The following is a 288,358-nucleotide window of genomic DNA, read 5'->3' as shown; positions in this document are numbered from 1 at the left end:
TCGGCTTGCATACTTTTTTATTTTTTTAGCGATGGATTAACGAGTGCTCCATAAAATGTTTATTGTTACTCTGGTTTTTAGTAAGTGGTATTGGAGCAACAGGGGCTAAAACGCTTTCATTGATAAAAACAATCAGGTTCCATCCACTTCACAATTATAAACTGCAACGCTTTGATCTGTCATATAAAATACTAATAAGACACATTTCAGTGTGTTGTTTGGACAAAAGGGGTGTGAATATTTTTCTCAGGCGCATTACCTTGGATTATTTCTCTTCTTTAACCAGAGGAAATGTTTTTTGACTTGCATAGAAATTCCAGGGATTATAGTTACAACATTGTCAGACTTTCTGGAAAGTGACCATTGATAGTATATTTTTTTGTCTTGCACTTGATTTATTTTATTCTGATAGTATAATAGTCACTTTATCCAAGGCTTTGAATCTACACAGACCTTCAGGGTTATGGCAAGTATAAGTATCAGATGCAGTTTCAGTATTTATCACCTCAATACATCTCCAATTAAATTACAGTACACCATAAACCTTTCTCAGATTTAACATCAACATTTTTTTCCAGACAGATATTGCGCCAATAATAAAGCTTAGGAGTGATCGAATAAAGCTGCTTTATTTAGAGAGCTGTGTATAGTGTTTTTGAATGAAAAAAAAGGAAAGATAAGTAAAATCTGTTATTATTTAGTCCGTATTATGAGTAATACTGTTCCTTTCTAAAACTCCATCACCTGGTTTAAATATGAACGTTGCCCCTCTGCCAGTGCTCATTTAAAAGGGAGCACTCGAATGCCATTTGAATGAGGAACTTCATGTTCAGATGGTCTGATGACAGGATAAGACTGACCTGAGAACCCAGAGTGGTTCATGTCTGGGTGCGTCTGTGCCAAGACATGTTACTGCCAGACATGCAATCACCATGCAGACATCGTGTTGTGATAGGAGCAGGCATTTTCAGAAAGGCAAAGCTGGATCTGAACAACTTGTTAGGGACACTTCTTCCTGTTTAGTTTGATCTCATAAGTCAGTGCTCCAAATGGCAGCAGGGTAAGAGATGAAAACGGAACAAAGCACCTACAGTGCAGCTACAGTAAAACAAAGGTTCATGATGTAATGTTTCTGAAAGGCAACAGGGCAAGGTCTAAACACATAAAAGTCTAGAGCCAATTGAAAACAGATTGGACCTGGCTTGTGTGATTGCAGCCTGTTGTTTCAAGACAAGACCTGTGTATGTGAAGCTAAAACCAGACATTTAGATACAGTCCAAAAGGAGGCAGACATTTTTTTTAGGTATAATTTACTCTCACTTAATACCAGTAAGATAAGAGGGAGAATTTTGATTGTTATTTTTAACTTTATTTGTAGAATGTTTTGTACGTTTCCTCTGAATTGAGCAGAATTGATTTACCGCTTGACATTTGGTGAAACCTTTTGTCTATTGGTTCTTACCAGAGGTGTCAAGTAACGAAGTACAAATACTTTGTAACTGTACTTAAGTACACTTTTTAGGTATCTATACTTTACTCCATTACTTATTTTTCTTCCTATTCTGACTTCTACTCATTACATTTTCAAACAAGTATCTGTAATTTCTATTCCTTACATTTTTAAAACAAACGTTACTCGTTACTCTTGGCTTCCGTTTAATGTTATGTTTATAAATATTTATTTCACGTCATGTGTGCCATCCAATGCAGATCATTGGCTCCATCTACATCTAGTGAAAACTACTGTTATTGGATGAGTCATAAAACGCAAACACTCATTGGTTAGCTAAAGGAAATCATCAGAAGCAAGCAGGTGTTCTTCAAACTGCAAACGTGAATTGTCTATGCCATGCTACAATGTAGGATTCAGAAAAAGATGTTGAAATGTCTGAAAGGTCAGACACAGGTGAGAGTGAATCGGGAGATGGAGACCAACAAGGCCTCCCTCATCCTTGGCCCTATTTTTTAAATAGTCGAAAAATTGAGCTTTCAATTCATATAGTGGCATCTGGCTGTTTTTTATAAAGGTTACTTTATGCTTTTATACTTTAAGTAGTTTTTGGAGCACATACTTTTTCACTTTTACTTGAGTAAAGAGGTCAAGTTAATACTTCAACTTTTACCAGAGTTTTTTTTTTAACTGCAGTATCTATACTTCTTCTTAAGTAACATACAGTATGTGTGTACTTTTGACACCACTGGTTGTTACAATAGTTTGCTAAGCTTTTGGTTCATTCCTCCAGATAGAACCACTTTAACTGTGCCAGTTTTTATAGGCCACTTTGCTCATACAGACATTTTCAGCTTGATAGCTCCATAAATGAGTCTTAGATCAGTGCTGCTTTTTATTTTTATAGTGTCTTTAGGGTCTTTGACCATTTGGAGAACCCATTTGTAACCAAGCTTCAACTTCTTGACAATGACTTGAAATTTTACCTCAAATTTTCCCTTGTAATTTGGGAAGTACACTTATCCCGCTTGTAGCAAAGCATTCATGCAACCTGATATCGCTTTGCCAACTAGATCACATTTGCTGTTTGCATCTCTACAAGTTTAGAGAAATTTCCTAAAATGTAAAGATGACTATTGACACCAGATAACAGTGCATGTCTCCACAAGTTGATGTTTTTTGTTCTTAACTCTAATTGCAAACTAATCTGTGTTTTCCCTGCTACAGTTAAAGTAATGGCCTTTTTTCTCACAGACACAAAACTCCTTTAACGGTTATGATTTTCAAATCTTTTCATGGTTGATTATCTGCAGGGGTTTCCTTTTTAAATTCCGATATGATGCTGATATTACAGCTTTGAGAACTGACAGGTACCAATATTGATAAGATACGATATAAACACAAATTGCTTAATATAGTTATTAATATTATATAATAATTATATTATTAATATTAATTATTTTGTACTGTAGAATTATAGAAAAGGCTTAATCAAGTGATATTACTAAAACGGAGAACAATAGTCAACAACAATAGGTATGACCAATATAAAGTTAACCAGTGAGTTACAGAAACTTTAAACAGAAGCTGAGTTTTTATATCAGCTCGGTAATATTGGAGATTTTAGATTCAGGCCGATATAATCCGATATTAGCTTTTTGGATGAGAATTTAATAAATCCACAATAATGAGCTAAAAAAAGTACTAAAACTTACCAGATTGTTCATTTCATTTAATCTAAGGCAGCATTAAATCATGTCCTATTTTCAATACCTAAAAAGATGTCCGGGGGGGAATTTCAAAATCGTCCTGGATTTTGGTCGACTACAGTGCTGCAGAACCGAGCTGTCAGCACAGCAGTGGTTTGAAGTTACATATTGGATATTCAAGCTCAGCGGAGTCTGAGGGATCTAGCAGACGGATGATCCGACTGAGGAACTCCGATATCGGCCAGTGTCTCTCAGCTGCTCCCTCCTCCAACAAGCAGTGGTGCAGTTAGGGACCATCACCAAATCTTTGAAACAAGCACTCTTGCAAAACAAAAATCAATAAATTCCTTATCTTATGACCAGCTAAGACCAAACTAATATAAAATCTTGCCAACAGATATCATATGTAAGGCACACTTGGTTTTATGCAACTATAAGCTATTTTAAATTTTTAAGATATTTTTAAGGACAAAAGTTGGGACTTTTCTTCAATTGCTTCCAAGTCATGTGACCAACCGACTCAAATTCTTTATGAAATTGTTTTACTACATTAGCCTGATGAGGCACACTCATTTCTATTCCATTTTAAGCCTCTGTATATTTTAAAATTTTTTATTTACAAAATTATTGATATTTCTTCAATACCGTCCAGGTCATGTGATCCACATGCTGCAAATCTACGTGAAATTGTTCTATTACTTTCGCCAGATGGAGCACACTCATTTTTATTCCATTTAAAGCCTTAGTATATTTTTGCCTTACCAAGCACGATAAGGCAGGCAGGGTGAAGAACCGGGTTGGATTCGGTCGCTCCGTCCCCGGCTTACTCCGGACCGCGACCTGCTCCGGAGCTGATGTTTCGGTTCGAATGCCCGGTCCAGTCCAGTCAGCGGCCCAGCGGCTGTTCATTTTTATCTATTTATAGATATGGCTGAAACACAGTTTATTTATTTTTTACCCACATGCTTTTAAAGGAGGCGCTTTAACTTTTATAAATAGTTTTTGCACAAATACTTTTTGTTTTACAGCTGTCTAAACAAATAAAATGAGATTTATAATCCTAAATGAGATGTCAGACTCTGCCAGAATTATGCAACAAGATAAAGGCATTTTTAGTCACACTCCCTAATGGCTGGCATCATTGGAAACTAGAGGCTCTTACCTTTTCAACAAGGTGTTAGAGGTAAAATATCATTACGGTAAAGAAGAAGAAATTACAGATTTGAAGGAAATACCGAAATCTGCAGAAAACCGCTGCCTTTTTGACGCGGACCTACACCCATGGTGATTTTAGTTGCATAAAAGATTTTGAACAGATTACCATGACACCTTAAGGCATCTGGAATGTCTAGTGTTGAGCTTGTGGAGCTGCATAACTTTCTTTCTGATGTGTTGGTTGGTTTTTCCATGATGTCAAACAAGGAAGCAGAGTTTGTGGCATTGCCTTAGAATACATCAAAATACATTTAAAGTTTAATTCAAAATTTTGTGAGTAAACGTAACAGAAGTTAAAAAGACCTTAAATAATTACAGTGGGTTTGTTGTATTGTTTAAAAGCACAGTTTTTAAGTCTAGATGACCTTTTAATTCAAGGTAATAAAACACAATTTTATTTGAATTAAGATTAGTCGGTGAAAAGAAAGGTTGCGTATATTTTTATAGAGTGAAAGTTAATATCTCTTTCAACTGTATGTGTGAGAGAGCAGAGATAACACTGGGGAGTTAAGCGGCAGGCCCAAAGTTTCTTTTTACCCTCCATGAAATCCACAAACACCACGCAGCCAGGGGAGTCTTATGAGATGGAGATGAGCCTGGAGGTGCAGCTGATGAACGCTCAGAAGCAGCCAAGCAACATAAAAAGAGAGATCTGCACGGCCATTGAAGTGAATTTCGACCAGTTGTTTCTAATTAGGTGCGGCTCCTGGGATCAGCCCGGGAGATACGTTCCTCCTGAACGTCTCCACTTCTATAAACAACCTTCTCCCTGTTCTTGAGCTGACTGGGGCCCCCAGACTTGGCCCTCTGAGGTTCCCCAATGCCAAGTTGTCTACACAGGCTTGCTTTGTGATGCAGTTTTGACTTAAAAGAATCACTTCTGGCAAATCTGTTGATGACATTCAGACAAAAATTTTCACATTTGAACTATTTTACCTCAGTAGATCAGTTTTCATTTTGGCAGCCTAATTTGATTTAGGTTTTACGTCTAAAGCTCTATTTAAACAGCATGATATCACCTGGCCAGTAATTTCTAATTCAATATGAAGTTAATAATTGTGTACTGTGCATGTTTTTAAATAAAATCTCCCTGTCTAGTGAGTAATTTCAATGCATTTTTTTGTCTTTGAAAATTTGTCCTTTTTTTTCCCGTAAGAGGATTTTTCTTCCTGATTATAATTTGGAGGCAATAAAGAATTTGGGCAGCATTATCTGAATAAAACTGATATTTTTGTAATTCTGTCCAATACACCAACAAGATAACAATCTTAATATCTGTTTAGATTTACTTTCTTTAACTGCATTCATCATACAGTTGTGATAAAAATAACAGCATAACAGCATCACTACTCTTATCAGTCCTGATTTTCGGTTTCAAAGAAACCTGCAGAATACATAAGACCCAACAGTTAGGATATGGACACTGCTCATCTTTAGTAATCATATTATAAACTGAAGGAGGAGTGTTCAACATGAGAAAAAAAAGACAACACACTTTTTTGGTATATTGCTGTATAAAAATCTTTGTGAAATTAGTTTTTCCAGATAAAGTTAAATTAAAAGATTGATTTAAGAAGGGAAAACATTAATAAAAGTTATGAAAAAAGGGATGTTTCTTATCTAATATGTCTAATATCAAATCCTTTCAATTTACTCACCTCTCAAATTGCTTTACACTCTAGCCACATCTACCTAATCACTTTCTCACATGTTCCAACATTCATTTAATGGTCATTATGCAACTGTTGGTTAACTGCCTTGCACTGAGGCACATCTACATGCAGGTGGAGAAAGCTGGCATCAAATCTACAACTACTTGGAAGACAAGATGACCACTCTTCCCACTGAGCCATAGATAATGTTGCCTAAATGCGCCCATGTAGTAAGCCACTGCATGGATTTAAACATAAAATGGGAAAGATGATACTATTATTTACTAACTAGAATTTGTTGATTATGTATTCTGGAAGAATATTATTTTCTGAAATTTTTTTGTTTTTGTTTTTTGTTGTTTGTTTACTAAGCTGCATTTAAAGTCCTGTTTTCTATCTTTTTATTTAAGCTGACTGAGTTTCATTTGCCAGAAATTCAAAATAAGATAAGTAGAGCCTATAAAGTCCAACTAATTTTTACTAACTTTTAAATTGTGAAGTAACAAAAAATGTAGTTGTATGAACTGAATGATTAGTTAAATAAATCTTTTTAACAAATTATTTTAATGCACTCACTCTAGTAACCTCAGTTCCCATCACTAACTGACAGGGGAGCATCAGATATGTATGTCCTTTGTGTTCTTTTATTTCCAAAATTTACAAATTAGCTCTTTGGTTTAATATTTTCACTAAAAAAGTCTCATTGCTGCATTTTCAGCACATTTGAGGTTAAGCCTTACTTAAAAAATGGATAAGATAGACCTAACAGATTCGATTTTGCAGTACATGCTAAGCACAGCATTGTTACAGACCATGGGCTACACAGTCTATTAAAAACAACCATACAGTAGACCTCTATACATAAACTGTATATTGGACATTGAAACAAAAGTTCTTGATAAAACAAGATGGATGGATGGATGGATGGATGGATGGATGGATGGATGGATGGATGGATGGATGGATGGATGGATGGATGGAAAAAAATTTTTAAATCGCTAAATACATTGTTATACTGATTTTTTGCATGGAGAAATATTTTGAAACAATTTTTTGTGATTATAACCAACAGCTAATGCTAAACAAGTAACTCAGCTTTTCATACGATAACAATATGCAACAAATTTAAAAGGGGATTTCTAATAAAGGAATGGCTTAACTATTTATAGGGTGTTGACAGCCCACTTTATAAGAGAGGTAAGCAAAAATCAAATTTCTAATTAAGCAGGAAATGTGGTGAAAGGAAAAGGTGAGGTAGAACAGCCACTTATTTTGTTTTTTAAAGCCACTCTATACTGATCTGGGACATGAATCAGAACCTTTTTAGCTGGGATAAGGAGGAAAAATGTTGACTGCTAATAATTCAAAATAAAAAGAGCGAATAATTTACATTTTTTTATTTGCTTAACTTTTCTATTCTGTTTTATTCTATCTGGAGATGAAAATATTCATAGATTTTGCTGCAACCAAGATCCAAGCTACTTATAAGCACTTTCACTGACAGAAAAGACATAATCAATGGTTATAGTTGAAATGCTGCATCACACCAAAGTAAAATCTCTTTTTGTCAAACAAAGTCTTTCATTTTCCCACCTGTCATCTCATCACTTCTGGCTTCTGTTCACAAAGACAAACCACTTGTCTGTGTGCATCCTAAAACATGCTCATGTTTGCAGCCAAATCATCAGCTCAGACTATTATCATCTTAAGTTGACTTTCCAAGACAGTGATGAATCTTAATGCTGCATGCCTTTGAAGCCAGCTTGAAAACACATACCTTAGTGAAATATTCTTAACCTTTTCTACCACACTTTGATCACTCAGTAGGAGGAGGGTACAAAAACTGTTACGAGAACTCATAATTTATCAAGTCAACTAAAAGATTGGATAAGTGCGCAATCATTTATGAGTGTCACATAGCACAATGTTATTCTACTGTTATTTATGCGCCGGATTTGTTTTTCCAGATTGCTTGACTGTGAAAGTTCTTAATAAAAAGCAGCCAAATTCTTTGAGCATTGAAATTCTTTTATAAATTAGCCTCATTTTGCACCTGACAGGGAAGATCAAAGAAAACGTATTGCATAACTCACACTGACTCGTTGCTGATAGCTCGCCACAGAGGCAGGTTATCCGGATCCAGTGTAGGGGGTGTCCTCACCCGGCCCGGCTGCTGCTGTTGCTACTGAGGCTCCACATGTGCCTCACAAGTGTGTGTGTGTGTGTGTGTGTGTAAAGTAACAAGTTCTCTCCTCCCAGAGGTTTGAAACTGCCTTTACAGCTATTTATAATAAGCCATTTTCTTTGCAGACTGGGTTACCCGCTTATCTGTGACATTATTGAGATCAAGGACAGGAATCATTTTAATAAAGAGTAAACCTTAGTGATGCATTCCAGTTACTATATCCACACACCGATTGGACCACTTCCTCCTTTTATGTGATTGAGCTCCTGTCATCTCTGTGTTGTTGCTTTTTTTGCAGTTTTATCTGTGTTTGGATTATTATTGATTTCTACAAAAAACAAATAATCAATTCTCTAGCTAAATTTGACTGTGTTATTTATCCCCTGTAACGTACTAGATCAAAATACAAAACTGACTCCTTCATCCTATTGTAAGCCAACTTACCAGTTACCAGTGTGAAAAAAGTGTTTATAAAAAATGACGGATTGGCAAAGGCAGCTACAGTGTCTAAGGCAGGAACCTCTGGTCTTAAAGTCTGTGCCCAAACGAAGAGATGGATTCCAGCCGCTGCCAACACGAGGTGATGAATGCTGCCCTGACAGTTCTGGACGCTGAAGTCTTAAAGACAGCAGAAATGACAGGAGATCAGATCCAAGCAGGCGCAGGAAGGCTGGACAATCCAAAGGACAAAGCCAAAGCCACTGCAGACGAGGCTAACAGGAGTCCAGGACGAAAGACCAGAGATCCAAAGAGGCACTGAAGAGAAATCCAGGTCGGTGTCAGGAAGGAGATCCAGGGCCATCAACAGGCAGAACTCAGCAGTCTGAAGACAGGTCAGGGAAACAGATCATAATGGGAACAGGCAGGCACAGAGGTACAAAGGCAGATTGAACATAAATCAGAACACAAACTGGAGAAGACTCACCAAAGGCGTGAATAATCTGGCACTGATGACTGGAAGCAGGCAGGTTAAAATTGATTAGAGGCAGGCTCAGTGGTTAAGAGGCAGAACAGGTCAGGATCAGTTAAATGGAAACATAAAGGTAACGCTGGAACACTCTCACCACTGGCTCGAGAATAATCTGGCACTGATGACTGGTAAGAGGGCTGGTTAAATAGAAGCAGAAGCAGGTGGATCAGATGAACTGAAATTAGAAAACGGGCGGAGCTAAGCAGGTGAAAGAAATTAGTTATTAAACCAGTCATCAGCATCAAGATCATGACAAGTGAAACATGAAATAATCATGGTTCCAATAAAACTTACGGTTTCAAATATGTCAGAGAAAGTTCTAATCATAGCGGAGTATTCTGCAGTCATATAAAGTATAATATTTTCTACATATTTCTTATTTGAAGAATTAATGAAAGTTTCCAGGTGGAACTCCTTTTTTAAATAAAAGAAAAATATATTAGCTCATGCTTTGTCTAAAGCATTCAAACCTTAGTTAAATGTTATTTTACTAAATATATCCTAAAAGAAACAGAGCATTGTTAAAAAGTTGTCACTAATTCCCACTTTAGAAAGACTATAAGATCAGCTTTATGGAGTTGACTTCTCCAAAGCTTTTGCTGTATTTATCATTATTTGCAATAATGCTAATCTGATTTAAAGAACACTATTTATCGGGTATAACTCATCCTCCAAGCATGAACTTTAGCAAATGCTCAATATTTTTTTTTTTTTATGTTTTAATTAGGGGAGCAATAAAGTTGTTTTTAGACAAATTTCATTTGGAAATGATATTTATCATAATAATATATTTCTCATGTTGAAAACAATGACAAACAAATATATATATATACTATATTTTTTCTAGTAAACATGCAGAACTATGACTAAAAGCAGATGTAGAAGTACGTATCTGTGTATTATTTAAGAAGTCTTGATAAGATGCCAATAAAATAAACTTTTTAAATAGTACTATGTTTAGTCTAATAATAAAATGGTTTACTCAGAAAAGATTATAATTTTATTATCCTCTAAGTTTGTCAACATGTGATATTAGAGAAATAATCACTGTATAAATTTCTAGTAGACATGGCGAATCACCATAACCTTTAGTTGGACTTATATTTGAGGATGTCTCAACATTTTTTGAGACCAGTTATTCTTTAAAACCCCAGTCTGTGGATATGAGGTAGAAAAAAAATCTAAAACATTGACATTCACGTATAACACAGTGTTTATAATACTTTTTGTATTAGAAATAAGAACGTCCTAGAGACAAATTCAACACTTCTTTTTTAAAACTGATACGTTCTCCTCTTGCATGTAGAAAAGATTGCGGCTAATACTTTTGTTTTTTCTCAATCATTCCTTTTTTCTTGCTTATATCTGTCACATTTTGGAAATGTGTATAAGAAGCATTTTTATCCTATTAAATTTCTGCATTTAACCAATTTGTACATCGTTTTTGACTCCTTACAAGCTGTCCCTTTACTACATTTAATGCAAAACTTCTGTAAGATAATGGATGAATTTCTGATAATGTCATTAAAAATACATATATAATTTCTTCAGCATGTGGAAAAAAAAAAAAAGTTTGATTGAATCCTTTCCATATATGATTTGCATATATTGCGAGCTTACATGTGCAGCACAGCCAAATTTCCTCTAGATGACTTGTTTTTCTCTACAGCTTGACAGACAGTCGAGCTCCTGGGAAAAGTGGCAATGGAGCGGGATGGAAAGCATTAAGAGCTTTCAGCGACGCCCTGAGGCCGGCTCATGTGATACCCTCTAAGAGAAGGGCTAATATTTTACAGTCAGCAAGGTATTTACCAGAAGCTTGTATCGTACACTGCAGATCAGCACCAAAGTATCAAAACATTCAGAGGATGAGCTATAAACGTGCCGCTGAGCTCTCTTCCGAGGATAGCGGCCTATCACTCAGTAAAGTGGAGTTCACCTCTTGGTCATGTACTGTGTACAGAGAGAAACATGTATCAGAAGAAAAGGTAAAATGCCATACCTGACATCCAAAATAGGTCTTAAAAGTTTGACAGTAAATGGCATTTTGCTCGTGAGCTGCTGTTGTGACGTAAACCATGATGCATGGCAATGAAATGTAGAAAATCCTCTTTTGTGAAGAGAGGGAGAAGGCAGCCTGCTTGATTGATGGAATTGTTTCAGAGTCCACTTAACAATCCTCTAAATTTAGATGTGATTTTTGCATCCCTGTTCTGAGTGTGGATTTCTGGCGTGGAACCCAGGCATTACCTCAGCTGCAGATCTCTGAGTGAGTGTGGCCGATGCGAAGGCAAAGCAGAGGGCCGGCTGTCATCCAGCAGTAATCGTAGCTGTTGCTCCATTTAACCGAGCCAAGTATGGAGCATAATGGTGGAGCACGTGCAGTTGTTAATTTCTGCATATATTGCTATCCCTCTTGCAGACCGAAAACATGTTTGTGTTTTTGCCGGCCAGTTCACACAGGGAGGTATAGAGGGGCCAGAGTGGTCTGGTTTTCCTCAAAGAGTTTACTCGTATAGCTTTATTTGCATTTTGACAAATGGTCCTGTTGTGAATAATCACAGAACATCGGGTCCACCTTATGAGCTGCTGGCTGATGTAAGAGTGGGAGGGAAACAAAGAGATGATGACATGCACCTTCACTTAACTCTGTACTTTTAGAAATTAATATATTTTATTCATACAGCAATGGCCGAAGCTTATTTTCACATAGAACACGGACGGCATGTGTGTAGGTGGGGGTGTGTGTTGTAAGATAACGCATCTACAAGAAAAATCTTGTCATAGTGTCTGCCAGTGTAATTTTTACATTCAGTGAGATAAAACTGTTTTAGAAAAAATGTACAAATTACTCTTTGCTTTACAACCAGGAACATTTAAGTAATATATATTTTTTTTTTTTTATTGTGTTGCTATTCTCTACTAATCACTTATTTAACTGGATAAAATATAACATTTCAACAAAGTAACTTAACAACAACTCTAATCTACTCTAATAAGGCATTGTTATGTAGGGTTAAAAATGAGTCTTTAATTTCTCATAACCTTTTCTTGGAAATTACAGCTGGGAATTTTTTAAATATAACATCTTCAATTAAAATCATCTTAATCAACTGGTATTTTTCTGGTATATCCTATCAGAAAATACATTTAGAAAAGGGTTAGTGTAAGTAGGTGTCGGTGTTAAATAGCCTAGCAGACAGCCATAATATCAAAAGAGCTAGATTACTTGAAATATTATTCCTTCGCATTTAAATTCCACCTTTTGTATTGATCACACAATAGGATATACCATAAGCTGAATGAAAGCAGGTTGGGAGATAGTGATCAAACAGACCATGAAGGTCAATAACCTAACATAAAGGCATACATCATGCAAAAAAATAATAATCCATCATATGTGTAATAATAGTTGTAATAAAGAGAGTCATTATCTGTATTATCATCGGGTGTTATGCATGTCATCTGTGATCATTTCGTGAAGATAATGTTAGGAAAATTCTCCATTAAACAATTTAGGGATTAGGATAGAATAGTCTGCATGTTGTCCGTGTGTATGTGTGGGTTTCTCTGGGTACTCCGGCTTCCTTTCACAGGCCAAAAACATGATTGTTAGGCTTAGATGTTAGTGTGTGCATGCTTGTATGTCTCTCCCCAAAGTTGATTAGTGTTTATTATATTCTATTAGTTTCCTGATTTTAATTTTTTTCTAAATTCCGTTTTCTTTGTTAATTTTCCTCCATGGTCAGTAAAACATTATCTATGTGAAAGTATATGCAACACTGTTGGTGCAAAATATGTTACATGTCACAATTTTAATGTTTCCTTTTATTCAAAGCTGCTGTTTTTCTAAATGTTAATATTGAGATGGTAGTTTGTAAATAAAGAGAAATGGACAAATGCTGTAACCACACAGTATGTGTTCTCACTGGCCATTATATTGCATTTTAATTTATCCACAGGTTCCCCTATGGATAAGCTAGTTTTAGCTTGCAGAATGGTAACTTTAATTAACCTTAATATCCTTGTGCAGTGAAATGTTGTTCAGTCCTACTGCTATTATTCAACTCTGTTCCAGTTTGTTTGAGTCCTTTGAGAGCCAGGTAAACATCACAGTCCTCATCATTTATTTACTCCATTTTTCCTCACTTATCCGAAATACCTAGTGACATGAATATACAGAAAGCCTTTGGTGTTAAAAAAATGTGTTTCTTTTGAAAGAATTTCTATCAACGATTAGGCTGCAAGCTGTAAACTTTGGAGAAGTCAGGCAGGCTTGGAGGGCCGGGATTGGGGCCGAAATCCCGACAACCACATGAAAAGGGAAATAAGCTCTAGTATGCTGAGGGCAAATAAAACATTGTATATAAATCTACCTACAGCTACTCTTTTAGTCTTCTTTCACTGCTATAGGTCATGTTCCCTCTGATTATTTTGATGATGAAGCTGCATGTTTAAACGCTTCAAATCGAGCAAATGGTTACTTAAGAAGAAACTACTATGCAAAAAAAAAAGAAGAAAAAAACTAGCAAACATTAGGGATTATCAAAGTTTTTTGCTTTTTCACAAGGGCACACCATATGAAAAGAAATTACATTTATTGAAAAGGGCAAACATTTACTTTCACTTTTTTTTTTCACTGATTGTTGATGGGAACTATAAAATCTGCTGTGTGGTAGGTGGTGCACTGAGGTATGTCACGGATCATTATCTCATTGTAGAGGCCATACTCCCATAATCTTCAGCTGCTTCACAGATGGCATGGTGTTTATTCAAATCTGTTTTTACCGCGGCAACTTAAAATGCTCCCTGTGTCAGAGGCTGCAGAACAAGCCCAAAGCAATATTGGACTCATCCCTCTGCTTAACAGCTTCACTGAAACCCATCTGATGAAATTCTTCACCCCTTTTTTTTTCTCAGAGCACACTTTGATAATCATATCCACCCAGCTCCATTTTAACCAGACCAGGTTTATTGGACTTTGTTCATGACTGCATGAGTTTGTTTGGATGTTAAAACAATTCATGCTGATTTTTTGTTGTGAAGACATGGAATTTTTTTTTTTTTTTCAGTTTTTGGTGATTTAATTTGACAGGGTCAGCTCACATTAACAAACAAAGCAGAGACAGGAGAGATATTTTCATTTTTCAAAACCAAACTGAAATTCTACCAGAAATGTTGTACATTACTGCATGATACTGGAAAAGAAAAACACCCGACCTAACTGTTAAACAACTGTAAAGACAAAGTAAGGTCAAGCAAGTTCCCAATAATAAATAAAGGAAAACAAAGTCCTTTACAATCAGTCAATCTGCCTTAGAAGATACAATCTGTATTAGGTTCAGAAAATATCTTTACAAACCCTGAGCAAACATATTCAGTACAAAGCATGGCCATTTTTCTATTGACTGACATGGATAAAAGAAATACAATACATGCTTAGGGCCCAAATATTAGACATATTAAAAATTGAGGCACCATCGCTATCTATAATCCTGCCCTGGGATAGATATGGCTCATATGAAAGTCCAGATCCTGGTACCTGGATCCTCTTGTTGGGATAATCTTTATCATTCAAAAAAGACTTGCTGAACCTTATAATACCTAGGTTGTTAAAAATAACAAACATGTCCGCTTCGATATAGTGCTATAATGTTGAAGGTTTCATTTAATTTCCGTTGCAAATTAAATGTGTTAATGAAGGGTTCTTTATAGTCAGGTGAAAAGTATTCACGTTCAAAGACACAATTCACAAGGTTAAATGACCTTCAGCTACAGAAAAGAATAAAAAAATTCAGAGCGACCGATATAGATATAATAGCACAATTACTGTACCTAAAGACTAGGTTTTCATAAATGGAACAAAATGTCTGTAAATATGGTGATTAGAAGTGAGCAGGCACACTTCCTTTACCTGACAAATATAAATTCTTACTGTATATATTAGGAATCCAGTTTGTGTGGGTTGTGGTTTGGTGTTTTTATCTCCCTCCACCACCAGGTGGTGCCCTGTCCTCGTTGGTCCTCCTTCACACCTGCGGCTGGTTGGCTCATCACTGAGGAGTATTTGGGCGGCGGACTGTCACTACCTCGACGCCAGAGTGTTTGGCAGTTTTGGGTACTCTAGCCAAGCTGAGTTTAGCTGAGTCTAACTGAGTCTTTTGTTTCTCTGAGTCTAACGTTTTTGTCTTTTGCCTTTTGGCAGGAAGTCATCCTGCATACTGGATGTTTGGCCTTCTCCCCCTGGAACGATTGTTTGAGTTTCACACTGAGCAGGGGATTAATCTCCATACGTCCCGTTCAAGTTCTCCTGGAAATCTAAGTGGCAGTCCGCTCCATTGCTCCTCAGGAACCAACCAAACCACAACTTGTCCGCCCTCCAACGAGCCCCTCAATCTCTGGAAAAACCCACACCGACTGGATTCTGGGAAGAAACCTTTCTCTGCAAACGTGAGTCCCGTTTATCTCTGTTTTTGCAAGACATCGTTCAAAGTTCCCACGGACCCTGAATTAAGCTCAGTGAACTTCCCTTCTGACTTCCAGTTCCGGTTCACCAGCTCACTGAGTTCCCCTGAATCCAACCCAACTGTATTCCTCAATACACCTGTTAAACTAACTCTGGTTTCTCTGAGATGTTTCCTGTATGTGGGTCCAGAAAATGGTAACTCTGTTCATCATTTTTCTGCATGACTTAGATTTAAGAACCTTTTTTTTAACGCACTAAATCAGTAAATGAAGTGTGAATGAATATAGTAAATCTTAATGACGACAATACACAAGCACACGCACAAGTACACATACTGAGAAAAGGCAAAAGTGTTTGAGTCACTTAGGTTTCTGCTACACCGATATATTGCACAAGCCAGGCAATGTCACTTGTGCTGCGTAGAACTGATTAGGGAATTATTTGTAAGATTTAGTGAGGACCGGTTCTCAAAAACAACTGTTTTTTGGATTCCCATCTTTACTCATTTTTCAAGATTTATATTTCATTTATATTATTCATGGAAGGGGGCAGGACAGTGGCACATTGGGTAGCACTGCTGCCTTGCATCAATAAGGTTCTGAGTTCGATTCCTGGCCTAGGATTTTTCTGCATGGAGTTTGCATGTTCTCCCTGTTATAAATTGGGTTCTCTCCAGGTACTCCGGCTTCCTCCCACAATCCAAAAACATGACTGTTAGGTTAATTGGCTTCTCTAAAATTCTCCTTAGGTGTGATTGTTTGTGTGAATGGTTGTTTGTCCTGTTTGTCTCTGTCCTGCCCATTGCCCCTCGTGAATCAGCAGGGACGTGACGGAAAGCCTGAGATATTCTTGCAATGATGGTGCTTGAGTGAAAGTTAACAATCTCTTTTTTGGTATTGGAGTTTTTTCTATTTAATCCATATTTTTCAGAAAGGCCATTGTAGTTTTAGTCGTTTTATATAGCGGTTTCTTACATTCTCTATTTGTTTAAGAAAAAAAACAACATATATTGCACAGGCAAAGGCTCTGTTCTTGGTTTTCCATCAAAATTTAACAACACCAAAAACAGAATGAGGGCCAAAAAGATATTGTCCCAAAAGTTTCATTGTTTCATGCTATATTTTAGTTATTCTGCCAACTAATAAATCATTCTTCTAATGGCATGTTGTAAATATCATTCACCGTTTAGAGAGAGACTTTCAGGTTCAGCTTTGAACTGAATTGCTCACCACGGCTATTTGTGGGCACACAGTAAACGTTAGGGGCAAATTAGGTGGTTTCGATTATTTGTTTAAATGAATATGGTCCATGGGGCTGCTTGGTGTTTTGCCCTTAAAGAATTTAAAACGTATTCCAATACATTCCTTCAACTTAGTGGTTACTTTCATGAGTGCAAAGCTGTAATAGCTGATGGAAATGAAGGCCAAAACTATGTAAATGAGACTAATGTTGTCGTAAATCTGAATTTTATTTAAACCGTGTGGATTTGGACCCCTATGTTGCACTGACTGGACCATGCTTCTATCCATAGACTCGACCCAAAGCCACTAACTAAACACATATGCCAGACTGTAATATCTTCGGCTGAAACTGTGTCATTTTTTTAAGGACAGCACTGTGAATGACAGAAAACATGGCTTTCCATTGATAACATCAATTCTAGATTCACAAACTCTGCATTATCATAACCAAAAACATATTGTGCAAATGTCAAAAACATGCTACTATGGTAAATCTGTAAAGCGGAGTGTTCTGTAATAGCAGATGTAAAGTGATACATCTTTATTTAATTTATGCCTCTATATCAATGTCCTCTGTGCATTGTTAAAAATGCAGTTTAATTTGTATATGGACAATGTGTTCTCCATAACTCCTCTTCTGCTACTATTCTAGCATTTTAGCTGTATTTTCCTTCTCTATAGTAATACCTAACTAAAACCCAAATGTTGATCTGATCTTGAATGTTTAGCACCAAATAAATTCAGGTCAGTACTGAAAAGGAGCGGTCCAACAAAAAGCATACAGTAGAAAACTACTAAGTACAACTAAACAATGTTGACATTGTAACTGCAGAAAATAACCTTGGGCAGACTTGTCAGCTGTCACAACCTAGTTAATTATGACAACTGTCATTATCATATATGTAAGGTTAATCTAAGATGTTGCAATTTGTATGTTATGTTTTTTTATGTTGATCAAAGTATTAAGTAACATTTGGGCATAAATAAGACTTCCACAGAAGCATGTGAGAAACCTTTTAGCCACTCTTCAACATAGAAAACAGAACATGCCATTAAAGTCAAAAAGAGAAGAATGACAGCTGAGCAAAATAAGTACATAAATGATGTTGATTGGCATTTCAATCTAAACTGCTCGTTCGCATTGCTTTTATTTCTTTTCATCGCAGACATGAGTGGAGATTGCTCATGGCTGCACAGACTGATGCGCATATGACCTAGATTTTTTTTTACTATTAGCAGATTATGCATAGATCTGTATTTCTATCTGATCTAGAAATGTTTTCATATCATAAAATTACTCTCACAGAACAATAAGACTCTTATATTATTTTTATTATTATTATTAGAATCAGACCTGATAACTTTTTAACTGAAATGCTGGAGACTGAAAACTTAAAAATTAAGTTCAAAGATGCCTAAATAATCCCAAATAAAATAACATAATAAACATTAAAATATCATAAAAACAAGTGTATACGTCTGTTATAAATTGTAGTGCTTGACTACACAGAGTTGAAATGAAATGTGATGAAATGACATGCCCCGAGCCCATAACATCATCAGCAGCCCTCACAGCCCCACCATGGACTGTTCTCCCTGCTGCCCTCTGGTAGGAGGCTTTGCAGCATTCGATGCAGGATCTCCAGGTTCAGCAACAGCTTTTTTCCCACCGCCATTAGACTGTTGAGCTGTTGAAACCCTACAGTAGTCCAGACTCTGCATCACACTTGTACACATCATATGTGCACTACATGGCAGATTTTTCATAATCCCTTTAAATAGAACACAACTAATTGTTCTAATGCATTTAGCACCATATATATTTATTTGGACTGAACCTTCCTTATGAATGCATTTTGCACCATGAGTTTAAACTGTTTTTTCCTTTTCTCCTACACTGTTTACATTCTGATCACTGTTGCACTGTATAAATGGTAATGTTCATTTCTGTTGTAAGCTGCTCATCAAATTTCGTTTTGTATACACATCATGTAAACAGCATGACAATAAAGTTTGTCTAAGTCTAAGTCTAAGTGAGTCAACAATCATCGATGCCACAAACCTGTATTTAAACAATCCATCAAAGTCATGTTTATTCTTGCTGCATTAAATCTGCAATCTGTATCAAAACAGGTTTTTGCTGTTTCCTATCAAGACAAAGGAAGTTCTTCCATGTAATTTCAGGAAAAACAAAGAATTTTTTTTAACCAACAGAACAGAACAGCACACCATTCTGCATATTACATGAATATTTCATGATTTAAGTGGCGTGAAGAGTTTGTGAAGTGTATTTAATCACAATTCATGGCTGGAGTTGTACATGAATTAGAGGAGGCGTCGTACTTTGCTTCTCCCCTCAGACCTCACTGAAAATAAGCACGCTCTCATTTCCCATGACATGAGTTTGAGGCCTTGAACCACTCAAACCCAGTGCAGAGAAAAGATCTCGGCGGGGTTATCTATCAACACCTTCTGCCAAAAGATTACTCACAAGAACATCATTAATTTGAAAAAGAAAAAAAAAAATATATATATAAAAAGGATACACCAGTGAATTATATATAAATTTAATCATGGTTTTCTTAGGAATTAAAAGGATAAAGCAAAAGTAATTTTTCATTTTAAAAAGAACCTAATTGTCCAAGCATGAACATTTGAACGAATGCAAAAGCCCGGAGGGAAATCAAGGACCTAGATGGTATGAATTTATTTACATCATATTAGGCTGCTAACACATTTTTTTTTCACAGAAATATCCAAAACACATCAGAAAGCACACCTACAAACCTCTGACCCCTTACTCCTATCTTGGCGCAAGATGATTTTTTTTCCTTTCAACTGCTGACATCAAACAGAGGGAAAAAAGGGTTTCATCTACAGAGTATTCACCTGCATGCGTAAACAACGGCTAAAGGTGCCTTTAATGTATCAGATGAGGTTTGATGCATATGCGTTTGCAGGCCAACATAAACATTACGCCGTTGCCTTTAAATCTAGGATGAAACTTTGGGACAGCCAGTCAGGGCGTAGACATTACAGGGGGAGCTAATTTATGATTTTGTTCTCCTCTTGCTTTGTAGTTTCTGAACAGAGAAGAAACATTACAAAGCTCCTGATGTTTCAGCCAGCATGTAGTTGTAGGACTGTTTCATTTACAGCCAAGTTCATGATAGTTTAAATGAATTAATTTTGATATATGGTATGATAGGGATCCCGTTATGTCAAATTTATGATTACTATGGTAGAGATATTTTTAGGACTCAATACCAAAATATCAAATCAGTGCATTAGGTTAGGATCCACCTTTTATGAATGTTTAAGCTTCACATTTTTAAGCCATTTTTTACATATGATTGTGCCCTTTGTGGACTACTGTTTACAGGTGCTGGTCATAAAATTAGAATATCATGAAAAAGTATATTGATTTCAGTAATTCCATTTAAAAAGTGAAACTTGTATATTTATATTCATACATTACATACAAACTCATATATTTCAGATGTTTATTTTGTTTAATTTTGATGATTACAAATGACAACAAATGAAAATCTCAAATTCATCATATCAGAAAATTAGAATATTGTGAAAAGGTTCAAAATTGATGGCCCCTGGTGCCACACTCTAATCAGCTAATTAACTCAAACCACCTGCAAAAGCCTTTAAATGGTCTTTCAGTCTAGTTCTATAGGCTACACAATCATGGGGAAGACTGCTGACTTGACAGTTGTCCAAAAGATGACCATCGACACCTTGCACAAGGAGGGCAAGACACAAAAGGTCATCGCTAAAGAGGCTGGCTGTTCACAGAGCTCAGTGTCCAAGCACATTAATAGAGAGGCGAAGGGAAGGAAAAGATGTGGTCGAAAAAAGTGTACAAGCAAGAGAGATAACCGCACCCTGGAGAGGATTGTGAAACAAAACCCATTCAAAAATGTGGGGGAGATTCACAAAGAGTGGACTGCAGCTGGAGTGAGTGCTTCAAGAACCACCACACACAGACGTATGAAAGACATGGGTTTCTGCTGTCGCATTCCTTGTGTCAAGCCACTCTTGAACCACAGACAGCGTCAGAAGCGTCTTGCCTGGGCTAAAGAGAAACAGGACTGGACTGCTGGTGAGTGGTCCAAAGTCATGTTCTCTGATGAAAGTAAATTTTGCATTTCCTTTGGAAATCAAGGTCCCAGAGTCTGGAGGAAAAGAAGAGAGGCACTTCATCCACGTTGCTTGAAGTCCAGTGTAAAGTTTCCACAGTCAGTGATGGTTTGGGGTGCCATGTCATCTGCTGGTGTTGGTCCATTGTGTTTTCTGAGGTCCAGGGTCAACGCAGCCACATACCAGGAAGTTTTAGAGCACTTCATGCTTCCTGCAGCTGACCAACTTTTTGGAGATGCAGATTTCATTTTCCAACAGGACTTGGCACCTGCACACAGTGCCAAAGCTACCAGTACCTGGTTGAAGGACCATGGTATCCCTGTTCTTAATTGGCCAGCAAACTCTCCTGACCTTAACCCCATAGAAAATCTATGGGGTATTGTGAAGAAGAAGATGCAATACACCAGACCCAACAATTCAGAAGAGCTAAAAGCCACTATTAGAGCAACCTGGGCTATCATAACACCTGAGCAGTGCCACAGACTGATCGACTCCATGCCACGCCGCATTGCTGCAGTAATACAGGCCAAAGGAGGCCCAACTAAATACTGAGTGCTGTACATGCTCATACTTTTCATGTTCATACTTTTCAGTTGGCCAACATTTCTATAAATCCTTTGTTTTTATTGGTCTTCAGTAATATTCTAATTTTCTGATATGATGAATTTGAGATTTTCATTTGTTGTCATTTGTAATCATCAAAATTAAACAAAATAAACATCTGAAATATATGAGTTTGTATGTAATGTATGAATATAATATACAAGTTTCACTTTTTAAATGGAATTACTGAAATCAATCTACTTTTCCATGATATTCTAATTTTATGACCAGCACCTGTAAGTGTCTTTTTAACTTTTCAGTTACACTCTGATTTATGTTATTTTGTGTTTTCTCGATCAATGGTTTCTTTTCCATTTTGTCTTATATTTAAAGGTAGAGTAAAGGATTTTTACCAATTTTTGAAAAGCCCCGCCCTCTCCGCCCGAACCTAACCCCTAAATCCCTCAATCACTATATAGAGCGGGGAATATATATATAGTGGACTTTATAGTCAACTCAGTTAACTGACCGTTCGACAGATTATCACTGCTTTTTGCTCCCAGTTGGTCACGTAACTCCTCCTCCATTGCGCGGTGCCTCTCCATCTTTGTTATTAGTTGCCGCTGTCGGGTAGCGACAGCCTATGGTGACAGCAAATCCCATAATGCTTTGCAAGGAGAGCTCTAGTGCAAAACATTCCGGGATATATCTGCCTCTTCTGAGGCCTTTGTTTTCTTCTCATACACTTCATTGTCACCTTTTCTCTTACAACCCTCTGACGTTTTCAAATAACTGCAATGAGCAAGGTAAGCTTCAATGACTTTCTGAAACCGTAGCTCACCACATATATGTGCTTGAAAGTGCACATGCGCGGAAATAGATAGCTAACTGGACGAGCACGTAAGACAGACCTACATAAACATATCACTAGAATGATTGACATTTAGGAGGACCACTTATTTTGATGATCCACCCGATATAAAAGATCGTCCTCTATACCTTTAAGCAGTGTTTTGTTTTCAAGTTACTTTCTGTTGCCCCCTTGTGCCAGTCTCCTTTCCCTTTGCTCCTTCTAGTTACTTCTGTCTACACCTGCTCCCTATTAGCTAATTCGTCCTCCTAGTTTTTCTGTCTCCCATGTATACACCTCTTGTTCAGTTACTCTTTGCCTGATCCTCATCATTCTTTTGGTTTATTCCTCCATATTGTCTCCTAGTTTTTTTGTTCTTGAGTTTTTATATCTACCGTATCAGCTTTGTCTCAGGATTTTGTATTTTTACTTTTTTCATTTATCTTTGCAACACTCATCCTACTCATGGCCTAAACAGTCATCAGTAGGCTTGTGATATGTAGCTCAAGAGACAATATAGACGCATCACAAGCCTTGGGCTCACTAGAACAACAGAAGATTGTAATGTGTTTGTTTACACAGCAAGTCCTCAGTTTTGTGTTAACAGATTGTGTAAAGGTTTACAAATCACAGAGAAGGCCTCTTATCACAGCTGAATAACCCACTCCAAGTTCAAGCATTTATTACTGACATGTTGCTGTTCTCATGCTTCTTTTAGTCTTTGTTGGTCTTTATATCAGAAAAGCATTGGACATGTTTTTCATCGAATAGAATAGAATTAAATTGAATAAGTACTGTAGAACCATTCCCTACAGAGCAGGAACAAAAACTGGACAAACAGTCATTAGCCGCTCTACTCTTTAACATAAATAATCATTAAAGCATCAGGGTGTAGGTTTTGATTCGAGAATAGCTTAATTTGAGATCATTAATAAATGAATTATCAGGTACAATTGGTATTTAACTTGTATTGATGCTGTTTGGGCTGTCCTTCTAAAAGAACATGAGATCAGAGGTTGCACTAGACTTTTTTTACTTGTCTGTCAGGTTGACTGAAAACATAAAAAAGAAATCCATCATTATCAACTTTTACCAGGGTTCTCACCAGCATGTTTCAGAGTAGCAGACTTTTACACTGAAAGAATCATCCTAATTCTGAAAATCAGGTGATAACGCCCCTTTTATTATGAGGAAAACACCCCATAAACACCCTGGTATCTGGTCTACCTCCTTTTTATATTTCAGCACAGAACTGGTTACGCTGAAACTTTTATAATTACAATGAAATCAGTCCTAAACCCTCACTTTTAATGAACAGTGTTTTTAAAAACATTAACCTCCTTATTTTCTTTTATGCATGAGGGAAATAATTGCGAAAATATGCGCATTTCTGACTATCATCGCCTCTCCAAGGCAGCCCCAACAACAGAGCGCAAGCTTGTAAAAAATCCCAGTAAGTATTTTTTCGGATTTTTCCTATCCATTTTTTTATTCTATCTATCTTAATTAAACCTTCTAAAGCATTAATTCTAATTTATTTAAATTAATATCTAGTGCAAATAAGCTAACCACAGAATCTGAATCTTTTGGGCTATACTTTCCTCTGCTTCTATAACTGGGAGCACTCATTACAGGATCCTTTAGTTCTGTAGAGCAGTGTCTCAGTTTCCCAACCGGGGGTACTCGTTCCCCTATTGTCCGCGAGTGCATTGCAAGGGATACATGAAAATATTTAATTGTTAGGTAGTGAAATAAAATAGGGCTGGGATCTGTTTTGCTTTGTGAGGACCAAATTGAAAAATTAAACAAGATTTTATCAACCCAAAAATTTATTTTTTCTTATATATTTGAGTTCACCTTCAGGTTTTGTACACATCAAAACCAAACAGAGGAATAGAATGGATATAGAAAACATCCTGCCAGCTGTTTTTCACATTGAGCTATCAGAGCTCATCAAAGCAACTCGGGTGTCTTGATGAGAAAAAAAGTAAAGCTAATTAAGTCAGTCCGACTATAATTTTTCCAATTCATCCGGTTTAAATGTGATTATAAGGGAGTTACTCAGAGGAGCTCCATTTTTATTAAAACAGGTTTATAATATATTTTCATTTTGTATTTCTTTCGATTCCTTACTGACTTCCAGGCAACATATTTGTTGTATTTATTAGAGATGAAAAGGATAACATTAAAATTAAATGCTCAAATTAGGATGGTCCGACGGACGGACGGACGGGCGAGTGGACGGACGGGCAGTTACTTTATTAATCCCCAATAGAGGAAACTCTCCTGCCAGATATATTTAAAAAAAAATCAGTTGTTCCAGAGGCATTAATAAGTCTAATGGCGGCCAGGAAAAAAAACATCTTCTGTATCTCTCCGTTCTGTTTCTCACAGAGATCAGTCTCCAAATAGTCTTTATTTCAGTTATCATACATTCCACTTTTGGACAATCATCAATACTTTTGACTGACTCATGGTAAGACAAAAATGTCCAAAGGAGTACACAGGTCAAAAAAGGTTGGAAAACACTGCTGTAGAACATCAATCATTGCCAAAAACCAAAAGCACCTAACCACTATTCACCACTTAGACTGGCTGGTGAGAAAGTTGTAAATAAGTGAACATTTCGTTCACCGTTTGACTCAGTGTTGTGGTAAATGACTTAAATTCAGCAAAGAGGTGTTTTATGTTTAGCTCTAGTTTATTTTAAGGGTCTAATATGTGTTTAGTATAATGAAGCGAAACATCTGTCATACACGCTGGATGCTGTTATCACAAACATGGATTCTGCACCTTTAGTGCAAGTGCAGGGTTTAAGTAAGTGAAGAGGCGCGAAGGAAATAATCCATCACTGAGGGTAAACTCTAAACAGGCTAATGACACGTGGCAATATAAAATGGAACACTCAAATAAACACCAGTGGGCCTGTTTGGAGGCACTCCTGGTACAATAGCCCAAACACTGGGCATTTGAGTAATCATTACTAGTCATAACTCAGCATGCTGGGGATGTTAAATAAACAGTATACTTCTGTAAGGCATATACAACAAGGGCCCAAATTTACTTTAGCCCTATCACTGGAATCTGTGAGGTAAAGGACACTCACCAGCCATGCCAGACAATCTCTTTTAATGTCATGTCATGTATTTTCATCAACAGTAGAAATTCTTTGTTCACTTTGTTACAAAAAACGTACTACTGTATGTGCTGGTGGCCTTAGAGGTGATTTGTGGCTGTCATGTGATATAAGAAGAAACCCAAACTACTTTGAGAGCTTCAGACTCAATCTATACATAAACTCTATAATTTACAGCACATAAATGTCTTTGGAGACACAAGAAGAGACTTTACAGTATGTCTCCATTGCGTTTTCATTCTTCCAAGATTACCTTAATCTAGAAAAAAACTCAATTGATAGCGAAACATAAAAAGACTTGATGATAATAAAAAAAGAAAGGCTGGATCATTGATTCAGCTCTTCTATGTTGTGTTATATTATTATCATAACATTCTGATAAGCCATTAAAAAGATATGATCTGATATTTAGAAAAGATTCCTGTTTGTTAACCATCTCAACAAACCTTTAATGTATGTCATTTGTGCCTGCTATTTTCTCTTTGGCACCTCTAAGTTTTGGCTGCCTTATGGACCAATGATTGGTTCTGTTTTATATGTTCACATGTACTCCCTTAAAAAAAAGAACTGTCATTCAGTGTCTTATTGTACCAAAGGTTTTTTTTAGATTTACCTATTTAGACTATTGGTGGAGACAGGATGTCATTGACATTATTGCTTTCCAAACTGATGCCTTCAGGTCAGTAACTTTTTGTCATGTTCTTAGCGCTGAAGACTTTTCTGATTACTCTTTTCATTCTCCTGCCTAGCTCCACCCACTTTCTCATTACCGCTAATCCTGCTTCAGCTTCTATTTAACCAGCCTTCTTCAAGTCATCAGTGCCAGATTATTAGATCCTTTAATGAAAGTTTCTCTAGCTAAGTGTTCCTGATTGCCTGATCCTGACCTTCTGAATCTGCCTGTTCCCGTTCTGATCTGTTAGCCGGACCTGTTTTTGGATTCCTGCTGGATTCTGCCTGTTTCCCTTCGGGACCTCTTTGGACTTCTGTTCTTCTGGCCCAGACTCCTGAGCACCTCTTCGACATCAGCTTTGTCTTCGCCCTCTGGATTATCCTGCCCTCCTTTGGCTGATTGGTTCTGACCTCCTACCTGTTTTCTGACTTTCAGCGCTGCAGCTTCATGGACTCTATGAGCAGTCCCGCCACGTCTTGTCTGCAGCCGACCGCTGGAACCACAGGGTTACTAACCTGTCTTCTCTTCCTGCAAAGGTTCCCTGCCTTAGATGCCCTAGGTGTTCACTGCAGCTTCATACTCATAATAAAAACTTTGTTGATATATCAAGCTGTCTTACTGCTTTGAAAACTGTGGGAAAGGAGACTGCTTAGAAAACTGTTCTGAGCTTTGACACTTTTGTAAGAATATTCTTCGAAAAAAACATTTTGTACTTAATCCCTAGTCTTAAGTAATCACGCCATACCATCAGCCAAAAACTAATGACTCATTTCTGATCATTTTCTGATCTCTACTTACATGAAACAGGAATGTTGTCTAATTTTCAATGACCATAATATAAAATGTTGCTGGAACTATTTTGGTGTCTTGGTGTCTACTTGTTTTAATTGTCCTTTTGTCTGCTGTATAGAGAACCATAAACATATGAAAATTCAATAATTATTTCTCCATTTCGTCTTTAGATGTTTCCTGTAGAAACTGAAATATCAATGGCACCGTCATCATCTTTGAAAATCTCTCTCAAGACACCAGAATGTCAAGCAATCTTGCATTCATGGGATTTTTGTTAATTCGTTATGTGGAGTTTTAATATTTTGTTCTGGCTTATTCTGTGTTTTATTTTTATATTATTTTAAATTCACATGATGAATTTTATATCCTGGGTTTTTAACTACATAAATAATTACTACATAAATAAGAATGTGATATTTAATTACCTATATACATGCATATCTTAGAAGCCAAAATATTTATAAATTCATTACATCTAGAAACAATGTGGAAACCGGTCTTACAGGTTGCACTATGACTCTAATTGGTTCCCAATTGGATTTGATTACATAGCTATTAGAAGGACTTCTGTGAACCCGGCCAGGTCAAGCGAAGCAATGAGAGGTAACATTATTTAAAGGCACATTTGCGAAGCCCAGGTAAGGTGTCAACAAAAGGGTAAACCCAACAGGGAGCTGAAATTGAGGCAATTAGATTATTTTACTGTTTTTCTTGAGGGTAATTTTGTGCAATTTAATGAAAGACAAATATATATATATAAAAAAATTACTTTACAAATAAAAGATTAGAAAAGAATTATAGAATAATGATTTCAAAAACTATGTGGTCCAGTTGAGCTTAAGCCTTTCACAAAGTGGAAAAACAAAAAATGTGTCCTGTAGTCGCTCACATAACCAGCCTATCCAGGTTTCCATTTATATCTTCTACCCAATTCTCCATAGTACCCTGTCCTGTCTTCTCATCTCAGTGGTCTTATGTATATGCAACCGCTTGTTGTTTATGCAACCGCTTGTTGTTTTTCAGACTGGTCATCTGAGGCAAGATTTAAATCAAGGCACTCACTGACAGACCTTCATCCAGCTTCTGTCTTCTGGTTCTCCCACATTCCCTTTTTAGCCAAGGTAACCTAATTCCCTTGGGCATTGAGGGAGATCTTGGAAAAGCTTGTAGTCTGACTCATCCTTTTGACTATATTACCATGGAAAATTGACCAGAAGTACTGGCAACATACCTTCCAGGGCTATGCAGGTACTGCATGCTATACCCAGGTTAAGGTGGTAATTCACACAGTGGATTTCTGAGAATTATATTTTCTTAAAGCCTACTGAAATTAGCCTTCCTTCCTTGTTGTTTGGGGTAAGTAGCTTGATAATTGGAAAGAGCTCCAAGTAACATTGCTTGTTTCTTTTTATAAAAGGGAAAACTGAAAAATTGTCCAGGAAATGAAGCTTAAGAGGAAATTCAATCTGGAAGACTCACCTGAACCACCTGCAATGTTCACCTCCAGCCAATCAGCTCGGGGGCGGCACCTTCTATAAAGCCAATCATCTTCTAAGACCCTCTTCATTTATCTCCTTGCCCAGCTTGTCTCTCCCACATGCAAACAAAATTTTACCCACTTCCACCCCATTCTTCCCTCATTCTCAGCCCCACTCACCCTCTGGCTTATTCCGTAGTCACCAGGCCCCGGAGGAAGACTACTCTAATCCTCTTCTATGTTACTCATCCAAGCGTACATTGATTCACAGCATCAAAGTCTTCTGCTGGGGCCTGAGCACCAAAGAAATTATTTCGTTTGTCTTCATCTGCTTCTGTCTCCTTGAACCCCAGAGGGCCTCAGCAGATGGCCGTCACATTGAGCCTGGTTCTGCTGGAGGTTGCTTCCTGTTAAAAGGAAGTTTTCTTCTCCACTGTCACTAAATGCATGCCCAGTGCAAGGGATTGCAGAAGCCACGAGTCCTCGCAATCAGCAGGCTTTCCTTAGATGAGAAAGTTAAAAGATATTGCAGGGCAGAGGTATATCTGGGTTTTCATTCTAGTTGCCAATTGAATCCAACCTTTTTTAAGAAAAAAGAATAATAAAAATACTACAGCAGAATGGTAGTGAAAAAAAAAAAAAAAATTTCCTCACTCTATCTTATAAAAAAGCTTCATCTTAACAGTATTTCCACAGTTTGAGATTAAGAATTGATGAAGTAATTATTTCTGCCACAGGCAAATGGAACCATATAAACGTGATATTCAAAAGCACAAACCACTGCTTGATTACATTGTTGTGCTCACCATGAGGCAGAAGAGTTCCAGTACCAGATGAAGTGAAACAGCTCCAGGACATCTTTGAGCCGCTGCCAAGTTTCTTGTTGCAAAAATGTTTCTGCCAGTAGAGGAGGGTATGCCCTCATTCTTACGGGCTAGTTTGCACTTTGTTTGCACATCCAACATTTTTGCAGCAAGTTCTTTGTTTTTGCAGGACATAACCCTAAAAGATCCTCTTTTTATTTCATTTTTAATATGTAAATGTATCTTCACTGTGAAAAGGTTGATTATTTAAAGTGTATAAGGATTCAATGGAGTTTTAGGTTGCATTAGGTGACCTTTTAAGTACACCTGATTTTCAAATGTATGCTCACTTGATGCATGTGAAATATGGTTTTGTGTTCAAGAAAATAAAATCCTTGTAATGTTACTTTGCTTTGTTTTCTTCTTGAAAAACAACTCCAAAATTTTGAACTTTACCAACAAGCCTCATTTGCTAGCTGAGGATAAAACTTTTTTCGGTTGAAGCTATACATGAAATTTGGACCTCTATCAATTTTTACTGTATCTATTTTAAAGTGTAAGTTTTCAAATGTAGAACACATAAAAAGACATCTGTTTGCTCTATATGTGTGAAAAATAAGCCTTACATTCATTTCTTTCAGCTGGTCCCCCACAGACATCACTGACCTAATATCCTGTTTCAGGGAGAGTGAGCCTCTATCATGTTGCTTTTGGCCCCTAACCAAATCACAAAGTATGAAAATTAACCATTCAGTCGTGGCCTGCTGCTCCTTGGAAAAGCCATCAGCGCTCATTTAGACAAACCTCCACAAGGCTCAGATGATAGACATGACTGGCAGGGTGCTAGTCTGCCCACCACTGCTATCAACCTCCAAACCTCTCACCTCCTTCCATTTAAACAAAACCAAATAATCAGTGTTGTTTGGAGCTTTTTGTAAGACCTCATAATTCAGTGACCATGTGGTGGTACAGCAATACAGAAAGCCCAGATAAACAGCGCAGGCTTCCTCTCAGCGTGTTATCAGCTTTCTCATACTCTCACTGGCCTACGCTTTGCCCCCTTGTCACTTAATGTGTCATATCCCTCTGGTCCCTGAAATAGCTTGACATGTTGTCTTTGGGTTGCTCTCCATCTCCACACAGTCTGAGTTACATCCACTTCTTTTACAACAGTTTCTTCCAAACTGAAGACAATGCAGAGACAAAGCACTTTGAGAACTGCACAATAATATACCATTGTCAGTGGAGTTGATGATGCTTAAAAAAAAACTACATTGCCTCATCACTGATAAATAGCGGAGAACATTGCCAAAGGTTGAGTAAAACAAGCAGGGATAGGAATAGTTCTTCCTCAGATCTTACTAAACGAATAAATTCACCTTCAGTGAGTCTGCGTCAAGTATGATTAATGCTACTGCGTTTGATATGAAGTGAGCAAATGAATCAAGCTCCATCCAAGCCGAGGCGGAAAAGCACAGTTTAGAGAAGGTTTGGGATTACCAACATTCCCAAGACGCTGAGATATTCAACAGATTCCTCAAACACATTCATGCACAAACAGCATCAGGTGTCAGGTGCTGCTTTCAGTCCTGCCAGCATCAGGTTATGATCATTAAGAACATCAGACAGGCTTGGCAGTGTGAAAGATTCGAGCAGCAACTGGCTGCTCACCAGAGACCAGGCTTTTATTCAAACAGATGCTTGCCTTTATGAATCGTGGCATATCCTCAGGAGCAGACCTTGCATCACATTTCTTAGTTAGCCAGTTTTGCCAGGAATTCCTTGGAAATAGAGCCTTAAAAGCTATCAGGCATCTCTCACAAATTTGAGAAGTATGTTTGCGTCTGCAAGTCACACGTAGAAGGGAAAGTGGATCCAAAAAATGGCCAAAGGTGGGCTCATGTATGATTTTGGTGTTTGATGGTCTGTCTGTCACACCGCCTCTCTTAATCTTAAACAGCCCTATATAAGTGCCAAGCTATTTCTTCGAAGAGTGTTGCATGGCAGTATGAGGTCACTATCATGCATTTGGTTCCTCTTTGTGAAGTTTTGGCGGAACATGTAGATATTAAACATGATGTTTTTGGGTTATGTTGCAGCCCCCTCCTGTGGTAACTTTTAGCATCAATAACTTCCCATTGGCTCAATGTTTATGAAGAATTATATATACATGTTGATTGTTGTCTTTGAAGCAAAATACAATTATTCAAAAACGTCTAACATTACTATGTAAATCTAAATTAGGCTTTTTATTTTTTCCCCACTTCATCATTTTTGTTTGTCATCAGTTCCCAGCATCACATTTTTTAGTCCTAAATCTGTTTTGCCTTGAATTATAAACACATGGAAAGCATGGCCTCGTTGGGTGTGACAGATCAACAAGCCAGACTGGTGTAATCACACAGGCCATTTTGGCTCAGTAGTTTAGATAAAGCTAACCAATCTCTCAGATAATTGCCTGTTGTATGGGAAAGTATGGCATTTTTAACTGTTAAATGCAACCCCAAACATGAACTTCTTGATATATTGCTCTTGAATATGTTTCTTTAATGACAACATATCATGCACTGTCTGTGTTTATTGGAATAGGTCAATGTCATTCCTGCATCTATACCATAAGATAATAATTGGGATGTGAGGAAAATTCTCATAGATTTCGAAATGTTTATCATCTCTGCAGTTAGAACAACAATATTTAGAAATATCCAGATGCTTATTAACAGATGCAACTAAACAAGCTGTGTACTGTACACTGGAAAACATTTTGCTTAAATGTAACAGCATTCAAAGTACAGTTCTTCTGTCTGGGAAGCAACAAATTTGTGGGCTGCAAAAGAAATGTATCCCCTAAGCTGCAATGGCTCATGTTGGCAATAACTAAGGCAGCTAGGCTGGGTTCATTGCATTTGTACATTAGTCCCACATAGCAGGATTAAGTGAGTTTGAATCTGGTTTATTAATCCTCCTCCTGATGAAGAACGTGTACGTGCTCACTTGCACAGCTGCCTGTGAATCATAACTAGTTTTAGCTTCTGATGAACTTGTTCACTAAACAAACAGCACAGATTAGTGAAGGAACCTCATCATCACTGGAACTTTTTAAAGGATAATAACAAATTATACGTTTAAGAAGAAAGCCTTGGTATGGGATTCTTTTTAGATTTACCAGCAACATTAAGATGGAGTTTTAATAAGAAGGGGTTCTGAGCATTCTAAATATTATTTGTTTCAACATTACAAATAAACAAACTAATTCTTATTTTCTTATGTTCTATTGTATGAAGGTAATATATTCTGTATTAAAAGGGATATTTTAGTGTTTTAAAGTGTTTGGTTTTATTCTGAAGCTCAAATAATAAATAAAAGATGTCCAATAAATATGATGAAGATATGCTGCTTGGGGACAGAGGCTTCATGAATGAAATATATTTAGATTTAACAACCTCTGACTTTGTTAACAACATTGTAAATGCTGTGGAATGATCACACAGTTTTAGCCAGAAAACCAGGTTTTAATCCCAACAGTAGCGGTCTCGTTTTTTTTTTCTTCGTCCTGATAAATTATGTTTATAGAGACTCTGTGTGAGTTATAAAGATTACGCTGGAAAAATGATCTAGAAATAAGTACAAATTTCTTAAATTAAGTGTATTTGCCCTTACTTTGAGTAGGTAAATGAGATAGTTTGCCAATGGAATGAGTATTTTCATTCTTAAAATAAGATAATTAGATAACATGCACTTGAAATAAGACAATGCAATTGTGTTTTCTTATTTTAAGTGTAAACTGTCTTATTCCAGTGGCAAAATGTATTTTTTACCTCCTCAATCCAAAAACAAATGCACCTATTTTAAGAAAATATGACTTACCTAGATTTAGATTTTTTCCAGCGTAGCTGCTCCATTGGAGTCATCAGTTAAATTTTTATTGCGGCAAATACAATTCTTAGAGCATGATCTTATAAGATTATAAAAAAAATTTAAAACACATTATTTTTTTTAGTATGTGCAATATTATAACGTGTTGCAGAACATCAACAAAGACCATCCAAAACAAAATGTTGGATGTGCAAACCATTTGGTTCTGTCCATTAAAATGAGCTGATGGTATGATCTATTGGTAGTTTGAGAATGGTCATAAAACAAAGATTACATTTAAAGCCATTGAGATGGAGATAATACTGATAATACTTTTTTTTTAATGATAAAACAAAAGGGTGCTGCATGGTGGTGCAGTTGGTAGCACTATTGCCTTGCAGCAAGAAGGTTCTGGGTTTGTTTCCCGGCCCTGGATCTTTCTGCGTGGAGTTTGCATGTTTTCCCCATGCCTTGGTTCCCTCCAAGTACTCCGGCATCCTCCTACAGTCAAAAAACACGATTGTTAGGTAAATTGCCTTTTCTAAATGCATGCATGGTTTTGTGTAATTGAGTTGCTTTGTGACAGACTAGCAATCTGTCCAGGGTGTACCCTGCCTCTCGCCCATAGACTGCTGGAGATAATCACCAGCAACCCTAGCGACCCTGACAAGGACTGAGCGGGAGATGGTGGATGGATGGATGGATGGATGGATGGATGATACAAAATATTTCTAGTGCACCTCATAGCCTGTCACAAAGTGCTGCCAACAAAAGTAAAAGGAAACAAAACCATAATGTTTCATGCATGGTTATCCTTTATTAAATCCAGAAAGAAATAAATCCATCCATTTTCCCATTTTGTGATGTAAACGCATGTTAACTACAGAGATTTTGAGAAAAGAGAGACAAATATGAGATTTCGTTCACCTGCTCTATGTGGAGTTGAAAGCAGACATCTTGGACGCAGATCAAGAACAAGTCTTTCAGATAGCTCTGCCTGACATGGAGGAATGTCTGCACGGCTCTTGTTGTTGATGTTGTATGAGTAAGCTGACATTTGTGGCAGTAGATAAGTGAGACAGAGTTTTGTGATTGTTTACTCTTCTAATACTTGATCATATTCCACCCCTTTGAGCTCATGTTAGCTTTATTTTTAACGAAAGACGATTTTTCCGTGGAAAGATTGGAACGAATACAAACAATGTTGTTTCTCCTGAGATTTTATCCAACTGCTTTTTCTCATGCTAATCCTGACACACATCTGAAAGTAATAGACTAAAGAGGGGAGATTGATCAGAAAGCTGTGCAGGTTAATAAAATAATAATTTAACAATTTAAAAAAGGAACTTTACATATAGTCCTGGTTTGTTTTAACCAATGTTAATCAGGTTTCTACTGTAGTCCAAATGATCATGAAATAATTCTAAAATTGTTGGCTTAATATTACAATTTTCCTTGAAGAAAGCAATTTCTATGCATAAGGCTTTAACAGATATGGTTTGTTTAAAAGAAAATATATAGAATAACAAAAAAAATGTCCTTCATATTTTATTTAAACAAAAAAACAAAATTTATTGTATTATTAAACCTCTGTTACCACATGTGTACAGGTATTCCAGCTCAGACATTAGGGCTGAAAAAATGTAAAGAACTCTGCTGACCTCTTCTGGATCAGTGCCGAAATTGCTGGTTTACTTATGCAGTGTTATGAGTCATCATTTCTTTTTAGAATTTAAGCAGATACTTCAATCCACATTTCCCCATTAACATCATATTCAAATTCAGTGTCATGCAGTCATGCAGTAGTAATAGAAGCATGGAATCAAATCTGTAAATTCAAATCAGATCACATATCGTGACAGGCTTAAGACAATGTCGTGCAAAAAAAAAACAAAACAAAAAAACAAGTAAAATTTGCAAATATTTGGGAGTTAATTCTTTTTTTTTTTTTTTTATTTCTTTGCCCAAAGCACCATATGTCTAGAACTGAGTCCGTTATTATGTAGCAGTGTCAACATTTTGTAAAGCTTTTTGCCTATATTTAATGTTTTATTTTAATAGAATAGATCTATTTTTAAAATTCTATCATGAAATACAGTCAGAAAAGTATTTTTGTGGCATGACTTCAATAAAATTTTTGAATTAGAATTAGTGAGGTTTTTTTTAAATGTATTTTTAAGCATTTTCACTCCTCGCCTTCAGCCTATTGTTTAGCTCACAGATACTCAATGGACATAAATTGGGAGCCTGATTGGGCCACCTCAAAGTATTTATATTAGATATTCCAGTTTTAATATGCTTAATATGTGATATGTTGATTAAAATAAAACATTATTAATCTAAATGGGTTAAGTGTATGAATAACTGTGTAAAGTTTTGGGAGTGTTGGCCTAGTGGTTAGAGCAGTGAGCTTGTGCTCTGAGAAGGTTGCAAGTACCCAGTTCGATCCCTACAGCCTCCATCTACTGTAGGTCTCTGAGCAAGACCCTAAACCCCCATACTTCTCTCAGGGTGCTGCACAGTGGCAGCCCACTGCCCCCCAAGGGGATGGGTTAAATGCGGAGAGTTAATTTCTCCATTATGAGATCAATGAAGTTCTATTTCTATTCTAAAAAAGAATAGTGAAAATTATTAATGATTTCTAAACTCTAAATGACAACTAAAGGGACTGAAAATCAGATATGTGTACTAAACTAATCTGCAAAACCAATAAAACTAATTGCTTTTAGTAGACGGAAAAGGCTCATTGGGAGTTCTTCCAACACCTACCAAGGCAGTTCATCAGTTAGGTGGCAATATTTTTAAATGGGACCAGTCCTTTTTTTTCTCTCTCTCTTGATAATTTAAATCAAAGGAGAGGTCTCTCTTCCCACCACATTGCTCCAAACTATTCTGAGGGACGTCAAGGTGTTTCCAGGCCAGACTGGACTTTAGTGAGTTTTTGGTCTTTCTTATCTGTCCTCCCAGCAGGACATGCCCAGATAACCTTGAAAAAGAGACATCAGGGAAGCAGCCTGATCAAATGCTGGAATCTCCTCAGGTATTTTCTTCCAATGAGGAGAAGCAGCAGCTCTACTGCTTTAAGCTTTCCCAGGATGATGGAGCTCCTCTCCCGATCTCCAGGCTTGTGTCCAGCCACCCTGTTTTGTGTTGGTAGGATCGCTTCCTTCAGTCATAATCAATTTCCTATCAGCCTTAGGTCAGGGGGAGAATGTTGACAGACCAACATTCTGCATTCTTTTTTTTTTAAGTAACGTTTTGTTTGCAAAAGCTGTTTTCCAGTTGAAATCACACATTTTTTTTCTCTCAAAGTGAAAGTGTTATAGGCACCACCAAAAAGTTTGTTTGCACATTTTAGAAGTCTCTGGTTACCAATTTCTAAGTGGGTACCACATTTATTGACATGTCCGTTGTAAAGCTGAAATGGATGTATTGACTGACTGATTTATTACCATATAACTAATGCTGTGAGAAAAAAAAAAAATTGCCATGGCAATGCACAAGGGTGCTAAACTCACGGCTGAAGTAGAGTTGAAAAGACTGATTGGCCAACAGAGACAGATCCTTTTTAATAGATTACCAAGGCTGAGATTAGCACCGGGTAGACTGTGAGTCCTTAAAACAATGGACTGGCGTAACAGATTGCTAAAAGAAGAAACATTGTGCCCAAAAGTGGAAGTTGGGTCAGCTAAGGCTAGGAATTCAACTATTTAGACTGTTTTCTGGCCAGTGTCTGTCACTGGATAGCAAAGTGGATTTTCTACACTTGAGCCTGAATTTTGCTGTAGATGAAGAATTATGCTGATTTTTGACTAACAGAAACTGGCTTAAAAGTTGCATGCCAGCCTCAGCCTTCCAGCTCAACATTATTAGGTTATTCTGGGTGTAAACCGCCTCTTGCCCATAGACAGTTGGAGATAGGCAACTGCACCCCTCGTGACCCAGCTTCGGATAAGTGTGAGGGAAAAAATTGATGGCAAGAAAAGAAGAAACACAAAGTTGTTAAGGGTGCAATTACTATTTTTTATTACACAATACCTAACAGTAAAGTATTGCATCATCTTTAAGTTGCATTGCTTAATCTAAGTTTGCAACTTTTTATATCCACATCAGTGTGTTGCACTTTTTCTGTGGGTCAAAACAAATGCTCCATCTAACTTTGACTACACCTGTGACTTGTCCACTTTATCAAAGAAGATGTTACTTTGATCCTAGTTCAAACTGCATTTGAAGCTCTCAAGAAGATATACGAGTCATCCATTAATGCTAGGTATAATCAGTTTTCTAAAGCTGATGAGCAACATCACCCCAGTTTATCCTGGCTGCCTTTGACAAAGGAGTCACACTAATTCTTTGAGCTGATTTCAAGATTGTGACAAACCAAACATTGCTGTCTTATGTATTCCAGTGTCCAGCCACCCAGCTGGATGCAGCTCCATCATATCTGTGACTAGGCAGCTCCTTTTCTTCTGAAATGGAAAGTCTGCCTCTGATGGTTCTCTTGGCTCTGTCATCTTAATCTTCAAAGACGATCTGAGAAACTAAAACTCCTCAGTAGCTGCTGCCGGACAATCTAAATGACCTCCACATTCACACACACATAAAGACACAGACATCCTTCTTGGCAGTGCCCTACTATAATTTGGATCTCCTTGAGACAAAAGGCAACAAAGCCAATTGTTTGATGCTATTTTGCTGATAATCCTACACAATCTAACTCCTTAAGACCAAACAGAGAACACACTGCTTTTTTTGGTTGTTGTTTGGTGCCACATATTGAAATCAAACAGCCGTGTAATGGCTTTGTGGTTTTATCCTTGCAAAGAGAGAGAAAAAAAGACCTCACAGACAAAGTACCATCAAGACACAGAAGATTTCTCTCAATCTTTATCTTCAAAATTTTCATCTTAAACCAAAATTTGCTTTGTTATAACTAACACTGTCCTGAAGATGGATCTTTTTCTTGAAGTTATCAGATAGTTCTTTTTATTTATCATAACCCTATGTCAAAAAACACAGCCAAATGCTGTTTGGAACAAATCTCCAAAATAAAGAGTAGAGCAGTGTTGCCATCTTGTGGACAGAAGATGTAATTACATCTTTTAAGTCCGAAATTTTTTTTTCCCTTAAAACAATTTTATACTTGAGTGAGATATATGTAGCTGGAAAATAATTGATGGAGAATCCACAGACTGGTGCAAAACGAATAGGGTTTTGATAAAAGCAAACACTTTCTAAGAAATATTTGCTGAAAAAGGCAAAAGCAATAATTTATGCCATTATGGACGTGGCTTTAAAAGGAAAGCAGCTTTAAAAACTCTCCAAGATAATTTATTTAAGATGAAAGTAGCCCAAAACATTTTCACTTTAAATGCTAATGTGTGCAAGATTTGATTTTTGCCACAAAATAATGCACGTTAAACAAGTGTATGCAGGCTGTATCCCTAATGAAAATATCCATAATATATAAATGAAGAAAAAATATGATTCTTTATGTTCCAAAGCTCATCTCATTTGCCTCCAGTATTCTTAAAAGTCATGCTCTTACTTAGGTGCCTTTATTTTTCTGTCTTCAACTTTAAAAAAGTACTTCAGAAGGTGCCTTTTATATGTCAGTATCCCATATATATATATATATATATATATATATATATATATATATATATATATATATATATATATATATATATATATATATATATATATATATACAGTGTTGTGCCTGAACGCGTTCATTGAACGAAAGTTCATGAACTCGTTCATATTTTGGGCGAACGTGAACTGAACGTACTGCATTATTGCCTTATGAACGTTATTGTGAACTCGTTCATTCTGGTGTCTGTGAACGGCACGCTCTCTCAGTTCAGGCTCCGTTCAATAGGTTGCCAGATTTCTATAAAGCCCTCCAGGCGAAACCCCGGCTAAATCACACCGTAAACAGGCCTTAATATGTAGCGGGAAAACACCCAATCTGGCAACACCAGCTACCAGCATCGTAGCCTACAGCCGCGTGCGTCATCAAAACAAAATGCAGCGTGGAAGCCACAGCAGCATGGAGGCGACTTAAAACAGGTTTATGACCAGGTGGTCGGTGAGGATGATGGCAACAACTTTGCCCGCCGGCTTTCAGTAAAAAAAATCCGCACTTCAGTAACCTTAAATTCCTCCCTCAGCCTGGTCCCTCAGTTTGTGTTAGTAAAATCTTCTTGAGCGGAGGTCTTCAACAGGGGATCCGCGACCCCTAGGGGGTCTACGGAGGTACTGCATGAGGGTCTGCATGGTTAGTTGATATTTTTATATTCCCCCCCTGCAATTTTTTCCCCCACTAATTGAAATGTCTTTAAATACTCATTAACATGAAATCAATACACTGTAGTAAACAGATAAATGGAGGCAGAAGATGTCTTTCAGTCATCAATGCTCACATTCAGTGACACACAGGAGGTCTTTCAAGCTGGGCACCGTTTCATTCACAACAACCAGGAATCAGAATCAGAAAAACTTTAATAATCCCAGGGAGAAATTAATTTCTTTACATTACTCCATCTGTAATAGAGTGACTATAGGACACAATTTCATACAATATATATAAATAGGGGGTCCCCGCTCCATCTCGCCATCAGTTTGGGGGTCCTTGGTCTGGAAAACATAGAAGACCCCTGTTCTTGAGGGTTTTACTATCCATGTAACTTGTTTGTTAAACCTGCCTGGTATAATTTTCCAGGATTCCAGTATTCCTTTTTAGTATGTATTGAAATGGAATTTCAAATGGAAAAAATTATTAAAATAAAAAAAAACATTTGCACCTTAAAGACTACTTTCCTATTTTTCTTTTAATAATTACTCATAAAAAAGACCATTCAAGCAGCACATTTTTGCTGATGTTTTTGAGAATATACTGTAGGGGTGAAAGCTGCAGCTGCTACTAGTGTGAAGTGAATGGACAGCAACAAAGCATTAAAGCAACAATGGGGAAATGCTGTCCCCTCAATGCTAATGTAAACCCTGGTTGGATAAGGATTCAAAACTGGATATGAAGATGAAATCTGACGCACAGTTTCAGAGTTACAACTGATAAAATAATTGCTGTCTGTGGTTCTACAGTAGGCTATGGTGTAATTGAGCAATATATGAAAAAAAAAAAAAAAGAACTATGAACTAGTTCATTTTTTGGAATTGTGAACTATGAACTGAACTAGTTCATTTTAAAATGTGTGAACTGAACTTTGAACTAGTTCACGTAGAAAGAGAACTTTCCCAACACTGTATATATATATATATATATATATATATATATATTTATATATATATATATATATATATATATATATGTATTTTTTTTTTGTCTGTTTCATGAAAAAAAATATCACCAAAAAAAAAAAAAATGTAGAAATACTCATTATTTTTCAGAAAAAAAAATGTGCCCTTACTTTAGTAATTTAAAGTATATGACAACTTTAATGATAATTTATATTTATTGATCTCACAATTGGGAAATTGACCTCTGTATTTAATCCATTCCCTTGGGTAGAAGTGGGCTGCCATTGTGGGGCACAATCGGAGGTTAAGGATCTTGCTCAGAGACCCAGAGTGCCAATCTGTGGCAGTGGTACTCGAACTCAGAACCTCAGGATTCCATGCTTTATGCCTTAACCACTCTATATACACTATATTGCCAAAAGTATTTGCTCACCTGCCTTGACTCACATATGAGCTTAAGTGACATCCCGTTCCTAATCCATAGGGTTCAATATGACGTCGGTCCACCCTTTGCAGCTAGAACAGCTTCAACTCTTCTGGGAAGGCTGTCCACAAGGTTTAGGAGTGTGTTTATGGGAATTTTTGACCATTCTTCCAGAAGCGCATTTGTGAGGTCGCACACTGATGTTGGACGAGAAGGCCTGGCTCTAATTCATCCCAAAGGTGTTCTATCGGGTTGAGGTCAGGACTCTGTGCAGGCCAGTCAAGTTCATCCACACCAGACTCTGTCATCCATGTCTTTATGGACCTTGCTTTGTGCACTGGTGCACAGTCATGTTGGAAGAGGAAGGGGCCAGCTCCAAACTGTTCCCACAAAGTTGGGAGCATGGAATTGTCCAAAATGTCTTGGTATGCTGAAGCATTCAGAGTTCCTTTCACTGGAACTAAGGGGCCAAGCCCAGCTCCTGAAAAACAACCCCACACCATAATCCCCCCTCCACCAAACTTTACACTTGGCACAATGCAGTCAGACAAGTACCGTTCTCCTGGCAACCGCCAAACCCAGACCCGTCCATCAGATTGCCAGATGGAGAAGCGCGATTCGTCACTCCAGAGAACGCGTCTCCACTGCTCTAGAGTCCAGTGGCGGCGTGCTTTACACCACCGCATCCGACGCTTTGCATTGCACTTGGTGATGTATGGCTTGGATGCAGCTGCTCGACCATGGAAACCCATTCCATGAAGCTCTCTGCGCACTGTTCTTGAGCTAATCTGAAGGCCACATGAAGTTTGGAGGTCTGTAGTGATTGACTCTGCAGAAAGTTGGCGACCTCTTCGCACTATGCGCGTCAGCATCCGCTGACCCCGCTCCGTCAGTTTTCGTGGCCTACCACTTCGTGGCTGAGTTGCTGTCGTTCCCAAACACTTCCATTTTCTTATAATACAGCTGACAGTTGACTGTGGAATATTTAGGAGCGAGGAAATTTCACGACTGGATTTGTTGCACAGGTGGCATCCTATCACAGTTCCACGCTGGAATTCACTGAGCTCCTGAGAGCGACCCATTCTTTCACAAATGTTTGTAAAAACAGTCTGCATGCCTAGGTGCTTGAATTTATACACCTGTGGCCATGGAAGTGATTGGAACACCTGATTCCAATAATTTGGATGGGTGAGCAAATACTTTTGGCAATATAGTGTATATATATATATATATATATATATATATATATATATATATATATATATATATATATATATATATATATATATATCATTGGGGAGTATATATATAGGTAGATATTAAAATGTCTCCTTTTCAACGCTAGTTTCTTAGCTTCTTTCATCTCCAGCAACAATCCTTCAGTAGCTGAAAAGCACAGCTCCATTTACTCTAATACCACCTGCCTTGTGTTTAAAAGCCACTTAAGTAGTATGGTCCAGCTACTATGGCCCCCTGAGGTTTGGGAAAAAGCAAACGGCATCAAAAAGACCAAAGAGACACAACCTACCATTCAGGGATAAACCTTTAGAGAAGTGAGGTAGTGAAACAACATCCTAAGTGTCAAACATAATATAACTCATCCTTTTATGATGAATCAGTTAGTCTATGATGGACTTCTAGCCCATCAAGATATGGGCTTTCAAAATGCTTTAGGAGATGAAAGTCACAACTCAGATTCTGAGCCACCAAGCAACCTTCAAACTGTCCTTTATGGAAGAGCCATAAGCCATGTCAGGTTGACTGGAGCTTTGAAGAGAATCCAAATATAGAGACTGAAGTAGACAGAGTTTAGCATTTGCTGATTTAATATAGATCTAAAGGCAACAGAAGGTAAAGTCCAAATACAACATACAGCAAAAAAAAACAAAAAACAGGAGATATCAGGGAAAACACATGAGGAGCAAGGAAGCATGAGGAACCAGCACTGAGAAACTGCACAAGAGTGTAAATGGTAGACTAAACAAAGACTGGGCTAAAGAGCTAACAAGGAGCAGGTGTGGATGGAAGCATCTAGAAGGAGCAATAGAAAGGAGACTGACACAAAGGGGAAACAGATGGTAAACAAGAAATACATAAGAACTCTAATACAAACATAATCCAAAACATAATAATAATTTATTTATCTTATCATTTTCATAATACCTGCACCTTCCTTACAGCAGACCCATCTGTGACAGCAGCCCGCAAACATTGAGTTACATTTTACTTTACTTACTTCCCCACATTAATATAAATTAATAATCAAGAAAGACACAAAATGAAAACCCAAAAGAAATCTTGAACAGAACCAAAATCATGACAGCTAGCTTATGGAGGAAAGTGCTCTGGTCAGATGAATACTGAAGTAAACTCTTTAACATATTAATTTGTCCGGTAGAAATCAATCCCTTTGCATGATCTCAACCACATCTTTGTTTCTGTGATATGAGGTGGGGGCAGTATGGGCAAATGGAGATATTCTTTTTTTTTAATCATATGAGGTAATGATGGAGGAATTAAAAAAACAGGGGAATCCTGTAAACCTGTTGGAGACCACAAAGGACTAGGGTGGGTGTTGAGCCTCTAGCAGGAGAACCACAAACGAACAGCAGCAAAAAGATTGAAAAAATTAGACTTTTTTTCCCTATAACCTCTTAAGGCCCAAGCAGTTTTTTTACATAAATTTTTTATTTCTCTTTGTTATTTGGGCTTGTTTGAACCCAGTTAGAATAAAAATGAAACATCATATTTCAATGTTATTCAGTTTTAGAGAAAAATGATGTCCACATATGTGGACTCATGTTCCCAAGCTCCATAAAACACAATTAAGTCAACTTTGGATAAAAGAGTGAAAAAAACTCTTTATTTCCACCTTAAACACAGCAGTTTTTTTCCTGAGTGCTTTAGAATATATTGATAACAGATACACATATTTTTTTAAATATGTTTTGATTATCAAAGGGTAAAAACAACATAAGAAACATTAGTTTTTTGGCTGTTTGAACCGTTACATCTAACAGATGATAATGTTTGCCTGTAACAAAGTATACAATAAAAATCCAAAGCATTTCCAACTGTTACTATTGTATCAACCTACTACTGTGAAAATTATAATGAACATAAATAAACAAAATGAAGAAAAAAAGTCTTTTGGACATTCACAGTTACAGTATGGCACATGAAACTATCCATTTCTAATGTAACAATAAGGAAATGTGAAAGGCAACAATCATTGTAGGTACAACTACATACCTTTAGAAATCACTGCCATTACCTATGCATGAAAGGCTAAGTAACAGTTGGTAACACAGTGTAATTATACCAACTGAGAAAATGTTACTGCACATGGAAGTGGTGCACCTCAAAGTAAAGATTGCCTCACGTTCACAGGAGAGTCCTGTAAACCTGTTGAAGACCACAAAGGACTTGAGTCTGGGGTGGGTGTTGACCATCTAGCAGGAGAACCACAAACGAACTGCAGCAAAAAGATTGAAAAATGTGACATATTTTTTCTATTTCTATTTTCTAAACACCCAGAGCTGATGATAGTCTAGATTATTTTAATGATTAAGTCTCTAAACCACCTAATGTTACCCAGAACTTCATGCACTACTTGTGTCGCTCTATTACCTTTCATTCATAAAAAAATTATTTGAAGGCTGTGAGTGTAAAGTGAAAAATGTTCAAAGCATTATAGCAAGATTCCTCACTCCCCTTTAAAATCTAACAAAAAATACCTAAACATAAGGAATTTTAAATCTCTCTCTTTAAAGTTATTAAAAAACATTTGTATCATCCCAAAAAATTTCACTATATGTTCACTGAGAGATACACTCATTTAGCATACAGTGTTGGAAGTATGTGAAATAATTTAGGGAGTAAGTCTTTTCTGTTTTACTTTCTCTCACTTATTATAGTGCCCTTTGTTAACATGAAGGCCCTTTAACACCTGAACTGTGTTTGGTGGCCACATTATGATCCCAACTTTCAATCACACTGACAGAGAACAATAGCTATCATTCAGCATTCAGACAGCAGGAAATGTGTCCTTGTCTTGGGTCAGGTCAGTTGGGGCAGACCTGTCCCCTTAGCAACGGCCTGTTATGGCAAACACAGCGTTGCCATGGAAGCAAAGACACAAATCAGTTCAGGCACTCACTGGTGCCCAACTGGGACAGCAGAGAAACCTACGGATATGGAGAAGTCAACTGCTTCTGAAGACAAAAGACTGGATTTCATAGCCGACTGCGTGCTGAGAACTCTTAAACTGAAGCCGGATAAATGGGAAAAATGCATGTCGGATGAGGACAACAGACAAGTTATACAGAACTTCTTGGACAGATCAGAGCAGAGGACTCTGGTGGTATCCATGACCACAGCTGGACTGTTGGAGCCCACAGCCTCCTTCACTGCCAGCCATAAAAACAAGGCAGTGTATTTTATGAAGAAAGACAAAGCTCCACTGAGCCCAAAGTCCATCAAAGAGAGCTTGGTCTACGGAGACTTGACTTCTGCTCCACTGGACCAGTTTTCTGCTCTAGTTGGGGAGGTAAGCAGCAGTGCAGTATAAACTCTTGGCTCAGTATATACAGATGGATTTCTTTCTCATCCATTATGAGGCAGTATCTGTGATTACAAAGGCATACAATTAAACAGATAGATAATTCCCAGGTTTATTCATTCAATATCCATCAGCTTTACACCACAGAATTTAGTAGACAGCATTTTAAATGAAGCTGATTTAAATTATTGCACTGTTTGGAGAGAGCAGGCATTTCTGCTTCTTAAATAAGCCAACATATTCATTTGAATTCATTATGAAAATATAATTGCTGATCTGTTTAAAATATGTATTTTAAGTAGATTCTATCTACATTCAGTTTGCATAATATCATACTTAGTAGTAATTTGCCATCTTCCTTTTCTTGGGTGAAATGATTTACCCAATCATTTCTTTTTTCAAATCAAGGCAGTGAAACTAATTTAAGTTTATAAATACATTTCGGGAATAATCTTTGGAGTCAATTTGAAAAACTGACTGTTTAGTGTAAACGATGTATATTTAGTAATAATCCATAAACTGGAAATCACCAAAACATGACTGTTGCTGTTTACAGTGAAGTAAGTTGTACATTACGGTGACCAGAGGCCCCCGATTTCCAGGGACAGTCCCCATTTTGAACCACCTGGGGACAACTGTTTAGTGAATGAGGGGGGAAATGTTGTTTGTAGACTGTTATTATGGTACTGTAAAAAGAGCATGTGAGCATGCTTCATGCAGAAACAGCTGTTACCTAGCTGGTTGGTAGCTGTTAACTTATAGATGAGGGGCAGATCCACTTTAAAAACAGATGAGGAAGAAGTGAAAGTTATTTTTTATCACAACCAGTTGCAGCTGATGGTTCATGCCTAGCTTAAAAAAAAATAATAATAATAACCTTTGATGTGTTTTGTTTTACTAAAGATGAGGTCGGAAATGAAATATGAACCAAGCTAATCAACAAAAAGTAAGACAGACCATTGGCTGCAGCTGGAACGGATAAATCGACTCAGGTTTTTTTAATTCAGGTTTTTTTTTTTTTTTTATTCAGGTTTTCTGGTGGTTCTCCAGAACTGATTGGTGACCTTTAGTTTATATCTTTGGATAGTTATTGAATTAAAATTAATTATTAATTGAATTAAAAATGTATTATTATTTAATTAAAAACTCTACTTATTTATTGTAAGTAGAGTTCTAAGTTGTTTTGCTGTTGACTTCCAGGTGTAGGTCTCCTTTTCTACCACTCGTTTTGGGTATATGAAAGTTCCTCATTATAAAAATTATGCAGTAAAGGGAAAACTGAATGAGAGAAGATCTGCATGATCTGAGAATGATGGAGGAAGAGAAAGTGATTATTCTTTTTAGTATTTATTCAGATGAGATAAGAATAAAAATAATCATAATCATAATCATAATATGTATGACCAGATTAAACCGGTTTTACAACAAAATCTGTTGTAAAACCGGTTCAATTTATAGTAATCTGTTTTCGTAAGTGACCAAAAGCGTCCGCTGTAACGGAGTCTCCTCACAAGTCTGCTATCTACTAACCCTAACTTCACTAGATTCATACCTAAACCTAAAGAAGTCTATGGTGAGATACATGTAGCATCTCTTTGGGTCACAACATATGACGGTTAACAGGTGTGTGAAATCAGTATTAATTTAAAGGTATAGTGCAGGATTTTTGTGAATTTTTTAAAAGAACCGCCCTCTCCCCTTTTTAGAAAAAAAGCACATGCACAACGCTGTACCTGCTCCGAAGAGGGATTAGAGTAAATTAGAGTAAACATGTGCAAGAGCGTGCACAAGCCCATTTCTCGACGTGCACGCTCTGTTTAAAAGTTGCTGTTTGCATTCCTCATACAAGCTTACTTTCCAAAAGAAGATTTGCGATTTTCCCACTATGTCAGACTCACCACCAGTAAGTGAAAATGGGGATGAGTGCATATCACCAAGATGAGTGATCACCAAGATGCAATTAGGAGGACCACTTATTTAGATGATCCACCCGGAAAAAGAACATCCTCCACCTTTAACTATTAACTTGGAAGTTTTCATGTTTTACATGCTAATGTGTTTGGAAGGGATTTTGATTTTATTATTTTCCTGTTTTAAATTAGTGTAAGATTGATAGAAGAGGAAGAAAATTAGAAGACTGATAGAAAGAAGACTAAATCAGAGGAAAAAAGGAACACTGATGGAAAGATCAGTTAAAGAGAACAGAAGAAAATCTACTTAGATGAGTTAAACAGAGAGCAGGCAGAAGACAGAAGAGAGCGAGAAAAAAAAGATGGAGAGGGAAGAAGACAGAGAAGACTGAAATACCAAATGGCACTAATAAACACTATCAATTCATTAATTTTAATTATTTTACTAACAGTATGGAGAGACACATTCATTGACGCTTGATTTTTGTGGTCTAAATATTGATAAATATGCAAAAATATATAAAAGCATCACTGTCCCATTTCTTAATTTAATTTTGATGATATCTATTTCTTTATATGAGCTGGAAATGTCCCAGAAAACAGAAATCTGGTTAGCTTACTTTACGTGCTTTGGTTCTGTTGTGGTGATAAACACAAAAGTTAGAATAATTAGGGAGAAGTACCTGAAAGCCAAAAAAATACTTCAAACCAGGTATTTACATACTACTGTATGTATAAAAAATTCTTTCTCTCTCTGACAGTAAATTAGACTAAAGTTTGATTATTAGGCTGGTAAATATGGCTCATTTCACCAAATAGAGCTGCTATATGTGAGTTGGTTTTCTTTGGCATGCCTTTTAAGCTCTTTATACAGTACATATTTCACTAAATAGGTGTCCCCGTTGTGAAGAAGTTAGTCTTCGACAATAACATAAGGACCCCTGTTTAAATTCTGATTGAGTGATGGAGGGTATCTGATGCAAAAGTCTGTGAGCAAGCCGTAATGACTTGCGGTGATGCCCTCTAAAAATCAGAGTAGCTGAAAGGAAACAAACACTCATATTTTTAAGATCCAGGCTTTCTGATGGCCACTTCAAAGGATAACAAAGCCCTTTGTAACTAATGTATGATTTAAAGACAAATTCAAGGTCCTAGCTGCAGTCTTGTGATACTGCTTTAATATTTCCTTATAATGTTGTTTGAACGTGATGCAATCTTTACTTTGAGGTGCACCAGTTCCACGTGCTGTAACATTTTCTCAGTTGGTATAATTACAATGTATTACCAATCCCAGCCATGTCACAGGACATAGAATCAAACTATATAGATGGATAATTGCATTGTTTTTCAAATTAATTTACAGATATATCTTCAGGAATCTAGAAGTATTATTCAAAGAAAGGGCTGCAACTAATGATTATTTTGCAAATTGATTAATAAACCAATTATATTTTTGATTTATAGATTTATGATAATTAGATAGCCAAAGGTTCCTAAAAGAAGAGCTTTTACGAATTTAAACCAGGATAAACTCAAACTTGAGGAGTTGTGGATAGAGCATGTTGACAGATTAAATTTTTCTTATCTTACTTTTAAATTTTTTTTTGCTATAATGACCGCTCTAAGTGGGTTGCTCTGTCAGCTAAAGGCATTTTTTAGAGTCTCAAGTTAACGATTAATCGATTATTAAATTATTTGACAATTATTTAAATGCCGGAATAATATGGATTAATAACGGTCATAATTTGGGCCTTTTGGTGCAATTTATAGTAAGCTGTTGTCGTAATTCAACTTTATGCATCCGAGAATTTTATTAGATTAATAGAAAATAAATCAATAATATCTGTAATGTAATAGCCATTTGGCATATCCAAATAAGTTTAGTGTAGTGTATGTAAATATCTGTGTCTTTAGCTAATGATGGATAGAGCAAAGATCAATTAAGGTAGTACAGTATAAATATATAGTTAGTGCTTTTTAATGATTTTCAAAAAAGTTCTAAAAGTCCAATATCAAGATCTAACCCTTCAATCCTTTTTCCAACACTTCTCTAGGCTGTGGATTTACTGCTCTCCAACAGGAAGAACCACATTAAATGGCCTCAAGATGTTTCCCTGGACATGAGGCACCATGTCCAATCTCTCTTGACCAGCGTGTTAGTTGTGTCAGGCCAAGTCCAAGGCAAAACTGTGCTTATCTTCCCTGCAGAGTTAGAGCAAGTGGAACAAAGTGCCCTCGAGACAATCCAAAGGTACGTAGGGAGCAGTGGCACACAGAAATGATATCAAGGCATCATTTGTCATTTGTGTACATTGTAAAATGGTTTACCTGATCCAAATCACAGTGGGGGAAGAGTGGATAATGGCATCATCCACTCCGTGGAGTCTATGGTGATTGAGTGGAGCCATCAGATCTGCCATGTCCTACAGAAAGACTCCTCTGAGGCTTTGCTTGTGGGGGGAAATCCTACACCTCAAACGGAGCTTCTCTTCTGGAAAAACAGGTCAGCACCTTCACCATTAACGAACCCCAGTAGCTAGCAGCACCGTTTGGTAACCTCTGCTTTGTGTGTCAGAGCCCAGCACGTCCCTGCAGGGTTAATGCTGAATTATTTTGTCAGCTCTAAGAACCGCTGCTAAATTATCAGATTTCAGAACAACTGTGCTGTGGAGTGAAAAATTGAATTTTTGGTTTAGCGCTGCTTTTATTTCTTCTGCTGTAGGAATTATGCTTCCATGGCAGAATTATCGCTAAATTACAGCAAACTGCACTGCACTGCAGGTATTACAGTAATGAACAAAAGCAAGCTGTGGCACAACAGAATGAGATACCTGGATAAAAAAAGACATGCAAGCTATTAAAAGGTTGACATAGAGCAGTTAGAGATTCCATCTGCCTTCTTCTTACCTTCACTCAGATAATATTTTAATAATGTTTTCTTGGGTTTGCAGTTGTGGCACACTCTATATCCAGATAAAGAGCTTTGAACTGTTGGAAGCTTAGTGAACAGGACTGAATACACATGTTGGACAAATTTTTCAAGTTTTCCTTTTTTAGGAATTTGAGAAACTTGCCTATTTTGCCTTAGCCTATAATCATTTACTGTTGTTTTTTTTTAACTAAGCACAATCCCTTTTAAATAGATCAGACTTAGTTTTTTGTTATATAACAATAAATCCATGGTTATGAATTATCCTTCAAAACGCTGTACTTTAATTTTTCATATAATTTACAAATGAAACATTATCTATAGAAACATTATGTATTATGTATAGTGTAATTTTTTTATTATTACCTGAGCAACTAAAAAGATTTAATCATTAGTTCAAAAGTAAGTGGTTACTATAAAATTCTGTTTTCTGGGAGTTATCTGCAGAGATTCTTAGAAATAATCACTCAGATTGATCCTGTTTTTTTGGGGGGGGGAAATATGTTTTAAATGTTTTTGTGTTTTCCTCACCTGTAAGATATGCAGATTTGGAGAGCATCCACTCTCAATTGAACTCCTGTAAAGTGAAAAAGATGGAGATGTTGCTGGAGGCTGTGGAAAGCAGCTATTACCCTGCTTTTATTAACATACAAAAGGACGTCCTTGCAGGTAAAATTATTGCTTCATCTACGAGGATAAGTTTTTGTTTACATGCAGTAAGTAAAACTAGTTGTTTAATATTTGGCAGCTTTGGAGGAAGCAGATGACATTTGCAGCTATTTGAAACCACTGCAACATGTGCTTGAGGACCTGGAGAACAAGGAGTTCCCTGATATCCAAGGTCCAATTAAAGCTTTTATGCATACATTGTGCCTAATGTTGGCCAACTCCAGACACTACAACACCCCGGGACGCCTTGCTGCGCTGCTTCAGGAGACCTGCAACCTTCTCATACAACAGGTAAACTCATTCATCTCTCATTATTTATATCTGTGTGTGTTTATCACACATGTTGCAAGGTTATTAATTTTGCAGTATCTCTGAACTGTAAGCAATCGGTAAAACACAGTTTTCTTTCCTGGGTTAATAAAAAAGCAACTATCTTTGGGTGCAGCATTTTTATGAAGGCTGTTCAGTAGGCTATATTTCTATGAGCAAAAGCAGAGTGAATCTGTATATATGTTATTTAACACTAAATATATTACCTTTGAAAACACATTTCACTGAATTGAAACAGAATCTATTTGCTTTAAAATCCATTTGGTTGTATGGACAATTTGATTTGTTGATTTAAATTTCAGTTCTATAATTCAGTTTCAGATACAAAATTTAGATTATTTGTATCAGACTTCAGATTCATTAGCCTGAGAATAATAAAACAGATTCACCAATTCCTAAAGAACTAGAGGTCAACATCCACGAGGCTGATAGACGTCATTAATAATGTCAAACAACCATGTAAAAGAAAGATTATAAAAAAAGTGAAGAATTTGGGCTGTCTGTAACAATGATGCTACCTGTGGCAATTAGTTAACTTAGCATAGCCGACTGTTGGCTGTTCTGTCTCCCTGGTGAATAAATGGTTCTTACAAGCCTCATACAAGCTCCACTGCTGCAGCTCAAAATATGGTTAAAAAAGGGAATGAAACAAATGTCTGTCATTAGTCTGCGACAAAAAAAAATCTGAAATTGAATTATGGAACTTACAGTCGTTGTCTTCAACATGTCCTGGTATTGGCTGCAGTGGCAACCATTTCAGGGGAGACTCCCAAACTTCCCTCTCCCAAAACACTTGCTCCAGCTCCCCTCTGGTGAGCCTGAGGCAATCCAGGGCCGACAAAATCCCTGCAGCATATCCTGAGCTATCCCTTGGACATTCTTCCAGTAAGACATGTTGAGTCCTCTAAAGGAGAATTTGCCCTACACCAAACCTGTCCTGGATGGCAAAGATACTCATACTATTTCAATAGAGTGGCTCGACACCCTGTCGAAAAAGCTTGAATCTGGGATAGTTTGTATCCATGATTTATTTATTTTGGTCATGATTGGCCTGATTTAATGACCATAGGTGAACGTTAGACTGTAAGCCAACTGGTAAATCTAGAGCTATGCCTTTAGACTTACCCTGGGCTAAATTAAACAATGTACAGCTGTGGTGTGGGTACTGGAAGGAAAAAGGATCAATACAGTATATATGTACAGTCCCATTAGTCACAGTGCAAATCAGGTCCACTTACTTAGACCATGCAGCTCAAATAAATGTTTAAGCAAGAAAGAGTTTGGCCGGATGCAGCAGCAATCTTCCTCTCAGAGTTCCAAAGTGTGAGTGACCTTTTTTCAGCATGCCCACTGCATGCAGCTGCTCAGCAACACCATTGCATTCAGTGTGAGTCTGGTGTTAATTCTCTTATTATTCCATTATCCCATATTATAGTAACATCTGCATTGATCTGCTCTAGATCTGCATTGATCTCTAGCTTCATTCTACCCTTACACATACATAGAACCCCTAGGTACTTGCTCTCCACTTTAGGCAAGAACTCGCCTCTGAAGTGAAGAGGGCATGGCACCTATTCCTGGTGGAGACCCAAGACTCTGGAATTCAAGGAACTGATCTTCATCCCAGCTGCTTCCCTCTCAGAAATAAGCATTGACAAATCTGCAGTGAAGGTGGGCGTTGGATACGTTTCTGACCGAGGGTTCCCCAAACATTCCTAGGAGATCCTATACAGTATACTGTACCCTCTTGAGCATGCTGAGTCTCTCTGGAGTTATCATCTTCAAATCACCACCATGTGGTGATTGGTGGACAGCTCCACCCCGCTCCTATCCAAGACATGCTGCTGAAACTCAGTAGACATTACTACTAAGCCAATCATAAACATTTGGCCAAGGGTTTCCTGGTGCCAAGTGCGCTGATGTACCTCCTTATGCTTAAACATGGTCTACATTAGGGACAAGCCATGACTTGCACAGAAGTCCAATAATAAAATACTACTCAGTTTAGTAGCTGGGGTTCCGATCAGGCTCTTCCAAGTGTCAATGTTATTTCCAATATGGACGTTAAAGCCGTCTGCAAAATGATGGAATTACCAACCCTGCCAGGGAAGTTCTGAAGACCTGGCCCTCCATACTGCTACTGTGCACATTAGCCAAAACAACAGTCAGGGACTTCCCACTAGATGAGGGCACAGCTATGTGACCTTCTCATTTAGTGAGATGAACTAGAACAGGCATCCCCAAACTTGGTCCTCAAGGCCCCCTGTCTGCCAGGATTTAGAGGTTTCCTTGCTCCAGCACAGCTGATTTTAATTGAAAGCTGATTAGCTTTTGGTCTACTGCAATCATTATAACCAGCTGTGCTGAAGCAGAGAAACCTCTAAAACCTGCAGGACAGGGGGCCTTGAGGACCGAGTTTGGGGAGGCCTGAACTAGAACATGGGACAGCTAAGGTTGGGGGGGGAGACAAGCAGACCACCAGCCCTCTGCCTCTCCCTTCAGGCCACTCCTGCACAGAAGAGAGTCCAGACTCTCTCATGGAGCTAGTTTACAGAGCCTGGCCTATACTTAGTGCCAAACTATTTCTAGCTTTATTTTTCCATCTTTTGCACAAGCTCAGACCCCTTTCCCGCAGCAAGATTACAGTTTATGCCTCCAGAGTCATTTTTTGGCATGGATCAGGTCTCCAAGGCCTCCACCTCTGACTCCTGCCCAATCCTTTTTGCACCAGCCCCTCATAGTTCCCCCTGCAGGTCATAAGCCGACTCAGGGCATGGCCAGGTCAGATCCACAACCCTAGGTCTGTCTCTAAAGTGAGTTTCCAGATCTGCCTTATAGGATGACGTCACTTGCCTCAATTTCTTTATCAAGGTAAGAGCTTTTTGAACCACTCTTTTTCAGACACATCAACAAAGGCCTTATTGCCTTGGATGACTCTACCAGGGGCTTTTAAATCTCCAGCAACAAAGCCTCCTGTATCGACTGAGCACTAAAAACCATCAGACATGTTAAGTGGGCAGTTCAGTTATGGAGCTGAGAGTAAAAATAGACAAAATAGACAAATACAATACATTAAAATTACATTCAGTTTCAGTTTAGTAAAATGAACTTTCAAAACAATGCAAATTGCATGAATACAGATTTATCCTGAGCAATTCAAATTCAGTTTCTTTTGAGACAAGTTTCTGTCGATGTATTTCTTTGTTGCTCATGTGTTGCAGCTATTTAAAATACAAGTGCTCCCCAAATCATATCAGATTCTCAGAAATCTTCTTCAAGGAAGGTCCTGTCAGTCACCAGGTGCAGAGAAAAGCCTGGGACAGAACACACTGCAGGGAGATTTATGTCCTTTGGCAAATAAGCACAGTAAACATGAACGTTTGAGTTCTGAAAACAGACGGTGTTCTGATGTGTGAAAGCCTCGCTGTTTACACTGTCATTTTGCACTATTTGTATTATTCATCCTAGAGGCAATGTTTACCCCACAAGCAGCATATCAACTGAACTGATAAATGCATTACACCTACATTTTCACATGGAGATCAGCCTCTTATGATCACCATAAAAAAGATAGGTTGCACAAGCTAACAAATCAACAGGGAAAGGGATTTTTAGAATTTCTCACATTAAAACAAAAAAGCCCTACATATTTTATTCAGATTTTATTTCATAAACCAACATAAAGTATTGCAGAATTGTTTAGTTATATGGAAACTGTTGCATGGTTACCCCAGAGCAGCCGCAGGGATTCTCCCTGTGCATGCGTGGGTTCTCTCTGGGTACTCTGGCTTCCTTCCACAGTACAAAAACATGACTGTTAGGTTGTTTGGCTTCTCTAAATTATCCTTAGGTGTGAGTGTGTGCATGAATGGTTGGTTGTCCTGTTTGTCTTTGTGTTTCCCTGCGATAGACTGTTGACCTGCCCAGGGTATACCCCGCCTCTCGCCCACTGACAGCTAGAGATAGGCACCAGCACCCCTCGCGACCCCAGCAGGGATAAGCGTGACGAAAATGGATGTTAGAACCAGTTGTCAGGATATTAGTACCCCACAATTTTGAGCTTTATGAAACAGAGAGAACAGGAAATCTAACGTTAAAAGGAAGTTCTTTAAAATCCTGCTTTCAGTTTGCCATAAGCATATTGATGTGAAGTGAACATACAAAACAAGATACATCGGAGACTGGTGCATGAGACCAAACTTTAATCTACAGCAGGTTGCAGGGATAACATCTTTTAGTAGGGAAGGGAAACTGGTCAGACAATATGGTAATATAGCTCAAGATTAATACAGAAATCATGGTAGATCTAGAAGGCTGTAACCAACTTCAGAAGGGGGCAGAGGTTCACCATCTAGCACAAGAATGGGATATAAAGCCATACAGACACAGCTAAACAATGATTTTTGGTGTAAGCATATGTACAGTATGTGAATGATCCATTAACCAAGTACATTTTAGTTTGCTTTAATATTTTTTTTTTTTACTAAAATGAATATCATGTATAATTTAGCTTTATACGTGAAAATTCTTCAGCACTTCAGAGTTTTAAGATGGAGTATTGCTACAAGAAACTTAGGAAAAAAAGGATTTTTGTCTTGATATTTTTGCAGGAAACCTAGCAGTTGGATCTGGGTATTTCATCTTAGATCTATCCTGCTTTTCAACTGACAGAGCAGAAGGTTCACACAGTCTACTCTGAGACTGCTCTGCTCAAACAGCTGAAGATTTGTTTATGCTCTTTAATGCTTTGCTTTCCAAATGCCAAAGTCACCAGGAGGTTGTCGTCACAGGAGTTCTGAGCACAGTCTCAGTGCTGACAAAGTATTAAGGTCTATGGCTTTTGAAGAAGCAGAGTGTTAGAAGCATTACAGTTTCTTGTGAGACTAAGTCTAAATTCTGTTCACCAAGATGCATTTATGTACTGTGTAGCTGCACTTTAGGAAAACCTGGTTTTATTTAGTTTGATCAAATAAAAAAGTAAATCTAGCAATGTTATTATCCCTCCATGATTGGTTTTTCTGGCATCATCTGGTTTCACACAGATCTTTTTTAATAGGAATGCACTCGTACTAGACCACAACTATATTTGGTTATAGCAATACTCTTTTTGTTGTCAAATTTTAGGCACTGGTAATGAATAGTCAGGTGATAGAGCAGCAGTAGAGGTTAAGCAGGGTAAGAAGGCCCACAGGATTGCTGGCTTTAAAAAGTCATTAAAAGATTTCCAGAGGAACATACAGATTTATTTAAGATTTTATGAAAAATATTTAGAAAAACAGCAAGTAATACTTTATTATTTTTACCTGGGAAGTCAAAGCTTTAAATCAATGACTTCCCAATCCTGAAGCTCCTGTTTCTATTTGGAAAAGGGCTAATTAGTACAAAAAACAACATTTTTATCCTGTCTGTGTAATAAATTGAATAAAAAAAACAGCTCTTTCTTTTATTGGTTAGTGGCAGACATATTGGATTTTAAATTTTGGGCTAAAATGCAACTTCTGAGTTAGAACGCCAACTCCATGGGTTGCTTCCGTTCAATTCAACTGCCAGATATTTCTGCCTGATATATTTTTTATTGTATTTGTATCGGCCGGTATACACACGCGTTGGCCGGTGCATTACTACAGCAGCTCCCTAACAGTGTGTTGCATCCCCTAGGGCTGCCAGAGTAATAATTAAAGCAGGAGTTGTACAAATGAATTGAATAAATAACTCAGTTTCAGAGTTTATTTATTTATTTATTTATTAATAGCAATAGTAAAATCTGTTGAGAAAACAGTTAAACATAAAATAATTTAACTTCAAAGTTGAACATTTTAGCTATTTAAATTAGATTGTAGTTTATTTGCTATATTTAGTTTGCTGTTGTAGACTTTACTTCAGCTTGTTTAACTGCTGACACATTCTAGCAGTGTTATGAGATTGAGAGGGAGCCAAAACTTTTTTGAAAACAAAATGGGGGCCCTGCAGGAAACGTTTGAATGCATTCAGCAATCATGCATTGAGATGAAACAAAGGGAAAACTTTGTCGCTCCCTCTATTTCTTATCCTATGCTAATTAGTTCAATTCGTTACTAATTGACTGTTTTCTGTTTTAAGTGAAACTTGTGTAACTTGTTATCATTGTGCAATTGGTATTAGCATCAGTCTTAAAAACCTGCATAGGTCAGTTTCCAGGCTGAGGCTGTCTTCATTATCTGATCTTTACCTGATCAATTGCTGAAGAGACAAGCAAATACAATTTTATATGGCATTAATAAAATACTACAAAAAGAACAGCTTTTATTGTTGAAAAGCTAATAAACAGTAACATTTTCTGTTTTCATCAATGTTTTAGAACCCTCAATGCCTATCATGCAAAAACCTCAAATATAAAGTTGCACAACTGCTCTCTATCTGCTATTTTTGTTTTTTGCTCTGTTAAAAGGTGGCTGAAAGGGTCACATTGTTTCTTCTTGCATTTAGCAAGAAACCTAACATTATATTCATTGTCTAAACACAGTATTGTATTAATGTATTTCCTACAGCTGCTATTGGTGCAAATGTAGGCTACTGCATGCAGAGAGCTTAAGAAAGCCAAGCTAACATGTTATTGGTCTCCAACATCCAGGCAAGGCTGTATCTAGTTCCAGAGGAGGTTCTAAATGGTGAAACTGCTGAGAGTCTTTTAAGGGTCCAGACAAGCCTAGATGTCCTTCAGCTTTTCAAGAACACCTTTGAGGACCAGAGGGCCAATTTGTATCAGAAGTGCAAGAGGAATGGGACCTGGAACATTTCCACAGTCTCAATTTTCTCAAGGCTGGACCAGTTTATCAACAGACTGCAAAACATTAAGGTGAGCATGAAACCAGCGGGATCAGTTGCTGGAACTTATTGGACGAATGAGATTTAATCTTAAACTTGATGGTCTTGGGCTCCCCTTTATTGGTTTAACACAGGAAACGCTGTCAACATGTTTGGACCTGATGAAGCTTGAGAAACTTGAGATTGGAGGCATCAAAGGAAGAGCCCTTAACCTGCAGATCCAGTCACTTTATCAAGAGTTCTTGGACTCTTACAAGATATTTACAGAAAAGCCATATGATTGCTTGGACATCACTAATACGGTACGTATAATTATGTGTGCGGGCACAGTTCACATGCATGGTGGGGAATAAAATGTGTCATGCATCGAAGGTGACTTTAAGGTCAGCTAATTTTCCCAAATATTTGGGGGTAAAATGAGACTTATTTGGAATAATCTTCAGTGTGGCCAATGCCCCAGCAACCTAAACACTCAGCTTCTGTGAAAGAAATTGTGTTTCTGTTGCAATGCCGATAAGTTGCAGGCTTCTCTTTTCTCACATTTCGACAGACAATTTATTTTTCTTGTAAGAAGCAATCAGTCTTAGCTGAATAACAGAGTCAGTGAGATGTAAAAAGCAATATGTTATACTGGCTTTGGGTTACTTTGCCCATTGGTATGATGTTTTGGCCAATGTTCCTGCTGATTTATTTGCCTTTCAGGAGTTTGAAGGAGATTTGAGGGACTTTAGGCTTAAGGTGGATGACACAGATCGCCGTCTAGGAGCAATCTTTTGTCAGGCTTTTGATAATGCCTCAGGACTGGAGCACACCTTTAAGGTCTGGTCAAGTAATCGCTCTTTCTTACATGAATAAATCAATGGCCAGACTCTTACCTCAAAGACTTTTTTCTTAAATTTGTTTTATGTTTTCAGGTCCTTGAAAGGTTTGGCAGCCTGGTGGAGCGTCCATTAATTACTGTGGATGCTGCAAGCAGATATCCGTCCCTTTTGTCCATGTTTGACGAAGAGCTAAATTCCTGTAAAGTCATCTACAACAAACAGCTGAAGGCTGCAAAGGAAATGGGTCAGGTTCAGAACAATATCATAGAAGTTGTACTATATGTATTTACCTCAGGTTATAAGATGAATTTCCCAGAAAGTATTTATGTTTTAAGACAGTTTCTTTTTGTTGGTAAGATGACTTTTTATATTTTGCTCAAAGTTTCTTAAAAAGGCTGAAATGTTGCTAAGAAAATAAGTTTCTGTTCAGTGAGCAATGAGTTTGATTAGAATGCCTGAGGGATATTCTGAAATCTTTTTATTTTTATTTTAAATAGTTTTAATTTTATACCTTAGAAGAGCAAAAACCATTGAAAACTTGCTGGCTTTAAATCCATAACACACCTATTGTGCAGTTTCTCAGGCTCCCTTACATGCTGCAGTGCAAATTGATTTCCTAACCGTGTAAAAGTAATTCTCATTCACAACACTGTTGCGCTGCTTGTCTCCCAAAAGAAAAGTTCCATTGTCTAAATAAATGCAGAACCTCCTGCAGTCTTTCTTAGAAATAAAGTCCAATAAGTCAGTGTAAATATAGTTGAAAACCACAACAAATCGATAAATACCTCTAATAGAGTTCTTTATCTGGGGATTTTGGTTTCTTCTTTTTTTCTTTGGCCTTTGTTAGTTATTGCAGAAACTAAAATAAAGTTGGTGTCACATTTGATCAATTTAAAACTGTGATTTCTCTAGGGCTAACATTTGTTTTGCCCAGCTTGTTTTAGCTCTTCCTCTTTAACAATTGTAAACGTACTTAGATGTTTTGATCTTTTATACAACTTGACTTGTTGTCACAAACCTTAATGCACAGGGCTGTTAATAATATAAAAATATAAAAAGTTAAATCCCCAGCAAAGTTAAAATGGGTAAAAAAATATATTGTTCTTTAAAGATTATTTATGTAATGATATTACTAAATAGAAACAACAACTAATGCAAGTCTGGCTTTATGTTAATTAAAACTATCACCTTAGTTTGATAATGAATTAACTTTAAAAAAAAGGATTTTTTTTGCAACAGCTCTGACCTATAGAATCTGTAAACAACTGAAATAAGATTTTAAGTTTTTGCTCTATTAAAATATATTAATTAGAGCAGCACATTGCTGATTTATTTGGAGAAATTAAAACCCAGATTAAAAATGACATAAATGGTTATAAAGCCAATTGCAAGGCTTTGGGACTCCAGGGAAGCTTCTGAACTCCCTTACAGTGCTCTAAATCTAAATTATTCCAAGAGCACATCATCAACTCATCCAGGCAGTCGCAAAAACAGACAAAAGTAACTAAAGGCAGGCCTCGCTTCCCTCAGCTTAGGTCTTTATTTAATAACATGAAAGAAAGAGAAAAGACAAAAATAGCAAATATGCAAGTTTCAAGACAAGAAGTATAGAATTGAACTTTATTGTTATGTACAGCGCAATGAAATTCCCTCTCTGTATTTAACCCATCTCTTTGGGGAGCATTGTGGGGTTAAGGGTCTTGCTCAGAAACCCAGAGTGCAGGGTGTGGGGATCAAACTGGGTACTTGCAACCTTCTCAGAGCACAAGCGCACCGCTCTAACCCACTAGGCCAACTGGATCTATATATGTATGATCTCTAAGCTAAAATATTAAACCATTACAAAGTTGAACAGTAATGTATAGAGGAAACGAAACAACAGAAGTTCCGAAAAATCTTTTACAAATATTAATTTGAAAAGTATGCAGTGCGTTAAATAGTTTTCACAGACCTTCCAGTTCTCCAGTTTCACCTTAGTTTAAACAGAGCAAAACTCTGAGGGCCTGGAAATTTGTTCATGAAAGAAAAAGAAGAAAAACTGGAACCCAATTTTTTAAAGGAACACAGCAGACAGGTTAGGGTTAAAATGTGGAAGAAGGTTTTACACTTTCTTTAATAGTCGGTCAAGTAAACTAAACATGTAGAGAAGGTACGTTTTTATCAGTAGGATAATTTACGGTATGGTCTAAAACAGAGCTGTATACTAATGTCTTTATTTTGTAAAACGTGTTTGAGTATGGTGTTTTCTGTGTTTTAGAGGCAGAATCTAATGACTAATCTAATGAGAGTTTGGGGCAAACCGGCTCTATCTCTTAAAAACACTGATCTTAAAGAAGTAATCTGCCATTTATAAAACCACTATTGAGTCCATTTTCAAACCATTTTCATTTTTTACAGCTCTGGATAGTTTCATATGAAACATGAACAGGATATATGTTAGCTACTGTATTCTGTATAAGGCCAGATTATCTGTTTTATAAATAATAGTAAATATTAGTGCTTATACTTTTCATTTTGGTTTTACACATTGAATGGCCTTTGTTATACTGACATGGTCAGACCTTTTCTACAAACATCAATCTATACTCTTTTGTAAATAGGTATGTAATGCAATGTGTCCAAGACACGTGTGTGTAAATAACTCTTTGCAAAGACTATTGTTAATTTGAAGTTAAAGTTGTTTAATGTTAAAGTTTAATGAGTCAGTACACAGTATTAAGACTATGCAAGGTGGTAAGAGGTTAGGGATTTGCTTCAATTGCATTTGTTTCATAGATCACTACAGATTATATGTTATTTCAATAAGATGCTACAAAATGTGCCAGAGTGACCTGTCTTCTTTTGATGTAAGAATCATATACCTCCCCTCTACCCCATGTGCTACAAAAAGGCTGCAGCACTTTTATATAATAGACACCCCTTCAACTTTACCAGCTGTCTCTTTTACATTTTTCTTAAGAATATTTACCAAAACACTGCAAAAGCTTTGATGTAATTGCATGATTGTGGATTATTTTAACAAAGGTCCAAAATAGTGTTACGTTTCTGTTTTTCATTACAAAGCAATAAGATTATGTTCTACATTTTAGTATGAAGGTTTTGTGCAAATGCAATATTTGGATGTAGTGAAGTTTGTAAAACCTTGAGTGTCTCATATTGGATCCTTTGCAGTGAGAAATCAAGTTTTGACTTTGGCCCACTCAGATTAGATGTTAGTTTCCGAAAATAAAATGTATATTTTTGCTTCAAAACCCCCTTAAAAAAAATAATCTATTGGGGATCTATTGTCATGACTGAAGGTGTGAGAAGGACCCAAGTACAGACATTAAAGTCCCTTAAGTCTAATTAGCACTATACAAGTCTTACAAACACAAATCTGGAGACTAGCGAAATGGTGATGCATAAAGACGACAGGACATAATTTATGAATGGAGAAACAAGCGGATGTGACAGTGAACAGTAGACCTGCTGAACAAAAGAGTGGAGCACTAACCTATAAGAAGTCAGGTTTTTAAATACTGAGGCAGTGGTGGAAGTTTCCATAAAATGTATGTGTGAATTAACCTTGCGCTGCAAGCTGGATTGTTCTGAGTTTTCAGTCTCACAGCAAATCCGTCTTGAAAGACTCCCACTAATATGTCGGTCTTGAAACCACCAGCAGGTCGGACCAATGACATGCCAGCAGTGTTTTTTAGGGTGGGACATGTAGAAATGACGACAGTCAAGAAGGCATTGACAGGACTCACCTGTCGATACCACAATGAATCCAATTTTAGTTAAAGTAGCAACAATTTCTCGTTTAAAAAAAGGAGCAAATAGAAGCACTTTATTTATAGATGGTAAAGATGTCTGTGCTTTTCTTCAGACAGGATTTGGAAAAATCTTAATTTATCAGCTTACGAAATGTCAAGATTCGCTGCTACGATTGGCTGAAAGCGTATTGTGCTACTTGCAGGCATGTCACCTAGTCCGAAGTATTGTACTAAACGTCCCCCCTTTTCACGGGCAGAGTGAATGGCAACCATCCCAGATTGATAACATAGAACTCAACTAAGTTCTACACACATCAGCATGGCTACTTCCAGGTTACGTGTGAATAACAGGAAAAAAATGCAGAAAATGAGACAGAGTGAAAGCAGAGAGCTTAGGTAGGGCGACTAATTAACCTGAAAGAAACTGAGCAGAGATTCGGATCAACACAAGAAAAAACTAGAGAGCTGTAGGTGATGTAATGCACTAATAAAGTACCATCTACAGTATGCATAGTAATTATTGAATTAATTGATAAACATTAAATATAGCAACAAGTGAAATATATAAATGAATAATAACAAGGAAATGAAAACATAAAACTAAAGGATTTACAATGTGCAGATACCAGAAAGATGCCAAGCTGTGGCTCAAGCAATGAGAAGATTTAAAATTTGGTTTATCACCCTTCAAAGACCAGTCTGTTCTTTAATCAATATTAGCTGCAGGGAATGGGTTTAATGTGCATAAAGCTCCATATCCATGTAGTTCAGTGCAATGATTGGCATGTTTTTTCATCCTCAGGCGGAGAACCAGTGGGTAAGAATATGCCGGTGGTATCTGGAGGGCTGAGGTGGGCCCAGAAGCTACAAAAGCGCATCCACTCCCCCTTCTCCAAACTGAGGCACCTCTTACCTCGGTGAGTTACTCTTCAACCAAAATACAAAATTCAAGCTTGATGTTTTCACTCTTTTGTGAAGCTGTCCCGATAAACCCACTCTATGATGTGCCTAAAAATCCCTGTGTAAAGCATTGGAATTAATTGTGAAATCATGCAGGGGTCATAAACTTTCGTTTTTTGTTGTAGGTGCTTGGAGTCTGCACAGGGAGCCAGGGTTATCCAGAAATATGAGGAGATGATGCAACTGCTGGACAGGTGTGTGGATATCATCTCACCTTACAGTGTGTGTCATCATATATGTATTACTGAATAAAAGAACAGGACAGAGGGGGACTAGAAGGCATCCCTTTATTGCACTGTGAATTAAAAGGCAGAACATTTAAAACAAGAGGAGGATTTGTTATGTAATAACCACTAATAATATCTCTATTTTTATGGAGAGCTTTTGCAATATTGTTAGTTTACCGTCTAGCATTCATGAAGCGGTCCTTGTGGATCAGGATGTAGGCATGCGGTTCTGGGCATGATTTATGTCCTCATTACTGTGGTGCTGCTCTGCAAATCTTTCCATAGGACTCCCATAATCCCATATGCATTGTCGCTGCTCATTGATGCCAAGTGAGCAATGGTCTCAGACCACATGCAAAAAAACTAAAAAACTTTTCGTTGTCAATGAAAAAGAGTTTTCGTTTACAATTATGTGTTTTTCTTTACAACACATATTGTTTGGCCTTTTTTTTTTACTTGCGTCTGTGAGGATAGTTGAATTGTATTAAAGAAGCATCCAGCTGAAGCTAATTTAGCTTTAGCTGTGACACAGAATTGTTTCTTTATCTTTTGCTTTGTCAAAGCTTGCAATGAAGGAACTCCAATGTTCCATTTGGCTTTCAATCACCAAGAAATGTATTGGTGGCAGCAATGATAAGATATTAAAACAATTTTAACTTAAGCAAAGATTTTATATATTTTTTATAATCTCCCCGGCTAGAAAATTCTCTATGGAATGTTTGAGATAAATGAGTTTCATTATTGTAGATGCATCTTTTTGAGCAAAATGCACTCATTCTTAAAAGAATGCAGTTAAACCCTAAAATGTAATAAATAGTTAAAAGCTAATAAGTACAATACTAAGCTAAAACAAATGAAAGGATCACTATAAAAACACATCAGATTTCAACTGGATATCCATCCTTATATGGAATGGGTAATGTGTACCATATACAGCTGTGCATAAATTCTAATATTCTTATACAGCTGCAGACTGAGAACTCCTCGTTGGTGCTTTACAAGCTTTACTTCTTCAGTTCATGTCCCCCAGAACAGAGTCAAGGGATGACTAGTTATTTGCCCACAATTTACTCCCATCAGAAATTAGAGCCCATCCTCCTCAGTAATAATCATCTCAGCTCCCTCCGATGAATGCTACTATTATTATACATATTCCATTTAGGAACAGGACTGACATCCTCACTCATTACCCCCACAGACAAAATGCAGCTTGATTTATGGCCATGACCGAGGCTTTTGATTGCCTCTGAGTCTGCAGTGCCACTATCAGGAAATGAAGCTCAAAGCAGAGATTCAATAAGGAACGCGCTGCGCACACTGAAGTTCTCATCATAAATGTGGCTATTTACAGATTGATGTGAACGTACAGAACCCTGACATCTTGTCTGTTTGCCTTTCGCAGATGATTCAGCGTTTATCCTCATATTATACCCCCCAACATGTTTGCAACTAGCACTCCTTCACTCTGCTCCCTCTGCCCTTATTGTTTGCTGACACAGACGGGCGGATCACGCCTCTCATTCGATTTACAACCTCAGAGGGTTGATAAAATGGCTCAATCATACGCCTTTTAGCCGCTTGTTTTGTTGTTTATGTAAATTTCACAGTCGTAGCATATTCGTCTATATCTGTAAAATAAAGGCTGAGTTTTTTTTTTATGGAAAGGTGAAGCAACGTCGATGCAAATGTTTTGCTTTCTATAAAAGCTTGATTATGTTTAAAGCTTGTCTGTTTTGTGTTTGGTTTTTCAGATACTCTTCCGACTTGTATGAGACGTGGACAGAGGGCGTGAGCGAGAGCTCGCAGTACAACCTCAGTTTGCCTTTAATCACAAGAGACTCGGACACTCATCTGATCTCTGTCAATTTCAAGCCTCAGGTTTTTATATTTATTTTGCACATTGCCTGAAAATAGACATAGGCTTTTATGACATATCATGGTAAACCTTGACTAGAATTATGATAGTTTCACTGTATGTTTGGCACATTAAAAAATAAGTCATGCCATCATCTATGCTTTAATTTAAGACATGAAGCATATATTTTTTTATGCCATAAAAAATGAACTCTGTATTATCATAATGTTGTCCACAATTAACAGTTACAGTGCATAACATTTTTTTTTCTCACTATCTGACAATAACTCAGACTACCTTAGGTAATTTGGATTATCTAAATTATTTGTCTTTTCTAAATGCCAAAACAAAAACGATGATTATCTTATTGTTTTGAAATCTCACATAAAAAAAGCTTAATGGAGGCATACCTTTAAAGCCACAACAATATACTGTAGATATGAAATAAATAAAATGATCATTCTAATTGACCAAGCATAAAAAGTCTGGTTTGGTTACATAAAGATTTAATCTGTAATCCCTTTCATACATAAACTTCCCTAAGTTTACTTGTAGTTTTCAATTATTGATGAGATAATTATCAATTTGTCCTGCTCTGGTCTTTGGAACTGTTTGAACAGCAACAACAAACATACCTTGATGTAGTGTTAATCATGTCGATTTTGACTCTTTTACTACTTCCCAGCTGGCAGCGGTGCTTAGAGAAGTACGGTATTTGCTGGGTGGACCCACCGAAGCCATACCAGAAGCTGCAATGAAGATCCACGCAGCCAGGGAGCAGCTGTGGCAGTATGTGGCTACCCTGGAACTTACCACAGCCCGATACAACAAGGTTTGCAAGAGTCAATATTTTCTTATTGCTAAGCAGAAATAGAAGCAAAGTTAAATATTCAATCATTACGGAGAAATGTTATGCAATTTTTTTATCTAAGGAAATGCAGCTGATTGCATCCAACAATTGATGTAAATTGCTGTTTTAATCCTGACAGATCATGGATGCAACATATGTCAGAGTATCATATTCTAGGGGACATGGATTCACACTGTGGATGGTAGACATATATAGGACCAGTTGTATCATTTCTAACTGTCATTTACGCTCACAGGATGCTTTAAACTCATATAACTTGTAAAGAGAGCAAAGGTGTCTATAAATAAATGATGCCAGTAATGGACTGAAATTACATTGGAATTTGCCCCATCATAAATTACCTTTGCAGAAAACTATTTACTCTTCTCCTGTCATTTCTGACATATGTGAAAGTCATTCCTGAATTTCACAGAGAGAAGATCACAGTGTTTGTTCACCTGTTTGAAAAATGAATAACAATATGCCTTGTCTTTACCCAAGACACTTTAACACGGTTGGTCTTAATTGGAACTGAACAGAGGGGAATAGCAGTGTCAGTGATGAATAATATAACAATACGCAAGAAATCACTGATGTAATTAACACAGCAACGCGGCAGACAGCTCATATTATCCACAGCTGCATTTATCAAACCCTCCTCAATTAAGTTTATCATATAAAAAAAAAACAAAAAGTAGTTTTCAGCTGGAGCAACATTTGGGTTGTCTTAAGTGGTAAAAAACTTGCAAATGATGTTGAAATTGTGACTTTATTGAAGCAATACAAACTCATTTGTATTTCAGCTTCACAATGTTTTGGTTTCATCAAAAAGAACATTAACTTTGGAATATTTTTCTTCCTTCTTCTCCTTTAAATGCAGGCGATGTTGTCTGCTCTGGATGTGGAGCGTCCTCTGATTCAGGGTCAACTCAGAGACATCGATGCTCAGCTGAAAGAAGCAGAGGAGAGTCTAAACTGGAATTGCCAAGGTCAGCGGATAAGTAACACATAGCACGTCTAAGAGCAACATGTCTGCATAGTTTTACACTTTCTTGCATTGAAGGGGGAGATTTTTTTTTCTCTCACTGCAGTAGTATTTTGTCATGCCAGTGGGTTTGCTACTGTCCGCCTGCACCATAATGCAAATTAGAAATATGACAAAAACATGCACGTCTTTCCGCTTGCTTTGCTCACAGCATTTATAAATTCCATTACAATTGCAAAGCAAAATATCTTCAAAATAAGTGTCTTGATAAATAATTTACAGCCTTGTCCAAATAAATAATTAATAGAAAAAAATGACTTTTAAAAAAAGCCACCATCTTCATTGAGATCTTTTGTTTTATTGAGGAGTCAATAGATTATTGATGGTGAAGCTAACATAATATATGATTTATTTAAACAGATTTTTATTGTTTTCGGTGCCAAACATCGTGGTGAGAGGATACATCCAGTTCACAAGATGAGATATTTAATTTAACTCATTTCGTTAGAAAGATAGGGAACAGATTTTAATGACAACTTGAGGAAAACAAAGAAAAAAAATAAAATTTTGCAAACAGAGTTTCATAAATTACAAACTAGGCTTTCCAGAATTTGTAACCACTGTGGATTACATTTCTACAAGCCCATACATTTTTTATACTTGTCTAACTTTAACGTGGTTCTAATCCCTAAATGACCTCTGTTTTTATAATGTGTAGAATAGGTCAGTTAAGAACAGGGTTTTGGTTGCTCTGCAGCAGATCATGATTTCCCAGTTTAATTTAACACATAAAGGTTTGCCAGTTATGGTACCTTAATGGTGGTATTTTCATCCTTATCATGTCTTTGTCAATTATGTATCCTATATGTTGTCATATAAATAAAAAATGTTAAAAGCTTCTTTAACGTTGCTCTGAGATACAGACTGTCAAGCTTAGAGCACAGAACTTCTAATATGATGCCCCATTTGAACTGAAACAGCATTAGGTGTAGCTGAAAATATATTTTGTTGTTTAAGCTGTTTGTACAGATAGAACCAGCAGTTTGGGAGAGGATTAGGGATCATTTTTTAAAACCGATGTTCTGTCAAATGAGCATACCTTGTCAGACCAGCATACCCATAGTCAATACACATTCGCTGGATCTCAGATGTGAGTTTATACATGTAGAATTGTACTTTAAATTACCTCAATGGGCGTGTATCCCTTTAGTCATGTTCAAAAAAATATATAATTTAAGGTGAGATCGCCATATGCTTAAAAAAACCCCACCAAAAGTAAGTAATTAAATTGTATTTCTGACTAAAAGGATACACTCTGATTTAAAGTTTATTTTTTGTACAAAACTAAAGGGATAAACTAATGGGTTAAATGGGAATAAACTAAAGGGATACATTAAAGGGATAAGCGGGTATTGACTAGGAGTATGCTGGTCTGACCGGGAATGCTCATCTGACAGAACACCGGGTATGAGAGTGGAAAAAAATATATAATACAGATTCAATATATTAGAGTGCACAAACTGGCAGTGTTTATCTGGCATGAGGTGTCTGTGCATGCCCAGTGTTGTGGAACAGTAAACCCAACCAATCTATGAAGAAAGTTTATTTCTAGGGTTGGGCAATATAGCCTAAAAATAAAATGGCCAAATTTTTTAAAATTGGATTTACGTTTTTTTCAAATCCCCTCCACAATTGAATGCATATTAAATTTTGTATTGAATATGCATTTCAATACATAACCACATTTCTTCTAATACAACTGCATGTAAATAAACTTGCCACGCCTTCCATCGCGGGGAACCTTGTGTGTTGCTAATGTTTACAAGCCACTATTCACTGCCATTTTTGCTATCTTGGCTGAAGTTTGTTTGGGTTGTAATGCCTTCTGAAAAGCAGTCAGAGTAACCACTGGTGTTGTTATGAACATACTTTCCCCTCTCGAAAAAAACGAAATCTCCAACTGCAGTTGCTGCATGCCAGAAATCCGCCACTACGCCGGAGAACTTTAAGCCCTGCATTACCAAACAACAGTTGATTTTATTCCATTTTTGAGAACAAAATCTCTCATTCATCTGCATTTATGATGTCATTTGCTGTTTTGTGTGACGCTGTCGCTTGTCAGACAGCAACATGAGAGTAATACTGCTGCTGCAGATACTACAGGTAGCCAAAAATGGGCCGTTATAAAAGAAATCTATTAGATTTTTTTGTAAATCGCCCGCAGCACAAAAATAGAAATTAAATAATTGAATCGATATTTTGCCTAGGCCTACTTATTTCCTTTCTTTTTAGCCAAAATCTACTTCCTGCTAACATAGTTGAGAGTTGAGGCATTTTCTGCTCTATGCTGCCCTTACTCCTGAAAAAGAACTTGAAAATTTCTGCCTTTCCATTACAACTGAAGGTCATGACTTAAGGACCCTAACAGAACCACATCGTCTGCAAAAATGGTCAACCCTACCACATGCCATACCGCTCTTCCTCATTCCAGGGTGTTTTTTTTTTTTTACCAATCAGACATCCTTATATAGACATTAATTAGGAGGTTTTTTTTTATGTAATTATGAGGAGACAAAGTTGAATTCTCAATTGGTTGCAAAAGCATGTTAAATGGAGCGAATGTCTGCCCAAAATTACTATAAAATCATTAAATAAAGGTAAGCTAAAGAGTATTTACACCTCTTTAACAAAACTGTAAACATTTTCACCAAAACAAGAATCAATCTTATTAAGGAAACTGCAAAGTTCTCCACGAGGTCTGATATCCTCCATCTTTGCCTCCACAAACCTGGATGAAATGGCTGACGAGGGGATTTAAAAAATTATACTCAATTTGTAGATTTTTATTATGTTATGTAGACTTAAAATTACATTTACTACATGGTAGATTTGCTTAATTTTTTGTTTTTGTTTTTTTGTGTGCAAAGTTCTTTTTTTTTTTACACATTTTTGAACTTAAGTTTGGTTCCCTACAGCTTCTAGAACCAATAAAACAAACAAAAAACATCTCACCATTTTTTAAGGCTACATTCCTTAAAAATTTTGTTTTCTGGTAAACAAGATAACAGAAATCAGAAACCTCCAGATTATTACATTGCAGTCACTGCTCTCATCCATCAACCCCAGGCAAGCCCAGCACTTCTCATCGCAACCCAAATGAAGCTCCGCCCACCTTATTATCATTATCAGAGTGGCATGTCCTCTGCCTGCACTGCAAAATGGCTGCTGAGGAAAAAAAAGAATTCTTGCTGTTCATTTATAACATTTGGCTGCCCCTATAGTTTGTTACAAAGCAAGAATGCTAAGAAATGCAAGTGCCTAACTACGTGTCTAATGTATTTTCTTTTATTGTTTTTCACTAAGAAAATTTTTGTCATTTAGCACATGCTAAGGCAAAAAAAAAAAAAAGTGCTATTTATCTACTATATAAAATCAATGGTGGAAAGTAAAGTTCACTTGTATTTGAGAACGATTTGACTGAGTATGAATACTTTTACTCAAGTACTAATTTTGAGTACTTCATCCACCACTGTATAGGAGTCAGTGACTGCATCTGTACTGGTTGTGCATAAGGTTCCATTTCTTCTCTTCTGGGTCTGATTTAGGGTTTGCAGACATTTTTATGTGAACAAGGGGGTGGGGGGTTCAATTAGGAGATCAAATCTCATTATATGAGAGAAGTTTTTTTTTTTTACAAAAAATGTAATGAATATATTTTGCATTGCCCATGCACTCATCCGAGCTCATTTAAAAGGAAGCAGAATATGTTTTCTTTAATAAATGAAAACATTGCAAAAGACCTTTTTATATATTTACCCATGTTGTTTAGCCATACTCTGTCCTCCTGTGTCCCTTTATCCTTGTCTGTTCGAGGGCGCTGCGGTCGGGTTGAGAATATAAGGTGAACTGAAAGGTTTTGCTTATGAAAAAGGAATAAAGGAGCTGTTTAATCATTGATATGGGCTGATTGACGCACAGCAGCAGGATGTGTTGTTAGTTTTTCCGACCCCAGGACTCGAAGCAGAACAGAGCAGGAATAACAGGCGTGTTTATGCTACAAGCCAGTGCACTCAGCCGTCTGTGGGGACAGCCTTACTCTGCAGGAACACACAGCAATTACACACTTGCATGTCGAGCAGGTGTATGTATCTGAGAATATTAAAAGGCACAGGCTGGGGATATTAGGAAACTTACTGTACATTAAGCATGAAGCTGGTAACATTAACACCTCTGCTTAAGTTATTAGTAAATCTATATTCAAAGTATTATAGTAATACGGTACTAAAAAATAAGTAGGCATCATTCAAACACTATGGATTTGCAGTTGAAGACGTTGGGAAATCTTTACAATGGTTATTTCAGTTTGACGTAAGATATATTCAATAAAAATATTTTACACCTACCTCAAAGATACTCTGTCTCCCTCAAAATCAGCTCCTATTTGTACATTTATATTTTAAAGGATTATCTAAATCTAGACTGTGAAGTTGCGTACTTTGCACCTTTAAAGGTAATTGTGAGGGACCAAACTTAAATAAAGACAAAGGAGTTAAAAAAAAAATAAAAAGTTGATTTAATAATGTCAAAAAATAGTTCAAAAAGGATAAAATGTCGAAACAAAATAGCTTAAATAATAAATAACATGGATTGAGCCCAACTGAACTGAGATTAACTGAGCAGTAACTAATTCAAAAACAAAATCTAACCTACTGAGAAAAAACCCAGGCTGCTTAAATAGAGGTGGAATAACCTAAACTTGCCACATGAGGGAGGCACAATATAACAGAGAAGCAACAAATCAAAAAAATCCATACAAAACTAAAATATATTAAACAAAATGACTGTGACTTACCACAAATAATGATTATTAAGGTGAAAATATAAGATCAACTTAAACAAAATTCCCCCCTCAGATCTTTGGGAAAGTGGTATGTTCCTAGCTTCCACTTCCAGCTGATCAGTGAGTTAAACCATTCAGACATAGTAACTAAAATATGCACCCATTAGAAAATATACATCTAAACAGAATAACCTAAACTAAATCTGGATCTATACACTTTGTGGTGGAGATAGATTGATGCATTACAGTAATATTTATGTATTTACTTCTGTTTTTGGAGGGGGGAGTCAAGCAACGGATATGATGGATGCGAAGAAGGGAGTAGGATGTAGAAATAGAAGGACAGGTTTTCTCTCATGATTCCTCGGTTATATCCATCCTTATATCAACTCTGTCATATTTTCCGTCCCTGCTCATGAAAAGAACCTCCACACCATGATGTTATCAGCCCCATTTCACCATTAGGGATTGTTTGATTAGTTTAAAGTGCACTTTAAGATTTTGATCACATGTACTGTGATGTTTTTATTCAGGTCAGAAAGTTCAGTTTTAGTCTCCCCGGATAGGAGAAAGTTCTTCTTCATGGTCTGAAGAAGACTCTAATAGGCACATCTTATAGCTTTCTCTCAACAAAGGCTTTCTTCTGTTAATTCTTTCATAACCCCCAGATTTGAGTGGACTAGTCATCCAACATCTGACACTGCTTCAAATCCTTCACCATGTCCCTCCTCTAATCGTCTTTCTAAGTTTGTGAGCAATGCTTTTTCCATTTTCTGACATTGGACAATTAATACTCTACAATTCAGTTTATTTATATAACGGCAATTCACATCACATGTCATCTCAAGGCACTTTACAGTTCAACCAAATGATAAAGTCAAATTGATTCAAAGTTTTCAATATAAGGAAAACTAGTTGATTGCATCGACTCATTGAGTCGAAGGCAATCCCTCACACTAAGCATGCTTGTAGCGACAGTGGAGAGGAAAAACTCCCTTTTAACAGGAAGGAACCTCCAGCAAAACCAGGCTCAATGTGCAGGGCCATCTGCTGAAGCCGACTGGGGTTCAAGGAGACATAGAGTTAAGCTCTATGATCTTGGTATTTGTGATGCTGGTTAGTCACTAATGTTCAATAACAAAGTTAGTTGTGCTTCAAGTGATTTCAATGCAAAAAATGGCTGAATACAAATGCTCTGCATACTTTTCCTGTCTGTATTAAATTCTATTTTCTATAAGATATTGTTATTTTGAAAACTTTTTTTTTGTTTTTAGTCATTTTTCTATATATTATACTCCTCTTTTTTTTTTTTTTTGCCTATTTCAGAATATCCTGATAACACATTCTTAACTTACTTTGTAATGTGACAAAATGTGGGACATTTTGATGTTTTTGCAAGGCCCTTACTCTTAAGACTTTAAAATTCACAAACAAACAATACTGTATATGTTTCAGGATTCTAATGCAGACTTGTCTTTCAGGTGTTTGGCAGTATATCCAAGACATCCGAGATGCTGTCTGTGATTTCGAGAGCAGGCTGAAAAGGGCAAAGGAGAATGTAGCAGAGATACAGAGGTACATGAGGTCTTGGGCCGTCCCCATGTTTGACAGAAAAGATGGCAAAAAGGAAGCTCTTCTTTGCCTGGAGGACCGGGCTGAGAGGGTGAAGCGGTTTCACAATTTGGTGCAGTCCTCCGGAGAACAAATCCACTTTCTGCTTAAGGTACTTCTCTGATGATTGAGACATGTTCAATTCTCCTAAGGTTTCACTAATGTTTCATCATTTTAAAAAGACATCTTCAAGCAGGGACTTGGAATTCCCTTTGAACTACATTTTAATGCAGTTTCTAAATGATTTACAAAGATCGTCCTGCTTTTTATGTTTTAGAGCAATCAGGAGCTGCTCAGAGCGGACCCTTCCTCCGAGGAATGGAAGGCCTACGTGGAATATATTGATGACATGGTTATAGATGGATTCTTCAGCTCCATCGACTGCTCTCTCAAGTTCTTCCTGGACAACACTGGTAGGATAATGAATAGCAAACAAAGCTCAAACCAGATAATGCCCAGCACTGCATTAAAAACATGTACTGTTTTTCTAACTGCCTGAAAATAGACCAGACAACAATCGTGTTATTTAGTGTCACAGAAATTCATTTTCCAAAGAAAAATAACCCTGTAAGGATTTTTTTTCTTCAAGGGCAGATGTTTAATGACGCCCCTTAGACATAATAATAATAATTTAATTCAAAAGTACTGAGATCAAACATTATAGGTGTTCTTTTTTTAGAATTGCAGCTCTTTCTTCCTGTAAAAACAGCTGTACTGTAGTAAGGTTTATAGGCTGTCATATTTAAAACTTTTTCCCAAAACTTTCTATGGGGCTGAGCTCAGGGTTTTCTGATGGTCCCTAAATCATTTTGTGATTCGGACACTTTCTTAGCGTCTTTGTTCTTTCCAGATCATCCATTTGTGCCCAAAATGTAAGTTAATTTTACATTTTCTAAGACAATGTTTAAACATTTCCACCTGCTCAGCACATAACCCTGCCCCAAATAACGGGCCCTTTTCTTTTTGAGAAAAAGGTGTGGACCTTAAAAACTGAAAAGACTTGAGTGCAATTCTGTTGCAACAATAGAAGAGCTTATAAAGCACAATAAAATGACTTAATGTCCCTCCAATAAAAAAGGGCTTCAGTTTTTTTTCCTTAAGCTGCCTGTTTTTTAGCGAACACATCCCTCCAGCACTCAGATATGACCATGTTATTGCCATCCCTGTACTCTAAAGCCAAAATGGATTTTTTTTTTAAAAAATTTCTTTTTTTACATAATGTTTCGACAGCCTTCCTCCCAAAGGCTTCAGACAGAAAATATGGCAATTTCTCTATCTGCTGAGGCCGTCTCAAAGAATCCAATTTGAAAACTGTAATTCAAGTTTTTTATGTTACTTTTAGAGTAAGGTTTCTGTCTTAATAAGTTGCATTTAGTACCATGTATTTATACAGCCTCATTACACTTTAGATTTAACTAACTTTAGCCACTTTAGAAGAGTTATACTATTGTTTTTTATCTCTTTTATAAGTGATGTAATGACGTTAGATCTCTATGATGTTCAAGGATATTTTGCAGTTTTTGAGCAGATACTTTTTTCACCTTCAGCAAAGTATGCAAAATCTCAATTTTGAAAGACAGTACAAAAAACTAATCTGAATAACTCAATATTTAAAAGAAAATCTTATAAATCATAATTCCAATTTTATTTAATTGTCAAACTTTAGTCTGATTTGGTTTCAGATAGTGGTGAATAAAGGTCATTTTTCTAAGGTGCAGGTAGGAACCTTGTTTGAACTGTAGATCTAAAAAGCAATGCGTGCCTGTGTTATTAGGAGTGTCACAGTCATGCTGAGGCTGTTACTGCTCTTGTCTAAATGCCAACAGAATGCTGCTGCCAACTCAAATATTAATAGGAGAGAATTCAGAGCTGCTCATTACTCTGATTCTACAGCCTCTCTCAGCCAGCACTCAGTGGGACAGCTCTTTAGCAACATGTTCTCAGGGGCTTTGATGTCAGTTGGGTGTCCACCTTTATTGGCCGGATTATGGACATGCAAAAGCTGGGAACTCACTTGCTGGCATGGGTTTTGTGAGCCAGTTTAGATGTACGGAGATGTGGTTCAAATTGAGCTGGAGTGTTTGCAAATTGCTGCTGTGTCCAAGCCTTGATGTGTGTTCTTTTCCCTTAAAAAAAAAAAAAGAAAATGGAAAAGAAACAAAAAACTGTCAAGATCAAGAAGTCTCTGAAGCACAGATGGAGACAAATTTGTTGGCACCTCTTTTCAAGACACACAGAGAGCCTTAAAATGAATTCCTCTGTTAGTGCAGTGACAGAATCTCATCTCATGCTGTTAAATACATTTATTCAGTGGGTAAAAAGTTCTTGTTTTCTTAACAATAAAAGCAGAGGTGTCAAGTAAAGAAGTACAAATACTTTGTTACTTTACTTAAGTACACCTTTTATGTATCTATAGTTTACTCTTCCTACTTTTGACTTCTACTCATTATCTTTTTCACACAAGTATCTGTACTTTCTATTCCTTACATTTTTAAAACAAACGTTACTCGTTACTCTTGGCTTCGGTTTTATGTCTATAGATATTTATTTTATGTCATCTGCGTCATCCAATGCAGATCATTGGTTCCATCCACATGTAGTGAAAACTAGTGTAATTGTATGAGTCATATAACGCAAACACTCATTGGTTAGCTAAAGGAAATCATCAGAAGCAAGCAGGTGTTCTTCAAACTGCAAACGCGAATTATCTTTGCCATGCTACAATGTTGGATTCAGAAAAAGATGTTGAAATGTCTGAAAAGTCGGACACAGGCGAGAGCTTATCGGGAGATGGAGACCAACAAGGCCTCCCTCATCCTTGGCCCTATCTCTAAGAATTTTTCAAAATAGTCGAAAAATTGAGCTTTCAATTCTTAATAGTGGCATCTGGCTGTTTTTTTTAAAGGTTACTTTATACTTTTATACTTTAAGTAGTTTTTGAAGCACATACTTTACCACTTTTACTTGAGTAAAGAGGTCAAGTTGATACTTCAACTTTTACCAGAGTGTTTTTAAACTGCAGTATCTATACTTCTACTTAAGTAACAAATGTGTGTACTATTGACACCAGTGAATAGAAGGCAACAGAATTACTGCTACCTATAGCAGTCTGTCCATCCGTCTAAAATTTGAGTTCATTTTGAGATCTGTTTTTCTTTTTTATTGGGAGGTTGGCTGTTATACAAAAAAAAAAAAAAAAAAAAAAAATGACCAGAGGAATATTCACCGGTGCTCCTTAGGATTCCTTTAAAATCACAGCATATAACTCATTTCTTTGATTTAAACTTTACTTCAAGTCAGTCACAGTTTCTAGGAACTTTTAATTAGGAATCTATAGCTTCTTTTCAACAGGAGCATAGATATGAAATGACACAGAGACTCGTTTTTTTAAACCACTGATGACAAGCCTGGATGAGATCCAATATTTATCTTGCCTCCCCACATAGTGAGCAAGATAGTAAAAGAGTAATAAAATCTCCTCATTAAAGAGTGGCGGTTTGGGAGTCTCCAAATCAATCTACAGTACATCGAAACAGCTTGTTTGAAGGTGAGACCAGAAAAAAAAAAAAGTAAATTTATCTGTTGTGGTAAACATCTGCGTAGGTAAGCAGTTGTAGAGGATGCATCATTGCAAAGCAGATGGATTGTAGAAAGCAAAAATATTAAAGCTCAAACTCTAGGAATTAAACTTCTGTAAGACTTTCAGCATGAAATAAATGATGAATAAAGGGTATTTTCATTGATTTGCAACAATGAACATTAAAAATCTAATTGATGGATTAGATATGGTAAACAAAAGACAGTAAATCTAGAGTTATGATGCCCTTGCAGAAAAACATTTCATGCATCAATACTTGGAACCAGTTGATTTATTATACCCTATATTTCAACATTTCTTTTCTTTCAACTGTATCACCAGGTTTTTATTTTTCGGGGGGGACTATTACTTATAGCTCAGCGAGTCTAAATTCATCTTATACCCCACCTGAATAATACAATTTAATTGTTATTTAATATCGTTATTGATTTATTAAGCTATTTCTACCTGTGTCTGGCAAAACGATGTGTTTTACCTGAGTCATTTTTGAATATAGACACCAGCTTTTTTATTTTTTTATAAAAATAAATCTGTAGGGTTAGGCCTACATCTACCCTGGGCACGTGCCTAAGGATTTCAAAATAATAAAAATATTTCTTTAGATAATAAGATCATAGTGATAACACTGTCTTATTGTTTAAGTTGGGTGAAGGTTGGTTTAGAACCCAAATGCAGAGATGAGGAGGCAGAGATGGGTTCCTGCAAATTTAATTAAATCAAAAAAGTAACAGAAACAAAATTCAAAAACCAGGAGATGTCAGGGGTAAACAAACACATGGGGAGCCAACAACAAGAAACCGGCAATGAGAACTCCGGAGGAGTATATATGGGAGATGGAAGAAAGCATGGACTACTGAGCTTAATATGAAGCAGACGTAGATAGAAGTAACTAGAAGGGAGCTAAAGGAGAGGAGACTGGCACAAGGGGGCAACAGAGAGTAACTCTAAAGATGCAACACACTTTCAAATATATCACAAAATGGAAAAGAAACCAATGACCAACAAAACAGAATGACATAAATAACTGAAAACTCAAAAAGAAGTCCAAAAAGGGACAATCATAACAGATATGTTATATAAAGGTCAGGTTTGCTGTTAAATCACATAAATCCACTCCTGCTACTAAATGAAAACCAAAACATTTTCATTATCTCCATTTCTTCATTCAGTTTGCGAATGGGACTGTTTAGTTATAAATCCTCTCATGTAAAAAAATAAATAAATAAGTAAAATAAATCCTCTCATGTACTCTTTTTTTAATCTTTAAAGCATATCCAAAACATAATTTGCAATTTGCCAAGAATTTACCGAAATTAATGAAAATAAAATTGCTTTAATTTCTAGTTTGACCATAAAAAGAAACATAATTATCCCCGGGGATTTCAATTACCATGGCTGCAGGTTTATTGCCATTTCCACTGTGGAATAGACGAGTCACATCTCACTCAGTCACCAAGAATGGAAGCGGATTCTTGTTGCAAAAGATAGAACTGAATGATTTTCTGCAATAAAACAAGAAATAATTATTTTGACCGAAATCTAAAATTATTTCCGATTCTGCATATGGGGAGTTCTCTCTTCTCTTAGTTAGGAGTAAAGAGAAGGTGATGAAAAAGCAATTCGGCCTGTATGCTTTAACCTTAACACATTAACATACAGTCGGGCAAAAAAGGTATTTCGTCAGCCACTGATGCAAATTCTCCTCCTTAGAAAGATGAGAGAGGGCTGTAAAATCCATCATAGGTGCACTTCACCTATGAGAAGCATCATGGGAAAATACATCCAGGCAATCACATTATAGACATTTTACAGAGAGTTTTTTTTGTCAATTATTGTGAAATAAGATAAGTATTTGGTCACTCACAAACAGGCAAGCTGTCAACACTGCAAAACTTACCTTATAATTAGTAAAGAAATTACTAAAATAAGAGTATTTACCATTAAGTTGAGGAGGTAAATAAGAGGATTTCCCTTTGGATTGAGTATTTTTACCCTTATTTTATTTTCTTTTAACAGTGTCCTGTCTGGCAATGTGGCAATAAGAATAATTGTCTTTATGCCCAAAAAGGGCCCAGCAGATTTTACTTTCACAAGTGGAGCAATACGGCTATCGCCATAGTGTCCCTCTTGATTTCTGATTTATTTTAATTCATGCAGGGAGTGTTTCAGATTATATGGACACTGCAAAGTAAGTAGAGCAGGAAAGGAAAAACAGGAAAAAGGAGAAAAGATGAAAGAAAGAGGAGATAAAAGGGAGAAAATGATCAAATCATTTTATTGTAATCATTGTATTTTCCCACTTAAAATAAGATAATTAGATTTTATGCCCCTGAAATAAGACAATGCAATTGTTTTTTTGTTTTTTTTATAATAATAAATGTAAATTGTCTTGTTCCCCTGGCAACCTCCTCAATCAAGAAAAAAAAATTCACTTATTTGAAGAAAAATTTATTTGCAAAAGTTACTTGTATATACAATAAATAAGTGTAATTTTCTGAAGTGTAGCTCTCGCACCTCTTTCCTGTTACATGTTTAAACTTGTTGAAAGATCAACCATCCATCCATTTTCTTCTGCCTAGTCTATGGGCGAGAGGTGGACTAGACCCTGAACAGGTCACCAGTCGGTCACAGGGCAACACAGAGAAACACAAAGACACACAACCATGCAGACACACACACTCACACCTAAGCACAATCTAGAGAAGCCAATTAAACTAACAGTCATGTTTTTGGATTGTGGGAGGAAGCCGCAGTACCCGGAAAAAAACCCACGCAAGCACAGGGAGAACAAGCAAACTCCATGCAGAAAGACCCCGGGCCCCAGAACCTTCTTGCTGCAAGGCAACAGCGCTACCCAGTGCTCCACCATGCAGCCCTGTAAAAAGTTACAATTTCTAGATATTAAAGTGTAAAATGTCTAAACTGTTAAAATTCTAAATGATCGAACCAATATTTTGCATTATAACTGCCTCTATAATAGTTATCTCCAGTTTCTAATCACTGGTGAATTCCCATTAATATGCAAAGCAGTAATATGCTCCATGTTTTTTATTCTTCCCACAGATCAGAGAAGCGGCATGGCCCATCTCTTTGAAACTCGACTGGATCTACAGGCTTCTGCCTTGGTCTTTTCCCCCTCTCTGGAGCTGGAGGATTCGGATAGTTTGTTTGAGGTGGTGGAGAGCCTCATCAACGACGTCTTCAAAATGTCTTCGTTGGTCCCTCGGCTCGCCCAGCACAGCCCCTCCCCCCACTACCAGGTAAAGCTGGCTGGACGGATCCCCAACAGATAGAGACATGAATCTCCTCCATTCATCCTGCCTTTGCCTTTAACATCTATTTTTTCCTCTTAGCCTGACATGGAAGGCATGGCTGACCTGGCAGACAGCCGGCGCCTCCTGATGGAACGTGTGAAGGCTGCCATGAAAATCGCCTGCAACTTTTACCGCTCGCTGGAGTGTTACAGCTACCTGTACGTGGAGGATAGAAAAGAGTTCATGCGTCAGTTCCTGGAGTATGGCCACGATCCCACAAGCCCTGACATAGAGGTTTTCTCTGACAGTGGAGCCCATGATGGTATACCCACTCTAGAAAGCTTTAAAGAACAGATAGATGGGTAGGTGGGAAGGAAAAATAATAATAAAAATTTATTTCTCTTTGATTAAATGCATCTGCAAGTAAAATAAAATCTGTTTCCCTGTAGTTATGAGAATCTGTATGAGGAGGTCCAGGGCCTGGAGGCAGTGCATGTCTTCCATGGATGGATGAGGGTGGATGGCAGCCGGATGAAGAGTACTCTGCTCAATATCATTAAAAAGTGGAGCCTAATGTTCAAACAGCACCTCATCGATCACGTAACAAACAGGTTTGAAATGCTTATTCTTTTTCATTGCTTATGAAAGAAAATTGGCTACAGGTTCTCATTTCAAACTCTTCAATCAGCCTCTGAGCCACTTTGCTTGTGACACCATGCTTCATCATGCGGGGAAAATGCATGGATTATCCCATAATTGTTCCTTGATTTCTGGAAAATGTTCCTCTTGAAAAAGAATTAATCTCTTTGACTTTTTTGGATCAGCAGCAGACTCGCACAGGAAGCTTGGCACAACATAAGACTGACTCTAGCTCCCAGTTTTCCTTCACTAGACACAAACTTTAGACCCCAAAAAAACACAAGCTAGATTCCTCAGTGTAATAATTTTGGACCAGTCTGTTCATTTTCATTATTAAACATCCTTTGGAGGAGTTATTTGCTGCACTTCTGTTCACAAATTGTTATCCAAAAGCAAGCGATTGACAGTCACTGTTCAGAAAAAAAAACTAGTGGGAACAGTATTGATCAGTTTTGTGTGCTGCAGACGTCATGTCCTGAATCCTTCTGAATGACGACTGATCCTCCAACCTTAAACTTCTTCATCAGAAAGCTGATAGTTTGCCTCAAATTTCTTAAAATTAGCTTGTTTATATCTGAGGCTGCTTTTTATAAAACTAATCATGGTTTCACATTCCTCTCGTAGCTGGCTTCATCTGCCTCTATAAAATAGGATTAGATATTTAATGCAAAATGTCAGGATCAGAATTTTACACTTATTTTTCTGCCTCCTTTTTTTTTTTATTTCAGATCTGATCATTGGGATTTCAACCGGTTCTGATTTATCATTAAAGGAAAACCTACCCCAAATTCTTTTTTTTTTTTTGCTAACAAAATTTAATTGAGGATGTCTTGCACTTGTTTTTACATTATCCAGGTATTATTTAGACAACTAATTGCAGATTTTTTTTTATTGTTTTTGTGTCTAAAACTGTCTGTTGGATCTACTGTTATTGTGAAATACTCAGATTAACTGACATCAGTAGCTCTGTTGCTGTTAGGTACAGTATAAAAGTGTCTCATTTGGAGCAATTCTAATTCCAACTGTTGATTTTACAGCTAACACCAATCTACTTTTCGTAATAGTTTAAAAACAGTTCACTGGACTTGGTTTCCAAGGTTTAAAAACGTTTTCGCTTCCCCTCCAGGAAGCTTTCTCACGTGTTAAGCGAAACGTCTTCAAACCTTGGAAACCAAGTCCAGTGGATTGTTTTTAAACTGACTGTGGGTACCTTACACTGGACTTCTGGGATTTTGGCATTTCCTTCTCCCCAGTCTTCCTCCAGACTCTGGCACCTATATTTCCAAATGACGTGCAAAACTGAGCAACAGTCCAGTGCTGCTTCTCTGTAGTCCAGGTCAGGCGCCTCTGCCGCTATTTGTGGTTCAAAATTGGCCTGACCTGGGGAATGTGGCCCCTGTAGCCCATTTCCTGCACACACCTGTGCATGGTGGCTCTGGATGTTTCTACTCCAGACTCAGTCCACTGCTTCCGCAGGTCCCCCAAGGTCTGGAATTGGTCCTTCTCCACAATCTTCCTCAGGTTCCGGTCACCTCTTCTCGTTGTGCAGCATTTTCTGCAACACCTTTTCCTTCCCACAGACTTCCCACTGAGGTGCCGTGATACAGCACTCTGGGACCAGCCTATTCATTCAGAGATATCTTTCTGTGTCATACCCCCTTGCTTGAGGGTGTCAATGATGGCCTTCTGGACAGCAGTCAGGTTGGCAGTCTTACCCATGATTGGGGTTTTGAGGGATGAAAGGCTTTGGGAATCTTTTGCAGGTGTTTAGAGTTAATTTGTTGATTTAGATTATTAGGTGCGTAGCTCGTTTAGAGACGTTTTTCATGATTTGCTAATTTTGTGAGATAAGAATTTTGGGTTTTCATGAGCTGTATGCCAAAATAATCCGTATTAAGGCAGTTAGTGTGCAATGAATCTAAAATATATGAATGTTCAAGTTTTACCATTACGGAAAATAATGAACTTTATCACAATATGCTAATATTTTGAGAAGGACCTGTATATTCTCCTCCTATTCAGTCACTCTTGGCTGGTTCTTACTGTCACAATGGGGTCAAGGTTTGACAGGAACCAAATGCAGACTGAAACTGAAGGAGGTTACTTGAAGATTTATTATCCAAAAAGTTCAACAGAAGCAAAAATCCACAAATCCTGAAAACCAGGAATACTCACAACAAGAAGGGCACAAAGTAATGACAACAAACCAGCCAAAAGTGACTTCTTCTTCTTCTTCTTGTTTTACTGGCGACTTGCAACCAAATGGAGCATTATCGCCACCTACTTGTTCTTATTTATATTTCCTAGGTTTAGTCCAGTTTGTTGAAGATAAGATGACATGATTTTAAGTACTGTCTTTCTGGATTTATTTGAGAAGATATTTTTAATGCCAAAAGTGACTGAACAGAAGGAGGATATATGGGAGAGAGAAACAAAGACCTGACTAATTAGCAGATTGGGAGCAGGTGTGAACAGAGGAGGCTAGAAGGGAGTTGGGAAAAATGAGACTGACACAAGAGGGCAAATAAGAAATCTCTAAGGACTCAAATACAATCAAAAATAACTAGAACACAAAAACTGAAATAAGACCAATGAAAACTCAGAGATAAAACTTGAACAGAACCAAAACCATGACAATAGGAGCTCATCCGTGCAGCTGAGGTGTCTTGATGAAAACAAAGTAAAACTAAAGAAGTCACTCTGACTGTAATTTTTTTTTCTCAATTTTTTTCCCAATTCCTCAAGTTTAAATGTGATTATATGGGAGTTACTCATAGTAGCTCCAGGCTTATAGATATAGGTTTATAATATACATTTATTGTGTCTATTTTTGATTCCTTACTACCTTCGGGGCAACATATTTATGTTGTGTTTTTTATATGCGATGGAAAGAATAAAATGCCTAAAGATTAAATTCTCAAATTAAAAGATTAAGTAAAATAGTTTTTGTTTTATAATCAGATAATGAACGTTCCACTTCTGGACAAGCGTCAAAACTTTTTGCTGAAAGGGGAACTCATGGTAGGACGAAATGACCAAAGGGTTACACACATTAAAAAAAGGTTGGGAATCACTAGCCTAAGGAATTTCAGTAGCCTGGTAATCAAATTCTTGTCCCCAAAGATCTGGTTCCTGAAACTTTTACATTTGTAGAGCTCTGCAGAGAGCCCTAACCTTCTTCCTGCATCCCCTTTTGAAAGTGGTAGCTTATGTTCACTGATTTGGCTTTTAGTCAATTATTAATCAAAGTAATGCAAGTAAGTCTAATCATGGCAATTAATCTGCAGCTTTCAACTGTCGCTATTTTATCTGGCCATTGTTTCTACCTAAACAATTTGTTTGTCTTTCATAGTCTGTCTGATTTAGAGAAGTTCATCCGTGCAACTGTGGCTGGCCTGAGCCAGCAGGTGAAGGAGGGCGACTACAGCACTTTGGTTGAGGTCATGGGTCACTTGCTTGGGGTTAAAGAAAGACAAACCTCTACAGACACCATGTTTGAGCCGCTGCAACAAACCATTGCCCTGCTGAAAATGTATGAACAGGAGCCGCCCGAAGTGGTCTACAAACACTTAGCGGTAAGAACTCAAGTTCTGATGCTTTATGCTTTTTTTGGTCTTCCAGGAAAGAAACAGTGTTTTTGGTTTGTTTGATTTTTGCCATTTCAATTTTAATCATTTCCTCTTTCATCACCATACATGCTTTCTTTTGAGAAAGGAAAGAGTGCTACTTTCTGTGCTTGTTTTTGACTTTCTGATTGTCTCTCTTCAGGAGCTGCCAGAAAAGTGGATCAACCTGAAAAAACAGGCCATTTTGATTAAACAGCGGGTGGCACCACTGCAGGCCAAAGAGGTCGCCAATCTGCGCAGGAAGTGTGCTTTGTTTGAGGCAGAGCAAAATGCCTTCAGGGAACATTTTCAAAAGGACGGGCCTTTTAGGTAAACTTCACACAGCACTCTGAATTAAATCCATAATGCCTCAGAATGTAAAATTCCTGATACTGAAGGGCCGTGCAACTATCAAGGACATTAAAAGTCATATTAAATATGAAAATTTAATATCAAGCTAGAGAATGATTGTGCATGTTTTCTATTTTAAGGATCTTCTTTAATTCATACATGTTCAAGAGGAAATATATCTACAGGCTTATATTTAAGTTATTTGTTTATAATAAAAATAATTAGTAAAAAACATCCAACACAAATACAACTAATGTATCTGTGTCACCCCTTTCAAAAAGACTTAAATTATCAGCACCAAATGAGAGATTAATTTGTAAAAATAGTCTGAGACAGCAAGTTAACTACAAAGGTTGTAGCCTGCCACTAACTGGTCTTCTAGACCAGGCATTCCCAACCTCGGTCCTCGAGGCCCACTGTCCTGCAGGTTTTAGAGGTTTCCTTCTTCTTCTTCTTCTTCTACTGAGTTTTCTGGCAGTTTGCATCCTGTGTGCATTACTGCCATCAACTGGACGGAGATGTAATTCAGAAATATAATGCCTATATATCTTTATATCTTCATGAAACTAAATTCTATCTATACTTACACACACACACATACACACACTAAATTCTCACAGCTAATTCTGTATCTTTTAAATATTTAATAAGTGCTTTAATTATCTTATCTGATTGATGCTTCCCTAATAAATCTGCCATCTTTACTGAACTCCCCATTACCCTTTCCAGTTCTTTCCTCTCTTTTATATATTTGCTACAATAGATCAACACATGTTCTACTCCTTCGATTTCTCCACAATAATAACAATTACCCGTTGGATGTTTCCCTATTATTTTTAGACCTGCATTTAAACTAGTATGCCCAATCCTTAACCTGTTTATCCATATTTCCTCTCTTCTACTCATTATACTGTTACAGTATATCTTATGCTAATATCTTTATGTATTTTATATAAATGTCTTCCTTTTTCTTCTAAATTCAATCTCTTCTGCCATACCTTATTTATTTTATCTTTAATAATTACTTTTATTTCTGTTCTACTTAGCGGGACATCATATTCAATTTCTCCTACCTTAACTGCTTCTTTAGCTAACTTATCTACTTTTTCATTACCTAAAATTCCTTTGTGTGCTGGAACCCATGTGAATTGAATACTTATATTTTGTTGCCTTATACCATACATTAAATAACTGACCTCATCTAAAAGATCTTGACGGCTTTCAGATTTTCTACTTTTAAAACTAGTCAGGCAAGACATTGAATCTGAACAGATAACTACATTTCTAGGCTTCACCTCCAGCACCCATTGCTAGAGGTTTCCTTGCTCCAGCACAGCTGATTTTAATTGAAAGCTGATTAACAGGCTTTTGGTCTACTGCAATCATTATAATCAGCTGTGTTAAAGCAGGGAAACCTCTAAAACCTGCAGAACAGCAGGCCTCGAGGACAGAGGTTGGGGATGCCTGTTAGTCTCACCAGTGGTGGCAGCTGGTGGAGTTTTCTCCAGGAGGGACTATAAATTCAAACAAGACCAAAAACCAATCAAACGTATACTTATTTATCACACCGGTATATTTATTTGAATGCCTACAACAAAAAAACATTATAACAACAATTTATAAAAACAAAACATAATTTCATGTACAGGTTTACTTTTTGTACCTTGCCCTTCTGAGGCCTTGTTAATATTAATCTGTGTCTTGCATGATCCAATATTGTGTCACAAACCTAAAAAATTATGTACCAGTTTAATAATGGATAAGCTATTAGTCAGCTTTATGTTTTTTTAATATATAAAAGCTATTTATTTTCTGAGAATGTGTTTAAGAGCAACTATGCAAACTAACAAACATCTAGAAAAAGTACACTATATTATATTATTTTCCATGTGAACCTGATATTGTTCATTCTTCTTTGCTATTTCTTAAAAGTGCTTTAAATCAGTCATTTCTTTATCCATGCTGGCTCAGATCCTGTCGTTTTAAAAGGGAGGCAGGGAAAATAGCCTTAGCCTTGCTGCTTGCAGTTAGCCAAGCCTTGTAGCTAAACCAGGTCCTGGAAAAAGACAGAGTGTACCGTCTGAATCTGTCTTTGGACTGCTGATTTATTTAGATTTTTGGCTGATCGGGTCCATATCATTTCAGCTCCAGCTTCTCTTTGTAAGCTTAGAGAACATGTAAAGCCATAACAAGGCTTTATTGGGCTACTCTCTAAAGCTTGGAACTCAATGCTAATTCAGACATTTTGAATTAAAAAAGCTTCCTGGATGGGAACTTAAGTGTCTTTTTTGAAAAAAGAAAAAAAGTCCAGTGGATTGTTTTGTAACTTTTTTGGAATGACTATGACCTGGATGAATGAAAAACTTCACCAGCAGACTGGCTGAACGTTGCCATGTGAAGTAAAACGTTGTGGTTGCCCAGACAATGATATTGACATAACGCAGTGCCCTTGTGCCAAGTCTGGAGCATCTGTAGCCTTAGCGTGTCTAATTATTGATGACAAAACTTCATCTAATGATGAAATTTTACCTGATAGAAATCAAAAATGAAAAACATGTGTTTATGATGAACAAAGTAACTCCATGACATAAAGGGGGAGAGCTGGGTAGTGCTCTGTAGCTAACAGGTTAGCCTCTTTTAGCTTATCAGTTAGCCATATTATGCTGCACTTCTTTTTACTTTATGTTTAACACAACCATTAGTTTTCTACAAGTAGAATAAGTGTTGTATTTGACAAAAATCTCTACAAAAGTCCTTTTTTTAAAGTTGTCCCATTTGTCCTCCCCTGTCTTCAGCTCTTAATAAAAATAAGCTGAGACTTTTTTTTTGTCACCTTGTTAAAAGGCATAGCTCAGTCTTAGAATGCAGTTCAAGACTGACAGTGATTGTTTTCTACTTTCGGATACTGTCAGTCACCAAAGAAATGTAAAATAATAGCAAATATAGGTAAAAAGATTCTTCTTAAGAAATGCAATACAGTTTGAGTTGAGTTGCCATATGATGACATCATAAGAAAGGGCAGGGTCCCGAGCAGATCTGGTACCTACAGCAGAACTGTTGAAAAGAAAATCACAAGACGATACATAAGTGTTAATTTTCGTCCATAAAGCCCTCTTACCAACAGTAAACATGTCAGAAATGTGTTAAAATATACACAACTGAAATGTTAACCACCATCTGAAACTATCAAGACATCAGGCAACACATATTGTTTCACTTTATCTGAGAAGCTCTATAAGTGTCGATGAGCTTGCCTCCTCATTAGATGCAGCAATGTTATCTTGAGGTTCTTTTATCCGACAAAGTTAATTGAATCTTAACATGATGCTAATTCATTCATAGGAAGCAATTCTTTGTCATGACTTCTAATTGTCAGATTAGTTATGTGTGTAATTGGTCTATTAAATACCTGGTGATTATCTTCCCATTAATGTCATGGAAGTCACTGGTAATTGTTGCAGAAAGGCTTCAGTGCTGCAGACCATGGAGTGGTTACTCCTGCAGCCAAATCAGGTTTGGCAGTCATGCAGTCTGTCATTAGCCAAACACAATCAGCTTAATGGAGAATATGTGCCAATGTGTGGATTTTGATGGATGCATGTGTGTGCTGATGCTTTTTCTCAGGTTTGACAGCCCGAGGCCATACCAGACGTTAGATGAGTTCCACCAGAAGATCCAGGGACATGAGAGAACCATGGCCTCTCTGATGGACTCTGCTAGCCTGTTTGAAGTCACCATATCAGAGTACAAACAGCTCAGACAATGCAGGTATAGAAGGACATTAGATGAAGGAAAAAGCTTTAAGCAAAGCCAAGCTTCTAACTAACAAAGCTTCATTGCAGACATGCCAGTGGCTTGTTGTTCACCTTGTTCACGTTTTCTCACAGGCATGAGGTGGGCCTGTTGAAGGAGCTGTGGGATATGATCACAGTGGTGGAATCCAGCATATCAGCATGGAGGATGACTCCCTGGAGAGAGATCAATGTGGAGGACATGGAGGTGGAATGCAAGCACTTCTCAAAAGACATACGAGGGCTCAATAAAGAGGTGAGAAACTCATCTTAGGTCATTATCTACACAACAGGTCATAGTTAAAGTTCTTTTCACTAAAGAGATTATTGTTTAGAGACACAAAAACTTCCTTGTTCATGATCATTGTCTTTGTCTTGTGTAGGTAAGATCCTGGGATGCCTTCACAGGTCTGGACAGCACGGTGAAGAACATCCTCACCTCACTGCGAGCAGTGGCAGAACTTCAAAATCCTGCGATACGAACACGACACTGGGATCAGCTGATGGCAGCTACCGGAGTTCACTTCACATTGGATCAGGTCTGCATTTAAACATTCAAACAAATATATCTCTAGTCAAAAATGAACATTCTATCATCGTTATTCAAGTTCATGTCAGACTCTTACTTGTAAACACATAAAAAGACTAGTATTTTTCTCAACGTCTACTATATTATCAGACATAACCATTTTCTGTTTTAATCTAGTGAGGAAGTATTTAAAAAAATACCAGAATATTAACATTTGTGAACTTTGTGATAAACTTCGACTTTGTTGTCTTTAACCCACTAATTTAATCAGCTGCTTAAACTCAGTTTCAATTTGGCTTAAACCAAAGTTTGAATCCCTTTAAATCACTTAATTTCCTTTTAGCGTATCGTGCTGGCAAGTTTTCCCCTTTATCCTCCAAATGCTTGATCATCATTTTTGCCAAATGATACAGTTTTTGTCATCATGAGACCAAGAAAATACAGTCACTGTGTCTCAACATCCGCCCTAACCCCTGAATCCCTCCATCACTATATAGAGTGGGGACTATATAGTGGACTTTATAGTGAACTCGGTTAACTGACTGTTAGGACAGATGATCACTACTTTCACTCCCCGTTGGTCACATAACTCTGCCTCCCTGCACGGTGCCTGCGCCGTCTATGTTATGTGTCGGGCAACTTTGACAACAAATCCCATGGAAGTCTTCAGCAGGGGTCCGCGACCCCTAGGAGGTCCACAGAGGTACTGCATTGGGGTCGCAAAAGTTTTGGTTGATTAGATTTTTTTCTTTTTTTATATTCCCCACCGCAATTTTTTCCACTAATTGTGTCTTTAAATACACATTAACATGAATTCAACACACTGTAGTAAACAGATAAATGGAGGTAGAAGATGTCTTTCAGGCATCAATGCACACATTCAGCGACAAACAGGAGCTCTTTCAAGCTGGGCACCGCTTTATTCACACCTGTCCCATCAACCAGGAATCAGAATCATGCCAGGGCGAAATTACTTTCGTTACAATACTCCATCTGTAGCAGAGTGACTATAGGACCAGTTTGACATAACACAATATCATACAATATATATAATTAGGGGTCCCCGCTCCATCTCGCCATCATCCTTGTCCTGGAAAACATCGAAGACCCCTCCCATAATGCTTTGCGAGAAGAGCTCTCATAATGCATTCCGGGATATTCCTGCTTGTCTAGCGACCATGGATGATCAGTACTTTTTTTTTTGTAGGAAATTTCGAGTCCACTACTTTTTCATCAACTAGACGTTCGGAAACATCCAGTATCTTCAAAACTCTAATCCTTATCTCAGACTGCATTTGTAATCTGTAATCTGGAGTTTAAGATTTAAAAAGAAAGTATTGCTATTTACTAAGCGAGCTTTCAGACGATTTTGTTACAGTTCTTGTTTCTCTATGGACGGCAATACCTTTTACCAACACAAGATGTTATGTACATCTTTGACTTTTTTCCTTGGGTTGCTACAGGTTTTGTTTTTTAGATTATATTTTAACTTGAAACACAAAACTTGTTTCTTCCCTCTAAGGTAATGATGCCTGAACATTTCTACTCCTAGTCCTAATTGACAGAAATCATGAACTATTTAATCCAATTTAATATCAGTGTTGATTAAAGGCGGCATTTTGTTTTCAGCATGCAGTGTATTTAAACCATCTGCTTTAAATTTCAGGTCAATTTGTAACATTTTTATTTTCAAACAAACAAATCAAATCGCCTGAAATTACGACAGCTTTCTAAATATAGCTTTTGTAAAACAGAACTTTCATGAACATCTGTTTTGTTTTGTATTGACAAGCACTATTAACAAACAGGGAGCTGCTGGTTAACACTTGTTTTATATTCTCCATCTCTGGGTATTTATACTTGATGCTGTTTTCAGTAGAGATAAACACAGCTATGCATAATGTAACTGAAAAATCAATGAAGAAAGTCTTTGGGGTTTTTTTTCCTGTTGTGCTTAAGCCAGCGTTTTCCCAATGTTTAGTCAGCAGTTGTCTAGCATAATGAGAGCAAGCAGTAGAGTTGTGTTATCACTCTGTTCCGATAGAGCTCTGAACACTTCAAGCTAATCATGTTTGGAAATTAATTGTTTCTCTTTGTTGCTGGTAGTCTTTGAACCTCAAGCTGCTAAGTCCTAGATATCAGCTGGTTGTCAGCCTTCTGCACAGCTCACTATTATCTGCATTTATGTTAATATGACCAGATTAAAATCCCAGAAGGAACAAAAACAAACTACTACTGAACTATTTCCGTATTCTGCAGTGCCTTCTGGTACATATTCATTAAATATCAAAACTTTTAGTCTTTTTTTAATGGTTCCACCATAAATTTCAGTGATAAAGTACACATGCATTAGTTGTGTATACACACTCATCCAAAAAGAGTCACATGGTGGAGCCTATCTTGAGCAGTCATTGGGCAAAAGGTTTTGTAATCCTAGATTGTCGTTTTTCTATCACAGAGTAACAGAAACACACGGGGCAAATAAAATAATGCACAAACACACAAAAACCTGAAGGCAATGAGGAGGATCCATTTACAGAACTTAACATGTGTGTCTTTAGTTTGGGGATGGAAGCAGGAAAGAACCCGTTCATACATGGGGAGAACACGCAAACGTCATACAGAAAGACACCATCCTAAGTTTCAAACCCACAAGCGTCTTTCTGCAAATGAAAAGTAACAATAATTGAATCCCAATGCGGCGCTAAATATCTGGGAAAACCAATTTCTGTCAGTAAATAGTCAGTCATGTAATCAGAATGTTATTAAAAAGTTCATTTATTTCATTAATTCCATTAAAAAAGAAAAACTTATATACTCTATTATTTTACTTCACACAGACTGAAATATTGCAAGACTTTTTTATATATATATATTTGGATTATTTCTTACAACCAATGAAAATGTCATAAAACGGGACAGATGGACCCAGTATTCAAGGTGAGACAGTCAGTAGGAAAGTTTAAAACGTTTATTTAAACAAAACCGACTCAAACAGAACAGAAGCACGGAGTTGTGGAACTGCGGACAGCAGCAGCTGCAAGAGGGGGGCGGGGCATCAAATCACTGACACTCTGGAGGGAGAAACACAGGTAAGTGACCACGATCATCTGACAGGAGATGATTGTCCAAGTGAGTCACTTACCTGGTTAAACAATTCAGTCCATACTCTAAATAATAGGCAGGATAAGCCGATGCACTGCCAATGAGATGCGGCTCTGAGCCGCCCAGAGTATCCCCTCGATGCTGCAGCCCCGTGAACAGGCATGACTTCGATCCAGGACAGAGATTCAGATCAGATTGGAGTAGTACTGGAACCTAGTAGTCCGCAGTCCGGTCAGGGGTTCTGAACCAAACAGGAACGGACATAACTGGGTTCCAGGAACCCACAGAGCATGAAGACAGGTTCAAAGTTCCATGTTACAAGCAACCTGTTCAGACAGGAACACACAGATGTTGACAGGCAGAATCCAGCAGGAGTCCAAAGGTAGTTCAGGCAAACAGACCGTACTGGGACAGATAGGATCAGTGGGTTTGAGGGAACAGAATCAGGAAATCAGAATCACCAGGAAACACTAAAATGCTCTCACCAGTGGTTAGGGAATAGACAAAGGCTCGAGAATAATCTCCTTGCTGAAACAGGGACATGAACCTTACAATAAATCAAACTAACAAAACAAAACCTAAAGACATCAAACAGGGTACATACAGAAAGCAAACAAACAATGATCTGGCCCCGATAGCTTGACCGAGCCGAATATAAAGCAAAAACACAGGTGGATAGAATGAGGAGTGATGAGGAACCGGGCGGAGCTAAGCAAGTGAATGACATGAACAATTAAGATGAACTATCAGCTATCATGACACAAAACCCAAAATTCACCATTGAAGAATCTTGTCTCATTACCTAAAAAGTTAAACAAAGGATTATTTCTAGAATTATACATAGGCTGCCATGATTTATACCTATAAATCCTCTACCGATGTTTTGGTATTTAGGGATGTGATCAATTTTAACACACGCCAGTCATCTAATTATCACAAGAAAACGGCTTCCGTTATCTTTAGATAATGAGAAAATGAACTAGTTTTCTCGAGAAAACTACCGTGAATTAGTATAAGAGGGACACGACCACTCTCGGCTTCCGTAGAAAATGAAGAGATTCTGGAGGAAAAGAGGAGAGGCAGTCCAAGGTAAATTTTCCGCTGCTGGTGTTGATTCACTGTTTTTTCTGAGGTCCAAGATCAAAGCTGCTATCTACAAGAGAGTTTTTGAGCACTTCATGCTTCTTGCTGTTGACCAACTCTATGGAGATGCCAATTATATTTAGCAACAGGACTTGACACCTACACACAGTGCCAAAATTACCACTGTCCAGTTTAAGGACCTTACCTGACCTTAACACAATTAAAAATCTATAGAGTATTGTAAAGAGGAAGATGCAATATGCCAGACCTAACAATGAAGTGCTAAAGGCTACTATCAGAGCAACCTGGGTTCCAATAACACCTGAGTAGTGCCATACTAATCAACTCCATGCCACAGCATTGCTGCAGATCCCCAACTGACTATTAAAAGTCTGGTAATAATTCTGTAGCAGTGAGCATATCGCAGGTATGACGCAGACATTTTTGATTTATATCCAATATTGAAGCGTGGTCTTTGCTATGTTATTCCACAATGCAAGAGGGGCAATCAGAAACTAGCTGTGGGTCATGATACGGCCGAGACGGTGAGGAAGGGGAGGCAAGTTTGTGCGACAACGGAGGAACATGAAGACAAAAAAAGAGCGGGGATCCAGGTGGAAAATGGGTCCCAGTGTTCTCACGCACCTCGCTCTTCTAGCTGGTCCATCTTCACGAGGCGTTTTCCACAATGGCGGTCATACAAAAACACAACAAGCCGGTAAGATACCAAACAGGAAATATGCATAGTGTAGAGCGGGTGTAGATTTGACCAATCAGAGGCCTTCTGTCTGTGATCACCTACAATTTAGGAGAGGTGCAGCAGAGTGTCTGCGTAAGGGACGGGGACGCCTCTGCATTCACCTGCGACACCTACGCAGACAGCCTAGTTTCGAAGTATAAATCAGCCTTAAGTGCTAAACAGGCTCATACTTTTGCTGTTCATACTTCTCAGTTGGCCATGATTGCTTGAAATCCTTTTTGTCTTGATTTTAAGTAATATTGTAGTTTCTTGAGGTGTTGAATTTGAGGTTTCATTAGAAAAGAAATAAACACTGGAAATATACCATTCGGTTTTTAAATAAATAAATATGATCTACAAGTTTCACTGTTTTGATTGAATTAATGAAATAAATCATTGTCTGAATGACTAGCGCCTGGTCCAATAACAAGGACAATATGTACAAGCTTTTTTCCCCCTGAAATAAGTATATTTTCTCTTGTTTTAGGGAGATAAACAATGTGCAAATGAAATATGAAAATTTATGATTTAAGTAAGAGTAAAAAAAAAAACTGATAAACTTATTTCAAGTGCACAAATCAAATTATCTTCTGTTTCGGGATAACACATTCATTGTAATTTAGATGATCTTATCTGTCTCAAAAGAAGGGAAAAATAAACTTCAGAAAATATTTACTTATTTTAAGACCAGTTTTTGCAGTCATCGAAAAATTATGTTCGCATCAATAATACCAGAAATCACAGAAGACAGAGATTTTGAGGAACTGAAAGGTTTCATTTATTAAACAACTCAGGCTTCAGTTCATCTTAAACACACCATTCATACAGTAAAACTTGGCAGTGGAAGCATCATGCTAGGAATGCTTATTTTCAGGAGTCATTGGGAAGTTGGTCAGAGATCAGTAGAATACTAAGAGAACTAACTACGGGATAATGCTGGGGAAAAAAGTGAGACTGTGTTGGATGCAGACCTCAACAGGAAAATTACCCTAAACAGCCAGACCATCAACAGAATGGTCTAGATCAAAAAACACTCTTGCTTTGAGTTGAAAATTCACTTCTACAGACTGTTCTCTTTATCCAATCTGAATAACTTTAGGGTATTTAGTAAAGAAGAATGGGGGGGGAAACTGCTGAATCTAAGTGGGAAACTGTTGGAGGAATACCTGGAAAATACCTGTTCCCGTAAATGCAGTGATAGATAATTTACACTATAAACTCATGGAATTAAAATTCAAATGTACTCCACACTTTTTAGGTGTAATGCATGTGAATAGATTAAAAACTGTTGTTTTCTTTGACAATTTTACAACCATGCTTTACTTTACGTTGCTGTGCCATTGGGTCCAACTAAAATATAAGGTCAAGATGGGACAAAATGCAAAACAGTTAAAGGTGTAGATGTATTTTTATGAGGCGCTGTAAGTATCGGCTGTGCTAACATCACATTATCCATGCTGTGAGCAGAGAACAACGTTGGCTGACCTGTTGCGGCTCAACCTGCACTGCTTTGAGGACAAAGTCAGAGAAATTGTGGACAAGGCTGTGAAAGAAATGGGAATGGAGAAAGTCCTCTCTGAGCTCAACTCCACATGGACAGGTAGACGTAGCAGCTACTCTAGTTTAGTACAACAGCGATTGTTGAATCATCATCTTATACCGAAAGTGATTTCCACATCTTCCAGGTATGCAGTTCCAGTATGAGCCCCACCACAGGACCCAGGTGCCTCTCATCCGTATAGATGTGGAGCTAATCGAAACCCTGGAAGATAACCAAGTTCAGCTTCAGAACATCATGTCATCGAAGTACATCGCATACTTCCTGGATGAGGTGTCCTCATGGCAGAGCAGGCTTTCTGTGGCAGACTCTGTCCTCTCCATCTGGTTTGAGGTGCAGCGGACCTGGATGCACCTAGAGGGCATCTTCATCGGCTCTGAGGACATCCGTTCTCAGCTGCCTGAGGTAAAACTGAATATCACAGAACGTTTGGAGAGATGTAACACTCTGTATGTTTTGTATTGAGCACCTCACAAAAGTAATCATAATCTGCAAACCTAGTGAAAATTAATAATTAAAAAAATGCATTATTGAATTACATGTCAAAATTTTTTATAAAATGAGTGCTTTATATTGACACATATCTGTTTAGTGTACTTTTTGGGACATCATGCTGCTATTTATTTTAACAGGTTATGATGAAACAATACAAAATGTAGCATATTTACTGTATGATGTGATGAAAATCAGAATTGACTGGAATATGGAGGTCAATAAAGGACATTAATGTGCAAGACTTGAGACATGTCAGCAGGACAGTAGGCCAAAATAGATTTTGAATTAGATTACATCAAAACAAAACATATAGATGTGTTAGTATGCCAAGAAATGCCAAATTTAAGATTAAGACAGTTTCAAGATAATTAGGGGCAACATTTACAAGAAATACACCTCAGAGAAGCAATATACAGACAGAGATCACACTTAAGCAAGGTCACTGTACAGCTTTTTAAGCTCCTGAGTATGAAAGTATAAGCTTACAACTTTTACCGTCACAATATGCTTTAAATCAGCTCTCAATAGTTTCTCTTTCCTCTTGGATTAGGAGCTCAGATTCCACAACTTCCTTTGCTACCACCTGTGCTGAGACTGTTCCAGCCCAGATGTTTACTTCTAAGGTTCCTTTTTCTTTGTTGGGGCCCCTAAATCCTTCTGCCTTGTTCTCTGGTGAAATCTATTGCAGGACTCCAGGCGCTTCATTGGGATTGATGCTGATTTCAAAGAGCTGGCAAACTCCATGCATCAGACGCCTAATGTGGTGGAGGCCACCAATAAGCCGGGTCTGTTTGGTAAACTGGACGACATTCAGAGAAGGTTAGAGAGCTATAAATCCTTAAAAAATGTGTTCCTGTTTGGCATTTATACTCCTTACACATAAACATTAACTGTTTAATTACCATTTATTTATTTATTTATTTATTTAGGCTCTCTATATGTGAAAAAGCTCTGGCAGAGTACCTGGACACCAAGCGTCTTGCCTTTCCAAGATTCTACTTTATTTCTTCAGCTGATTTGTTGGACATCCTCTCTAATGGGACAAACCCCCATCAGGTTGTTAGTCAAAAAGACTTTTTGTATTTTTGGACTTTTTTTTTAACTCACATTTGCCTTTTTGCACTTTTTCTTTTAAATGTTGGTGTTTTTTGTGTGTAATACCTTTAGTGTCCACAGAGGGGCAATGTTGTTTACAGGTGTGCAAATAACTGTCACCATCTACATCTGGATAATATGTTAGGTATTTTTTTCAGTGGTTAAAAATGTGGTTATAGTTATCTGTTAGAGTAACTAAGCAGGCATGGAGCTGAATACGAGCTGTGCCCTTCTGTTACCTTCACTGAACCCATGAATTTATACATGAGGCTGCAAAGAAAAAGAAACAGTGTAAGTCGGGTGTAAATCAAGCTGGAGTTTATTGTGGTTGTGTGTTTGCTCAGGTCCAGAAGCATCTATCTAAGCTGTTTGACAACATGGCTAAGATGCAGTTTGAAGCCGATGAAGAGGGAAATCCTTCTAAGACTGCTTTGGGCATGTACAGCAAAGAAGACGAGTATGTCCCTTTTAATCAGACCTGCGACTGCTCTGGACAGGTAAAATGGTCCTGCTCTCCTTTATTCATGCTGCTAGAATGATGGTACTATATTTTCTAAATGCTCACAGTTATCGTCTGTCTTCATTAGGCTGATGATTTGACATAAATGCTGTGAAGGATAAATGTATTAGACAGGAAAATTAACTTACCTGCCATCTCCTCTAATGAAAAGAACAGATTAAATATACAGATATCAGAGACAGATATCCATTTACGTAATAAAGCAGACAAATGAAACCGATTCTGTCTTTGCCCCCAGGGTTTTTCATATAAAAACACAAGTCCATTAATTTTCCATTACTTCCTTTGATATCTGTCTGACTCTATTTCTACTTGAATGCTTATAAATGACCTCATTAGGGACCACAGACAAAAAAAAGTCCATTTGTGTTCATGTAAAAAGCATGATTTGCACCGATTTGTTTTTGTGTTCTGTTTAAGGTGGAGATGTGGCTGAACCGTGTGCTAGACACCATGCGCTCCACTGTTCGCCATGAAATGGCTGAGGCAGTGTCGGCTTATGAGGACAAACCCAGAGAGCAATGGTTGTTTGACTATCCAGCTCAGGTAAACAGGTTCATATGTACACTATAGTAGCCCCAATAACTATTTCTACTGTTTACCACATTCAATTCAGCATTACACTTAAAGTTAGTCTGAATGTTCAAGTTTATTCTGCTGGAAGATGAATCTTTCCCCCAGTCTCTTAAAAAGCACGAGCAAGGACAATATCTATAAGCAACAGCAGACATATTCATAATGCTATGTGCAATCATGTTGTACTGTTGGGTCTTTAGCCTGAGAACAGTTTATACAAAACTTGAGTTACATAAATGGGTATTAGGAATGTGACCTTGTAAATCAGTGCAGGAAATAATAATAAAAGAAATGGATAATAGTTTTCACAGTATAGGCATCCTTGGGACATGTGCTTTGCTCTGAATATAAGCAATAAGGTCCAAAACAGGGTTTTCAACCCCGACCCTCAGGGTCCTCTGTCCTTCATGTCTCAGATGTTCTCTACTCATGTGCACCTGATTCAGATGTTTGCATCACTCCTTAGCAGCCTTCAAATGCCTTCAAAGATCACCTTTTCATTCAGATCAGGTGTGGGGAGACAGGGAAATACCTAAAACATGTTGTACAACGGACCCGAAGGACTGGGGTTAAGAAAACCTGGATTAAAGCCTCTGAATCTTGCCTTAGACAAGCCTAGCCCCAGGTGTTTGTCTGGGGTGATCCTGCAAACCAGTTCTGCATGACAACTGATGCATGAACTATGTTCAACTAGGAGAACACAGGGGCACTGGTTTAACCTCAACATAAGAAACACTCTGAACCAGTGGTTCTCCATCCTGTTCATCAAGTATCACTGCCCTGCATATTTTAGATGGTGTTTAGTGTTCATGGAAAAAGAGATTTTGAATTCCAGATCAACCAAGGTTTAGAACAGATCGAAGAAATGTTGCGCACGTCAATGTACCTACAGACATATTCAATTGACATTGCAACTATGCCTTCCTAAACAATAGATCCACTTTATTTAATCTATCTATTTGGGAGCAATTTGCAGCTTTTTGCAACAATAAACAATTTTTTACCCCCATTGCCCTTAATATGATTGAAATAAACAATAAAATAAACAACAGCAAGAAAAAAACAACAAAATTTTCAGCAAAAAGAGTAAAAATGTTTTGGATGTCTCTCCCCCATCAGCACTTTTCGAAGAGTAAGTAGTTTATTCTCTGGTGAAACATTTAGATACATTTATCAGCCCATGTGTGGTTATAACTCAATGAGGATTTGCAATTACATTTTCTTTTTTACATTCAAACAATCTGTTCTTCAATCCCCATGAACTCATTAGGCTCAACAGTGTTCATTTTAGATGCAATTAATTTGTTTTAATCCCTGTAGTCTTACATTTCCCCCTAGCCGGACAGATTTATTCCTGAGGACATGAAATCAGCCATTAGAGAACACAAAACTTTACTGACACAGAAGTTTTGTTAGAGTCACAGGGAAAGGAAAGTCTGTTTTTATACATCAGTCAGTTTAAACAGTCTGGTCTGTTTTAAGCTTTGAATAAATATATTAACTGAGGTCAACAGAACCTGAGATGGAGCTCTTGAGTATTTTAAATGTCTCTGATCTGATCTTCCATGTGTCGTGATTTTGGTTCTGTTTAGGTTTTCTTTTTGAGTTCTCATTGGTTTCATTTCCATTTTATGTCTTTCTAGTTGTTTTCTGGTTATATTTGAGTTTTTATGTATTTCTTGTTTACCCTCTGTTTCCCATTTGTTTCAGTCTCCTTCCTCTTACTTCCTTCTAGATGCTTCCATCCACACCTGCTCCTCGTCAGCTCTTTAGCCCAGTCTTTGTTCAGTCTCCTATTTATACTGAACTTGTGCAGGTTCCTTGTTGCTCCTTGCTCTTCATGTGTGTTTTCCCTGATGTCTCCTGTTTTTTTTTTTTTTCTGTTGCTTATGGATCTACATTAAATCAGCAAAAACTCACCTCCACCTCTTGACACCATGGAATGGAGTTTTCTGGTCTTGCAATCTTGTGGTGCTTTCGCTGATGACTTCTGGGGTGACAGTGGAGTCGGATGTAAGAGTTTGCTCTGAAATCAAAGGGTTGAGGCTCAGGCTTTCAGTTTTTTTGTGTCCTCGGGCTCACTTCACCTGCATTGTCTACTGATGGTGGTCAGAGGGCCCGGTGGCACCGTTGTACGGCAGCCTTGCTCCTGTCAGTGAGCCCCAGGGCAGCTGTGGCTCCAATGTAGTTTGTCAGTGTGTGTGTGAATGGGTGAATGACTGAATGTAGTGTAAAGCGCTTTGGTCAAGTCTCTCGACTTGAAAAAGCGCTATATAAGTACAGGCCATTTACCATTTAACTGTTTTATTGTGAGAATAATCACTCTGCAGAAAACAGCAGCTCAAGTAGATTGGAACTGTTTTATTTAATGCTTCCTAATTTTATTGGCAGCAATAGATAGTTCTACAATGTTACTGCTATTTTATTTCCATCCACCTTCCTTTAGCAACAAACTGGTTTTATAAACCTGCTCACACTCTCCTGATACTGTTAACTGTTTTCATTCACTAAAGGTTAGCTTCACTTTCAGCACCTGCATAGATCTGACCATTTCTATTATGCTCTATCACATAGCTTTACATAAAATGTGCAACTTTCCTATTTATATGACCCCTTACATGCAAAAGAGAAATCAGGGTTTTAAACCCTGATGATAAAGGAATCATGATACCTCATTACAAAGATGTTTAAACAGGTTTGTCATTACTCTGATAAAAGCCAGAATGCCATGAAAAAGATTCATAGTGTAACCTGGTTAAGCCCTGTCCTCATCTCTATGGTTACTGAGGGGAGCGCTACAATAGATTCATTAATTTACAAATACAACATTAGCTTACATTTCATTCCAGATATTACAGTTTTTTGTGCTTAAAGCAACAATAATGCCTTTTTTTATTTGTTTACACAAAATATAGGGATGTCAGAGTTTTCATTATTATAATTAAAGAATCATAAGCTCCAGACTTTAAGGCAGTATAAACCCCAGCACATGGATATATATTTACACAAATCTACCTTAATCTGTGTAATAGTCTTAACTCTATGGTTCCTCTCTACGTCCTGTAGGTTGCTCTAACCTGCACCCAGATCTGGTGGACATCTGAAGTCAACATTGCTTTTGCTCGTCTTGAGCAAGGCTATGACAACTCATTGAAGGAGTATTACAAGAAGCAGGTTTCTCAGCTCAACACCCTCATCAACTTGCTGATTGGCCAGCTCACGCCAGGCGAAAGGCAGAAGGTTATGACCATCTGCACCATCGACGTCCACGCCAGAGATGTTGTGGCAAAGATGATCAACCAGAAGGTGAGAGCAGCCCGGGGTGTAAATCTGGCCACACATGCTGTACACTGCTGGACTTTTAAGAGGATTTTACTGCATGCATTCAAGATATTCAGACAAGCTATTAACATAATAAGAGGGTGGAAATATGCAGGTTATTTTGGGCTCATCTGAAGTCTTGGCAGCCTCTGGAAACTTTCTCTTCTTTTCTTCGCTTTGAAGGTGGAGAATTCCCAGGCCTTTGTGTGGCTCTCTCAGCTGAGACATCGCTGGGATGAGGGGGACAGGCACTGCTTCGCCAACATCTGCGATGCCCAGTTTCTCTACTCATATGAGTATCTGGGCAACACGCCACGGCTGGTCATCACTCCTCTAACAGACAGGTATAAAGACTTCATTCTTGGCAAATCATGACGGTTTCCTTTTCTCAGACCAGGATTAGCTTTAATCGCCAAGTTTGTTACACCAACAAGGTATTTGGCTTTGGTTCCATTTTGCTTTTAGGAAAGATATTTTCAGAAAACAGGAATATAAAAATTCAATTCAATTCTGTTTATTTATATTGCGCCAATTCACAACACATATCATCTCAAGGCACTTTACAGTTCACCAGATCATACAGTCAAATTGATTTAAAGTTTTTTAAGGAAAACCAGTTGATTGCGTTGACTCATTGACTCGAATGCAATCCCTCACACTAAGCATGCTTGTAGCGACAGTGGAGAGGAAAATATAAAATTTTTTCGTTAATACACATGCATACAAATCTTAATAAATATATAAAAAAACATGGTTATATTTGTACAAATTAAGCCTTGTATCTGAGCCCTCTGTCAAAGTGACAGCCTGGGGCAAGAAACTGTCTCTATAGCAGCTGTTTTTATAAGAGGCACTCTGTAGTATGGACCTTAGAGTAGAAGTATAAACTGTTTGTGTCCAGAATGTGAGGGGTCTGCAAAAAAGTTAGCTGACCTTTTTCTGACAATGGACATCTTCTATATTTATAAATAAGAACCATACCCTAAATTGCAACGAAATGGCAGCCCACTGCTTCCCTATGGGATGGGTTAAATGCAGAGGTAAATTTCTCCAATGTGAGATCAATAAAGTTCAATTATTATTAATATTATTATTAAGAACATCTGTCTTGTCTGAATATTTATTAAATTAAACGAGACTGAAAAAGTAAGACATGCCAGATATGCCATGAACTTTTTTACTCCTTTCAATGTTTATCAGCCTCTGCATGAAGTGCAGCTTGTTTCATTCAATTATTAAAGGCCTACCTTGTTTTTTAGTATATCTTGGCAAGCAGCTGTTGAAAGAAATTGGTGGGGATAAATCCAGCTGTTTGGAGCATACTGTAATTTACTTTAAATCTGTCTGGCTAATTCTTAATCGGGGAAGGGAACCAGTGGTCATCAGCCGACAAAGAACACTTCTCATGTTTTTATTTTCTTATACTGAACTTTAACTGGAGCTTACTTTACCTCATACCAGATAGAGATAGGCTATCTACGTGAAGGGCACCATAAATAATGTTAAGTATAATCATTGTTAATATTTAGATAATTGTTGTCATTATTACCTCCAACTACATGACTTAAAACCTCATCTTTGTTTAGATTGCCAGTAGAACAAACAATCTGCTCACTTTAATGGAGGAGAACCAAACCATATCTTTGTAGATCACTGGCAAAATACCCACTTATGCACATGCAAAAATAAATAAAAATGCACATGTACTTCACCATCTCTTGTTTAGTATCTTTAAAAAAAAAAAGCAAAACAAAGTGTCATCCCTCTTGATCAGAATGTGTTATGTAGTTTGGCTTTAATCAGTGTTAGTGTTTTAAATTTTAAACCTGAGATTGTTGATCTGTTTGAATTGAGCAGCTCAACACATTACTGTGACTTCACCAGATTAAATAAAGCATTATTATTCATACCAGGGGATCTTGTTAAACCTCAAACCTGTCGGTCAGACATTCAGGTATCCAGATATTCAATCAGGCTTAAAAACATTCGCAGCTGTAATTTTATTCCCTTTATCCTTGGTAAGAGAATAACTAATTTTACAAAGAATAAAATAAAACAGTCTCAAAAAAAAAATTTTGGATGCCAAAGAATTATTTTGTGAAAAAGAAAAAAATTACTGTAATACTTTATGAATCAGTCTGTAGACAGCTTTTTGAGAGACTGATAGGTTATACAACAATTAAGCAGCCTTTGAATATTGTTCATAATTCATACCTTTAAAGACTTTCATGTTATATAAGTTGTGTGTTCAAAGTATATAATAAAGTTGTCAGACAAATTCTAAATGATATTGACAGGTATTTCAGTTTAAAATAAAAGCAGCCCACTTATTTAATTACCTTCCCTGTAATAAGTGAATGGCATGATTCCAAATACTTCATCATGCACCTGATAAAAGCTGATTATATGTATCGAAAAATGTGCTCGCAAGCTACCATTGCAGAAAGATTTGACATCTGAACGGATATGTTTAAGAACTTAAGAGTATTTAAAAAAATAAAACAATATTCTGACAAAAACAATCAGTTATTTAAATCTAAATCATTGAGGATTTTACTGATGTAAAGCTAGTTAAACAATTTTATGTGTCTTATAGTTGTAGATTGACCTCTAGCAAGACGAGCATTTCATTTTATGGGGTGGATTCCTCAACTTTTTTTTTTTTCAGCGGAGCATCAAAGGTGTATTAAATTTCTAAATGTATTTAATAAACATAGATACATTTTCTACCAATTGCCAGTTTATTGCAGAGCAACAAAGAACAGCAAAACCATGCAAGCAGTTACTCACGCTTAGGAGCAATTTAGACTCATCAATTACCCTGATAGTCATGTTTTGTGGACTAAGGGAGGTACCCAGAGAGAACCCACCAGTACACGGGGAGAACATGTAAACTCCATGTAGAAAAACCATTAGCCAGGTTCAATTCAGGACCTTGTTGCTTCAGGGCAGCAGTGATAAACACTGTCTCACTGCACTTAATGATGATTATATTAGCCGTATTGATTTTAAAATTTGCATCTAAAAAATGACAGAGGATAATTATTTTTATGATTATCTAGATCAGCACTGGATCATTTTTAACAAAGTACTTTCTGCTGCAGTCAAAATCTGACATTTTATTTGGTTCTTTAGTTTTCTTCTGTCGTCTGCTACATGCTCTGATCTCTCCTTTCTCTCCGCTCACACCACATGGTACTCCGCCGCTCGGGATGCTCAGCACCAACCCCCCCACATTACGCATCAATCCGCCTCGTGATTCATCCGAAGTAATGACTTGGACAAAATGCGGCCTGACTCCAAATGTTAAATTGCTTGGTTTTAGTAAAGTACAAATTAATAAAATGTTAGGCATGACTTTTGTCTCAGTAGCATGAAGCTAGTTGCGCTTCACTGACACAACATCACTGCTCTTATTGCTATGATTGTTGGCCAGTTTTCAAGGCCTGGATCTGCTATGATGCTGTTTATGTCAGCAACCAAACAGTAATTTTACACACTTTCCTGACATTGATTTAATATTCTAATCTGATAAGGATTCCTCCTTTATTGGCTGCTATACAGTTTAGGTAGTTTTTTTTTCTCTTCTTTTTGATGATGCATTTGCCTGTTATGCTTCATCTGACTTTAAGAGCCAGAGGGAGGCTGATATTGCTCTGATGAACTCAATTCTTGCTGCTTTTGCATTTAGAATTTCCTTTCTTTCGGGCAATGATGGTGCAATGCACATGGTACAGGGGATTAAAAAACAACTTTATATTAGAATCTACATTTCATTAAATAGGATTTTAAGTGTTGCTAAAAGCCATATGTCAAAACGTTTTTTTCTTGCTTTAATCAATGACCAGAATATAATATTACTGTATATATTAGAACAGAATAAAGAAGCGAGAAATGCAGCTTACCAAATGAAAAATAGTACCAGCAGGAAATTGACAGGAAAATGGAGGCATGAAAATTCAAGCAAAGGTAATAATATATAAAAACAAAGCAAATAGGAGATAAGGGACATTATAATACAACATATGATAAACAATGGGCTACAGTTATTAGAAATAAACCTACCCAGATTCAAAGAGTAAAAGATGAAAGTTTTAAATCTGATAATAACAATAATCTGTCTCCAAGCATCTTTGCATGAACTTGGATCTATATGCACCAAATCATTCAGAGCAACTTGGATTCGGCACACGGCCAAAAGCTTGTTTGTTCCCACACACGTTTCTGCTGGACGTTCAATAAACTACACAGAGATGAATACCTGTCTCCCAGACTCCTCTGGCAAACTGCAGTGTTTGAATTGGTTTCTTGGCTGACCAGTGGTCCCTTTGAAGCCTGAACAAAGCAGAGACAATGGGCTTTGATGGTTGCTTCAGCAGCCGAGTAGCAGGACTTCACCATATGCTGCATGCCCTCACTGCACCTCACAGTTTGCTGCTGGGTTTTGTTGCAAAATTGTACCAAGAACAAGAAAACTTGATGTCATATCCTTTAATCCGTACTTTGAGAGAACAGATAGAGAAGGATTTGTTTAATTATTTTGTAAGGCAACTTTATCATTCAGAATCACAAAGAAACAATTTAATATACCTAAGCATCTTTTAAATTAGTGAAAATAAGTGATTGAATATTGAAAATGATCTTGATTTATCTTTAGCACGATTTGTGAACCTTCATAATAATTTTTATTTGACAATTAGTAAATCTTCAACAGTGCTTTGCTTTTAAAATGAAAAAAATTGAAGATCAGAAGAAAGTATCAAAATATTTAAGCTCTGTTGAAGTCGTGTTACCTAATAGTGTATAATGTTAAACATAAGCATCTGCTTGAGAGTTAACTAAACTATTCCCTTTTAAAACTTTCAATCCTATTTATCACCTCCACAAAGGAGTTAATTTTATTTTTTTTAGTTTAGTTTTTTAGTTTAGTTTTTTTGTCTCTCTGTCCATCATTGTATTGATAACTTAAAAAGGTTATGAACAGATTTTAATTAAATTTTTTACCAAATGTGAACATCAGTCCAATGAACCCTCCATAGAATTTTGGTGATGATCCACATCATAATGCAGATGTAGGATTTCTTTAAAAATGTTTAATAGAACAAGCAGTTCCCCCCAAACCAGAGGGTGGCAGCAGTGACTATTGACAGCTTCAGCATCCGACTCAAAGAACTCCAGAAAAACACAGGAAGGCTACATCCCAAACCACTCCCTTACCACCAACCCTTAACAATCAAGTGTCACTTCCAGTAGAATCTCCCTCGCAGCTGTGGGAGGTACCTTGATTAAAGGTGGTGGTGTATTAACGAGAATGGGACGGCCATTCCCTTCAACAGGAAAAGAAAGCAGTCATTGCTATGGCAACACAGTGATGCCCAACAGCGTGGCTGTAGCTCTGTATACCGTCAAATAAAACTAATTAAAAGAGGCATCTTCCATTTTGAATTAATTCTGCTTTTTTTTATACCTAACTTGCGATTTTTTTTATCAGTTTGATGAAAATGCACTTAACCTGTGGAGCTTACATTTAAAATGCACATGTTTCCTCCACCACCAGGCTGCCAAAGTCCAGCGATCCTACACTGATGCATACTTGCTAGTAAAGGGCTGAATGGTCCACTCTCCCTACCCACTACGTGGTTTGGGATGGCACTTAATGTGGCGTAGCCTCCATGGGAACGTGCAGACGGAGGGTTAGTGCTCAGTTCTAGTGCTTAGGATGAAGAAGCTGAGGGCAGAAGAAACACCAGCAGCAGAAACACGCTTTGTCTTATTTATAAACATATAAAAGGATTATAGGATAGAAACTGTTACCAAAGGTGCGCCTCATTCCAAGCAGCAATTTATTATAATTGGGTAATAATCCAGATCATGTGAGATTTTAGTTATAGTTATTGCTGCTTTTTGGAGGTCTGTGGTCTCCAACTGCTTTTCTAGTTTAAAATGCCATATTTAGCCCCTCGAAGTCTGTTGTTGCAAATATGCAAAAAACAATATATTATGTACCTGCTAACATTTGGGAAGCACTTATTTTCAGTGTGACTGGTCCATGGCTGTTATAGCTGCTGCCACATATTTGCTGTGAAACTCTGTGGTCTTTTTGAATTGCTGTAGGAAAAGTGGAAAATGATATTTATTTTGTGTTATAGAGCCCTTTGTTTGATGATTTAATAAGTTATTTGAAGAATTACTTGTTAAAAAGCCTGAAGGTTCTGGTTTACTGATGATCACAAAATAAAAATGCTATTTAAGTATAATTTATTTAAATTAGCAAACCTGGAAAAGGCAGCAGACTTGTTTATTTAGATACTTAAAGTATATTTTGCGCACTGTACTTGGCTCTTATGCTTGTGTTTGTGTTGGCGTCTAATTTACCCCGAGAGCTGGGATACTGGATTATGCAAGGCTCAATGATAAAATCCATTCATTTATTTGCAATATACCTAAATTCCGATTAAATTCCTTTACAATAGTTAAAGCATCAGCCAACTTGGCAAATACTTAAAGGCAAAAAACACACAAAAATAGTTTTATATACATGTTTAAAAGCATTATTTGAATTGATGGATGGATGGATAGATGGGTGGATGAAAAGACGGACAGTGAAAGAAAAAGTAATCTCTCCATCTTTGCTTTATGGTGAAGGATAATTTTGGCAGACTTATCCATATACAACCATTCAAATCAATAAAAAATAGAAAAAATTTGCAACACATATAATTTAAGACAAAATCTATAATAATCCCCATAAAAAGCAGGAAGGACAACCCTTGGAGGAGTAGTTATGACGAACTTCTGCTTAAAAAAATGTAACAAAAGAAAAAAGCAGTGCAGTGAAATATGAAGCCATTTAATATATTAAAATGATCCTCTGCAGTATTTCACAGTTTCAACAAGCTGACTGTAGCCAGTTTATGTTTAACCTGCAGGAGAATATAATAATTAGAGCTGAAGATTTCAAGATATTTAACAGAATTCAACGCTATTGGCACACGTTAGTATTCCCTCAATACTTGCTGCTGCATCTCCAGATCAGTGCCATTTTTCAAATCGTCTGAAATCTTTCCATTTCTAGCCCGTACACAGAGTGACAAAGAGGAATGAAAGAAGGATGAATCCAGCCAATATAATGATATACGGCTGTTATGTTTAAAGGTGCTGTCATAAAACAAGTCACCTTGTCACAGGCCAGTTAAGTTTCACTGTCACATTACCAATCTTGCCTCACTTACCCTGCACAGCCCATCCTCATCCAGCCTTCCTGACGACTCTTAGTGAGGTTTTTGGACAGATTTCAATGGATGCCCATAAAGCCTCTTGGCACTGTTATCTGGATGATACACTGTATACAGATGGGATCATTTGTCTTCTCTGAGCTTCTGTCTCTTGTTATGCTTTCCAATATTTCCCTCACCCATACATCATCCATTAACAGGGGGTTGGTAAATAAAAGGCTCTACCGATATTAAAGTAAACCATCGCGTTTATTGGTCTGATCAATAAAGGTCTTATTGTTCCCGTCACCCCACTGCTGCTTTTCACTACAGGTTAGTGAACACACTGTTCTCTTTGACTTCAGCAGGGGAGGCAGAACTGTCTTTATCAAGCACCGGATCATCAAATCACAGGAGCAGGTTTTATTATTTATTTTCTATTGTGCTGATCAGGACATTGTCAGAATTTATTACAAGGTTGCGTCAACCCTGGAACTGGCTTTGCTCTCTTAGATCATAAGAAAACAGAAGTAAAGTACGGATTCTCCAGCTTTAGAGATTAAATACACTATTCTTTCTTATTTGTAAACAATTTCTAAAAATATATAGCTTTTTTTTCTCTCCTCAAATTAGTTCAGTTGCCTAAATACAATCTAAAATTGACAAAAATCAGCTTAGGGTCATCTTAAAATTCTAAGTCATCCATTAATTTATTGTTATTATGCAGGAGAGAAGGGCAACCAACTAATGCCCCTTCACACAAGAGACAACAGTGGCATTGGATGCAGGAGTTTGTACTAAAACCAAAGGGTTGTTGGTTCGTCGCTGGCTTTCAAGACACTTCACTGACATCGCCTTGCAATGCTTGCTGCGGGTACCGTGGTGCATGTGTACTGCAGCCGCACTTCTTGTTAGTGAGGCCCAGGGCAGCTGTGGCTACAGCATAGTTTGGGCAAGTCACCTGACCTGAAAAAGTGCTGTAAGTTCCTTAAGAAATGAATGTGATTGACATTGCCTCCTGTATCTCTAACTTTTAAGACTCCTTAAGGTGAAACCCTTTCTGTCACACCAAGACCTGGAGAAAGCGATTCATGCATTTATTAGTTCTCGGTTTGACTACTGCAACGCTCTCTACTCTGGCCTCCCACAGTCGTCACTCCAACAGTTACAGTTTGTGCAGAATGCAGCTGCTTGTCTTCTCTCTGGTTCATCCAGGCAAAGCCACATCACTCCCATCCTCTCCTCCCTGCACTGGCACCCAGTCCATTTTCGGATGATTTTAAAGTTTTAACACTTGTTTTTAAAGCCCTAATGGTTTCGATCTGCTACACTAGAAAAACGATGTAGAAATAAGTAAGAATGTATTTACCCCTAATTTAAATAGGTACATGAGATAGTTTGCCAATGGGATGAGCGTTTTCACTCTTAGAATAAGATAATTAGACAATATGCACTTGAAATAAGACAATGCAATTGTTTTTCTTATTTTAAAGCTACAGTGTGTAATAATTACAGGGATATACAGTCAGAAATGAAATATATTATACATAACTATGTTATTTATCATCATCTACAAGCTCAGCCTCTTATCCTTAATATTTGCGTTGCCTTAGAATTCTTTATTTATAATTACATAGGAGCGGGTCTCGCAGCCATGGAGGCAGACATCTTTGCGCTACGGCAGCGCAGAGCCAACAAACTAGTGATTGCGAGATGCCAAAACCTCACAACGATGTAGAAAAAATAACGGGTATATTTATTATCTTAAGTCTACATGAAATCTATACCCTACACAGACTAATGAAATACTATCTGTAAAATTATCTATGTAAACAAACCTCATCACTTGAGAAGGTAGGTGATGCGGACGTCGTGGAAGACATTTTGTCCTGTAACGCTCGCCATACTGTTGGGGGGGAGAAGCGGTGGGGGAGATGTTCATGTTGCTGCAGTCTGCAGTCTGACCGCTAGATGTCGCTAAAAGTTACACACTGTAGCTTTAAATGTAAATTGTCCCGTTCCACTGGCAAAACGTCTCACTTTCCTCCTCAATTCAAGAAAAAAATGCACTTATTTATGACTTACTTAGACTTCAATTTTTTGCAGTGTATATTTAACTGAGATGTTGAGCGTACATCGCCCCAGCAGAGCTCTTCGGTCTGTTTACCAAATGGTTCTGGACGTCCCAAGGTCCCGGTATACACAGTGGGGCGATCGTTCCTTTGTGGTTTCCGCAGCTAAACTGTGGAAAAACCTGCCCCTCGGTCTGCGGGTTCTCACTGATCTGCACCTCTTTAAGTCCAGATTAAAGACTCATTTTTTTTAAACTGACTTTTAACACTTGGGAAAAATTGTTTTCTGCTTATGATTATTATTTTTTTGCAATGTTTTTATCTTTCTGTGAAGCGCTTTGGTCTTCCTGGTGTTGTTGTAAAGTGCTATATAAGTAAACTTTGATTTGAGTGTTGAGTATCCAAACAGCTTTGTGTTTAAGGTTCACAAACAGGGTACATGTATTTATGGAATTAAAACACTAAATTCTGAGAAATTCTCACACATAGCTGTCTGAAAGTGCCGATGGAAGAAGTGACACTGGACACTAGCCAATTAAACAACTTGAAACAGAGCCCAGAGGATCGTCAGGCAGACTCGGCTTATTGCTAGAGGCTTCAATAAGCTGTAGCTGGGCGAACAGTAAGTTCCTACCATTCTCAGACCAGGTAGCTCTGACGTATGTTCTGGACTTTGACATCTCTCCTATGAGGCACGCATAGCCGATCTGTAACTGTGACACCTGTGAGTCATTTTTTTATGTCTCCATCACCAGCTCTCTTAAAGCACAGAAAGATGAGCTGCTACTTAAGCAGGGTTGGTAAGAAAAACTTGTTGATAGACAGACTTAGACAAATGTATTGTCATTTTATATACACAGAGTTTAAACAAAACAAAATTTCGATGCATACAGCTTTTCAGGAGTGAATGAGCAGCTTACGGCAGTGAAATTCACATTTCCATTTATAAAGTGCGATAGTGATCAGAAAAAGATGGTGCAAATGCAGTAGAAACATTGAGTTCAGATCTATTTAAAGAGATTTGAAATTCGCCATATAGTGCAAATATGATGTTTACAAGTGTCATGCAGAGTCTCATTGTGTAACTTGATTAGAGTTTCAACAGTCTGATGGCAGCGGGGAAAAAGCTGTTGCAGAATCTACAGGTCCTGCATCAAATGCTGCGAAGCCTCTTCCCAGAGGGCAGCGGCGAGAACGGTCCATGGTAGGCTTGTCCCGATCCGATCTACGTATCGGATCCGATCCACGTATCGGATCGGGACGCCGATATTGGCAAAAAAATGTGTATCGGCAAAGCATGTTAAATGCCGATCCAGTTTTTAAATAAAAAATCCAGTCCGTATTTTCCAGTTTCGCCGATTGAAACGATCCATTCCACTATTTTGCGCCAGTGTTTCCCTGTTTTGCATTTTTATTAAAACTTACAGTAATACTTGCACCTTTAACTGTTTACGGTTTTACTGTTCACTGTGCAATTTCAGATTGCTATTCATAATTTTGTCCAGTTTGTGTTTATCTCTTAATAAACAGGTAAGTTTGTTGTTACCAATCATTGTGTTTTATTCAATCTCACCTAATTTAGCTGGCTAGATGTTATCAAGAGTACTAAAACCCTTTTCAACATGAGTCTTACAACTAAGGCTAAATACTTTAACTTAAACTTAAATACATGCTCGGATAGGCTGGTATCGGCCAGTATCGGTATCGGATCGGAAGTCCAAAAATAATATCGGTATCGGATCGGAAGTGCAAAAACCTGGATCGGGACATTTCTAGTCCATGGTGGGGGTGTGAGGGGTCATTGATGATTTTACGGGCTTTGGACATGCAGTGCTGGGATCAAATGCCTTTAATGGAAGGAAGAGGAGCCCAGATGATCCTCTCTGCTGTTCTCACCACTCTCCTCACCTTCTTCCAGACTGAGGCTCTGCAGCCTCTGCACCACACAGTGAGACAGCTGGTCAGAACGCTCTCTATAGTGCTTCTTTAGAAGTTGTGAGGATGGGTGGAAGCAGGTGGACTCTCTTCATCCTCCTCATGAAGTTCATGGGCTTCTGTGACTTTTTTGACCAGTGAAGGGGTGTTCATAGTCCAGGTGAGGTTGTCTGTGATGTGCAACCCCAAGTGAGAGAAGGGAGGGAGTAGTTAAGTCCTGGTGAGCAGGTAAGATCTGTGGTTCACCGAGGATGACTTGGGTTCCAGAGAAGAAGGAAGTTCCAGAAAGAACTTGACATTTTAGAGCGGGAGAGACTGGTGGAGCTGAGGCATCAAGCTGCAATCGACTGTTTAGAGTCGGGGCCCTCCTTAAGGAAACCAAGAGAAGTTTAAGAGCTTTCAGTGCAATCATTTAGCAAGAAATGAATGTTCCACCACTCTTTAAAAAAATCAACTTCCATTAAGCCTGACGTACGAAAAGTCTGGCAAAAACGCTGGCATACGTTGAATAAGTTAAGGGTCAGTTTTGAAGTTATGAGCTTGCTTAAGCATTTTGGCACACATTGACATACGGTAAGCAAATCGAGTATGCCAGTGTATGCTCATACGTGGGCCATAAGTTACAGGTAAGTTATTTGATCATTGATCGTTGTGATCGTAAATTGTTAGTTACTAATAAGTCGTGGCGACTAGCTTATCCAAAAACTTTGAGTAACTTCATTGGGTTTAGTGGGCTTTTAGAGGGGCTTTACGAGATTGTCAACTACAACGGTTCAGTAACCTTAGAGAGAAGTAGCTCACCAGTAAGATCTTTTGTGGATACAAGAATTCATACAGGAGAAGTGAGCACACACACCAGAATCCAAACATTTGTCTTTTCAGCACTATCAAAAAAAGGACATAATAAAACAACAACAAAAGAGCCAGACCATGTGTCCTGTAGAATTCAATTAAGAATCTAGAGAAGTGGTTCCCACACTTTTTCCTCCTTTTTCTCTGCTGAAAGTTGACATAGTCTCGAGTCTAACATACCTTCCTCTAACAAGCTTTGTTTGTCTCTCCTAAAGAACAGCATCTTAACAAAGCAATTCTGCAGTCACCATGTTTCCAAATGGGTGTTCTGTGTTTTGAGTGATGAAGTGTGTTCTGCTGCAAAAGAGGTCAAGTTTGGTCTCACCTGACCACAGCATCTGCTTGTACATGTCTGCTGGGTTTTTTACAGGGTTAACTGTAATCTACAAGCAAGACTAATAGCTTTCCTTTAACAGTGGCTTACTTCTTGCTGATCTGTTGGAATGTGTTGGAGAGTACAAATCATTATCCTGTTAAACACTTGTAAAATGTCTAAGTTGTTTTTTTCCTCATCTTAGCGATAACAATCGAATTCAGTTTGATTAGGCTTTAGTGCTTATAATCTGACAAGAAATAGAAAACTTAAATTTTTTATAACACTTTCGAAACATTGCCACAGATTGAGTAGCATGTGCTCTAGGAGTTTGTGATGATTTTGTATCTCCTCTAAATTTAGATGCTACATCACTTTGACTCAGTCCCTCCACCTGACCATGAGTGGAGCACCAGCTGGGCCTGCAGGCACAGGGAAGACAGAGACGACCAAAGACTTGGGACGAGCCCTCGGCATCATGGTGTACGTGTTCAACTGCTCCGAGCAGATGGACTACAAGGTTAGCAAACACAAACCGAGGATTTGCATCCCTGTCTGTGCATATTCTTCAGCTAATGTGCATTCACAGGAGATAACATTATGGATGTTGCTTTTCATCCTAGTTAACACCCTTTTCTTTTCATCTCTTTTTTTTTTTTTTCCCAACTTCAGCTTGCTTACTTCTTTGAGGAGGGGCTCATTAATTTGAACCATAGTGGGATTTATTTGATCAACTCTAAAACAAAAAGCTTGCATCCTTTGGTCTCCTGCTTTTGTTATGCCTTTAATGTGCCGTTACTCACACCCAGCACAGATTGAGCGGTTAGGGAAGACACATATGCTCCAGCCTCCCTCAGATGGGGGTATCATAACAGTGCAGGGGCATATATAACCCCAAGCTGTACATTGCACAGCAGGGTGTCAGTAGAGAGAAGTGCTAATGTAGTCTAGGAAGACAACATGCACTAGAAGCTGGCCTGAGAGCCTCAAACTGTTTGTCATTTTTAGTTATTCAAAGACTCACAGCAGGTAGATTAGTCCTCCGGTCAGCTCAGGTTTGCATCAAAAGGTTAGCCTGGCTCTGTAATCAAAGACAACAGTGAGCTGCATGCTTCTTCTAAATCCAGCTGTTCTCTGGAGGGTTGTTCACTCGCTCTCACGCAAAAAATCAGAGGTAGAATAAAATGGGAATGGTAGACATTGTACTTATCTGTTTTTGCCTTCAGCTCGTGGTGTTATTGATGTGAACTTATCTTTATGGCTTAGCCTGGCTTTTATGCTGCGTGTAGTTACATTGATATGAATGATAAGTGTGCCTCTGTCCACTTCACCAAAGGTCTCATCAGTCAAATGTCTGGCATAAAAAATTGGAGGTTCCATATTGAGATGAAGGCTTAATTGATCTATTTTTGGTTTAAGTAAAAAAAAAAATGAAATGCTAAGGAAATGTACTTAATTAGGAAAATTTGATAAAATAAATTTATAATATAAAGCTTTACTTTAATACTAATTGGTTCATGGTTATTCAGCTTACAAAATCAACAAGAATAGCAGAGAAAAATTCCATAAAGTTATCATTCCGTCACAAACCGGGGAGGCAACAGCATCCTTGTTTTTGGCTCAGCACTGGTGAAATTTTTTTGTTGAGTTCTATGTAACCTGTTTCTCCCAAGCCTGTCAGGACCCTGTAGACATTTAAAATGGCCGCCTTGACCTAGGCACTGATAGAGTGGACAGACCTAACAATCCTCCCACTTTCAATGACAGAAAGCCTCAGTTCTGCCTTTGCTTTTAGGGGATCTTAAAACTTCTGTCAAGAGCTGCACTGAAAGGGAACTTTGACATGTGGACAGGAGAGGACTGAAATAAAAACCCCAGATTTCAGATTATAAACAAATCTACCCTCTCAGCAACAATTCCCCCAGTCAGTTCATGAAGAGTTTCACGTTTGTTTAAAATAACTTCACTTCTCTCTTTGTTATATCCACTGCTCCTCGTTCGTCTTAAAGCATTTTGAAGCTCAGCTTTTATCATACTGTAGATTCCAATGATGGATGGATGGATGGATGGATGGATGGATGGATGGATGGATGGATGGATGGATATTGCATGGATGGATGGATGGATGGACGGATGGATGGATGGATATTGAATGGATGGATGGATGGACGGATGGATGGATGGATAGTGCATGAATGGATGGATGGATATTGCATGGATGGATGGATGGATGGATAGTGCATGGATGGATGGATGGATAGTGCATGAATGGATGGATGGATATTGCATGGATGGATGGATGGATGGATAGTGCATGAATGGATGGATGGATATTGCATGGATGGATGGATGGATGGATAGTGCATGGATGGATGGATGGATGGATAGTGCATGAATGGATGGATGGATATTGCATGGATGGATGGATGGATGGTGCATGGATGGATGGATGGATGGATATTGCATGGATGGATGGATGGATGGATGGATGGATGGATGGATGGATGGATTGATGGATGGATGGAATGTGCATGAATGTATGGATGGCGCGTGAATGCATGAATGGATGGATGGATATTGCATGGATGGATGGATGGATTCATATTTCATCAGTTTTCAGCTAAAAGCTAAAATAAACTCCAGTTTGACATGGTTTTTCTTGCTACTCCTTCTTGGCCATTTAATTGGATCATATCTTGGATGGCTCATTTGCAATAGATGCTTTTTGCTTTGAATGGTTTGTAGTTTTCACTAGAACAGACCTACATTACAACCCTGTGTTCAATGTCCATGTCTCTATTTTGAAACTTAAAAATAAAATCCTATTTTAGTCTTCCTCAATAATGCTTTTTTTTTTCTTCACCACATCGAAACACTGTCTAATATTTCATACGAGTCTTTGAATGTCTTAATCGCTCAACTAACATGTCCATCTTCCTCATGTCTCTACCTCTCCACCAGTCGTGTGGGAACATCTTCAAAGGCTTGGCTCAGACAGGAGCATGGGGCTGCTTTGACGAGTTTAACAGAATTTCTGTGGAGGTGCTGTCTGTTGTAGCTGTACAGGTAAGAACAACACTCCCTTATTTAACCTTTGGTTACCCCTAAGTGGAATAAAAACAAAAAAAAAAAAACAATATTTTTTGGAGTTTGGTCAAATTCACATGCAAATATAAGTACATAGGTGTATATATACATATCTTTATATAGTGCTGAATACAGGATGATCTCGAAGTACAGCTTTTAAGGCTGCACAATATTTTACATTCAGCTGACGAATTACATTCCAGAGGAACAATGACTGTTAATGTATGGCTAGAACATTAAAAAACCCATACTGTATCAAAATGGCTTCGTCAAAGTCTAGCTCTAAAATGAAATGCAAATCTGTAGCTTTACTTAAAGGCCGATTTTTCCTAATCACATTAATTCAATCTGACTTAGTGTGAGTCTGTAAGACTAATGAGCAAACATCTTATTCTCTAGATGGAAGGTAAATAAATACCTTGAAATGCTCACTTCCCATTACACCTGCTGATAGGAGGTTTAAAAAAGCGTTTACTCAGGGGGGGCTGAACAGAAGCACACTCCATGCTTTTAGATATTTATTTGGAAAATTTAACACAGCTAATGTTAGAAGGGGTTTTATTTTGTTAAACACAAAATGCCACAAATGACTTGTATAATATAAATTCTTAGCCAGAGTGCTTTTCTGGATGACCTCCAGTTCCTGGCATTTTGATAATGGGATGTTATCAAATCAGCCATATTCTGCGTTTCAGCTGAAGTTGGCATCTCTGCTATCTTGTATCAATCAGATGGTCCTTGTGCCTTAATGATGTTCTCTGGTGTTATCAAATCCTGTGCGCAGTTACCTTTGACACTATCTCTAAATATGCGGAGCACTGTCATAGTAAACACTACAATTGATAGCAATGTTGATTGTGATTATAATGATAGTGGAAATAATGGAGATAGCTTCCTGAAGCATTGTTATTCACTGCCAGACCCAACCTTACTTCTTTACCCTTCTCTTCATCTCTCTTAAGCAGAGATGAAAGTCAAGCAGTCTTTCTCCATAAGCCGGGGAAGTCCACGGTACTTAGAGAATTCTAAAGTGCCAGAAGAATGAATGGGTGTTGCAAGGTGCAATAAATAATAAATCACGTCGGCTGAGACGTGGAAGAGCAGACCTTGAGAACAGAGCAGCATCAAATTCCTGCTGTGACAGCTGGAGGCCCACTCCAGCACTTAGCCTTCCTCAGTGGAGCCAACACAAAGCCATTTCTCCTCTGCAAGCACACACCTAATCCATCGTCTGAAAACGGGGGCGGTGAGCATCACACAGGGCCACAGTCAGCTGCTGCTCAGGATAACTGGAACAGGTGGTGGGGCCGCTTTGACATCAAACCAACGCAGCAAACAGAAGGTAGCCAGACATAACTGCATAAAGATAAATGGAAGGGGTTCTGCCTCTTTAACAATCTACACTTCCGCAGATTGCTAATAGTGACTTAGAATGTAACCAAGTAGTCATAACATTGAGATGGTGGGATGTATTAGGCAGAAAGATAACATTTTCAGTCAACGAAGCAGCAAATAAGCCAGTGAAAGGGGTTTGGGAAGCTTGATAAGGGTTAAACAGTGATGGCTTTTATACTTAGTTAAAGCATCTCCTAACCACTGCTTATGTAAAAAGAGTTCAGATGCAGTTCATAGAAGGTAAATTATCAATGCACTGGAAAATATGACTGATCCAACAGATGAGCCACTGTAGCATTAAATGCTGGTAAAATTTTACAAGGCAAAACAATCTAATGGATATGTAGCTACATAAAGAAGGTTGGGCATTCACACTTATCCTAGTCAACTGCTAAAAGTGCAGCAGTGAGAATATGAGTGTAGACCATTGAGCAATAAAGGAACATAATTTGTTCATGTAGATCACCTTCTCATTTTCACTAGATGGACAGGTGTGTCGCCCAGAGAGCTTACGGCACAATATGCACTAGTGAAGACAAAAAGCAGGCAGAGGCGGTGTAATGATTTTGGGCTGTGTCTAAATGTCCGCCCTTATCACCATATAGGGCAGTAAATAGTAGTAACGCTATTTTTAATGAGTGTCTTGAGTGGATAAAAAAGTAGTGGACTCGAAATATTCCACAGTGCACCTTGAAAAGTAGAGTGCAACCATGGTAACTACTGTAGATGTGCAAATAAATCGAGGAATGCCTTGCGTGGAGAGCTCTCCTCGCAAAGCATAATGGGATTTGCTGTCACAGTGGACCGCTGTTGCTACCCAATAGTGGCGACCAATACCAATGTTGGCGCAGCCAGCGTCCAGTGGAAGCGGATTTACGTGACCAACAGCCAGTAAAAAGTGGTGATCATCTTGCTGAACGGTCAGTTAACTAAGTTCACTATAAAGTCCACTATATATTCCCCGCTCTATATAGTGATGGAGGGATTTAGGGGTTAGGGCGGACGTTCAAACACAGCCTTGGACAATGTTCTTGTTGCAAACCATGGTGCCGCTGCCCACCCGGATGTCTTCCAGCATTTTAATGGACTCGCCCACAAAACAAAATGCATTTTGGGGTGAAAGACATTGAGTCTGAAGTGTTGCGTTTCCCTGATGATGACCCTAACCAGATCTATCTGCCAGCTTATAGGACCTACTGCAAAGAGTCTGCTAACCTCTTGTTAGGATAATTAACATTGACGATGTGTGAGTTTATTACACCTTAATATGACCTGCCTGTTGCATGTCAGAACTCATGTTTTTACCAGTAGTTTATCTTATTAGGCCAGTTCCTTAGTCTGGCTATATACAGTTATAATACTAATTCTGTATGTGGCAAAGATTTGGGAATGAAATGAGAGCGGTGTCCTTCAGCTAAGAACAAAGTGTAATATTTTGATAAGGCTGGAGCCATGGATGATGTAATGATGAGATGATGTGGCAGACTGAAGTAAAAAAATGCCTCTCTACATGTTTGTCAGGGCGGGCTGGTAAGCAGGTGCCTTCTGTAACCCTAAGCAGCTTCAATTCAATTCAGTTTATTTCTATAGTGCCAATTCACAACACGTCATCTCAAGGAACTTTACAGTTCACTAGATCATACAGTCAAATTGATTCAAAGTTTTCTATCTAAGGAAAACCAGTTGATTGCATCAACTCATTGACTCGGATGCAATCCCTCACACTAAGCATGCTTGTAGCGACAGTGGAGAGGAAAAACTCCCTTTTAACGAGAAGAAACCTCCAGCACAACCAGGCTCAGTGTGAGCGGCCAACTGTGATTCAAGGAGATAGAAGCAGGGATACAAAAGGCAACTGTAAAAGGCGGCCCGGTCCAGGAAACACACAGCCAAGCAGACGAGCTCCAAGCCAGCTCACATGGCAGGGAAAGAAGAGAGCACATCTAGCCAGTCACAGTCAGAGAAACAGGACTACACTGGAAAACAGGCCGATCTCAAACATCTAACTTCTGTGATCTGAGTAAGATTACAATTTCTATCAAAATCTGTTGCCATCTCTCATGGTTATTTATTACATATACGTTATAACGTGTTATTTAAAGGGAAAGAGAGAAAGTTTTAAGATATAGACACAGAGAGCTTTACTTGTAACACTCTTGATGCCAAGGTTAAGAGTATACCTTTGAGTTGATAAATTCACAGGTCAGGGATGTATTTCTGGCTAGAAAAGAGGGCACAACGCACCATTATGAAGCATTAAGGTCAAAGAACTTAAAACTGAAGTTCACACACTCGAGTCTGTTCAACTTTTTGACAATGTTTTTCTTTTTGTATTTTCGTTTTTTTTACCTCTGTAGGATTCCTGCCCTGTCATTCTAAAACAATGTCTAAAAACACAAACGTTTTGCTTGTGTGTGGGTGTTCTCACATGTGTGTACAGTGTGGCGCAGCTGTCCTGTTTGTTGTAGCCCCCTCCTGCCTCTCTCTCTCTGCAGTGTTGGTGTGACTGAACGATCTGTTGTCGACTACTCATCCATGCAGAGATGTTCCTTCTCTTTCCAGCTGTCGACTCGCTATGCTCTTTAACCCGTCGCATGTTAAATTCATAAGCAGGGATTCACAGTTTTAGGCCAGAACACCGAGAAAGTTCACCCTGATAAGTCATTTAGTCATGATGTAGATGCACTGAGAGCCTTGGGAGCTCATCCATCCAGTAAACCCTGCTTGATTGCTTCCTCATATTCATGATAAAATTTAGTCCATTTATAAAAAGAAGGTGCATGCAGCATAACAGTTAGACAGGCTGTCACAAACGGACTGTGGGGAATACTGATATTAATGTAATGCTAATAAGTGGGAACTGAGAGTTTTGGTTTGCTGCGTTTAAATAGTATTTTATTTCAGTCAGGATGTGAGCTGCTTCCATACTAAATTAGTATTACCAGATAGGTTATATATATATATTCATTATATAAATTGCTTTCATTGCAAATATTCCTGACAAATGTTTAATTTCCCACGGTGATTTTTGCTCAAGGTTGTGGCTCCTCCTCATCTTTTGCAGATGTTGTTGAGAGCCTTAAATCCAGGATCAGATTGAAGGTGTTAACTAAGAGGGCTGAGGGGCAATCTATTATTACGGCTGGTTTAGCTGAATGAAAGTGGAAATGCAACACTTTCAATGCTTCCCAAAAGTAATAAGCTTCTACTGAAACCTTTTTATAAAAATGTCTTTTAGTAGGATTTTATGTAATAATACAGCACAGTAATGTGTACAGTGCTTTATTATCAAGAGTCAAAAGGAATTCCTATATATATATATATATCTCCTCCTACTATTTGATTACTGTACTCATTTATTTAGCCCCAGAACTGGTTTCAACACCTGTCAGTTTTCATCCACTCCTCAATGAACATTGTTCCCCTTTGGCTCGCCTTCTTTTTTGTCCATCCGGAAGACAAATTTACCTTTTCAATGTTTTTTTTTTGTTTGTTTTGTTGTTTTTGATTTTTTGATTGATTATATATTATACTTGGTCAAAAACTGTTAAATATTATTAGGTTTAGGACTTTGACTTGACTTGGATTTCAGGGCTAATACTTGGAGCTTGACTGGGAAGTCTAAAGAACTCCTTTAATAATGACATTTGGGAACCATTACTAGCAGGTTTAAAGAAACACATGCAATACCATCAGTGGTGTCAAAAGTACATGGGTTTGTTACTTAAGTAGAAGTATAGATACTGCAGTTTAAAAACACTCTGGTAAAAGTATGAACTTGACCTTGTCCTTTAGCTAACCAATGATTGTTTGCGTTATATGACTCATCAATTACACTAGTTTTCACTAGATGTGGATGGCGCCAATGATCTGCATTGGATGGCGCACATAACGTGAAATAAATATTTAAAAACAGTAAACCAGGGGTAACCAATTAAAAATCAGCGGGGTCCAAATGAAGAAAATCATCAACCAGTAAAGGTCCGGAGACATTTTTATTGAAATAAAATGAGGTGTTTATGCATTCATGTTATACATTGAATTTTTTTAAGAGAAAAATACAAAAAAAAAAATAGAAATTTTTTCCATTTTAAAATCTAGTTTTTTTTTGAAGTAGAGAACAACAATCAAAGATTTCCTGATTCACATATTTTTTAAAACACCTGAACTGACCGGTTTTTTTTTTTTTTTTTTTTTTTTTAGGCTTAATGAGAGCAGTGGGCTTTATTCTGCCTTGCAAGGCTTATAAACCCGGGTTTGAATGGAGACTAAGCCATTCTAAAGCACATATCAAGGTCGTCATTTTGAGCCTGGATCCATATTTATTTTTCATTCTGTTAATGGTGGAGAATCCTGCTTCACAGCAGCAGGTTAAGCCAAACATACTCAAAATGTTCAGGCTCCGCTCCGGTCTGGTCAGGTCAAGATTCGTTATTTATTCGTTACAATCAATTTTTGTCTTAGTTTAACAGAATAATTTCAGTAAATAGTTTCAGAATTTTCAGAAAAACTTACAGAAAGTCAGTTTAAAGCCTGTTTTGTGGTAATATGACAAAGCACCGTATAAGAGTCCTCAGCATATCTCATAAAGTAGTCAATTACCACAAAGCAACTTTGAAAGTAACTTGTAGGTGACCAGGAAAAGGGAACCATAAACGTATCCCTATTATTATTATTTTATCAACAAACCCATAGTAGCAGCCTTTGGTCTCTGGAATTGTCTGATATGTTTTCCTGCAATATATGCAAGTAAAACTCCTTAGTCCCTCCCATGTTTACGAGCTTCCCTACTACACGACGAGCTGATCAGTGCTTACAAAAACCAAGGAGTTAATATTGATCACTAAAGGAGCCACACTAGACTAGAATAAGCCAAGGGGCAGAGCTGCCTCTGCTCCCTTAACAGCAGGAGTTTTCTCACTGAATGTGATGACATGCTGCAAACGTTTAATCACAGTTTGTAGCTAGTGGTGATGCTTTATGTTACTGTGTTCGGAGTCTTCATCTCATGGATAAAAAATAGCAAATAGCTGGAAAAGGTAGTAAAAAAATCCAGTTTGGTTCTCTGCAGGAAACAGGAAACTGCAAAATGAGTCCAGTTAGAGACACATTGAGTAAGCTGGAATTGATCTGCACAGCCCCCTGGGTAGATAGAGGAACAGCATTGCTATAAAATTCCTTCACTTTTAAAACAGCAGTGTTTTCCATCTCCACCTCAGTATATCCCTCAGGATTTTGAAAAAGTATTTACTCCCTTGCAGATGTCTTCTGTTTTCAGTGGGTAATTTCTCAGATCATCAGATTTATTTGCTAGTTACAGTAAATAAATATTTTATTGAAAGGAAAAACCTTATACTGCATATGAAATATAATTACCTGCCTTACTGAATCATGTATACATATTTTTGGTAAAATTTTATTGTTATTTAAAAGTTTATCACAAAAAGGCAAAATACATGAAAGCTTTCCATACAGTTTAGATAGAATCTATTGTGTAAGTGGGACACACTTAAAGCGGTTTCAATAATGTCTGTCATATAGAACTGAATATTACAAGACAAATTAGGCTAAAGATAGCTGAAAAATTGGCACATCTTGTCCAAAGCTCAATAAATCAAAAAGCAGATAGTTAACAAGGTCATTGAGATTCATCAGCCAACCTCAGTGAGAGTCATTATCCACAAAAAGAGAAATCCTGGAATAATGAGGGGTTAAGACAGCATTGGCAACTCATTCTGGATATCACTCCTAAAATAACATCTAATACAATGAATACCTAACTTACCTCAGTGATGGTCAAGGTTTCAAATATATCATTGGATGGGTAAAAATTAGTGTTGACCCAATTTAATGTCTCACATTTGCCAAAAAAATGTATCCTTATTATCTCAGAGACTTCTGGGAAATATTATGCGGACTGGCGAGACAAATGTTACTTTGTTGAAGGTTCTGGGTCCATTTAAACTAAGAAAACTTTTAAAAAGGGCCTTATACTTACAGTGAAAAACACAACAGGGGTAAACTAGTGTTTATCCTGTTTTGCTTGTTCTGATTGCCAACCATGGATTTCCCATCAAAGGGGTTCAAAAAAAGTGTCCTGCAATCGTCAGCTTATCAGTGGAAGCTACTTTTCAACATATGACCAGATTTTTTGGATAGATTTTTGCATTTAAAAATATCTATATTTCTGATATTAAAAATTGTTTGACTTTCTGATGGATCTTGCTACATTTCTCCAGTGAGCTGCCACCTAATTCACAGTCATCCGCTTGCAGGTGGGGCTGATCAGTTTTACATATAAAACATAAGAAAGACTTCCCTGCACACACTCACCATCTCATCTTGCAACAGTAAATGTAGTGAGGACCATTTGTTGACTCTCATTGACTTCCATAAATTTTCTGTCATTTTCAGCCCTTAACCCTAAAAATAAAACTAAACATAACCATTAGAAATAAAAATAGAGAATCCCTTTATTGTCCTGCAATGGGGAAATTGTGGCATTACAGCAGAAGTGCTCACACAAATGTGGACCTTAAAAAGTGTACAAAAATAACAGAATAAGTGACAGATAAAAAAAAAAAAAATATATATATATATATATATATATATATATATATATATATATATACAGTATATATATATATATATAAAAGAACAAATAAATACTGTACAGTGTTTTTGCAAATATAAATACTGTGTATATGAAGAAAAGCTGTGGAATTTTACCATTACCCGTGAATACCTCACCGGCCTTGAACCCACCCATTACCAATATAGGTCATGAGGTCCAGCCAAAATTGTCAGGTTGGGTGGTGATGGATTCACCAATCCCATAGAGCAAAAAACTGTATCGGTGCATGTGTCGTTTCAAGAAAGTCATGTGACGGATACAGGAGTTGTTTCTAAAAGACTGATTCACTAAACTGTCTTTAAAATTGTATCTGTCAAGATGATGATTCTGTTAAAAAAAAAAGTATCTCATCTTTTGCGGTTTATCATTAAAATGATCAAGAAGTTTGGAGCAGCCTAAAAGAAATAAGAACGTTTCAGCCGTTACGTTTTTATTTTAATTTTATCGTTGGGTCATAGTTTTCCGCTCAGTTATCACTCAACTTATCTGAATTAAAGGTAATTTCAAATTGACTCTTAGTTTATTTACTGTTTTTAGTTTACTTATTATTTTAAAATTATGATTTAAAAACCTAGTCCACAAGCATCCTCATCTACATTTTCCTAAATTTTCACGTTACCATATGTTTACATTATTTATTGGCTGCATCTAAAAATATCAAAGGTATTTTCAGTTTAAACATAGATATGAAATAACATAATATAACCTACAATAACATCAATTATATCAGTGAACTTGGTCATCAAATCCATTCGATTTAGTCTGTAAAATAAGCTGCCTGTAGTGTCTTTAAAGGTCCAGCAGGTGTCAGTATTCTGTGAGACAGTATCAAAGCAGTATCAATACGGTTTCTTGCAGATTTAATTATCCAAAAACGTAAATCCTCAGAATCCACAAAAATACAGAAAATAATAAAAAACTCACTTGAATGGGAAGAAAATGACGACAAACCAGCAACAGTGGCTAAGTAGGAGGTGTATATATGGGAGAGAGAAACGAAGACCAGGCTAATCAGCAGATTGGGAGCAGGTGTGAACAAAGGAGTCTAGAAGGGAGCTAGTGAAAAGGAGACTGACACACGAGTTCAATAGAGAACAAACAAGAAATACCTAAGAACTCAAATACAATCAAAAATAACTAGAATAACACAAAATGGGAATAAAACCAATGAAAACTCAAAGATAAAACTTAAAAAGAACCAAACCGAGACAAAAATGCCCTCAGTTTGTTAAAAATGTCCTCACTCCAATTGCTAAAAACTGGAAATGGTCCTCATTCTTATTCTAAAACAGGAGCACACACGCATAAAAAAACCACATCCTCTCACAACTTAAGTCAACTACAACATTTAGTAATACCTGGATTGGTATGTGAAATCTCAGGTAGACAAACCTTACCCAGAGAATGTCCAGGTTAAATTTTAACAACAAAAAAAACCTCAAAAATCACCTCTTTTTTTATATTTTTCCATCTCACCTGAAATATTACAAATGGTATCGATGGAAGTTTTTGAACATGAAAAAATACTTAACTTTGCTCTTTTCATTGTATCCAGGTTAAAAGCATCCAAGATGCCATCCGTTATAAGAAGCAACGCTTTAACTTCATGGGAGAGGAGGTCAATCTTTGTCCTTCTGTGGGGATCTTCATCACCATGAATCCTGGTTACGCTGGAAGAACAGAGCTTCCGGAGAACCTTAAAGCTCTTTTCCGGTAAGTCTAAGCAAAACCTAGTTTCCCCTGGTTGTCTATGGATGAACATTTTTATATTCATAGATGTTGAAATATAACTGAGAAGCTTAAAAAGGTTTCTCTTTTCACATGTCTTAACAGGCCTTGTGCCATGGTGGTGCCAGACTTTGAGCTCATCTGTGAAATTATGTTGGTGGCTGAAGGCTTTGTCAACGCCCGGATCCTGGCCAGGAAGTTTATTACCCTCTACACTCTGTGCAAAGAGCTGCTGTCCAAGCAGGTAGTACCTTATCCTTTAAGACGGTGGTTTTCAACAGGGGGTCCGCGACCCCTAGGGGGTCCACAGAGGTACTGCATGTGGGTCGCAAAAGTTTTGATTGATTAGACTTTTTTTTTATATATTCCCCATGCAATTTTTTTTCCACTAATTGAAATGTCTTTAAATACACATTAACTTGAATTTATTGGTGTCTTTCAGTCATCAATGCCACATTCAGCGACACACAGGAGCTCTTTCAATCTGGGCACCATTTCATTCACAACACCTGTCCCACCAACCAGGAATAATAATCAGAAATACTTTAATAATTCCAGGGAGAACTTACTTTCATTAAATCTGTAATAGAGTGACTATAGGACCAGTTTTATATAACACAATTTCATACAATATATATAAAATTAGGGGGTCCCTGCTCCATCTCGCCATCAGTTTTTGGGGTCCTTGGCCTGGAAAATGTTGAAGATCCCAGCGGGTTTGGTTGGAAATATTTCGGTACCTTTTTCACCTTAAAGCTTAAAACTCAACACAGCTGTTGATTTTGGAAGGAAACCCTGTAAAAGAGCAATGACTCTGATGCAAAACATAACCTCCATCATCAATACCACATATATCACTTCTACTAATATTGTAGATTTACATGAGTAAGTAGCTCCTGCAGCTGTTCTTACATTTTTCTGCCTAGCCCTAACTTCAGCATTGGAATGGAAAGTACCTGGTTCAAAAAAATGTGGGTAAACCTTGTAATTCCAAATTAGTAAATATTCTACAGTCTTACATATTTAACCATGTTATATGTTCTTTTATAAGAGCTGGGAGCTCAATATCCATGATTACTTTTATGGCTGCTTCTGCTTAGCCACTCATCAGGCCTATTTAACGGTGGACCCTGGATTTAGTTTTTCCCATCAATCTTATTTAAATTAGCGTCAAAGAAAAAATAGGTCATGCTTGGTTAGCCTGTTTTATTTTTATTTAGTCCTAATTCTGCTTTCACTACTACTTTCCTGAAACAGACGTTTTTTCTTTTTATCTTTAATTTTTCAATCATATTTCCAAGTTGTTCTGGCAGAAGGCAAAGTTGTCCTTCATGTGACCTTTCAGCAAAGTTTATGTTTGTATGCAGGATAGAAGTACACTGGAAAAAATCGAAATCTAAATAAGTAATTTTTTCTTAAAATAAATGCAATTTTAAGGAGGTAAAAGAGTATTTTTGCCATTGGAACAAGAAAATCTACACTTAAAATAAGAAAACACAATTGCATTATCTTATTTCAACTGCATATTATCGAATTATCTTATTTTAAGTGCAAAAATACTCATTCCATTGGCAAACTATCTCAATTACCTACTCAAAATAAGGATAAATACACTTAATTTAAGAAATTTTTACTTATTTCTAGATCTTTTTCCAGTGTAACGGAACTAAGTTCAACGATATTTCCTCTGTAAACTCTATATAATACCACATCTACTTATCCTGCTAACTAGCAAAAATAAATTGTAAACAATACGAAAAAAAGTATCAGTTGAAATCTCCCCAGTTTGTTTCAAGATGCTTCAATTCAATATAACAATGTAGGATTTTAACAATCTGTTTTTTTTATATATATATATTTCTAATATATTTACTGATTAGTATACAGTATTCCATTTTTTATGTTTTCTACGAGGAAGAAAAAGGAGGGTAACAAGCTGAGCAGGGTACTGTAAGCTACCAACTATAGTTAAAGATATTAGATAGTTAAAATACAAGGGTTGGTGCTGCTTTAGTTTACATTCCACATATGTCTGTGCTTATTTCCAAAACCCTCTTGAAACAGCCAAATGTGACTTTCTTGCAAGCAAGGAAAGCCTTTTAACCTTCCTGCAGCTCACTAGTAGTGCACAGAAACAGGCGGGGGGAGTACTGCATTACATCATACTCTGATTATGCTCACTTGTTCTTTCTCAAAGGTAGAAACAGAATTTTAATAGCCTTTAACTGAAGAATGAATTAATTTTACCCAATTATTTTTTATAATTTAAAGTATATTAAGCTGTTAACTGGCCACACTAAAAATTCTGTAGAATTGTCTGAAAGACGTATAAAATAGATCAGCTGTGGCTCTTTAACCCTTTGGATGAGGCTGGAAGTTTGGAGGCACCACAAACGTCCCACGGATGCAAAGTGGTAGTTAATGTGCAGCACTTGGCACAAACCAATACTCAGTGGAAGCCACTCTTCTTAAAATCTCTCCAATGTAATTTTGAAGTTTGGATCTGTCACTGCATGAGTCATGTGATCCATAGCCTAATTTTACGGCACCCTGAGCTGTCTTTAAACACAAGAGTTAACTAAGCTAAAACTTGTATTTAGGCATCAACACAGGTATGAGACTTAACTTGATTTAACTCATTTTGGCTCTCTGATGTAGGATTTTAATTTGGCCTTATCCTTACACATAACTTCATTACTTCTCAATCTGCTGGTCTAAATGTCTCTCCTATCAGATTTTATAAAAGTTCAGTGTTGCAGGTGGCCTTCACGGGTGCTTAACCTGTAAGTTAAAGGTCAAGCGACCCTTGAATAAAAATTATAAAGTTTTGTATTAAAACATTTGTTTATCTTGATGCAAGGCACCAATCCACACATGCATCTGATTTCTCCTCGTAAACTTTTTTTTTTTCTGACTCTCCCTTCAGGATCACTATGACTGGGGCCTCCGAGCCATCAAGTCAGTGTTAGTGGTGGCTGGCTCTTTGAAAAGAGGAGACCCTGGGCGAGCTGAGGACCAAGTACTCATGCGAGCTCTGAGAGATTTTAACATTCCAAAGATCGTGACCGAGGACATGCCTGTTTTCATGGGCCTGATAGGAGACCTTTTTCCGTCTCTGGAAGTCCCAAGAAAGAGAGACCTAGACTTTGAAAAGCATGTAAAGCAGTCGCTTCTGGACCTGAAGTTGCAACCTGAGGAGAATTTCATTCTCAAGGTATGTACTTGAAACGGACATCAAGCTATATGCTGCAGGTGATTTCTTTTTAATTACAAGGAACTTCGACACTGAATCATATATAAAAGAAAATGTAATTAGATACTGTCTAAAATCTACAGAGTTGCCAAATGTAAGTTTCATCTTTAATAATTTTGACAGATATTACGGTTGCAGTGCTTTCATTTTGATTTATCCCGGCTCTCTCCAAAAGCCATTTTCCTCATGTCATAATGTTCCAGTGAGAAATACACATTAGTGTCAAACAAGACTGCAGCATCTGGATGAATTGGGCAAATATTGCAGAAAGCTGGTTGTTAGCGGCAGCGAGAGTTCAGGTGCCGGAGCTGACGACCTAATTTTAGTCATTATGTCACACGGGAAGCCAAATACACACACAAGCACCGGATCAGGCTATGTGTCAGAGACAGGACTACGCCAGACCAAGGGAAATAAGTGCAATTTGCCTCAGGTGAAACAGACACAGGAATCACGCAATAACACTCTATCAATGGAGGCTGGTGCTGCAACACGCCACTTAACCCTGACTCTGTGAGAGACAACATAGAAATAAACAGAGAGGAGGAGAAAATGAGTGAGGGAGGAAGTAGAGGATACGAGAGAAAATGGCAGACCGTTCAATACAAAACAAGCTTCCACCCTCAGAGCTTGAACTTTTCCCATCTTTGCTCGAATGCCCAACCTTTTGATTTCAGTCGAATCAGGAGAGAGCCAATGTCTTTAGCATTAGCCTGGTCTAGCATCAGGCTTCCTCAGATCAAAGCGCTAATCAGGCCAGGCCTTTGGGTTCGGGTTGAATGGAGGTGGAGTAGGAACCAGCTCGATGGTATTGATCGTTGTAGGCTATCTGTAGTTTTGAGGAAACTAAAAAAAAAATCTTTTCTCCTTTAGTTATTATGAATCTCCTGAAAATTAACTTTATCCTTGTTGGATGGGTGGTATTTTAGCTTAAAAAAACATTTTATTTTATTTTATTCTAGGAATCATTATATAATTGTATTAAACCACAGAATGTTGTTTGCCATCTAACTGACCTTACTGTAGATTGGCATATTTCTTTATTGATTTTTGCATGTAAGAAAAAGGGGAAAAGGGTCTTATTTTTGTTTCAACTGGCTTTTGAATGGAATTTCTATGAGAGGTGGAATTTCATTCAAGCAATAGGAAAACTAATATTGAGTTCCATATGTTTGGTGTCACCATCTTTGTATAGATCAGGCATGTCTAAGTTCAGTCCTTTAGGGCCGCTGTGCAGCAGTTTTTACAGTAGATGTGTCCGTGCTTCAGCACAGCTGATTCCCAGTAAAAGATTTGCTAAACTGCAACCATCAGAATCGGCTTTGCTGTAGCATTGAAACCCTGCTGGACGGCGGCCCTCAAGGATTGACTTTGGACATACCTGCTATAGTTGATTATTCCATGTCAGAAGATGAGTTCCCTTAAACAAAGATAATAATACTGGGATTTGCTGCAGGACAAGCCACAAAGTCATTATCTTCTCCTGAGTAAATGTTCTCCCAGCTTTTGTAACTGGCCCATCAATATGTGGTAGACTGCTTGCCCAAGCTGATAGTCTTTTTATTTCTCTCACATCTCGTGACAAGTTCTGACAACTTTTAGGGACAAGTATGGTGGGTTGTCTGGTTGCCTTCCATCTGTGTTGAACCAGTGTTGCACAGGTTCCTTCATTCGGATAAAGATGCAATAGACCACACCTTTTTAAAGGAACAATGACATAAAAAAGGCATTTAAAAACTTTCCATCTGATGTCAAATGAGTATTAAAAATCCTATTTAACCATTATAGAATTATACCTACTGTTGACCCTGCCTCATCCATCTACATAGCATTATCTGACTATTACACTTAATGTCAACTTGATTTTTACTATTCCATATTGATGTAAATAAACTGCATCCTTAACATATTTTTCTGACACTTCACTTATTGTCATTGAGTTTTATTGTATGAAATCTTGTAAGATTTTGGATAAGTCTTCCTTGTAAGTTTGTGTAATTAGCTCTTAGTCTTATAGCACATGTTAAATATAGTGTCTACACTAGTTATTGTAAGTTAAATATATCCAAGTTTATTATGTTAATACAGCAGGCCTAATTCAGTCAACTCCCTGTCAATGAGCGACTTTCCGGTACCACATGAATGGCACATTAATTATACAGTAATGTGAGTTTTGACATTTGATGTTTTTAGAAGTCCCCTGTTGTCAATTATTCTGCTTCATATACAAAAGTCTTTGTGCTGCACCTGACTGTGGCATTTTGCTAATTTATTATGCATGAAATGAGGAGATTAAGTAGAATGAACATCACTGTCTTAATGAAGCACTGGATTATTGTGGAAAATTATTCCTGGTAATAGGCATTCATCTTAATCCCTTCTCTGCCTGTATGTAAGGTAGTACAGCTCGAGGAACTGCTGGCGGTACGCCACTCTGTGTTTGTGATTGGCAATGCCGGCACGGGGAAGAGCCAGGTGATGAGATCGCTCCAGCGGACCTATCAGAACATGAAGCGGCGGCCCGTGTGGGCAGACCTCAATCCAAAGGCCGTGACCAATGATGAGCTCTTTGGGATCATCAACCCAGCAACCAGAGAGTGGAAAGACGGTGATTACTGCGTCCTTCAGAACAAGGATTTGATTAACACAAAGTGTTTAATGACGTGCCTCGAATAGCCTGCATCTGAACTCCTCTTCTCACAGGGCTCTTCTCCAGTATAATGCGTGAACTGGCCAACATTAGTCACAATGGGCCTAAGTGGATTGTTCTGGATGGAGACATTGATCCAATGTGGATTGAGTCACTCAACACAGTTATGGATGACAACAAGGTGTGAGAAACTACTGTGTGTTTTTAAAGGCTGAATTCTCTGCTTTGTACTGACACAACATTAGTCCTTACCTGTGAAAATGTGTGCTGATCACTGAAAGTATAATGTATTTTTTTTTATAAGTGACAAGTATATCACTAGACAGTGTTTATGTAATGCTTTAATAATACGAGCAGGTGACATATGATTTAATCAATTTATTTATTTGACAGAGACAGTGTACATTAATAAGCATTCCTGCAAATGCACCAGAATGATCTGTTGTCCCTGAACAGATCTTAAAATGTTCTACTTAAAAAAAAAAACACACAGTAAACATTTTACAATGGAGAATACAAATGGAAAAAGAAATGAAAACAGCTATAACTCTTGAAAACTGGTTTAAAAATACAGAATAAATGTTCGCTGGACTACAGATTAATATATATATATATATATATATATATATATATATATATATATATACACACATATACATACATACATAAACACATATATATACATAAGCAGTGATCAAGTGTGTGAACAGATACAGCTGCTTTCACTGAATTAATGTGTTATAAAACTAACTATTCTCTTTCTGTTAGGTTCTGACTCTGGCCAGTAATGAGCGTATCCCTCTAAACCCCAGCATGAGGCTGGTGTTTGAGATTAGCCACCTTCGCACTGCTACTCCTGCTACTGTGTCTAGAGCAGGTACAACAACTCACTAACTTATTTCCATGCTTCCTTTTTTTTTTACTTCCTTGGTTAAGTTTTTTTTTTATGTCTGTTAATCTTTTAAAATCCTAAATCGAGGTGTATTTTTTTAAGTACATGTTGACAGGAATGAGACCAATAGGAATATAGAAAGCCTGCTCTCCCATTAGATTACACTGTCCTTCAACTTAAGTGTATTTTGTTTGAATGTTCACATTTGACATTTGACCACAGATTCTAGTCATTACTTGGGGACTGAAAAGAAAAAAAAAGAACTTTAGCATTCATGCACACTTATGGTTTTCTTATCTAGATAAGTAATTTTTTCTTAAAATAAGTGCATTTGTTCTTGGATTGAGGAATTAAAAGAGACACATTGCCAATGGAACAGGACAATTTACACTTAAAACAAGAACACGATTGCATTTTCTTATTTCAAGTGCATCTTATCTAATTATATTATTTTAAGAATAAATATATTAATTTTGTTGGCATATCATCTCATTTACCTACTCAAATTAAGGGTAAATACACTTAATTTAAGATTTTTTTTAATTTATTTCTAGATCCTTTTTCCACCAGCACATTTAAATCTTTTTTTTTTGTTGTTCAGATCAATCTGCAGTGTCTCAACACCTGTGAGAAACTTTTTTTGATTTACACACAAAAGCAAAACGGCTTCTAATGTGAGAATCTTCCTCGACACAATTGTTGTTTCCCCTTATGGCTTTTGCTCAAAATTGGTCCACTTGTTGTAATTGTCTAACAAATTACCAGGTGTCATTTGTGAGACAATTTTTGCAGGTGTGAGGGTTTTGTAAAAGAAAAGAGTTGGACTCAAGGGAATTGGAGTAAAGATTTTGAATATTTTTTTTCAATAAAAAAAAAGAAATGTGCCGTTTTTTTCCCACTCATTTTTGTTGATCTGTTATATATTAGTATTTAACTTGAATGCCGCATTGATACATTTGGAAGGCACTGTATGTTTGCTTGTATGCTTTTAACACAACCTGTGGTAAAGTGGAATGCTGGTCCCTTCTCTACCAAGGTATTCTGTACATAAACCCAACAGACCTCGGTTGGAGCCCACAGGTGTCCAGCTGGATCGATAGAAGGAAAGTCCAGTCTGAGAAAGCAAACCTGACCATCCTCTTTGACAAGTATCTTCCTTCCTGTTTGGATGCTCTCAAATCAAGGTAACTAGTTGTTTTTTTTTGTTGTTTCTTTACTGGGATGGGAAGTGCTGACCATATTCTGTTGAGTTCCTGTGTGGAGTGGGCATGTTGAAGGGGGGGGATAAACAGGGAGTGACTCAGAAGAACTGGATGTGATCCTACATTCGGTACAAGGACCATTTGCTTCCTCTGACACCATCATCATTGCTGCTGGAGCAAACAACAGGAAGCAGGGGAGTGATGAATGTATTGTGCTCACAACAATTTCTAAATATGCACCACAGCTCATATATTTGTCATCTGGTGTTTCGGAAGTACGTGATTGAAATTGTTAGTTCACATAACCCTTTGTCCATTCTGTGATTTCTGTAAGCCAAAAACAAAAATCTGTGACACATTAGGAAACAGTTCTGGTAAAAAAATTATTTATTGCCAAAGTTGGTATGATTGGCTAAATGATTGGATTTAATTGTGTTATAAATAATTTTCTGTTGCAATGCTTTTATAAAATACAAATTGGATGCAGAGAATTAAAACAAAATTTGTTTGTTTTTTTTAGATTCACTTAAATCTTGAATAAGATGTGTGTTACGTTGTTAATGTAAAGGCCAAATAGTTTTTGTCTTTGTGATCGCAAATTGACTCTATATATATATTATCTATCAGGCATATTGCATTTGTTTTAAAGCTCCTATTTTACCTACAGTATCTATTATCAGAGGAAAAGCAAAGATTTTCAGTGAAAATCTAACCAGAGAAGTATTCCAGCTTTAAAAGTCTCTTGGAGCTATTTGTAAAAACCTGTAAATTCTATTCATCAATTTAAACCACAATAACAAAGAACAAGTTTTTTTTAGCCTGAATAAAAAGTATAAATAGTCATAATCAGGTGAAAGGGGAACTGTTTTAATGATGATGAATAATGTAGCTTAGACTCCAGCCTGCTATACACTGGACGTTTTACCAGTATCACCGTCTGAGTGGAAGCAAATTTCACATCATCATGGGCTGAGAGTGTCATCATGTGTTAGGGTGTTGTGCGCGCTTTGGTGGCGCAGTGATTAGCACACACGACCCATGTATGGAAACCTTAATTCTCGAAAGAGTTCAAATCCGACCTGTGGTCCTATCCCACATGTCTCTTCCTGTCTCTTATACCCCCTTTCCTGTCAGCAGACTGACCTTAAAAACTAGCGGTTGATTAGACTTTTTTTATATATTCCTCTCTGCAATTTTTTTCCACTAATTGAAATGTCTTTAAATAGACATTAGCATGAATTCATCACACTGTAGTAAACAGATAAGTGGAGGCAGAAGATGTCTTTCTGTCATCAATGCACACATTCAGTGACACACAGAAGCTCTTTCAAGCTGGGCACCATTTCATTCACAACACCTGTCCCATCAACCAGGAATCAGAATCAGAGATACTTGAATAATCTCAGGGAGAAATTACTTTAGTTACATTACTCCATCTGTAATAGATTGCTTGATATACAGTAACACTATTCATACAATATATATAATGAAGGGGGTCCCCGCTCCATCTGGCCATCAGTTTGGGGGTCCTTGGCCTCGAAAACGTTGAAGACCCCTGTGTTAGGGTGTTAGCTATTTTTTGCCACAATCACAAAAAAAGCTCAAGAGTGAAAGTGATGTTATTAAACCACAACAAGCTATAACTGGTGTCCAGTATGGTAGTGGTAGCTTCATGCTAGGGAGCTAATTTTGTCCAAGAGAGCAAAAAACCCATAAACTACCAACAATGACACGTTCAGGGACAAAGATGGAAGAGCCCAGCAAACTAGGCAATGCTCAATGTTTCATTCCCTCAAATTTAAATGAATTTTGCTGCTGGATATTATATTTTAAAGTACTTTACTTCTAAGGGTTTTTGATGCGTTGTGGTGAAATTGACACCATATAGCTTTAAAGCCAAAACAAACACACAGTTTCAACTGTGAAGCAATGCACCTTTTACTGCTAGTGGCAATAGAGCATTGCTGAAGGCTTAGAGAACACTGAGGGGGCAACATCCAAACATATCAACAACTACAAATACAAACTGTTTTCAAAATGGGGATTATTTGTTAAAGCCATGCACATGGCAGATTTGATATATTTGATTCAGGATTTTTCAATTCTAACCATATGATTTTGTCTTATTTTCAGGAAAAAAAATATTAAAAAAGTTTCTTAAAGGCTTCAAAGAGAATGTGTTGGAGCTCATCTCCATAAGTGACATTTGACCAAATATTAGTCAGTGTGCATGCATGTCATACAACTAATTGCATCTGTTTGTAGCATCCTCATTCTACCCTAGAAATGATCATACTAAAGATGTTCCATGTAAACCTTACAGTAGTTTTATGTATATGTGCATATTACATTCACCTATTTGTCCTTCACTGTGTGAACAGTAGAGCATTTCTCCCCTGCCTGAGGACCAGATCAAGAGTTTAGATTTTGATTTAATATTTCTGTCTTTGGTCAGGTTCAAGACAATCATCCCTATCCCTGAGCAAAGTGTGGTACAGATGCTGTGCTACCTGCTGGAGTGTCTTCTGACTCCAGAAAACACGCCAGCGGACTCTCCCAAGGATCTATATGAGCTCTACTTTGTCTTTGCTGCGATCTGGGCCTTCGGGGGAGCCTTGTTCCTGGACCAGGTACTTTGTGACCTCTGGACATGTGAAATGCTTACTAAGTAGTTGCACAAGCTAAAAGAAAAGAAATAGGGGTGATAGCCAAAGTGTCTTTTCTTTTTTTTATCCTTCATAATGCAAAAATGTTTCCTGGATTATTATTTAAGCCCTGATGGCTCCTATGGAACTTGACATTGTGTCTATTTATACAAAGTCATTTGAATGTTATTTTCTTTTGAAGCAATAATATTTTTTCTCATAAAGGCAGAGATCTCCATCTAAAAATGAAAATGGACTGCATTCCCATTCTGAAACACACACAGGCTGGCTGAATCTCAATCAGCAGGAGAGCTGTGGCAAGCAGTTGCTTAGCAATCCAGTTAGTTCAGTACAGTAAGCGCGTCCATCTAAGTTATGGGATAAAACTGCTTTCCCCTTGGTACAAATGTACTCCACTTTATTTTCCCATCACAGATGCATTTAAATGCTAAGTGGTTTTATTGACTGGAGAGGCAGTGGTGAATGGAGGAGACAGGTATCAAGGGTTGGGAAGAAGGAGAGGAAGGCGGGGAACTGCTAGCCAGGAGGTGATGGGACTTCTTCACTGCCTGAATCACATGGATGGATAGATAGGTCTGCCATCTCTCATTTTGTTCCCTTCAGCTGCTGTAACTCATCTGTGTGTTGCAGCCCTTTATTTGTCCTTTGGTTTGTATTCACACCAGTGTAAATCAAACGCACAGATCCATAGCTGCTGTATGGAGGAGAAAAAGAAGAGAGGAAGTCATTTTACAATATTGAACGCTTGCCTACCCTCTGTGCCTCTGTGTGTGTGCTCTGTGTGAAAGCAGCTGGTGGACTACAGAGTGGAATTCAGCAAGTGGTGGGTTGCTGAGTTCAAAACCATCAAGTTCCCATCGCAGGGTACCGTGTTCGATTACTACATCGACCCGGAGAGCAAGAAGTTCGAACCGTGGTCCAAAATTGTCCCCAAGTTTGAGATGGATCCAGATATACCTCTTCAGGTAAGCCTCAACCAAGGCAGCTCTGGGCATACACTGACTGTCATCATTCCTCCCAGGTTATCTGGAGAATTCTTAGTCGTCAGGAAGTCATATTCAAATGTCAAATCATTCTGGCTTAAACATGTACATAGATATACTCTTTATCAGACTACATTTTCCCAAAAGTTAGAAAATTTTCAGTTTAAAAAAAAATCCTGTCTTAAAATCTGGGTTTTTTGTTTTCGTTATCTTATGCAGGTCAGTTAGTTATACTTCAGCCTGAACACCTAAATTTGGCCAATCATATATCAACGGTCATCTTCAAATCAAATTTTTTCGGTCATAGCATCTTGATTCATATGTCGCAGCTAATATATGCAACGGTTGTAATAAGAAATAAGAATAATTTACTTTACCATTCAGTTCCGTCCCAGTGTTCACGGGGATGGACGTTTGTGTCTTCAGTAGGCGTAGAGCTAACAAAACTGGCAGCGTTGTGCAGAGGAGACTCATCCACAACCTCCGACACAAATCTTTGCTCGTCTTGCATGTTTCCGCTGTCCATAGCGTTCCTTGACAGTGTCGTTGCTAAGTGCTAATTGGTTCCAATGTAATTTCCCATTGGGAACCTACTAGCACTAAGTTGCTAACTGGTTAACAAGATGCTTCTCAGACACCGGCCACAATCAAACTTGCTTGCGAACCTTCCGCCACAACAATCCTGCTCCCTTGATAATCTACCAATCACCTTCCCTTTATTCACTCGTGTATAATCGGGCACCACTCGGGAGAATTCGGAACTGCAACTGTTGGAACAGCAGCTTCCCTACGACTTTAATAGTTTTATTATCTATCTTAAGCTTTTATCCAGACTGCTGCGATAAGAGCCCTGAATTTCACTCATGGTTCTTTTGCCAAAGAGGCAGGAACACAATTACCCCATTTACACTACCCTTGAAAAACCGTACCGAGACCGGTCTAAGCTCAGCAACTGAGATAACTTATCGTGTGTAAATGGAAAGCAAACTGAACCGAGCTAACTGCAGACCAGTTCCAGAGGTGGGCTCGGCTCGGTTTTTCCTTGGCTCGGTTTTTCCCTGGCTAGGTTCCCTGATAACAAGAGCGCATGAGCAGAACGCTTCCTCTCCGTCTGGCTATACATCCCGATTCACACTCCATTCCAGTAGTTGACGGTAATGCCCCTCCGGAAGTTGTTTGCCAACCAACACAAAAAAGAAGAAAAACAACTATAACTATAAATTTACTTTCTCAAGTAAATCCACGAAAGGTTGCCGTCTTTCCTGACCGTCTGCAAACACCGAAGTACAGCAATAATAATCAAGCATAACTTTCTGAATGTGACGGGTGCCAATATTTTGATTTGCTTGATTCCCTCCTTCGTCTTCTTCTTCTTGTGTTTTATGGCGGTTGGCAAACAACATTTGGTGCATTACCGCCACCAACTGCTTGATTTCCTCCTTCAATACTGGCAGTAATACCGCAGATTGTCACTAGGAGGCGAGGAGTCAAGGAACCGAGATTGCGTGATGTGTAAACGATCAGTTAACCAAGCCTGGCCTGGTTAACTGATCCGAGCTTGGACCGGTCTCAGCATGGATCGGTTTTTCAAGGGTAGGGTAAATGTCCTGTTTATCCTTCCACACCCGCGTTGGGAAAGTTAATTTAAAAAGAGAATAGTTATAGTTAATAGTTACTCCTCCAAAAAAGTAGCAACTCAGTTCTTGCTAACTGAAAGTAACTCAGTAATAGCCAAAATAACTATGCAGTTACTGTTTTATGATTTGGTGTCAAAGAAATTGGACAACGTTTTTTTTTTTTTATTGGAATTTTAAATACAACTACAGGTTCAGTTATGGAATATAAGGTGGTTGTTATTAATTGATACATTAACCAATACATTTAAATGTTTAGACATCTGAAAACATTGAAAACTAATCTGCAATGTTTTGATGTGTAAAGTTTGACAAGTGAGTTGTTAAAATTATGTAGATATGTTGATAACTCTTGTTTTAAGTAAAAGAAAAATAAGATGTTTTTGGCTTTATTTTCGTGCACATTGACTGCTTTCAGTTGGCTCTAAAATAGATATGAAGAGGGAAAACTAATGAAATTTAACCAAAAGTAGTCCTTATTTATACACCTTAAGTAACAAATTACTAATCTGTTTAAAGAATAGCAATGATGAACGTGTTACTGCCTTAGTTACAGAGTTAGCTACTGGAAAAAGTAACGTAGTTACTATAATGCATTACTTTATAATGCATTAGTACCAACACTAATAGCTGTTATATGTGGTTTGCCCACTGACCCTGCCACCAAAAAATGCAACTCATGCTAATACAACCACAAACTTTAGTGCATTTTACAGAACTTTATATGATAGATCTGCTCCAACTAGTGCACAATTGTACATGGAGAGAAAATAAAACAATTTTATCAGTTGAGCTGGAGGGAACATTTACAGAGACAGAAAAATGTTCAGGGCAGAATTTTATTCATGCAGTATAAGAATGTGGTGATTACTGAAAGAAAGGTACAAGAATTAAGGCAAGAATTGAATAAATCACTTTGTTCAAATTAGACAAAATTTGGAGAAGGATAAAAAATATCAAACAAAACTCTTTATTTATATATTCTATTTTGCCAAAAAGAAAGTGCAAATTTCCAGTGTCTAGCTGTGCAAATCTTAGAGACATGCCCCGAAAACTTGCCATTGGAATCTTTGCCAATGGCTCGTCCAAATTTACACATCAACAGAATCGGTATTTTTAAATGTTACTGTTTTGATGTGAAACCCTAGACTGTGCAAAACATAAAAATAATGACGAAAAACACCTTATTTGCATGTTCCCTCTAATGTTTGTACCCTGATGGCTAACCACCTCTTTGTCCTTTACATTGTTTTTTTTTTTACCTTTTTTATTATCCCTTTAACATCTACAGTCAAGTCATTGCCCCTTTACTTTAATGTGCTCTATAAAAAAAAAAAAAAAATGCAAATAGTAACATAAGCAACATTAATCATTTTCTGTTTATTGCATCCAGATTGGTAGCTTTGAGCCCCAAGCTTAGCTTTTCTGGAAAATATTTTTTTATGTTTCCTAAATGTTTCTGCACCCTCTGTACAGGCTTGTCTGGTTCACACCACAGAGACAGTTCGCGTTCGTTACTTCATGGACCGCCTCCTGGAGCATCGAAGACCTGTCATGCTGGTCGGGAATGCTGGCACTGGGAAGTCTGTTCTAGTTGCGGATAAACTTGGATCAATGGATGCGGGGAAATACGTGATCAGAAACGTCCCCTTTAACTATTACACCACATCTGCTATGCTGCAAGGTAAGGAAATTGGAATTTTGTCCATACCTACATCAGGCCTACACTCTGGTTTCCAAGTAGTTCTAATGATAAAATTGCAATAAAAAAATAATTCAATTAATCTTTTCAACATAATTAACACCTGTCTAAAGTTTGCACGGTTTAATGTGTGTGAATCATTTTGAGAAGCCATAAAATATAAAGCTGAAAGATAAAAAGAGAAGGGCAGTCTGTGAAGTTTTGATCTCCCACGCAGCTGTGCTGGAAAAGCCCCTAGAGAGAAAAGCGGGGCGCAACTATGGCCCTCCTGGCAACCGAAGAATGATCTACTTCATAGATGACATGAATATGCCGGAGGTGGATGCATATGGCACGGTGCAACCCCACACACTCATCCGCCAACACATGGACTACAACCATTGGTAAGACTAAGTTATTTTGCATTTAGATTAGCAATCCATCATTTGCATAGGAAAGCTGTATTACACAACCGTGCTGTTTGAAATAGACATATTTAACCTTGTAAATGTCATGTTTACCATCCGTTAATTGTAGGGCTTTAAATATCAAGAGAAAAAGGAACAAAGTCTTTTTGAGATTTAAGAATTAATGATGAATTTGTTTTTTGAGGTTTGTAGAAATTGATTTGTCCACGACTTTTTAAAGGGGTGATAGAATGATTATATAGGGTAATTGGTGCTGGTTCTTAAGATCTCTTAATAGGGTGTGTAACATTGGTCAGCATATTTGCTATTCTATGAGCCCTAATGCAAGCCTGGTTAAAATCCCTAGAATGAAACGACAGGTTTTCTTCCTTTTATGGTATGCTCATGAATATTTAGATGAGCTGTATGCTGATTGGTTGGTTTACAACAAGCAAAGCTGCTGAGCGATGACGCATCATGGCAACAAGCAGTCACTCACTGAAACATCGAGATTGTTGATATGGTAGGGTGAGCAGGTACGTCCTCTTTTTCCCAGACGTGCTTTTCGTACCTAAAAAAATGTCTGGGGCAAATTTCAAATTCATCCGGGATTTTGGTCGACTACAGTGCAGCACGTAGTTGAAACACAGAGCACTCGAACCGAACCATTAACTCCGGGGCTGGTCCGGAAACCCTGGCGGATGGGGGCACCCAACCCTGTGACGGTATGTTGCCCCCCGCCTGTCTTACCATGCTATGGTAGCACGGGGCCGCCGGTGTCCCGGCTAACATTACCGAGTTGGGTTCAGTCAATCCGTCCCCCACTGGCTCCCTGCCCCATCTGCCAGGGTTTCCGGACCAGCACCGCAGTTGATAGCTTGGTTCGAGTGCCCAGTGCGGTCCAGTCAGCTGCCCAGCTAAAATGCTTAGAGCAGGGGTCTTCAAAGTTTTCAAGGCCAAGGACCCCCAAACTGATGGCGAGATGGAGCGTGTCACCCCCTAATTATATATATTTTATGAAATTGTGTTATATCAAGCTGGTCCTTTAGTCATTGTATTACAGATGGAGTAATATAATGAAAGTAATTTCTCCCTGGGATTATTAAAGTATTTCTGATTCTGAATCCTGGTTGATGGGACAAGTGTTGTGAATGAAACGGTGCCCAGCTTGAAAGAGCTCCTGTGTGTCGCTGAATGTGTTCATGATGTCTGAAAGACATCTTCTGCCTCCATTTATCTGTTTACTACAGTGTGTTAAAATCATGTTAATGTGTTTTTAAAGACATTTCAATTAGTGGAAAAAATTGCAGGGGGATGTAAAAAAATTTGTACCTTCGTGGACCCCCTGTTGATGACCTCTGGCTTAGAGCAAATGAACAGCTGGGCATCAAACTTTGCTGGGATCTTCTGACAGACAAACATAATCCATGCCTGTCGAGTCTTTGAATCCTTGGGAAGACTGTGAAAATGTTATCCTTTCTCCGTGAAGCCTGGAACACTGCATTTATATCCATGGTTCTGGCTCATTTTCAATATTAATCTGCCTGCTTTGTAATTCTTGTAGAATTTAACCCAACTGTAGGCTAAACAGCTAAACTGGTGTCTTTCATCTACCTCTATGCATGTTCTTGGGCCAGTGAACCAGTCGGCTGGTCTGTATGTACATTTCGGGGAGAGACAAAAGTACAGGCCAGAACCAAATAAGGCAACATCCCCGAGTTGACATCAGTTTGGGGCTTCGTTTGGATTCGCCCGTTTTATGTTGGAAGTTTAGAATTGTGAGATTTGAAGAGAAAAGAGGTGATGATGGGGTTTGAACTTCTCTGTACGTCCATTTCACCCACTGAACTATCGTTGTTTGTCTATGACAATGTAAACTCGGTTTTGCATTCTACGACCTCTTTAATTTCAAGTCCTACTGTATGATTTGGGAAAAGTTTCAACTTTTAATCATACGGCCTCACATGTTAAGCTTGAGTTTATGATCTACTCAAAGATTGCAAGATGCTTAGTTCACATGGTGGTGAAAAAAGCGTGACTCAGCATGCCTACACCACCTTGCATGCCAACTTACTTTCTCTTTATTCTTTTCTGAACTGTCCTGTTATAAGCTTTAAAATTTCACAAGCTTAGCTGAGGCCTGAGGCCTTTCTTTTATCAGCGATATAAGTATTTACAGGAATATAGTCCACAAAAGTTGCTGCTATAAAATGATTGCAGATATCTTTCGCTTAAAGTTATGTATACTTCCGACCACGGAACTACTTAAAGTGCTGTTTTAATAGAGGTGATCCCACTTTCCAGGTATAATTTATTTACAGTAGGTCTTTCTGGTCTTCAATAAATGATTAAACTGATGAGAATTTGAGTCATGAATAACACTACATTTAGCCATAGGAAGAGTGCTGCCGTGTTTAGGAAAAAATAATTTTGAATCCACTAAAGTACACCGAGTGTTGTTAGACAAGAAAACTATTAGGCCATAAGTGAGCACATCACAACGATGCACTCAAAACCATATTCGGCAAATCGTGTTCTTGTTGCACGCTTGACCACTCCTACGTGGTCTTATCTGACATGCTAGATTAAGTTTTTATTTATTTATTTATTTATTTTGCAGTAACTACCTTATTTTGATAGCAGCAACCTTTTGTCATTAATTTGGTGTTGAGCATTGATTTTGGTCTCTATGCTGATTTAGGTTGTCTTGAGTACATCATTACCAAACATGTTCACAAACCAAGCTTTATACTGTAATCTCTAATCCAAGAAAATATTCTGCCGCATAAGTAGGTGGCTGTTGATCGGTGGAGAAAGCAATCACCTAATTATGTTATACATATTATATTTATATATAATTTATATCATTTTTCTGAGGTCCATATTTGTGTGACCATGTTTTTCAATAATCTTTTTGCTGCTGTAAACAACAGAATTTCCCCATTTTGGGTCAATAAAGGGATTTTCTATTCTATGCTATTTGGTTCCAGTTTCCTGTCTTGTTACATATCAGTATGTTAGTATTCACATCAGGGTTCCAGTCTGTGGAATCCTTAAAAGTTTGGGAATTTGACAAAAGCAAATAAATAAATTTACCTTGAAAGTCCTTAAATGTTTTTCGATGTCTTAACTTTTATCCGCGGGTTGGGGTTCGACTGCTGTGAGTGGGTTATTCTTGTTTAAACGATCCAATCAGCCAATCAGCATATTTAACATAAGGGAAACACAGATGCATCCCTCTTCTGATGGGTTTAACAATCACTTTTACTCAGTCATGAAGTCTGCGCCTAATGGCCAGAAAAGCAGATTTCAGGATGCATGGCTAGCTAAAGACCACTATGCTGAGTGGTTGTCAAAGGACTCAAAATGAACAGTGTAGCAGGTGCAGAGCCACAAAGTAAAGAGAATGAGCTGTATTGTCCAGCCTTGCTGCATGAGTTCATCGCAAAAATACACTTTTCAACCTGGAAGCATGTAGCTTATGTATTTGTTCAACTTCAAAACATTTTGTTAAAATCATAAATAATTCAATATTAATTCAATTCAGTTTATTTATATAGTGGAAATGCACAACACATGTCATGTCAATTAAAGCACTTTGCAGAGACAATTCAGCTAGATCATACAGTCAAATTAATTAAAAGTGTTCTATTTAAGGAAAACTAGTTGATTGCATCGACTTATTGGCTCGAGAGCAATCCCTCACACCAAGCATGCTTGTAGCGACAGTGGAGAGAAAATCTCCCTTTCAACAGGAAGAAACCTCCAGCAGAACCAGACTGTGTGAGTGGCCATCTGCCGAGGCCGACTGGGGTTTAAGGTGACAGAAGCAGACATACAGAAAGTAGCAGAGAAACAAACGACTAGTGTCAACCATCCCCATAGGAGGCCCCGTCCAGGAAACACATAGCCAGGCAGACAAGCTCTGAGCCAGCTCCCATGTCAGAGCATGAAAGAGAACACAGTTAGCCACAGTCAGAGAAACAGGACTACACTGGAAAACAGGCCAAGCTCCAACATCCACAAAAAAGGCATTAATGGCAGCATAAAATCAGTATATAAGTTTATTTGTCACTAACTGTAAAACTCTGATGACATTATAAAGTCAGATCCCTCAAAGACAGGTCACGTCTGACCTCCTGCAGGTTAATGTACCCTACTGCTCCTACTACTCTTCGTAACCTTCACTAACTAGTTTAGCCTTGAGATGTTTAGATGTGTATTGCTGTTACAATTCTCGCTTTATTGTTTGACTGATTTTCATGATAAAGATGAGTACCACTAAAGATATTCATACAAATAATTATATTTGAAAAGAAGTTGTTCTAAGCCTAAGCTGCTATTAAGCAGGTCTTTAGTGTTTGTAAATTACCCTCCTTATAAAATTCAGGAAGCAGTCTGCCTTTATTACCATATGCTGCAACTTTTATGAGTGTCAAAAGTTATATGTAGAAAGCAGGACTGTGTGATTCCCCGTAAAAAGGATTTTGTTGCTCATCTCTCTGACACAGTGAGGCTATTATGAACATGGTTCCACTGCGTCAGACACCGGCCGACTGGATTAGACACGGTCAGCCCATTAGAGATATGCTTGGAGGACTTCAAGTATGAAATTGAGAGGAAGGAGGTTTCTTGGAAGATGCGCCAGCTTAAGAGGAAGCTAAGGTGTCCATGTCGGGGGGAGAAAAAGTACAGGGGAGAATTCTGTGCGAATGTTAGCTGATGTTGGTGGTTATGTGCAGGCAGAGAAGATGAATAATGATTTTTTTTTTTCTTTTTTCCGCTGCGTGTGATCTGCAGGTATGACCGTAATAAGCTGCTTTTGAAAGAAATACACAACGTTCAATATGTTTCCTGCATGAACCCCACGGCTGGCAGCTTCACCATTAATCCCAGGCTCCAGGTAGGCAAAAACATTCAGGCCATTTTCCCATGATATACCATAGGTTATGTGATACACTGGCATGGTTACATATGCTTCATTTTACCTTGCAAACTATAATAGGCAGAATAAAAATCGAAGCTACAGAAAAAAAAAAAATATATATATATATATAAATACCAATCTTACTGTATGGTTAATCTTTCAGCCTCAAGCTAAGCTCACCCCGCAGAAATACATCACAATGTTTTCTAACTGAAAAGGAGTCTATCAGCAAACTATTTTAAACAACACAACTGTTTTTTTTTTTTTCTATAAACCCTTTATGCTCTTTAGTCAGTTTATTAAAAAGCTCTTTAACACAGATTCCAACAAACTGATCAACTTTAGATTCAGGTGAAAAAGGACTGGGTCGTCATCCATCAGGATTTCGCCTGAAGCTAATACTCAGAATGCCAGGAAGATGAACAATCACACTTCAAACATTGATTTTTTTTGTATTTTTGTTTTAAAAACAATTCATTTTAAACATGGCTTGAAAGTGTTGAGATGTTTTAAGAATTTAAAAGCCAAAAAACAAAAGATTTTGATGCGATTCCTCTGTTAGAGGCATGGCACAGGACACTGTAAAGAGAGGAACGTGTTGTATATGTGAAGAATAGTAGGAGATGTTCAAATGGAGATGTGTGACAGAAGACACTGCAAATATTCCAGTGGGCCTTGCTTCTTACTGATAGTGTCACACATCAAGGTAACTTTGCCTCACCCAAATGGAAAAAAGGGAGGTTGGTTTGTAAAGGTTACAAAGCAGGCAGCAGGCTGGGAGCAAAGCAGAGGCTCACATGTGGAATGTTTTAGTGCGGACACCTTGGCAGCTATTCTTCTCAGAATACAGACAGAAGGATGGTTTTTACCCTTTGCAAGAACAAAATAACATCCTCTGTGGACTCAGGTGGGGTGTGTATTTAACAGCTGTTGAGGGAAAAGATAAATGTCTTCCCTTCCTGTATTATTGCACCATCAGCCAAAAACCATTAGTTAGTATCAGAGCAGCACAACTGTAAGAACCGTTTAGCTGCCAATTATTTACTTAAAGCATTGGCAGAGAGACAGTGGACACATATTTAAAATGCTCTAATATAAACATAAACTTATCACAGCACTATCCTGGCAGCAGACTGATGTCCAAACTCCTTTTGGCTTGAATATTTCTTGCCTTTGTAAGATGACTAAGGCATCACACCTTTTTAAGATTTAAATATTAAATGTAAAGAGATTAGGATTAAGAGAAACTGTTGTTCTTGTTTATTATTCTGGGAGGGGCTAAAACGAAATTTCCAAAGCCTTTTAAGTTCATTTACAATGAAAAAGATCACAAATAATAGGAAATTACTACTGCATGCCACTGCTTACTTGGGTTAGCAATGTGACATCTAAATACTAGTGCTGTCAAAATTATCGCGTTATTAACGCGTTAACGCGAGGCCATTTTAACGGCGATAATTTTAACGTGAGATTAACGCTATGTGGTTTTTTTATGGTACAATTTTCCAAGTACATCCCGCTGCAGCCTGCAGGAAGGCGGGGCTATTTTCCCCCAGTCTATGCATTTTCCATAGGCTTCAAGAGCGGAGCTCCTCAAGGGAAAAAGACGCTCATACACTGGGTGACGCTAGTGCCTTTTCTTTAAGCCCCTGAGGTGAAATGGAATCTGCTACGGCACTCTTGCTGTCTGTACGCCACAGGTCAGTATGGCGTGTGTGTGTGTGTGTGTGTGTGTGTGTGTGTGGGTGTGTGTGTGTGTGTGTGTTCTCATTTTTCACTTTCTAGAGCATAGACTACCTCCATCTAGTGATGTCGGTCTATTGATTTTGATGTATTGATTGAAAATTGTTCATTATTACCTTGGTTAATTGACATCTAATGTTAACTCTACTTGCTTGTCTTTGTTCAAAAGACTGTATTAACTGTAAAGACTCTTTTACATCAGCCTGTTTTCAGGGCCTTTTTTTTGGCTACATATTTGTTAATTTTTGCTACATGCCTCCCCATCTTCTTGCCATATGTTTCTATGGGATAAATCAGTGTCTGTGACCTGTTCTCATTTAAAAAAAAGAACATTGGCACAAACCTAGCCTGTATGTATTTTTTTGTATGTCATCAAGAGTATTTAAATGATTTTCAATCAGGAAAAAAATGTGCCATTAAAATGCGATTAATCGCGAGTTAACTTAGGCATTGATGCGATTAATCGCGATTAAAAAAATTTAATCGATTGACAGCACTACTAAATACATTTCTGCAAATGGTTGAGCAGGATGGTGGAAGGGGAATGATTTGAGCTTTTGCTTTTTGCAGCATCATGCAGCATGACCTTTGTAAACCAAAGCCTTCCAAAGGAATAATTCTATAAAATTCACAAAACACAAAATAAATAATGTATATATATAATACATTTTATATGTCATTATTTGTGCTTGGGCATTTCTAAACAATAAGGCAATTTCTCATGATCCTGCGTCAGTTATCTAAAGAGATCAGACATTTGATTATTATAAAGTGTTAGGTGAGGCCATATGTTTTACAATCAAACCTGGGTCTGCTGAATAACAGTAATATAAATAGCAGTGTCTCAAATTCCCTTCAAAATAATGAGAGATGATAATGTTAGAGAGGAATCAACTATTTTAAGTGATATCTGCCAAAGGGTATAAAGCTAATGTTGTGATGTTTTCTTTTTTTTTTTTTTTCCCCAAGACTTATTTGTATGATTTTTTATAATATAAACAATTTTTTTTTTAAATCTATGTTTTGGTCTAAATTCTGTTTCAAACTAGTGAAGAAAATATTTTTATTCAGGGGCTAGCTGTCAGGGTTGGGTTGAGGTTTTAGGGACGCGAATGCAGAGGTGAGGAGGCAGTGGAGAGTTCTTAGATATATTTAATTAACAAAATGAGGCAAAAATCCAGAAACCAAAGCACACAATACATGGACCAGACAACTTCATGGGAAAAACTCACATGGGGAACAAAGAAAAGATGAGGAATCAGCCCTGAGGAACTGTACAGAGAGAGTATATATGGGAGACAGAACAAAGACTGGACTAATGAGCTGATTGGGAGCAGGTGTGAACAGAGGATTCTAGAAGGAGCTAGGGAAAAGGAAACCAGCACAAGAGGGCAACAGAGGGTAATTAAGAAATATTTAAAAACTCAAATATATCCAGAAAACCCCACAAAATAGGAATTAAACCAATAAAACTAGAAAACAAGGAAAAACAAGGATCAAAGTGAAACTGGAAACTCAAAAGAAAACTTAAACAGAACCAAGACTGACACTAATTAATAAAATCTCACACTTTTCTTTTACTGGATTGTGATCTATTGAGGTAAGAAGCTCTTAAATTAAATAAATAGTATTAATGAGTTTACTGAAAAAAAAAAAAAAAAATCACACACATCAGCTTGTATAACCACTCTGACATAAGATAAGCCTTAAACATTTACCTTCAGGGCAGTAGAACATATTTTGGACTTAAAGGGGTTTTAAATTCTGTTTTTGTCAATAGAGTCAAATGTGATGCTGCAGGGAATTTATAAAATACAGCTGAAGTCACAAACTCTGCTGCCAGATGGTGTTGGATCTAATAACAAATTAATTAGCAGTTTCCTTCCACAGATCACTCAAGTACATTTGATGAAGGACACTCATACAAAAATAATTTTTTTAGCATTACCATCATTAGTATGGAACAGCAAGTTATCTCGGGTTGTTTACTCTTTATTTCTCTCCATAGCGGCACTTCTGCATCTTTGCCCTGTCCTCTCCCGGAGCAGAGGCCCTTAGCACCATCTACAGCTCCATCCTGTCTCAGCACCTGAGTGGAGAGGGCTTTAACTCCGCCCTGCAGAGGAGCAGCTCTGCCCTGGTCCAGTTGGCCCTGGTTCTGCATCAACGCGTCTGCTCTGCCTTCCTCCCCACAGCGGTCAAGTTCCACTACATCTTTAACCTGCGGGACCTCTCCAACATATTTCAGGTGACACTTTTATGGACCAAATAGATCAGGAAAGAGTGACCTCAGGTTAATCTTCTCTTGAGCAGAAGTCAAAAGCTGCCCTCCGAAAGTTTGGCTCTTTTTCCCCGACACCACCCACACCTCTGTTTCAAAGAAGGGCATACATATTTTACCTCTATTCTCTTCTCCTGCAGTTCTGCTTTGCTGGGCTTCTGTCACTAATTTCTCACTAAATGATTATTGATTTAAGAGGCTGCACTGAACGCTGGATATAATTCTGAAATAAGTGGAACGGAGAATACAATAGATTTGCTTTTCCATGGGTACATAAATGTATTTAAATGAATAATATCAGAGTGTTAATGCTATCAAGGGAGAGGCTTTGGGGGCAATATTTCTGTCAAAATCCTCCACGGTTTTAATGGAGGGCAGGCTCTTTCATTTAACACTCTCTGTTGTATAATTAACGCTTTGAGCCACTCTGCTATAGGAAGTTAATTTTTCATTATTCTTTCTAGGAGTTTATGGATTGAGGACACAGCGCACTGTTTTCATTATACAGTTATATAGGTGTAATGTTATGCTAATAAAATTGTATACATTTTTTTCCTTTTCATTCCCAGAAGGATAACATATGTGTATTTGTATGTGCCTGGTAATTTTCACAAGTTAATATTTAGTTCAATTGTGATTGTGATCCTGAGGTTAAGCCAATGTAGCATGAATATTTTCAGTGCAAAGAAATTCTCAGTGCAAACAAATTCTCAAATAAGAGATATATCTACTTAACAGCTGATAAGAATGGTGAATTATGGGTTGGTGTTGCTACAACTTTGAGATAATCTGTCTCTGCAGGTTACACATTAATCTAAAGTCAAATATGTATAGTGATCTCGTCCTCTGCCTACCCAAGATTGTGCAAATGTGAAATCGCTTATGCATTTCCCACCAGGGATTTGTTTTGATTTAGCTTTTTTTGGTCAGATTTTGATGTCGAAACCATGACATGCAGAATTTGATGGAACCACAAATTCTTCTTTTAGCCATTCCTAAATGATGATACTTTTTTTTTTACCTCTGGCTGAATCACTCTGGCTATGCACACGACAATGATCAGAAACAAACAAGTAGGTCCACCTTTCAACACCTCAAACTTTTGGCTCAACCTCATCAATTCAGGGCTTAAATTTAATAAAGATACTGGATATGTACTCGAATAGGCTGCTAAGGTTTCAAAATCATTCACCCATTCATTTGCTCTTACTTAGTCCTTCTTAGAGTAATAGTGGGGCTGATGCCTATCTCCGGCAGCCTGAGGGTGAGATGCGGGGCACACCCTGGACAGGTCGCCAGTCTGTCGCAGGCAAATGCAGAGACACACAACCACGCACGCACACATTCCCATCTATGGACAACTTAAAGAACCCCTGCATGCGCGGGTAGAACATGCAAACTCCATGCAGAAAGAACCCTGGCCAGGAATCAAAACCAGAATCTTCTTGCTGCAATGCAACAGTGCTACCCGCTGCCCCACTGTGCACCCTTGTCTCAAAAAAAGTGATATAAAAGGTTTTTGCAAAGGTATAACTCATGAGGTTGAAAATGCTCGTACCTTTACACACAGAACCAGGTTGATTTAGACATCTATCTTTCCACACTAAATAATCAGAAATTCTAGGTGGTAGAAGGCCGAAACATATAAAGATTTAGCAACCAACGAACTTAAAACTGCTAAGTTAAACAAGTTTGCCATGAAAGATAAATATTTTGAGGTGTTAACTCCATACTTAACAAAGGTAAATAGTTATAAGAGTAGCCAATGCCAAACAATAATCAGAAATGCCTCTTCTGGCCAAAAATGAAAAATACTCCTATTAGGCAAAAGAAAAAAAAAGAAAAAAAAAAAAGTACATTACACTACCTAAGTTCCCTGGAACAGGAGGAAACTTAAGTAAATGAAAATGTTAGAGAACCCGTACAAAACTTCCAATTCCAACAAAGTGGTCTAGAACATAACTGTATATAAAACCAAGGCTATCCACAGAATATTTGTCGCTCAACCAAAGTCAGAGATGCCCAAGAGGAAGGGGTGTGGCAGTGGATCAGTGAGGCTTTAATGAATCCACTGACAAGGAGAAAGTGAGTTCCTGTGTGCTTTAGGGATATTTCACCTGCAAAACAAACAGAAAAGAAAACTAAGGAGAGAGCCTCAGGAGGTCAGTGGCTGTAACACACCTAAGAGCTGCTTTGTTTGCATTTACCCAGTTATCTTTACTTGATACTGACATTTATAGTAACATTTATAGCATTTATTTTGGCAAACAGGCAAGAGGGGGAAATATTTTTAAGAAGCAGATATTGTTTTATCATGGCAAATACTTCTAAAGTTAATTATGTAATTTATCAAATATTTATTAAAGATTTTCCTGTTAACCAATCGCACAAATTTGTTGCAGAGTTGAAGCTTGTTGGCTTAAAAATAAAAGCCTCCTTCCTATTTGACAGCTCACGCCCCAAACACCTCAGGGCTTAGCTTCCAGGCCCTTGATCACACACATCACTGGCTTCAAACAGCTGGGAATTTACGTAAAGACTTTGAAGTCAGTGTTTGAATACACCATTCACATCACTTTGACAAAGTCTTTGTGGTCTCTTCAATTGGCCGAAACAGGTATTTGGCAACTGTGCTGAAGAAACAGTGCCAAAGCTGGCTGGTCCTTTCCTCCAATAGCTTTATAAGAGGGAGCTAAAAAAAAAGGGCTCTATGAGCTCGTTTGAAGTTTTTCTTCCTTACTTATTCAGGTCCTGGCTTTAACACCTCAGGACAGGTGGGAAGAGGTGAGTAGCGTCTTGACATGCATCTGCGCCTCTGTCATAATTCCCCAATCAGATCTACAGTCTTCCGCACTCACAGATGTAGGAAAGGGTTTGTTGTGACAGAACACTTGCTCTAATTCTGAGCGGGAGGCCTAATCGGTTGTCGGTCGGTATTTTCTAGCTGGACTTTATGAGATGTTTGCCTCAACTGAAATAATTGGAGGACTTTGTTTTTTATAGCTTTTGGAACTTGGGGATGTAGCCCAAAGAAAGTGCCTCATGTTGATAAACTCTAATGAGCTAAAAAGCTTGGCTCAAAGGCGCTGTAGAGAATGCAGCAGTCTGTGCAAAGGTGTTTTGTTAATATGACAAAAAGATGACAATTCAGTTGAGCATCAAGACTTCGTCTTCAGAGAATTGTTTTTCAAGTTTGCTTAAACCGTTTTTAGTTATGTGAAGGATTAAGTATGAGCTTTTCCCATATATATATATATATATATATATATATATATATATATATATATATATATATATATATATATATATATATATATATATATATATTTACTTTTTTTCAAAACTTATGTCCTTAGTGAATCCCCTTTTTTCTGTCATAATCTCTCTCTTTGAATCTCAACTCCCTTTGAGCTTTCCTGTTGATCAATAAGGCCAGTTTATAAGTGGGTTTGCTGAGAGTGAAGAACAGCAGCTAAATTCCTCTAACAGGCCAAAACAAACAGTTTGGAGTCCAACAGGGATTGTTGTCAAAGAGCTGTTTGCCACTGTTCGTTAACTGTAATGACCGACGGGCATATCCACTTGCCTGTCTACTCCGCGTCAACCTAAACGAGCTCCTTGAAGCTTGAGAGCTACGGAGGGGGAGGCGTAGGTTTGGGAGATGGATGGAGCAGATGGAGAAGAAAGAATCTGAAGAGAGTACATGAGGCTCGTGGTGCAGTGAGACCGCACCCAGACTGGACTGACTGCTCTATATGTCTGTATGATATTCAGTGGATAGTCAGCTGGGTGCATTTGTCAGTTGTTCGGGGCTCAGAGCAGCTGTCAGGAAGAGAGGAAAACCAGCCCATGGAAACAGACAGCGCTGTACAGAAGATACATGTCAACACCCAGAGCTCTAATCCCTCTCCTCTGAGTTGAATGAAGCAAGAAGATATTGAGGGAGGATTCTGAGAGACAGCCAAAATCATCTGGATAGAGGGGAAAAAGTTTCTCTTCTTGGTTTTGTGTGAGCATACTTTGCTATGTCTTTACTTGGCAAATAGCTAAAGTTAAAAGCATGTTCCTTAGAGTTACAGTGCTTCAAAAAAGCAAGCAAACTTCAAACAAACTTCATCTTATTGTATGGGGATCTTATTTGATACATTAACACAAATGAATGCATAACTAGAAAGTAAATAAAAGGGTTACATAGCTATGTTTTTTTTTTGTTCTCCATCATTAGAAGCTCCTACTGGAAAGCCCTCTAGGGGTGATACGTAGAGCTCCGCCTACAGGTTTGGTGGGAGACAGTTCAGTAGATATCAGTTTATAGCCTGGTATGGTTTATATATGCACATTTCCAGTTTTTAATAAAAACAATTGTGGGTGGCTTACAGTGAGATGTAGAAAATAGGGTAATTACAAAAGCAGTTACGAGGTCTGAGGAGGAGCTGCAGAGATCTGCTGGTCAGGTGGTAGAGTCTTAACCTGGGACAAGCCAGATTGATACTCTGTAGTTTACGTTTAATTCTACGCAGTATCAATCTTGTAAGTTTTTAACCAAACATGGCAGCAGTAGCAGCTTGATGCATCACTTTGTTGATTTGTTTTGCAATTAGCGAAGTTAAATGATAAATCAAACTCTTACCAAATCCGGTAGTGAACGTGCAAACATCTTTGCCAACCACAAAGGTGAAAATCATGTCCTTTTTTTTTCAAAGATGCAGCCATTTTTGTTTTGCTTCATTCTTCTGCCTCTGGATGACGTGTTGATGTCTTACACGTTACTGCATTTCATTGGTCTGAAGCATTTCTGTTTCTAGGCTAACATACAGTAGCAGCCATTCAAGATGGCCCATCCCAGTCAATCGCCAGCCAAATGGCAGCCCACATCCCTATAACTCCCAGCGAAATTCCCATAATTTATTATATTTTGTATGCCCATTTTTTCTATAATATTTTTACTGCTGTAAACGCCAGAATTTCCCCATTGTGGGACAATAGAGGGATTTTCTATTCTATTGTATTGTATTCTATTCTATTCTATTCTATTGTATTTTATTCTATTCTTTTCTATTTTTGGAGCAGTGGCACAATTTGCATAATCTGGGAATTAAAGCAATTCCAGTCCATAATTTTTCAAAAGCCATGTAGAGGAGACAGCAAACATTAAGAACAAGGTACCCTGGCCAGCTGAAACCAAAATGTAAGATTTTGGTCTACATCTCGGGCTACATGTATGGTCTAAAAGCTAACACTACACAATAGCAAAACTTGAACTGTTAATTATAATATATGGCCAAATGCTTTAATTTCTAAACACAAAATGCTACAACGGAGACACTTTTAAATTTTTGTCATTTTTTATAAGGTAAGTTGAAAAGGTTAAAACCCTCCTTCCATGATACAGTTTTGCTTTGCTTTGGGCTGTCACGTAAAAACCATAATGAAATACATAACAGCTTATGACAACAAAATGAAAAGGTTTACAGCATATAAATACTTTGGCAAGTCATTGTAGAGACCCATATGGCGTTTTGTTTTGCTCAGCTGTTCTTATGCAGGTTGTCATGATTGATTTCAATAGGCATTGAAATGAAGTAGAAAATGCAGATCTGGAAAGCTCAAAGATTCTTGACTTTCATAAGCCTAAAAAGTGTTGATTTAAATCGTTAGCACACACATCCATAGAACCCCCATCTGCACGATTACACAGTGGATTTAGCATCGAATTGTCATATTCAGCAGTATATGAAGGCAGATCAGGTTCAGCTGGCTTCACCCCTTGAGATGATTCTGTTGATGGGAAAAGATTCTGGGGCGAAAGACACAACACATCTGCTTGGTTCCATCTCCTGGGTGACGGTGCACAGAGGGGAAAAACTCTGTCTTGGACCTATTATAGGATGCACCGAGTACTGTGGTGAGTTCTGCCTGAATGCATCCTCCATGCCTCTGTGGGAAATCAGCCACGTCACACAGTCCTCCACCACAGACAGATTTATCATCAATCACCCACTAAACACTCGTCTGTTTATCAACGTGACTTGTTTTAAATAAGAAGACGGAACAGGGGGTGAGATCAGGGCTCGGAAACCAATCTGTTTTTATATACGTTGCTCTTGGTTGTTGTTCAGTCATCAGTCAGCTGGATCACCGTCTTAGTCCAAACTAAATCAGGATGGATCGTGCCCCTGTCGATTTTTTTCTCTCCTAAAGAGAAAACACTTCCATGTTCCTGTGAGATTTCTGTGACAGCAACTCAATGTTAACAGTTCCTGCTTGAATTAATAGGAGAAAGAAATCTTGATATTTCTGTTTGCATCATGAAAATTGTTCTGCCAGTATCAAATACTGATTATAAACAATGGTAACTCTGCATAATGGTTTATAGCAGGGGGCTAAACATTAAATTGTCTGATCTGCAGATAATCAATGAGAAAACCTGATAATTCAGCTGGAACTCAGGTGGAGTTTTAGGTTTATAATAAATGTGATGATGACTAGCAAAAAGGAAGTACAGTAGACAGCTGAACAGGCTGAGATGGCAAGCCAGATTAATAATGTGTAGTACTCAGCTTAAGTTCTTAAAATTATTGATCTGGAGCTGCTCCCTTCGAATCTGGGAAAAGAGGGACATTTGGGAGAACCTTCTGAGCTGATTGGGTAAAGCAACATCTAGTCTGATTTTAGCCAATCATGGTAACAAATGAAATACTGTAGCAGCAAAGGTAAAATAGTGGATTCCGACAAAAATAGATGTAATTGCAGCAGCTAGGCATAGGTTCTCCTGTGCTGCTGAAGTAATTCCAGAATAATGCAATCTTCCACATCCATCGCTACTCCTCCTCGCGTCACTGTCCACGTTCGTCTTCTCCATCCTGCACCATCAAAATACGGAGCCAACAATTTTCTGCTCCCTTCCAGTCTGGCCAGGTCAAGATCCACAATTGCAATGTAGGCTTTGCTTTGCGCAGGTGCCCTGGAGAGCAGCTGGGCAGGGTAGTAACGGAAAATGTGAGATTTCGGGGTATGGTAGCAATTCAATTCTGTCCAAGCCCTTATCCAGAAGTCTAATGAGGTAGCCATCTGGCCTTTATATATCGTTTATATCCATTCTTTCATCCAATTCAAACAGTTGCAGTGTGGCAATCCACACTGGATGCATGCAAGGCCCGTTCTTGCATCACCTCTTATCTTGAAATTTCTGGATCTGCATTATTTTGAGTTCCTGTCTGGCTCACTTGATTTTTTTAGAAAAACAATGCATTCAGCTCAATCATATTTAACAAATAAGCTTGATCTATGGGTCTGATTGAAAACAAAACTGGAAAGAAAAGGTTCTATTTATGATGGATCAATGGATGCATGGATGAAGCAGTCTGTGTGAATAAGGGTCATTCACAACCTTTAATAGATGAAAACCAAAACTTTTTTAATTACTCAACTGAAAGCACAGATATATTTACAAGAGAAATAAAAAAAACAACCTCAGATTCCAAAAGTAGGTATTCAACTATATATATATATATATATATATATATATATATATATATATATATATATATATATATATATATATATATATTACCATAGTCATAATATGTTTTAAATTCTACAAAGTGAATAAAACTGAAATGTAAATTATTTGTAAATAGATTTATGTCCTGGATCAACATCTATTCCTGTTATTAATATTATCAACAAGTTCAGTTTAATAAATCCTGCATCATCGTTCAAAAATATATAAAACTATAAAACTGAGATTGGTTTGGATTTCTGGATTTGACCTCATCATTTCCAGACCCTGAACATGCCTCCTCGTGTTCCATGGAACGAGGAGAGTCTTTGGCCTCAGAGCCCATGGCTGAAAATGAGGATGATCAACCAGCTGAAAAGCAGCAGAGCAGCAGAAACATTCTGAAAGATGCTGGAAGCTTGCAGCTCAGATAAAAAATCATATTAAATTACATTGTCCCCTTTTAAATATTAAATAGACTAAAGTTATTGGCTGCTCAGCTCACATGAAGTATGCTTTCTCAAAGCGTTGCAAAACAAATCACACTGAAACACAACAACATCATCAGGTTTTTAGAAATCAGAGCATTTATATGGTCAGATCTAAGTTTCTTCAAAAATCTGGGCAAAAGCTGGATGTGGAGCCTTTCAAAGAGCTCTCAGTCAGAGCTGACCCTTGTTTGAAAATACAACCTTTAAAGGAAGTCTTACTGTCTAATGTACATTCTTTTAATTTAAACGAGACATTTCTCCTTCCCACTGAACGTGGCCCCACATCACATGGAACAGCACTTCTCTAACAGTGGGATGGAGAAAAAAAAGTACTGTCATTATTTCTCTGAGTTTCCCTGTCACACCTGGTAACAACCTGCCCCCTCAGAGTATCTAGTGATTTACCCACAGTTTCTGTGCTCTATTTCCCTCCTTGTTCTGCTGGAAATGGGCTAAATCAGCCTCTGAAATAAAACCCGAAGCCTTATTTCTTTTCACTTTTTCTGCTTAGGGCATTCTCTTCTGTACCAGCCAGTGCATAAAAACCTCCAAGGACCTGCTGAAAATCTACTTGCATGAGTCGGATCGGGTCTACAGGGATAAACTGGTTGAGGAGCAGGACATCCATGCCTTTGATAAGCTACAGACGGACACAGTGAAAAAGTTCTATGAGGTGAGAATTTTTCTGAAGTTCAGCTGGGGTAGACGGGAGCAAGGAGAGAATCATTAGGCTGTCTGTATCTTGACTTAGGCATCAGTGGCCAGCACAGCGAAGAAAAGGAGGAGGAGGGAAAAAGGATTTTTTTTTTTAGGGGGAGAGAGGGCAGAAAGCCTGAAGAGACATCGGGGAGAATATTAACCAGTTTGGTATGGGGTCCGGCTGTCAGGGTCTGCACTGCCAGGCTGGCAAATTGGAAAACATTTTAATGGTTTCCTGCCCACTGCTCCCTCCTTACCCTTTCTGTTGCCCTGTGTCATGCACACAAGTAAAAAAAAAAAAAAAAAACTGACAAGCACACACACACACAAATACAGTTCATCTGGAAATAAAACGATTAAAATAAGAGATTGTGCAACAATTATGCAACAGCTGTAGGTTTACGCACTTCATGTGCAGCCTGTAAACCCACAGCTTGCATAATGATAATAATAATTGAACTTTATTAATCTCACACTGGAGAACTTTACTGTTGCATTTAACCTATCTGCTTTGGGAGCAGTGAGCTGCCATTGTGCGCCACCCTGGGAGCAGTGTGGCTTGGAGACTCAGTGTGCAGGCTGAGGGGATCGTACCGGGTACTTGCAACCTTGTCAGACCACAAGCGCTCTGCTCTAACCACAAGGCCAACACTTCCCCATGGAGGCATCTGCGATCCATGAAAATCAGAAATGCACCGATCAGGTTTTATACCAGTCAATACCATTTGTTTTAAACATGGAAAAAGTGCACACCAGGTTATTTCCCATATATTAGAATCCTAAAGAATTGCATCGAGAGGCATTGTAGAATTTACATAATGTTTCTCTATCCATTCACTAAATTGTCTGTCAGACTTTTTCGTTTTCATATAATCCAACAAACCTACATCACACACTTATTGGCTGATTTGCTTAGAGATGAAAGATAAGATCGTCTTTTCAATGCATTAATAAAAGTTCATAAAAATTTACCAGATAATTGTTGAATCAAACATATTAATTAGTGCATCTCTAGTAAAAAATTACAGCAGTGCATGTTTTCTTAGTCAGTTATACTGTTTACTTGAGTTATACTGGCAAGGACCCATCTCCACTGCAGTTTTTCTATCTTTTAAATGCTGAAAAAATAAATTCAGGATATAAAACAATTCATTCTGAGGGGGAAAAAGTAAAGCAGACTTTTTTAGAAATACACTGGTCAATGCTTTGTGTCTGATTGCTTAACTCCAGATTTAGTGAACTGTTGTCTATTTATACAAAGTTTAGTCAATTCTGGTTTCTTATTAAGAACTATATAAAAATTGAAGAAAAAAATATAACGATTCTTTGCAACCTCCTTTGTAACTGCTATTTATAGGAAAAGAGGAAACATTGTAGGCTTTTTCAATTGTAAAACAATCACATTCTGATTAATATCTAACATCTTATATTAGCTACTTAGTTTGTAGGATAACTGACACTATGGTGCATTTGCTGACAAAAAAATATTTGAGTCTCTAATTTCTCAGCTTCAGTCAAGTTAAAATTGGTCGTTTCCCATCAGTAGTCAGTTTCTTAGTGCAACTCTAGTCTAACTTTTTCATACAGACATCTTTCCTTAAGAGGCAGAATCTAGAGTGAAACATTTCAGAGCCAGCATGGATGAAAATGAACTGGGTCAGCCTCTGCAAAGCAAAGACGTTTAGCTATGTCCATGTCCACACAGTTTAGGCCTAACAGTAATGTTCCGCTGGCAGAAGAGTGCTGCTGTCACTGTTTACCACAAATGTGTGTCTATGAATTTCCCCAAGGACATGGAGGAGGAGCTGCAGCAGACCAGGGAGATGAACCTGTACTGCCATTTCGCCGGGGGGCTGGAGGAGCCCAGGTACATGCCAGTGGAGTCCTGGAGCAGCCTCAGTAAAATCCTGCTGGAAGCTCTGGAAAGCTACAATGAGGTCAACGCCACCATGAACCTGGTGCTATTTGAAGATGCAATGGCTCACATGTGAGTCCAGGTTAACAACTCAGGGCGCATATACTACTTTTCTTCTTTCTGAAATGTATAACTTTATCAGAAAAACAGAGAAACAAATTATTACACAACACTTAACATCTGGTCACTTCTGACTCACCCATTGAGAAGCAAAACATCATAATTTACCGTGCAGACTGTTCTCTTAGTCATACTCAGTTTTATCCAGGGTCTTGCTTGTTAAGGTCAGCTGATGTTCCTCATCTGCCACTCTGCACTGCTGGCTCTTAAACAACTCTTTGCTGGACAAATTATTGTTCTCCATTTTATTTCTTAGAAGTAAAAATATAGGTCCTGAACTTCAAAATGTTTGATTGTCTTAAAATATATGCAGATATGTTTTTATTTAAAGAGTAAATCAAAAAGGTTGCAAAATTATTGCTTATAGCTTTTTTTTTAGTTTGTTTGCCTTTATCAATAGGCAGACCACATTCTAATGCCCAAACTAGGTTTAAGATTATAGGTTGTTTTGTTAAAAAGGTAATATTACAAGTATTTTGAATCCAACCAAAATGACTAAAGAATGTCAGATCATTTTTTCTGGGCTTGATTTTTAATAAAAATGGCTATGTTAATTTTTTTATACTTTAGGTCGATATTGGAATATTGTGAAAATGTAATTATGTGCTTACATGTTAAACTGGAACTGAAACTGCATAAAGCAAGCTGATTAACTCTACTTATGTTTGGAAAGTAACAGATGTTTGAGTAAATAAAGCCCTGAATGATGAGAGCAGTTAAGAGACAGATAAGAGCCCTTAGAGCGAACAGTGGAGTTTAAAGAAGTAAAGGCAGTTAACATTTGTTTCCAATTGTTTGGCTTTAGCGCCAGTTGGCATCTAAGAAGTTTAAATGTCATCTTATGTATAATCACTGAAAGTCGTTGAAACGTTATTGAAATTGCAAGAAATGCAAAGCGGCTAAACTGTCATCAGGAGAAGATGAAATTTAAATGTCAGCGCAACTGGAAGCGCGGAAACAACTGAGATTTGTCACTTTGTATGTGAAACATGGCAGCAGTTAAAATGGGAGTGTGTTTGTAGTTGTTCCTTTCAGCTGTGCAACTGGAAATAATGAAATCAGATCATCTATTAAAAATGAAAAGACAAAAGGACATTCTTATTATATATATTATATGAAATGTTATGGAGTGAAGCTCAGTCTAGAGAAAAATAACATTTTTAATTGGAAACCCAAATAGAGAGGGGTGTTGTTCCTTATTAGAACAAAAGAAAGAAAGCAAACCTTCTCAGGGTCTTTTTTTTTCAGTCAGCTCTTTTCCCTTACATTCTATTTTTTCTTACTCTTTCCTTTCCACTGATTCTTTCCTCCCACTGCTCTGTACATACAGCTGCCGAATAAACCGAATCCTGGAGTCTCCACGGGGCAATGCGCTGCTGGTCGGAGTAGGCGGCAGCGGCAAGCAGAGTCTGACCCGACTGGCTGCCTTCATCTCCAATCTGGAGGTTTTTCAAATCACCTTGAGAAAAAACTACGGTCTCACAGACTTAAAGGTTTGAAAGGAAGATATTCAGTGTCTGGTTGTTGCAACGTTTTTATTGTTCCTTGCAAGTATTCATACCCTCTCTTTTTTTATTAATTTTCCAGCATTAGTTTATTTGTGCAATACCTGCAGTAGTAGCCATTCAAAATTTCCCCACTTTCATCGATGGGCCCTTGGCTGCTCCTGGGCTGGTCCTTGGCTGATGCTTCACTGGTTCCCTACAATTCCTTTTTTAAACATCAGTATTTGTAATAAAATATTCTTTCTGTCGTGATTTGTGGACATTAAGATCTAAAGAGAAGAGTCCTCTCCTGGTTAGACCCTGTAAATTAGTGAAAGGGTGGAGTCAGGGCAAAAAAATATGCAAGAGGGGGTCACTGCAGTGGCTGGAAGTTGGAGGAGATTTCCCATGGAGGTGCAGGGAAGTGGACAGGGGAGTGCGTTTGACTGGGAAGGTATATTCTAAAACATGAATACACCCTGATTGAAAGCATGCTTATGCTGCATTGGCTGCAGCATCACCACTATGATTAAAGGTGCATGTCTTTAGCACCTTCCTATATTAACACCCTGTGTTTCAGTCTGCCCATCATCTTATTGACTCTGAATGGGAGCAAACAGAAAACTGACCTTAGACCAGCAAAGCTCCCTAAAATAAACATTAGCATTTTAGTTCTCTGGTACATATTGAAGTATGATCCAAGGTAAAACAGGACTATAATACAACAACGGACGAAAAACTAAAAGGTTCTTTTTTTATACATATTTAATTAGCTTCCATGTTGTTGCTGAAGAAAAGCATTCTGTTGTTACTGTACCACTATGTTATATGTCAAACATGATTCGTTTGAAGAAGTGCACAGAAAGTTCCCCCTCGTCTTTTCATCATAATAGCTATATTTATAGTAAAATAAGTTTACTATTTAGATGTTTACTCAAAAAGACGATTGAACACACATTTCTTTAATATTATTTGGTTAAGAAAATTTCCTTACCATATAGTAATTTTCTTCAACTTCTTAATTAGGCAATGCTTTGTATTGGTTTATCACAGTCCATCTCAATAAATTAATTGAATATGATGTCATTAAATGGCAAAATATGGAAAGGTTAAAAGGGTATGAATATAGCACGTCTCTGTACAGTTTTAGAGTTCAAACAGCATAAGGATGTTTGAATGTCAGATGCTTTTGAGTGGGAGAAACTCCTTTTATCATAATAGTCTAGTTTCTCTAACAGCTTCAGTTTCTACGATTTTTCTCATTCCTGATCCTCCTACTCGTCTTCACTTCCCACCCAGACTGACCTGGCATCGCTCTACATCAAAGCTGGTGTGAAGAATGTTGGCACAGTGTTCCTGATGACTGACGGCCAAGTGGCAGATGAGAAGTTCCTCGTTCTGGTCAATAATCTTTTGGCATCAGGTAACAGCAGGCCTCTTTAATTATTGTGTTTGTAGGAGAAAGATTTGATATCTTAGTTTTTATATTCGTGAAAATTACAGATTGTCATTGCTTCCTAGTCTGGTTTTAACGTTATGAAGAAATCCAAGGAAGCTCTAACTACTGCTGTTTAGGGGGCCAGTCCATTATGGTAGGAATACATTTATTATTGTTCTACCTAGGTATTTAAAATGTACTGTAAAAGAAATGAATTTTATTATTTTCATATTTTTCTCAGACAACAAAAATCACATAAAAAAACAGACAAAAAAACAAAAAACAATTGTCTCTATGAGAAAAACATCTTTTTCCAGGCTCTCTTTAATGACCCAGCCAGTTTACTATGAAATGCTCGCTCCTCTCTGTTTGTGCTTGCAGCCTCAGTCCTGCACAGCTGTTATGTTGGTTAGAATAATGACTAAGATATATTTTTGTTTGTTTAACTATGTTCCTGATATAGTATTAATTAAATCCTTTGTTTTTTTTAATAGGCAGCTATCTGCAACATTCAGCATTTGTTATTACTGACCTCATGAGGTCTCCCCAGCACACTCCAAGCTCCTGAACTTGCACAAAACATGCTATATTTAGTTGCAATCAAATGCACTTTTCAGCTTTTCAACCACAGGTGCATTAAAACCCAGAGTAAAACATGAACATATTTAAATAAATATATTCATAATCCAGCTCTAGTGAATTATTGTACCTACCAGGGTTTGCACTTACTTCTTGCATAGTGTGCAATTTTAATCATGTCATCCTTCATGGAACACATAGTCTATCATTTGGGACACAAAAACAGCATGAATCCTTGACTACCCATTTTGCAATTTCTAGACTATCCACACACTCATGGTTCTTTTCAGCAGCTATGATGCCATCAAATTGAATTTGATTGGAAACCTGGAGTACCCAGAGAATGCAGAAATATGAATATGGAGAACATGCAAATCCATACAGAAAGGTACTAACTTGGTTTTGAAGCCAAGGCTTCTTCATTGGGAGTGTTAGTGTCTCCCTCAGCCTGGATAAGCTGCATAAAATCATCAAGACAAAAAAATAAAAAATAAATTAATAAATAAAAATGAAACTTCTTTAATAAAAAACTTAATGCATGAAGTAGCTTAGTGATTTATAGATGGATCAAAACTTCAGCCAGCAAATATTTTTGTCCAATATTTTCTCGTATCAGCAGCGGCCATTACATGCATGGGTTTGCTCATTAATGAGTTGATTCAGCAGCCATGCCTTGAGATTACGTGAAGTGAGTTTTAAAGTTTAGGAAACTGTTATTAACTTTACTGTCAGCAAAAAATTAGCAGTTTAGCTCCCACAAAGCAAGTTAAGAGGAGAGATGGCTGAAAGACATTCCTCCTAAAGCATACAGTAGCATAGATCACAGTCAGTATTTCAAAGAGCACTCCAACATTCGTTAAGACAATATCATTGAAATTGAATGTTATCTATTACTGCTCTTTCTTATTTTACAAAAAACTTAATATAACAAACCAGAAAACAAACCATTTCATAATGCCAATCAACAAGGTAGCAGGCTGTGTTTTGAAACAAGCCTTCGCTTTGCAGGTCTTTGTTTTGGCTCTCAAGCATCTTCCTTTAACCAGCTCCAGTTAGGTTTCTGAAAGGGGACGTCTTTCACTTCACATCTTGAAACATATGATAGGTTTCAGAAATATTAACCCCTGTTTTTGTGCATTTATCTCTTATAATTTAGATGTATAATTTCCAATTTCAAAAGTTGATAAAATTATGTAAAATGTCCTGGATTATAAAATTGAACTTCGCCTCTTTGGATATCTATCTTAACATCTACCTCCTTTTGGGAAATTCTCCCCTATTTTGCATACATTTTGCATAATATATAAATAAAAACTGGGTGACTAAAGCAAAACCAAGCTGCATCAGTTCAAACATGAATCAAAGTCATTTTTTATTTTAAAACATAATAGGTTTTTTTTTTTTACATAAAGACACGCTTGCTTGTTGTGACTGCTTTGTCATTTTTACATTTTGACATGCTGTTATATTTGTGTTATTCGTACAGTACTTTGGTCCTCCGTATGTCCATAAAATAAACTTGGTGATTAAATTATGGAGAATCTAAGCTTTCCAATGATACCTAACATGTCCATATTGGAAAACATGTTACTGGTGTAATTTTCATGCATTCTGAGATATTGATTGTAAATGCTATAAAACGGGTCGCCGGCAAACTGGTGGGTTTTGAGAGGCTAATCTACACTGGTACGATAACATTCATCCATCCATTTCTGTCACGCTTAATCTCAGTTGGGGTTGTGAGGGGTGCTGATGCTTATCTCTAGCTGTCTACACGTGAGAGGCGGGGTCCACCCTGGACAGGTCGCCAGCCCATCGCAGGGCAACACAGAGACAATCAGGAAAAACAACCATTCACACACACACTCACAATTAAGGAGAATTCAGAGAAACCAATTAACCTAACGGTCATGTTTTTAGTACGATGAGATCTGCAACTAAACAGATATAGATGAAAACCCTACACAGCACATATCATTTGGATATAAGAAATATGACAGACCAGGTCTCAAGGCCATACCTGACATCTGATTTCATCCACCTAAACACATCCTAAGCAAAAAGAATGCTTATCCTCCTTATGGAACCTGACTGATCTTCTGTAGAGGCACCAGTGTCTGTTAATGAATCGCTGTAAATGGCACATTAAGTGCTTGTTCATGTTAGTGGTCGCACAGCTTTGATTTTACTTGTCACAGGAGGTGCAGTATTAAAATAGGAGTGAAATTAAACAGTTGGGGCAATAGGTGATTCTGGACAGGGGTCAACAGGGGCCAGTAGCCCTGTAGAACTGGTCCTTGCTCTTGGTATTGCCTTTGTAATGAGGAAATATTGCTAATTCATTTAATTATGTTGGAACGCACTGGGATTGAAACTGATTGGTCAAGGTTACACTATTAGATCAGCTGTGTTGAGATACGATCATAGGTTTCATCTGCTTGATCAGGAGTTTGAGACCTGCAGCCTCAGATGTCCAAGTGGTTCTTTAGCTCTGTGGATCATCTAATATAATAGCAATGAAATATCCCCCTGTTTCTTTTTTCTTTATCCTTTGTTCTGTGCTCTTATAAAAAGACAAAATATATAAGAATATAAAAAGACAAATTAAAATAAGAAAAAAAAACTGCCACCCTCTGATTTATATGGTCTGGGGCATAAATTGATTCCTAATCTCGGGTGGAGGCCTAGAATGTCTTAATTTATTGAAAGTGAGTGTTCCGTGCATTTTAAGTTTATGAAATAGTGTGATAGTTTGACTATTGCAAACAAATTCATAGATATATTTCAAATTTCTAACAGTTGATGGTCAATAATAATGTACTCTTTCGGGGGCACGGTCATACAAAAAAACAGAGCTTTCTAGAGGATCCTAGGTCTGCACTGAATGTCTAATAACTGACACTTGGATAATTGACACACTATATTTGCTCTTTGCATAATATTAATGGATTATTGCATATTTACAACAATATGTGTAAGTGGTGGTGGGATCGTCATGCTGAGGGAATAGTGATGTCTTACAGAAAGTTGAGACCAGGATAGGAGAACAAACAAAGGTGAAAGACAATTTTTACCCTTTTAATTTATCATAAAATGAAATATAAACTTGTATGTAATCAAATATATATATATATATATATATATATATATATATATATATATATATATATATATATATATATGAAAAACATTTAGCACATTTGTATTTATTATTTCTTTCATTCAGTTTTGTGTTACTTTAATTACTAGCCTAGATTGATAATTTTCTTTAATAGAGGCTATGTAAACGTTCAAGCACAACTGTTCCTCTATGAGCCTGGCTTTTTTTTAACTTTAAAGGTACTCAAACTAAATTGTAGAGCTTCTCCACAAGTGGACAATAACATTTGTATTGTACTGAGGAATTGAAGCCCAGCCCTTCCATTACACGCACACTTGAGTGGTTAGATTGATTTTGTTCTATTCTTGTCATCCACAGTTTGTTGAAATGTTTATCATTCTGTGAAAATATAAATACAGTGTTAAAAAAATATTTGTTATCATTGTTATTCCAAAAAAAAAAACTAAAAAAAAAATCAACTGGACTTTGTTTCAATGTTTGAAGACGTTTCGCTTCCCATCCAGGAAGCTTTTTCAATTCAAAATGTCAGGAATAGCGTTCAGTTCGAGGCTTTATAGAGTAGCCCAAAAAAAGCCTTGTTTTTTTTTTGAAAACATGCAAATTGAAACCAACGAAGGGGTCATTTGGCTTCTTTTGTTAGCCTGCAAAGCCCCATACCCGTCTATGTCGTGATGGGTTTTAGTGGAGCTAAACCCAAACGCAGAACACCACGGAGACTGAAATAAAATTTAAACAGTTTATTAAAACGAAACAAAATCCAGGTTTGGTTCTGATACAGGAATGAGTCTTGGCAGGTCACACAGAATGCTCTTATCTGTGGTTATGACTGAGCGGTGGAGAGAGGAGACAGAAGAGTCCAGAGACTGAGGGATAGCAGAGGGCTAAGCAGCAGCAGGGCTAGGCTACAGACTTGCGTGGACTCAGTCCTAGAGTTGCTCTGAGTTCTCACCTAGAGAACAGGTAAGCAGATTTAGACTGTAGATCTCCTGCTTGACTACCAATAGCAGGAAGGCAGATTTCTGATGAGCTCCTCCAGAGCTCTTGAGATGCGGCAGGCAGATTACAGCAAGGGGACTCTTCCAAAGTGTCCAGGGTTTATTCCAGAGCAGGTTGGCAGGCTTCAGATGATGGGCTCCTCCAGAGCTCCTGAGACACGGCAGGCAGAGTTCAGCTAAGAGAGCTCCTCCAGTGTTCCAGGGTTCAGTTGGGTTTCTTCCGTGGTTAACTAACACTCTGGCGTCGGAGTGTTGTCCACAGTCCACTTAAATACTGGTCCCCTGATGAACAGATGAGGATCACCCGGTGAAGACAGCTCCAGGTTCAGGAGATCCAGTACACCCTCTAGTGGAGGAAGGTGGACAGCACTCCAGAACCAAGCAGAAAAAAACAAAACAATCAGGAAGGGATCCTCGGCGCCCTCTGGTGGGCAAGCCTCAGGATCCCAACAGTCTAAGTGTCTGAAAGGGGGGTCATTAAAGAGAATTGTTGGCCTAAAAGCACAATGTGAAGCGAAACGTCTTCAAACTTCCAAAGTCCAGTGGATTGTTTTTAATTTTCTTTTTTGGAATGACCTGGATGACTGATAATCTTCACCAGCATATTTTCATTGTTATGTTAAATAAACATATTCATAATTGAACATGAACAAAATAAAGATAAACATTCTAAACATAGATGTACCTATTTATTTATTTGAAGCATTTGCAGCATATTTGGGACCCCTCAATTTAGGGAACATAATAGAACATTTTAGCCTATTTGTGCCAACGCTTTGGAGATGAACGAAGTGAAACTTGATGCTTAATTGTTTTTGCTTTTAAACTAAGATATGTTTAAACCTGTATTCAGAGTGAAAATATTGATTTTAAAACCCAGTTTACCTGCTGTTCTATTGACATAAAATGTTAAACTTCATTGATCTTGGATGCATTAAACTAAATGGAAATAAGAAGTTGAGATAAAGCAGTTTAAAAAAGATTTGTAATAATAATGGCACCTAAATTTATATCGGATACATTTTCTTTTCTTCACCCTACATCTATTCAACCACCTCAATGCTCCACGCTCATCAGTGCTTTGACTGGAGCTGTGACTTAAAGCAGATATCTGTATTAGCATATAAGTCCCCTGCGTGATCTCCTGCAGTCTCCACCTCTATTACCACAGCTAGATTAGATTTAAGAGTCTCTGTGCTCAGTGTCAGCTCAGATCCCAACTAGATAAGAAACTTTTTCAGAGTTCACAGGCAGCTTAAGCTCATATTAAAACAAGGTCTGGAGGCACCCCTGTAATGTGATTCATTTTATTCATTCCAGGAGAGATTCCCGACCTGTTCCCAGACGATGAGGTGGAGAACATCATTGGCAGCGTGAGGCCAGAGGTCCGCAGCGCAGGATTGATGGATACCAGAGAAAACTGCTGGAAGTTCTTCATCGACCGCGTTCGCAGGCAGCTCAAGGTGAGGCAGAGAGATAGGACAAAAATCCTCGCTTGTTTTTTTTTTTTTTTTTTGCTACTGTGGATTTCTAAAGTAATCATCCAGAAACAAACGTTCTTAGTGGCTCCCTTCCAGTGGAGAGTTATGCATTAATCTTCTTTGCAGAGCTTCGCTTATGTTTGATCTCCATCCTTTCTTAATATAGCAAAAGCTTGCAGCCTCACACTCTAATTTACCACTCCTAAATAAAAATAAAAAAATCTCTCAAACTTAGATAAACATCTGACTTTATGAAGGAGCTTCTCCCTAGACAATTTTCTTCCCTGACACTTTCAGATGAACTTGAATACATTGGGGGGCGGCGGACGTCTTTATAAATGACCAGTAGGAGCAGAAAAGCTGCCGTTTAGCTACAGATAATTTCTCCAATGTGTAGTCGCTTTGTTCCCTCTGGGGAAGGAGAGATTCCAGAGGGCTGCTTATCCTGTCATTATTATAGCGTACACCACCACCTCCCACATCCCTCACCCCCAAACCACTCCCAGCACAAGCCTCTGTAGATCGGGGAGTGAATAAATAAGGAAGGCAATCCCACAGGCAATCTTCTAAAGAGTGGATTTCTGACTGTTTAGTTCTTTCTATTTAAACTGCTTGTCTGGGTGGAAAGGGAACTTTTACAGAAACGTTGGCAAGCTTCAATCATTGCATGAGGATGTGCTGAGGCTGTGTTTCAGCATGTCGCTCTGTGTGTTGAGCGTAAATTCCAAAACTAGGCCACAATTTACCATGCTTCTGGAACGTTTTTGACGAACTGCTCTCCCAGTCGATGGGGAAGAGTTTGAGGGGGTTAGTTCATCAATGGTCCAGCCTTTCTACCTGAAAAAAACCCTGAATGTTGGAACTGTAACTATACAGTCAAATGTTATCACTTTTTTCCATCACAGTGTTTTTATCACTACTGCTCACCTTCATCAAGGCTGCACTTTGAAAAATGAAAAAGTCTCGAGAGCTGTACTAAATGATTTTGTACACTTGGGTGCACAAAATGACAAAATAAAATCTGTCTGTCTGTCCACAAAATCAGTGACATAAATAACCAGAACAAATGATTCACATCTGACCTGGACCTAATGTGGTACACATGCAGACCAGCAAATGGTTATGTAAATGATTCAATTGTGTGTGGGTGCTCTCTCATACCTATCGGTTCCAAAGTAGGGCGACTGTACCATCTGTACAATCCGCATGCTGACAAATGGCACAAAATGACCTCTCCTCCCAGCCCATAATATGCATCCCAATCAAAAACCAGAGCTTTCTGGTAAAGCTAACAACTCGAGGATCTTCTTCGTTTGCTAACATTTACTCAGAGGTTTCATTAACTACCAGATGCTCCAGGAGCTGCCTGATAACTGCAAATTAAAAAAGTTATGCATTTATGTTTTTTTACCACTTTGTAGCTAAACAAGAGCATTCATTTTGGCTTCATAGCTGCTTTTAGTAAAGTGTTTAATAGTGTGTCTTTTCTTCTATACCAGCTTTCTACAGATATAAACCAGCTTAGAGGTATAGTAGAGGATGTTCTTTTTCCGGGTGGATCATCAAAATAAGTGGTCCTCCTAATTGTTAATCATTCTGGTGCTGGTCGCGACTTTTACTTACAGGTGGTGAGTTTGACATAGTGGAAATATTGCAGATCTTCTTTTGGAAAATAAGATTTTATGAGCGATGCAAACAGCAACTTTTAAGCAGTGTGCACGAGGAGAAATGGGCTGGTGCATGCTCGCACGCGTTTAATAGGTGTTCCCTCTCTGGAGTGGGTAGGGTTATGCCCGCCAAAAAATATGCATTTTTTTTTTTTTTTAGTTTTAAAAAATTCAAAAATTCGCAAAAATCCTACGCTATGTCTTTAAGCATTTTGTTTTTCTGTGACTGTTGAAAAAAATATGTAAAATTCAACTAAATGTAGCTATTCTTTGGGATCTTCATTGGAATAGTGAAAAAAAATTATTAAATACCTAAAAAGCACACACAAATATAAATGACATGATTTAATTCCAATTATCTGCACAATATTTTCGGTGGGTGAGTTGTTTGACGTCTTGTGAGGGAAAGCTGAGTAGCAGTCTGTAGTAAAGCAACACATCTGTCAGACTGCACATTGGAAAGGCCATGCCTTGGACCTGTTTTGCAGCTAGGTTCTCACACTTTCTTTTTCTTTAGCGGAGGAAAGATTGCTTTTAGTAAATACCGGCACATTCTAAGATCAAATATCACACCCTCTGGGAAATGTGGAAGAAAAAAAGGATAATGGCTTGTGTAGCGTGGAAATGATTTCCGGCACACCTCAGAATCCACATTAGGCTGCAGAAACCCAAACTGTGCGGACCTCGGGAGAGTGGTACAAAGGTGGAATCATACAAAACTTCAGAGGAGAGAAAAGCTATTTTGTCTCTATAAGGTTTTTTAATCTTGCCTCCTGATTTATAATTAGATCTAATAATAAACTTTTGTCTTGCCCCACAGATAATCTTATAAAAGGGTTTGCAATAATACACCATTAATGCTGATTTAAATTGATTTAACAACTTTAAAAACTTTTTCTTTTAAATTATTTTTTCAGGATTTCAAATATACCCCAAAAAAATTATTTAAAATGTAAAACAAAGCCTTGATATTGACTTTGTATTTACTTCATTTAGAATTTTTTGCTTCTCTGAGCTGATTAGTTACCATAGGCGGTTTCTCTGGGTGCGCCTTCTGCTTGTTTATTTCTTTAGATTGAAAATGTCGAGCATCTGGCTGAGTGTCTCAACAAGCCAGCTGTTAGTCTCCAGCAGTGAAAATCAGTCTGACATATCCCAGAGCTCAACACACCCCTTTAATCCACATACATGAAGGAAGCTTTATTTGCCTAATGATGGAGCTGCAGATAATGAATTCACGGCTCTCCATCACCGTTCTAGACCATTAATGGGTGTTAGTCTCACATTTCCTCTGTAGGCCTGCTGTGTATCTACCTGCATCCAACAAAACAACTCAATGACTCTGATCTATTTCTGTGTCCGAGTCCAGCCTGTATTATTGTTGCCATGCCATCCCTTGCAGGTTGCTCTGTGCTTCTCTCCGGTCGGGAATAAGCTGAGGGTTCGTAGCAGGAGGTTCCCCGCAGTGGTGAACTGCACTGCGATTGACTGGTTTCATGAGTGGCCACAGGAAGCACTGGAGTCGGTCAGTTTAAGGTTCCTCCAGGATGTAGAGAACATCGAGGTAAGAGAAACTCTCCCTATAAACAATACAGTAGCAGCCATTCAAAATGACCCTTCCCAGTCAAACACCAGCCAAATAGCAGTTCCACTGGGCTTCTCCCGGGCGTGCATTTTTTTTTTTACTCTGACTCCACCTTTTACTGAATTACAGGGTCTGACCAGGAGACAACTTTTCTCTTTAAATTTGAATGTCCACAAATAATGACAGAATATTTTAATACAAAGATTGATGTTTAAAACTCAATAGTAAGGGACCAGCCAAGGGCCCGTCACGGAAAGTGGGGAACTTTTGAATGGCTACTACTGTAAATACCAAAAGAAAGCTTCCACACAAAGGAAGTTCTTGGGATTTTAATTGTGAAGGACCCAAAAATAATTGTCCATGACCCAGAGGAAATACTTCCCCACATCTTCTCCCACTTTCACTGTGTCTGGTAACTCTTAACCCATGCAGCCTCAGGTAAAGGAGTCGGTGAGCAGATTCATGGCCCACGTCCACACAAGTGTCAATCGAACATCCAAGGAGTATCTGGCTAATGAGCGCCGCTACAACTATACCACGCCTAAGTCTTTCCTGGAGCAGATCAAGCTGTATCGCAGTCTGCTGGGTCAAAGGAGCAAAGAGCTAACCGCCAAGATGGAGAGGTTGGAGAACGGCCTCCAGAAACTCGGCAGCACATCTGCTCAGGTATTTTCATCATTACTGTGACCTCAAATTCCTGCAGCTAGATGTGTAATCAACTAGAGAGAGTTTCTGGTTTGGATGTGGTTTATTCCCCTTAAATATCAGTCATAGGTAGAGAAATGCCATAGCTCTATGTGTGACATGCCACACATAGAGCTGAAACTGAGGATTAGAGGCTAGTGATGAAGCTGTGTAGGGATATGATAAAACTGCATTATAGATCTCCCGAAGGTTAGGTATATATTGCTAATATTAATCTCTATTATTATATTAAATATCAGGTATACTGTATGCAGGTAACAAAAAGGAAGTAAAAAAAAAGCAACTTAAAATTGATAAGCAATAACTGACAACATGGTAATTTACTGTAGCACATTAATCTTTGCTTTAGCAGAAACCTCTCAATAGACAAGCAGAGAGGAGAAAATGTCCAGACAAGAGTGAACTGGAAGCAATTACTACAGCATTGCACTTGCCTCCAAAGATTTAACTTTAAATCAGTCCCTGTAATAGATAAGCTTACTACAAACAATTAGCTAACAAATCAGACTATGTTACCGCTCCCTCTTCTATCTTACTAAATGCTTCACCGAGGATCCATCCGTCAGCCTTGGTGGTTGGGGAAAAAAAGCAGGTGGGCACTTTTTTTTTCGATGTAAGACAAACTCTGACCTCAGTATATTGCAGAGCTAAGAACGTGGCACAAACACCGACTTTATGATTGGTAGGACATGACTACCGTTTTAGAAATATTTTGCAGGTGAAACAAATGTCATATTTTTTGTACGTATTTCTACTGACTGGAAACAATATATATGTAATGAAGAGGGGGGGTTGAAGTTTCGGTTTGAAAACAAAAGAGTTTGTAGAGGAAGCTCATGATTACAGTGAACATATGGAAGCTTTCCTACTCTTACAAGTTATAACTCATTGTCAAATATTCTGCGTGTGTGAGCTGTGATTGACACTCCATCAGACGCTCCTCTGGCTGTGATTGGTTGTTTTGACTCGTCCCGAATTATTCTTTCCAGATTGAAATACAGGCAGTAGGCGGTACCAATTGAAGCAGTTTTTTTCACAGGTTACATATCACATGTACTGCTGTCTGGGCATAGGGACAGTTTTAGCCAATATGACAAAAAAGTGATTTTTAAAAACTTACAGACTTCAGCTTTAAGATAATCAAATTTAACATGAGAGTAATACTAAGCTTATTAACAATCTAAAATTATTGTTGACAATTACACCTAAATCGATGTATGTTTTAGACATGCCTTAGGTTTTCTAAAAGTACCGCATTTACTGTATTTAATAGCAACCTTCCTTTTCTGGGAGAACTTTATGCGAACCCGCAGGAAGCCATGTCTGCAATACTATTTTGAATGTGTTGAGGAAACTATGGCAGTGCTTTAATAGGAATTGGTTTATAATTTGTGTTTTGTAGAAACCTAAACACAAAAAAATTAGGAATGTTAAACCCTAAAAAACAAATGGCAGTACTTTATTACTTACTGAGATGCAGATGGAATTAAAGTCTCACTATGTTGGATATAGGACTTAATTTCCCTTTTACAAGGTTGAATTTAAAAACTGTTGGCCTTAATCCAAGCTAACACACATTGTAAAGAATATGTTGTACATCACACATGTCCAAAGTATGTATTTACCAGCTGTGCACATCTAGGGACTGACATTTTGGATCTTTGTATCTGCAAAATGTACAGCATCTCCACAACATGGTACTGCTACAACAAAGCACTTATAGGTGATATTGGGTGTAAAAAAATCAGAGTCAACCTATTTTACTATCAACAGAGTATTTAAAACTATACTGGGTGTGAATCTGCTCAAGTGTTGGAGTTCAAAAAAATTTGCAATGCAGTGTCGCTTTTACTATATATGGTATAGAGACTGACACGGGAGTGGATTTTCACTCCTGTCCCGTCCTACTCCCACAGAAAAAAATTGTGTCCCGTCCCGATCCCGGACAAGAGTAGAAATCTAAATCCTGTCCCGTCCCACTCCCACAGAAAAAAATTGTGTCCCGTCCCGATCCCGGACCAGAGTAGAAATCTAAATCCTGTCCCGTCCCACTCCTGGTGAAATTACTCCCACTCCCATCCCGCTCCCATTCAGAATGACTCCCGCTGCTCCACCACTCCCATTCTTGTTTTTTTTTTTTTTGAGCTCGGGAGAAAAACTCAGAGCGAAAGCACTGTTGATTTTTGGGTCGTGTAGTTTTTTTGACTCGCATTATGGTGTAGGGTTCAAGGAAAAAAACTACAAAATGGCGGTGCCAGTACTGGATTTTTTTTTTCTTTCTATTTTATTTTAGTTTTTGGCATCGATCCTAGTTTTTTTTTAAGTTGCTATTGGTTTGCTCCCGCTCCCGTCTGCTCCCGTTAATGTTTAATCCTGTACCGTCCCAATCACGTGATCGTTACTAATACTTACTCCCATCCCACGGGAATCCCACGGGAATCCCACGGGAATCCCGTGACCCGTGGGATTCCCAAAAAAATGTCAGTCTCTATGGTATTGATTACCCACCAGTCTCTGAGAGGTCTTGATTAGAGACACTGGCTATAGAGCCATACATTTAACACTGATTTAGAGTGGCACCAAATGTTATCTAAAACAGTTATATTAAACTCTGTAGGTTATAAAGTAACACTTTTTTTAGTGATTCAGAGACATGTTCAGAATTATATTTCTTTCGATCTACATATTTTATATGTACTGTAGACAAAAAATTTGCACAATATCTCATTGTACCATAATTTTTTATTTTTTTCCTCTGCTGCCCCTTTAAGTTTGTGGCAAAGTGGAGATTAGACCTTTTTAAAAATTTTCTTAGAATTGTTTTAGTTAAGGTTTATGTTGTGTTTAGCTAATAGTTATCCTATCAGCACGTTCTCCTATGAGATCTCATTCACCCATTCAGATACAAGGGTGTTTGTTGCCTTATTGATTACTACTCTCTTTCCCTGACTTATATGCGGACGACCACATTTTTTATTTGCGTTTGTGTTATGCCGTTTTGTACATCTGGGTGCTGGATTCATCAATACTCCTTGATATGTTAAAAATTGTGTGACCTAACACTGCTTAAACATCGCCTTTTTTTCCACACCTGTTTGCTTTCCCTAATGATCTTTATGGTACTGTTTTCACAAAAATGTTTCCTAACAAATCTCTAAGACCTTCACACAACAGATTGATTTAAATACAATAGCATCTATGTGCTACATAGCGACTTTAGAAGAAAAAGCACCCTTCTAGGTAAAAAAGAAAACTTTTTTATTGGTTCATTACATGAAAGCCTGAGGAAAATGGATTCAAACTTGAATAAAATAAAATAAAAATGGAGGATATTAATCCTTAATTGAGCCACAGTGTTTACTGTCTTGTATATCAAACTAAGTTGATTTGTGCATGTGGGCATGAAGAGCTGTTTGCAATGAAGACAGCAGGATCACTTATATGAAATTATCCTTTGCATAAGGTAATGTTTCAGTCTTTAATACCCACACCTGGATCCATTTGTTCCAATGTTTACCAGCTCTACTGTTTGCCAGAAGAGAGCTATATGAATAATGGAATGCAAAGCCTGAGTGTGAAGCAGTCCTAATTATAGTGGGCCCACTATCCTCTGTGAGTTAATGTAGAACCAACTACACAAACAGTTTCACTTTGGCATAACACGTATCTCTGCTGCTTTGCATAAACAGGCCCACACATTCCCACCCGCACAAAATCACACATACATAAACAGCCCTTGCGCATAAGTGACGTCGGTGCTGAAAAACACCAGAGTGTCCTGTTTTCTGTTCCCCCATCTCCAGTTTACTGTGGAAATCAGCTGCCACACATATATTATACATAGGTGGTTATTATGCTAAAAGAGGAGCTTTTTTTAATTAGAGAGCACACCCTTTACAGCAACAGACCACCACTAATGTAGTCTGTGTCTGTTAGTGCATCCACTACCCTATCTGTCCTATTTGAAGTATTCTATTTAACATTCTGCATAAGAGGAGCTGTGGATCACCGAGGAATGCTGTGGTCATTGACAAAGAGGATTAAAGCCAACCCAACCTTTGCAGCTATAGGGTCAGATAGATAGATTCATGAATCAATAAATAAATATATATATATATTAATAAGTATGTCTGTCTGTGTGTCTGTCTGTGTGTCTGTCTGTGTGTCTGTCTGTGTGTCTGTCTGTGTGTCTGTCTGTGTGTCTGTCTGTCTGTCTGTCTGTCTGTCTGTCTGTCTGTCTGTCTGTCTGTCTGTCTATCTATCTATCTATCTATCTATCTATCTCCTTTTTATGAGTCATAACCTCCCTCAGGAAAAGTCGTTTTTTTTATTTTTACTCTTGTGCAGATGCTGTCCTTCCTTTTCCTGCTTTAACTTTGATTTATGTTTGCAATTGGTTGTCTTACCACAAGCAGCTATAAAATAGCTAATATTATAAGTTTATTATAAGTTGCAAGAACTTCTGTAAAGAAGCTGATAAGTTACAACAAGCAGTGTTAAGTTTTCTTAAGAACTCCTTCCAGTCTCAGATTATACCAACAAAAATGTTCTAAGTCATGCTCAGATTGAGAACTCATATACCAACTTTCTGCTCCACCTCTATGATTACATTTACTGCCTTTAATGTGATTACATTTCAAATAAAGTTGCTTTTATTCACATACATACACCTATTTTATTCAGTATAGCTCCTAAGCTGCTCGCTAATAAAAACTGGACATTTTCCAGACACATAACTTTTCAATGTGGGTTGCTAGATAAGATAAGAAAGCCTTGCTGATGTTCAAAGCATCACTCTATGCGGCAATATTTGTTGGTCCAACGACGACTGCTGAACAACTAAACATTTCATGAAAAAACATATCCCAAGTTTATAGAACATATTCCTTTAAAAACAGAAAATATACAGAGAGCTCGGCAGTTGTATGTACAAAAACACCTTGATGACACTGAGTTAAGAAAAAAAGTAACAGTACTAAAGATAAAAGTAGCCCAAATAGTTATTTATTACAACCAAGGTATGTAGAAAGTATTCTGTGAAGTCATATTAAAAAATACACTACAACTATTTGCTAGGAACAAATAACTGAGGCTTCAATTAACAAAGGCTCAACAAAATTGGACACTAGCCTATTTGAACAACATTTAGCCATCCATTGTGTTCTGCCAGTGATGTGGAGCATAGGTTAAACCCCACAGGATACCTGTTTATTGTTGCTGACCTTGTACATCCCAGTATGATAGTCAATCCATCTCACACTCCACCCTGCTATTGCTTTAATGATGGATTCACCGGGCTAAGAGGTCAAATATCAAAAAATTAAAGCACTTTAAAGCCACAACAATACACATATAAAATATCCTTGAAGATATTTCCAAGAAACACTGTGTATCAGGGGGGCTGATTTCTTAGTATGTGCTGGTTTTTATTATTGTGGAGAACATTTGGAGTTTAATAAATATGAAAGGTGATCTATAAAATAATTGTTTTTTTTTTCAGTGTTTGTTATGTGGTCATGCCTGGTTAAGTCTTAATCCTAAATACTTTGCAGTGTTGTGGTTCCCCATTTTTAAAGACTATAACAGAATTCACGCTTCAGTTCCTCAAAATTAGAAGTCTGTATTTGTTTAAAACACTGCTGTATTTGTTTTGGTACATGTGCTTGCCAAACCCAAAAATTTGTACCAAAAGTGTTTTGGGAAATATACAAGTGCCGTTTGATCCAACTTGGCATGTACAGGTCTGCTGTTCCAAACTGGCAAAGTGAATTCACAGAAACAAGAACTGAAACTGTTAAATATTCTAAAATAGCCAATATGTTCATAAATTGCTACAGTATATTTTCTGGATTGTAGCTGTAAAAAATGTATTCATTTGTTTTTATTTAACATTACAATATGTTACGATCTTATATCAGCAAAGGTTGGGCTAAAATCATATCGAGCTCTAGAATTTAAAGTTATAGTTCAGCTTTTTGGACATAAAGATGTGTTTAACGTTCAGCATCTGTAGCTGAGATTTAATAGTGTCTCTATAGTACCGTCATTAAGATTACTGCTATAAGAAAAGTGCGTAGGTGCAGACTCTCACCTTCCCTCGTTTTCCGTAGCGGTTCTTTCCGCTGGCTGTGGATGAGCCAATTAGTCCATTTCTGTTTTTAGGGAACTGTCGTCCTCACCTACAAATTGCAGGGTGATAGTGCTCAAAAAAAGTCTTAATTGATATCAAGGTCTGACAAAGCTCTGGGATGCTTTAAAATTTTTAAATAGTCTCACAAATCATATGCGTATTTTTTTTATATTATAAAACCTTTAATTAGTTTTACCACCGTGCCAGAAGTACTTTTTACCAGCTGTTTATCAGAGCAGGAGCCTTTGACGCTAGGGACCCGATTTCTGAGTTTGAATTATTGGGCTGAGTCCTCTGAAGACCAGATTTGTCACCGATTACGTCATAGCGCTGCACCGAGGTCTGTTCGGATTGGAGGACTCCTTGTTATGTGGCCGACAAATCCAACCTTCTTTTTAGACTTAGACAACTTTTATTGTCATTTTTTTTATTGTCATTTTGTATACACAGAGACAGGGCTGCTGTCATTTTGAACAGGGGGTGCTGTTCAAAATGTATTATATGATTTTATAATCATATAATGCTGCCACTATCATCTAGCAAACCAAGCCAATTTCATTGCAACAACACCATGCAGGAAATTTGAACTGGATGTAATCCAACCACGCTAGGCTGGGTTGCTGGTGCTGAGGTTGGACCTCCCGCTGCAACTGCCATCAGGGGGGGAGCGGACAGTCTCCTCCTTTTCGGTTACTCTCCGTTGTCCTGGTTGCGGTACTAATGTTCTTCTTCACTGGTTTTGGTTTTCTAACATAAATCTGGAATGTGTTTCTGTGCCATATTTCTTGCTATCTTCTTTCATTAGGCTATGTAAATTTACTAGTCTGCTGCCGCGAGCGGGATACCTCTTTTATCTGTAACAACTACCTTGCTTGACGCCATAATATCGTAACTTTAGTGAACTTGTGTTGATTAGGTTTCAAAATAATTAAATAAAAATCCTAATACATGTAATAGCAAAATCAAATAAAACATTTCCCGAAATGTTTATAAGAAATTTATAAAATGTGCAAAGTATTTCTAATATATTTTTAAAAGCCACTCTCGCCACCGGGGGATGCTGCAGAAGCCCCACTTGCGGCCATGCACAGAGTGTATACAAAATGAAATTTCGTTTTGTAAAGCTCTCGTGACATTTCCATTTTCTTAAGGTGCAGGAGAGATCACATGTAAACATTCTGGGAGAAAAAAATATGGTGCAAAAACAAAACATTTATATGGTCAGTTTGATGCAAGGTCTGTGACATGATTTAGTTTTTCCCAACAGTTCAGCTGTCTTTTGAGGGTGGGAAAGAATCTGTTTCAGAATCTGCTGGTCCTGCATCGAATGCTGCAAAGCCTCTTCGCCGCGGGCAGCAGGGAGAACAGTCCATGGTGAGGTGAGGGTGTGAGGGGTCATTGATGACATCACGGGCTCGTGACACGCAGCGCTAGGGTGAAATGTCTTGCCGGTATTCTAAAGGATGGGTTTTGGTGTATCCTACATAGCCTTGGATATTCAGTGATTCATTGTGAGTCCCAATAAGCCGGCTGCTCAGAGGGAAACGGTAAATGGCGCCAAACAGTGGTGAATATTGGAAGTGGAGTTTATTTTATACAAGTATGAATAGTTCCATCTGAATAGTCGTTTTAAAGGGTAATTGAGAAAGGTTTTATCTGTCCCTGTGCAAATAGGTTTGGCTGACATTTAAGGACTGATTTAAATATTTCTGCAGTGTGGGGACTTTAAATCTGATATTCACGATGACTGTACTGCTGCTGAAGCTCCTCCAAAATCTTAATAGCACACCGAAAAGAGGTGATAAGTTAGGTATCCATTCTTTGCCTGCTTTGTGTTTAAACTGTCACGTTTACGTACGGGTAGTGAAAGCCAGAGAATGCTTGACCTGTTTGAATCCATAGCAAAAACACTTCCAGCCTCTTTATTTTCATGGACCACGAAGGACCCAGTCCTGGCAGACCCCATCCTTGGAGGATGCAGCCTCTGAAATCGAACACACCCCACATCTCACATACAAATGGTGAACTATCCCTTTAAGAATCAGATGTGTGTGGAAGCAGATGAACTCTGACCAAGTTCAAGTGCCAAATGACCAAGGCTTTTTTTCTACTGTGTAATTTGAACTGAATTAATCTGACTCTCTAGAAGCCCCATAAGCCCCCTTGCAAACATCACTGTGATAATTTGTGTACATACAAATTCTATCATCCAGGTCATGGCAGCCACAAAACAAACATAAATTGGAGACAACAGGACCTTCGCTCGGTTTTTCTAAAATGGTTACACCTATGCAGGAGTCTGTGTCAGTCCTGGCTATTTGGGCTAGAAATATGCACCCCAATGCTGCACCTAAAGCAGTCCTGACTAGTCCTGCAGGGGATAAGTCAGAGGAAGGCTTTAGCCAACCTGTTCAGAAACAGGAAGGGGTAGATGCTTCTTTGTCTCCTGAATGAAGTTAGAGATGCAATGCGAGGCGCTCAGTCAAATCTCCAACCCTTCTGAATTTAAGCCCGTAAGCTATCTCACACATAGATAAAAACACTTTGGCTGTTGCTGTGGTATCAAAACATCTTGCCTTAAGAAAGAGTTGTTCCAATTTACATTTACAGCAGCAGGGACTGAGTGTGGGTTGTCTCATAAAGACTGTCAGGAGCAGAGAGACATGTTTTTTTTTTTTTCCCCTGCTTAGATTTCCATCTGCAGCATATAAACACAGAAACAGCTCAGATACTGTATATCACCCATGTCCTCCACCAATTAGTGTGTCCCTGGTTCCCATGCCCTCCTCCTTCCTTTCTCCCCCACTGCCTATTCATCATGTTGATGGCTCACTTGGTGATGTTCTAATATTCAACCAATTCTTTTGCATGGAACTGTAGCGAGCCGAAACGGCTGTCTTCCCTCCGGCCTGATTTCCAGTTGGTTAATTAGCTGAAAGACAAGCTGGAAAAACAGTTTGTTTTTATTTCCCCAGTGCAACGATTCTCGTGCAGTTGGACACCGATGCAGAGCACTATTTGTTTGAGAGTTAAAGGGAATTTGTAGAAGAGTTAATTTGTCTTTATGACCGTCCTTGGTCTCTGTTGGTGTATATGTGTGTGTGTTGATAACAGCTCTTGATCCGAAAGCTTATTTTTTTCCCCCAGAAATCCTTTCCGTTCATCTTTTCTGTCGCTCTATCGGCTTTGACAAGGAAAGATTTTCTCAACATAATAGATTAAAGGTCACATGGCCAATCAGCATGGCACAAAATCTAATCATAAAAAGGTTTAGGCTACTTTGTGGGGCTTATTTGTTGGCTTTCCCAGTAACAGAATCATATCCATGGCTTTGAACAACTAAGAACATGTTAAGATTTCAGTTAAATGGCTGCTGAGCTTTGTCAGCAGTTGTACTCTCTGATACAATCACACACAATAAACGATCAGTACCCCTAAAGCACATGAGAGCTCAAATGAGATAACAGAATCATTTGCTACAATGAGCTACAAGATGGTTGCTACAAATACCCAAAATAGATTATTATTTGCTATGTGTTGTTGAGTAAACCCCCAATATTAAAGATCAAGTTATACTGAGTCTATGCACAGAAAGCAGTGGCAGTATTTTTCCTGACAAAGTAGTTCATAGGGCTTTTTTTTTTTAACAAAGATAAGAAATAGAAAGTAAGATATTTGTGTTAAAATGTATGAAGTAAAATAAAAAAAAAAAAGTCTTAAAAATACTTATTAAAGTAGAGATACCTGAAAAACCTTAGATACCTTAAATCCTCCCTATGAATATGTCTGAATCTTTACTCATAACTATCATTTAATTAGACTGTAGGTAAAGGAAGATGTTATGTAAATATGATGACCTAGAACTCACCATGCTATTGATTTTCTAAAGAAAAATTAACCGATTAGGTTGGGTTTCAGAAAATCGTTGTTTTTAAGAAACCAAACATTCTATGATGCAAAGATACTGCTTTTATTAACACAGCAAGGGTTTCAACAAATCATCAAGGTTTTGTTTTATTCTCCAACATCTCTTTTTGCAGTGCATCATAGATCTATGGTAGCTAAAAGGGTTAGAAGATTACGATTTTGTAAAGTACATAGGTATTGAGAAGTTGTGGAGTTCTGCATTATACTGTGGTCACTAGGAGTTACTTTAGTTTCTTTTTTTTCTTTAACTGTAGAGGTAAAAAAATATGGAAGAGGTTTAGGGCCACTGGAAAAAAAAAGTTAACATGTTTTTTAAATATTATTTCCACTTAATATGGGAAAACTGTGAGAATTCTGACTTTAATCTCAGAATTCTGACTTTAATCTTAGAATTCAGACTTTTTCTCTAAATGCTCACAATCTCAGAATGATGAGTTTTTTTTCTCAGAATTCTTACTTTAATCTCAGAATTTTGGATCTTAATGTAGATTGGCACCCTGAAGGAAGAGATGTGAGAGCACTCAGCTTCACTGACAAAGATGTGAGTTGTTTGGGAGGGCCAGTAACACAATGGTGGAAAATTACAGAATTAGGCGACTTTTTAAGTCCTCATCGATGCTATTTCACTAAAGGAAGAGCAGAAGGTGATTAAAAAAAGAGAGCCAGTCTCTAAAAAAAACAAGGCTACAGCTTGATGCTAACATGTTTGTTAGCTGTCAGAATTCAGTCAGAATTCTCAGATTAAAGTCAGAATTCTGAGGAAAAAAGTCAGAATTCTGAGATAAATGCAGTTTTAAATAACTAATAAAAAGTGGCAAAAGATTTTCTCCATTGTAAATGCTCTGCTGAACTATTCATAAAAGAGAATCTTGCAGAACAGAGCCATGTTCAAAATTACTTCCTTTCATCTATAAACTATCATTAATGTTAGTCCTTGTTATTCAGGTTAAGAACTCAATAATTTCAATTCAAAATATTGTGGAGCCCTGTTAGGTATACATTCTGTTGAAGAGTCAGGAAAGCAACATGCAGTTGTGGTGCAGTTTGTAACATTGCTGCCTCATGGCATGGAGATCAAGGGTTCAGAATAAGCCTGAGGCCTTTGTGCATTGAACGTTTTTAAGGTTATATAATTACAATATTTAGTTTAGAGTACTTTACCTACAGTAATTTCTAATGCTGATTTAAAGCTTTTGAAATTAGATGGATTTTCTGGAGTTCTGTTTTGTCAGTACAGTATTCACAATTTTATCTTTAAAAGAGGAACAGCAAAGTCATACGTTGTTGTACCATGTGTCTTTTCACCCAATCAGCCTAGAAGGTTCTCAATCTGGTTGGCTGTGTTACCCTCTTTGAGGGATTGAGAAAAACAAAAAATTGAAGCATGTTTGACATAGTTTCACAAAATGTATACTGTATGGGTGAAGCAGTCTTTGCTTAGTACCAGGTCTGTCAGGCTTAAGAGTAAGAGCTAAATTATTAAAGGTGACAGCTATAGCAAGTATGGTAGTAATTGGTAGCGTATATCGAGAACATTTTCAAAGAATATGTTGATGGTGACTTTATGTAGTTGTTGCAGCTGGATGTTAATGGTTGTCATTCACCAAAGGCAATGCTTCTTCCATCACCATTTAAACACACTAGAGATACAACATACTGTGACAAGAGAGTGAAAGCTTTAAATGAAAAGGATATTCATGTCCATGTTTAATGTATCTGCTCTTAAACATTGACAGGAACTGCATCAAACCAACTTTCCTTCAACTATGTAGTCCTCTTAAATGGAATAGCTCATGTTTATACCATTAGCTGTGTTTCTCCCCCCCTGAACTCCTGACTCTCCTTCTCTGATAGGTGGATGATCTCAAGGCCAAGCTAGCTGAGCAAGAAGTGGAGCTGAAGCAGAAGAATGAGAATGCCGACAAGCTCATCCACGTAATACAATATCTATTGCTAATTTAAATATATCTTGGGCTATGATTTCTTACATCTTAGTTCAATAGTAAACTGAGTTGTATCTTTATTTTTAATGCCAGTTCCAAACCAATTGATCAAGTTTAGTCTTTTTGCTCGTCTGTTTGTTTTTTTTCTTCTATTATGGACCAAAAGATTACTAGTTCTCTTACTAAACCTCTTTTCCTGTCCTCAGGAGGTTGGGATAGAAACAGAGAAGGTTAAAAAGGAGAAGGCTGTGGCTGATGAAGAGGAGAGAAAAGTTGCGGCTATTGCTGTTGTGGTCGGTGGCAAGCAGAAAGACTGTGAAGAGGACTTAGCCAAAGCTGAACCAGCTCTTCAAGCAGCTCAGGATGCCCTTAACACCCTAAATAAAGTCAGTTCCACTTCTGCTTTCTACTTTTATATGTTTCGTAAATTATGTTTAAATATATAAAAGGGTTATTTTCCTTGCTCTTTGTCTAATTTTTAAAAACATTTTCCAGCCTTTGTGGACTTGACTGGTAAGAAAAGATAAGTTAAATCACAGGGTTTAGGCAGGTCTTTGGTAGAATAATGTTGTCTTTATGTTTCGTCGACTTCTCGCTTTATCCTTGCATCCCATGCAGGTTTAAGGACTGGCATGGGGAATTTCAAAAACACCCTCTGTGTTTAAGAGGTGCTCTCTGTTCAAACAAGCAGAACAGACAGTTCAATCACTGCTCAGGGCTCTCTCAAGATTCCTTAATTAGAATTCTCTGTCGAATCAAAGTCAGCACAGGTTCTTCTTCTTTTATTGTAATCCCCTCCCTTTTCCTACTTTTCCCCCCTCGGAAGACCAGATAGATTGTGCAGCTGCTTAAACTTAATTAAATCATGTATTTCCTCATTTTACCTTCAATGTTCTGTCAATTTTCCTCTTAGAAAAACTTAACCGAGCTGAAGTCCTTCGGTTCTCCCGTGGCAGCAGTGACCAATGTTACAGCCGCAGTCATGGTCTTGACGGCACCTAGAGGCAAAGTCCCGAGGGATCGTACCTGGAAGGCAGCCAAGGTGATGATGGCTAAGGTGGACACATTCCTGGACTCTCTGATAAACTTCAAAAAAGAAAACATCCCCGAGGCTTGCCTTAAGGCCATTCAACCTTACCTGCAGGTGAGCATTCCTCAATGGCGCCTACCGGCTGGTGAGTTGCCTGCCGCTCTGCTGTAAGTTCTACTAATGAATCCTAATTTTAGCCGGACGCTGATCATAATGACACTGGCGCATTATGGCTGTCAAGCATTCAAATGACAGCCAGGGAAAATCAAGAAGTAAATTAAGTGTTACGAATTTAACAGCCGCCCTGATTATAAGGTTCAATGAAGCAGACAGGAGGTATGTCAGTGCAGTACATAACATTCACACTTGAGTCTCTTCAAAATGTTTATGCCAAATGCTCTTAAATTGAAACTTAATAGTAAGTGCTGTTTCTAGTAAATAATAAACATGGGCAATCCTAAAACTTATATTTAATTAAAACACGAAACTTTTGTTCACAAGTTCGAATAATTTTAATATTCTTCCTCAGCAGTCTATTGGGAGTTTGCCCTGTTTGAATTTCAGACATTTGGTTTGATTGTAGTGACTGTTAAAGTTAGTCACTACAATTAGGGCTGCAACTCATGATTATTTTGCAAATTGATTAATCTATTGATTCTTTTTTCAATTCATCGATTAATAATCGGACAGCAAAAGGTTTCTTAAAGAAGATTTTCTTACAGAATTAAACCAGGTGAAACTAAAACGTTCTGGATGAAGCATATTGACAGACAAAAATGTTATCTAATCTGAAATGAAAATATGTATTTATTTTATGATTTTGGTAGCTTTGTTACCTAAAGCCATGTTTTAAAGTTTCTACACTTCAGTTAACGATTAATCGATTCTTAAATTAGTTGACTATTTCAACAATCGATTTATCCCGATTAATCTGATTAATTGATTTAGCTATGAACACAATAGTAAGACTAAAAAAGCTTTCAGTGCTTTGAGCAGCAGAATAGTGTTGAATTATATGATGAGGAAGAAAGTCATTTTCATAGGCTTTAGAAAGTTAATTTTAAGCATTTCACTTTACAAGGGGAGCATATTTAAACCAACTGACAGAAGACCGATGTCTGGCCATTGAAGCCACAATCTGAGACAGAACTTGATGCTACAACATGAAAAAGACAAACAAACAAGAAAAAAAACACCCTCCATTTACACCAAGGACTAGATCGAAATTTTTGGCTACAAATTTTTTCATTTTTATGCATTTGTTTTTATTCCAGTTATTGCCTACCAAACTAAGGACTATTCCTCCTGTAGTCCATACTCATTATCAAAACACTAATCAGTACAAAATTAAAAGGAGTTCATCACATCCAATAACAGACTTACCTCACATTTAAAAACTAGAAGTATTATTCAAATAACTTTACAGACACAATACAGTTCATTACATACTAACATCACATCTAACTTTTAAGAATAACACTCAAGAAAAAAACAGAACAACTAAATTCTTCAATTAGGCCTATATTAGGATTATTTCCTTACTACCTGGTGATTTCCTTAGATTATTTCTTAAAGAAACATGTTTAGTTATTAGTTATATCTTTAAAGGAGTCATAAATTTGCATTTTACTTATACAATCCTTTTGAAATCGACTTTCAATTAATGTTTTATCTAATTTAGGGCACAATTTCATATGCCTTTTTTTTCTTGTGAGGAACTTGTATGTGTGTACACATTTATGTGGAGGTAGAATTAGCAAAGTTAGCATTAACATTGCTGGAATACCAGGTAAAATGTTACACAACCAGCTACATTTACTGACTGCCTGTAATTTAATCCCTGACTGGTGGAATCGCCCTTTAAGGTGGAATAAAGATGGGAGTGAGGAAAGCCAGGAAGGATGAATATCGCCCTTTATATTCCCACCTTAATAAAGAAGGGCGGTCAAAATCACGCTTTTAGCAGCACACTCTTCTATGGGCATTTCTGATTTGCATAACGAGCCTAAAAAAAAAAAAAGAAGCCACTTAGCACTCTGCAAAATCCAGAGTGTGAATAGTTTTGAATAAAAGTCCAAAACACACATGTTAACATCAAAAGTCAGATTTGTAGGTGATGACTCCTTTAACTTACTCTGAGGTGCATTCAGAAAGGGGGGGAATAACAAAAATACCTTTAAAGCCACTTTTGATTGAAAATGAGGTTTAGGGCAAACATTCCTCACACTGATGTCAGAAACGGGTACATGACTACCAGAAAAATTTCACTGAGGACATTTCTCCTGCCTTTTGTTTGATCATTTAAATAAACATAAAAAAATTGTAATGATTAGTTTCTGTTGAAAGTATTTTTCTTTTCCAGAGAGAAAAATAAACAGAATATTTTATGTTTTCCCATTTTTTTTTTTTTTACTTTAACCCTTTAAAGAAAAGTGTATCATGTTTGATACATGAGTTTTCGAGACCTCTGCATCATCAGTGTGATATTTTTGTTCTCGAAAACCGAGACACCTGTCAGGACACCTGAACAGAAAACGTATTAAAGATTATACAGAAATGCTTCATGTATTAAAATCGATGAAAACATTTATCTAATTGAACTTATATATTCAAAATGCATGTTTGTTATTTAATTTGTCAGAAAATTAAACGAAAAAAAAATAAAACTTTTCTGTCAATTATTTCATGGTCCAGGCTTTAAAAGGTTAAGCTTCTGACCTGGCCACAGTTAGCTTGTTTTAACCTTTCAATCAAAATGTTCTGCCAGATATCTAAAGGGTTATTGAATATTTTATATGCCATATTTGCTTGACATCTAAAGCCCCTTCGGGACATATTTTCAATTAATCTAGCAGCAGTAGAATTTGCTGAATGTAGTCTTAATGAGCACCCAAGTCACACTTCCTCCAAAGTCCCAACAGAATTCTTACCAAGCCTACCCCTCTTATACTAGCATTTAAATGTCACCTTTACTTCATCACATATCTGCACTGCATGAATTCATTCATATTAATAGATTAGTTGCAGCATGCTGGAGTTGGTTTGCTCTATATTAAGCTAAAAGATAGTATGAGCGTCAATTTGTTGTGACACTGTCAGTCAACTCCTTGTGCACATCAAAGTAGTCAAGTCAATCACCATAGAGGTAACCATAAGCTGTGCCTTCATTTGTTTTAATTGCTATAGTAAAAACTATAAAAATAGAAGGAAAAACCTGAACATAGTATGAACAAAAAGGGGGACATGCATAGCAAAAATACACTTATTACAGAAAGACAAAGAAATGCTCAAAATACATACAAAAGAAAATAAAAATCTGAAAGATCTGGAAAAATACTTCCAAAAGTCTCATGCCAACACAAAGTACAAATTGTCACATGACTGTATTTATTTTTGTAACCAAGGTCTAGTATTGATTTGCTTGCTGGCAAAGTTTGCAGCACTGCTCCCTTTAGAAGGTCCTGGATTTAATCCCAAACCCAGAGTCTTTCTGTTTTTTCTAAGTTTGGATGTTGTCCCCCTATAGCCAGTTGACTCCAACAGTTCAAACACATGAATATAAGGTTATTTGGTGGCTATATTGTCCTTAAGGTATGTTTGCATGAGTTTTGTCCACCGATGGACTGCTAGAGATAGGCCATGACCCTAATGAATTTGCCCTGGCACTGATCCCTGTGGTACTCCACAGGTAACCCCGGAGCATGAGGAAGATTAATTATTAACATGAACAAACTAAAATCTGTCAGATAAAAAAGATGTAAACTAGTCTAATGCTGTTCCCTTAATTCCTGTAAAATATTAAAGTCTTTCTAAAAGAATATTATGATCTTCTGTGTCAAATGCAGCACTGAAACCTAACAGGACAAGTACAGATATCTGTGGCTATGAGAATATCCTTAGTGACTTTCACCAAAGCTTTTTCAGTGCTATGATGTTCTTAAGAAACAGAAAGCCTACAAAAACCTTTTGTTTTGCGACAGGAAGTATATAATTACAGGTATGTTCTAAATTTTAAAATATGAAGCATTCAAACAAACAAAATAAATGTGCATTTTGATTAATTGCGTGAAACCGTGCAACAAGGCATTGAATTAAAGTAATGTCCAAACATGGGGTTAGTTAAAAAAGGCTCAAACTGGTTTCCTAAGAAAAATATATGAAATTGTAGAAGGGTAGTAGGGGTACTCTTAGCCACTCTACATGGGTTGTGCATATTTTTTCCCTGGTTTTGGTCATGTTTATGGGTAATACCAGTATAATTAAAGATGTGTGTAGGCACATGTGAAAGAGAAATCTACTCTGCATATGATTATTTCTGTAGAATTCTAACTTACCCAAACTTACCCCAATTTACCCATTCACCATCTATATTGAGGTGTATAATTGAGCCTATGCAACAAATTTCCCATTGCAAGGTACTGTTTTGTATGTTCTAAAACATTTTATGTTCATCTATTTTTGCTGTCCAGGATCCAGAGTTTCAGCCACACCTGGTGGCTTCCAAATCCTCCGCAGCAGCCGGTTTGTGTTCCTGGGTGATAAACATTGTCAGATACTACGAGGTTTACTGTGACGTGGAACCCAAGCGCCAGGCTCTAAGCAAAGCCAACGCTGAATTGGCTGCCGCACAAGAGAAGCTTACTGCCATCAAGAGCAAAATCAATGTAAGTTGGATTAATGCGTGGAATGAAAGGTTGATTTTAAGCATTTCTACACAGGCTAGAAACATATGGAATTTGATCAAAGTATATCCCAAGTTTGGATAGGCTAAAAAAAGAAAATATTAAAGTGAAAGGGAAAGTTTTTATTTTGATAGTTTGTTCCATTTCTGGCCTTTCCTTGATTACTTCCTCCTTTTGTCCTTGTTCTTTAGTTCATCTCCTCATTTATTCCTCGTACCCCTCCTTCCATCTCTTCTTTTGTTTTTTCTTTCCTTTCTTACTCGTTTTCTTTATTCTCATCTTTACTTTTTCTTTACCTATGACCCTGGCCTTCTCTCTTTATGTCTACCCTTGTATTTCCCTTGTTGATCTTTTTGTTCTGGCTACCCTTGTGTAGCCTACTTACTTCAGGCATGTGTTTTGCACGTAAATGCATTAAAGTTATTCAACATTCAGTTAAATATCGCTTTATTCTGGGAATACCAGCCTACTTTGGCAACGTTTTTAGAAACAGTAAAGTGAGCACTAGCTTCCTTAACAGCAAAAAATGATTTTTTTTATGGCAATAAGTTAACTTTAAGATATTTATTGAGCTCTTTAACTAGGCTAGTAAATTAAGCTGTTTGCTCAGAGAAAATTATGTAATTTAAGAAGAACCTAACAAAATATATGAAAGGGGGACACATAAGTATTTGAAAACCGTTACCATTGAAACAATGAGATTATATCACAGTTCAGTTTGAATTTTCACTTTTAGGATAATTTATTTTGAAGAATTTGAAATCAGGCCAAAAGAGCTTAAAGCTTATTTAGAACAAAAAATTGTATTTGGGCAAATATTGCAGGTAAACTGGCTTAGATTGGATTATGATATCTTTAGAGCCCAATTTTCTGGGAAAATGTTGGTACTTATTATCTCCTGCAGGGCACCGAAATAAATGTTAGATTACTTGTCTCTATTTCTGACTTCTTGACTAATTAATGTGCTGTCTAGCTAATCAAAACTAAACTATCAGATCCAAGTTTTAAGATTTGACTCACCAACAAGTTTCAGACCTTTGCACTTCCCCTATATGATCACCAGTTTCCAGTTGGATGTACGCATCCAAAACGGGAACCATGAGCTGTGATGAAGTTTTATCTGGATCCGTATGGCATCAAGGGGTTTCCAGCTGAGTTGTTACTCCTTTTCTGATACACTTGAAGTCAACTACACTTTGGAAAGTCTGCTGTACACTAAAATGACTCCATCAGTGGTTGGGCCCAGTTTCCCACCTTAGGGTTGAAGACTGGGATAGTTGTTAGAGTGTTTGAAGCTTAAAATGAGTTCCTCAGCCATGTGATCACGAACACCAAAAGATCACAGGCCTCAGGTAGGCAGGAAGAGAGTTCTTTCAAGAAGTTCCTTTTTTCTTTGCATCCGAGCAAGATTAAGGCAGTTCTGTCAAATATATCAAAAATTAAACAGCCTATATAAATGTTTCTTGTTACGATCATAACAATGTCTTTCAACTTATGTTAGTGACAACCCTTTCTAGCCTCTATTCTTTATTTCTATCACTTGTTTATACAGATATATATATATATATATATATATATATATATATATATATATATGTGTGTGTGTGTGTGTATGTATATGTGTGTGTTTGAATATATAATTGAAGAAGTAAATGCTAAGAAATCACAAAAAATGAGTAATGTGTTTTTTAAATCAAAATCAGTCAATAGAAAGTTTGAAGAAAGTTTTAGTATTAATGGTTGAACATTGCTGCTGTGATCCTTAAAGGGATCCCTTTGCTTGTGTTTTCAATATCATAATTTCTATGAGTCGATATTCAGTGACAGGCACTTAAAATCTCTATAAGGTTTAGTTTAGGGCTGACTGAGAGTTGAAAAACGACGGTGAAACGTAGACATTGCTGCCTGAGTTGTGAGACATCAGTGAGGAGCAGCAGCTCCATCAAACCCTAGAGGTAGTGGGTATATTAAGAATCGGATGGCACAAAGATAAAATGGAAACAACCACAGGCTGTATGAGCTTAAGCAGAGACCCAGGATATGAATTATTTTATCACCCTTTGAGTGACAGTTGACATACCAGCTCTTGGAGTAATTATTTACCAGCAGCTTTCCATCAATACAGAGCTGCTCTAAGTGCTTTAAAAGGCCTTTACTGTTCATTAATCTAAAACTACCCCCCCTTCCCCTCATTGATGAAAGCAGCTGTAAATAATTGTCGTTCAATGGCATTTGACATTCAGCTCATGAGAGGTCCAGAGAGCCCAGGCTGAGAGTAAGGTCTCAGCCACTGTAGCAGATGTGGCTGCTTACATCAAAACCTGCGGAGTGTAGCGTGTTGGTAGTGTTGGTAGTTAATATGATGCAGCATGACTTCTCACTGTCATTTTGCAGCCTTCAGTAAGATCGCCTGAGCAGAGAGTCATTTTTGCAGCCAAGGGGAATTAGAAACCCTCAAGCTAATCTACTGAACCTGTGTGCCTTTCACTGATTAATCCTGTTTGTCCTTGTGCTAATTGCTTTCATTTGCCAAATAAATGCAAAAAGGAGGAAAGTTTTACTCAACTTTTCCCCACAAACCCCCAAGAGTTTCTTTCATGAGCTTCTAATCTACATTTTACATGTCTTCAAGAATAAGTGTCATATATCATTCTTATATCTCTTAAACGTGTGTGTCTGCTCTGTCTTTTAAGCGCCTCAATGAGAACCTGGCCAAGCTCACTGCAAAGTTTGAAAAAGCAACAGCTGAAAAAGTCAAGTGCCAACAGGAAGCAGAGTCAACGGCGCGCACTATTTCACTGGCCAACCGCTTGGTAAGGAGGACTATGTTATTTATCTTCTTTACTTGATATTCATTGGTTAAAATAAACAAATGCTGTATAAAGATTGCCTTACAATTAAACACAATAGGACTGTATTTACTAATATGATTACTTCTAGAGACATTTAGTTGAACACAATTTTCATTGGCTCTTTAAGGTTAAAAAGGAATACATTCCTTAGAATACTTTTCAAAGGACTATTGTAAAGAATTTTTGCAAATATTTATCATTTTTGTGCTTCATTAATGCTGCACACAACTTTGCGTCTGTCTTTTACATAAATTCATACTAAAATACATTAAAGACTATTGTTGTAATCGATAAAATATCCATTTAGTGTTTCAGGATTTTTTTCAAGGCCCTGTTCAGTGTATCCTCATCCTCATCCTATAAGGTCATATCGTTTTTATGAACTTGAATATTATGGTTTAAATGAATGACAAGTGTTTCAAGGTTATGAGTCAGCCTTTTTTGTAGTTAAGTTAGTCTAAAATATAATGTACAAACTTGAAAAATAATTAACTCGTATTCTTTTTCTCTCTTATTGCAGAAAATGTTTCTTATGTATTATATAAATCTAATACATTTAGAATGCAATATTTGATTACATATTTTAGTAATTCAGAGCATGTTACTGACAATAAAAGCAAAAAAAAAATCTGTGTTTTATTGCATTTGAATGTTAATGAGAGCTTCACTAGGTATGAACTTAGGGGAACTAGCTCAATAAGAGCCACTATTTGCAGCAAATTCCCCACAAATGGGGTCCAAACGCCACATTCTGCATTAAGCTACTGTTGAGCCATGGACCTCAAAAGACTCTCACCTGGGCTAAGAAGTAGCCAAAATGCAAATGTATTCAAAATGCAAAATATGGCAACTGATATACCAGTAGATGAGTCTGAATGGTGCAGACTAGTACTAGCAGTAGACATGCGGGTCTGTCATCCTGTTTGTCGTAATAAGTGCCGTTAAACATGACGGTCTCTAATGAAAAGTGTTGTTATCATTCAAATGCGAACGTTAGCTGTGTGTGTCGCTCATTTTTCTCAGAGAGAACGTTGCTCTCGTTCACGTTCGTTAATTCAAAATGGACCCATTCAGTTCACCGTTCACTAAAAATATGAGCGTATTCAGTGAACCCCCTTCATTGAACGCGTTCATGCACAATGTCAAGAGTAGGAGAAAAGACAACAAACACAAAAAAAAGATGACCAGAAGGCTGGTATCAAGGCAGCCTGGGCTGATATTACCATTCAGCAGTGATACCGCTTCCATTTTAAGCTACATTGATCCTGTAATTCATTAAAAAGTAGGCCCGACCAAGCATAGAGTACAAAAAATAAGAAAAAATACCCTCAGAAACTTTACATTTGAGTTTAAAATGTATTTTATTATTATTCATCATATATTCAACATTTTATAGTCACTGATTTTAATGTCTTCAATATCTATAAGCCATAATCAACAAAATTATAATAATTACAGCTTAAAATGTTTTACGCTATGTGTAATTAGTTCATATAAGATTTGAGTTTAACTTTCGGCAATGAGTGAGAAGTAATGTTGAACTTTTTTATGATATTAAAATCTTTTAAACCATGAAAACATAACGATACTCTGTCCTTTCACAATTAGACTTTATGTCCCTGTTACATTTCTCCACATGCAAATACTGACCTTACTCCAAGAAATCTGTCCAAACACTGTCATTTCTTCACACATTCTTTAAAAACAGAACCTAGCTTCAACATGGAGACTGTTAATTCACAAGTGATGAGGTAGTGACTCATTTATCTATCAATTCCCTTAATAGTTGAGTCAAATCCTGCTGACCGTCTTTAAGTAGAAATAAGAAACTGCCACATTGATCCAGCATTTTACTCCTGTAATCCTCGAACCTTTTCTTTTTATAGCCTTATATATTATGCTTTATCTGCAGATATTTGGTAGTAAGGTTGAAGGAGGTCAAGGCAGGGGGAGGTTCTGCCTCAGTAATCAGGAGATAAACCAAACATGATACCCTGTAGACAGTATTGTAAAGAAAAAGAAAATGTGAATTAGAAAGACTGGAATGGCTGCATGGTGAAGCAGTCATTAACAAAACACAAGAACGTTTTATTCTCAGCCATGGGTCTTTCTGCAAAGGGTGTGCATCTCCTCACTCTGCTTGTGAGGTTTCTTTAGGTAGTTCTGCTTCATCCTTTCTCTTCATGAACCAAAGTCTTGGACTCTGGAAATATCCAAAAGTCATTCTAACCACATGAAAGAAACATCTCACCTTACTTCTTTCAAAGCAAAGAAGTATTGGCTTCACTCCAGGTCCCTTATCGATGCTGGAGATTCTCACACTGAATAATGAGTGTTGCCACCTCACAAAGAAACGACTCATGAATTCATGATTCGTTTTCTTTCCATCATGACTACTACCATATTACAGTAACTTTGTATGTGTGAGAGCTAGCATATACAGTAGCAGCCATTCAAAATTGTCCTTCTCAGTCAAAAGCCAGCCAAATGGCAGCAAAATACCCTCTAGCTTCTAGGCACTGGCCTTCTTTTGGACGTGCATTTTTTTTTTAACTCTGACTCCACCCTTTCACTGAATTACAGGCTATGACCAAGGATTAAAGCTTCTCTTTAGATCTTATTGTCCACAAATCATGACAGAATATTTTAGATGTTAAAAAAAAGAATTGTAGGGGACTAGCCAAGGACCAGTTAAGGGCCCATCAAGGAAAGTGGGGAAACGTTGAATGGCTACTACTGTAAACAGACTGCTTTGTAAGGGCACAAGAGTGACTTAGTCCAAAAACTTGTGAGGTATTGGAGTTAGAAACACAAGCCCAATCATTCAGACCAGTGATGGCTAAATGCTTTGCTCCAAAACACAATTAGCCTCATAAACCTTAGGCTCTGTGTCCTTTTTTTTCCTTGTACCTCTAGTAAAAATCAATTAACTCTATATATTTAGTTGTACTTAATGCAAATATATTTGAGAATTTCCTTTCCTATTTGACAGACTAACTCATATCATGTTTCCATAACTTTTTGACTTCAAGTATTAAACAGTGACTATTAGTATAAAGAGTTCATTAGATATGTCTGTATGTTTAAGCATTGCAGGTGAACTTTTTTAAAAGCAGGCAACTTGCAAGAGTCACTCCCTTGATCTCAACTGCATGTACAGTCCAGCACAGGCACAATATTCACATAAATCCCACCATCATCCAGCTCTGTGTGGATCCAATGCTGACAACAGCAAAGCAAAAAGATGACTGTTGACAGTGTTAGTACAGTAATCTAAATTATTCAGAGAAAGCTTTGAAAAAGCCTGACAGGAGCAACAAAAGAGGAAAGGTGGTGCTAATCAGCTAGTCAGTCCAGAATATCAATGCAAATGCAGCCTGCCTTCCGAGGTGCACATTGTTTCCGCAATGGGTGCTGACTTTACAGTATATGTGTGAAAGCGTGTGGCCTCGTAAGTTTGGAAGAGATAAGATATTAGCGTGAGCTGTATTCATCAGTTTGGGGAAATTGGATCATTGCAGCGGTAAAGAGTGTAGGTGTTGGAACATGAGCTGAGACATTATAAAGGAGATGAAATTCTAATAAAAAGGGACTAGGAGGTTGCAAATCATAATTGTGTTAGGTTATTCGTGGGTAGGTGCATTGGCAGCAGCATCAATCGATTAATTTAGTTTGGATTTTACAGAATCTCTTTAGGGGATATGCTGAGGAAGGAGAAGATTCAGTTGGAGAAAAACTATATACATTTTCTATTGTGTACTTTTATTCCAGGTGGGTGGTCTTGCAGCTGAAAACGTTCGATGGGCAGAAGCCATAGAAAACTTTAAAAAACAGGAGAGGACATTATGTGGGGATGTCCTCCTCATCACTGCCTTCATCTCCTACCTGGGATACTTTACCAAAGGCTACAGGCAGCATCTGATGGAGAACTGCTGGAGGCCTTACCTCAGTCAGCTCAAGGTCTGTGCTTTCCATATGTAGATACTATACAGAACTTTTATCAGAAGATAAGTGGATATACTGTAATGTATTTGCATGAAAAAAAATTTTTCCCACTACCTTAACCTCTCTCCTGAGGTCAAATTTATTCTTATTTGATATAATTTTAACATGATTATATATTTTAACAAAAACACAAACATAGGAACTTATTTTAAAGGGGGGTTTAGTAAAACAAAACAATGCATAAACCACTAGTGAAGGGGTCTGCATTGTTTTCCAGGCCAAGGACCCCCAAACTTAAGGTGGAGCGTGGGCCCCCTAATTATATATATTGGGTTATATCAAACTGATCCTATAGTAACTCTATTACAGATAGATTAATGTAACGAAAGTAAATTCACCCTGGGATTATTAAAAAATTTCTGTTTCCTATTCCTGGTTGATGGGACAGGTGTGAATGAAACGGTGCCCAGCTTGAAAGAGCTCCTGTGTGTTGCTGAATGTGTGCATTGATGACTGAAAGACATCTTCTGCCTCCTTTTATCTGTTTACTACAGTGTGTTGAAGTCATGTTAATGTGTATTTAAAGACATTTCAATTAGTGGAATAAACTGCTTGGGGGAATATAAAAAAGAAAAGTCTAATCAACCAAAACTTTCGCGACCTCATGCAGTACCTCCATGGACCCCCTGTTGAAGACCTCTGCACTAGAGAAAACAGAAGAGACAAGAAACGATTCAAAACAATAACATATGAAGAAAAACAGGGGAGACAACCAGAAAATGTTACCATCATATTATAAATGATTATAATACTGTATGTGCTATGTACTTTCTAAGTAGTTGTCATACTTGGAAATGCTAATTACAACCACACAAACTATTTACAGTTTTACATGTAGATGTGTTGGGAGCCGGAATTATGGGGGAGGGAAGAAGAATAAAATGAAAAATAGCAAATAAATAGTTTGGTTTTTGGAATATAAAGGGTTTAAAAGTTATATTATGGTTAAATTAAGAAAGGATATGAAAGGATTCCAATTTTCTGGAAAGAAAGACATATTGTTCTTAGTCTGAACATTATGTTTTTCAATTTCTATTTAATTTCAGATTAGGTCTATCCAATAGGTTATGTAACATGTATTTTGTGATTTCCTATTCTGAAGGAAATGAGTGGAGGATTCCTGAATTTGAATGGGATGGTTAATTTTGAAAAATCGCCAAGGAGACAGTGTTATAGCTACCCAATAGAGGGCGCAACTCCTCATTCTCAAACTGGGCTTCACTGGTGTTTGCAAGACAAGTAATGCCATATCAGAGGCATCCATGAATCTCTTTAGAGTCCAATCCGGGATTATTTATGCTGTTTAATGTCTGTTTAAACCACAAGTTTAAAGGCGCTGCTAACTGCACTAAGTCTCTCAGAGCTCTAATGAGTGGATAAAAAAAAAATAGAGAGCAGATAACGTCCACTTCATTAAAACAAAGTGGCAAATAGTCTAAATGCGTCTAAGCGACATACCCTCTCTTTAAATTAAAGTTTTACTTCTCCATTGAAAAATGAACAAAATAAACATGATTCCCAAATGTTTTTCAGCCTTTTTATTTAGTTACTAAATAGGTTCCTGTTTTGTTTAATCTTACAAATATATCTAAGTTTATAATGTGAAATTTCTTCTTGGTTGTTTTTCTTCAGTCAGTCTTACAGCTTGCACAATAATTTGTTAAAATGTATTGATGTATTTTTTATTTTATTTTTTTTTGCTGCATATTGTAAAAACAAAGTTAAGGCCTCCATGTTATGGAAAGTTCTTTTACTCCTAGCTTCTTATCTCCCAGCCAAAAAGTACAGAAGTTAGAACTATAAAGTACTTCAGGATGTTGAGCAGTTTCTTTGCTTTTCTGTTAAACTCTTCTTAGGGGACAGCCAGAGACATTAGAAGCCGATTTATTTCTAATGGAAAAAGTACACTGATTAAAAAAATAAAGGGAAAACATAAAAAACACAATATAACTTCAATCAAATCGAACTTCTGTGTGTGTGTCGGGGTGTGTGTGATTGTTTACCCCGTGACTGGTGACCCGTTCAAGATCTATCCTGCATTTTCCCCAAAAACTCTTGAAGCTAACAATGACCCTTAAATTCAACAAATAAACAGTGAATAAACAGTGAATGAACACCACCACCCTTAAGAAGACGCAAAACTTTCTTTTCCCGATGTGACTTTATCATTAAACTTGACTTTTGAAAACCTCTCCACCCAGGTAAAGGGCCTTTCTTGAACCATTGCAGACCTCAGGAACCGAATGTCATTTTTTTCTAGAATTGCAATGACCTTCTGTTTTTCATATCCGTGGATTACATTGAGTCTTAAGCATCCATGTTCACATGGCCCAAGTGGGGAGGAGACCAGTGTTACCCCCTTAAACATTTTGGTTTGACTCAGCATGTTAGACACCTGAAACACATATAGGCTCATACTTTTTCATTAAGAGTTCATCAAAATACTTCCAGGCTCTATGACAATGTCACATCCCTCTATTCATTAAGCCAGAGAGGCACTATAATAATTTATTTTGTTTTCAAGGACAGTTCATGTGAAGTCTAACTATGTGAACTCTTCCACTTCGCTTTGTGCTGTAACTCAGTAAATGAGCTTCTAATTTCTACTTTAAAACTCCAGACATTATTTATGCCATTGCTCTTATTAAGGTGAAGGTTGAAGGAGAACTCTCTGTGGAGAAATGCTCCACTGGTCAGGAAGTAATAACGGAAATGTTTTGCAGATATCACTTACGAATTGAAGAATACAAGGGAATATTTCTATGCTGAAACTATTGGAGGAAGCATTAATCATGCTTGTGCCTTTTTTATCTGTCTGAAGCGTTTGAACTCTACTGCCCAGACCTGTTATGAATTTGTAAAAGTCTTATATATATATATATATATATATATATATATATATATATATATATATATATATATATATATATATATATATATATATATATATATATATATATGTGTAACTACATAATATCATGCTTTTCTCAAGAAAGTCCACAAAATAATTAAAGATTTGCTGTGACTTCCCAGGTTTAGGGTTTATTCAGGACTCACGCTGAGAATGAATCAATTAATTCCTGATTAGTTACACTTCTTTTCCATGGTAACTACCTCTGAGTTCATGATTAGTTACTCTTTTCCCCCCTGGTAACTACCATTTACTTATGTTTTAGTTCTTGTTTTGTTTCCTTGGTAAATACCTTAGTTTCTGATTAGTTACTCTTTGATTCCTTTGTAACTACACATTATTTTCTGAGTAGTTACACTTTGTTTCTTTGGCAACTACCCATTAGTTTATAATTACTTACTCTTGTTGCCTTGGTTACAACCGTTTAGTTCCTGATAAATTAATCATGGCTTTTTCTCAATTCACGAGAACACGAGTACGTACTCGCCTTCTCATCAACTCGGGTCTTGGCAAGAACATAGGAAAGTCAGGAGTTGATGAGAACGGGAGCACACAGCATAGATATGAGTCAATTGGAACAGAAGCACCAGAAAGAGAATTTTTAACTTTCAATGGAGCACTCCATTGAAAGCTGCTGCTGCCGCAGTGCATGCTGGGACAGCTATTAATCTCAAGAACGAACAAGTCTGCTCTGAGGCATACTCGATAAAGAGGGCGGGGCGAGAACAATATCCGGGGATTTGGTGCGTTCCCGATCTTGCGTTCTCGGCAATTGGAACAGTGCTCAGGTTGAGGCTGATGACGTTTCACGAGTACACGAGCACATGAGATAACTCAAGAACGCATATTGAGAAAAAGCACATTTGTCTCTTTGGTAACTACCTAGTAGTTCCTGATTAGTCAATTTTTGTTTCCCTAGTAACCACACTTTAGGTTGTACTTAGTTACTCTGTGTTTCCCAGGTAACTAAGCAGTAATCCCATAATAAGTCTTGGCTGGGTTGGCCCCAGTAAGTACCAATTAACTACCCATTAGTTACTTATCAGTTCTCTAGGCGCTCTCTAGTACTTAACCAAATTTTGTGTTCCTTATTGTTAAGTGTAACCGCTTACAACGTACTGATATTGACTGTGTCAAAGACCAATCTAAATAAAAGTTTAAAAACGTAATTTTATCACTTTTAAAAACTGAATATGAAATGACTCAGTGCCTTAAAGGAATAGTACACCCAAAACATGATTAGCCTTCATTTTCTACTCACCCCCATGCTGAACAACACTCTGGAGTACTTTTTTGATATCTCAAATGCATCTGGAGATCTGGGAGGCTTCTTGCTGTCTGCTGACATTCAAATAATGGAGGTCCATGGTGCCCGAGGCAGAAAGGTCCATAAAAGTCCACAATAAACGTGTCAATATTCCTCCATACTGCTCGTCCAATGTATTCCAAGTGTCATGAGTGGGTAGCGTCCAGAATTTACTCGAAACTAAGTCATTTAGAATGTTTTTAGTGCATAAACAGTAGTGTATAGGATTTCCTGAAAGTGCGCACATGCGCGATCACGACGCTACGGAAGCCGGCAGACCAAACCAGCGCATTCAGCTCGGCAAAGAACTCATGCTCTTCCTCAACACTGAAGTCCTCAGACATTTTTCTTTCGTTGTTTCTCTCTTTGCACAGGTAAACGGCACATTTCTTCTTCTACGCTTGCATTATTGGCAGAGCACACGCTGAATGCGCACTTTCATCTGGTTTGGTCTGCCGGCTTCCGTAGCGTCGTGATCGCGCAGGTGTGCGCTTTCAGGAAATCCTATACACTACTGTTTATGCTCTAAAAACATTCTAAATGACTTCGTTTCGAGTAAATTCTGGATGCTACCCACTCAGGACACTTGGAATACATTGGACGAGCAGTATGGAGGAATATTGACACGTTTTTTGTGGACTTTTATGGACCTTTCTGTCTCGGGCACCATAGACCTCCATTATTTGAATGTCAGCAGACAGCAAGAAGCCTCCCAGATCTCCAGATGCATTTGAGATATCAAAAAAGTACTCCAGGGTGTTGTTCAGCATGGGGGTGAGTAGAAAATGAAGGCTAATCATGTTTTGGGTGTACTATTCCTTTAATCTGCAACTTATATACCCATTCTGAACTTACTTTTCTGGGGGAAAAAAGGAGTAAAAACTCTAAATCTTTGCCAAAGTTTATATTTAAAACTATTGCAAAATTCTATCTAGATTCAATAGCAGCAATTTATTTTGTTATTAGGTTCCCATCCCAGTGACTGCAGACCTGGACCCTTTGACCATGCTCACTGATGATGCTGGCATTGCTGCATGGCAGAATGAGGGCCTGCCAGCTGACAGGATGTCCACAGAAAATGCTACCATTCTAACTTCCTGCCAGCGTTGGCCACTCATAGTGGACCCACAGCTGCAGGGCATCAAGTGGATCAAAAACAAATATGGTGATGACCTGCGGGTGATACGCATAGAACAACGAGGGTACGGGAGTTTTGTTGGAAACAAGGTCATTGTAATATACTAGGTGATATATTTTCTGCAAATGTATATTGTTAATCTTTAAGGTATCTTGATTGTTTGGAGAGAGCGCTGGGAGCTGGTGATGTGGTTCTGATAGAAAACCTGGCGGAAACGGTGGATCCTGTTCTTGGGCCTTTGCTCAGCAGAGAAACCATCAAGAAGGGCAGGTGAGACTTAGAGACAGAAATTCTTAACTGTTCTGTCACTAATGTGTTTGATTAACTGTACAAAAATGTCAAACAGGGAGAACTGGTAAAATCTGCGAAAACAGATCCATAACAATGCAGAATTTCACTTTTTCACGGAGGCACATTCAGCGGAATGTTCTGAACTGTTGAGGCAAAGTGACACAAAATCTTGATTTAGCCAATCATGGTCACAAATGGAATGGTTGCGGATGCCACGAGAAACCACATTAACTTACACTTTTACACTCTTGCTGTGGATTCTGGAAAAAAAAAAAAAAAAAAACAGAACCAAAAAACAAATGCGATAGCGGCATGGCTGCCATGTTTCTTTCGTTTCTACTGTTGGCTCTGCACCTTTTGCTTTTGTCACAGCTGTATGTCCCGCCTTTAACCATCATACTGGAACAATTAAGCAAACAGGTGAAAATGAGTAAAAATGACTTCTTGTGTGTTTGTGAACACAAAAAAAAATTATTTTTGCTTTTTTGTCATTTTAAGGTGAACTTGGCACATTGTTTACTGCTAGAAACATTGATTAGTTTTTTATTTTATTTAGAGCTATTCCTTTATATTTGAAAGTGAAAGAATGCACTTTGTTTCGATTTGTCTATTTATACGTTCCCAGATCGATGGGCAGTAAAATCTGATTCTTTAAGGTTACTGCTGATCTGGTCTTTTTATGCATCCTTCTGTCCCATAGCATTGAGCTCAAGGTTTTATACAGTAGCCCAAAAAAGCCTTGTTTTGGTTTTGAAAACATGCATAGACATAGTCATACCTGCAGCTCAATTAATCTCTGATATAGCTGCACCTGGCTGAGCTCATTAGTACGCTAAAAAGGACGAGTATAAGTGATCGTATTAAAGATTATAGAAAAATAGTCTCGTTTGGAGATATGCATGATTTTTTAGTTGTCTTCTTTGCACTAATGTAGACAAAATATCTACACCCTAATCCTCACTGTGTATCAAATTATTCAGTGTCACATTTATTCTTGTAAATTAATATATGAAAACAGGACAACTTTACAGAAAAGAGAGCAACGTTATAAATGAAAGATGTTTTGCAAATGTTCTTTGGTGATGAAATATTCCAGGTATATAAAGATTGGAGACAAGGAATGCGAGTACCACCCCAGTTTCCGCCTCATCTTACACACCAAGCTGGCAAACCCTCATTACCAGCCGGAGCTGCAGGCACAGTGTACCCTGATCAATTTCACAGTGACCAGAGATGGTCTGGAGGACCAGCTGCTGGCAGCAGTGGTCAGCATGGAGAGACCTGACCTGGAACAGCTGAAGGTAAGAAGACACAGATGCAAACTACCTGAACATTTTCAAGAACAAGGATATCTTTTTAAGTCGTCATGGAGATGTGGATGTAAATCTGAGTAGACATGAAAGCAGAACATGACCCTCTCATCAGTTTTCCTCTGGGGATAAACAATGTTTTGCAACACACTACCAAAGATTTACTCCTCATGTCTCCTCTGAGGAAGTTTGATTAAAAGACACAGAGAGAGAAATGAGGGGCCTCTACGAAATGGGCAAAACACTCCTGCTTGTCATTATCCATCCTTAACGCGATATGTCAGCAAGAAAACAATGTCTGCCTCGAACATCACAGGGAGCTTTGAGTCCAGGTTCTTTCATTTAAAGACTATCAGACAGTAGCTTTGATTAAAATTTTTGGTGAATATCTGATAATTATGAGGTTAACTATAAAGTGCGTACACAAGTAAGTATTCATGCCTCATATTGTCTGTATAAAGGTTTTTGTGTGTATTTCCAAGACCTTTATATCAGTAGAAAGTCAACTGAAGATTAGAGCTTTTTTTGTGTAAGGAGTATTGCTTTTAAATTGGAAGCTTAATCAGATTCTTATTTTTATCTGCATTGGATTTAGGGTAAAAGACTTGTATATGATTTAGGTTTTAGGTCATCACCCATGTTCTATTATTGTCATGATTGGTTACAGAGTAAACCCAATATGCAGAACACACGGAGGCTGATGAAAAGTTTAACAAGGTTTATTGTTAACACAAGCACATGAATATTGCAAAGGTACTGGTTCGGGCCTGGGGGCAGGTTCACTGGAGTCTGCAGGGATGACAGTTCAGTTAGCATGTGGACTGATGAGTTATTAGTCTTTGAGTTTGCTGATGAATACCTTGAAGGAGTCCGGGTTTCTCTTTGAGAGAGGAAACTGTTGGGTCCAGAGACTGTTTGTTCAGCAGAGTCCAATAACTGCTTCAGCGTCTTACTTCTGACTTTGAGGGCAGACCTTGATTTGGGTTTCCAGCTCTTAGCCAAGAGCTGCAAGGGAATCCAGAGAAGAGTCTTCAGGTTTGGCTCACGAGGGCAGGCTAGGCAGGTTAAGCTCATCCAGAGCTTCACGAAGAGACAGGATTCCTGTGAGGCAAAAACAAGGAAGAGTTAGAATCTTATCTCAACTGGAGATAGCAAAGATTCTCAGGTTTACTAGGCTCAGGTTGCAAAGGACTGGTGACAACTGGTTTTATCTGGGAGACATGGAACGTGGGATGTATGTGGAGACTCGAAGGAAGGTGCAGGCGTACGGCAGAAGGGTTAATAATCTGGGCAATCTTGTATGGGCCAATGAATCTTGGAGACAACTTACGAGACATTCCCTTGAGGGGAATGTCCCGAGTGGAAAGCCATACCTCCTGCCCAATGACGTACTCTGGGCCAGGGCGTCTCTTGGAGTCCGCAAAGCGCTTGGTAGTCACAGAAGATCGGTTGAGAGAGGCGATGGTGTCCCCCCAGACTCGTTGACAGCGGCGGATGTGGTGATTGACAGATTGAACCGAAATCTCTCTCTCGTCTGCTGGAAAAAGAGGAGGTTGATATCCGAGACTAACCTGGAATGGTGATTGACCGGTGGAAGCAGACTTGAGGGAGTTGTGGGCATATTCGATCCATGTGAGGTATTGACTCCAGTCAGTGGGGTTGTTGGAGGCCAGACAGCGGAGAGTCGATTCGAGCTGTTGGTTCATTCTCTTTGTCTGACCGTTGGACTGTGGATGATAACCAGAAGTAAGTGATGACTTACAATTCAGAGCTGCGCAGAAGGCCTTCCAGACTTGGGAGATAAACTGTGGTCCGCGGTCAGAGAGAATTTCCTGGGGTATTCCATGGAGACGGAAAACTTGCTTCACTAGGAGCTGGGCAGTTTGAAAGGTGGTGGGAAGTTTCCTGAGGGGGATCAGATGACATGACTTCGAAAATCGGTCGACGATGGTAAAAATAGTTGACATACCTCTGGAGATAGGGAGACCAGTGACAAAATCGATGGCGATGTGAGACCAGGGACGAGTTGGAACAGGAAGAGGATGCAACAGGCCAGAGGGTGGTTGATGTGAGGTCTTGTTTCTGGCGCATATGGAGCAGGCCAAAACATACTCCTTCACATCCTTGTGCAACGTAGGCCACCAGAAACGTCTAGAAATCAAGGCGATTGTACGGCTCACCCCCGGGTGAGCGGAAAACTTGGCTGTGTGCATCCATTGAATCAGGCGGGATCTGACAGATGAAGGGACATAGGTTCTGTTAGGAGGACCGTTACCTGGGTCAGGTTCAGAAGCCAGGGCAGAGTTTATGAGATCGGAGATCTCCCAGGAAACCACTCCAACAGTACAGGAAGCCGGAAGAACGGGTTCAGGCATTTAGGATTGATCAACAGAGTATAGACGAGAGAGAGAATCGGGTTTGATGTTCTTGGATCCGGGTCTATAAGAAATAATGAGGTTGAACCGAGAGAAAAACAGAGACCACCTTAACTGACGAGGGTTAGCTTGTTTGGTGGATTGGATGTATGCAAGATTTTTGTGATCAGTCCACACTAAGACTGGATGTTCAGCTCCCTCGAGCCAGTGTCTCCACTCCTCCAATGCGAGTTTGATGGCCAGAAGTTCTCGGTCCCCAACGTCGTAGTTTTGTTCCGCCGGTGAGAGTCTACGGGAGAAAAATGCACAGGGGTGAATTCTTTGATCAGAGTCGAGTTGTTGGGATAACACGGCACCCACACCAGAGTCCGAGGCGTCCACCTCGAGGATAAATTGCTTGGCAGGATCAGGCTGGATTAACACAGGAGCTTTGGAAAACAAAGTCTTTAATTTATCAAAAGCACTTTGAGCTTCGGGGGTCCACAGGAAGGTCTTTTTGACTGATGTTAGGGTTGTGAGAGGTAGAGCTGTCTGACTATAATTCCTGATAAAACGATGGTAGAAGTTGGCAAAACCCAGGAATCTCTGCAGCTGTTTTCGGTTTTCAGATCTGCCAATCCAAAACTGCTTTTATCTTTTCTTCAGATGGCTTAACCTGCCCGCCCTCAAGCACAAACCCTAAAAAGGTGACTGAAGGTTGATGAAACTCGCATTTTTCAGCCTTTACAAAAAGTTTGTTCTCCAACAATCTTTGCAGGACCAGGCGGACATGTTTTTTATGCTCGGAAAGGTTCTTTGAATAGATTAAGATGTCGTCAATGTATACAAACACGAAGATATTCAAAAAGTCTCTGAGGACATCGTTGACGAGGGCTTGAAAACATGCGGGAGAGTTAGTGGGACCAAAAGGCATGACCAGATATTCAAACTGGCCCAAAGGGGTTTTAAAGGCTGTCTTCCATTCGTCACCTTCTCTAATCCTGAGAAGGTGATATGCATTTCTGAAGTCGAGCTTGGTGAAGACAGTAGCCCCTTGTACTGGTTCAAAGGCTGATGCTAGTAACGGAAGTGGGTATTTATTTTTAACAGTTATTTGGTTAAGACCTCTGTAGTCTATACAAGGTCTTAGAGAACCATCCTTTTTGCTCACAAAAAAGAAGAAGATGGACGGATTATTCAAGCAGCTAGGGACTCATTTATGTATTTTTCCATGGTTTCTCGTTCTGGTTTGGAAATGTTGTAAAGTCTACTGCTGGGCAGTGGAGCTCCTGGTAATAGCTCAATCGCACAGTCATATGGTCTGTGAGGTGGAAGAGACGTAGCACTGACCTTACTGAAGACAGGAGCCAGATCATGGTACTTGGAAGGGACAGAAGTAAGGTCAGGAGAGTCCATCTCCCCCCTACCTCTAGGGGACTGTACAGCGGGAGCTGCAGAACGAAGGCATGTTTCGTGACATGAGGTCGACCACGACTCAATGTGGCGTTCAGCCCAGTTTATATGGGGATTATGTCGTTCCAGCCACTCAAAACCAAGCACCAAGGGAGAACATGTAGAAGGAAGAACAAAAAATGTCAGAGTTTCACGATGATTACCAGAGATCAAAAGTTCAAGAGGTTGCGTTTGATGGGTAACCTGATGGAGTCTCTTCCCATCAATAGCAGAGACACTAAGTGGCTTGGTTAAAGGGACAGTTTCGATCTGTAACTGCAGAACCAGGTTAGAGTCTATCAGATTACGCTCACATCCAGAGTCGATAAAAGCTGACAATGTGAGATTCTGGTTGGAGAAAAATAGGGTGGCTGGAAGCATCAAATGAGGAGATTTTTCAGTCTTCAAATGGCCCGTCAGACTCCTCAGTTCCTCTGACGGGCCCCGGCTTTTGACTTAGCTGGGCATGAAGCAATGAAATGGCCAGTCTCACCACAGTAGATGCACAATTTGCCCCTGAAACGTCTTAGTCTTTCCTCAGGGGTTAGCCTTGTGTGTCCAACCTGCATAGGTTCGGCTTCCGTCTCAACTGAGTGAGAGACCTGGACAGGCATAGAGAGAGACTGGGTTTTAGGCCTCGGCTTGGAAACGGGTTCTGTGGATCCAGAAAAAACAGAAGCATTACTCAATGCAGGGGCTGACAAAGAAAAACTTTGAATCCTTTGTCTTGAACTGTTTCTAGCACGAAGTCTGTTGTCCAACCTAATAGTTAGGCGGATTAAATCCTCCAGACTAGCTGGTTCGTCGAGAGTTGCAAGTTCATCTTTGATGTTGTTATTCAAAGCCTTAAAATATGCACTTTTAAGAGCACATTCGTTCCATCCGGAAGCTGCGGTTTTGACCCGGAAGTTGATGGAAAAATCCGCTACTGAGGAACTTCCCTGTCTTAGATTCAGCAGAGCTCGAGAGTCAATTGTTTGATCAGAGTCCTGATTAAACACCTGGGAAAATTCAGAAACAAATTCAGAAAAAGTACATCTGAAGCTGTCCTTGGAGGCAAACCTTGCCTCCGCCCACTCTTAGGCTCGTCCGGTTAGTTGGGACAAAATAAAAGTTATCTTCTTCTTATCAGTTGGAAAACTGCCAGGAGAGTTCTCAAAAATAAGGCGGCATTGAAACAAAAAACCTTTACAGTCTTTCAGATTACCTGAGAACTTTTCAGGGAGACTGGGACGGAACTCAGGGGTTGACGTCACAGCCGGTGACCTTGGAGGCGGAAGTGGATCCGGAAACGGACGTGCTGTTGATGCAGCGTTAGCGCTACCCATGTAGCCTGCAAAAGTTTGAAGCATTTGGTTTTGGTAATCAACCATGGTATGTAACTCACGGAGGGTTTGAGTTTGCCCTTGGATCTGAGCGTCTTGCTCCTCTAGCCTCCGACGGAGGTGGCCTGCTGGGCTTAGTGTTTGGCCGCAGTGTTCTGTCATGATTGGTTACAGAGTAAACCCAATATGCAGAACACACACGGAGGCTGATGAATTATATTTAGCTTACCAGATGAGGGTACTAGGTTACCATGAAATAAATTAGAAAATGATTAGAAATAAATTAGAAAATGATATTTTTATCAACCAGAGTTAATGTTTCACAGATGACTTGTGAAACCTTAACATCAACAAAAACAATGTCAATCGTTATTTAGCACAATACTAAATTCTACAGAATACAGAATGGAAGCACATCAGAGTTTCCATGCTTTAAAGATATTAAAGGGATTGATATTCCACAAAATCTACCTTAAAGCAATAACGGATACTTTGTGACCCTACAGTTAGCTCAATTTGTGATGTTTTTGGGGGGTTCCTTTTCTCAGAAATGTGCCTATGAAACTTGAAAGGGTTGGAATGGTGACTGAATGGGTCATGTGGTTTTATGGCAATGTGAGTTCACTTTAAACACAAAGGCTAACTCTGTGTGGGCAGTTATTGTTATCTGATTCTGAATATTTATTAAGATTAGATTAGATTAGATTAGATTTAACTTTTTTGTCATTACACAGGTACAGGTACAATGCAGTTTAAGCCTAACCAGAACTGCAATAGCTGCAATTGCAGGATAAATAATGGTTCCGTAAGTACAGGACATGGGTTTCTACTGAATAAATATAGAGATGAATACCATTATAAACAGAATTTTACCAATAGCTTTGTCCTAAGAATATAACATATAGATCACTAGTGTTATAAACAAAATTTACAGCTGGATATGTACCGGATATAATATACAGGTGGATATTACTATAAATAGGGTTTTTACAGATATATACAAGCATAATATACAGATGATTGTCATTATAAAGGAGTTTGCAGGTGAATATGTACTATGAATATTGTACAGATGGCTATTACTATGGCTGAATAATTATAATTGGAATTCATAATTTAATATGTATGATTCTAACGTAAACGTTAACAATTTAATCTGTAATAGCAGTTGGTAATTACTTTTTATAAATAACCAAACCAAAATAAATGTTGCTATTATAATCAAGCTTTTAACTAAAAAAATGTTTCAAGCTCTAGCCTTTAAAGACAGCAGTTAGTTCCACAACTTGAACACAGAAATAAAACTACAGAAGAAACAACCAAAAAAAGGGGGCTAGGAAAAATGTAGATTCTGGATAGCAGAGGTTCTTCGACAATGAAACAATTAATTAATCCTTAGCCTAATTTTAGTACTGAATAATCATCACTCAAACCAGCAACAGATATGATATGTCGAGTAAGATACAACATTCAACAAAACAGACAGGACACTTAGCTGATCACACATTTGTGGTTCTTAAATGTAGGATTGAATCTAATCTCTTTTCTCTGATAGATTCCAAAAGACGAAGAGAGACGGTCTAATTTTAGGACAGTGCAGTATTGCGCGTGGCTTTTAGTGCTACCAATCCTGGAACTTATACTCTAGGTCTAGTGCCCCTAGTGGCTTAAAAAACATTGGCCATTTCTATATATGTATTCTTGTGCGTTCCTATGTGCTCATGAAACGCCATCAGCCTCAGCCCTACTGCTGTTTAAATTCACAAGAAACAATTATTATCTGGAGCGCTCATAGAGTTCAGATTATTAACTTATAAATTCCTTTTTCTCTTGTCGTTGTTATTTAGAAGTATGTTTTAAGATTATTTAAGTCGAGAACATTATACTTTTAAGCATTATTTAGTGTCCCGTTTACTGTTTTAGTGCAGAATTAAGAAATGGCAACTGTGTTCCTTTATGCTAGCGTACATGGCACGATGACAGATGGTTGAACAGAAGCTTTGTTACTGTATTAACACATAACCCCACTGACCAACTCTTTGACACTGAGAGTTTATTGCTAACCTCAATTTAACTTTGTTAAAATGAGGTTCATCAGGTTCTATCGCCTAATGGCTGAAGAGTTAACCTACAAACATAAGGCATCTTAGACCACGGCCTTAATCCTTTCAAAGGAGTTGTTAACCTTTAAATAGTACATATATGTTTTTATGCGTGTTTAGTTTGACAGACTTTACACTATGAAATGGGGCACATTTCTGGGCAACTTAAGAGAAAATAATGAGGCCCTCGTAGTTATGATATCAAAAGTATGTGCCACTGTGTGAATGTAACTGGTTTTAATTAATGGAAAACTCTCTTGATCAAAGCTCCAGTGCCTAACGATGCTTCTATGCCTTCTTATCTGCAATCTGCTCGTTTCATGTGAGTTGTTTGAAAACGGATTGCCCAATGGCGCTACTGTATCACAGCAATTAGTCAACACATTGACACACTTTTGCAGTTCCTCAAATGCGGGTCTTGTTAGTTAAACTGAGAATGGGAAGTCAGAGATTAGAATGGGAAGTTTTTTAATAGATTGGGCAGATTTACTCCAACTAAAGTCTACTTGTATTGTTTTATCTTGGTTTTCCATGAACCCTCTTATTCACCCCGTCTTTTAGACCCTTAAGATACAGGGTCATTATCAATAGTTAAATCATAATTTTTGAAGAAGGATAGAGATGACAAGAAGGAGGAACATATGGCATAAAGCCAGAGATATTTTTAGCCTTATGTCCTCTTAGCAAAATTCAGTGGAGTGAAATGTGATTTAATGATGCTTGTATAATTAGCATCTCTCTCCGATTAAATGAGACTGAAAAAAGAAAAAAAAAAAAAAACAATATCTGAACTTGCTTATCATTTTAATTAACACAGAAACTTTGAAGGGGTGTCAGGTTCTCTGTACACTCCCAGGCCTCCTCCTATCTGAACACAGCCTAGAGAATGGAGCTCTGAATGGCTTTTTGTTGTCGGTAAACAACCCAGACTGATAACGATCATCGCAATGATAGAGGAGGGCAAATTGCCTGTACCTGTTTATATTCTTCCAATAACTCTGTGCCATTATACCTTTAATGAGGTTAGCGTTGCTGCTCAGGCATAAGATGATTGCTAGGTGAAAGAGCTCCTCTTTAACTGAGCCAAAGAAGGTATTAGAAGCTTAAAATGTCAAAATGCCTTTTTTCTGGTGTCTGCACAGGGAGGGTTGTGGGTTGTGTTGTGTGTGTGCGACGTGAAGGGAGTCTACTACCTCTTTCCCAAAAGTTACCTCATCTTTATTCTTATAAGCAACTTGTGCATAACTGCATTGTGTATACAGCAGACTAGCTTTTCCACGAAGCGTCCGCATTAATGAGCGAAGTGTAATGCTCTGCTTCTTAAATTACCTTAACAGGGCCGCATCGTGGCACCAAGTAATCATTTGCCAAAAGAAATGATAGATGTAATATCTCATTTTAATACCAATTAGGGTGTTCTGCTGACTGGTTAATTGTTTGTTTTTCCCTAAGCTGGGGTAATTACAAGTACAATGTGCCAGAGGAAAGCTAATCGTTAAAAACTGACTCATTACTGCATCCAGTTGGGAATGTTTTAGTGCCTAAAGCTTTTCCCCTTAAGAGCAGTGAGTGCAAGCATGTAGAAGGTCACAGTTGACTCCGTCCACCACATAAAAAAATACCGTTTTCATTTTCTGTCTCCTGCAGAGACGCACTTTGCTTAAAAATCACCAATTACATCTTTTTGCAACCTTGTTATTAACAACAGATTTAGAGCACGTAATATTTACTACTGGTAGGCAAAGTAGGTGTTTTCTAAAGGGATTTGAATTTCCTGTCATCTAACCAAGGGAAAATATTGTTGGAAATTTAAATAAGCCCTTATAACTTGCTATCATTGCAGGGTAAATAAATACAATATTTCGTTATTTTTATTTTGTACTTTCCTCACTTACATAAAAATGAACATTCTGGCATTTATGTCTGTGGCAAGATACACATCAGAGGCACCAAGGCGGGGTTCAATCCCAAAGACTACTGGGTGAGAGTGCTGCATGCTGACCAGTCAGCCAAAGGGATATCTTTCTGGCTTAGTAGCCAGGGCGGGTGATCACTCAGAGACATAATGGGACATCACAACTTTGGAATAAAGCATCATTTAGTGTTTTATTGTGCACTTTCAGTGGACAAACATCAGAATTGCAAAGAGAGCCTAGAGAAGTCTTTGCCTATTGGGCATAAATTCGAGCAGATTTGCAATATGTTTGCACGAGATGTAGTGCTCGTTTACTGATCCATGTTGTGGTCATCTATCAGATATCTTAAAGGCATAGTGGAGGATTTTCATAAATTTTTTAAAAGACCTGCCCTCTACACAACCATGTACCTGCTCCACAGAGAGAACGCCTTTTAAACCCGTGCAAGATTATGCACCAGCCCATTCCTCCACGTGCACGCTCTGTTTAAAAGTTGCTGTTTGCATCACTCATACAAGCTTAATTTCCAAAAAAAGATTTGCAATTATTCCATTATGTCAGACTCACAACCGGTAAGTGAAAATGGGGACAAGCACGTTTGACGGCCTTATGTAAACATATCAGCAGAATGATTGACAATTAGGAGGACCACTTATTTTGATGATCCACCCGGAAAAAGGACATCCTCCACTATACCTCTCAGCTGATTTATATCTATAGAAAGCGGGAATGGAAAGAAAACACACTATTAAATACTCTGATAAAAGCAGCTATGGAGCCAAAATTATGCTGTTGTCTAGCTACAATGTGGTAAAAAAATTCATAACTTTTTTAATTTGCAGAGGTGAAAATTTTAGTTATCAAAATGGGGATGAGGACGTTGGACGGCATCACGTAAACATATCACCAGAATGAATGAAAATTAGGAGGACCACTTATTTTGATGATCCACCAGGACAAAGTATCCTCCAATATACCTTTAAGCTTAGTATGTGTGCATAAACTTTCCTCAATGCTCTCTGCTAACTTCAAGCTTCAGCTCCCTCCACAGATTTTCTTTATAGATAAGATCTGGACAACGATTATGGTATGGCCCCACTCTACTTATTTAACCCTTCTATGTTGCCTTAAAGTTATATTTTTAGGCTATTTTTAGGCATGTTACGGTAGCAGACCCACACATGATTAACATGATTTCTAGAGTTTTGATCCTCGTCATTGCATGTGACCCTTGACGCTAACAGTATATACCATACAGTAGCTACAACCCTTGACAAAACATACTCTCACAATCTCTCCCTACAGAGAAGCTGTTCTAACAGCACAACTCTAAGTTTGACATTTACATTCTCTCATTTTGATGTGAATTTTCCTATGATTTGTATGAATCTAGTTTTTTTAGTCAGCCATAAGCAGAGAACAGATCAACAACGAATCTGGGGGCTAAATTTCATTCATATTTACCAATAGACATTTAAAAACGCTTTAATCTCATACCCAAATATATATATATATATGTCTAACATCTGAACGGACATCCTTATTAAGTTTATTTTATTAAGTCTTGGGTCATTCAGAAGTAGATTTAACTGTCTTGTTAAGTGTAAAACTATATGAGCCATTTCATGAGAATCTAGCGTCTTAAAAGAGTCTCGCCCAACAGCCCCACTCCTCTGGATGCAAGTAAAACACCATAAAGGTTGTAACAGAAGGTTTTGTTCAGGGGAAACTTCAGCAAAGTCATTATCAAGCAGAAACAAGAAACTGCTGCAGACTGAAATGAAGGACAAAGGAGGATGAAACAATGGAAAACCGTGCCCTCTCCACTTTGTTCTCACAACGCCACTCAAATTCCATTCTTTGAACAAAAGTATTAGTTTCTGCCCTGACACTGTTGTTTTTTGGCTAGAACAAAGTGAAAAGACTGGCAGAGTTGAAGCTTTTTTAAACAGGGGGTACGTTAATCCATATGATGGGAAATTCCACCTCCTGCCTGTTGCCTGTAGTGGTTCATAATTAAAAACATAGTGTTTCACAAGAGATTATCCATTATCGACCTGGATGGGTGTGAGACTGTGTGGGTTGCTCCCTATCAAAGCTTTCTGCCCTCCTCCCGGAATCAATGGAAACCCCTAATCGAGGTCAGCTGAAAGAAGGTAGAGGTTGGTAACCAGACGGAAGTTGCATAATCTATGTCCGAGCCCTGTGTCCTTACAGCACTGCAGAGCGCATCGATCAGTTCTGGCATTGAAGTGCCTTTCAGTATAATTCTCCTTGTATTGACTCAATCTCTGTGCAATTCTTATAACATCCCATTAGAATTATAACATTCTGTTTTTTATACTATGTATTTCTTTTATTTTTCCTTTTAGTCTGACTTGACGAAGGAACAGAATGGTTTTAAGATCACCTTGAAGACCCTGGAGGACAACTTGCTGTCCCGTTTGTCCTCAGCTTCAGGAAACTTTCTTGGAGACACGGAGCTTGTGGAAAATCTAGAGACAACCAAACGTACTGCAGCGGAGATAGAACAGAAGGTATGATGTATACAGAATTTCAATAAACTGTCTCATATTGCAAATAAAAGCAGAAATATTTTTTATAAAAGCTTAACAACCAGCCTATTTTTACACTGCCATGCTATTATTTTACTTTCAATTGAATGTTTTTTTTTTATCTGTTGTTTTATGCATCATAGACTAGTATGAAATAAACAAGTGTAATTTGTTGCAGAACATTATACAGTTTGGTACAGACCTTAAATTTGGGGAGGGGCTTCAAAACCAAGCAGCTAATTTATCCAGTTTAGTTCCAAAACTTAATTAGGCTGAACATAATTTTTTTTTAAACGAAGCACAAAACAAACTGGTAACTATATTAAAACTCTTGCTCCAGTATGGGGATGTACACAGGAGCCAAGCATCTGACCAATGCTCAGGCATCAGTGAATGGAAGACCTGCCTTTTATTCCCATATTACTCAATTCTTGATAAAGAGAGATGTATTAAAGCTCATTATCTTTCTCTCAAATTAGCTGCCAAATCATTCCATAAACCTGAGCGGTTTGATGGAGATGAAACTGAAATCTCTTGTACAGGCTGACTTCACTAATAGTCCTGTTTGTTTAATGTGTTTTCCTTATCACTTCTCATTCAGAGCTGTTTTCCTTCACAATTAACTTTTTTAAAACCGTAACATACTATTGGTTGTTGTTGTTTTGCTTCTTATAAAGGAACAAAAGAAATCAAACAAGGCATTAAAAGAAATAGCAGTCTCTATACAAAAAAACATTATTAGGGAAGACAAGACAAGATGAGCAACATCCTGCATACTGAGCATGAGATTTCGTGATTCCCCATTCCTGATCTCCCCATCTCTCCCCACCTCCCGCTTTGATCCCTGAGGTTCTGAGTTCGAGCCCCACTCCCACTCAGGTTCTCTGAGCAAGACACTTAACCCCACACTGCTCTCCAGGTGCCCCACAATGCCCCCCCCCCCCCCCCCCCCCCCCATCTTAAAACAGTGCTACTATGCAGTTTTCACACTACGACTTTAGAAACAGCCAAGCTAATGTAATTGTTGTGAAATCCAGTGCATATTCTCTAAGAAATTATCTTGCTTTCTATTCAAGTTTGCAAGTTCTTTCAAAAAGGGACATTTCAAGAGCAAAACTCATGTGAAGTGCTGTAAGCATACGTATGTTCTAGTGGTGCATTTTTCACTATAGTACCACTTCAAAATTCTGATCAATCACAATAGTTTTAGGGCACCACGAAAGAAGAAAAATGTCAAGAGCAAGCATTTAGGACTCTTAGAAGGGAGTTATTTTACCCACGAGAGAGAGAACACATTTAGCTCTTCTTACAGAGTGTATATAGGCCTTGGAGGTAAAAAGTTGGTGGAGATGGGGGCTGTGCTCACTTATAAACTTTCTCTGGCACCTTAAAAATTATGTAAATATGATGAATAACATAAAGGTAATAAGTTAATGCAATGAGCCGATGCGGTATCAACCTGATCTCAAGAAAAAGTATTCTTAAAAGACTTGTTGGCTCTATTTAGAAACTAAAAGTACCTTGAATTAAATGGGGGGTAGGACAAGGCCAAAACTTCTAAAACTTCAAGGGAAAACCTACAGGAACATTATTCACCTCTGATATCCAAAGGTCTAATCTCCTCCTGCCATAAATACAGAAAACTGATGAGTCACAGCTGAGCCAGAGGATTATTTCAGCCAGCAGGCTGAGACAATGTAAATTCACATACAGTAGGAACACAGATGTTCTTCAGCAGCACAAAATAAAACCCGACCTTAATAAAAGTCTCTTTGGGCCGGTAATAGCTGCTAACATTGTTTTCTAACCCACTGATATAAATATGTTCCATCGTAACTCTTTTAAATTCCCAAAACAAACCAGATAAAAGATAAAAGTAGCTTGCTAAGTTCCACCACTTCAAGGATGTTTTCTCTTCCTATCAAGCTGGCATACAGTAGATATCTCCTGTGGAATATTGCAGGTTCAATTAGCAATAAGGAATGCAATTTAATTCAAAAATTGCAAGTTAAATATTACAAAGATTGTCCATTTTTAATTTCCCTATTATTTTTTGTAAACAAAGTGAGCTTGTCACAGGTTTTTGATTTACCGTATGCCCAATATTGAAGCGTGTTCTGCGCTGTTTTTCCATTGCATAACGCAAGAGGGACAATCACGAGCTAGCTGTGAGTCTAGATACGGCCGAGGCGGTGAGGAAGTGGGGGCAAGTTTGTGGGACAACCGAGGGATGTGAGGGCGAAAAAGAGCGGGGATCCAGGTGGAAAAAAGGTCCCAGCGTCCTCGCTCACCTCGCTCTTTTAGTTGGTCCATCTTCACGAGTCGTTTTCCACAATGACGGTCATACAAACAAAACAAGCTGGTAAGGTACTAAACAGGAAATACAGATAGTATAGAGCGAATATAAATTTGACTAATGAGAGGCCTCCTGTCTGCGGTCACCTACAATTTTGGAGAGGTGCAGAAGGGGGGGGGCACATTTGTGTTTACTGCGACACCCGCAGATGACCTGGTTTCTGAGTATAAACCATCTTTTTATTTTAAACAAACCTTGCTTTGGTAGGCTCAGTGACAACAATGAGCAACAAACATTTCCTCTTTAAAATCAAATTTAAGGATTCCAATAAGGCTTACAGATTTAGCTGACATTACTTGATTTTATTTAAAAGGATAGTCTTGGTGAGAAAACCCTTTTTCCAGAGAGTCCCGGTTCCCTTTAACATTTCAGTGAAATTTCCCATTTTCCCTCTAACTGGCAAACACTGACTTCATGCTAGCATCAGGCCAGAATGTTAACACCGTGGGTTCATTATCCCACAGACAAATGGACTCTTTTCCAGGTCATCAGGTCAAGGAGCCATCTAACTAAAATATCTATAATGTTGTAATGTTGTTTTAGTTCTACAGGGCTAATAAACTTTAGTGCTTTAGGCACCTTTTAATCACATAATAGGGTATTAGGTATAGTTACAATTCTACTTGCAGTTATATTTATTGCTCTATCCCTCCCCCAAAAAAGATTCAATAGAGTAAATTTTTATTCTCCAGATTCATGCTTAGTATTCCCATATTTTCTCTAACAGTAAGCCCTCCCGAATTTCTCCGCTCTTGGTCAGAAGATCAGATCCTCTCTGTCTTCTCTAGACGTTGCTAACATATTTTCAGAGCACTTGCGACAAACGACTTGTGATGCTGTGAGAGTGCACGTATGAGAGGATGAGCACTGCCTATGCAGATGTTCAATTCTAAACATAATTGCACATTCAGTAGCTGTTCAAAAATGAAAACACATGTTCCAATGAGAGCCGTTTCCATGGATCTGCTCTTCACTACAGGTTGAATTGTGGTATTCAGGTAGCCCCTGCATCTATGCCTAATTTTCAGACTGCCTTTCTGTTTAAACTGTTATATCTTTACTGCAGGTGAAAGAGGCGAAGGTGACAGAGGCCAATATCAACGAGGCTCGGGAGCACTACCGACCAGCAGCAGCGCGAGCTTCCTTAATGTACTTCATAATGAACGATCTTAATAAAATCCACCCCATGTACCAGTTCTCCCTCAAGGTAGTATCTCAGTTGACCCACTATGTTTCATACCCACCTCAAGGGCTCCCACTGAGGCCCGTCTTTTAACTCCCTGCGTCTCTTCTTTCCTCCTCTTCCTTCCATTTGCTCATCATGTTTTATGCTCTTTGCCCTGCTTTTATTGTGTTTGTGGCTCCCTAATGTGGTTATGCAGAGCATAATGTCTCTCATATTGTCAGCTAGCGAAGCTGAGAGAAGGGAGCCTGAGATATGGTTTGCAATCACTCTAGACTCTTCAGGTAGCTGCCTCCACACAACTTATTTCCCCGCATAATCAAATGAAAACCCATTCACGGTTTTTATACCTTTGACCTTGCTTGAAATAATGCCCGTCATAAAGTAAGTAAACTGAAAAACGCACCTTTACTGCAGTTCATGATGAGACCAGTTATCTGAAAGGATACTGGAATGATGATATTTAATTTTTTCTGTGATGATATGAGGTGTGATAGATTCCTTCTCTCCACTTTCCTCTGCCTCTCATCTGTACCTCCACCACTCTCTGACCTAATGCATTTCGGTTGATTACTTGTATTTGGTTCAAGTGCCTGCTTCCAACTGGCTAAATATGACATCAGCAAGTGCAGCACCTGTAGTCTAATATATGAGCCATTGATTATTATAGCTAAACATTTCTTTGTGCCACTTAAATAATTCTCATTTGCATTGTTTTATATTCTCAACAAAGTGATTCATCTCTCATATGAAAAAGTTCATGTCATCCTTAATTAAAATCAGGTTGACAGTGCATTTTGTGCTAAAAGCCCTCTTAAAGAGCTGTCTCTTTGTGTTATTCTTGTATATTGACATGCCTCATTAGCCCATCTGACTGTTTGTTTTTCCTGCTCCCGTTCATCTCCAGGCGTTCGGTGTGGTCTTCCAGAAAGCAGTTCTGAAGGCCGAGTCAGATGAGACCCTGAAGCAGCGGGTGTCCAACCTAATTGACAGCATCACCTTCTCAGTCTTCCAGTACACGACTAGAGGCCTGTTTGAGTGTGACAAGCTGACGTACATGGCTCAGCTCGTCTTCCAGGTAGGAAGGGGAACTGCTTTCATCTTCTGCATGGTTTGTTTCAGGAACATGCGTGCCATTGAATCAGATGCTCTTGGGGCTATGAGCCCTTTCTGGATCTAATCAAGTGGAAAGAAAAGCAGTTGTGTGGGGAATACAACATTGCCCTCTTTTTTGTTGTTGTTGTGTCCCCAGATACTCCTGATGAATAATGAAATAAACCCTGCAGAGCTGGACTTCCTCTTGAGATATCCTGTCCAACCAGGTGTGACCTCACCAGTGGATTTCCTATCCAACCACTCATGGGGAGGGATTAAGGTACAAAACAGAAAAAAATAGCTTCCCCATTACTGGTGTTAATGGGAGATACCATAACTTTAGTGAATTTAAGGGTGTGCTATGCTAGAATTTGAATGCATATGTATATATGTATATATATATATATATATATATATATATATATATATATATATATATATATATATATATATATATATATATATATATATATATATATATATATATACATATATGTATATATTTGTACTACACTAGATAAAACAATTAGATATAGAGCTCATGGATGAATATTCTCTAAATAGTAAATTGTTGCAGAACAATCGTTCACAACAGCAATATTAGCAGGTCCTTCCTGGGATGGGGTTGGCACATCAACTCGTAAAATTTTTTCCCCTTTTTTTGGACAATAAAGCTCTAAGTCATGGATTTCTGATGCTTGTTTAACCTCAAAATCATGCCAGTGAAGCCCAGTTTGGTTGAACTCTTATTGACATATACTGTGTCATCTCTTCTAACTCATTCTCCACCTACGAAGTGCAAAGCCGTGTACTTTTTAGGATCTAGATTTTAGCCAATAGTGAATCTTTAATCTGCAAACAAAAAAAAAACAAAAAAAAAAACTTTGTTATTACATTCTTCCTTTATATCGGACTTACCTGGTTAGTGTTAAACTGCATTAAGACATGCACATACACAGAGGGCTATTAGGTGCTAAAAGACTGCAGTAGGTGCTCCCAAACTTGAAACTCAATCATATTGTCATTGATTTTTTTTAAGGCAGCTGTTGGGCTAATCATAAATATCACCTGGTTGTCCAAATGAGAATTAACTGTCTCTAAATATGATAAGCTGATAATAATATTAATAATCTGGATGGTTTCTGTAGTCTTTATCTTTAAGTGACATTTTGTACATTTTTACCAAAATGTTGCTTTAAAATAGCATCTTTATTTGACCGTTTACAACTAAAACATCATTTGATGAGCGGAACAACACCTCTGCAGTTTAGTGCTGATGCATCTATAGGCCTATAGCCTATTGTCCCTGAATGTACTGCAGGCCGGAGTTTCCCGAGCTCTCCATGTTATATGGGTCTTACCTTACAGACAATCAAAGCGTTAGATTCAATATGGATTTTGTGGGTCTTCAGAAGCGCCCGGCATCCATCTTAACACAGACGCCAATGGATTTTCATGCAAGGTGAAATAATTGGAAAAAGAAAAACTTTGTTAAATATGAGCGTGAGCTACGAGAAAAAGCAGCAGAGTGCTGTAGTTCTGTGTTTAGACTGGTTTACATCTTATCTATCGGATCGATTTCAGTTCAATCACTTTAATGACAAATCTTCCTCATGCTCAAAGGTTACCTGTGGAGTTCACCGTTTCTTTTGTTCCTGCATCAAGATATTTACACAACTGTTAAGTAGCTTACACGAAGAAGCAAATTTTGCTTATTTTGGCGCATAAAATGTGTTTATTATATGCAAAGTTTTATGTTACACATTTATTCATAAATCTTTTTAAGCAGACTAAATGGGAGATGAAAGGTGTTATTTAGTCTGGCCCTGATGAATGAAACATCGTAAGATTGTTGATGAGAACAACCCGTTATTTTTCAAACCGCTGTATGCGCCTATTGGCCAACGCTCTGACCATTGAGCACAACTGACTGTGACGTACTGTAGTAAGCGTGACAGGAAACTGGTGGGGGAGTGTAAACAAACAGCTCTTTCTCAATAATGAATCAGCGTAGAGCCTCTTCCTGCTCATGTTTCAACACAAAAACCTAAGTCTAATCCTTCCAAAACTGATTCCAAATCTGAGTCAAAAATCGCCATCAGAGCCGGCGGTCCTTCACACACGACTATGCCGAGAGAGGGCCGCTGTAGACGAGCTGCACAGGTTGCCACGGTCCTCTCAACTTCGGAATTTTTTTTTTTTTTTATTACGCATTAAATTGGTAAATGGAACATATAGTGATGCTTTAAAGTGTAATATTCTTGCCTCAAATTATCTTAAAACATACTTTTATTGAACAACAGCAACAGAAAGAGAACTTTTAACTTTCAATTGAGCGCTCCATTGAAAGCTGTGGCTGCCGCAGTGCATGCTACTGTGTCGTGCAGCTTTTTCGTCATGCCCTCAAAACCCCTCCCGCTTTGCATCCAGACATTTAGAACACATCTCTGCTTTGTGATTGACTCGCCAGTTCTAGGGCCTGGGGCATTGATCGAGGCTAGACCAACTCGCAGGCAAAAATGATTTGGCCGCTGGATTACTAGGCTATATTTACTGGGATATGCAACATGCAATGAAATATGTCCAAATTTATCAGAAAGTTTGCAAGAAAATAAATATGTTGTGCTATAATTAAATTCAACATATCTTTATTGTCTTTTGTAATTCAGCAAGACTCAGAAATTGCTGTGCCAGCCAACAAAGAGATAGCCAAATTCATCCTTTGATAAACGAAAAGCAAACTCTGCCCTGTCAGACTGGTGTACTTAGAAAAAAAACGTTAACATTTCTTTATGTTTCGAGTTATCATTGCTCAAAGTATATTTGAAGCATTTTGGTGAAAGAAAAGCAAAAAGAATACTGTAAGGGTTCAAACAATTTTTCAAAGCACAGTGTTGAAAGTTTCCCTCAGCATCTTTTTACCTCGAGTTGACTCACAGTTTATGGAATTGCTTCATATGATGTAATCTTCATGATCTTTCAGCAACAGCCTTCTGTAAGCAGACAGCCCTTAAAGATGACTGCAGATCTGCGGTTTACATCTTAGTTTCACCCAGATCCCTCCACTGATAGCATGTGGTTCTGCATGGAGTCATCCATCTAGAGAAGCGGAATCATCATAAAATGGAAATAAAGCAGTCACTGTTTCTCCTGATGAAAAAAAAAATTGCTCTTCCTACACATGGTTTCCTTCGCTCGTCAAATCAGTTTAGCAGCAAACTGAACCCAAACAGCAGGACGTCTGTCTGTTCATTTCTTCTGTTCATAAATGTTTCAGGCTGTTCCGCCTACAATATTAACTTAACCTAAACCCCTCTGCAGGCTCAGAGGCAGCCCTTACTGCACTCATCGCACTGCAGATGTTTAAGGCCCCCGCTAATCAAATTCTGTCACTTGATTTTCTTATCGCAGCGGGAAACATAATCAGTAGGAAAGCTTTAAAGGATGATAAGATCCCCTGATTGCTCAGCTCTCTTGACGATATTAGCCGAGGAGGAATCCCTTGGGACTAAGTGAATTCTTTCTGAACAGGACTAAGAGGTTGCCACCCATCTGGGATAATTAAACAAGCTACATCAGAGTGAAAGCCACTTTGTCTCATCTCCTTCTCACCTCACCAACTCTTTGGGATGTGGATATTTTATTTTTTTACTTCTCAACACCCTGTCTTATTTGTGTAGTGTGTGTCTGTGTGTGTGGTGGGGGGTACTTTCAGTTGCCTCTTGGTAGTTTATGCAGTGTGAAACATGGTGTACACACTTCCTTTGTGGCTGTTTGTGTGTTTTTGTACTTGTCAAAGAGTGACTACCTGCTCAAGGCAGTGCTGTGACACTGCTGTTTTCCACAGATGAGATAAGATGTCTGTCAGCTAGGGGCTCACAATGGAGCCCCCCACTGTTTCTGCTGTGGGTGCATATTTAGACTTTTCTTACCCCCATGCTGCTACAAAAGCGACAGTGTTTACTCAGCATATTCCTTTGAATAAATGTTATTTAAATAAGCAGAAGGGAAAGATAAGACGTCATTTTTTTCTCCTTTCAATTTTTTTTTTCAAACAAAGTTATTTCTTTTGCTGAGAAATCTCCCTGAAATGGTCAAAACTTTCATGTGGGAGATCAGAACTTTTAGAACTTTAAGCCTTTCCTGCAGTGATTTTTTCCCCCTCTCTCTCTTAAATCCAACAGTCCCTGTGCACCATGGATGAATTCAAACATCTGGACAGAGACATTCAGGGTTCAGCGAGACGCTGGAAAAAGTATGTCGAGTCTGAGTGCCCTGAAAAAGAGAAACTCCCACAGGAGTGGAAAAGCAAGACTCCTCTTCAAAAGCTTTGCATGATGAGGACCCTGAGACCTGACCGCATGACATACGCCGTCAGGTGAGCAGTGGGATTAGTGTTTTGACCTTTGATGTTTGAAGGATGCTCTATGACCTATTGTTAAAAGGGAACAGGTTAAAGACATATCATTTGCTCATGGTATGAGTTGCATGTTTCTTCTTGTCCTCTGTTTTTGCTGAAATTAGAGGTTCAAGCTGCATTTCTACTCTAAAGCATATGCCGGAGCACCGGTGTGTTGTCCCATATGTAGATCAATCTACCTGACATGGTCAGTCAGTTTTTATTGAAATACCATAATATCCATACTGTACTACAAGCAGTGATGGGACTAACGGCGTTGAAAGTAACGGCGTTAGTAACGCCGTTACCTTGTTTTAGTAACGAGTAATCTAACTAATTACTTTGACTGTAACTATAACGCAGTTACCATTGCATACACCCCGTTACTGCGCGTTACTCAGGTCGCACAATGAACCTTTTTTCATGATAGGACTCGTGCGCAGCTGCGTGAAGCTGACACCCCAGCCACGTCAAAAAACTCTCTAAATAGACTGAATGGTTAGTGCAACGTTAGTGCAGATTTGTGCAGAAAAAAATATTGTTTGTGCTACTTTTATTTAAGAGATATTAAAGATTATTTTTTAGGTCATCCAGAGGTGCGCGCCTTGTCATGAGAGAGGGGAGGATGAGAATGGCTGATGAATAGTGAGATTCCGTCTGTTAGTTGGGTAGGTGGGTGTTTCTGCTGGCGGGTGTTAACGTACAGCACACACAGAGAGATGGAGTGTGAGGATGATCCAGCAGCAAAACAGCGTTTTCCTGATGGAAATACTTGTGTTACGTCGAGCTGGCGGCACGAGTCACCGCGCAAGCGACAGGAAACGCGCATGCTCGCTAAAGGCGCGCAACAGTCGCCCTGTGCTCGCGCCACAGGAGAACTATGGAGAGCTGAACGATCAAATGAAAGGGAGAAATCTGGATGGATGGATGGATGGATGGATGGATGGATGGATGGATGGATGGATGGATGGATGCTCTGCCTTTTCAACCTACTGTATTTTTTATTTTAAACATTATTTGATGGCCTTTGTGGCAGGGATGGAGATCCATATTTTATGTCACACACAGAGTATACATCTAGATAGATAGATAGATAGATAGATAGATAGATAGATAGATAGATAGATAGATAGATAGATGTTGCAGTATCTATAACAACCCAAACACACAGGATTTCAGAATTAGACATCCCCAGTTATTAATTTCACCAGATCTGAACGCCCTGTTAAAAAACTTCACATGGCGTTCCCCCCCGATGTCATTTACATTGAGTTGCAATAAATGCTAAACTCTCTGCAGGTTCTTGTCTTTGTCATCCACTCTATTCAGCTGGCTTTAGAAACACACCGCGAGAAGGTGGGGGCCGGGTGGTGAGGGTTACGTGGGTGAGAAACGCAAAAGTAACGCAATAGTTACTTTTACTAGTAACTAGTTACTTTTATTGTGGAGTAACTCAGTTAGTAACTCAGTTACTTTTTGGGAGAAGTAACTAGTAACTATAACTAATTACTTTTTCAAAGTAACGTGCCCAACACTGACTACAAGGCTCCTTTAAAGGCTTTAACTTTCTCCCAAAACGACAGTGTGCCTTAGTTGGCATTTGTCTGGTCCCCTACAATTCCTTTTTAAACATCAATCTTTGTACTAAAATATTTGATATTAAGATCTAAAGAGAAGCACCTTCTCCTGGTCAGACCCTGTAATTCAGTGAAAGGGTGGAGTCAGAGTAAAAAAAAAAAGTATGCCCAGGAGAAGGCCAGTGGTTGAAAGTTGGAGGGGATTTGGCTGGTAGTAGGCTGCCATTCGGGTGGCGTTTGACTGGGAAGGGCCAATTTGAATGGCTGCTACTGTATATGGATTCATTCTGGTTTTTGTCCTTACTAACCTCAAAGTGATTTTGTGTGGTGGATGACGCTTTGCCAAATTATTTTAATATGGCTTTGGTAAACTACAAAGCCACAGTGCTTGCAGAATTACGGCTACCGTATTCAGGAGCGTAGTGTAGTAATTCTTACCGTGCTTCACCATAATATTCCAGTGTATCGATTCTTGGCTTGCAATCACGTGATGCACTAATTTCCGGTTAATTAAGCAGTGGTCAGGCCAACTAAACTTAGGATTGATACATCCAAAATGTCATATTATGTGGTGGAATAGATCCATATGCATTTTTTGAGAACAATTTGACTTACGAGTTGTCAAAATACCTGCCAGTTCTCTGATATCCCAGACAATCTAGTGAGTGTGCACTCGCTCATCTCACACTGGAATCGCTGCAGACAGTGAAATTGTCTAGAGAGCTGTTCTAAACAAAATGTCTTTTTGTTTACACTTGTGTATTCAAAATGACAAAATAAATCTAAGTCTTAGTCTAAGACACTGAAAGGCTCTTTATATGTAAATTAACATCGAAGTGAATTACTAACCTTTAAAAAAGTGATAGCCAGAAACTCTGGTCACACTCTGGTTCACAGAAAGCCTTTTTCCGCTGCGTCTTTTCGTGAAATCCTTAGTGTGAATCCCTTTTCTAATACCTTCATGAGGAACCTGGAAGTATCCTTTATCTGCCTTGTGACTTGATCTGTTAGAAGAACCTAAAACAAAACCCTAACCCTAACAAAAAAATAATAATAATAATGACCAAAACTGGCAACTTTCAAGAGACACACTAATGATACGGATTTTAAACTCAAGGCTATCAGTCACTCAGTAGAAGAAGAAATATAGCAGCTGCGAGAGAATTCAACACTAATAAATCAATGGTAATGAAGAAGAGGAAGCAAGAAGATGACCAGCGACATGGTCCATTGCGCCTTATATATGAAAAAAGTTTGAAAACAGGACGGTCTTATAATAAGGCCTTATAATACAGTGCGGAAAATATGGTACGATTATTTTCCATTGAATTGAGCAGGTAAGACAAGTAAGCAAGTTTGCCAATGGATTAAGATGATATGTATTTAAAATAAGAAAATAAAAACATATTTCTTTCAAATTCTTATTTTAAGGGCAAGAACACTCATTCCATTGGCAAATCATCTTATTTACATGCTCTAAAATAAGGGCAGATACACCTATTTTACGAAGCTTTTACCTATTTGTAGAACAGTTTCTGCACTGTATTAGATTATTTATCTACCCATAAACATCTAAGAGGCTCCTCCAGTCATTATATAAAAAGTCTTCATTTGAGAGCTATAATTATTTATTTATTTCCTATTATGAATGTGATTTAATAAAACAAATTGGTTATAGCTGGTAGGTTCTCTTTGCCAACATAAAAGGCACTTAAGCTGAACAATGGAACAAAGTGATTGTCCAATGAAATAATTTGAAATAAGATGCTTACATCTTTCACCGAGGCCAAAGCCTATATTTCTCCATCCATCCATCCATCCATCCATCCATCCATCCATCCATCCATCCATCCATCCATCCATCCATCCATCCATCCATCCATCCATCCATCCATCCATCCATCCATCCATCCATCCATCCATCCATCCATCCATCCATCCATCCATCTTCTAACACGCTTAATCCCAAGTGGGGTCACGAGGGGTGCTGGTGCTAATCTCCAGCTGTCAATAGGCGAGAGGCGGGATACATGCTGAACAAATAGGTTGCCAGTCCATCGCAGGGCAACACACAAACAGGACGAACAACCATTCACACACACTCACACCTAAGGAAGAGAAGTCAATTAACCTAACAGTCATGTTTTTGGACTGTGGGGGGAAGCCGGAGTACCCAGAGAGAACCCACGCATGCTCAGGGAGAACATGCAAACTCTATGTAAAAAGACCCCGGGCCAGGAATCAGACATGGAACCTTCTTGCTGCAAAGCAGCAGTGCTACCCTCTGCGCCACTGAGCAGCCCGCTATATTTCTCATTTTACTAAAAAATCTCTTAATTGTTGTCTCCCTTCTGTGTGAATATTTTCAGGTTGAAATGCAAGTACTTAATAAATAAGATACCTAAAAAAAAAGTCTAACCTCTTTTTAGGCAGTCACCCATATGCAGAAACCATTATTACTTTAACAAGCTCTTTTTTGTTTTAATCCTGAACTTTTGTTATAAAACTTTTTATTTCCTTACTTGCTCTTTTACTATATATATATTCAGTTCAGTGTATTTATATAGCGCCAATTCACAACACATTTCATCTCTAGGCACTTTACAATTCAACCAGATCCAGTTGATTCTATCGACCCATTGACTCAAAGGCAATCCCTCACACTAACCATGCTTGTAGCAACAGTGGAGAGGAAAAACTCTCTTTTAAAAGGAAGAATCCTCCAACAGAACCAGGCTCTGTGTGAGCGGCCATCTGCCGAGGCCGACTGGGGTTCAAGGACACAGGAGCAGACCTATAGAAAGAAGCAGAGATACAAAGGCAACTGTAAACCAGCTGCAGAGGCGGCCCCGTGCAGGAAACACACAACCAGGCAGATGAGCTCCGAGCCAGCACCCATGTCAGAGGATGAAGAGAGCACATCCATCCAGTCACAGTCAGAGAAACAGGACTACACTGAAAACAGGCCTATCTCGAACATCTATAAACAAAGATGTTAATGGCAGCTGCACAGCTGATATTTCTCTCCAGGATGGTGTCACAGCCAAACAGGAACAGACAAGGCGAAGCTACTATGAGAAAAAGCAGAGAGCATAACGTTATAGATTGAACTACAAGATTCTGCAGAGTGGAAGAATAGAGTTAGAATGAAGCAGAATGATGAAATAGGGGTCCCTACTGTATGTCCTCCAGAAGTCTAAGTCTATAGCAGCATAACTGTAGAGATAGCTCAGGATAACCTGAGCCACTCTAACTATAAGCTTTATAAAAAAGGAAAGTTTTAAGCCTAGCCTTAAAAGTAGACAGGGTGTCTGCCTCACGGACTAAAACTGGTACGTAGTTGGTTCCACAGGAGAGGAGCCTGATAACTAAAAGATCTGCCTCCCATTCTACTTTTAAAAAATTCTAGGAACCAATAGTAAACCTGCAGATTGAGAGCGAAGTGCCCTGTTAGGAACATAAGGAACAATCAGATCTCTGATATCAGATGGATCTTGGCAATTTAAGGCTTTACAGTATATGTGAGAAGGAGGATTTTAAATTGCATTCTGGATTTAACAGGAAACCGATGAAGAGAAGCTAGGATAGGAGAGATATGATCTCTCTTTTGAATTTACTATAAACTACAAAAAACTTTACTCTAAAAAATGTTCACCACGGACTACAATAAAGGGTACTTGCTGTAGGAAATGGAATAACCAAAACACCGGTAGTAAGCTTCCTCACTGATATAGTATACATACCATTTTGGTGAGGTAGGAATGTGTGGCCATTATCATCCTATTACAAATTAAACAAGATAAAGCATTCATATTTGCAGATTTTAAATTTAAAAGCTTTGCAAAGTTCCTCTATTTAAGGCAGAAATCTACAAACTGTGCCTGAGACAGAAAACATTTCTGTTGATTTAAACAGCTGTCTCTGCACTATAAGGCGATTCTGATTCATCAAAGTCTGCAGCTTGTAGGTTAGAGATGAAAACAAAACATGCTGAACTGAACTAAGTCATGTTCCCTCCTGCAGAGACTTTGTAGAGGAGAAACTGGGAAGCGGGTACGTGATGGGAAGATCACTGGACTTTGCTGTCTCCTTTGAAGAGTCCAGAGCAGATACTCCCATGTTCTTCATCCTGTCTCCTGGAGTGGATCCTTTGAAGGACGTTGAGAAACATGGTAATGTTATTGCTTGAAGTAAGCCACAAAATCACTGTAAAGTATGTCATGAACGAGCACATGACCGAATTATCATTCTGGAGTTTTTAGAACTGGAGGCGAGGCATAAGTTTTCACATTCTGTCACTTTATAACTCAGGTTGTCATTGATGCAAAAAAAGCAAATTCTTTGATGATGCTCATTTGCTTCACATTCAGACTAAGCTATTTTTACCTTTTCCAAGTTGGCACCAATCTTTGCACATGCAGTCATATGCACACCGTTCTTCAACTGTCTTGCAGAGGCCCACCCAAGCAATAATTGGTTAAAAAGGGGCATACTAAAAAGGATATTAACACTTCTGCTAAATGTTACCTTTGTTTGTTTTTTTGCTATTATGCAATAAAGCATTTTTTTTATAATGGCATGCTTAAATAATACACTGTAAAAATATCAAGTAATTGTCGATTTTATTAGTTTTCAAATTAATCTAGGATAAAAATCCATTTAAAACCCAGAAAAACTTTTTTGTCTCATTGATGTCCTAATTACGATATGCTAAAAGGCACAACAAAGAATATCAATTTTTCATTTTATTTTTAAGTGAAGTTAGGGAAAGCCAATGTGAGTCTGAACAAGTCTGAACCAGTCCAAATTGTCCAGACTCCTATATAAATTTGTATATATATATACACTATATTGCCAAAAGTATTTGCTCACCCATCCAAATTATTGGAATCAGGTGTTCCAATCACTTCCATGGCCACAGGTGTATAAATTCAAGCACCTAGGCATGCAGACTGTTTTTACAAACATTTGTGAAAGAATGGGTCGCTCTCAGGAGCTCAGTGAATTCCAGCGTGGAACTGTGATAGGATGCCACCTGTGCAACAAATCCAGTCGTGAAATTTCCTCGCTCCTAAATATTCCACAGTCAACTGTCAGCTGTATTATAAGAAAATGGAAGTGTTTGGGAACGACAGCAACTCAGCCACGAAGTGGTAGGCCACGTAAACTGACGGAGCGGGGTCAGCGGATGCTGACGCGCATAGTGCGAAGAGGTCGCCAACTTTCTGCAGAGTCAATCACTACAGACCTCCAAACTTCATGTGGCCTTCAGATTAGCTCAAGAACAGTGCGCAGAGAGCTTCATGGAATGGGTTTCCATGGTCGAGCAGCTGCATCCAAGCCATACATCACCAAGTGCAATGCAAAGCGTCGGATGCGGTGGTGTAAAGCACGCCGCCACTGGACTCTAGAGCAGTGGAGACGCGTTCTCTGGAGTGACGAATCGCGCTTCTCCATCTGGCAATCTGATGGACGGGTCTGGGTTTGGCGGTTGCCAGGAGAACGGTACTTGTCTGACTGCATTGTGCCAAGTGTAAAGTTTGGTGGAGGGGGGATTATGGTGTGAGGTTGTTTTTCAGGAGCTGGGCTTGGCCCCTTAGTTCCAGTGAAAGGAACTCTGAATGCTTCAGCATACCAAGACATTTTGGACAATTCCATGCTCCCAACTTTGTGGGAACAGTTTGGAGCTGGCCCCTTCCTCTTCCAACATGACTGTGCACCAGTGCACAAAGCAAGGTCCATAAAGACATGGATGACAGAGTCTGGTGTGGATGAACTTGACTGGCCTGCACAGAGTCCTGACCTCAACCCGATAGAACACCTTTGGGATGAATTAGAGCGGAGACTGAGAGCCAGGCCTTCTCGTCCAACATCAGTGTGCGACCTCACAAATGCGCTTCTGGAAGAATGGTCAAAAATTCCCATAAACACACTCCTAAACCTTGTGGACAGCCTTCCCAGAAGAGTTGAAGCTGTTCTAGCTGCAAAGGGTGGACCGACGTCATATTGAACCCTATGGATTAGGAACGGGATGTCACTTAAGCTCATATGTGAGTCAAGGCAGGTGAGCAAATACTTTTGGCAATATAGTGTATATATATATATATATATATATATATATATATATATATATATATTAGGTGAATCAGAAGATTTAATTTGACAAAACTCTTATTTGAAGGTGTAAAGCTTAGTAAAGTCAACAACAGAAGGCAAAAGTTGAGAAAACTCAAATCTCTTGCATCAGTTGCGTTGAATTTTTATGTTTTCGTAACTCTTTCATTTTTACAGTGTACCTTATCTTTTTTCCACTTAATTATTAGTCTAAAATCAATTCCATAAAGTGACTGGTGGCATTCATACAAAAGAATGCTGTGCCTTTAAAAATGGTTGTATTGAATATTTTCCTTTTTTTCCCTCAGTATCAGTGCCAGTTTTGAAGTGTTGGTATTCATTAGTTCTCTATTCAAAAATACCTGTGTGTAATTTAAACTGGAATGTGTCAGTGTCTTATTTAATCTCTGCATCTCCAGCAGTTCTGTAAAGGCCTCAGATGTTTTTAAAGACATTATTGACATTTATATTCATTAAGTCAAAGGAAAAAGCAGACACATTAGGAAGAAAATATTTGACAAGTTTAAAGAAAGTTATTTTATGACATAATACACTAGGTTAAACATATCACTGAGCACTTTCTCTCCGTTCTGAAAATGGGGAATGAGTAGCAGACGCTTTAACATACAGTACCAAGACATGGCTGTCCACCTAAACTGGCATGCCATGCAAGAAGAACAACAATCTTACAGACAGCCAAAAGTCAGAGTTGACAGGGAGCCAAGACAAGGAAGGTATTATTATGTGTTAGAGATGGCATAAAAAGTCTCCTGCTGAAAGGTTTAGTCTCTAGATGTCAGAGCTAGCAGAGCTATACTCAGATCTCTCAATCCTGCTGTAAGTGGCTATTAAGCTATTTTGATTTTTTAAAATGGTTATTACAAAATTTGTAGCAGAAACTTAATATAACTGTTGAAATATGACCAAATGTGGCAAAGATCGACTGGTAGGAATACCGCTCTAGGGTTATGTACCTGCACTGAGATTCCCAAAGCAAAGGCGTATCAGACCGAGCAACAGTGATCCCTCCACAGACTCTGCTGTGATATCAGCCGTCCCTGCAAATGCACAGCAGCATCTGAGTAGATTAAGCGGATTATACTAAAGGTCATAAATATATGAAGCGACACCACTGGTGTATTAGGAGGAGCGGAAAGTAAATGTCACTGGTTTGAGTTATTTTACGTTGCTGTTTGAATACTGTATGCCAGCATGACATGTGGTTTGGTTTCTCTGACCAAAAATATTCCAAATGTTGAGCTTTTGTACTGACCTGGAACAGGGGACTCTCAAAGCCTAACATCTTTTGAACCATTCAGTCTGTGGATATTTCAAGTCTGCTCTATGAAATATTCAGTCAGCAGAGATGTTTCAGCTAACTGGAACAAAGCAACATGGCATAAAGCAGGCCTTTTGCAAATGAACAAGCCAGTATTTTTGCATTAATGTAATTCATAGTGTTCGTTTGAAATGTTCTGTATTTGTATCTTAAATAATTTATTTTTTCGATTAATTTAATCCAGGCAGTTATTTTCTGTTATTACCCACAGAGAACCATTATTTGTGAGATTTTTATGGGTCTTTCTTACAGGCAGGAGCGTGGGTACCATGTTAAATGCACCAGTCTCTCCTAATGTGATAAGTGAGAGCAATGCTTCTGAAACTCCCCATAAGGAGTGTTATTATTGATCATAAACAGCTGTACTTTCAACAGTCTGTAAAATATAAGCCACAAGCAACCAGTCTCTGCTGCAGAAAACCCTGATGAGTTGCAGCTTCCCGAACAAAAACGAAGAGGGATTTTTCCATTATGTGACAATTGGGTTTCATCCTTGGTATTAGGACCCAATTAGATTTTTATTAGATAGGTGATGTAATTTTGTATGCTCCGCAGGGGACTAATGGTACTCTGAAAAAGACTGACACTCCACTTAGTTACATATTTGAAACCAGCTTTGCTTAAAAAACTTCTCAATCCACTTAAACTTTGAAGGTAAGACTAATTTACTGACCATATGGAGATTATGATGTGGCACTATGTTGTAACTTAAAGTGATTTCCTAAGTGATGCTGAGTAACAAGGTTATAAGCAAGTTTGAAAAAGTTCAGTCTAGGCAACTGGAAATGAGGTTTTCTAGAAGACTTTTCGTCTTCTATCCAAGAAGCTTATTCAGTTCTAACCAGTGGTGGTGAGCACTGATATTATTATAGTGTAGGTGTAACAAATATATAGGGGGGACAAAAGGTGGCTCTGAGCCCTCCTACTGGATTGGCCAAGAAGGTCACAATGGGGATGTTAATGGTCGTTAGTTGCTTCTGATATGTTGTTAACTCCCTCCTCAGAGTGGTTTCAGTCACATGCCTCATTAAAGTATGAGACAGGTGAGGGTGGGTAAGAGGTGACTCTTCTGGGTATTGTTCCCGAAAGTGCTTTGTAAGTGGGTTAAAGGTTATGTCTAAAACCACCTCCTCTGCTGAGAGATGGTTTCAAATATGGCTGGTTAACAAAGACTTCCTCAACCCCTCTCTCAAACCATCTTTCTTCCTTAGAATATGGACGTTTTTCTCAAACGAGTTTCTCTTAGCCCCCCTTGTTACCTCCTTGGCCAATCCAGTGGTAGGGATCAAAGCCACCTTTTGTCCCCCCTAACTCTTTGTTCGATCTAGAGTATAGGAATCTCAGTGCTCCCAACTACTAGATAGAACTAAAGAAGTCTTTTGGATGACAGGCGAAACGTCTTCTAGAAAACTTCATGTCCAGTTGCCTAAACTGAACTTTTGATGCATGACCATGACCTGGATGAATGAGAATCTTCCCAGAAAGGCTATAGGTATTTCATATGTTACCTACAGGAGACAACTTCCACATGTATCATCTTTTATAAATATATATTAGTTATTCAGCTTTTGAAAATGTCCAAAACAGTAATTTACCCACTTTGAATACATTAATATTATTTAAACAAAACTAAACAAACATTTTATCTTGTATGAAACAAAAAATAATACCCACTCTTTAGTATTCTTTGAGCCTACTTAGATCTCTTAGCATCTACTTATGTACAGGTAATTTAATGGCTCAGCCTTTTAATGATAACTTTTACTCAACTGTAATTGGGACTGTACTGTAACTTTGAAGTCTTAATAATTTTACTTTTGTGTATCTATGCTTAGGATATTTTTTTGTTGCATGTCTAAATTAACAGCTTGGTGTACATTTTTAAGACTTTGTTACTGTCTCACAAAAGCTTTAAAGGAAAAGTCCGGTCTGCAAAGACTAACCAATGGGTCATTATTTCTAGCTAAAACTAATATGTTTGTGGTGATTTAATGAATTCAGTGTAAATCAGTAAACAAATAAAAATAACAATTTTAGTCGCGATCACTGAGTCTGGGACAGGCCATTTTTGCCCAAATATAGTAACACCTCACTCTTGACATCTTCCGGAAGTGATGTCACGGTGCGGTAAGTGTAGCGCTATTCTCCCCGCTTTAGAAGCAGAATCAATGGGAGCTACTAGACACCCATGCAATCAACAACAATTAATGAAGATTTCGAGAGGACGTCACCATTGAAATCTGCAAGAGCTATAGTTAAACTGACAATGCCCGCATGTACGGCAGTTGGATGTTGTAATACATCGGATAAAAGTGAAAATTTGCTATTTCACCTTTCTGATTCATGATCCTGTGTGGTCCTGGTCGTTGGATTGCCAACTTGAAGAGGGAGGATTTACCATTTAACTTCTAGCCAGAGAAAAAAAAAAAACACATAATATGTACCCAACATTTCGAAAAATAATGTTTTAAAGATGAATTGGATACTAGCGCATTGTGACAAACACCAGATACAGAATTGGGATTTGCTCAACAGCCGATACCGCACATTGACGTCACATACCAGTAGGTAGTAGTAGTGCTCTTTGACAAATATGGATGTCTCCGGTAAAGCCCATTCAAATTAAATTACTCTTAATTAAAAACACGTATCATTTATTGAACAGTATGTAATAATTTCAGATTTAAAATACTTTCATAAGTTTGAATTATGAATATGACCAGACTTCTGCTTTAAGTAGAGCTCACATCATCATGTCTTCAGCGTGAGTCTCTGTCAGTGTCAGGACATTTTGGAATGTAGGACCCCTCAGACCACTGCAAAAATATTGGCCCAGCATTGTTCACATCGTCTTGCACTTTCTGATCTACTAGTACATGGGTCATGAACCTTTTTGTTTCAGAGAGTCATGAAAGCAAATTAATTAGACATTTATTTCAGTGAGAGCCATATCGTATGTTTTAAGATTGAATTCATATTTATAATAAGACTTTTAGTAAATTTTTTTAAATAATGTTTTTATAATACTCACCATTAATGCGACTTCTGGTGCTGCATGGATTTGCTGAACTGAACTGCAACAAATGACCTATATGACTTATCCAAAGCCAAGGAAAAGAACGGCGCTACATTTATGCCCTTCACTTGCATTTCCTTTACTTGCTTTGTCATCATGGTGGTACAATCATGAACAGTTTGTATCTGTTTATTTATCTTGTCTTTGCTGGGAAGATCATCAAAAAGTTCATTGGCTACATCCAGCATGAGAGTTTTAGCATACTCGCCATCTGTGAATGGTTTTCTGTTCCTCACTATTGTTAAAGATCCAGCAAAACTAGCAAAATTATAGTCACCTTGCCGAAGTTACAGAAAACTGAATCCATGCTCAGTAGCACTTGGCACACTGCCTTCCTGCTGTCTCCCGTAGGATATTTTAATGCAAAGGTAGCATGGCGTGTATCAAAGTGCGAGTTTACATTTGACTATTTCATCGATGCAATTTTGTCATTGCAAATTTGGCACACTGCAGAATCTGCTCTCTCTACAAAAGGGATTTTTTCAGTCCATTTAGTTCTGAAGTGTACGATACACGCCATCTTTTTTCTTTTTGCCATCGTCTTCGTTGAAAGGGTTAGCTTCGAGCTAATGTCCGAGCAGACTGGTCCAAATGGGGGCGTTTACCTGTTTAACCAGCAAAGGCCAATGTAGGCTATTAAAATAATGGATATTTGCTCCTGCAGTCAACTGCAGCCCTGAACAAGACATGAACAGTGGAAAATCATTGGATGGATTAAAAATGTGATAATATTTTATGTTTTATCTGAAAAGCCGACATCTACAAGCCAGATGCAATTATCAAAAGAGCCATAACTGGCTTGCAAGCCATAGGTTCCTGACCCCTGCACAAGTAGGAACAGTAGTTGTGGCCTACAGATGAAAAGGAATGGCTAAATTCCAAACCAGTTAAGTCAACAGTAATAACAGTGGTCAATAATATCACTTGTATGATATACCCATTAGATATACTTCTAACTGAGGCTTAACACTTGTCAAAGCTGTATGACTTGTTTGTAGATAACATCAAATGTGTCAATTATTCTGTAGGGAAGAAGATGGGCTACACATTTGACAACAACAACTTCCACAACGTGTCGCTGGGTCAAGGCCAGGAGGTTATAGCTGAACAAGCACTCGATCTGGCTGCTAAGAAAGGTCATTGGGTCATCTTGCAGGTACAGCCTACACTCACATATTCTCTACAGCTGCAAGGTAGTGGATTTAGGTCCTCATTGAATTAACAATCATGTAAAACATGCATGTTTGTTTTGTTGCGGTCTGATTGAATAGATCCAAATGTCTCTATCATTATACTTTATTTTAAAGCATTTAAGAATGCAGTCACAAAATAAAAGCTGGAAAAAATTATTGGAAAGACTTAAACCTTTAAAGTTTTCCCCATGTTAGTGGTGCTCATTCAATTCGAGGATTCTCTAAGCAGCATTTCCTTTATCTGAATTTTTTGTGAATTAGGTCCATCATAGTTCACCAAATTTTTTAGTGCCTGCTTGCTTGGATGTCTCCTTTCCTCCTTGGTTTGTCTGCATTAAAAAAGAAAAATTTCCTGACGTTCCGTTGTTTTATATACTACAATATCTGCAGCCACTGTGTCTGTTCTTCTCTTATCTGGAGGGCAAGGCGGGCTTTTGCATTTTAAGTGGAAACCTTGGCGGAATTCTAATAGGATGTATCGACAGATATGAACCGCAGACCAGGCATGGTGGGACACCCTTTTCTTCTTATTCTTACAGCCTGTAGAAAAACAGAGAAAAAAGAAACAGTGTTGGGATGGCATTGCTCTTTTTGGAGACCAAGGATGCAACTGACAAAAACTTGCGTAATTACCTTAGCATAAGAATGCGGATCGATTAGGATTAAAAAGGCCTTGTTCCCCTAGCAACAAACCTCCTACTCACTTTTTCATTGACTGTCTGTGGTTCTGCCTGCCAAGAGCCACCCCCATGGCATTGAGCGAAGAGAAGAAGACAGGAGAAGAATAGGGAGGAGTCACTTTTCCAATCCTGAATTTACAATATTTTCTCCATCTTGTTTCCCTCTTACCCACTTACTCTGCCACTTTACTTTTCCTATCGTGTGATATTGTATGCATCATCTTGCATTCTCTGCTGTTCCCACACTCTCCTGGTCTCACTCTCCACATTCTCCCTCCTGCTACATCAGTGGAAAGCCGGGTCAATGGCAGGCTCCCCCTTACTCGACGGGTAATTATACGTCTGAACAGTAGCTTCTGCTCAGATGAGGCTGAGAGAGGGAGATGCAGAAACTTTGAAGCAGCCCATCAGAAAGGTAGTGGGGGTAGATTGAGAGGCAATCAATCGGGCAGATTGGAGCTGAATATCCCACATTGGCCACGCAGTCAGGATAGAGTGGCCTCAGCTCAGCATCCTCTTTCCACATTTACTGCTAAAGCCAGGCAATTTGAGGGAAAATGCTCCACACCGTTGTCCTGTATTTCATTTCATTTTCTGGTTGCCCCATAGGTTTGGTTGTGTTTGTAAGCAAAAAAATGTCAGAAATTTAAAATTGGGTTTTAAAAAGACTTACAGGTGCTGGTCATAAAATTAGAATATCATGAAAAAGTAGATTGATTTCAGTAATTCCATTTAAAAAGTGAAACTTGTATATTATATTCATACATTACATACAAACTCATATATTTCAGATGTTTATTTTGTTTAATTTTGATGATTACAAATGACAACAAATGAAAATCTCAAATTCATCATATCAGAAAATTAGAATATTGTGAAAAGGTTCAAAATTGATGGCCCCTGGTGCCACACTCTAATCAGCTAATTAACTCAAACCACCTGCAAAAGCCTTTAAATGGTCTTTCAGTCTAGTTCTATAGGCTACACAATCATGGGGAAGACTGCTGACTTGACAGTTGTCCAAAAGACGACCATCGACACCTTGCACAAGGAGGGCAAGACACAAAAGGTCATCGCTAAAGAGGCTGGCTGTTCACAGAGCTCAGTGTCCAAGCACATTAATAGAGAGGCGAAGGGAAGGAAAAGATGTGGTCGAAAAAAGTGTACAAGCAAGAGAGATAACCGCACCCTGGAGAGGATTGTGAAACAAAACCCATTCAAAAATGTGGGGGAGATTCACAAAGAGTGGACTGCAGCTGGAGTGAGTGCTTCAAGAACCACCACACACAGACGTATGAAAGACATGGGTTTCTGCTGTCGCATTCCTTGTGTCAAGCCACTCTTGAACCACAGACAGCGTCAGAAGCGTCTTGCCTGGGCTAAAGAGAAACAGGACTGGACTGCTGGTGAGTGGTCCAAAGTCATGTTCTCTGATGAAAGTAAATTTTGCATTTCCTTTGGAAATCAAGGTCCCAGAGTCTGGAGGAAAAGAAGAGAGGCACTTCATCCACGTTGCTTGAAGTCCAGTGTAAAGTTTCCACAGTCAGTGATGGTTTGGGGTGCCATGTCATCTGCTGGTGTTGGTCCATTGTGTTTTCTGAGGTCCAGGGTCAACGCAGCCACATACCAGGAAGTTTTAGAGCACTTCATGCTTCCTGCAGCTGACCAACTTTTTGGAGATGCAGATTTCATTTTCCAACAGGACTTGGCACCTGCACACAGTGCCAAAGCTACCAGTACCTGGTTGAAGGACCATGGTATCCCTGTTCTTAATTGGCCAGCAAACTCTCCTGACCTTAACCCCATAGAAAATCTATGGGGTATTGTGAAGAAGAAGATGCAATACACCAGACCCAACAATTCAGAAGAGCTAAAAGCCACTATTAGAGCAACCTGGGCTATCATAACACCTGAGCAGTGCCACAGACTGATCGACTCCATGCCACGCCGCATTGCTGCAGTAATACAGGCCAAAGGAGGCCCAACTAAATACTGAGTGCTGTACATGCTCATACTTTTCATGTTCATACTTTTCAGTTGGCCAACATTTCTATAAATCCTTTGTTTTTATTGGTCTTCAGTAATATTCTAATTTTCTGATATGATGAATTTGAGATTTTCATTTGTTGTCATTTGTAATCATCAAAATTAAACAAAATAAACATCTGAAATATGAGTTTGTATGTAATGTATGAATATAATATACAAGTTTCACTTTTTAAATGGAATTACTGAAATCAATCTACTTTTTCATGATATTCTAATTTTATGACCAGCACCTGTATTTGACCCACTAATGCAGAGTGGACCAGTCTGCCTTTCAAATGCCAGTTGCCACAGTGGACTACAGTGGACCCACCAACATCAGTCAGTGTAACAAAAATCTTGTATAAAACTAAGGAGGACCTTTGCTGTTTTTTAACCAAGTCCTATGAAACAACATAAAATTATTTTTTATTTCTAATGTAACAATATTCTAAGAACATTGTTTGACAACCCATATTTATGTGCTTTGCTAGGAACTGCAGTAAAAATAATCCTAAAATGCTCTGGCTACACCCCCTGTAAAATACATAGCCGTGTGATTGCTTAGCAACACTACATCTGATTGGACACATACAGCAACACTGTTCCATCAACTCATATTATGAAGGCAGTTTTAAAGCTGAGAAGTTCTTAAGTGTTGAATTAACTTCAGGAAACGTTTGCACTTCTTGTCACTTTAGCATGTTTGCTCTTGATTGCAGTAATTGTTGATTTGTCTTAGTTTAAGTTATAAAATATTAGATAAAAGACATAGAAAACGTTTTGGTCCAGCTTAGCGCATTTCATTAAGCAGCATAACATTTCATAGCTATCTCCTCTCTGTACCCATCTGAGATTGCTTGGAATATCTAAGCTCACCCCCAAGCAGGTACTGTAGCATGACCCAGCAGCCACGACGGGCTCTCTGATGCCTATGTCTAACACACATGTCTGACATGCTCCCCTTTTTTGCAGCTCGTGAGATATTTTCCTGATCTAAAATGATTGTCAAAAAACACTTGTAAAGTGATACTGCATTATACAGTGTATATGTACTCTCTTCCATTGTTTATACCTTTGTTGTTGCAGGGAGTCTGGTCCCTTTTAGTCTAATTCAATGAGACTCTTTCATCGATCATACACCCACTTGTCAAGGGGTCACTGATCAAGAGGTGGTACTAAAGAGGTTGTCAGTCCCTTACAGGGCAAAACAGAGACACACATGACAAACAACCTTGACATACTCAGTCCTATGGGCAATTTCACTGAAAGAGTTTGCGTCTTTGGTTAAAGGAAGATGTTAATGCTGGCAATGAGAGACAAGTCCAGGTTTGTTTGCTTGGTGAGACTTTGAGGTACGTATAAAGAATGATTTAGGCTCTCCATAACATCGGATAGGACTAAAACACACTGATCACTTATGGGCAAAAATAAGAGTTGCCTAACCTGGTCTTAATAGTGGATTAACAGAGTGGTACTGCATTCGTTATTGAGATTTCAAATGAACGGAAGTAACATGATGCTATGAATTGTATTATCCTCATAATCTTCTTGTCAGGGACTAAAAGGGAGGGCAGGGGGGTCATGACCACCTTTAGCCAGTCATTGACCACTTCTGTGGTCGTAATTCACCACCTCCAGAACAAGTAGTTCCTCTCTAAACCTAAAGGTGGCAGCAGTGATATGCTCAAGTTGAATTTCCTAACTAATTAGAGACTGTTGCATCATAACCTTAAACTTACAACAAAAATACATTAGTTAATTATTCACATTAATATACTGAACTAAAACTGAGAAATATAGATTTCTTGCTCTTATCTAAACTATGGCCGTTTCTCAATATGTGTACTTGTGCGTTCCCATGTGCTCGTGAAACATCTTCAGCCTCAGCCTCAGTACTATTTCAATTCAAGAACAGCAGATCAAGAACCGACAAAGTCCCGGATGTTGTTCTCGCCCCTCCTTCTTTACTGAGTATGCATCAGAACAGACTTGTCCGTTGTCGAGGCTGATAGCCGTCCCAGCATGCACTGCGGCAACAGCAGCTTCCAATGGAGCACTCACAGTATTAAGTTAAAACTTCTCTTTACTGTTGCAGTTGTTCTAAAGTATGTTTTAAGATAATCTAAGGTGAGAACATTATACTTTTTAGCATCACTATAGGAGTTATTTACTGATTTAGTGCGTAATTTGAAAAAAAGTTCAGATATTGAGAGGGCCTTGGCAACCAATGGACCTCCGAGGCTAACGGCAGTCAGGGCTAACATTGGCCCATATGTAGCTGCCCTCTCTCGACATAGCCGTGTGTGAAGTACCGCCTGCTCTGATGGCGATATCTGACTATGTTAATTATAATTCACCCACTAAATGAAAAAAGGTGATAATTTATTATTATCTAGAGACTATTAATAACAGGAGGTGAAATGCAGCTCCAGACAAACCGTTCGTGTAATGACATCACAAGTACGCATCTGCTCCAATTGACCCAGATTTATGCTGCATGCTCCCATTCTCCCCAAGTCCAGACTTTCCTGTGTTCTTGTCAAGAACTTACTTGGCGAGAACACAAGTCTGTAATCGCGTTCTTGTGAATTGAGAAATTACTTTTTTTTGTTTTGTTTTTTTGTCCGGAGCGAGATGTGTCTGTGTAAACCATCTCGGAGTCCCACATTTAATTGCAAATAAATAACAACTAAACCCATTTAATGTATTGATGTATGAAATATTTATATTATGCAGAACCGCAGTTGGCTGAAGATAAACGCCTAATACACTTTTTTAATACTGGAGATTGAGTAAGACCATCCAGCTTGCTCTTCCAGCAGCTATCTAAAACACACTTGGGTCATATTTCTTTCTTCTGATGCTTTCCTCTTTCTATCATAAACTTCTAAGATAGTTTGTTTCTTCTCACTCTCAGCTATTTTCAAATATTTAGTAAGATTATTGGACCTACATTGAATGGTTGAAACCAAAGCTTACTGTTTACTTAAACGCTAGAGGTGTTCATGCATACCAGTAGTACATGCATCAGCATTGGATGAGCATGTTACAAAGTATGGTATGTTGGATCACCAATAGATGCGATGATTCCTATGGAGCTGGAAGTCAGAAAATCTCCCACTAATGCTGTCATTTAGACATCATGGATGTTTAAATATGCGTATTTTTTATTAGCAATGGCTTAAATAAAATTTGGAAAATATATTTGCTCAGCTCATTAAATTTCCTGTTAGGCAGCTATCTGTGTTTATGACATGGCATTATTTAAATTTAATTTATAATGGTGGAGCGTTAATCCTTAAAAGCACAAGGTAGCTTACTTATTAGGATCAATCAAAAGTTAGAAAGTGAAGCTTTGAATATTAAAAGAGCCTGTGAAATACTGCACAGGTAATTCCACTTAGCATTTAAGGAGAGTATTTTACAGCAGCTTACAGCCATTTTCAAACTTAAAGCTGCATCTGTTTTAAGAGAGACCTAAGTTAAATACATTTTTCCAAGAAATTGAACCGGTTCTTGAGTTTGAACTACATAAAAATCTCCTGATGCGTAATATGTAGCAACGTCTATGCAAGTCAGCATTATAAGTTTATATCATTAACATAGACGAGAAAAGACCTTCTATCACCTTGGAGGATATTCCTTAATTTTTTTTATGCCCTGTATTTATGTATATCCTTAATATGCTTGATGGTGGATCATTTTTATACTATTGCAATCCATGCCAGTATACCGGTACATACTTCAGTTGTATCCTCCACATATATATGAATATATCTTCAGAAGTCTGAACTGTTGGTGCCCGCAGTGTGTCGGCGGTGATGTTTGTCCCTCAGCCCTGTTTTCTGCTTTCCTACGTCAGTCTGGAGTCTAGAGTGACTCTGAGCTGCGGGGCCGCCTCCACAGTGCTGCAGCCCAGCTGTGCAGCTGTCCTTGTCGGCATCACTCCCTGACCAATGTGTTTCTGCCTGTGCGAGAGGAGAAATATCATGTGCAATTACCTGCATGTGTTGGTCCTTGCTCGTTGGAGATGCTTATGATGCAGCTGAACGTGCAATTGCGTCTTCCCTTAGGTTGTGTATGATAGCAATGCATCAAAGACCTTGCCAGTGGTGTGTTCTAATGGGTTTTGGATTCAACTTTCATATTATTATGTAAATAGAGGACTCCTTGATGTAGTATCAGCACAGCCATCACAGAGGCTGGGAGGCCCTTATCAGGAAGACATTGAGGGAAGAAAATACACAGCACCTGAAAGTTAATTAAAAAGCCGTTAGAAACAAGCAGCTCTCTACTGTCGTGTTTGTTTGTCTGTTGGCCTGCTGGTTTGTCTCGTTCTCCATTCCTCCAGTCTTCCCTCCCTGCAGTCACAAAATGAATGCTTTCATTACAGTGACAAGTTCTCGGGCAGTCTCTTACTACTAGTGTCGACTCGCTTTATTGCCAAACTATTTACATGCCAAGAGGAAGAGTTTGCTATGGCTTGATGAAAAAGCACTTGAATTTAGGCTTTTAATTTGTATACCATTTATTACTCTCTAAGGCACAAAAGGGAGAAGAAGTTCCATCCCTCTCTGCTCCCAACTCCTTCTGAACTTCTTAATCAGTGGATTAACTTTACTTTTGCTTTTTTGTCTCCCCAAAAAACGGACGTCCTACTGTCTTTTCACTGTCATTTGTTAAAGAGTTCTTACTCAGGCCATCATAAGGAAGATTAAATACTGAGAGCAAAGGGAAACGAGAAAGTAAAGCGGCTTATGAATCAATGACTGCATTTATTAGTGGTGTAATTAGATTTAGGGAGTGGGCATTGCTGCGTGGTGAGATGTGTGGGGGCTGGGCTCACTCCTTATCAGTCATCAGATATTCCGTTTGCTCCAGGACGATACCTCCTCGGCTCATGTAACACAGAATATGTATAAAAGCATTACGCGGAGAATGGTCACTTTATGCTGTCAACCTAAGAATGCCTTTTATGTGCTATGTACTGTTTAATTTAGTGCCACATCAAAGTGACAGTCAAGAACAAGAGATGTGTAGCATTTTAATTGCTCCTTTTTTCTGGTTGTCATTACAACTGAATTATATTGGCCATTCCAGAATTACTTACCTTATTATTAGTGCTGTCAATCGATTAAATTTTTTAATCGCGATTAATCGCATCAATGCCTGAGTTAACTCGCGATTAATCGCATTTTAATCGCACATTTTTTTCCTGATTGAAAATCATTTAAATACTCTCGATGACATACAAAAAAATACATACAGGCTAGGTTTGTGCCAATGTTCTTTTTTTTAAATGAAAACAGGTCACAGATACTGATTTATGCCATAGAAACATATGGCAAGAAGATGGGGAGGCATGTAGCAAAAAATAACAAATATGTAGCCAAAAAAAAGGCCCTGAAAACAGGCTGATGTAAAAGACAGTCTTTGCAGTTAATACAGTCTTTTGAACAAAGACAAGCATTTTATCCTACTGCTATAAAATTTAGTAGAGTTAAAATTAGATGTTAATTAACCAAGGTAATAATGAACAATTTTCAATCAATACATCAAAATCAATAGACCGACATCACTAGATGAAGGTAGTCTATGCTCTCTAGAAAGTTACTTTTCAGCCTCTTAACAAAAATGAGAACACACACACACCCACTCACCCACACACAGACACACCCACCCACACACACACACACGCGATACCGACGTGTTGCGTACACAGACGGCAAGAGTGCTGCTACGAGATTCCATTTCACCTCAGTAATCAGTTTTCTCAGCGTATTTCAGGTTGCTACTAGTTACCAGACACTCAACTTGTTTGTTGGTGGTGGGGCTTAAAGAAAAGGCACTAGCGTCACCCAGTGTATGAGCGTCTTTTTCCCTTGAGGAGCTCCGCTCTTGAAGCCTATGAGAAATGCATAGACTGGGGGAAAATAGCCCCGCCTTCCCGCAGGCTGCAGCGGGATGTACTTGGAAAAATTGTACCATAAAACCACATAGCGTTAATCTCACGTTAAAAAAATTATCGCCGTTAAAATGGCCTCGCGTTAACGCGTTAATAACGCGATAATTTTGACAGCACTACTTATTATGTACTTTGTCTTATCCATTTCAGCCCAGACACTTACAGTCCTTTCACAACAAACACTTTGAACACTTTTTACTGTGCAAGAGTTTAGCTTTTTAAACCATCCCAGTCCTTGGAACTAATAAAAGAACCATATTCTGGTACAGATAAAACAGCCGGTTTGAGCATGGTTTATCCAAACCTTGGATTTCTTTGCTTGCAGTGCGAATACATACTGGTTCCTAGAAATGCATTGATACCGGGATTTTACTAACTTGGGGCGACAGTGGCGCTGGAAGCCCTGCATCCAGAGGGTTGTCGGTTCAAGCCCCAGCTCCAGTTTTTTGTGTTGCTGTGTCCTTGACACTTCACCTGCATTCCCTACTGATTGTGGTCAGAGGGCCCGGTGGCGCCAGTGCACGGCAGCCCTGCTTTCTGTCAGTGACTCCTGGGACAGCTGTGGCTACAATGTAGCTTGTCACCCTCAGTGTGTGTGTGAGTGTGTGTGAATGAATGGGTGAATGACTGAATTAGGGCTGAAACAATTAATCGGATTAATTTCTGATTGTCAACTAATTTAGTAATCGGTTAACCGGGGTGTAGAGACTCTAAAACATGCGCTTGGCTTTGCAACCATCTTGCAGCAGTAAGTATACCAAAATTGTAAAAAATTATAAAAATATTTTGTATTTAAATTAGAAAAAAAACTTTTTTGTTTTTTTCTTTATCTTTTTTCTGTCAATATACTCTATCCAGAACTCCACAAGTAGAAAAGTTTCTTCTTTAAAGAACCTTTTGCTATCCAATTATTATTGATTAACTAAATAAATAATCCACAGGTTAATTGATTATCAAAATAATTGTAAGTTGCTAGACTAAATGTATAAAGCGCTTTGATTCAGTCTCCTGTCTCAGCAAAGCGCTACAGAAGTACAGGCCATTTACCATGTATTTAGCCCTTAACTAGCTGTATCAGATAACAGTGATTTTACAGTTGATAACAATCCAGTGCACTTTACATTGAACTGCTATTTCTGTCTTTTTGCAGCCTATTTATTAACACATAATATAAAGTAGCCAATAAGCACATTTATATATGTGCTTCTTGGCTACTTTTTTTAAACAATGTTTATGTCTAATCTAAAGCCTTTAAACACACGACAAAAAGTATGGTTCATTCATTTAACAGTTGAATCGGATCGCCATCAGATGTCAGCCGATACGCGTAGTCCAGGTATCGATCAGATTGGATTGGAAAAAAAAAAACTTAATTGGTGCATCTCTACTGGTCCCAACATACCAAAAGCAGGAAGAAAGGATGTGTTGGAAGTCTTAAGGCTACCGAAAAAAACAACAACAACAAACCTTTTAAAATATGTTTTCGAGATAATGAGGTGAAAGGCTACTGTATATAGTAAGTTGGTGGAACAATGTTGCATATAGCATTTTATTGTGCGCATGGTGCCAGAAGGTGATGGATAATTTGCTTTTGGTCCGGCCCAATCTAAACTCATACATCCTTTTGTGTTGTTTATTCCTTTCAGTCCGCGCAGTACTGGAGTGATAGAGTCCCTGAAACAGTCCCTTACAAATGCATGACCTTATATGCCCTTGTCTAAAAATCTATGAATGAAAGCAAAGAGGGTTGTGAGGGACTGAGCCAGCCAAGGGTGAGGACACAGTGGTGATTATCAAGAAAAATAGGTTTTAGTTCCCCAAAATAACAATAAGAATTACAGGGCCTTTAAAAGAGGTAAAATGAAGAGACTAACTTAGGGCAAAAAATATCAAGGTTAAACAAAACATAACCTCAAACTAACTGCACAAACAAAACTGACCTGACACACAGCAAACAAAGGAGACTTAAATACTGGCTGATCAGAGCAGACTGAATCACTGAGGAAGAGGTAGGGAGAAAATCTACACAAATTGAACAAAAAATAACTAAACGGTTAGCTTAAGGATTAAACGTAAAATACTATTACTAAACAAAATCAACAAAATGAGCAACAAAACAAAAGCAAAAGAAGAGATTATGCAGCATATTAAAAATGTGGAGTCCATGATCTTCCCCCATAGTGGAACTCCAGATTTTACCACCCAATCAGTCAACGAGTATGTCAGCCAGAGTCCTTTGTATTCTCCCAGTTGAAGGTACTTCCACAACACCAGAAAAGAAAGCACAAACAATATTAAGCATTTGACAAAATTAAATATAAAAAAAGTTAACTAAATGTGCGCGCTACAATTGGAACTAATGTCTTCTAATTTTGTCAAAATTAAAATAAACAAACCAACACATTTATGCTACTTTGTGTTAAAACTTTAGTGAAAAAGTGGTTGTGTGTGGGGTTACTGACCATGTAACCATAACAAGTTTGTTTGAGTTTCTATGTATAATCTAACTTTTATTTTTAACAACTAATGCATTGAAAATTTCTTGCTTTGACACTTATTGATTCAGTAAAAGTTACCACACCAAAGAATGTTTAGCTTAACTAATACCTAGACTGAAATCTTAAATAAGTCAAGGTACTGGACATAACATTAATTCTTCTATTTCTTCTCTCTAAGAACATCCATCTGGTTGCTCGTTGGCTGGGCACCCTGGAGAAACTCCTCGAGCAGTATGCAGAGGGAAGCCATGAGAACTTTAGAGTGTTTGTCAGCGCTGAGCCATCCTCCAGCCGCGAGGGTCACATCATCCCTCAAGGGATTCTGGAAAACTCCATCAAGATTACGAATGAAGCACCTACTGGTATGCATGCCAACCTGCACAAAGCCCTCGACAACTTCAACCAGGTAACTCATTCAGCTTGCAGATACTGATGCATCTGGCTACTGTGTGGATAATGTTCAAGTTAAGGTCCTAGGCTGTAATAACACAGACCTCTGTTGAAATTTGGCTCACAGGATGGGTTCATGAGAACCAGATGACAGAATATTTTAACATCCAGTTGAGGTTTCACCCACTGTGGCAGTTTCTGGTCAACACTTTGATGAGCAATATATCAGTGTTTTAATACTGTCTGATCTCATAGTTAGAGATCTCATTAAATCTCTGGTGTTTATACATCTTTGCAGGCCAGCTAACAGCCTTGGGTGTGCCCGGGACAGAATTTATGATTTGGGGCTCATCAATTCATGCTTTCTATGTACTGTATATATGCATAAATTGATCAATATTTGAATGAGGTCTTGCCTAAGATGTTAGATTTTTTAAGTAACCTTTTCTGGAAGCAAGAGAGACAAATTTAATAGTTAGTTAAATAAGTGAAAAATATTTAATATTTTATTTATTAATGATAAAAAAAAACATTTAATGCAAGCATCTCAAGTAACATTTAAATGTTTACATTTTAAAATAGAGATCTTTCCAGTTTTTCATTCATAAAATGTGCGGGACACTTGGCTTTCCATACCTGCTCCAGTCGCATTTGATCCAATTTATAGATTTTAACAAGTCTGATTTCTACTTGTGTGGCATGTTTAAATTGGACCACAACATGTTCTGGTCAAAATCTTTCTTATTTAGTGAAGGCTGTATGGTAGGATTGTCTATTTCTTTACGTCGACTGCAGCATTGTTGCAGCCGCAGATGCACCATGTAGTCACGTCAGTCAAATGAAAAACTTCTCAAACTCCTAACAATACCCATTGGTCCGGTCTTAATTATAACTTAATCTAGCAAAGATGGGGAACAAACCCTTGACAGTAACTGTTGAGTGTTTTGCTCCATCAGAGGGCTTAGAAGCTATTACTGCCTTCTCAGGCTTTTGCCGGTGAGATCGATCCAAAGTTCTGTTTGATCCAAAGCTGTTCCTGCGGCTTGAGGCGGCTTCTTCATGTGAGAGCCACTCTACCCTTCATGTTAAAGGGATGGAGCTGCTGCCTGACTGTGTACAGAGGGTAAGAGTCAGGTTCTGTATTTTCCTGTCTCCACCTGCAGCACAGCTAGCCTTATGTATAGCAGCTTGATAAACTTCAGAGAAACTGCACCAGCAGCATAACCAGTTAGAAGGAATGGCTGGTGGGGGGACTTCCCAATACTGCAGTGGATAATATGAAGCAAGTAATAATAGGAAAAGATTTTATGAAACTTAAGAATAAAGCTCCAGTTTCCTTGCAAACATCTTTAAAAAAAATCAGAAAAATCAGCCGCCTACAAAAGATGTAGGCGGCTAATTAGGGTTCCCTCTCTACCCCCCCATCAGCAGGCGTGCCTATATGCATGTTACTCTCACAAGGATGCCTCATGTATGAATATTTATGGATATATCCATCTTGATTAAGCCATACAAATTTATAATACTTGAATGCAGCCATGGTAAACAATAATTTTAGGAAGAGTCACATTTCTTATTGTCTTTAAAGATTTCTTTTATATGCATGTTTACTTTGAAAATTGAGATTTAGGTTACTAAGGGTATTCATCCTAATTGTAAGAAAAACTTAGCACCGTATCAGGAAGGTAATTTGTTTAAATTGCCTCAAGTAGAGGTAAATATTTTAACTGCAAAGCCACCATTAATACGTTTTTTTAATGTTTTAAATTCAGCAAATGATTCACCAAAAAGTAAAAAGCAGTGTCTAAAATTAAAAATACATTGGATTTTATAAGATCAGTGTCATATTTTTGTGCGTGTTTTTAATGGTGTAAAACTTCTAGTTTAAAATAACCATTCGACTAAATACATTTCAGTTTCATTTGAGATATTTAAAATCCTTGCCAGCAATGTCTGATCTCTTAATGAAAAGAGGAAGAATTTCTTCTGTGTTACTCCTTCTACGTTATATTCTATTATTTTTGTCCTGCACAAGCCTTAAGGAAGTGGGAAATGATCTTGGGAATCCAAAACATTATAAATCTGTGGGTAGAAAGAAGCATTAACATTCTTTACGTTAAACATAAACATGAATTTACCATCTTGAACCTTGCTGGGTTTTTTTGGGTCCTTTATTGATTCAGTTCAGCTTTCTAATGTCTGACTTTTCTTTGTTACACTTGTGGAGTTATGATCAAGATGGACAGATAAACCTAAAAAGACTATTTTCACAGAACAATTTAAGAACCCATTGTAGGAGATTGAAATATCTTAAGGCACTTGCCTTTTATACGTTGTTAAATCTTCTCTGCAGATGTTGTTCTTTTAGTTTCTAGTTACAGGTGAGTCGAGACACTTTTAGTCTTCCCAAAATGCCAAATAAGTTGTCAGCAAACAGAAAGTGGAATTCAATTTTAGTTACTAAGTTTGTTTTGGCATTTCGTGACATAAATAATGGCATTGCTGAAATAAAGATGTTGTACAGTTACATTGAATCACACGGAGGAAATACCTGAAGATAAATGTACCAAAAATTAGCAACTTTGAGTCTGCGTTATCAGGAAAAAGTGAGGCAACATTACGCTCCCAGACTGTTCTGCAGCCTCCCTAGTTAGAATGGATCAGTGTGCTACAGTGGCCTCCTCAAGTGTTTCTCTACCTTATCGGCTCTTGGTCTCTATCTAAGCCTTACCATTACCTCAGTGCTTTGCTGCCAATACATCATCCCCCGCACCATTACCTGACCTCTTGGCTACGTCTCGATCCATTTCCACAATCCTTAGTTTGCTGATGTGTATCTCGCCTGATAAGTGCAACATGTTTGTAAGCCCTGCCTTATGCAGAGCCACGGGGAGGTCTGCTGAGGTTATACCTGGAGAATATTCTGGTCATGTGTTCTCACTGAGACTTAATCAATGGCAGCCTGACTTCAGTTATAGACCACCGGCAAAGCCAAAGCCAGAGAAACATTTCTTTGTTTTATCACAATTCTCTGACTTATTGAGTCCCCAAACCTCTGTGAAAAAAAATGATATAGCTTACCGAAAGCTAAATTCTAGAGAATATGTATTGGTTTCCAATTACTTGTTGTCCTATTCAGTTCTATCATTCTTTAAAGGTAATCAAACTCTAAGATTGTCACTCTGACACTTAGTGATGTAGAAGTGTCCTCTTAGGGTGTGTTTGTGAATGTAGTGTGTGATTGTGTGTGTACTAACAATCTTGCAGCATTTTGTTTCTCTCTAGTCCACAGGTCATGGATAGAGAGGTTATGCATCTCTTTCAGCTGTGTTGAGCAGAGGAGCACCGTGCAGAATATTAACTAAACCTCAAACAACGGGTGTGTGTGTGTGTGTGTGTGTGTGTGTGTGTGTGTGGCTGCAAGCTTGGACTCTACTTATTCACTCTATGTGCGCATCGTAGCAGTCAGTTCCCCAGGGCACTGCAGTAGGGGGATATGGGGGCTTTTACTGTGATACTCAGCTTGCTACATCCTTAAAAAAAAGGAATTTACTCCTCCTGTTTCCATAGGGGTTATTGGGTTGCTTATTTAACTGACCCCACCCCCCAAAATCCCCTGAGATTACAGTGCCATTTAGGCATTTATTTTTCTTCTTTTTGATTTGCCTGTCTAGAGTAATGAGCCTAGGAGACAGTTGGAGGCTGAAAGCGGCTGACAAGTTGTGACAATTAAAAATGAATCTCATGGTTGGCTTTATTGCCATCCAGTACACTCATTGTCTGCGCTGCATCAGGAAGGATTTGCCTGAAAGAAAATGATCACAGAGCTGTCTGCCACAAGTTTTTCACCTCTAACACATTGATGAGGAAATCATTATAGGTAGAACTGCCATTTCACAGGATGATTCAGTGTTGGCTTCTTGTGAATGATATGAGGCTTTAGCAATGCTATAAGGAAAAGCTATGACTCCAACCTGTTTTTTACATTGCTAAAGACTTAACATAACAGTTTAGTCAAAAACCTCTGTAATTCTAATGTTTTGTTAATGATTTTTTTTATAATAACCAAACAAAAGTATGTTTTGTTTATCACAAGACTCAAATATTGAGGTAGGTACAAAATATGAAGCTACTTTAAACATTTGGCTTCATGGAAGAACCTTTCATATGAATACATTTGTTCTTCACTCATTCATTGGAACGTTTTAGGAGAAAATGTCCTATTCACCATTTTTTTGATATTATTAAATTTTCAGAGTGCTCCAGACAAGATTTAGGATCTTGCTCAATCAGTCAGCTGTTATTCAAACCTAGTTTTTTACTAAATTACTACATTTGTTGTTACTTACTGTAGAAGCTTCTGTCCATTTTATTAGGCTACCTTTTTATATATTATGTAGCTAGGCAATTATAAATTACACTTTCAGTGACACTGGTTTAATTTGTTGTAATTCCGTCAAACGAAAGAACAGTCAGAGAGCTCTATGTTAGCTCAGGCTACTATTGAAATAAAATCTGGAACAGACTGACAGACAGACACGGATAGACATTTGAGCAACAGGGTGACACCTGCAGTTATTTCACTGCATGGCAGCTTCTTGGCTTTTTTATTACACAAAATGTGGAATGTTTAGGTTTGGGTCCGTCTGAATTCGTCAAATTAGAATTTTTTGCCTTTAGCATTTTTATGTATATGCATGAGAGAGGTGGAGAGTGCAATGAAGGAATGACAGATGGTTCAGAGATGTACAATAAAAAGCGTGTGTGTTTATTAAAAGGATACTTTGCAAAAAGTTGTCGTGCTGGTGGATAGTAAACTTATATTAGCAATTACATCGTTGTACCTCTTTCCTCTATTAGTAGTTTTCATTGAGATTTTGGTTGAAGGTTAAGGTTAAGGTTAATTGGCGTCTCTAAATTGTCCATAGGTTTGAGTGTGTGTTTGCATGGTTGTGTGTCTCTGTATCGCCAATGCAACAGACTGGCAACCATTTATGGGTGTACCCCACCTCTAGCTGGAGATAGGCGCCAGCCCCACTCAGACCCTGAGGAGGAGGATGGATGGATGGATGGATGGATGGATGGATGGATGGATGGATGGATGGATGGATGGATGGATGGATGGATGGATTGATGGATTGATTGATTGATTTGCGAGACAGCCACAAGGATAATTCTCTCCCAAGACAATCTCCAGAAAAAGCTGCAAGAACAACACATTGTTCTTTGCTGGTGCAAAGAGGCAATGTAAAAACTACTATCTATCAATTCATGTAACCTAATAAAGTAAAATGCTGAGTTTAACTGAACAGAACTTTATGAGACTCGATTGTCGTAGAGAAAGATTGCCATTGCATTAAAATATCAAAAGATGTGTGCCGAAAAACCTCATAATGCAGTTACACTGTCCTTTGCTTCTCCAGGAATCACTTGACATGTGTGCACGGGAGAATGAGTTCAAAAGCATTTGGTTTGCTCTCTGCTACTTTCACGCTGTGGTTGCTGAAAGGAGAAAATTCGGCCCTCAAGGTTGGAACAGATCATATCCCTTTAACACTGGGGACCTGACCATTTCCATCAATGTCCTTTACAACTACCTGGAGGCCAATCTCAAAGTAAGTACCCCTCGCCTTTCTTTCTTTCTTTCTTACTTACCTTGTGCTGAGGATTACAAAGAAAACCGTTTGTGGTCTTAATTGGAAATGTGAACTTGTGTGACATCCCAAAGAGCTTCGGGCGAGCAACATCTCCTGGCTTTGTTATTGCCAGGTACCATATGATGACCTACGCTACCTATTTGGGGAGATCATGTACGGGGGTCACATCACGGATGACTGGGACCGACGTCTGTGTCAGGCATACCTGGAAGAGTTTATCAAGCCTGAGATGATGGAGAGGGAGCTGTTTCTAGCGCCTGGCTTTCCCTTGCCTGGGAACATGGATTACAACAGCTATCATCAGGTGAGGAAAAAAATCACCACACCATGAAGAAAACCTTAAGTGAAACCATTCCCACCACCAAAATTACAGCAACAAGTTAAAAGAAAGTTTGAAAGAATTGGATCAACTGGTGAATGGACATTAACCCATAGATAGATCCCAAAAGAATGTGTGGATTACTCCACCTACCTATTCCACACACTGATCTCTATTTATTCACAGGATTGCTGACAGGCCGTTGGTAGTACACGGTGCTGTGAAGTCACCAGTCGCCATATTGGTACTCCCTAGTTAGATTGGTCTGCATATAAACAATATGTGTGCTACAGCATCGAGCGACAATGATGTTCTCATCTTTAGTGTGGCTTAAGACTTTTACAACAAAGATAAAGTCATCACTTTGACACACACTTGTTGTTTCATAGCATCATTAAATTACTGTAATTTATGATGAATAATAGGCACATAATATTGCATAGTCAGTCCAAGTAGGTAAGTGATTAAGTTCATGAAGTCTATAAATCATGTAATATAACATGTTATACAAATCCATCACAACAAAATTGGTGTGTTAATGGAGCATAATAATACCGTACTTGGATATTAAAAATATTACACTGCCACACATACACACACACACTATCTGATAATGTGCCAAAAGTGCTAAATTGAAGATGTACTTGTAATATACATGTATTGATTACATTCTTATGGTAATTACATTACATTACATTACAGGCATTTTTATGGCACTGCTCTGTGAAAGTGGGGGGTACCAATATGGCAGCAAGTGACTTCAGTTTTTTCGGCCTATCATCAATCCAGTGAATAAATAGAAATAAGTGGTTCCACACTTTAAAATAATAAAAAAAAAAAAGATCTGTAGTAAAACAGAAAAGGTCGTGGTAATATTCTGCCAGGACCTTTTCTGTTTTTTTTTTTTTTCTGTTAAAAAATTGGTATACATTCCTGATATAATTTGTTTCACAGAATTTTTTTCTCCAAATGTTTCTCTGATGTAAATGTGGCTAAAACGTTGCCCATTGTCATCAGTGGAGTTGAACTCTAAAGTTAAAAGATCTGTAAAAACAAGTTATAGAAAATTCCTTCAAATGAATACTTTATGCTGTGAATTTACAGATATTTCTTACAGTCCAGAGGGGCCTTTCTGTGCCCTCTGCAAATTAATGAAGGTTTCAGATGTCTCTGACTGAGCAGCTATAATTAATAGGTCTTTCTCCATCATTCTTCCCTAGGCACTGTGTGGACGTACACAGTTCAATGCTAAATCAATACTTATAAAACTATGTGTAGGTCCCTGAGAAATTACAGATCGTAGTTTAGTTATATTAATATGCCTCACAGCCAGAGTTGTTCTGTGGGTGGAGGAAGTTTTGCACCTAGTATAAAGTAATCTATCTTAAAAGTTATAAAAGGCAACGCTTTTACATGTTTACAGTGAAATAATTTTGTGATAATAATTTTGATACATTTTTTTTTCATTCTATGAACTATTTACAGTATTTATCAGTTTAATGTTATGGTTTTTCTTATTTTTTTTTTAATACATAATAACACTTTACATTTCATTGCTGCCAATCTTATTTTTGTTTTCTCTTGAGAATTAGTTCTATTGGTTATCCTTTATATTTTTCTGAGGTTTTTTTTTTTTTTTTTTTGACAAACACCCATTTAAAGGCTTATAAACTAGCATATTTGATTGATCAGTCACCTTTTTATGCCGACATGCTAATAGACAGGTGTCTTTACAGAGACAAATTCTCCAATACAGGCAATTTTCAAATATAAAGTTCAGGTAAATCAAAAGCTTAAATCCATCTCTCTCATTATGAAAAAATAACTTAAAAAAACCACTTGAAAACATCTGTGTTTGTTTTGATTAGTTTGGTCTTACCACAAAACAAAGTACAATACAGAACTTAAATAATTTTCCTATAAAAATAAAATGTACCGCTACTCGTCACTCACCTGTTGACACTTTTAACAGCCCCACCAGGCATTGCAAATCATTCAGTTCTGACCTTTTTATATCTTTTTTTTTTAATATTTATATTTTTGTATCCCTCCATATTTCCACTGCTCGCCCTGTACTACAGTCGTATTCTACTGCACCAAAGCTCCCAAACCTTTTGTATGCTGCTGACACTTTGACAAAGAAAAGAGACAGTAGCATCTTCAAGCGCCTATATGTCATTTTTATCAACAATTCTTGCATTGTTTTGGTGTGGGTTGATTTCCAGTAAAACATTAAAGTAACAACATTATAATGCGATGATGCTTTTATTTACCAGGGTCAGGGGAACTGTTCTGCATTAATGGCAAGATGAGCAGAGCTGAATACAGGACCATTAATGATAAACACATGTTAAAAGCTGCAAAACACTTGCGAATAGGACAGATGTTTACCTTCCAGCTGCTAAATTGCATTGCAGCAAAGGGAGACTAAACACCCTATGACTTAAAAGATGTGAACACGCTTCAGATTTTTTATTGGGTAAAAAAAGCGGAACCTCTAAAAATAATCAGGGTAAATTATACCTAAACTTTACATTATTTTAAAGCTCTTTAACTTAGAATTATAAGCAATCAGGATATTGTCTAGTTGCTGCTTCTTCTTAGCATGCCTTCCTTTTTTCTGTCCAGCACTTTATCACTGAACACCAACCTTAATTGACTGGATTAAATCACAAGTAGTTAAAATGTATGTGTGCTGTGTCCCACGGTGATGTGATATGTGAGCAATAGTCAGTTTAGATTCTTCCTATACATTTTCTAGGGAGCTAAAGGAGTGGGATGTTTGATTTGGATTTAATTTCCCCCTAGTCTGTGAGCTGCTTGGTGATCACAAACAGATGTATTAAGCAGCTCCGGAGGGAAAAACTCCCCCTTTTTTTTTTACTTTTGTGTGTCACAACACTACTAGTTTGAGGCTGAGTAAGAAGGAAGTTTGGCAAAACAACAGGAGCTCTACATGTGCTCCAGGTCCTGGACAATCTTACAACTATCCAGGCCAAACTCTGCGGAGCAAAAGAAAAATAAGCACACAGAAGTGCATCACTCTAAGCATTTTTGTTTATTCAGTATTTAAGAAATGCTATCAGTCATCGTTCTAAACAATCGATTAAAGAGATCAAAGAAGAGCGTAAAAAGAGATCTTATTCTAAAATCCAGGTAATACTTTTCCCCCTGACATTAAAGGAAGGTTTTTAATCCATTACACCATATTGGCACTCATTTTTAATCCAACGAGTTCTTAGCCATCAGCTAAATATCATTTTATCTTTATGAAAAAAGTAGATAGAAAACACTTTTCCTTCTCCTTAGTATAGCTGTCTTCTGTGTTTGATTTAATCGTCTGAATATCACCCATTAATATATGTGGTTCTGTGCTTGTGCTTTTTTGGCAGTTCTGTGCAGATACAACTGTCCTGAGATTTAAAAAAAATGGTTTTCAAACTATTGAGTTACATTTCTAAAAGTAGCCTATTATACTGTGATATAAAGTGCTGTTAAAAAGTAGCAACAAAGAATTCTCAAAAGGGGTAACACTTAGTGATCTCCTGTGTTTTTGTTTTCTGTTAGTCTGTTATATCCCTCTGGAGGAATCTGAGTTATTCTTCTTCACACCGTTGGTTTAAAACAATGAAATATTGGGCTTTTCTGGTATAAATTTGTGTCTTTAAGGTCATGCTACCTTATTTTAGTCAGAGGGAAAGGCTATATGTTGAATAGGCCACTACAGGATCCCTGTTTTTGTTTTTAAAGTCAATTCAAAGGGTAAAGCTGCTGGTGTGCTTCAGCTCATTGTCCTGCTTAAATCAAGAGTGATTGAAGCTTTGGTCACAAACTGATATCCCAAAATATTTCCCTGATAATTTTATGAGGCAAAGAAGAATTCCCAACAAGTACAGTTAATCACCTGGAGCAGAGGTCATGGATAACCGGACTGCGGTACGGATCCGGACCCACCTGCTGGCTAATCCGGACCCAACCTATTTAAAACATTAATAAATTACTGCATGTTGTCCAACAGCAGTGTCTAATTTCGATTGTGCCGCTTCTCCTTTTTGTACGGTAAAGCCCTCCAAAGCATCCGGCACCAGGCTGCGCGTGATCCAAAATAGCCAATGAGCTGCTGTCAGTCTGGGTTGCTGCTGCTGCTACTTTTAGACACAGCAGGAAAACCTGTGACAAACCTTGCGATGGGAAAGTAGGAGAAGACTACGAGAATAAGTGAAAGAAAGTGTGGGCTGCTGGAAGAACTGTGGTGAACTGGTGACAGAAAAGTGAAATGGCGTGCTCAAAGATAAACCTGCATATTTTGAGTACGTATGTTTGCCTCAACCTACTGCTGTGCACCTTGAAAAGTAGTGATCATCCATGATCACTAGACAAGCTGATATATCCTGGAATGCTTTGTGAGAGCTCTCCTTGCAAGGCATCATGGGATTTGTTTTGGCAGCGATAAATAACAAAGATCACATGTGCACCGTGAGGGGAGGCAGAGTTACATGACAAATGCGAAGAAAAAAGCAGTGATCATCTGTCCGAACAGTAAGTTAACTGATTTCACTATAAAGTCCACTATATAGTCCCCACTCTATATAGTGATGTGGGGATTCATGGCTTAGGGCAGACGTTCGGCAACATGTTCTGTTGATCTTTCTTTTTTTTTCCTTTTTGGAAGCTGCAAATGAATTTATATTAATGTAGTTGCTTTAATGTCTGACTCAAGTTGCATATGACACTGCCATGTCGTGTAATAGACTTTTAGCATTTATTTTACTCCAATTAGAGATGATTTATTGATAGTGTAAAATAGGTTTAACACCGACAATTGTTAAATGCTCAAACTGTGTATAAATAAATCACCTGTTAGATCTGCATGTTATAGTAGTTGTTTCAGCTGTTCATCTTTGGAATTCATTTAAAAACTATAAGGAATAACTCCTGAACTCAAGAAAAGTGGTTATGAAATGTTTATTTTTAGCTAATTAGGCATTCAGTTGATCCTGTATTGTTTGTTGAACACAGAAAAAGTGATGGATGTGGTCATAGTCTCTTACAGAAAGCTAACTAGGGTGAGGAGCTTGGTCATCCGGGGAGGAGTCAGAGTAGAGCCGCTGCTCCTCCATGTTGAGAGGAGCCAGTTGAGGTGGCTCGAGCATCTGGTTAAGATGACTCCTGGTAAGGTGTTCTGGGAATGTCCCACCGGGTGGAGGCCCAGAGGGAGACCAAGGGCACGCTGGAGGGAATATGTTTCTCTGCTGCACATGGAACGCCTTGGGATTCCCAAGTGGCTGGGGAGAGGGACGTCTGGGGCTCCTTACTGAAGCTGCTACACCCGCGACCCAACCATGGATGGATGGATGGACTGTTTCATGTTTTCTCTAATTGTGGATAAAGACTATGTCTTTTTTTTTTTTCGGTAGCCCCATATCTTTACAAATGGGTTTGTAACTCATTCCAAACTGAAAGTTATCATCGGCTTGTGGAATGTGTTTAGTTGATTGTTTGACAGGTTACGTCTGTGAACTTATTTAAGATCTCGCCGTCACTTTATGGTTTCAGATTTGTTCTATTTAAAATGTGTCTAGATTGTACAGATGAGGCGGTAATCAGACTGTTGAGGGAATAAAACCCTTAGCTTCCCAACTTAATGGAAATAATCATAGTTGATGTATAATTCATGATGTAACAAGAGGAAATCATATTTTCACAAAATGGCAGAATGATCTGTATACTCTTTTTTTCATAACAAGTAACCTGTTTAAAAAGTGTTTCATTACATATCTTAAGGAGAATTGCGTCTAAGATTAACATTAGTTTCTATGATCTGAAGTCTACTTGAAACAGCAGAACTTTATGAGGGAGAAATCTGGCTTACACTGCAGTACCGTAATAAAATCTATCAAAATGCAAAATGGTTTTGGTAAAGAAGCACCTGTCTGATTTCTGAAAAGCTTAATGTCATTTCTCCTTCTTTAGTACATTGACGACACCCTGCCTCCAGAATCCCCATACCTGTATGGCCTTCATCCCAATGCAGAGATTGGTGTCCTCACACAGACATCAGAGAAGCTTTTCAGAACCGTGCTGGAGATGCAACCCAGAGACGGAGGAGTTGGTGAGGGAGGAGGAATGACAAGAGAGGAAAAGGTAAAGTCTGACACCTTTAAAATCAGTCTCATACTGAAAGAGGGCTCTCTTGATCTCATTCAGAGCATGTTGCAAAGTAGATCTTTAAATTATATAGCCCTATAAAAAAATATATATTGTTTGCCTGATCTGCAGGATGGGACTAAGGAAAAAAGATGCACATAACATTTTTTTATAAATAGTGATAATTATTGTCTTTGAACCCAAATAATAATTCTATTAAAAAAGAGAAAATGCCATAAGCTTTTCTTAGGACATTTTGACACATTTTGTTGTCTGATTTGTATATATCACTGCCCCTACTCAAAAGTTTAAGGTAATAGAAAATATGAAATTAAAGAAGGGAATAAGGTAAGCCATTTTCTTTTTTTTTCTTTTTTTTTTTATGGTTAGCCATTTTTCAAAGATGCTTATCTCCAACAATCTGTTAGTTGTTTACCTCGTGTGAAGCTAACCATTTACTAAACCCCCAAGCACTAAATCTGAAATGTATGATGACAGAAGGTGAGATTTTCACACAATGAGTTGAAACTAATTTTCAGACTGTTTTGGGCCTTGGAAAGCTCAAAGGTGAGAATTGTGGAGATGACATTTTCTGGTGTATTTTTTGGTTCAATACACCTCGAAATGAAGCTTATTTGAGTCTAAAAGTTCAAATAAATATTTTGGCAGGCACCCTGATCTTGCACAGAGGCTCTTATAGAAAAGTGACACTTTGGAAATCATAACAAAATGTTCATTGTTGTCTGACTTCTGAGTTTGTCAAAGTCATTTATGGGTACTGCTGCAAGCTGAAAAATCAAGGTATATTACTTTGAATTTCTGGGGTTTTATGAAGTTTAATCGTATATTATCATAATTTGATTAGCAGACAAGATGATAACGGAACTTTAAAATGCCTTGAAATGGAGCTGAGAATTTTTTTTTCTTTTTTTTTTCTTTTTTTTTCATAGCACTTAACAAATGAGCATTGCTGGATAGTGAATTAGATTGTGGCATTTTATTTATTCCTGACATGAATTTTCAGTTCAATTTAGATTTAAATTGTTTCCTTGTAAATTAGTCAATCTGTCAGTCATTAACAAAAGCTGAAACCCTGTTTGTTTGTATGTAAACCTTATAGGTGCTTACATGAACTTAGGAGATGGATTTAGCCAACTTATGCCTGACGTCCCAGAATCCCAGAATGGGGATGAAGTTCTTGAGCAGTACAGACAGTTTCCTCCTGTGAACCCCTTTTATACCAAAATGCTGCAAGTACGCCGTTATACAGTAGCTGTAAGTTAGAAACGCTTTCAGTGGTCGTCTGGAACACATGAAATACGTAAATATACGTTGGAGATAAGTTCTTGATAAGTCCGCATAAGTTATGCACAAGTTACTCATAGGTTTTGGATAATAACCAGACACCACGACTTATGAGTAACTTACACATAACGTGTCGACGTATGTCAACTTGCCGTATGTCAACATGTGCCAGCGTGTTTTGGCGTACTTCAGCGTGCTCATAACTTATACAAAACATACCATAACTTATCCAACATATGCCAGCGTTTTTGCCAGATTTTTCGTATGTCAGGTATACGCTGTCTAAATTGCAAGGTATGACAGGGGCTTTAGTAAGGCTCCATCCAGAAAGGCCTTCAGTCACCTTTCTTGCATTAACAGCTTGGGAATCATTTGAAAATCAACTATTTAACTCATATTATAAAGAGCCAATTTCCTATGGTTGTCAGCAGTGACGATCATTAGCATTACAGTAAAATGTCCCTGTTTTTTAATAGTACATACAGTACTTGCTTGGTTCATGGAAGGAGCAATAAAATATTTATGTTTTTATACAGTAATCTGAAGGACACAATAAAGACATGGGTGGATTCTGCAACATCATTTGAAATTGTCAACTTTAGTTTACCTATGTAGAAAAAGAAAGTCTAAATGTAAAACCTATGAGAGCGTGGGCCCTCATGAGCTGCTAAAGATTAAAGCTGTTCATATATGGCACATAATAGCTTTCCAAAGAACATCTTTAAAGTAACCATGGAATCAAAATGCATCTAACGTTTTTGCAGAGCATACCAGAATCCTTTATGGAGTTTAGACTATTACTGAACCAGATCACTTAGATTTTAGGGATTATTATCAAAACAACTCATAGAAAAATGTATGTCTGTCATCAGTTTTCAGTGTTTCTATTGGATCATTGGCCAATGTAATAGAAAAATAACATACCAAACCATGTTATAAACCCCAGCATAGATTCCCAATTGTATAAATGTCTTTGGTTTAAATGGGCAGTTTTAACACTTGAAAGTACTTTGACCTGAACAATTTAATGTTATTGGTTGTATGTTGAGGGTTTCCATCTCTTTGTACGATTAACATTCTGCACAGTCTCAAGGCTCTCTTATCCCCCCACAGCATCATTATGGCAGCAGCCCATTTCAGGGGGGAAGGCTTGTATTCAGGGTTAAGCTTTCTACCACAAATAATACATTTGTTGTCTAGAAAAACAAAAAAAAACCTCTATCTTACCATAACTAATAATAATTGAACTCACATTGGAGAAATTTACCCCTGCATTTAACCCATCCCCTTGGGGAGCAGTGGGCTGCCATTGTGTGGCACCCTAGGAGCAGAGTGGGGTTAAGTGTTTTGCTTAGGAGTGCAGGCTGTGGGGTTCGAACCGGATACATGCAACCCTCACAGAACACAAGCGCACTGCTCTAACCACCAGGCCAGCACTCCCTCCTAAACCTACTATGGATCTATATTTGAGTCCTCCAGAGTTACAGTACCCTGGGCCTCCTGGTACCTCTCTAATTACTGCTCTTTTTGCCTGGCCTGTCAGTTTAGGTGGATGCCAGTGTCTAAGTAATTTTATAGTTGGTTTGTGGAAAGAACAGGACTCAGATCGAAACCTAAACCTTGGAACATTGTTTATTCCCCAAATCTGCGTCAGATTTCTCGATTACTTTATTTTTGACCTGTCTGCTTTGTTTATTGGTTTCATGAAACTGATTCTTCACTAGTTTTCTTCAACAATCCAACGGGGCCATATAGATCAGCTGGTTTTATTCTGATATTTGGGTCCACACAGTGAAGTCTATTTTTTGTTTGGATGACCTCTAAAGGCAAACTGATTGCAGTAGATTTTTATTATTTTTCAAAGCTTGTTTTGCGAGTTACATTGTTTACTTTTGTTTTATCTGTTATTTTTTAATATTTATTTATGTAAAACAAAGAAAAATACTTAAGCTACCCCTGTATTTAAAATATAGCCATATACTGATGTATTGTTACCATGGTATTTTTTTATACTTAGAAAGATAGATTTGCTGAACCGGCTGAGGTATTGGCTCAGTTTGTCACATGGCCCTGTGGGATCAAACATTTTCCCGCTGAATGTTCTGTGGAGCCCTGGTGTGTATCCATCCTTCGATGTGTTATGATGTGACCTTTCTCACTGAAAAGACGGAGAACTCCTGTCTTAACAAAGCGCCATGCCGAGAGTATCAATGAGCCTTACTCTGTATTCAGAGTGCTTACTGGCTGCTGAACCCAAAACCGGCAATCTGAACAGGAAAATCCAATAAATATGATGACCTCGTATCCTTTGTTCAACCCCTAATCCGCTGATTGATCGCTCACACTGCCTCTTCTGAGAAACTGTTGACGAAGACATTACCTTTCCTCATTTACCCACAGAAATATGACGTGAACATTGATTTTGTGGGGAGATTAGACTATAGAAATTGAAATTTGTTGGGATAAAGAGATGGCACTGCAGAAAATCTCCTCATGAATATTTATGGCATTGTCTGTCTGAAACTAACTTCCAGGCTGCCTGTGTTGGCAAATATGAGTTTATCTGACTCAGATGGGCCATCTCATTTTTGTCACATTCTTAAATGGGAATTTGCCCTTTTGTTTTCTATCTCTTCCACTGGATCAGGTGCGTGCAGTCCTGGAGGACATTTTGGAGAAGCTTCCAGAGCAGTTTGTCATGGCAGAGCTTCTAGGGAGGGCAGAGGAGAGAACTCCATACCAAGTAGTGGCATTACAGGAGTGTGAGCGAATGAATGTCCTCACTCAGGAGATCAAACAGTCTCTCAGCAGCCTGAACCTTGGACTAAAGGTAAGATGGGGAGCTGAAAAGCTGGGTGGTATAGTAATAAAAAGTCAATAATCTGTTTGTATCTTAGTAAAGTTGTGAACTATTCTTTGTTTGTATTATTTGACATATTTAAACCTCTTTAATTTATTTTTGTACCATTCTGTCAAATAACTTTTGACAGAAATTGGTTGACAGGTCTTGGTTATAATATACTGTGATGTCAAAAACTTTTAAAGCCAAGCAACCAAGGGATTAAGACTATAAAACAGGAGGTGAGTGGTAGGGCAGAGGTTTCATTGCCACTAAGAAAAGCTTTATTAGGAGTTTATTTGGTGCACAGACCAGGCAAGGAGAGCAATAATCAGAGAAGCAGGAAAGATACCAATGTTTATTCCCAAGAAGCTGCAGAGATCCAAAGCACAGGTGGAGGATCTTTTAAAAGAACTACTTTTGGTACACCCAGAAACTCTGGCCTTTACAGAGGAGTAGCACTAAAGATTGCTGAAAGAAAGCCAAAATATACCTTCTGCATTCTAACAATAGCCATGCAAAAGGGAATCTGGACAGACTAGAGTTCATTTGAACTTGTTGCAAAGAAATATAATGTTCATCAAAGTGCAGTACATTCCTGAAATCCTTAGCCGTCCTCTCTTTTAGAGTATTACACAACAACAGAGTGTCTTCAGTCAGAGGCTTCTTGTGAGCTGCTGTAAGACAGACCACTACAGCTATCAGCATATAGAACAACTTGTTAAAAAAATCATGCTGTGGGTACTACTACTACTACTTTCTTCAAAATGGATAGGAAGATTGGTGGATATTTATACATTCCAAAACCGTCAATAAATAAGTAAAACATTCTTAAACCAAGTGTATTTATCCTTATTTAGGTAGGTAAATAAGATGATCTGCCAATGGAATACGTATTTTTACTCTTTTTTTTTTTACTTAGAATAAGATAATTAGATAATTGGCACTTGAAATAAGATAATGGAATTGTTTATTCTTATTTTAAGTGTAAATTGTTTAGTTCTATTGGCAAAGCGTCTCACATCCGCAATTTGAGACAAAAGGTGCTTATTTTAAGTAAAAATTACTTATTTGGATGTCAATTTTCTTTTAGGACGGCACAAGAAAACACCCAAACCAATAAGGAAATGACATAGCATGCATCCAGAGCTGTCATACATGTGGTGCAAAAGCACTTGCTTTAATTTGTAATGCATTTAAAAAATATTGCATCACATACACAGATTACTTTGATGGGTTACCAAAAAAGAAAGAAATTCAAATACAAAAAGTTGAAACTGTAATATTTTCTATCGATATATCTAAGTACTGTTACATGGGTCTGTAGAGTCTTAGATATGTGGCTTCAGATGAACAAAAACCAATGAGACATCTGTGTCAATGTGTCATACATGGCTGACTCATCTGTTAACACCGAATAGAAAGAGTAAGAGGGGGAAATGTGTCAACGTGTTTCTCAGGAGTTATGAGTCTTCGATCTCCCGGCTCTACAAGCTTCAATAAACTGCTTCAGTGATTTAAAAGTCGTGTCGATTATTGTAGCAGAAAATGGAATCATGTTTTGCCTGCATGGTGGAATAAGTAGGAGCTATCAGAGTGTTATCCTTGATGGAGTTTTGCAGTTTCATATTGTTTCAGTATGAAGGTTAGACCTAGTCAGGATTTTGAGCAGAGCTTTAAGTCAGGGGGGTCATGGGAAATATGTTATTGCTCTAATGCCCTCTGAAAGCTATATGTCAGATAGGGTATCATATATTTTATTAGATTTTTCCTCATACCTGTCTGGCTTTTTGCGGTCTTATGTCATGCATCCTCTATTATTTATGCTCCACTCTTTTGACACGTGTCTCCACTTAGCAGCACAGAATGAAAAGTCCTATAGTGAACCTCCAATCAGTAACCATCACTTATCAAAGAAGATCTGTGAATAGAACATACACACAGCAGGTACTTGAAAACAGATATTTGACAAACGGAAAGAACACAGACACTGAATTGTCCATTAAATTATTCATATGACACCAAGCAGGCTTTTCATAGCAATACAGCAAATAATGTGAACTAAAATGAAAACAGTGCTATGATGTATGACTAACTGCAATGAAAAGACTTGGGGGGGTTTCTGCTGCGTCATACCACTCATACAGCAATGTGTCATTGTGTCTTTTGTAAGCGATATGTAAAATAACAAATGAGTTAAATAAAATTTTTTAAGGTCAGGCATTAGCAACAACATAAAAAAATACAAATTAAACAGTGTAACAAGGGACATGTAAACCAAACCAGCTAATTTTAATTTATACTAAATTATAAATACAAATGAGACAGTTTTCTTTGGGATCTAAGATTCTGAAAAAATTAAAAGAGATAGAAACACTAATAGACAAAAACGAAAAATGTAAACCATGCAGTTTAGAATTGGTTGAATCATGTAAAGTGAATATTGCTAACAACAGCTCAGCCTTTTAATAAGACAATCTGCATTTGATTGTGGTAACTTTACAAAGTCTTAATTGTCTCTAAGGATGTCCATAGACTCCTGATCTGGTAATAGCTTTGACATAGATCTGAGACAGAGGGATCCTTGCAATTGCATAACTATTGGTAAGCAGAGTATGCAGTTGCTTAGGGGCCCCGTCACTGACATCTGTTAGGCCCCCTATGCAATTGTGGACTAGGACGTCTCTTTGCAGATGTAATGGTGCAAAACATTTTTAAAACTTTTAAACCCACCTGATACTAAATTAACTGACCGGACCTTATTTATACCCCAACGCATGCCAGATTTCAACATGATGGTGAACCGTTTAAATACGACACCAATGGCAAAGCAGACAGTGGTACTTTTAATTACTATGATAATAACTGTGTATAGTTCATTAGACGGTTGGTTAAAAAAAAATACACTCATATAATATTTTTCAATCCGCAATAAAGATCTTAAAAGAATGATGTATTTGAGTATTTTATTTTTTACACTACGGCTTGGAATTATGGTCGACCCAGAGTGTAGATTAAAACCATAACCATTATGTAAAATGTGTTAGCGACGATGGATACCAAAAAGAGGTACCGAAACGGATCCTTAAAAAGATCCGTTTCCTTCTGCTGGAAGAATGGAAAAAATAACAAAACTTCCAAAAAATAACACGTTCTTTCAAAGAACCAAAGAGGGAATGGTGGACGTTGCTGCTACAGTGAGAGAAGATTGTGACCAGGAGATGAATGGAGAGAGCGTGGATTAGAAGGGGGGCTGTGAAGCTCAAGGTAGCCCGATAAGACTAATTTTATAAAAGAATATACTAAAGTATATCCAAGTTTAGTGAAGGTGAAGAATGATGATGTTGGGGGTGTTACTTAGTATGGGGCCCACCCAGGTAATGTTGTTTACGGGCCTATTGTTGTGTCGTTACGCCGTTGGATCCTAGGACAGTTAGTAGGGTCATTTCAACAACCTTTTCTTCATACGGTTCACTTTTCATTTTCCCATGAATCTTTGACCCTATATATTCAAATCTAAACTCACACATTAAGTGTCCCTAATATGTGGTTCTTCATACTGTGTCATCACAGCTTAAACAACAACAGGCTGAATACACCTTTAGAAGGATTCGACTGAACTCTTGTTTCCATGTAAAGTTCATCGATGTTTCAAGTTCAGCTCACTGTGACATAAAATGAGGAAATAAGTATTTACTTTGGAAAAAAACGAAATATTTCAGCTGTATAACTCAGATTAAAGAACATATCAGGATATTGTATTTAATTAACTATAGTTTTACTGAACTTGACCCTTCCGTTTGGGATATCTTCTTTATATATTAAACAGAGGCCAAGGAACTGCTTTGTCTTAAAAGTATAAGAGGATATTTTTTGTGTCTTGAAAGTCAATGGAGTATTCAAAACCCTGAATACTCAAACCCTGGTTTATCACATTATTAATGACTGCCCATTTAATGTATCCTGTAGGATGCTTTATGTGTATTCATAACAAAAGCCAAACAGGAGATAGAATTTTACTCCCCCAGGTGAGTAGGGGCGCTCTTGCCATCTATCGTTCCTGGAATTGTGCCCTGCCAGGTCTGCTAAATACCAAAATAAGGATTAGCTAACCCTAAATGTAATTAACAAGCAGCTGCTTCGGCTTTGGCAGCACCATAAAACCACATCTTAATCATTTCACTCTAAATTACTTGCAAAGGAACCTGTAAGACCTGCAACCACACGCCTGTGCTACTTTACGCTACCGTCTGACCTTTGGATAGCATTAGTAAATATTTAACCATCTCTCCAAAGGAAAGTGTCAACCTTCGTGTGGCTTCCAAGCCCTTGGCTTCCTCTTAATCCCGCTGGTCTATTTTCCAAAAAACCGCATGCTCATACTTTAATAAAAGGCATTTTCTCCCCTTGTACACTGCCTGAACTGCTCATCTTATCAACTGAAATAAAGGTCCTGGAGAATTAAGTGGATGTGAACATTTGAAAGTAAATTTTCCTGGGCCTGAATAAATTAGATTTAAATGGCCAAAAATAAGTTCACCATAAAAAATCCCCCAAAAAACAGATGTTTACATACAAAACTTCTTACTTTTCCCGTATAATAAATATGGTAGAATAAACATAATAAACGGTAGTAACAACATCATCTTGGTTAAATATGTAGCAAGTTCTGTGTCCATACAACAAGAAACTGAGAAGTTAAAGATGTTTAGGTTGTAAAAAAAATACAACCAGACCATTAAATGTCCTATTTTGGAACAGTTTGGCACAAATTCTGAAATTTGGAATTTATTATTTGAAATTTAAAAAAATTAGTATGCTGTTATATATTTTGTTAAAAAAATACAGTTTTCCATCCAAACATTACAAGTTACATTTTTTCCACCACTCTTTATTCATACACTGTAATAACGGATTATGGCATATACAAAGCTAAGTAGAAAAAAGATTTCATACCTCTTTGGAAAGGTAGCATTCTAGAGAATCTAATGATATGCACAAATTTGAGATGGACGGAAGTTATTTTGAATTGTATAAATTCTAACCATAAATTCTAACCATAAAGGTTTTAGCCAATATCTGTGTTTTTCTGTTCTTCACACAGGGAGAGCTAACCATGACCAGTGAAATGGAGAATCTGCAGAATGCTATCTTTCTGGACATTGTCCCAGATAGTTGGACCAAACGAGCATATCCTTCCAATTCATGTTTGGCGCTGTGGTTTTGTGACCTCCTGGCCAGGATCAAGGAACTTGAAGCCTGGTCGTCTGACTTTCTTTTACCCTCTACTGTGTGGCTGGCTGGCTTCTTCAACCCCCAGTCTTTTCTCACAGCTATCATGCAGGCCATGGCTAGAAGGTAGCATAGATTTGATTCAGGACAAGAATCAACAAGTTAGTAGGTTTAGCAAAATAACTTGTTTCTGTTTCATTTCTGATAGGAATGAGTGGCCTCTTGACAGCATGTGTCTACAGTGTGATGTTACAAAGAAGAACCGTGAGGACTTCACTTCTCCTCCTCGTGAAGGGGCTTACATACACGGATTGTTCATGGAGGGAGCAAGATGGGATCAACAGGTACAAGACGAGAGACACTCAAAAAAGTTCTCTATTTTTTTTAACCCATAATTTAACAAAATGCTAATATTTAAAAGCAACTTCTTAAACTGCAACTAAGCTTTGACCCTGGCGCTCAAACCAGATTTGAAAACTTCCACTAACTTGGACTATACCAGAGTCATTAAGGGTCACAGCCATGTGGGGAAGAGAAGAAGGGGTTAAGTGGGAATGCAGTTAGGAGGACAGAAATTTACAGCTATTTTTATGTAAATGAATAATCTGAATACCTAAAATAAATGCTGATTAAATGGTAAATCCAATTTGCAACTTGTGTGTCGTAGTAAGATGGTTTCAGGCTGCATTCCATTTGTATTTAGAAGTTGTAATTTCATAAAGTTCAGTGTATTTATCATTGTTATGATTGTAACAGTGGTCAAAGTGTCCATATATGAGCAAGGGGAATAAAAGCATCCACAATCAACAAACTGGAAAGATATCACCTCTGAGATTACTTCAACTGTCCAGTTCTAAGCTAAATCAAATGCACCATTATACTCAAATGCAGGGTGGTGATGTTGAAATAGAGTTGGACATCGTTGAATTTGAACAATTTCATTTCTGATTCCTTGTTCTGAATCCCATTTTTAATTGATTCTTAATTAGATTTTTTATTTCTAGAGGAAGAATTATAAAAGTTTACATGTTATAAATGATGTCTAGATGGAATTTTCTAAACTAATAATTTATTTTTTATTCAGTGAATATTTAACTTTTTATAAAAGTTGCCACAAAATAGCTCAAGATATTTTCATTCAGTAGGTGCAGTGCTTCAAACAGGAGTCTCATCCAAGCAGCTGCTAAAACAAAGGATTTTATCCAAATAACTGCAGTTTTAGCTTTGGTTGTTTTCTGTCTTGTCTTCTGGTAGGTGGACTGGGCATCGAAACAAGGAATCAAAACTTTATAATTTGAAGGATTTCAAGAAAATCGCTATTGTCCAACTCTATTTAGACATGTTCCAAAATGTACTGTTTCAACCAATAGGACAGTTTCATTGCAGTACCATGTTACATCAACCCATAGAGGACAGCACTAAGTCAAAGTTAGAGCCGAATGTAAGGGCCTATTTTAGGCTATATTCCAGCTGTCTGCAACAATTACAAAACCATGTTTTTGATGATCTGTCACACTTTGTAAATTTGTCCACTTCTTTTCAAAACTATAAAAATATTTAGTTTTGCCTTATTTGTCTTGCCATATTTTTCACTTACCTGTATAGTTTTACTATACTCTTAATCTTCACCTCGCTTTTACTTATTCTTACATATAATTCAGTATCAGTCTTTTTGCAGCAGACTTTGCATATCCATCGGCCAACTCATGTCCTATAAAACCATTATGTACAGAGACTCATACCGGCCTTATTTATATACTATTATTTGTAACCCTTAATACTTAATTTCTAGAATATTTTTGCCTTGAAATCTAAATGCATGCTCTGAATTATTCTATTAATTTCTGGTTTATTGTTCATTTTGTTGATATTTTGGTTTCCTATTGCCTTCTTTTCACAGCTGCACCGCATCACCTAATCAGACACATCTTTCTTTTTTTATTTTATCATTCCTAGTCAATATTATTCAGTGTCTCCTGAGGTTTGTGTTGTTTATTTATAGTTTTCAGTTATAAAAAATAAAAAAACAACATATTTATACCCTTTGCAGTTAAAAGAAAGTTCAGCCTTTTCTTATTTTTATGTTTACTAAGTCTAAAGTTAACTGTAAAGGACACACAGTAGTCAACACGGCCATTACTGAAAGAATGCCCTTGATATCTTTACTGAATTCAAGAAGGAAAAAAAAACATCCAGGTGCCCCTGATCAATTGCAGTCATAAGCTAATCAAAACATCTCCATAAAAGCAAGAATCTGCGCGCTCCTTTGGAGTGTTTGTTTATGTTTGTTAACGCAGTGCCAAAAAGGTAGGCCATGTGCAATGACTTTGCTTAGTATGGGAATAATTAGCCTTTTTTTATAATCTGAAGCCAAATGCTCTGCATTAAAGTAAAAAAGTATATTTGCATATTATGTTAAAAATAATCATACATTTCATGCTTAGTCCTATATATGATGGTGATTTAGCCATGTTTTGCAACATAGGACATGGATCCTTGCAGCTTTGTTTAAGCTATTCAATTCTCTGTATATTGTAAACAAGTTTGTTTGTCAAATGTGAACAGCTACAGCCAGACTCAACATCAACAAAAAAATGAACCCAAACAAAGCTCCAAATCCACAACAGAATAGTTGTAATAATAAAATAACTAGTGTGTTGAAAAAACACCCAGTCAAACATCCAAAACAGTGCAGTGATGGTGCAAGGGCCTTATGACTCATGTAAGGAGGCTTTGGTCCTCGACGCGACCATCACAGGTTGGTGATCTTTGCTGCATGTCTTCCCCCTTTCTCCACTCCCATTTCCTGTCTTTCAAATATAGCTCAAATAAAGGCTGCTAAAATTAATAATAAAAATAGAATATCCAGAATTCAACCTAATAGAAATCATGAGCTGAAGACACTTTGTAACAAGAAATGGGGAAGATTTTCTACAAAGATAAGAGAGATGGATAAAGTCCGACAGACAAGGATTCCTCAGAGTTTTAATGATAACAAAATACTAAACATTGACCAGTACTTAATTTTTCCACAGAGAATCAATTCAATAGGCTACATAATGGCACTATGGAATCTGCTCTCTGTTTCTGTGCACTTAAATAAAATAAAAAACTGGAAAACCTTATAAAACAATACAGTAGTTATGTAGATAAATGTGTATTTTCCTGTTACTGTGACTCTAAAAGGTATACCATATATTAAATATAAGTATCTTTGCTGTGATTTTGATGATGCAGCACAGACATAGGAACATAAGGTGAGTTAACTTTAAGATGCACCTTTAAACAGAGTCAAGTAAATGAACGTCCCTCTGAACCCAAAGTAGTAGCTCAGCATTCCCTTTGTGGCTTCATTTTCTGCTTTAAATCCTGCTTGTGTCCGGCTCTTGGAGTGCAGTACATTACTCAGCTTCCCTGGACTATCTATCTACATACACCCAACCACTGTATATGCACTAAGCTCTCAAGGAGTATCCCTGTAGACTTCTTAATTAGGGAATGTGCAGAGTGCGCACTTGAACACTTAGATCACACTTTAGAGGAGTGGATCTTTTTTTTCTTCATTAAACCTGGAGACGCATGCAAATAGACAGGCGGAGAGACAGGCCAGCCAGCTCCTTCTCCTCCTCCTCCTCCTCTGCTCACATCTTCCTCTCAGCCTCAAGGCCAGCTCTGTACCACTGGCAAAGAGAGTGAGCACTCCATCTGGACACGGTTCTATGAAGCAATAAAAGTCAAAAATTTATGATAAACTCACTCATCTATATTAATGAACCATGCCTTTTGTTCATTAGGGGTTAGGCATCCAATCCTGTAAGGCACAGAACAGCTACAGATTACCCTGTGAAACAATACAGATTTATGTTTATGAGTAACTTTTATTGGTCTTAGATACTTCTCTCTCAAATTATGTTGCAAGATTATATGATATAAACAGATGTGTTTCCATAGAAACAGTTTATTGAATCAATTTTTTTTATAATTTCTTTGTGCATAGTAAGTAGGCCAAAGGACTCGCTTTAATTTACCCAAACAAGCTTGAAGTTTGGGATACAGTATTAACACATCTTTTAAGTTTGAGAGCAGTTGAATAAGCAATTAAAGCTTTGTCCTTTGAGCTTTTACCAAAGTCATCAGGGTTTATATTCCTTCCTAAAAGTCACCGCGCATTCATGGAGAAACTTGTTTGTCAAGCACCAAGTGTGGAAGGATTAATTAATGAGACAGACCACTCAGACTCGCTGTGTTTAGTAAGGATGTTGTGGGGGCAGACTGACTTTGAATTCAACTTTCCTGACTTTCCCCACTTTTCCAGGATAATGAAACACTTTGTTCTGAAAATAAAGTAAAAAAAATCCCTTTTAGTCTACCATCTGAAGACTTTTTTGTCGCGTTAAAGCCGTAAATGTCCAAGCTTATTTGGGGAGTTTTGTGTGATTGAACAAACTTTAAGTTTACCAATAAAAACATTGATATTTTATGTATTCATTCCCCCTCATCTTTGACAACCTTCTATAAAATCCAGTGCAGCAAATGTCCTTCAGATTTTTTTTTTTTGGTTTTGAGCATTCCATGTGAAGAAAACTTGCGAGCTATGCTGTATGTCTTTTTCAGTTGCCTTACTACATCAAAAGAGAAACTTCAACATTGCCATGTTGAATTGGTTCCGAGCTCGAGAAAATAAGCTGTTTCTAAGGCTATTTGTTGTGGATTGTGGATGTAATCCTGTTCAAACATCGATGGAAGTGAAATAAACATAGCATTTCCTGGGATCTGTGGCCCTTCTCTTACTTGTGAAGGGGAAACTAATGCCGGGCATACACTGTGCGATTCTTTGCCCTTTTTGGGGGATATTTTCCAGTCGTGCGAGGATTTTTCGATCTTTCAGCCTGATCGTGCATTGTGTTGTGTACGGGGCCGATCAGCCTCTTCACAATCAAATCTAGATCAGGAATCGTGATGTCGGGAAAAAATTGATGTTTTTCAGTTGCCCGTTATGGGCAAATCGCTCAGTGGGCATGCGCAAACAAGGATTTTTCTTCTTCCTCTCAGATGAAAACACAGAAGTATGGCGGGGGTGCACGTAAAATGGAGTTCTTTATGTAAAATTGACAGACCGTGTTAGCCACGTTTGCTCAGCCATGTCTTTGTCCAAATACGTTGTTGCCTTTTCTTTTTAGGGCTTTCAGCACAGAATTGCACAAATTGCCAAGCAGTGTGTTTCAGTCTAGTGAACTTCATATTCCTCTTCTGCTTGCTTGGCTTCCAGATAAGACGAGTCCAAGTAGCAAGTAGCTGTAGCTGCGTGCAACGATTGAAAAAAATAAAAACGCACGGTGTATGCCCGGCTTAAGTCCAGATGTAAAAGGTAGCCTCTAACAATCTCCTGTCCTGTCCTCATCACTAGCAGGGCTGAGAAAAGAACACCACAGAGTTGAGGATCAGTGAAGTAGATTTAAATTTCCTATCCTAAACACCTGGGGTCCTGCTCATTAGAAAGTCATTGATCCATTAGAAGAGCTGTGCCGATAATCCCAGGTTGTGGAGCTTCAGGGCCAGCATGTCCTTAGGGACAGTGTTGAAGGCTGAGCTGAAGACCATGAATAGCATCCTAACATCGGTGTTAGGATGCTGCAGATGATTCAGGGCCCTTTGGAATTCTCTCTGTAAACCAAAACTGTATTCTCAACTCTTAGAAAACCAGGTTTAAAAATAAAATAAAACTTCTCACACTCAACATGTATGACATAAAAGCTAATGTTTAGAAGAGATGACAAATCCCACGCCGGGAAAAGTGATTAGTTCTTTGTTGTGTTCAACAATCTCCAGCTTTTTAGTTGTTTTTGTCCACGCCTCATATCCTCTCTTTTGTTTTTCCTCTTTGTTTCAGACTGGCTTGATCGTCGATGCACGTCTGAAAGATCTTACTCCAACCATGCCTGTTATCTTCATCAGGGCCATTCCAGTGGACAAACAGGAAAACAGAAATGTCTACCAGTGTCCTGTCTATAAAACCCGTCAGAGGGGACCCACATATGTGTGGACCTTTAACCTGAAGACGAAAGAAAAGCCTTCCAAGTGGACCTTAGCTGGCGTTGCATTGCTCTTGCAGATCTAGGCATCATTAGACACAGTGTCTATTGTGTGAACTGAAATTCTGTTTGAGCCAAATATTTTAAAATAATAAATGTTGATATTTTAAAGTAAAAGTAATTCAGTTGTTTTAAAGGGAAACCTTTTATTTAGTTTAAGTACAAAAAAAAAGCACAGAATGCGTAGAATTAGATTATTTTTGGGATTCACAAAACAGGCCTAAAGTAGGGGGTACTGAACTTTTGCTAATTTTTTCTGAAACCATTTCACCACCTATGCAATTTTAAATTCTGGTGTTTTTGCATTAGAGCACAGGCATGTTGTTTTGAGGATTTTTCTTTTAGCAAGTATGCTTTTTAGGAAAAAGACGGAAATTTTCAAAATTGTAATTTACCCCCTGAGCACCTACTAATAAATTCACAATCCTTCAAACTCATTGAGTCACTTCACTGCTCTTTTACAACAATTAGAAAAATTCAGCATTTAACCAAGATCATGTTGTCTCAGGTATCATTTCAGATCATAAGTGAAGATACTCTTGTAATTTCAGTGTTTTTTTTATTTATTACTAAATCTGTCGAACTACTCTGGGTTGTTTTATATTTTAAAGCATATAGGAAATAAAAACACTGAAATCTGCAGGTCAGATCTGAAGGAAAATTGAAAATCAGATTTAAACAAAATAACTTGAACTCTATTTGTAAAAAATCCCTGTTTGCATAAAATACTGTGAACTAGACGCCACCTTCAGCTTTGTCAGGAAGTCTGGAAATATGTGAAAGTTTTAAATGTGAAACCCTTTGAAAATAATGTTTTACCTGGCAGCAGCCACAATGCATTATGGGTAAAGCCTGATTAAATCTGAACAAAAGGAACAGCAGGTTGTTTGAGAGGAAAGGTGGGTGTTGCCAGAGGGCGTCATCTTGACGAATAAATATCCACTTACCTCTGATTTTGCTCCGTCTTTCATCGTGTGATGAATAATTTGTACCAAGCTAGTTTTACAGTATAAGAAGATGCTCAAATTCAACACAGGTTTTGGGTTTATTATTTAGATATTACATAAAAGAGCTAAAAAAAAAATCTAAAATAATGATATGAAATAAAAAACAGAAAATAAGCAGTCCCCAGTCAGGACCTTTATAAATATGCACAATAAAAAATGAGACCAAAATCATTTGAAAGCTATTTCTAATGTGACACTGTAGCCAATATAATAAGGAAAACATTTCTGATGGAGCAAAAATGAAGAAGCTTCAACGACCTGATTGCATTCGTGTTTAGACCAAACTACCTTTTTATGCTGGAACTGTTTGGGGATTCCCATCAAAACCTTGGAGGAGACTGTATTTCCATTTAGAAGCACAAAATGTATTTTCTATAACCATTTATTTATTCACTCATTTGAGAAATTGTAATCTACTTTGCAATGATTGTTCTCTTTCAGGACCTTTTTAAAATAAAGATGTTTTTGATGCACTTTATTGTATTTGTGTGTTTTTTTTTTTATAGGCTATATCAGCACATAAGTATTCAGTTCTTTTTCCTATCTGGTATTTCAAGTCCCTCAAACCTACATCTTCCTCCAAGTCTTTAAAAGTACTCTTTTTTTCTACTTCTTCCACTTCTCTCTTTGTCGTCACTCCTTCCTATTAAAGATAAAACAGCTTCCCCAAAGCAAAAAGTATGGAGCCTCTAAGATATTCCCATATGTACAGTAGAGACATGTACACATGCTACAGTATATCCCAGGCTTAAAGCTCCCCTCTATCTCTTCCATGTCTTTCATGTTCTCTCAGTGCTGAGCCCAGGTTTCCTGGCATCTCCCCTATCTGGTTACTGGAGAGTCTTAACAATGCACCTAGAGACACAAGAGGAGGAGGAAGAGGAGAGGGAAGATGTAGGGTGACACAATTTATGTGGCTCTTCTGAACAACAGTCTCTGATGGTACTATGAAAATGGAGCCTACGGTCGTGTGCAGCTGCATGCTGCCTTGTTCTAAAAAGATCCTGCTGCCTAGATGAGTATATGAATGTGCAAAGATGAGGTATTTCAAAATCCCTTTCATTGATTTTACAGTGGTTTAAACTAACAGATGTATCATTTGTTTCAACTGGCTTTAAAAGAGTTGGGGGAAAAAACAACAATTTAAATGTTTTTCCTTTTCAAGGGGTACAAAGTAACGATACCAATCACATCCTTTGTTAAAATGGTGATCATTTTGCCTGATAAATCCCCAATGATTTTTAATCATTTACTTTGGTGCACGAGTTTCAATTCACCAGCCACATTAGAGTTTGATTTCTGCCTATTTTGTAGAAAAATAGAAACACAAACTGCAACTCTTAGACAGCATGATATGTTTACTATACATGCCTTATGCAAAAGTTTACAAAATAACCTAGAAATGTGACTTTAGAACACAGTTATGGTACCACGTTGTTGAAGATTAAACCATAAATACAATGGGAAATAATGGCATCAGTTGGGAATTTCAAGGCTCATTCTTTTCACAAAGACTTGTTTTCTCTGTCATGGCAGCCCCATGACATTACTTGTTATTTGGTTTGGAAGACAATTTTCCCATAAAGGGGGAGGTTGGTTTGGTTTTTCACAAACTTTTGTTTTTACTCAAGCTATTTGCATAAGCTTTTAGAAATTGTTTGATGAACTTCTTGCTGTTCCTGGGTCGATTCCTGGCCCGAGGTCTTTCTGCATGGAGTTTGGAGTTCACCCTAAGCATGCTTGGGTTCTCTCTGGGTACTCCGGCTTCCTTTCACAGTCCAAAAACATGACTGTAAGGTTAATTGGCGTCTCTGAATTCTATCTAGGTGTGAGTGTGTGCTTGAATGGATGTCCGGTTTGTCTCTGTGTTGCCCTCCGATGGACTGGCGACATGTCCATGGTGTACCCCGCCTCTCGCCCGTAGACAGCTGGAGGTAGGCACTAGCACCCCTCGTGACCCCGCTTAGGAAAAACATTATGGAAAACGGATGGATGAATGAACTGAAATATATAAATACAATGTTAGAGCCTCTCTCCATTAGCAACGGCATCTTGATATGCCATGCTTTTATTATGTAGGATTCTTTCCCAATCTTTAAATTCCTCATATCAGTGCATACTTCAGGAAAAAGCGAAGAAATAAATACTAATATTTATCAGATGATTGCATAAGGTCTGATGTTCACTTTGGAGCAAAAGGTGCATAAGAACTTGACAAAGCCTCTTAATACAGTATGGAGTCTTCATAAGTTTGACCATATTAGTAATCTTTCTACCAAAGCTCAAAAACAGGGATGATTTATGTTTTCCCTGCTAGATGCTGTTCTAGTGAAACTGTAAGGAAGAGGTGCGGGGATCAGAAGTGTTCATGCTTGGAATGAAAGAGCAGCTACCTTTAATAGTCTGCTTGTGTGAGGTATTTGATATAAAGCAGTTGCTAGGTTACAGGTCAGTCCAGCATAGCTAATGCAAAACCTGTAGAGATTTTATGGTGTATATGATATTTAAGCAAGCAGAGTTTTGGTTTTAGAAAAATGTGATAACATCATAGTTCAGCAGTAACAATAACTGTGGAGATACCTAGACTGTGGATAGTTCCTTCCATAAAATAAGTTCATGACATGTTATAATTCACTTTGTGACCTTCAAATGTATCTTCTGAATGCAGCAGTAAATGACCCAAAATGGACCACTTGCAACCACTGGTGTCCTCTCAGACCCCTTACTTTTTCCAAATATTTAATCACTGGCTTTCTCTTTTTTTACTCGCTATCAACATGTCTGGTTTTACTGCTTTGTACTTTGAATGTAATGATGATCTTTATGGCCAAACAGTGTCATTTTTAATTTAACTAGACCACAGGACATGTTTCCAACATTTGATTCTTAATCTCTGCATTATTTGCCAACATTAAATAGGCTTTCTATGTTGTTATGAGTAATAACTTGTCTTAGTGTAGTATTTATACTTAATAGAACTATTTAAAGGCACATCATGTAACTTTTTGCAACTAGGGAGGCTAGAGCTGAAACTTTCACACCTAGCGGTCTAGGGCTGATTATACTCCTGCCATATTGTGTCTCAGTGAGCTTGATGCAGACATTTTTGATTTATGCTCAGTTTTGAAGCGTGGTCTGCTCTGAGTTATATCCCACTCCACAACGGCACAATCACGAACTAACTGTGGATCTAGATACAGCCGAGGCGGTGAGGAACTGGGGGCAAGTTTGTCCGACAATGGAGGGACATGAGGGCGAAAAAGAGCAGGGATCCAGTGTGAAAAAGGGTCACAGCGTTCTCGCGCATTTCACAAGTCACTTTCCTCAATGGCGATCATACAAACAAAACAAGCCGGCAAGCAGATGTAGATTTGACCAATCAGAGGCCTCCTGTCTGCGCCACTGTCTGCGGTCACCTACAATTTGGGAGAGGTGCAGCAGAGTGTCTGTGGAAGGGGTGGGAATGTCTTTGTGTTCACTGCGACACCTATGCAGACGACCTAGTTTTGAAGTATAAATCAGCCTTTACTGCACAGAAGCCCAGCAGTACTGCTGCAAAAGTCAGTCAGCTAGCCAGTCTCCCATGTCTTTTGATTGGGGACCTTGCTACAGTAAGCATCTGGGTTCAGCTCGAAGAGTATGAGAAACGCTGCTACTCTTTGAAGAAAATCGCCGGTGTAGCACGGCGGAGCTCCAATGAAAAGCCACTGGGTGGGGCGTTCTTCCAGGTCACATGACCTGGCCAACGGCTTTGCATCTTCTCCCAACCTACATTGACGTATTTCAAGAGGGGAGCCCCACTCGTAGTATTGATAGTGTCAAGCACTGTATATTGGCCTCTTGAATCATTTAAAATTACTCATATGCTTCAACTCTTTAGGTCACAAAGTGACCTAAAGTGGGGAGTGGCGGCCTAGTGGTTAGGGCATAGGGCTTTGAATCCTGAGATTGTGAGTTTGATCCCCCACTCCCACAGACTGCCACTCTGGGTCCCTAAGCAAGACCCATTGTGCGGCACCCTCCCCGGGTGCCGCACAATGGCAGCCCAGCCCACTGCACAATGGCAGCCCAACCCAAGGGGATAGGTTAAACACAGAGAATTCATTTCGTTGCTCTGTACTTGTGACAATGGAAGGACAATAAAGTCTGTCGTGTGCTGTTAAGTAATGCTGCTTGGCAGGAAACAGGAAAAGGTTTGGTCAAGTTTAATATCAACCATTTGGGTGTTATTATCTGGACTTAGCACTGCAGACCACTTGGAAAATTTTTATCAATGTGTTTGAAAATTAAAAATGATCCAAGCTTTAATTTGGAAATGGGGGAAAAGTCTCATGTTGAATTTTGAATAAAAATTAAAGTAATAACAATTTAATGAAGAGATTATAGTTTACAAGTTTTTAAAATACTGTCTGTTACATTTAAATCCTGGTTTAATCAAGCTCTATACTTCATTACAGATTTGATTATTTTGTATATTTCTAAGACAGTAATTTGCTCCTGAACTACTGATTTCTCCCTCAGCTTTAAAAGTATAACAGAAAGTAGTGGGGGGAGCATTGTTTTTGCTCCCTGTATTTAATGAAACATATCAGTCCAGTGTCTCCATCTAGAACTAATTTTGACAAGATTTCCCAGCTTCCAAAAAATAAACAGCTACACACAGATTTCATAAGTGCTTCCTTTTATAATGCCTGATCTGACTCAAATAAACACGTCCCTTTTGTTATATGTTTTTTGTTTTAATAATAGAACAATTACAGGCCTATCAACAGGCCCATCTAAAAACCTCCCCATAATTATTAAGTCATTTAAAAACTTCCTTACCATCCCCGGTCACTTTGACATGTTTCAGCCAGATCTCCATGCTTGCCGCAGCACAGAGTCTCCCTCGTCGAAGTGTAATAAGACATCTGCATAAAAACAGATTGAGAAAGAACCATCAAAGACCAAAAACAATCACATGTAGTGTTCCCCAAGGATCCATCCTGGACTCTTCCTATTCAATATCTACATGCTTCCTCTAGCTTAAATTACAGTAGAAAACTACTCAACAATAAGTAGATTCGATTTTTGCAAAACATTTCTGCCTTAAATGTCAAAGAGCTGCTGTTGATCTAGAATGCTGTTGCCCGCATCTTCACCAAAACTATAATATATACTGTTTTAAAATCCTTTTTCTGCTTCCTGTGTGTGAAAGAATAGACTTTAAAATACTATTTTTTTTTTTAAATACTACTCTGCATGCCCAGAACCAGAATCAAACATGGAGAGGCAGTTTTTAATTATCATGATCCACTGATCTGAAACAAATTCCCTGAAAACCTCCTGTATTCTTTTTGGAGTGGCCTTGATTTAGTTATTTAAACATTAGTAGTGTAAGTTTTAAAACCAACTTTCTTAACCTGCATAATAATTTTTAAAATTATTGTTTATAACAAATTTATCAACTATATTTCCATTTACTTTAACGCTAAATTAATATCACATTTCTTACTATGCCACTGCAATGTACTTTTGTGTGTTTTTCTATTATATTTTTATGTACAGTAGTTTGAATTCAGTTGTTACTGAAATGTGCAACTTAAATGAAAACTTGACTGTATTCTCTTGCTAATGCATCAACAGCAGTGGTAGCTCACAAAGTAACCAGGTGAGCAAGAGCCCATCCAGAGAATATAATCTAAATGACTCATAGAGCCAATAGAGGGAATTGCAGCAAATGAAAGAAAACACATGTTTACATATCTTTCAGACATAAGGGTAAAAGAATTGGAAAGGGAAAATACCATTTTACCTTTAAAGTTATATGATGCTTGTTTAAAATTTGTGTTCTAGTCTCAAAACCTCGAACACAGGATGACTCGTATCATTCTTTCAAAACAAGTTCTCGACACTGTCACGGGTAGGTTGAGGTTTTGAGGACCCAAATGCAGAGGTGAGTTTTGGAGGTTTTAATGAAGCAACTGAGGCAAAAATCCAAAAACCAAAGTATAAAATACAAGGAACCAAAAACAAGAAAACTTCAGGGAAAAACTCACGTGGGGAGCCAAGGAAAGATGAGGAACTGCACAGGGAGAGTATATGTATGGGAGACAGAACAAAAACTGGACTAATGAGCTGATTGGGAGCAGGTGTGGATGGAAGCATCTAGAAGGAAGCCAATGGAAAAGGAAACAAACACAAGGGGGCAACAGAGAGTAACTCAAGAACCAAAACACTGCTAGAAAACAACAAAAAATACAGAGAAAGTAAAAAAAAAAAAACCTTACAGACAATAATCGCCCCTTGCTATACCTTTTCTACCTTCACCACACTCCAGCAACACCCATTAGACTTAAGAGATATTTCTGGTTTGCATGTTCAAGGTAACATGATGTTTTTTTCAAAAGCTCATTTAATATGATAGGTTGTTGTAATTGTTAATATTGTCATAATGTCACAGGATAGAAATTTTATTTCAGTGTGAGAGAACTTCAGTTTTTACCCCTAGTCCAAAAAGGCCTGACCTAAATACTCCAATTATGAGTAGAAATGTCTAGTTTCACCTCACAATTTTTGCCTCTACATGTGTGTCTGTTATTAATGTCAATTCCAAATCAAGGTTTTGAACACATTGAAACTGCTATTTGAAAATATATTCCTGGGTAAACTGGGTTGTCTGGGTCATGGGAACCACAAAACAGTCCTGAATCAGAGGCAACCAGACTTTTTTCTGAGTTTTTCAAAATATTTTTACACCTACCTTAGGTCTTTGTTGATTCTGGTGGCTCCCTTTATTGACAAAAGGTTCCTGGAAAGGTGTCAAAAATGTAAAAAAATGAAAACAGAGCAGATGTGTGGTTTCCTTCTAATACTTTCTGGATTCCTTTGTGTTGAAGCGCCCTTAAAAAAAGTAATGTTTCTTTAAAAAAATTACCAGATGAGGTGTTTTCTAATCCAATAATTAGCTAACTATTTAGGGTTTAGAACAAGTTTGACTTTTTAAATACTTGTTTATCAAAAGAATTCAGTTATTCCTGTCATTAAAAATGCAAATTACAAATACAAGAATAATCATTAATAAGTGTAAAGAGGTCTGACAGTATGATATTT

The 288,358-nt window shown here is 38.0% G+C and overlaps 1 protein-coding gene across 1 annotated transcript; it reads left to right on the top strand.

Annotated features, from left to right (window-relative positions):
- Positions 1-44,976: 44,976 nt before the first annotated feature.
- On the top strand, positions 44,977-281,732 carry LOC119796023 (dynein heavy chain 9, axonemal-like). The gene is made up of 78 exons (XM_038304321.1): positions 44,977-45,402; positions 49,379-49,575; positions 49,669-49,827; positions 50,792-50,922; positions 51,002-51,213; positions 57,863-58,087; positions 58,191-58,358; positions 58,759-58,875; positions 58,971-59,121; positions 63,432-63,546; positions 63,715-63,783; positions 65,568-65,694; positions 66,357-66,503; positions 67,402-67,510; positions 73,828-74,069; positions 74,235-74,370; positions 80,619-80,815; positions 80,909-81,171; positions 81,259-81,420; positions 84,801-85,023; positions 85,217-85,383; positions 89,029-89,172; positions 89,292-89,451; positions 89,579-89,734; positions 96,119-96,251; positions 96,337-96,614; positions 97,393-97,523; positions 97,634-97,760; positions 98,144-98,296; positions 98,740-98,865; positions 101,962-102,201; positions 102,400-102,560; positions 114,966-115,122; positions 117,564-117,668; positions 127,274-127,431; positions 127,552-127,690; positions 130,373-130,660; positions 133,097-133,307; positions 133,403-133,530; positions 134,118-134,226; positions 135,278-135,425; positions 137,899-138,073; positions 138,901-139,074; positions 142,203-142,410; positions 142,646-142,811; positions 147,615-147,717; positions 151,493-151,732; positions 160,269-160,430; positions 162,247-162,443; positions 163,822-163,984; positions 165,275-165,398; positions 171,429-171,571; positions 174,659-174,820; positions 175,274-175,507; positions 187,458-187,538; positions 187,753-187,932; positions 188,460-188,690; positions 193,046-193,240; positions 195,952-196,071; positions 199,882-200,070; positions 205,299-205,534; positions 205,618-205,740; positions 206,858-207,062; positions 218,593-218,757; positions 222,198-222,338; positions 223,222-223,392; positions 223,567-223,689; positions 227,594-227,787; positions 233,409-233,557; positions 240,943-241,070; positions 252,457-252,684; positions 258,092-258,283; positions 258,438-258,629; positions 264,618-264,788; positions 268,744-268,926; positions 274,040-274,293; positions 274,376-274,511; positions 280,058-281,732. Exons 1-78 carry the CDS (start codon positions 44,977-44,979, stop codon positions 280,283-280,285), a joined length of 13,461 nt encoding a protein of 4,486 aa, XP_038160249.1. The 3' UTR covers positions 280,286-281,732.
- Positions 281,733-288,358: the final 6,626 nt, after the last annotated feature.

Source organism: Cyprinodon tularosa, unplaced genomic scaffold (assembly GCF_016077235.1).
Source record: "Cyprinodon tularosa strain WSP-4 unplaced genomic scaffold, ASM1607723v1 ctg531, whole genome shotgun sequence".
Lineage (NCBI taxonomy): Eukaryota > Metazoa > Chordata > Actinopteri > Cyprinodontiformes > Cyprinodontidae > Cyprinodon > Cyprinodon tularosa.
The sequence above is the reverse complement of the archived record's forward strand: the minus strand, read 5'-3'. Positions and strand labels throughout refer to the sequence as shown.

Excerpts from the sequence above, each read along its gene's own strand:
- LOC119796023 (XM_038304321.1), top strand. The coding sequence starts at position 44,977 with ATGGAAGCAAAGACACAAATCAGTTCAGGCACTCACTGGTGCCCAACT. Across the intron at positions 115,123-117,563 it reads CCGAGCAGATGGACTACAAG|TCGTGTGGGAACATCTTCAA; the intron begins GTTAGCAAACAC and ends CCTCTCCACCAG. Across the intron at positions 264,789-268,743 it reads GAATGACAAGAGAGGAAAAG|GTGCGTGCAGTCCTGGAGGA; the intron begins GTAAAGTCTGAC and ends CCACTGGATCAG.